At 39.8% G+C, this 243,061-nt stretch overlaps 2 protein-coding genes across 3 annotated transcripts; one reads left to right on the top strand and one right to left on the bottom strand.

Moving 5' to 3' along the window:
* The first annotated feature begins 33,351 nt into the window (after positions 1–33,351).
* LOC132379227 (steroidogenic acute regulatory protein-like) lies at positions 33,352–37,089 on the top strand. The gene is made up of 7 exons (XM_059946935.1): positions 33,352–33,415; positions 33,604–33,720; positions 34,336–34,481; positions 35,067–35,225; positions 35,336–35,520; positions 35,638–35,731; positions 36,850–37,089. Exons 1-7 carry the CDS (start codon positions 33,352–33,354, stop codon positions 36,952–36,954), a joined length of 870 nt encoding a protein of 289 aa, XP_059802918.1. The 3' UTR covers positions 36,955–37,089.
* Positions 37,090–39,667: 2,578 nt separating this feature from the next.
* On the bottom strand, positions 39,668–241,102 carry LOC132378970 (A disintegrin and metalloproteinase with thrombospondin motifs 14). Of its 2 annotated transcripts, none has more exons than XM_059946364.1 (22): positions 240,368–241,100; positions 239,825–240,192; positions 199,246–199,393; positions 155,530–155,726; positions 112,809–112,892; positions 90,754–90,910; positions 86,371–86,476; positions 82,326–82,469; positions 79,305–79,437; positions 78,225–78,338; positions 75,111–75,259; positions 73,058–73,233; positions 72,080–72,213; positions 71,042–71,165; positions 66,098–66,178; positions 65,694–65,857; positions 63,921–64,086; positions 59,482–59,614; positions 59,123–59,330; positions 49,138–49,267; positions 45,998–46,108; positions 39,668–42,330 (listed from the first exon to the last, which is right to left on the bottom strand). In XM_059946364.1, exons 1-22 carry the CDS (start codon positions 240,441–240,443, stop codon positions 41,729–41,731), a joined length of 3,705 nt encoding a protein of 1,234 aa, XP_059802347.1. In that variant the 5' UTR covers positions 240,444–241,100; the 3' UTR covers positions 39,668–41,728. The 2 variants fall into 2 exon arrangements, 1 of the variants encoding a protein (XP_059802347.1); XR_009507247.1 differs by having other exon boundaries at positions 42,314–42,330; positions 49,120–49,267; positions 240,368–241,102.
* Between the last annotated feature and the right edge of the window lie 1,959 nt (positions 241,103–243,061).

Raw genomic sequence — 243,061 nt, 5'->3', positions numbered from 1 at the left:
TAAGAAATAGCTCTATCGTTGTCTAGGGGATAATGTATTGTCCGATGGAAATATAAAAGTCACTGTTAGTTCGTTCAAGCTGCAGCGTTTTGGGTTTGAGAGAGAGATGGGTTAAACTTGCCCAGTTCTTTTATGATGCCAATCCTTCAAGTCTTTTGGGAGTTGGTTTCCCCGTTGTTAGTTAAAAGCCAGTCTCCCGTGGTAAAAGCCACCGGTTCCAGGGCAAATGGAACTGAACGCACGTGGACTCCTCCCTACCGGCTTCCGCTATTACGGGATTGCTAGCGTTCCTCCTGGTGCATCTGAGGGGCTGTGCCCACAGACCCTCTTTTATCCTGACTCACAGGGTCTCAGATGTCAATCAGGTTGGGATGATGCAATCCTTCCACCAACCCCCCTCCCCCGGTTCATTGCCTGAGGGGGCTTCGACGAATCGTACCGCATTCAATACACAATTCCGTCTCCAAAAGACAATGACCTGTTCCGTGGCTTTTTATCTCGGAGGCCCAGGAAACATTCCAACATTGAGGAATCTGTGTGTCTCTCTCTCATTTCCTGGGTCTCCTGACTCGAATCAATAGCGATCCTGCGATTCTCAAAAAGGAGGGGGCCACGGGCGTAACACTCTTAAACTCTATCCCTCGATTTATGAAAGCTGACACCCCATAAGCTTTCTTACCTACCCTATCTACCTGTGAGGCAACTTTCAGGGATCTGTGGACATGTACCCCCAGATCCCTCTGCTCCTCCACACTACTAAGTATCCTGCCATTTACTTTGTCCTCTGCCTTGGAGTTTGTCCTTCTAAAGTGTACCACCTCAACTTCTCCGGGTTGAACTCCATCTGCCACTTCTCAGCCCACTTCTGCATCCTATCAATGTCTCTCTGCAATCTTCAACAATCCTCTACACTATCTACACCACCACCAACCTTTGTGTTGTCTGCAAACTTGCCAACCCACCCTTCTACACCCACATCCAGGTCGTTAATAAAAATCACAAAATGTAGAGGTCCCAGATCAGATCCTTGTGGGACACCACTAGTCACAACCCTCCAATCTGAATGTACTCCCTCCACCATGACCCTCTGCCTTCTGCAGGCAAGCCAATTCTGAATCCACTTGGCCAAACTTCCCTTGATCCCATGCCTTCCGACTTTCTAAATAAGCTTACCATGTGGAACCTTGTCAAATGCCTTACTAAAATTCATATAGATCACATCCACTGCACTACCCTCATCTATATGCCTGGTCACCTCCTCAAAGAACTCTATCAGGCTTGTTAGACACGATCTGCCCTTCACAAAGCCATGCTGACCCTGATCAGACCATGATGCTCTAAATGACCATTGATCCTATCTCTAAGAATCTTTTCCAACAGCTTTCCCACCATAGACGTAAGGCTTATTGGTCTATAATTACCTGGACTATCCCTACTACCTTTTTTGAACAAGGGGACAACTTTCGGCTTCCTCCAATCCTCTGGTACCATTCCCGTGAACAACGAGGACATAAAGATCCTAGCCAGAGGCTCAGCAATCTCTTCCCTTGCCTCGTGGAGCAGCCTGGGGAATATTCCGTCAGGCCCCGGGGACTTAAACTTCCTAATGTATTTTAACAACTCCATCATCTCCTCTCCCTTAATATCAACATGCTCCAGAACATCAACCTCACTCATATTGTCCTCACCGTCATCAAGTTCCCTCTCATTGGTGAATACTGAAGAGAAGTATTCATTGAGGACCTCGTTCACTTCCACAGCCTCCAGGCACATCTTTCCACTTTTATCTCTAATCGGTCCTACCTTTACTCCTGTCATCCTTTTGTTCTTCACATAATTGAAGAATGCCTTGGTGTTTTCCTTTACCCTACTCGCCAAGGCCTTCTCATGCCCCCTTCTTAAACTCCTTTCTTGCTACCCTATATTCCTCAATAGACCCATCTGATCCTTGCTTCCTAAACCTCATGTATGCTGCCTTCTTCCACCTGACTAGATTCTCCACCTCACTTGTCACCCATGGTTCCTTCACCCTACCATTCTTTATCTTCCTCACCAGGACAAATTTATCCCTAACATCCTGCAAGGGACCCTTAAACATCGACCACATGTCCATAGTACATTTCCCAGCAAAAACACCATCTCAATTCACACCCGCAAGTTCTAGCCTTATAGCCTCATAATTTGCCCTTCCCCAATTAAAAAAATTCCTGTCCTCTCTGATTCTATCCTTTTCTATGATAATGCTAAAGGTCAGGGAGCTGTGATCAATGTCCCCCAGATGCTCACCCACTGACAGATCTGTGACCTGACCCGGTTCATTACCTAATACTAGATCTAGTATGGCATTCCCCCTAGTCGGCCTGTCAACATACTGTGACAGGAATCCATCCTGGACACACTTAACAAACTCTGCCCCATCTAAACCCTTGGAACTAATCAAGTGCCAATCAATATTAGGGAAGTTAAAGTCACCGATGATAACAACCTTATTATTTTTGCACCTTTCCAAAATCTGCCTCCCAATTTGCTCCTCGGTGTCTCTGCTGCTACCAGGGGGCCTATAGAATACCCCCAGTAGAGTAACTGCTCCCTTCCTGTTCCTGACTTCCACCCATACTGACTCAAAAGAGGATCCTGCTACATTACCCACCATTTCTGTAGCTGTAATAGTATCCCTGACCAGTAATGCTACCCCTCCTCCCCTTTTTACCCCCTCTCCATCTCTTTTAAAGCAATGAAATATTGAGAATCCATTCCTGCCCTGGTGCCAGCCAAGTCTCTGTACATCATAATTCCATGTATGTATCCAAGCTCTCAGTTCATCACCTTTGTTCCTGATGCTTCTTGCATTGAAGTACACACACTTTAGCCCTTCTACCTTATTACCTTTACACCCTTTATTCTGTTCTAAAGAATACAGTCCTAACGTGTTCAACCTTTCCTTATAACTCAAGTCCTGCAGACTCAGCAAAATCCTTGTAAATTTTCTCTGTATTCTTTCAACCTTGTTTACATATTTCATGTAGGTGGGTGACCAAAATTTCACACTGTGGTAAACTATGTATACCTGTCTGGACACGCCCCTCTGCTGACTGCTCCTATGGCTCCTCCCACAGACCCCTGTATAAAGGCAATTGGGGCACTGTTCCTCCCTCAGTCTTTGAGATGTCGTGCTCCCTTTTGCTGTTAATAAAAGCCTATCGTTCACTTCCAGTCTCCGAGAGTTATTGATGATGCATTACACACAATACTCTGCCTTCCTCACAGTCCACTACACCTCCAATCTTGGTGTTATCCGCAAATTTGCTGATCCAGTTAACCAGATTATCATTCAGATCATTGATATAGATGACAAACAACAAAGAACCCAGCACCGATCCCTGGGGCACACCACAAGTCACAGACCTCTAGTCAGAAAGGCAATCCTCTACTACCTTTCTCTGGCTTTTCCAATTGGCTAATCCGATTTATTACCTCATCCTGAATCTTCTTGAACAGCCTCCCATGCAAGACCTTGTCAGATACCTTACTAAAGTCCATGTAGACAATATCCACTGCCTTGCCTTCATCCACTTTCCTGGTAACTTCCTTGAAAAACTCTGTAATTGGTTAGACATGACCCACCACACACAAAGCCATGCTGACTATCCTTAATCAGTTCATGTCTAGTCAAATACCTCTATATCCAGTCCCTTAGAATACCTTACAATAAATTTTCCACAACTGATGTCAGGCTCACCAGTCTATAGTTTCCTAGTTTATGTTTAGAGCCTTTCTTAAAAAACTCTGTTTTAACAAGAGCTGTATAACTCATCTCCTTCTACCTTAGGCCACGAACTTATCAATCACCCCTGCTGTGGACCACCTGGAGGTCCAAGATGCTCTCATTACACACACATGCAGTTCAACTCTTTGAGTGAATATGCAGAAAGTTTGAAGTTAATAACTCATCTCCTTCTACCTTAGGCCACAAACGTATCAATCACCCCTGCAGTGGACCACTTCTACAAAGAAGGGATCTGTATGCTCCATGACTGCTAGACTAAGTGTGTACATGTAGGAGGGGACTATGTCGAAAAATAAATGTGCTAGGCTTTCTAAAATTGACTCCTTCTACCCTAGGCCATGAACTTATCAATCACCCCTCGTATCTTCAAGGAACAGTGGCTCAGAAAGGTGGTGTCCATTATTAACGACACCTATCATCCGAGAAATACCCCCTTCTCATTGTTACCATCAGGAAAGAGGAATAGAAGCCCAAAGGCACACATTCAGTAATTCAGGAACAGCTTCTTTCCCCTCTGCCATCCAATTTCTAAATGGACATTGACATTATTTTAAATCTAACTATTTAATATACATATACAGTATATACTTACTGCAATTAATTTGCTTATTTAACTTTCTATATTATCATGTTTTGCATTGTACTGATGTCACTAAGTTAACAAATTTCATGACATATGCAGGCGATATTAAACCTGATTCTGATTTCCCCTCATTCTCCTACACTCCAGCGAATAAAGTCCTAACCTATTTGAACTTTCAATATAACTCAGATCCTCAAGACCTAGCAACATTCTTGTAAATTTTCTCTGTAAGATTACAGAGACTTCAAACAAACCTTCTTAATAACGTAATATTGGCCTTTGGTTGTAGAAAACAGGATCACTGTATAAAATTGTGGAGGTGGTGGTAAGCATTTAAACAATCACATCAAAATAAAACAGAAATGGGTTTTTACTGCTACTTCAAGGGTGGATGGTGCAACAAACCGGATTGGGGAGGAGATGTTGTTGCCAATCCAAACTGACTGGGTCTGCAAGTGTGGAAATCAAGAATCCAATTGCACAAGGATATATTGGGGCCAAGCTCTTGATTAGTTTTGAGGGGATGATGGTGGTGAATGCTGAGCTGTAGTCAATAAAGAGCGTCCTGATGTATGCACCTTTGCTTTCAAGATTTTCCAGATTGAGTGAAAAGCCAATGAGATGACACCTGCTGTGGACCTGTTGCTTCAGAAGGCAAATTGGAGTGGATTGAAGTTGCTTCTCAGGCAGGAGTTGATATGTTTCATCGTCAACCTCTCAAAACTCATCATCACTATGGATGTAAGCGTCACTGGATGATATTGAGACAGGTTACCATATTCTTCTTAGGAACCAGTATAAGTGAAGTCTCCCTGAAACAGGTGAGTACCTTAGACTGCCAAAGCAAGAGGCTAAAGATCTCAATGAACACTCCAGACAGTTGATCAGCACAAGTCTTTGGCTAGATACCCCTGCCTAGGCCAGATGTTTTTTTGTGAACGCTAGGCCCATGAAATGCATCTGGCCCTCCTGAAGGTTTTAAGGTGCATCTTGGAGCAGACTGGTAGGGAAGTAGAGGAATTTGTAGAGAGGGCTTGGGTCTGAGTTAAATGAAAACATTGCCATCAGTGGTGGATCAATGAAAATGATTAGTGCACAAGAATCCAGGGGTAGAAAAGTATAAGATTATGAGCCTGGTAGATGTTGTGGAGAGGATTATAAAACAAGAATGAGAATTTTTAAATCAAGGCCTGTCTTAAGTGTACGTGATTTTCTGTGGACAACGATAATTTATGAAGCTCAGTTTCAGTCAGAGCACAAACTCAGAATGATTGACAATACATCCAGGAGAATAAAGGCAATTTTTTTAATGATATTGTGAGTTGCTTTGTTCTGAATTTTTCTCTCAAGGAATCACAGAAGCAGATTTAATAATTAACTTTGAAAAACAAATTAAATATTCCTTTAAAATGGGAGACTGATCAAGGTTATCAGGCATCAAAGCAGAACTCATTGGATTATTTTTCTCAGACAATAAGCCAAGCAGATTTTTTTTTGTCTATATGTACACTCTCCACAAAACTGTCTGAGTTAAAGCTGAAGACAGATTCAGATCTCAGGAAGTTGTGATCAAAGATAATCTCACATGGCCAATGGTCCAGCATTTAATTATCTATAAAAATTTAGGAAGCTGATTTAAAATCATTCTGCTTGACAAGTTTGGGGCAATAACAGTCCAGAATTGGTGGTACTTTGGATTTCATTCTCACTTTCCACACTTTTCCCATTTTCTCCACTCGGAAACTTGCGTGTTTCGGAAGAGGCCCTCTTTCCAATAAGATTTGTTTTATAATTGCTTTGATAATATAAAGGGACAGAGCTTTTGTTTGTCACCTTGTCAGCAGTGGAAAAACTACTGGAAAAAGTAATATGATTTGATTTCCCCTTATTTTCTACATCTTCCACCTGATTCATCCATCGGTATCTACCTAAACAGATGGTTTTAAAGATAGGATCAATCCTGCCAAAGTCAGTCCCATTGCTAGATGTAATTCAAGTGCTACACTCAGTAACAGAGGGAGATTGCATTGCCCTTTACCCACTCAATATCCATCCAAACCATTAAGATACCTGCCTGAGAGAAGTCATGTGAATGACCTTACAGTGATGTGGTTTTGAAATGTGCTCAGCCTTGTCCTTGAGTTAATCATTATTTGTTTAATCTGTCTAGTCATTACGCTGGTTTTGAATTAATGTCTCTAGCAGGCTGCTCAATGTACCAGTCTCAATCTGCAACCCCTTGATAAACAATTAGGCTCTCCATTTAAAACTTGAGGATCCACTGATTTGCATTGTTTCCTTCTTTCCTTATGTTCTAAAGCTTTATCAGGTGAGTTAATGATTCCATAAGAAGCCACGTCTATGGCAGAGTCATAATTCTGATGTATGAGAGGAAGAGAAGAACAGACTTTGAAGAAAGTGCAGAGAAAATTGCAAATCCTTCAGTCAGGAAGAAAAAGGGACACAGCAAAATCAGATGAATGAAGTGACCAGGATTGAAGAAATCCATTCCTCTGTGGGTGTTAATTCCATTCTTGTGGCTCAGGAAATGATCCATTCCTGGTTAATGAGATGAAGGCGAGGGAAGCAGCTCATTTATTAAGGATGTATAAAACTACGCTTTGGGGGTGGAAATGGCAGCTTCATCTGTACTCCCAACCCTCCACCCCATTCACACAAGCATATGTGCTTCTTCATTCATATCTCACACTTTGGTTGTGAGTTCAAATCCCATGATGCCATGATGGAAAATTGAATGAATTGCATCTGTGATCTATGGGCAAGCACAAGCTAGCACAATCATGAAAGGTGCTGGGTTGTTAAATAAAACCCCAAGAAATCCATTCATGCCCCTTTCTCATGAAAGGAAACCAGTTGCACAGCTTGACTGGCCTACACTTTACTCCAACCTCTCATTATGTGATTGACTGATGATACCCTCTGGAAATTGGAATTCATCCAATTTTACTGCAGTTTGTCAGAACAAACCATCATTGTTGGGGAACACCCCAAGCTTGTATATATTATTGTCCAATCCAAATTAGTCAGTTGATGTAAAACTGGAAATGGCAAATTAGCAAGATCAGTACAGGGCATCTTATTCCCCTTTTCATTTTCCAAACCTGGGTAATGGACCTTCAGCAACTGTCCATGAAAGCTCCATGGTTGGGACTCAGCTGACTCCAAAGTAAGTAGATAATTACCTGAATCCAAACAAATCAGATGGGACTTCTGGGAAACACTGGGAGGAATCCTTCATAGTGGGGCAGGTATGGCAACTTTTCCACAGAGTTTTATAATTAAACATCCTTCATTGATAGGTAGCTAGATCAAGGGCATGTCTAAAGCCATCTCTCAAAAACTGGGATTTTAATGCAGGACGCTGATGGAGGGAGGAGGAAAGGAAAGAGAGGTTGGGACAAGTCTTTGCACTTTTAATTGGATATCAGCTGCTATGTATAATAGCTATATAAGACTCCCTTTCACCTGTATAAAATTTTTCTGACCTACAAAGATCTAATGTTTGAGTCAAGGATTTCTTTGTCTCAAAACCACTAAATAGAAGCAATGGCCTAAATGTATAAAAGTGGCTTGTCACAGCATCTGGATAAAGAGAAACAGTTGATGTTTCAGGTCCAGGACTCATCATTAGACAGGCAAATGCATGCAAGACTAGTGTGTGTGATGGGAGGGTTGAGGAGAAGTTTGCCATAGATGAATTCCTGGAGGCAACAGGATCTCAGTGAAAGAAATTACTTGGCAGCAACATTATCCACTTCTCTCCCACTGTTGGCATGTTCTTCCATCAGCTTTTTATTATAGTCAAGGGGAGATTTGGCATAGTGGTATTTACCACTGGATCAGTAATCCAGAGACCCAGCTGGGGACATGAGCTTGAATCTCACCATGAATTCAATAAAAATATCTGATGACCATGAAACCACGTCAATTGTTCTAAAAACCCATCTGGTTCACTAATGTCTTTTAGGGAATCCTGCCATCCTTGCCTGGTATGACCTAGATTTGACTCCAGACTCACTGCAATGCCCTCTGAAATGGCCTAGAAAGCCATTCAGTTGTATCCAACCGCTAAAAAGAAAATAATAAGGAATGAACCCAGACGGATAACCCAGCATCGACCTAGGCACTGGAAACGACAACAGCAAAATCAGTCCTGTCAGGGCTGCAAAGGCCTCCTTACTAACATCTGGGGACTTGTGCCAAAATTGGGAGAGCTGTCTCACAGACTAGCCTAACGTTGTTGTACTGACAGAATCATACCTTACCACTAACATTCCAGACTCCACTGTCACCATTCCTGGGTATGAACTGTCTCACCAATAGTACAGACCTAGCAGAGATGGGGGCACAGTGGTATACAGTATAGAGGGTGCTGCCTGGCAACTCTCAACATTGACTCTGGACCCCATGAAGTCTCATGGCACCAAGTCAAATGTGGGCAAGAAAACCTCCTGCTGATTACCACATACTGTCCTCTCTCAGCTGATGAATCAGTACTTCATGTTGAGCAGCACTTGGAGGAGGCATTGAGGGTGGCAAGGGCACAGAATGTACTCTGGGTGGGGACTTCAATGTCCAACACCGAGTGTGGTTTGTTAGTACCACCACAGACAGAGCTGGTCAGGTCCTATTGGATATAGCTACTAGACTGGGATTACAGCAGGTGGGGAGGGAACCAGCAAGAGGGAAAAACACACTTGACCTCATTCTCGCCAACCTGCCTGCCGCGGAAGCATCTATCCATGACAGTACTGATAGAAGTGTTTGTGGAGACTAAATCCCGCCTCCACATTGAAGAAACCCTCCACCGCGTTGTGTGGCATTACCACCGTACTAAATGGGATAGACTTCGATCAGATTTCGCAGCCCAAGACTGGGCATCTATGAGGTGCTGTGGGTCATCATCAGCAGCAGAATTGTACTCAACTACAATATGTAACCTCATAGTCCAGCATATCCCCCACTCTAACATTACCACCAGGCCAGGGGATCAGCCGTGGTTTAATGAAGAGTGCAGGAAGGCATGCTGAGGGCAACACCAGGAATTCATCAATATGAGGTGTCACCCTGGCGAAGCTACAGTACAGGGCAATTTGCATACCAAACACCATAAGCAGCAAGTAATAGACAGAGCTAAGTGGTCCCACAACCATCAGATCAGATCTTAGCTCTGTACTCCTGCCTCATCCAGCTGTGAATGGTGGTGGACAATCAAACAATTTACTCCACAAGTATCCCCACCCTCAATGATAGGGGAGCCCAGCACACCTGTGCAAAAGATAAGGCTGAGGCATTTCAGCAATTCAACAATCTTCAGTCAGGAGTGCTGAATAGATGATCCAGCTTGGCCTCCTCCAGAAGTCCCCAGCATCCCAGATGTCAGCATGCAGCCAATCCGATTCACTCCAAGTGATAACAAGAAATGGCTGAAAGCACTGAATACTGCGGAGGCTGTGGGCCCAGACAAAATCCTGGCAATAGTCCTGAAGACTTGTGCTCCAGAATTTGCTGTGCCACTAGCCAAACTGTTCCTGAACAGTTATAACACTGGCATCTACCTGGAAATGTGGAAAACTGCCCAGGTATGTCCTGTACACAAGAAACAGGACAAGTCCAATCCAGCCAATTACACCCTATCAGCCTGCTCTCAATCATCAGGAAATTAATGGAAGGGTCATCAACAGTGCAATCATGCAGCACCTACTCTGCAATAACCTGTTTACTGATGTCCATTTTGGGTTCCGTCAGGCCATTAGCTCCTGACCTCATCACCTCCTTGGTCCAAACATGAAACAAAGAGCAAAATACCAGAGGTGAGGTGAGGTGAGGTGAGAGTGATAGCCCTCAAAATCAAGGCAGCATTTGACCTAGTAGGGCATCAAAGTGCCCTAGCTAAAATTGAGTCAATGGGAATTAGGGGGGAAGCCTTCCGATGGTTGGAATCATACCTGATACAAAGGAAGATGGTTGTGGTGGTTGAAGGTCAAACACCTCATTCTCAGGACATCACTGCTGGAGTTCCTCAAGGAAGTGTCCTGGGACCAACCATCTTCAGCTGCTTCATCAATGACCTTGTCATAAGGTCAGAAGTGTGGATGTTCGCAGGTGACTGCACAATGTTCTGCACCATTCGTGACTCCTCAGATAGTGAAGCAGATCATACCCAAATGCAATAGGACCTGGGCAATATTGAGTCTTGGGCTGACAAGTGGCAAGTAACATTCGAGCCATGCAAGTGCCAGGCAATGACCATCTCAAACAAGAGAGGCTCTAACCATCATCCCTTGACATTCAGTGGCATCACCATTACTGAATCACCTACAATCAGCATCCTGGGGGTTACCATTGACAGGAAACTGAACTGGTCTAGCCATATAAACGCTGTGGCCACCAGAGCAGGTCAAAGGCTAGGAATTCTGTGGCATGTAACTCACCTCCTGACTCCCCAAAGCCTGTCCACCATCTACAAGGCTCAGGTTAGGTGTGTAATGGAATACTCACCACTCACCTGGATGAGTGCAGCTCCATCAACACTCAAGAAACTTGACACCATCCAGCAAAAGGCAGCTCACTTGACGTGTACCCCTTCTATAAGCATCCAATCCCTCCACTATCGACAAACATTTACAGCAGTGTGTACTATGTACAAGGTGCACTGCAACAACACACCAAGGTTCCTAAGGCAGCACCTTTCAGACCCACGACCGCTACCATCCAGAAAGACAAGAACAGCTGATATCTGAGAACACCATCACTTGGAAATCCCCTTCCAATTCACTCACCATCCTGACATGGAAACATATCGCTATTCCTTCATTGTCGCTGGGTCAAAATCATGGAATTCCCTCCCTAACAGCACTGGGGGTGTACCTACACCTCAGGGACTGCAGTGGTTCAAGAAGACTGCTCATCGCCACCTTCTCAAGGGCAACTAGGGATGGGCAATAAATGCTGGCATAGCTGGCAATGCCCACGTCCCGTAAATGAATATATTTTAAAAAATTGGTACATGTATTCAACTTGCACTGCTGCCAGTGTTGTGGAGTGCACAGTAGACCCTCACCGTTCTGGACACCGAGGACTTGGAAAATAGGGGCAGTAGAAGGCCATGTGGCTCCTTCAGCCTACCCACCACTTAATAAGTTCAGCTCCATGTTTCTGACTGTTCCCCATAGTGGTCCTTATCACAAATATTGATCCATCTTGGCTTTAAATTATTAGTAGTAATTAGTAGTAATTAGCCTTCAAGTTTGCTCTCCAATCAATAAGGGCATGACTGATCTGACTAATTTCAGCTTCTCAGTCCCATTTCCCTGTGATAACATTTCAACCCTTTTCAGTTATCTATATACCCCATCTTAAAAATATCCACTGTGCTCCCATTATTTGGGAAGAAGCATTCCAAAGGCTCACAACCCTCAGGGGAAAAAAGCTCTTTTTATTTATTTTCGATAGTGACCCCTAGTTTTAGATTCTACCAAAAGAGGACATACTGTTCACATCCACTAATGTTAATTCTATTAGGACTTTACATGAACATTCTGTACATTTGTGGATTCAAGCCTGGCTGGCCCCACCTTTTCGTAGAGGATAACCTGTACAGTTCGGGAAATAGCCAAGTAAGACTCTGACATGATTTGCTTGATTTCAAAGTAAATGGGAACTTACTTCCCATCTGAACAATATATACAGGACGAATACTTCACAGTGGGGCAAGCAAGGGAACCTTTTCATAGCAGCCAGTAATAGCCACCCATAATGAGTGAGTATTAACTATGGGGTGCTAGTGGATGAAGGGAAGGAGAGAAGAGGAAATTAAGAGGTCAATAATTCATTAGGTTTATAGATGAGACCTCATCATGAGCCTGCTTAACTGAAGCATTAACTTCCTGTTCTCATGCCTAGAAATAAAGGGCAACATTATTAGATCTCTTAATTAGTCACTCTTTCTGTGTAACAGATTATTATGAATCATGCATTAGGATAGAGAGATCTCACTGCACCTCAGAGCTCTGTAATCTCTCAAATTTAAATAATAAACTAATCTTGTTATTTTGCATTCCAAAATAGACAGTTTCAATTTTTCCACATGATATTCTGCCATTATTTATCCACTTGTATAACCTATCTGCATTCATTTATAGGTTTCTCTTCACAACTTGGTTTCTTACATACACATCTTCATGTCTCCAGCAAATTTAACTATACTCAAGTCATTTATATAAATTGTAAAGCACTGAGGCTCCAGCACTGATCCTTATGGCACACCACCAAACTGCATTTTAGTAAACCAGAAAAAACAATATGTTACTCATTATTTCTTGCTAATTAATCTTCTTCCATGTGAAAATTTTAACAGCTACTCCATGAACTTTTATTTTCCACAATAGCCTTTGATGTGACACTTTGTCAGTTGCCTTCTGGAAATCTAACATCCATTAATCCACAGTCCATGTCCCTTCTTCTAAAAAATACACTTCCCTTTCTCAAAGCCATATTGGCTTTGTCTGGTTTTGTCGGATTCTTTTGAGTGTTCTGCTATAATCACTTTGATAAAAGTTTCTAATAATTCTTCTACGACAGACATTGCCATGTTGTTTTCTACTTTATGTCTTTGTTTCTCAATAAAGGGAAAACTAATGAAATCTTCCACAAGTGCGAAACCTGAAAGAGAATTAAAAGCAGTGCATCAGTTAAATCTTTAGGATGAAATCCATCAGCGTTAGGATAATTGTTGGCCAGCAGCTTCAACTATTTAAGACGATAAGATACAGGAGCAGAATTAAGCCATTTGTCCCATAAGGTCTCTCCACCATTTCATCATGGCACATTCATTTTCCCTCTCAGCCACAGTCTCTTGCCTTCACCTTGCATCCTTTCATGCCCTGACTAATCAATCTCTGCCTTAAATATACACAATAACTTGGCCTCCACAGTTGCCTGTGGCAACAAATTCCAGATTCACAACTCTGGCTGAAGAAGTCCCTCCTCATATCTGTTTTAAAAGGACACCCTTCTATTTTGAGGCTGTATCCTCTGGTTTTAGATTCCCCCACTATAGGAAATATCCTCTCCACATCCACTCCGTCTAGGCCATTCAACATTCAGTGAGGTCACCCCTCATTCTTCTGAATTCCAATGAGTACAATTCATATGACAAGCCTTCCAATCATGGAATTATTTTCATGACCTCCTTTGAACCGTCTTGTCATAAGGGGACAGGAGGCCGGACCCAAGTGCAAGACTCAGGCACTGAAGTACTGGGGGCAGGACGGGAACAACTAAACGATAGATAAGATGTGGTGACCATGGTGTGAGTAAGGGACATGACGTACAAGGTGATTCTGGGGTTCCGGGAGAGTCTTAGAGTTCAGGCAAGGCAGGATCCCAGAGTTCACTGGGCAGGCCACATAACTCCTGGGCAGGGTCCAGACCTCCCAGGCAGGAACACAGAGGCCTGGGCAGGTCACAGGACACCTGGGCAAGTTGCTGGGCACAACCCATTGAAGGAGAGGGATATGAAGGGGCAGAGTCCTCTGGGCCAGTTGCATAACTCCTGGGCAGGGCCCAGACCTCCCAGGCAGGAACATGGGGGCCTGGTCAGGTCACGAAGCACCTGGGTAGGTTGTAGGGCACAACCCGTCAGTCACAAGGGGTAGGAAAGGGGCAGAGTCCCCCACCAGGCAACAGCAGTCCAGCCAGGCTTGCCCAACAGAGGTAAGGGACAGGGAGAGAACTAGGTCCAGGGTGACTGCCAGACTTACTCAAAGAACTTGTCTTTAACAAGAGGGAACTCCAAGCCAGGGCAACCGGAGGAGCAGGACAAGCCCCAACACTCAGCCTCCTATATACACCGCCAGCCGATGGGCATCAGGTGCACCTCCTTGAGCCCCAACAAGCCACGATGATCTACAGGTGTAACTAATTGGGCTCAAGGGTGACAATAGACAATAGGTGCAGAAGTAGACCATTCGGCCCCTCGAGTCTGCACCGCCATTCTGAGATCATCTCCTCCTTTGAACCGTGAAAGGAGGGATGGCTACAAGACCTGGAGTCCGGAGTCTGCGGACCGGATCAAGACCTGGAATGCGGGCTTAGGACTGGACCATAACACCTCTCTAATGTAAGCACATCGTTTCTTAGATGAGGGGCATACAACTGCTCACAAGACTCCAATTACGGCTTCACCAGTGATTTATAAAGCTTCAACATTACATTCTCGTTTTTATATTCTAGTGCTCTTGAAAAGAATGCTAACATTGAATTTGCCTTCCTCACCACAGACTCAACCTACATTTAACAAGGGAATCTTGCACAAGGACTCTCAAGTCCCTTTGCACCTCAGATTTTAAAATTTTCTCTCTATTTAGGAAATAGCCTACTCTTTTATTTCTTCTACCAAAGTGCATGACTATATTCCATCTGCCATTTCTTTGCCCATTCTCCTAATCTGTCTAAGTCTTTCTGTAGCCCCTCTACTTCCACAAAACTACCTGCCCCTCTACCTATCTTTATATTGCCCACAAGCTGCCACAAAGCCATCAATTCTGTCATCCAAGTCATTGACTTATAACGTAAAAAGAAGCCCAACATAGACCCATGTGGAGCACCACCAGACACCGACAGCCAACCAGAAAAGGCTCCCTTTACTCCCTGCTTTGCCTCCTGTCAATCAGTCACTCCTTTATCCATGCTAGTATTTTTCCTGTAATACCATGGCCTCATAACTTATTAAGCAGCCTTATGCGTGGCACCTTGCCAAAGGCCTTTTGAAAATCAAGTACAGAGCATCAGCTGATTTCTCCTTTGTCTATCCTGCTTGCTTTTTCTTCAAAGAATTCCAACAGATTTTTTTCAGGCAAGATTGTCTCTTAAGAAAACCGTTGACTACTGCCTATTTTATCATGAGCTTCCAAATACCTTGAAACCACATTAACAATCGACTCCAACATAACTTCCCAATGATGGAGGTCAGATGAACTGTCATATAATTTTCTTTCTTCTGCCTCTCTCCCTTCTTGAAGAGTGGAATGACATTTGCAATTTTCCATTCCTCCAGAAGCATGCCAGAGTTCACTGGTTCTTGAAAGATTATTACTAATGCCTCCACAATTTCTTCAGCCACTTCCATCAGAACCCTAGGGTGTATATCATCTGGTCAAGGTGACTTATCAACTTTCAGACCTTTCAGTTTCCCAAGAAACTTCTTCCTAGTAATAGCAACTTCAAGCACTTCTATCCCAACACACTCAAACTTCTGGCGCACTGCTAGTGTCTTCCATAGTGAAGAATGATGGAAAATACTTATTCAGTTCATTACCATTTCCTTGTCCCCACTACTATCTCTCCAGCATCATTTTCCAGTGGTCACATATCCACCTCCACCTCTCTTTTACATTTTATGTATCTGAAGAAACTTTTGGTATCCTCTTCAATATTATTGGCAAGCTTCCCCTGCATTCCATCTTTTCCTTCTTAATGACTATTTAGTTGCCTTCTGGTGGCTTTTAAAAGTTTCCCAATCCTCTAACTTCCCACTAAGTTTTGCTCTATTATATGCCCTCTCTTTGGCTTTTATGTTGGCAGTGCACATCCCTAGATTGCAACTTTCCTGAGGTCTTCCATCCCACTTACTAAATAACGGTTTATGGATCGTATATATTTTCAATACTGAAGACTGATGTAGAGTACCTGTAAAGATCACCTGAAGTCCCATCGATTTCCATTATTATTTTACCATTCTCATTTTGTGTAGACCCAGCATTTTTTTAATTAAAATCTATAGTAGTTTTTACTGCACACACAAATGAATCTATTCAGTGAATTATAAAAGATCCCTTAAATAACCACCTTAGCTTGTAGCATCTTTCTAAATGTTATGTAACCTTAAATATTCAGGGCACGATTTATTTAACCTTGTAGCCATTTATGTGAAGTGCCTATCGGGTAATTAAGTCTTCATTGCTCTCTGCAGATGAAGATTCTGAAAATTTACTGAAAGTTAAAATTTCTCATAGACTATCCCCCATGCTGAAACAATGTCTTTTAGTTATAGATCCCATCAGAGTCTTGTGTCTTAAAATAAGATTTCCTCCTATTCTTTCAAACTGAATTAACTTTTCTTCATCTGTCAGCCACCTCGTTCCAGGAATAAACACATTGAAACTTTTCTGAACTGCTTCCAATTCAAATTTATCCTTGCTTAATTAAGGTGACTAAAATTCTCCAGAATATTTCAGCAATGTCTTCTATATTTTTCACAGGAGTCTCACAGTTTTCTATGCCATTTGCTTTGCAATGAAGACTAGCACTTTCCCATAGCTGCTTGAGACCACCCAGATGCCTCACCTCTGTAATCCCTCTCTCTTAATACAATATTCTTATTTTCTATTCTTCCAACCAAAATATATACTTATTTTTCCTCACATGATACTTCATCTCCATTTTTCCTTTCTCTGTCTCCCTCCAATAACACTTGACAGATGAATCTCAATCTTTGACAGATGATCATTGCCTACTTTCCCTTTAAAGTCCATCAACCTCCTGCTGAATATTTGTCCCTCTCTGCCAACTCCAGAGACACTTTGAGACCTAAATTGTATACAAAGGTTAATGGCAACTTGCTTTGCCATCGGCTTTTGCATTATCAGCAAATTTGATGGCAATAAAGCATAGAACAAAACAGCACCAAATAGGCCGATGTTGAGCTAAATTGTTTAAACTAGCTAATTAAATGTCTAACTAAACTCATCCCTTTGGCCTACACAATGACCAATTCTTCCATTCTCTGCAAATTCCTGTGCCTAAGGGCCTTTCAAATTCCTCTATCATATCTGCCTTCACCACTGTTGTGTATTTAATATTTCAGTGATACTTGGAGTAACATTGTAAATAATTTGTCTGATAAAGCATTCTTTGTTGCTTACATAATTCATTACGGGTTACATGTAAAAGTGTTTTAATGACATATGTCATTATGCCTCACTGAAGTAAAAACGAAATGTACATGAGTTATTGCTGGCTCTGTCTTTTACTTTTGGTTAGTTTCTGAAGTTATAAACCATAACAACCACCATGCCTTATTCCAGGCACCCGCCACTCTGTGAAGAGAAATAAACCATAACAACCACCATGCCTGTATTCCAGGCACCCGCCACTCTGTGAAGAGAAATAAACCATAACAACCACCATGCCTGTATTCCAGGCACCCGCCACTCTGTGAAGAGAACCTGCCCTACACATCTCCTTTGAATTTATCCCCTCTCACCTTAAATAGATGACCTCTGGTATTAGATATTTCAACTCTGGGGAAAAAGGTGCCATCTATCGCTCTATCAATGCCTTTTATAATATTATACATTTCAATTAGGTCTCCCCATCAGCATCCACTGCTGAGAACACAGGTTTTATTAGAGTTTTATAGACCTGTAACACAATTCCCTGACTCTTAAACTTAAAGGTAAGCATGTGAAAGTTCAAAGAAAATTTATTATCAAACTTCGTATATGTCACCATATACTAGCCTGAGATTCATTTTCTTGTAGGTATTCTCAGTAGAGCATAGACATGCAATAGACTCAATGAAAGTAACTACACACAAAGATTGAAAAACTGCCAATGTGCAGAAGAAGACAAACTACAATTACAAAAAACTAATAGAAAGTAATACTGAGAATGTGAGTTGTGGAGTCCTTGAAAGTGAGTCTATAGGTTAAGAAATCAGTTCTGTGTTGAAGTGAGTGAAGTTATGCATGATGGTTCAGGATCCTGATGGTTGAATGTTAATAACTGTTCCTGAACCTGGTGGTATGGAACATAAGGCTCTTGTATCTCCTTCCCAATGACAGCAGCGAGAAGAGAGCAAGACCTGGGTGGTGGAGGTGCCTGATGATAGATGCTGCTTTCCTGTGGCAGAGCTCCTTGTAGATGTGCTCAGTGGTGGGGAAGGCTTTCTCTGTGATGGATTGTGCCATATCCCCTACTCTCTGTAGGCTTTTCCGTCCTTGGGCATTGGTATTTCCATTCCATTCTTGATACTCTGTTTCTACAGAAGTTTATCAAAGTTTTAGATGGCATGCCAAATCCATGTAAACTTCTAAGAAATAAGAGGCACTGCCAAGCCTTCTTTGTAATCACAGTTACGTGCTGATCACAGGACAGATCCTCTGAAATGATAATGCCAAGGAATTTAAAGTTACTCACCCTATCCAGCTCCTATCCCCTAATGAGGACTGGCTCATGGACCCTCTGGTTTCTTCCTCCTTAGTTTTGCTGATGAGGATGTTGTTGTGGCATCTTTCAATTAGATTTTCAATCTCACCCCCCCCCCCCCCGCCATATGCAGATTTGTCACCTCCTTTGATCTGGCCAACAACAGTCGTGTCATTGGCAAACTTAAATATGAAATTGGAGCTGTGCTTAGCCTCAATAAAAATAAAGACGAATAGACCAGGGGGCTAAGCATATAGCCTTATTGTGCACCTGTGCTGAGAGAGATTGTGGTGAAGATGTTGCCAATCTGAACTGACTGGGGTCTGCAAGCAAGGAAATTGAAGATTGAACTACACAAAGAAGTATCAAGGCCTAAGTCTTGGAGCTTATTGATTAGTTTTAAGGGGATGGTAGTGTTAAATACTGAGCTGTAGGCAATGAAGAGCATCCTGATGTATGAATCTTCGTTGTGCAGAGCAGAGTGAAGAGCCAATTAAATGGCCTCTGCTGCTGACCTGTTGTGGTGGTAGGCAAATTGGAGCAGGTCCATGTCACTCCTAAGGCAAGAGTTAATATGTTTCATGACAAACCTTTCAAAGCACTTCATCACAGCCGATGTACAGTAAATGTTAATGGCTGCCTTCTCACCCTGTCAACTTGTGCAGCTACTTTCAGGGGTAACAGCTCACGAGGACATAAATTTAAAGTGAAAGTGAGAGGGTATTTTTATTTACAGAGTGGTGGGCATCTGGCAGTGGAAGCAGATACAATAGTGTTGCTTTAGAGGCTGTTAGACACTTGAATATGCAGTCAGAATAGCATTAATTTAATTTGGCTTCATGTTTAGTGAAGACATAATGGGCCAAAGGGTCTGTTCAGATGCTGTACGGTTATATGTTAACTTCCTTATACACTCATTTAGTCACTTCCTCATATTCCTAGAGCTTTATTTTGCTCCCCTATTACTGAAAACATCTGTATGCCCATAGTGTCAAACTATTCAATACCTCAAACGTTGTATATAGATTTCGGACTGAGACCTTTCACCTATATATAGTTGAAGGTTTGAAATTGAAGGACCATTTAACTATATATAGTTAAATTAAATATAGTGTAAAAAGAGAAAAAAAAATGTGTTCGTGTGTTTAATGTCCATTCAAAAATCTGATGGCAGAGGGGAAGCAGCTGTTCCTGAATCATTAGGTGTGTTCCTTCAGGCTCCTGTAGATCCTCCCTGATGGTAGCAATGAGAAGAGGGCATGTCCTGGGTAATGGGGATCCTCGGTGATCGATGCCGTCTTTTTGAGGCAACATTCCTTGAAGATGTCCTAGGTGCTGAGGAGACTAGTTCTGTTATGGAGCTGACTGAGCTTACAACTTCTTACGGATTGTTCGATCTTGTACCCTGCTTGGAGTACTGTACTCAGTTCTGGTCACCTCACTACAGGAAGGATGTGGAAGCCATAGAAAGGGTGCAGAAGAGATTTACAAGGATGTTGCCTGGATTGGGGAGCATGCCTTAAGAGAATAGGTTGAATGAACTCAGCTTTTTTTCCTTGGAGCAATGGAAGATGAGAGGTGACCTGATAGAGGTGTATAAGATGATGACAGGCATTGATCGTGTGGATATTCAGAGGCTTTTTCCCAGGGCTGAAGTGGTTGCCACAAGAAGACACAGGTTTAAGGTGCTGGGGAGTAGGTATAGAGGAGATGTCATGGGTAAGTTTTATAATCAGAGTGTAGTGAGTGCGTGGAATGGGCTGCTGGCAACGGTGGTGGAGGTGGATACAATAGGGTCTTTTAAGAGGCTTTTCGATAGGTACATGGAGCTTAGTAAAATAGAGGGCTATAGGTAAGCCTAGTAATTTCTAAGTTAGGAACATGTTCGGCACAACTTTGTGGGCTGAAGGGCCTGCATTGTACTGTAGGTTTTCAATATTTCTTGTGCAGTAATCCCCTGCTGCCAGTACTAGAAGGTGATACAGCCAGTTGGAATGCTCTCCACAGTACCTCTGTAGAAATACGCAAGTACATTGGGGACATACCAAATATCCTCAAACCCCTCATGAAATATAGGCACTGCCGTGCCTTCTTTGTAGATGTATCGATACATTGGGGACCAGGATTATTCCTCAGAGATATTAACTCCCAGCTACTTAAAGTTGCTCACCCTTTCCAATTCTGATCTCTTGGTGAGGGCTGGTGTATGTTCCCTTGTCTTACCCTTCTGAAGCCCTTTGGTCTTATTGACATTGAGTTCAGGGTTGTTGTTGCAACACCACTCAACCAGCTGATCTAGCTTGCTCCTGTACACCTTCTCGTCACCAGCAGTCCCTTGAGGCATGATATCAAGACTCAGAAGCTGAGAAACCTTCAACAGAATACTGAACTTGAACCACAATCACCATGAAAATCACCCCAAGGCAGTCATATTAAACATGCCAGAGCAGTTGCATGCTCCGACTAAATTGCTGGTTAAGTTTCCTGAAAATATGACAACACAAGTATTTGATAGTAATGTCATTAAATAACAATGCAACTTTAACTTTCTAGTATTGGACATAGTCAACATTTTGTGTTGTTCAAATATTGCTTGAGGCATATCAGCACAGAACTGAACACTGTCCAAGTTTGATGCACATATACTAAACCTGCCTCATATGGTATCAGATACACAGGACAGACCTCAGCATTTTGGAAATTTCAGGAGCACATGACAAGATCTTGGGTAGGATTTAACAGAGAATGAGACTACTGGGATTTCTCTCACTGAAAGTTGACTTGGACTCTTAGATGAATGATATTCTTCCATGTTGCAATCATTATTGAGACTACGGCTGCTACTGTTCTAGAGGAATGGCCAAAGCTTCTCTGTTAATCAGTTACTCACTTTATCAATGGAGGAATGGAGTATGCATTGATCCACAGAGTTACAGGTTGTGAAGGGTCACGATTCTGTTACTTATTTGGCCAAATTGTTCATGGATGACCAATACATTGAACAGAAACTGTCACCAGCTTATTTCTTATTTGGTTTGGTGACTGTTTCAATTCAATGTATCCATTGTGAAAAGCCGGTTTTCACATTGACCACAAAGTTTCTAACTGTGGTATGGGTCAATGTCATAAATAGATGTTTTTCCACTCCTCTGGCAGGAATCTGATTGCATCAGTTATTTTATCTGATATCACGCTAATGATATAATCTGAGGCTTTCTAAGGCATTGGTCAAATTGCATGTGTATTGTGAGCAGTTTTGGGCCCCATATCTAAGAAAGGATGTGCTGTCATTGGAGAGGGTCCAGAGGAGCACTGAGCGAAGCAAATGTGCAGCCAAGCAATAACTGCAATGTTTGCACACACATACCCTTTGTTGCTGTGCAGCTGGAATTTTCTTTTATATAACGTTAATTTAAAATGCCATGCAGTCTTCAGGCTATGTAAAGTTAACTGCTCAGAGCAATAATTGGTTGGCACGGCTATAAAAATTAAATTTGAGGGAGTGTTGCAGAGGAGTTCAGAAGAATGATCTCTGAAATGGAAAGGTTTATGTATGAGGAGTGTTTGATAGCTCTGGACCTGTACTGACTGAAAGATTGAAACCTATCGAATGTTGAAAGGCCAAGATAGAGTGAACATGGAGGTAATGTTTGCTATAGCAGGTGAGTCTAGGGCCAGAAGGCACACCCTTAGAATAGAGGGGCGTTCCTTTAGAACAGAGATGAGGAGGAATTTCTTTCACCAGAGGGTGGTGAATCTGTGGTATTCATTGCTAAGGACAGCTGTGGAGGCCAAGTAACTGGGTATATTTAAAGAAGAGGTTCATAGGCTCTTGATTAGTAAGGGCATCAAAGGTTACTGGGAGAAAGTAGGAGAATAGGTTTGAGAGGGATAGTAAATTAGCCATGATTGAATGGTGGAGCAGACTCAGTGGACCAAATGACCTGATTCTGCTCCAGTATCTTAAGGTCTGATTAACACTTATTTCTAGATTTCCATATTTTACATAGAATTTAAGTTATCAAGTTTTTATTATTGGATTTAAACTCATTTTTCTAATGGATTGTTGGCTAAATTAGAAACATAACAACCAAAGATAATGTACAAATATCAAAAGTATTAGTATTAATAAAGCCTCTAATTATCTAATTATTATCATAAATAGTTCCCTGTTGTTCCAAGCAGAAACTTTCATTTCTGGCTATTTATGCGGTGTCCTCTGAACTAACTGTATGCCTAATAGCTTTATACCTGTGAGGCGTTTGACCTCAACAGTTCCTTCAGTTTGAAAGCTTTTTGCACCATTCACTACCTCTTCTGTTTCATAACCCTACATAGTTACTGATTTTCAAATATCAAGGTGCCTAAAACATGGAAACCATCATGAGTTTTGTAAAGTAGGGCAAAGCACCTGAGGTGTAAGTGTATTTGGCGTTCCCTTGCATTGATGTCGTTAGAGTCAGTTTCTCAAATGGTAAAAAGAATCATAAAAATCTTGTAAGTATTGTTCTTGAATGAGTTGGAACCTCAACACAATCAAATTTTCACTGATTGCGGAAGCATATTTTCTAAACAGCCTGTTGTTGAGACTACACAACATTTTAACTATTAATTTTGACTGCAAACTTTTACTTTATGATGCAATTATATTTTAAAACAAACTATTAAAATATAAAACATCTAAACTTAGCAAAAACAAGTCTGGGTTATTGTATAGCTAACCAGTGTATAAATATTAAGGCTAAACAAAGTTCAGTGATGATTGGCCGGGAAAATCCTGGAAGGCATTACTTGATAAAGGTGTTGCTTGTTATGGGAGCAAACTTACAGATGGTCCTAGATTTGATTCTGGAATTAATGCCAACTCATTAATGTAATTCGGAGTGGCAGTCCCAATATTCTAAGATGACCTTGACACCCCCAGAAACATCCATTAGACCAGAGAACACAATAAGCCAAGACCGAGAATTGCAACCTAGTGGGCTTTGCCAGCGTGTACAGTGTTCACCTCCTGTGGACAGATGCCCTTGGCTGGATTAGACTGTTGGTTTTCAGATCCAGGGTTTCTGACTCCCCAGAGCCACTGGAAAGGTATGAGAGTGTGCTGTGTTTTGCTGGTTCAGTCTGTAGTTCCTCATCACTTTTTTAATAAATTCTCTTCACACACTTCCTGCATTTCACTTCCATTACCCCAGTGCTTTGTTTTCTATTTTAAATGGAATTGTTAGTTGCCATCTCATCTCTTTTATAAAACACTATCCAAAACTCCACAACACAGCCTCTACCTTGTGTTAATTCTTCCTTGCATGAACCCCACATACTTGTACTATAGAAACACTCTTCAAGGTTCATCTCTTCAACTGAGTTTTTAGTTGTCCCTCCTGAATTGGAGTTTTAACACAACACAGTACAGATATAGGCCCATCAGCCCAATCAGTTCCTTCCAACCACAACGCCTACCCAGCTAGTCCCATTTTACTGTGTGCAGCCCATATCTCTCCAAGTCCTGACCCTCCATGTACCTATTCAACTATTTCTTAGATTAACACACTGAAAATGCTGGAGGGATTCCGCAGGCCAGGCAGGACCTGAAGAAGGGTGTCGACCTGAAACGTTGACTGGTTACTCTTCTGCATAACTGCCGCCTGACTTGCTGAGCTCCTTCAGCATTTTGTGTGTGCCGCTTTGCATTTCCAGCATCTGTAAGCTTTCTCATTACGTTATTTACCTGCCTCTACCACTTCCTCCGGCAGCACTTTCCACGTACTCACTACCTTCTGGGTGAAAAAAGTTGCCCCTCATGTCCTGTTTAAATCTTTCCCATCTCACTCTAAAGGTATGCTCCCTATTTTTGGATTCCCCTGCTCTGGGTAAAGACTACTACCTTATCTATACCCCTCACAATTTTAAACGCTTCTATAAGGTTGCCCCTCATTTTCCTATATTTCAAGGTATTAAACATAGAGACATAGAAAATAGGTGCAGAATTAGGCCATTCAGCCCTTCGAGCCTGCACTGCCATTCAGTATGATCATGGCTGATCATCCAACTCAGAACTATTAAGAACTATTAATAACTAAGAACTATTAAGACCTAGCATGGCCACTCTTTCCCTGTAACTCAGGTCCTCTTACCCTGGCAACATCCTTGTAAATCTTTTATGCACTCTGTCCAGTTTAAGCACATCTTTTCTATAACAGGGTGACCACAGTACTCTAAGTACTGCTTTACCAATCAGATGCAACTGCATCGAGATCCTACTCGCTTTCTTGATATGTTGTACATGCTTTAGGATGTTGTACACATGAAAACGTACTATCACGCTAAAAGATGCTGAAGATTCTCTGGCCGATGTTTACCTGAATTAGTGCAGCTAAAATTGATATTTCATCATCATCGTTCTTTAGGAAGCTTTCTGTACGCAATTATATTTTATGAAAAAATTGCACCCAGTCACTTCACTGCAGAAGTGACTACATAAGTATTTCAATGTCAAGCGGGGTTCCCATCTTGGGGTCTATGGACCCCTTGGTTACTGGTAAGGCTCTATGGCCTAAAAGAGGTTGGGACCCTTGCAATTGCTCTTTCCTCAGCAACCTAAGTGCATTTAGTCAGATTATACTTTGCATGTTAAAACCATTGATCATACACATCTACAACAGAGAGATTAAACTTTGAAATCTTTCCTTTAACATTACTAAACTAATCCTGGTACTCCACACTCTATTTATGGCTCCATATATAAATCTGCTTAAAGTATGAATGAAGACATTAGCCCATTTCCTGAAATAAGTCAGTGTCCAGAGTCCTTCACTGGCTGGGGAGAAAGAAACACACTGGATTCTGAGAGAGGAAATTTCCAAGCATTTCAAATAAAAGAAAAATTACCTCCAAATATGTACTGTTAACACAAGCTACAATTAGTGTTGCATTTTAATTATTTAAACATGGCAGATCCTGGAGAACCCATCATTCATTAATTTCTTATGAAAATCATCTTACCTCTTTCTAAAAGAGATAATCAGCCATTACACATGATGAAGATCAATAGAGTTAGGTTCTATGTTCTAATGGATTTAATACCTGCATTGCAAATGTATTTGTCTGATCAATAATGGAGGTCTTACAGCTACCCCGTAGCAACTCTTTCGAACACTTGTAAAACATTGTACATTTAATACAAACGTGCAACAGGTTATTGTGAAAAACAATAGTTAAATGCTATGTTAGTTAATATTTATTTGTGGATGTGTTGTGTAATAAAGCCAGCATTTTTTTGCACTCTGAACAGTGTGTGGTTTCAAAGGGCAGTTGAGAATCAATAATGTTGAGAATTTGAGGTTGGAACAGGGAAGGACAGTTGACTTCCCTCCCAGAGGAAAATTGATGAAATAGATCTTTTGTCTTAAAAAAAGCTGACAACTATATTTTAACACCAGACATTTAATTACTTGAATTTACACCTCCCAGCTTCAGTGAAAGGATTTTTAAATTCAGGTCAATAGTTCAAGTCTTTTAATACTGTTCCCATAACTTCACCACTAAAATTATGACGATGACTCCAAATATCAGAGAGAAAAATACCAGTGGATCATTTTGTCTCACAAACTTTAAATGTCATGTTTTGCTTTGCTCCTGCTGTCTATTTCTAGCACTTTTTAATATTTATGTAACCTTTATTACATTTCTATGTTTAGCGAATCTGAAATAAGTTTTTGAATTGTTGCCAGCAGCTTTTACTGAGTGACGAAGTTCTTAGCTCTTTGAAAGTAGCTACAGAGGTCGATGAAGTAAGATTTATGGAATGCTTGCTTCCATTAGTCGAGGCATTGAGTTCAAAAGTCAAGAGGTTATGTTGCAACTTTATAAGACCCTGGTTAGGCCCATCTGGAGAATTGCATCCAGTTCTGATCGCTCCACTATAGGAAGGGTGTTGAGGCTTTGGAGAGGGTGCCGAAGAGGCTTACCAGCATGCTGCCTGCTATCGTGAGATGCTGGATAAACTTGGGTTGTTCTCTAAGAAGCACCAGAGGCTAAGGGGAGATCTGTTGGAGGTTTATAAGATTATGAGACACATAGATACACAGGGAGTTTCTCAGCTGAAATGTATAATACCAAAGAGCATGCATTGAAGGTGAGAGCGAGTAGATTCAAGGGGGACATGTGGGGTAAGTTTCCTTACTCAGAGTGACATGGATTCCTGGAATGCGCTGTCTGGTACGGTGCTAGAGGCAAGTATATTCGAGGCTTTTGAGAGATGTTTGGATAGGCACATGGATGTAAGGAAGATGGAGGGATATGGACTTTGTGTAGTAGAAGGGATTAGTGTTTGGGTGTTTTTGATTTGCTTCTTAGCTGGTTTGGCACACCATTGGGGGCGAAGGGCCTATTCTTTTGCAGTGCTGTTCTATGTTCTAAGCATCCCTGTGTAACAGAACAGACTATATGTGTATGAGCAGCTACTTGTTCAATGTATGGATCAGGAATTAATCTATTGTTTGCTGTAATTTATTGCTTTAGGCACAAAAGACCTCTGAGTTTGTCCAGCAACACACACGAAATGCTGGTGGAACGCAGCAGGTTAGGCAGCATCTATAGGAAGAAGTACAGTCGACGTTTTGGGCCGAGACCCTTCGTCAGGACTCAAAGTACTGAGTTTGTCCCTCTTCTTAGCAGCTGTTTGACTGGAGCCCAATTTGGGGCTGAGATGAATTTCCATCCATGTGTACATGTCAATATCAAGAGCACCTTCATGATATCCTGTGCCACTCCTGCAGCATGCCTGTTGAAATATACATCATTCCTTTGCTGCCTTTGGACTTGACCAATGTAACGCATTTTTGAAATAAAAACTGCTGGATATCACAGAACCCTGAAGTTCTGACGAAGGGTTCCAGGCTTGAAATGTCGATTGAGCCTGACTTACCTGCTCAGGGTTTCCAGCAATTTGTGCTTTATATTTCTAAACTACTGGCCTGTTTTCTGTTCTCCATGAACTTGTGTATCAAAAGTACTGTTTCCTGGGACTAGAGGGACTGAGATATAGGGTGAGGTTAACCAGATTAAGTCTTTATCCTTTGTAGCATAGGAGAATGGGGGACAACCTTAAAGATAACTTCATAATTATAAGGGGTATAGATAAGGTGAATGGTAAGAGTCATTTCTCCAGGGTATGGGAATCCAAAACTAGTGGGTAAAAGATTTAGAGTGAGAAGCAATAGATTTAAAAAGGACATGAAAGGCCACTTATTCACACAGGGGATGCTGAGTATATAGAATGAGTTGCCAGAGGAAGTAAATAGTTGAGGCAGGTACAATAGTGAGATTTAAACAGCTCTTAGACACAGGTACATGAAGGAGAGAGGCTTAAAGGGATATGGGTGGAACACAGTAAAGTAGGACTAGCTGGGAGGGATGGTCTGGCTGGGCCAAAAAGCCTGTATCCATGTTGTATTGCTCTATACATTTATGTTGTACTGATTCACCTACCACTTTTGTACCTGCAGTTCCTCTGAAATAATGAAAACCTGAAAAAGTTTAAAATACTCATGGTCATCAAATGCTTTTAAGGAACCCCCCCCCCCCCCATCTCTATCTATGTTGAGCTGCCCCAAGCCCACAATCCACGTTATTTGCACCCTCAATTTTAATTAATCCGACATTAAGAAAACATAATATAGCTGCTGAGGTGAGAATCATTTGAATTTTCAGTATAAAAATCTGCATCTTGACAACTCTTGCCCCTCTCAAGGTGTTCTCTTATTACTTCATTATGTCACGTTATTCACATGTTCTACTGATCTGTTGTCACCAGTACAACCTTCTATGTGGTGGTGAGCTGGGGCAATGGCATCAACATTGGTGATGCCAACAGGCTCAATAAACTGATTAGAAAGGCTGGCTCTGTTATAGGAGTCAAACTGGACACACTGGAGGCTGGTAGAACAAAGGACCCTACAGAAAATCCCGGCAATTCTGGACAATGGTTCTCACCCTCTGCATGCCAGCTTGGATGAACAGAGGAGCAATTTTAGTAATATACTAAGACAACTGCACTGCTCCAAAGTGTACCACTTGAGGTCATTCTTACCCTCGGCCATTAGGCTCGATATGAGTCAACCTAAAGCTGGGGAAATAATGATACCCTCCTGTTAGACTGTTTGAAGTAACAGTTTTTATTCTTTCTTACTTCTCTTTTAATATTTGTATATCTGTGCACTTGTAATGCTACTGTGATACTGCAATTTCCTTTAGTATCAATAAAATATGTATGATTCTATCTATGTCATTGACTGTAAAGCTCTTTGGGATACCTTGAGATCCTGAATTGTGATTAGATTCTGGTTAACTGAATAAGTATTTTCTCGTATGATTTAAAAAATATATATTTATGTAAACCCCTTGTCTAATTCCTTGAAGATTACAAGTATTTTATGAAGTTATTACTAATTTAGGCATGAGCAGATCAGAATAAAACACTGACATAAAAACATCGGCATCTGTGTCACCCCCTAGTGGTTAGCTTCAGATATTACAGCGATTGACATCAAAAGTAGAGACATGTTGATACTGTTAACAATAACAACAGCCAGATTAACAATGACAAAGTATTGTAAATGAATAAATAAATCCCAGAGAGACATAATCTTATTGCTTTATTAAAATGTCTTTAGATTTAACCCTCCAGAATTGATATTTAACTTGTGAATTAAAGAGGAATCTTCAGGTTACCACTGTGAAAATCAGAATCAGATTTAATATGTCGTGAAACTTGTTAATGTTATGGCAGCAGTATAATGAAGTACTTTGTTAAATAAAGATAGATAAAAATAACTGAGTTACATTAAGTATATATATGTCTATTAAATAGTTAAGTTAAAATAAGTAGAGAAAAAAACAGAAATAAATAAAGTAATGAGGTCGTGTTTGTGGGTTCGATGTCCATTTAGAAATCAGATGTCAGTAGAGAAGAAGCTGTTCCTGAATCGCTGAGTGTGTGCCTTCAGACTTCTGTACTTTCTTCCTGATGGTAACAGTGTGACGAGGGCATGTTCTGGGTGCTAGGGATCCTTAATGATGGATGCTACCCGCCTATGCACTCCTCCTTGAAGATGTCTTGGATACTACAGAGGCTGGTGCCATGATAGAGCTGAGTAATTTTACAAGTTTCTTCAATTTATTTCAACCTTGTGCTGTAGCACCCCCCCACCCCCATACCTGGGATGATGCAGGCTGTCTGAAAGCTCTCCACCACAGTATATTTGCAGAAGTTTTTGACTGTTTTAGTTGACAAACCAAATCTCCTCAAACTCCTAATGAGAGATAGACACTGTCTTGCCTTCTTTAAAGCTGCATTGATGTGTTGCATCCAGGTCAGGTCCACAGAGATATTGATACCCAGGAACTTGAAACTGCTCACTCTCTCCACTTCCGATCCCTCTATGAGGATTGGTATGTGCTCCCTTGTCTTACCCTTCCCGAAGTCCACAATCAGCTTTTTGGTCTTGCTGACGTTGTGTGCAAGTTTGTTGCTGCGACACCAATCCACTAGTTGGCATATCTCACTCCTATACACCCTCTCATCTCCATCTGAAATTCTGCCAACAATGATTGTATCATCAGCAAATTCATAGATGCTATTTGAGCTGTGCCTAGCCACACAGTCATGGGTGTAGAGAGAGTAGAGCAGTGGGTTAACCACATATCCCTGTGAAGTGCCAGTGTAAATTGTCAGCGAGGTGGGGATGTTATTTCATCAGATTGTACACAGATTGTGGTCTTCTAGTTAGGAAGTCGAAGATCCAGTTGCAGAGGGAGGTACAGAGACCTAGGTTCTCTAGCTTTTCGATCAGAACTGTAGGAGTGTTAAATCTTGAGTTAGTCAATAAACAGCATTCTGACATAGGTATTGTCCAGGTGATCCAAGGCTGCATTGAGATCATATCTGCTGTCGACCTGTTGTGGTGATATGCAAATGGCAGTGGGTCCAGGCCCTTCCTCAGACAGGAGTTGACTCTAGCCATGACCAACCTTTCGAAGCATTTCATCACTGTAGGTCTGATTGCTACTGGACAATATCAGGGAGGCAGCTCATGCGGCTCTTCTTGGGCACTGGTATACATAATTGTTGCCCTTTTGAAACAGGTGGGAACTTGCTACAGCAGTAGTGAGAGACTGAAAATATAGAATCTCAGATGGTGAGAAGGTGTACAGGAGCGAGATATACCATCTAGATGAGTGGTGTTGCAGAAACAACTTGGCACTCAATGTCAGTAAAATGAAACATCTGATTGTGGACTTCAGGAAGGATAAGGGAACACAAACCAATCCACACAGAGCAATCAGAAGTGGAGAGGGAGAGCAATTTCGAGTTCCTGGGTGTCAAGGTCTCTGAGGACCTAATCTGATCCCAACACATCGATGCAGCAATAAAGACAAGACAGCAGCTATATTTCATTAGGAGTTTGAAGAGATTTTGTTTGTCACTAAAACATTCAAACTTATATAGATGTACCATGGAGAGCAATTCTGTCACTGTCTACTATGGGGTGGTGGGGCGGGGGGGCTACTGCACGAGACCGAAAGAAGCTGCAGAAAGTTGTAAAATTAGTCAGCTCCATCTTGGGTTCTAGCCTCCACAGCATCCAAGACATCTTCAAGGTGTAGTGCCTAAAAAAGACAATGTCCCTTATCAGGGATCCCCATCACCGAGGGCATGCCCTTTTCTCCATGTTACAATCAGGAAGGAGGTACAGAAGCCTGAAGGCACATACTCTGTGATTCAGGAACAGCTTTTTCCTCTCTGCTATCCAATTCCTAAATGGGCGTTGATTCCATGAACACTACCTCACTTTTTAAAATATATATTATTTCTGTTTTTGCACTATTTTTAATCTATTCAACACACACACTACATATATTTAATATAATTGATTTACTTATTTTTTCTTTCTATATTATCATGTATTATCATGTTAATAAACCTGATTCTGAAAATGTCTTTGAATACTCCCACTAGTTGGTTGGCACAGATTTTCAGAGCCTTACCAAGTACTCTATTGGGCACTGCTGCCTTGCAAGGATTCACCCTCTTGAATCACCTTGACGTCGGCCTCCAAGACAGATATAGATAAGCAATTAAAAATTCAGTCTCTTTGAAATTTTGTTTTAAATATAGTGCATATTGGAAGAGAAAGGCACCAAAAAGGCAACTCAAATTTCAAGCATTATGAAACAATGCTTTAAAATGAATCACACAAGAAAATGTTAATTTAATTAACTGCCCAATTAGGCATCATACTCTGAAATGGGACTTGGGGCAATGCTGAAGGAAACACAAATGTGTGATGGTTGAAAACACAATAACATCTATTGATACTCTAGGAAATGATCCATCTGGAGTTGGTCATCCTAGGGTTGACCAACAGCAACATACATAAAATGCTGGAGGAACTCAGCAGGCCAGGCCAGAAAAAAAGTACAGTCGACGTTTCGGGCTGAAGCCTTCAGCAGGATGGGAGAAAAATAGGCTGAGGAGTAGATTTGAAAGGTGGGGGGAGGGGAGAGAGAAACACCGGGAGAAAGCTGTAACTTGGAGGGGGGAGGGATGAAGCAAAGAGCTGGGAAGTTGATTGGTGAAAGAGACAGAAGGCCATGGAAGAAAGAAGAAATGGGAGGGGGGAGGAGCTCCAGAGTGAGGTGATGGGTGGGCAAGGAAATACCATGAGAGAGGGGCATGGTGAAAGTGGAGGGGGGGGGGGGTCATTGTGAAGGCATTATTGGAATTTGGAGAAATCGATGTTCATGTCATCAGGTTGGAGGCTACCCAAACAGTATATAAGGTGTCGTTCCTCCAACCTTAGTGTGGTTTTATCCTGACAGTGGAGGAGGTCATGGATAGACATATCGGGTAGCCTCCAACTTGATAGCCTGAACATTGACTTCTCAAACTTTGGGTAATGCCTCCACCACCACCCCCACCCCTTTCACCATTTCCCATCCCCTTGTTCCTCTCTTATGTTATCTCTTTGCCCACCCATCACCTCCCTCTGGTGCTCCTCCCACATCCCCATTTTTTTCTTTCTTCCAAGGCTTTCTGTCTCTTTCACCAATCGACTTCCTAGCTCTTTGCTTCATTCCATCCCTCCAAGTTTCACCTATTGCCTGGCATTTCTCTCTCCCTCCCCCACCTTTCAAATTTACTCATCTTTTTTTTTCCCAGTCCTGCCAAATGGTCTTGGCCTGAAATGCCGTCTGTACTTTTTTTTTCCATAGATGCTGCCTGACCTGTTGAGTTCCTCTAGCATTTTGTGTGTGATGCTCGGATTTCCAGTGACTGCAGATTTTCTCTTGTTTATGATTTGACCAACAGGAAGTTTCCAGCATGTTTTATTTCTATTGCCAGGCAGGATGACATGTAATTTAAACATCTATGAACAAGAACATTTGAGTAGGTTGCTGAAAAGTTTGGCATCAATCTCTTCCAATGTCAATGAAACAAAATGAAAAGTCATACATCCAACAGAGAGTAATTTTTTGTTACGCAGATCTCTGCATTGTACGAAACCTATCACAAAATCACCTGCGTAAAACTTCACTCAGTACTCCATCTGTCGTCCTTGAAGGCTGTATTCAGCTGGTCCACACATTCTTATCAGAAATTCTGGCCTTCATACAGTAAGTATAAAAGTGGAACAACACTACAAGTGAACCACAAGCTCAGAACAGAGCAGAAAGTTGCACAAAAACCATGTTACCAGCAGTATTCAAATTATGCTGTGGCATCTCGTATCAGCATTTCAGGACCATGGCAGGTAGAGACTTGCAATTTGTTTCCAATCTGCTTTCTTACACTAGAAACATAAAACAGCAAATAATTTTAATTCAGCAATGTAGTAAAGCTGTTATTCTGTAGTTAAGAGGGCTATATGGAACACACTTCATAAAATGGAGGACTCTTTAGGAACTAACCTGCCCATTTTCAATTTCCTTTCTCTTGCAGGATTGAAGAAAACTGCAGTGGTTACAATAGCCCGGGAACTGAGAAGAATGAAAACAGAAGAAAAAGTTCTGCCAAGCATGATTAATACACTACCTCAGAAAGAAAACTTCCACGAAGGTTTGCATCTATTTTGGTACACAGTTTATATATTGCTGAGGTATTAACACAAGACTATATTTACTATTAGGTGTAACACGCACTTTGCTATTCCTGCCTTTCAGTGGTATATAGCTTAATGACAACTGAAATAGCTCATCTTTATTTGAACAATATAGAAGGCTATCTTTTTTAGCATTTCTTAACCAGTGAAGGGATACATTTGACCAGATCACATGATTGCATAGCTAATAAAAAACTCCTATTTAATGAGATGATATATTTTTGTTGAGCAAGTGTATTAAAGGAAAAGGAACCAAAGCAAGTAGATAGTGCAATATTAGAGAATACAATGAGTAGCTGAAGAAAGCTTAGGGAATTTAATGACCTAACCCAGTTCCTTTGAAAACGCAGTCTCAAATGAAGGCAAGATCAGATTCTTATCTCTCTATAGCTCACTTGTCAGAGACAACCATATACCATAGAATATGCACTGTATAGCTATAGCTGCTGAAGAAATATTTCCCAAATAAGACAGTACTTAATAAAGCATAAAGGCATTGAGAAGGGAAAGGGCAATGAGTTAATATAATCATGCCAATTTACTTCTCTATACGATATTTCATTTTATCACAGCTATGAGGGTAGAAGATGAAAAGTGGAAAATAAATAGCATTTCGAACACAGAAGAATTGTCGTATGTTAAGCAAGGGGAAGAAGCTTTACTAAAAGCACGAGAGATCTTAAAACAGGAGGCTGGATGGACAACAGAAATCAAAATGGTAATCTTTTTATTGATGGATATTGGAAATGAGCATTAGAAGGAATCTGACATTACTGGAATGACTGAATCTGTTGTACATCAAAATAAGTTACTGAGTTTGCCAAGCCTCCAAAGAGGAGTGTGTAAGACATTTTTCTTGGTCTGAAGTGCTCACTTTTTTCTGGTAGCAGTGCACTAGTTTTAATTTAACTGCTTGGTTAAGCCTAAGTTCATTTTTGATAGTAAGTGTCATGGATTTAAAAGAAGAAAGCCATAGGGAAGGGAAAGGACTCTGAATTAGCAGAAACTATTCTTATTATAATTATAACTATTTATGAAATTGGTCAAGTGATGGATAAAAGCCATCTGGGAACACTTTGACTATTTCATATATGCATTTATGTGTGAAAATCTCAGAGGTCAAGATCAAGGCCACTGCTAATGCTTCCTCGGTTGACTTATTTGCTCACGTTTGACATAGGCTCAATAACGAAGAATGGCAAATTGGGTAGAATGTTGGATAAAAATGATATCGAGAGGTTAAAAGGGATGAAATTGTGAATGGCAACCATTTAGAAACAGTTACCTGTGTTTTGTTTTGCAGAAGAATGGTGATAATGTTGCAAGCAAGTTTCTACCTGCAACTGGAAAGGTTTTCAAGTTGGAGGTGGTATTGAATGCAACTGTGGAACATGTGTATTCAGAGCTTCATGAAAAAGTGGATCAAATGAGCGCATGGAATCCAAGTGTTAAGCATATACAAGTAAATTGTCTCTGCTATGTTACCTCACTTTATTGTATTGAAGTCATATAGGATTGCTTGCCTTGAAAAAAAATGTTGCCTAATGTTTCTTAACATTAATGTTTTTTTAGATCCTTCAAAAAATTGGTGATAAAACCATAGTAACTCATGAAATCATGGGAGAGACGGCTGGAAACATCATCGGACAGAGAGACTTTGTGAGTGTAAGATACTGCAGGAAAGAAGGATTATGTTGTTATTTGGCTGGAATAGCTACAAAATCCAAGTTGATGCCACCACAGAAAGGCTTCACTAGGTATGGATTAATAGCAGTTATTGACAAGCTGTTATTAATAGCAGCTATTGACAAGATCTATTGCAAATTACTGAATACATGAAACATCAATTTCTAAGATATGTTTTCTAACAACAGAGCTGAAATTGGACCATCCTGTATAATATTATGTCCTGTGAACAACAACAAGAAAAAGACCCGATTTACTTGGCTTCTCAGCATGGACCTTAAGGTTAGTTTGTGGCTTTACCTGTGCTTCTTCCTCCAGGTTTGACTCTCAAGTTTTTCTTGTCAGATGTAATAGCATTGTCATGATACCTCCCCCAAGTGTCTAATCTTGCTACATAGCTCAAATGTTAAAAAAAACGTATCCCACATTCTGGCTGGGCTGTACTTTTCAGAAGATTGTAGGAACTGTATTCATAATTTTCCAATCACCAACACAAGTTAGTATAGAATAAGTGTTTTAATAGATTTCACCCAGTGTTAGTACACCATGGTGGTCTCAGATCCCAGGGAACAGCAAATACAGTTGCCATCTCACATCTCCAGTACAAGGTTTGATCCTGATCTTCAATGTAGCCTACGTTTGCATGTCCTTCCTCTGACCATGTGGATTTCCCCAGATGCTTCAGATTCCTCCCACATCCCTTAGATGTCCAGATTGCAGGGTTAATTGTCTCTACTCTGTTACCCCTAGTATGTAGGTGAGTGATAGAACCCATGAGTAGCAGATGAGAACGTAGGGAGAATATGATTAATGTTAAATTGGATGCTTAATGGTCAGCATAGACTTGTTGGGCCAAAGGGTTTGTTTCCACTTTTTAGATCTGACTCCGTCTACGGTACATGTGATTCTTCAGTGGTTGTGGTCACTAAACCAGTGCAGAACTTTACACATAATTTACACTGGCCCAGGGCAAAGAACAGATACCGGTTACAAATCTGGGATGAATTAGCAACCAAGTCAAACAAAATTCTCTGGGATCATCCTGATTTATTTGGCTTGTTATCACATTAACAATCAATTTAACTACACTGCATATGTTTGATATGGAACTCATCACAAGGAGTAGTTACGTCACATAGTAAGGATTAATTTAATTGGCTAGCTAAGCACGTGGAAGAAAGGAAATGATAGATGGAATCAAAGTTAGTAAAATCAAGAGGTCCCTATAGAGCATAAATTCTTGAGTTGACTGGGCTTCTGTGGCAATAGATCCTCTGCGAGTTTATGTAATTTACTTCACAACTGTTATTTCTCTTATTTCTACTATTAAGTCAACTAGTTTCACATAGTTAATGTAACTCCAGAGCTCATTCCTTAAACTTTTTGATATATTTTTACAGGGCTGGCTTCCAAAAGCCCTTATCAACCAAGTTCTGTCACGGGCACAAATGGATTTTGCAAAACACTTACGCTTGCAGCTCTCTGCCAATTCGACATCCAGCTGAACTTGTTAGGAGGAACAAGAGAAGTAAAGTTAGAAATGGAATCACAAAGGACCACCATACAGCTGTTTGTTGCAACTTAACAGTCGACCAAAGAAATCATATGGCAATGAATTGCAGCTTTGATACCAGATATTATATTTGCAAATTATTTCAAGTTCAGGCTTGTAAAGTGAGAGACAATACTTTGTGAAACTTATTTGTGATGCGTACAACATATCCATTCCATAGCACATTGAAAATATTCATTTCAATAACTGCGCTAGGATGTCACTGCAATTATCACTTAGAATTTAAGTGAAACAGCTTCTGACAACTGACAGTAAATGAAAGAGAATTAATACAGATCTTGGAATGGTAATGAGATTTGCTGCTGATTTTATGATCATGTTAACTTATTTCTGATTACTTGAAAGATTTATCAGAAAACTGTATGAATATATAAAATTTTTATTTGTTCAACTATATTAAAAGTTTTCTGGCAATGTTTATTTTACAATATTAACTGAGCTTTAAAATAGTGAAAAACTGGGAAAAAATGGTGTATCATTCCTTGGGATGCAGAATTTACTGATGGTTTGTAACCCAATGAAAATCAACTCAGTGAGCATGAATACAGCTCGATTGTCCACATCCAAATAAGTGCTTTTTGAGTCTCAGTCAACTCTTCTTATTGTCTCTTCAAGCATTTCTTCATTCATTCAGGAGAAAGCTGCCCCAGCTAGTGTTCTTTTTTTTTGTAAATCTTTGGTTGCTGTTGAAATTTTGTTGACTAGTGAGCTACCTAGGACCGCTGGCTTGCGTTGTGGTGGTGGTCCTACAGGCATTTTTGTAGGGAGTAACTTGGAGAACTTCCAGTGCACATGTTGCCCTTATCCTTCAAAGTGGTAGAGGCTACATTTGGAAGATGCTGACTTAATAGCCTTGGTGTCTTTCTAAATGCATTTAAAAAATAAAACAGCTAGGTAGGCCAGTAATAGAAGAGTAAGTGAGATACTAATCATACATTTTACCCCCAAATGATGAATTGTTGGGATATGTTTCTAACTAATACCTTGATGTCAACTAAGATCTCCTTCATCTACCTCCACATTACACAATTCAGCCCATGCTTTAGTTCATCTATTGAAATTTTCATTGATTCCTATTGTCCCTCTACACTATTATTCTGATGTATTCCTAACTGAACTTCACATTCTATCAGTTCTAATCTTAAAATTTCAGCCTCAGTTTTAAATCCTTCTGTGGCTTTCCCCTTCTTATCTCTCCAATTTATTATAACTCTAATCCCATAGTACCTGCCTTCCTGCTGTTTTGGATTTTTGATTAATCTTAAAATTAAGGTCTTCACCATTATATACAAGTCAGAATCTTCCCAAATTAGAACATTCCCAGAGCTTAGGTTTAAGGCCCAAATAGAAACCAGGCTGGTATCTGGGAATGTCCAAAACCACATAAATGACTTTGCAGGGAATCCATGGTGGAAAATTTGATTATAATCTTCCTTCCAGATCAATGTGAGAAAAGCAATAAATAAATCCTCATGGTGTTCAGAGGAGGTAACCAAGCCACTCTCTGCACCAATTTTAACTGACAATACCTGCACCCAAAGTACATCTGATGCACATCAGAATCAATAGTGTGGGGCCATTTTTAGGTATTGTTGGCAGAAATTCTTAGAGCCAGATGATTTCCTCCATTCAGGAGGGTGTTTCGCAGCAAACAAGTCTTGGGCACTGAGATGTGGCTCTTGTTGAAGCTATGTATCACTTAACTGTGGTGCCAAGAGGCAGCCAACCAAACTTTATGCTTTTAAAATAGGCAAACTCCCTGAAATGGGAAGAAATGCATGAGTACCTTGGACAACTGATGTAGTTGATGGTAAAAAAAAAACAAGCAGCATTCATGCAAAGGCAAACTTATGCTTCAGGTCAGGGACCCTTCAGCATAACTGGGGAAGAGAAATGGGATTACAACATGCTCGAGGGAGAAGTGAGATATACCCAATCCTATGAAGGCCATAACAGCTGTTTTACATCTGGAAACTGACATCAATATATGCGAGATAACCAGAAGTAAGGTTGTCATGTTCTGTTAAACTCAAAAATTGGGCTAGGGTGATTGGATCAGATCAGGTGGTTCATCACAGCTTAAATTCTGATGTTTGGTATGCCAGTGAAAATCCAAGTAATCTTAATTATCAACTAACCAGGTGTTAGGACACTGATGGAAATACATAACAATATGATGCTGGTTTAAAAATCAGACTTGTAAGGTGTAACTGGATGAATTCTCAGTAGGCCTGAACCTTATTCATTCATGTGGAACATGTCAGAAATTCCAAGGGTAGGTTCAACTTACTGGGAGCAAAAATTGATGCATTTTGATGCACAAATGTTCAGCCTACTCCTTATAAGTTCCAGGCAGCACTTCACTCAAAAAGTAGATACCTGTAAATTCTATAAAAACTAAAGATACAAACTGTTATGTATCTTTAAATTTGATACGATCAAAATCCTTTGGGGAAGACTAAATATATCAGTCAAGTAGGTTCAATTTAAAAAAATTCTGTTAATCTGGCACAATCAAGACTTCAGTCATGCCAGTCTGGCAGATCTTCTAGACTATAGATAGTATTTCAACTAATACTCCGATATATTTTAAAATCCACTTTTACACAATATGCCAACACATTTTCCATCAAACAAGTTTAAAGGGAATGCAAGAAAAGCGCAGCCTGGTAAGTTTCAAGGGTGTATGCAAAACAGAACAAGGTAAGTTTCAAGAAATAGTGGAGAAACAGATCCTCAGCATGTTGAAAATAGCTTGGAATTGTGTTAAAAGTGAGTGTAGGAAACCGGGGCTCTGTTGTGTTACAACAGGAAGGTGAGCTTCAGAGTATTAAAGGGAGCATGTGAATCTGGACTCAGAGAACTGGTTGCTGAACAATTACATTTCTGAACAGGTAGCATATTATTGGAATTTTACTGTACTTAGACATAAGGCAAGAGATTGGGGGCTGAGAGGGAAATCTATCAGTCATGATGAAATGACAGAGCAGACTCAATGGGCCAGGTGACCTAATTCTGCTCCTATATCTTACACATATATTACAATGATTAGAAATATTAATTTAAATACAGGCAGCACTATTTCTCAGCAATGAATGCAATCTTTTGAAAGGATGAGCAGTACATTAAACTATTTAAAATTATAATTCAGTCTGTAAATTATAAATAGGTGGAACTTCCAAAACAACTTTTGACCAAGATATTGAAATAGCATTTATTACCAATTTTATGATCAGTAAACTAAACAGTGATTTAAGAATGCAAGTTATCTATTATTTTTGCATATTTTGTGTTAGTTGCTAATCAAATACAATGTTCAAAAACACAATCATGATTTAAGTGTTGGGAGTGAGTAGAAGAATTAAACAACTCACTAAGTGCTAAGTGTACGGGGTTTTCCAACAGTTCTCAGCTACTTTGAAGAATACACTGTTGAAAGTACATTATTACTAATGCAATTAACTGCATTTACACTTAAATAATTAATAGTGTGAGGTCAGTCACGCACAGCGCCAGTTCTAGGTCTTACATACGTTCAGTTTGTAGTCTATTTTGGTTTTCATTAATCCAGTTCCAAAAAAAACTGTTTTTCATGAGGTCGGATAATATTTGTAGACTTTACATGTTCACATGCTCGTGATAGACTAATATTTTCACAGTTTGGTTCAGCCATTGCACGGATAATAGACTGCATGTTTAGATTTTATACAAGAATGTACAAGACCTGAAAGCCTGTTTAAAATTTTACATACAACAACTTTAAAGCCTCTAAAATTTAAAGAGTGTAGACTAAAAAAAAATCACTTCTACATCATCGAATGAGAATGCATCGACTGTTTTGTGGAAAATACACTTTGTACTGCTGATATCCAGTTGCTCCATAAATTAAACTTAAACTGTTTGGACCTCCTTTCAATACAAAGAAATGATGATACAAATGAGGGGATGTGGAGGCCAGCATTAATAAATTCTTTCCAAAATGAAAAACTGAGATTTCTTTTCCATTCAATAAATATTAAAATTAAAAGCTCTTAATTCATTTATGTACAGGAACTATACAAATGCAAAAAGAATGTTAATGTATGTACTCTGTAATGAATGATGTGCCAAGCAGCAGATAAAGCAGATCTGTACAAGCAACAACTAAATTAACAAAACAGCCATCATTTACTTGCATATTATAAGCCTACTAACTTTTAAGATGCTAACATTTACATTATATACAATATGGATGAAAGTTTATCATTTAATTATCACAATATCATCACAAAAGTCTCAAAGGAATTTTAAATTGCATCATTCTTTATGAGAAGCAGTCATTCCATAAATCTGAGATCTTCTGTTTGTTTCAATGATGCCATCAGAATGAATCTGTTGACTAAAGTGTTCATTGCATATTGAAAATGCTCAATGTAGTAGCTTTATATTAAATCAACCTAATTTTGTATCCAAAGACAGTGACCTTTGCCATAAGGTGGTTGTTACCTTTTACAATATCTGTACAATCATCAGCAACTTGAATGAAGATGGTATAAAACTACTGACCTCAGCACAGCTTTAACAGCAGCTTAAACTGAAACTGGCTGAAGTAACCTTCAGTTGAGCATGAGTGTTAAGCAACTCACGAGTGCTATGTATTAGCACTGAGAAGATACTGGAAAACCAGGGTTTATTTTAATGGACAGCAGTGTTGTTGAATTGGAAGTTCATGTTGTGATGGGTGGGATTCTGTTGGCCAAATCTGCTTCTGATTCACCAGCATCCCTTCTCTGTCTTGTTGTACTTGCTGAGCTCCAACGATTGCTCCAGGTAGTTGTAAGAGGCAAAGTCTTGCCGTTATTTATAAACAACTGACGAGTAGTTGAGGAGTCAAAATGGCCCTCCTCTGTGCGTTGTGTTACCTGTTTAGTAGGAAACCTGAATGTACTTGCAAAAGTGCGACTATTTAGCCTATCAAAGCCTTTAGTAGTTCCTTGAGACTCTGCAATAAATATCTTAGGTGAAAATGCATTACTGCCGTCACTGTTCTCTGCTAAAGGAAGAATTGTTGGCAAAGCCTCATCCTTTACGGTGGTCCCTCTGAATGTTGTGACGGTTGGCTTTGTTGTTGTTTCTGGGCTGGGACTAGAATGGGTAGTGCCCTTAGAACTTTCAGTTCCTGTGGCAGCCTGAGAAACAGGAGGTGGTGAATTTGGGTTTCTCTCTTTGCAGGATACACAACACAACTTCCGATACCCAGGAATGGAACAGTATCGAGCCAAAACCTCCATCTGACAGAAAATTGATTTATCACCAAGACATGGCTCCTCTGTGAATCGAATCAAAACAAAGTTAATTAGATTTGTTAAAAGATAACTAAATTATGAATTACTGATTAATGATTGTGATTCTAATTTTAAAAACTTAAAATTGTTTACTTATTTAATAGAAAATCAAAATACTGGCTTCTGTTGGAGCTGTATTCACATCAGAAGTCAAAGCAAAAAAAAACCCTAAAATTGCAATGTTTAATTTTAGTTACAAACAATGAAATTTGAGAATGAAGAATCAATGTGGCTATGTACCTACATGAAACTATATAGTAGCTGAAAATTAGATTGTTTGATTGCACTATGCAAATGGAAAAATTATTGCCTCTGAATGAATTGAGTCAATAACCATTTGTTGGTTGTTTTCCATTGTTGTAGAAGTTTGAATCATTTTGCACATCTAATGTAATTTCTGTCTCACATCTTTCCTTGTACACGTTCCTTTTGAACCACTATCTAGGAAATCATGCCACATAATTCTGGGCAACACCATTGTTTGGCATTTGCAGGACATCTAGTGCTGTCACAAACTGGGACACCACTTTGATGAATCTAAAAGCTGGCTTTAATCCTTTAAACTACTATTTCACTCATCTCAAACAAGGAACCATCACAATGTCCACACCTACCAAGTTCTGGCAGTGAGGGTCATGCCCAATTCCACTGACGATTTCCATCCTAACCGACTGAGGTCCCAACAATACCCAATTGCAGCCTAGAGGCTTCTGTAGGAGAACCATGGGGGTAACCTCTGACCTGTCTCAAACTTCTATTCTGATTATCAATAATACCTACAGTATTTCCTCTCTCTACCAACATTACAATCCCCTTTACCACACCTCAACCTCTGTCACTACTACAGCCCTCTAACCTATATCAGTCAAAACCAAACTCAAATTGGGTGCACTTTGCACAACAAGGCTGACGCTAAGTTTCCAGTCACTTGTCACTTTAACTTGCATCCTTCTCATCTCCATCAAATGTGTCTTTGGCATCCTATACCTTTCCCACAAAGCTCAATGCACATTGCAGAGTCAGCCTCAACAATTTCTGATAACCAGATTTTCCAATCTGTTTCTCAAATAACCAGTTCTGATAAAGCATTATAAAATTGTAATTATTTCTCTCTCAAGACTTCCAGCATTTGTTTCTCAAGCAGTTACTTCATGGTTCTCCTTTCCTCCTGCAGCGTAGGATGAAATGGAACTGTCAACCAGTACAGCTTTGAGGCACAGGAACAGAGATCGAGAGGATGCATGTCTCAACACGAAGCATGGATCTTACAATGTAACAAGAGCAGCTATTTGAAAAATGCTTAAAATCTAGAATATACAATATATTGTGGCTCCTAAAGATGAAGAGTTGATTTTCTGTTGGAATCCATGTGGAATAAGTCAGAACATAAGAAATTCACTAAATAATTAGACATGATATATCATAAGTTTTGAAGGGGAATGAAAACCAATGAGAGTAAATAAGGTAAAAACAAATAAAAATCCCAAATAAGGAGGGAAATTTCTTCAGGGAGGGCATTTTGAGAAGTGGTTTTGGAATTGCAAAGTAGTCAAAAAGAAGATAACTACCATCCAAGTCTCAATCCTAATAACATGGAAATAATTAATTGTTCTCAACGATACCCACAATAAGCAGCTACAGACATAGATTGAGTGGTAAAGAAGGTAGGTGGCATGCTTGACTTCAAAGGTGGTGTACTGAGTTTAACAGTAAGGAAGTCATGTTTGACCCCATTACAGCAAGGATGTGAAAGCTTTATAAAAGTTACAGAAGAGATTTACCAGATGCTGTCTGTTTTAGAGGATATGAACTCTAAGGAGAGGTTGGACTCATCTGAGTTGTTTTCTTTGGAGCATGGGAGGCTGAGGGGAGACGTTTATAAAATTATGAAAGACATAATTTCTCCCAGGGTAGAAAAGTCCAATACTAGAGGACATGCAATTAAGTTGAGAAAGGGAAAATTTAAGGGAGACACGCAAGACAAATTTTCTTTTACACTGAGAGTGTTATGTGCCTTGGAACAGGCTGCCAAGGGGAGTAGCAGATAGTGGCAATTGAAAGGCTTTTAGATAGACACACAAATATTCAGGGAATGGAGGAATTTGAATAATGTGCAGGCAAAAGAGATTTAGTTTAATTTGGCATTGTGTTCAGCACAGACACTGGGGCTGAAAAGTCTGTTCTTGTGTTGTGCTGCTCTATGTTCTAATATGTATTCTACTGAAAAATAAAGATTCCATGAGATTAATTTATCCACAGTCAACTAAACCAGTTAAAGGATAATATCAAATTGAAAGAAAAGGCATACAGAGGCTCTTCACTCTGCAGTGGAACACCTGGAAAATGAAAATGCATACTTTAGGATGCTGTTCATTGACTGCAGCTAAGCTTTCAACAGAATCATCCCCTTGAAATTCATTATAACCTTCAAGACCAGGGTGCTGGTATTTCCAGGTGCAATGGATCCTTGATTTCCTCACTGGAAAACTCTAGCTGGTATGGATTGGCAGTAACATTTCCTCCACACTTACCATCAGCACAGGTGAACTACAGGGCCATGTGGCCAGACCCTTGATCTACCAACTTAATATCTATGATTGTGTGGCAAAGTACAGCTCCAAATCCATAATTCAGTTTGCTGACAACACCACTGTTGTTGGCTGAAACAAATGGGGTGACAAATTGGCATATAGAAGGAAGAATGAAATATGGTTGAGTGGTGTCACAACAGCCTTTCACTCAACATGAGCAAAACCAAACAGCTGATTATTGACTATAGGAGGAAGAAGCTGGAGATCCATAAGCCAGTCCTCAATTGGGGAAATGGAGGTGGAGAAGGCCAGTATCTTTAAAACCCTTGGTATTAACATATCAAAGTATCTGTCCTGGAACTAGTGTACATTTACATGGAGCACTGCCAGAATAAAGCAGCATTCATCATCAAAGAGCCTTACCGTTTAAACCATTCCATCTTCTCGCCATCAACCATCTACCACCTACTACCATCAGGCAAGGAGGTACAGACACCTCAGCTCCCAAACACCAGATTCAGCAACAGTTATTACCCTACCACCATCAGACTCCTGAATTGGCATTGATAACTTTATTCACCACCACACTAAACTGATTCGAAAACCTGCAGACTCATCTTAGGGAACTCTATACATCTCATGTTCTCAGTATTATTTTTATTTGTAGTTTGCTTTCTTTTGCACATTGGTTGTTTGTCATTCTTTGCATATGTACAGTTTTTCACAAAACTCTACTGCACTTCTTTTTTCCCTGCAAGAAACTGAATCTCCAGGTAGTATATGATAACATTTATGTACTTAGATAATACATTTACTTTGAACTTTGAATATTGTGGAGGAAGCACTGGAGCTGCTAAATAGCTTGATTAGCTACAAATGCAATCTCCAGCTGCTTTCATTAATACATCCACAGGTTCAGTTGATTTCTTTTCAACTTGTGCTAACCAGGTAATAGTAGAAATTCTGTTCATATTAATAGCTCAAAGGTTTGGTTAGTCACAAAAACAAGCACTTGATTTTCTGATTAGTTACCCAAAGTGCAAATCTATTGTGGTATTTCTTAAAATCTAATCCAATATTTAAACTTTGTTAGTACAAGCTCTGGTAAAGTGTGATTTACTTGTTAGGATCTTATGAAGAGGCTTCTCTGGTACGAGCTGTGACACCCAGTTGTCCCGTGGAGTTACTTGGACAATGGTTTCCATACTTGGAGTGAAAACAATAGATTTTCCTAAATGAACCAAAGGGATTATTTAATAAAATTAATATTTTATTTAACTTTATAGCATAATAGTCAAAATTCATTAACTGACAAAATCAGATGAATGAAAACCAGGTTAATTTTTTCAAATCGTTCTCAGAGCAATGTCCCCTGAGAATGCATATTGGGAGCTTGATTGCAACAAACACCAAATTCATTATAATTTTTTGTCAGCTGATGTTAATAGACAATTTGTACATTACCACTGACCTAGGCATTGGAGTACCCAACTTATGCCTAGAAAGTTACAGAATCAGACATTTTTAGCACAGGAGCAGTCATTTCATCCTGGTCTATAAGCAAACCAGGCCAATTTTATGTCCTAGTTCATAATCTACAGACCTGCAGATCATGGCTCTTTAAAATGTGGTGATGGTTTCTGGCAGCCATTTCTGGAGGACTGACATTTGTTCGTACCCCCCAAATTCCCTCCAGTACTTCAACTGATGAATGTAAACTTATGCTCAGTATTTATTGATGTATCTGCCAAGGGAAACAGGTCCATCTTGTGCATCTTGTCCAGCACAATAATGTTTATCTCAATTAAATCTCCTCTCAGATTCTTTTGTTCCAAAGTAAACAACCCCAACTAGCAGTCTGTCTTTAACTATTATTCTGAGGCATGGTAATATCTATGCAAATCCTCTGTATAGCTTCTTCAGTGCTATCACATCCTTTCTGCAGCACACTAGGACAGTGGAGGGATGATGGGGTGGGGGTAAGGGGTGGGGGCTTTTTATTTCATAATGTATAAGCTATTTAGGCCTGAGATAAGCAGAGATTTCTTATCACTGAGGCTGGTAAATCTTTGCCAGTCTCTGCTAAAAATGGCTTGATGGTTGGGTAGCCTATTCTTATTTCTTACGTTTGCAAGCTGTCTACTACAAAAAGCAAGGAGCCATATATGTAGCCGTGCAGAATCCCATTGCAGAAGATCTCTTATCAACCTCTTACCTTCTGTGCCTATTTTTAATCCAGTTTCAGTTTCCCGGGATTTCATGAGCTTTAGTTTTATTTTTATCTGGGATTGTCAAATACCTTCCTCAAAACCATGTATAGAAATCAAGTGCTTTACTCACATTGGCCTTCATTAGGACCTCCTCAAAAAAAATCAGTGATGATGTTCTGGAAACATAGAAAACCTACAGCACAATACAGGCCCTTCGACCCACAATGCTGCGCCGAACATGTCCTTACAAATCTCTTAACAAATCTACGCTATCCTCGATTTACCCGTTTCACTAAATGCTTATCTATCTTCCCCCATAATTTACTCCAACAATTACCAAAATGAGTGATCTATAATTACTCAACCTGTCACTTCCTCCTCTTCTAATAGTTTTACATCTGTTCTCTGGTAGCAAAGAGTGTTAGAAATCTATAGTGGGAGCATGCACTAACTCCTCCCTTGTTTCTTCAAGAGCCTGAGGTTTATTTTCTTCAGGCCTGCTGACTTATTCATTTTTAAAGATGCTAGATCCTTTAACACATCATTTCTCTGTTTCTCTCATATTCTTCTAAACCTGACTGCATGAACATCAATTTCTCTAACTCCTAGTAATTTCACCCCCTCCTCTTCTCCCTTTTTTATTTATCATTCTGACTCCCAAATATCCCTTCTCTTCTCCTTATCTGCCTATCACTTCCCTCTAGTGCCCCCCCTTTACCTTTCTCCCACAGTCTCATTCTCAACTCCTATCAGATTCCTTCTTCTTCAGCCCTTTTCCTCTTACACCTCTCACTTGATTTCATCTGTCACTTGCCAGCTTGTTCCCCGCATCACCTTATTATTATTTTCCCCTTCATTTCCAGTCCTAATGCAGGGTCTTGACCGAAGAAGTCGATTGGAAATTCCACTCAATAGATGGCGCTTAACCTGCTGAGTTCTTCCAGCATTTTGTGTGTATGTTGTTCTGGATTTCCAGTATCTGAAGAATCTCTTGTGTTCATGGTCTATCTCTGCTTAATATTTCTGTTACCTCACATTCTTCTTCCGTAATGGAAATATACTCCTCTGTTAAAAATATTCATTCAAAACTTCACACACCATTTACGGATTTAACCAAATACTCTTTCTTGTCTTTCAGACTATTCCATTAGTCCCACCCTTGGAGGCTTCTTGATTTTATCATGTCCCTTCTCTGCCCTCAATTTTTAAAAAATTTCACTTCTTAATAATCCAGACTTTCCACAGTGTGTGATTTCAATATCTTTCATAAGTTTCTCCTTATAGATTTGTCCTGCCTGTATATTCTTCAAGATGCATGGGTGTCTAGAACTGGAAGATCTCCTTTTTATTTTAATGAGTACATATTTGTTCTAAGCCTTCATTATCTTTTTGTTCATTCCTCCCACTTCTTTACACAGATTTATCTCCAAGTGACTGTTTCCAGTCTACGTAGGCCAGTCTAATAAATCTGGCTGTGCCCCTTATATATCTTGTACTCCTTTCTGTCCTCTTCTATTACTATGCTAAACAAGCTGAATTATGATTCACTATGGTCTCTCACTGACTCTTTACAGCCATTCAGATTCACTAGCGGAATGAAGTCTAAAATCACTCCTTTGTGTGGTTCCAAAATACTAACAAAAATGGGCAGTAATGGTACTCTGACACCTGCATGTGTGGCCTTCTTGTAAAGCCGTTATTCCTGAAAACCTTGAATTAAAGAATAAATGATTTTGCTCTTCACAAAAACCTCATTTATTTCAGACTTTTTTTCTGCCTTTCAAACTCACCCATTCTTTCCAATCATGTTTATCAAACCCCAACTACCATATTGAATTTTGCCTCTTCATCAGTAATGCCAAAATCATATAGCAAAAATATCCATTACCAAGCAGGTTCTATTTACTTTGGGTATACTGACCTCTACATCTAATTCAAATTAACTCTGCATTTCAATGGAAACCAACATTAACAGTGCAATTAAAATATTGCTGTTTTATACAACATGGAGAACCAAGGTCAGCTTACTCACATGTGGCTACATCCTTACCAATGCACTGTGCCAGCTTGCACTCTTGTACGCTCTCAGGCTTTTCACCCACACATTGACTGATGGTGTTATCACTGCCTCGGCAGACCACCTGGCGTTGCTGGAAACCTTCTCCACAAGTCACAGAACACTGGGCCATGAAAATTAAGGACAGTGGAATAAGAATGAGGTTCTTGCAATGGGAATATATAAAACATACATGGAAACATAGAAATGTACAGAACATTACAGGACCTTTGGCCCACAATGTTGTGCCAATCATTTAACCTTCTCTAGAAAATGTGTAGAATTTCCCTACTGCATAGCCCTTTAGTTTTCTAAGCTTCATGTACCTATCTAAGAGTCGCTTAAAAGTCCCTATTGTATCTGTCTCTACCAACATTGCTGGCAGTGCATTCCACGCACCCACCACTCTCTAACATCCCCTTGTACCTATTTTCAAGCACCTTAAAACTATGCTCCCTCGTGTTAGCCATTTACTTTACTGTCACCGAACAATTGATACTAGAGTGTATAATCATCACAGCGATATTTGATTCTGTGCTTCGTGCTCCCTGTCCTATATATACTATATATCTATATACTGTACCTTGTCCTATAGGCTGAAAGAAAAGTAAATGGTGCTTTCTTTGCTTGGGTAACCACCCTAATTTAAAAGGAGAAACTGATGAAAATGTAGCAATACATTGGAATGAAATTGAGAGGAGCTATGACTTTGATCGAAAGGCAAAGCAGGCTGGGCACATTTGTAAAACTCGTATTTGAGTTGCAATAAAGTTACAGATCTCAATGGGAACGGAAAATGTAATCTGAGTGTTGCCATCTACAGAGCATGATTTCAGGAAAACTGGATTAGCAGCAGTTGGTCTGTGAGGAAAGAACCAGCAATTTCAACCTGTGAGGTTGAAATATCATGGGAGGAACAATATTGGCCATTGCACAAGAGTTGATAATATTGGGGTAATTTTACAACATAATCAAACAAAATGAGTTAAAAATTTGAATTTCCCAGTGGGTGTTAAGATGTGCTGATTTCTGCATAATATTGCTCTGCTCCACAGTCTTTCAAGTCTTCAACACATCTTGTGATTTGCAATGGGTAATTAGATCACCTGGCCCATTGAGTCTGCTCTGCCATTCAATCATGGCTGATCCTTTCTTCCTCCTCCTCAACCCCAATCCTGGCCTTCTCCCTGTAACCTTTGATGCTATGTCCAATCAAGAACCTATCAATCTCTGCCTTAAATACACCCAACCACCTGGCCCCCACAGCTGCAAGTGGCAACAAATTCCACAAATTCACTACCATTTGGCTAAAGAAATTTCTCCACATCCCTGTTTAGAAAGGGCACCCCTCTTTCCTGAGGCTGTGCCCTCCTGTCCTAGACTCTCCTACCATGGGAAACACCCTTTCTACATCTACTCTGTCTAGGACTTTCAACATTCGAAAGGTTTCAATGAGATCCCCCCCCCCCATCCTTCTGAGTTCCAACGAGTTCAGACCCAGAGCCATCAAATGTTCCTCGTATGATAACTCTTTCATTCTTGGAATTGTCCTTGTGAACTTGCTCTGGACCCTCTCCAATGCCAACAAATTTCTTCTAAAATAAGGGGCCCAAAATTGTTCACAATACTCAAGGTGAACCCTCACCAGTGTCTTATAAGGCCTCAGCATCACATCCTTGCTCTTGTATTCTAGACCTCTTGAAATGAAAGCTATCATGGCATTTGCTTTCCTCACCACCAACTCAACCTGCAAGTTAACCTTTAGGGTGTTCTGTACAAGGTCTCCCTTTGCATCGCAGATTTTTGGACTTTCTCCCCATTTAAAAAATAGTCCACACACTTACTTCTACTACCAAAGAGCATGATCATGAATTTTCCAACATTGTATTTGATTTACCACGTTCTTGCCCATTCTCCTAATCTGACTAATTCCTTCTGCATCCTACCTGTTTCCTCAACACAACCTGCCCCTTCACCAATCTTTGTGTCATATACAAACTTGGCAACATTGCCATCTATTCCATCATCTAAATCATTTATATAGAGCATAAAAAGAAGAGGTCCCAACACCGACCCCTGCGGAACACCACTAGTCACTGGCAGCCAACCAGAAAAGGATCCTTTTATTCCCACTCACTGCCTTCTACCAATCAGCCAATGCTCTAACTATGTTACTAACTTTCCTGTAATACCAAGGGCTCTTAACTTGGTGAACAGCCATGTGTGGCACCTTGTCAGAGGCCTTCTGAAGATCCAAATATACAACATCCACTGCATCCCCTTCATCTATCCTACTTGTAATCTCCTCAAAGAATTCCAGCAGGTTCATCAGGCAGGATTTTCCCTGAAGGAAACCATATTGACTTTGTACTATCTTGTCCTGTGTCACCAAGTACTCCATCACTTCATCCTTAACAATTGACTCTAACATCTTCCCAACCACTGAGGTCAGGCTAACTGATCTATATTTCCTTTTTGCTGCCTTCCTCCTTTCTTAAAGAGTGGAGTGACATTTGCAATTTTCCAGTCCTCTGGCACCATGCCAGAGCTAATGATTTTTTGAAAGATCATTTCTAATGCCACCACAATCTCTAACCCTACCTCTTTCAGAACCCTAGGGTAGAGTTCATCTGGTCCGGGTGACTTATGTATCTTTAGGCCTTTCAGCTTTCTGAGCACCTTCTCTCTTGTAACAGTAATTACATCCACTTCTCTTCCTTCACACACTATATCAGGCATACTGTTAGTGTCTTCAAAAGTGAAGACTGATGCAAAATACTCATTTAGTTCATCAGCCATCTCCTTGTCCCCCGTTATTATTTCTCCTGCCTCATTTTCGAGCAGTCCTATATCCATTCTCATTTCTCTTTTATTGTTGACATATTTGAAAAAACTTTTACTATCCACTTTGATATTATTTTGCTTGCTTGCTTTCATATTTCATCTTTTCCCTTCTAATGAGTTTTTAGTACTCTCTGTAGGTTTTTAAAAACTTCCAAATCCTCTATCCTCCCACTAATTTTTGCTTTGTTGTATGCCCTTTCCTTTGCTTTTACAATAGCTTTAACTTCCCTTGTCAGCCATGGCTGTACTATTTTACCATTTGAGTATTTCTTTATTTTTGGAATACATATGTCCTGCACCTTCCTCATTTTCCCCAGAAGCACACACCATTGCTGCTCTGCTGACATCCCTGCCAGCAGCTCCTTCCAATTTACTTTGGCCACCTTCTCTCTCATACCGCTGTTATTTCCCTTACTCTACTAAAATACTGGCACATTAGACTTTACTTTCTCCCTATCAAATTTCTTTCTTTTTCAATCTTTTTATTATTATTATTATTATTAATATCAACAAAATAAAATTGATACATAGATAATGGGATTACAAACATACACATTTCAACTGAACATGAAAGAATACATAAGCAATGGTTACAGTATAAATGAGTATTCCCAAATCAAAACCCAGACCAGATGATACAATTTACAAATAAACAAGGCAAACCTAGGTATATCATAATATATATATTAAAAAAACAGAAAAAAAAGAAAAAAATGCAAAAAAACGAATCTAATAACTAATAAGGAAAAAAAAACAAAAAAAGGAAAAAGAAAAAGAAAAAAATGGAAAAAAAGGCTGTTTATAATATCTCACAAAAATACAAAATCATCAGTGCTGTCAACTCTGATCCTCTCAACTTATATAAAATCGAAACTGGAATAACAAATAGGCTCGGAACAGGGTCATATTACGTCATATGAAAATATTGAATAAATGGTCTCCATATCTTTTCAAATTTAATATAAGTATCAAATACAACACTTCTAAATTTTTCTAAATTTAGACATAACATAGTTTGAGAAAACCAATGAAATATGGTAGGAGGATTAATTTCTTTCCAATTCAACAAAATAGATCTTCTAGCCATTAATGTAAATGTAATCATTTGACAAGCAGAAGAGGATAAATGGAGTGAGTCTATCATTGGTAAACCAAAAATTGCAGTAATAGGATGAGGTTGTAAATCAATGTTCAATACCGTAGAAATAATATCAAAAATGTCTTTCCAATATTTTTTCAAAAGCGGACACGACCAGAACATATGAGTTAAAGATGCCATCTGAGAATGACATCTGTCACAAATAGGATGTATATAGGAATAAAAATGAGCCAATTTATCCTTGGACATATGAGCCCTATGCACAACCTTAAACTGTATTAATGAATGTTTAGCACATATAGATGATTTATTAACTAATAGAAGAATTTTATCCCAATTCTCAATAGGGATAGTAAGGTCAAGTTCTCTTTCCCAATCATTTTTAATCTTATAGAAGGGCTCTGAACGTATCTTCATAATTATATTGTAAAGTTTTGATATTAGCCCTTTCTGAGAAGGATTTAGTTCAAACAAATTCCTAATCTGTAAATATCTAAAAAAATGAAATCCAGGCAAATTATATTTATTCGATTGTTCAAGACATAAAACAATTAACCAAAAATAAATTGGAAAATCGTAGTAATCCTTTAGTCTTCCAAGCTGAATAAGCTTAGTCTATAATAGGATAAAAAAAGCAATTGGATACAATAGGAATATTTAAAACAAACTGAGTCAACCCAAAAAATTTCCGAAATTGAAACCATATACGTAAAGTATGTTTAACTATCGGGTTGTCAATTCATTTCAGCAATTTAGAAAGAGCAAAGGGAAAAGAAGTCCCTAAAATAGAACCCAATGCAAATCCTTGTACAGATTTAATTTCCAGGTTCACCCAATGAGGGCTAAAAGATAAATCCCAATCCTTTAACCAACATATCAAATATCGGATATTAACTTCCCAATAATAAAATCTAAAATTAGGCAATGCCAATCCACCTTCTTTCCTTGCCTTCTGTAAATATTTTTTACCTAATCTAGGATTTTTATTTTGCCATATACAGGTACTTGGCGATTAAAGTCTGATTCTGATTCTAATATATGAGGAAATTTTTGAATCAACATTAACAAAAAAGGATTTCGGAATAAAAATTAGTACCGCTTGAAATATATATAAAAACTTGGGTAAAATAACCATCTTAATAGCATTAATCCAACCTATCAGAGATAAAGATATTGGTGACCACTTAGTAAACAAACATTTAATCTGATCAATTAAGGGTAAAAAATTAACCTTAAATAAGTCCTTGTAGTTTTTTGTGATTTTAATCCCTAAGTAAATAAAAGAGTCATTAACTAATTTAAAAGGTAAATTTCCATAAATTGGAACTTGTCTATTTAAAGGAAACATTTCACTCTTTTTAAGATTTAATTTATACCCGGAAAAATCACTAAATTGAACCAACAATGATATAACTGCAGGAATGGATTTCTCAGGATCAGAAATAAATAATAATAAATCATCTGCATATAATGATAGCTTATGTATATCTGTCCCACGATTAATGCCAAAAATGTTCTGTGATTCTCTGATAGCAATTGCCAAAAGTTCTAAACCAATATCAAATAATAATGGACTAAGAGGACAGCCTTGTCTAGTACCCTGAAATAAACGAAAAAAGGGAGATCTTTGATTGTTAGTAAGCACCGAGGCAACTGGAGTATGATATATCAGTTTAATCCAGGAAATGAATGTCAGACTAAAATTAAACTTCTCAAGCACATTAAATAAGTATGGCCATTCAACTCCATCAAATGCTTTCTCCGCATCTAATGAAATGATACATTCTGAAGTGCTATGTGAAGGAGTATAAACAATATTCAATAATCTCCTAACATTGAAAAAAGAATTGCGATTTTTAATAAAACCGGTTTGATCTTCCGAAATAATTTGGGGTAATACCTTCTCCAGCCTGGATGCCAGTAACTTGGAAAAGATCTTGGAATCTACATTCAATAAAGATATTGGTCTATAGGATGCACAGTCAGTAGGGTCTTTATCCTTCTTCAATATTAAAGAAATGGAAGCTCTATAAAAAAGATTATGGCAGATTCCTAATCTAATTGCTTCTTCAAAAACCCTGCAAAAACCCTGCAAGGAGAAAGAGTAGCAGAAAAACATTTAAAAAATTCTACTGTATACCCATCTGGACCTGGTGCTTTCCCAGAATTCATAGAAGAAATAACCCCTTTAATTTCTGCATCCGTAATAGGAGTTTCTAATATTGAAAGATCATCTGATGATAATTTTGGAAAATTCAATTTCCCAAGAAAATCACACATGGTAGTATGATCATGAGGGAATTCGGAATGATACGGGGAGGTATAAAAATCTTGAAATGATTTGTTTATCTCATCATGGTTAACTGTCAGATCCCCATTCTGCTGCCGGATCTTAGTAATTTGACGTTTAACCAAAGCATTCTTCAATTGACTAGCTAACAGTTTACCCGATTTATCACTATATATATAAAAATCAGATCTGGTTTTCATTAATTGATTTTCAATCGAAGATGTAAGTAATGAACTATGTTCTGTTTGAAGTTCAACCCTTTGTTTGTAAAGCTCCTTACTAGGAGTAATCGAATATTTCTTGTCAATCTCTTTAATTTTATCAACCAATAAAAGAGTTTCCTTCTTAATGCATTTTCTCAGACCAACAGAGTAGGAGATAATCTGTCCACGTATATATGCTTTAAAAAGTGTCCCAAAGAGTTCCGCAAGAAATATCATCCATGGAATTAGTTGAAAAGACGAAATTGATCTGTTCCTTCATAATTTTAATAAAATCCGGATCTTGCAGTAAGGTAGAATCAAATCACCGCTGTCTAGCACTAGAAGCTGTATCCGTAAATTTAATAGAAAGTTTTAATGGAGCATGGTCAGAGATGACTATAATATCATAATTACAACCAATTACCGATGGAATAAAACAAGAGTCAATAAAAAAATAATCAATTCTCGAGTAGGAATGATAAACATGTGAGAAAAATGAAAACTCTTTGTCCTTAGAATGCCGAAATCTCCAAATATCAAAAATTCCATTATCAGTCAAAAAAGAGTTAATACAAGTGGCCGACTTATTAGGTAAAGTCTGAGTAGATATAGATTTGTCCAACAAAGGATTTAAACAACAATTAAAGTTACCACCCATTATTAACTTATATTCATTTAGATTAGGTAGAGAAGTAAATAAGGACTTAAGAAAATCGGGACAATCCACATTTGGAGCATAAACATTAATCATAGCAACCTTTTTGTTAAAAAGTAAGCTAGTAATTAACAAAAATCTACCATTCAGATCCGAAAAGATATCGTGTTGGACAAATGCAATAGAGGAGTCAATAAAAATTGAAACTCCCTTTACTTTAGCATTCGAATTCGAATGGTACTGTTGAACCCTCCAAAACCTAAAAAAGCAATAATTATCCTCTTTCCTCACGAGTTTCTTGTACAATAATATGAGCATTAAGTCTTTGGAATACTTTGAAAATCTTTTTCCGTTTGGATGGTTTAAGCCATTAGTATTCCAAGAGACAAAATTAATGGTCTGAGCCATATTACTGAAATCAACCCTTTGATATATAAACCAAATTATGAACTCATGCACCCGGAAGAGGAACAAAAATAAGGGGCGGACCCAGAAGTGATGACATCGCAGACATTTTAGTAGTTTAAAATCAGCCCAAATGAAGAAACTAAAACAAACTGATATAAGGAACATAAGATTTAGAGGAAAAAAACCCAACCCCCACCCAAGAGGGAAAAAAGACCAGGAAACGGCTGGGAAAAAGGACAGATGAAACTAAATCTACCCCCATATCAGCAGAAGACAAATATAAGACAAGGATAAAAAAAAAATCCACCCAAACTCTAAAGAAATAATAATCACTGTACTAAAACCAAACATCTTAATATAATTAATAGTAAGAAAAACAAAAAGAATATAATCACTAGTAACTTATAAATCGGGTTAAAACCCAAACAAACCAAAAAAAATTTAAACTGTGATAAGAAATGCATTATAGGAAGAAGACGAGCGAAAAATAAATGTCGAGGTCGAAAACAAAAGCCAAAAATATTTTAAAGAAACTGCCATCTTAGTAAAAAAATTCACCTTCGAAGGATTAATAATAATGACCAAAGATAAAGAACAGTAGTTGAAGTAAGTAAAATAAAAAGATTAGTATGTCGAAAAAAAACTTTAATTAGAGTATAAAATATAGAGTAAACCTACACCAATAGCCAGAAACAAAATCTGGTTTTGGAAACAAAAACCATCTTGCACGATCAAAATCACTCATTTATTAGAGATGAGAATCCGTAGCAGTAGGGAAGTTCTCATTCAGAAAGCTTCTTGCTTCAGATGTAGAAAGGAAAACACGCCGAGGTGCATTCAAAGGCGAGATTCTGAGCTTCGCAGGGTATAAGAGCGCAGGTTTTAGATTTTTCTCGTAACATTTCGACATCAGAGGTTTAAAAAGAAGCCTTGCCTTCATTACTTCTGGACTAAAATCTTCCACTAATCAAAAATTGTGATCTTGAAATTTGACCATTCCTACACGCCGAGCCACATGAATAAGTTGTTCTTTAACATGCACATAGTGAAATCGGACAATTACAACCGGTGGTTTAGCTGAAGCACTTGGTGATCGACGCATAATTCTGCGAGCGTGATCGAGTAACGGAGGACTGTCTGGGAATACAGAAGGGAACGCATCCTTTAAAAGTTGAGCAAAGTACTTTGAGGGGTCCCCTTGTTCAATACTTTCCGGGAGACCAAGTATGCGTAAGTTCTGTCTTCTGGACCGATTCTCAAAGTCCACACTCTTGGCTTTAAGTGTTTCCACCTGTTTAATCGTCGAAAGTAATTTCTGCTCCAGTTTTTCAATTATCAAGTCTTGCTTCCGAGCGTCCTCTTGCAAAGTTGCGATTAAAACTTGCTGCTGGTTAACTACTGAATCCGTCTTATCCATAGAATCTTGAAAAGCCTTCATATCTTGTTTGAAAATTTGTTGTTCTTCAAATTTTTCATTTAAAACCAATAATATTTCATAAGTCAATTCAGTGCGCTTAGGATCAGTCTTTTTCTTCTTCCCGTTCCCGTTAGGATCTTTCCCAGGTTCTCGCCCTTTAGATCTAAGAGCCATTTCTGTATTCATTTCTTCAAAAATTCACAATAAACTCTTAAAGGTAAGTCCAGAAAAGTAGCAAGAATCTTTTGGTGTAGGTAAAAGTAAGTTAAATCAGGGTGAACATAGGTTAAGAAAAGTAAAGGTTATGGAGTGAATCTGAAACAGTGCTCACTCCATGAGCGTCTCCTGCTGACCTTCATCAAATTTCAAGTTGAACTCAATCAAATTGTGATCACTGGTTCCTAAGGGTTCTTTTACCTTAATCTCCCTAATCGCCTCTGGCTCATTACATAACACCCAATCCAATGTAACTGATCCCCTCGTAGGCTCAATGACAAACTGCTCTAAAAAGCCAACTCTTAGGCATTCAACAAATTCACTCCTTTAAGATCTATTACCAACCTGATTTTCCCAATCAACCTGCATGTTAAAATCTCCCATGACTACCATAACATTGCCCTTTTGACACACCTTTTCTATTTCCTGTTGTAATCTGTGGTCCACCTCTCAGCCACTGTTGGGAGGCTTGTCTATAACTGCCATCAATGTCCTTTTACCCTTGCAGTTTCTTAACTCAACCCACAAGGATTCAACATCTTCTGATCCTATGTCATCATCTTTCTACTGATTTAATGCCATTCTTTACCAGTAGAGCCACACCACCCCCACTGCCTGCCTTCCTAACCCTTCCATTTAATGTGTAACCTTGGACATTCAGCTCCCGACTACATTCATCTTTCAGCCACAATTCAGTGATGGCTGCAAAGTCATTGCTGGCAATCTGTAATAGATCATCCACCTTATTTCTTGTTAGTGACTATCTTACAGCTAATGACTTGATTGAACCACAAATTTAAACATTTTGACAAGTTTAGAATGGTCAGAAGAATTAAGTTATTTGTACCTGAGACCAAGCTCCAGTCCGCCACAGCCCTGGACATGGCGTGCGGTTACATGGCCTCCGATTGTCAGGGCGTTCTCCTGCGCAGTACTTGGCATGCACTGTTTTGTTGGCACCTTCATTAAGATATTGGATACACTGTACAACTCTTACTTGGTATCCTACTTTCCCACAAGTTTTGCTACAGGGTCCCCATTCCTTTGTTAACCATCTGCAAAAAAACAAAAATAAACATGTAAACAATGTTCAACATTAATAATTAACACTGACAGATACTTTCAACTGGTTGGCCTTTAATGGCAAGATCTGTTTGAAACCTTGTTCACTGTTTCCAAATAAGAAAGGAGTAACATTGTACTTACGATGGCTGGGTGCACTCATGGAGATTGCAACGTCTCCTTATAGGCTTTGGTTTTTTGTCGTTATCACAGAAATTCCTTTGAACCATTTTACTATCACTTTTTCGTCTACATCCATATTTTGTATATTGTATGCCTGAAAATATTATTACAATATTACTATAATATTGCAGTAAAATAATATGTAGAGTATACACAAAATCTCAATTTGGAGTTTTGTTTTTTTAACTGTACTACAAATTAAAGACTTCCTTTTGAACTGGATAACTGCAGTAACTTTACTGCTACCTTCTTAGAAGTGAAATATATAACTGGAGATACAAGACTGCAGATGCTGGAAACTTGGGGCAACTAACAAGCTGCGGGAGAACAGAGTAGGTCAGGCAACATTCATGGAGAAATAGGCAGTCAACATTTTGGATCAAGACCTGATGAAGGGCTGAAGGGAAACAAGAGCTGCCTGACCCACTGAGTGTCTCTAACATCTTGTTTGTTGCTTCAAAAATGTATAACTGTATGGCACAATTATATTTAATTCTTTAAAGATTTTACAGACAGTAAATCGTGCAGCAACACTGCTCTTGAAATTGACATCCTTGATATATTCCCAAAACACAAAAACTTTTGTTTGTATTCTCATCTGTTAACTGTCCTTATTTTATAGCTTTTGTTCGTGGTCTTTCTAACTGCCCCCATTAACACACCAATTAGATATCTTCTACAACAACTTCACAGTAATACTAGCCTTACCCTATCAGAGATATTCCTATTATCCCTTTCCTCATAATGACAAATGTAATCAACCAGAAACATTATTTCTGTTTTCCTTTGCACGGATGCTGCTGAATGTTTCTTGAATCTTTTATATTTGTTTTTGATTTCCAATATCTGCAGATTTTCATTTATTGTAGAGCTGGATTCTACTGATCTTGTAGAAAGGCTAGCTTTAAGAAGTCTCAGTAATTAGAAGTAAAATGGAAAAGTTCTTAGTTTTTATTAGATTGTGAAGAGGTCTTCACAAAATACAATAGCATTCAGCATCAGCACTCTAAGTAGCTAAAAAGAAACTCATTGTTTCCTTGTATGTAGAGGTTGAAACTCTGGTCTAGCATTCTGTCAACTGGCACTTTCAGTAGTCCAATATGTTCTGAATCAGTAGTACAGATCTGTACTAATTAACTAATTCTAATTAAGATATGTACTAATCTGTAGCTAATTAACTTGGAGGTGCAACTTTTGTGATCTCAACCAACAACAATTTTAGCCAAAAGCGATTTCAATTTACAGAATATTTGGGTTATGTATAGTTCTCTGAATCCTTATGTAACATGTGGGGTGTACGTACATAAAAAGAACGGTTCTGCTCATGGAGTAATTTCTGTGATCTGGTAGCAGAGAGGTCCCAAGGGTGCCAGACCAGAGAGTTTCAACCTATACATACAAACTCAAAGTCTTTTAGATGCTTTTAATGATTTACAACTGAGCAGCAAGCTGCATTCTTATGCTAAACTAATGGAGTTCAGTGTGGGAGAGAGAACTTGGGCTACATGAATTGCACTTACATCTTGCATATGCAGGAGAACTTTATGCCAGATTTCAGTAGTCTCAATTTAACATGAAGAGGTAGGAATAGCTACAAAAGCCTCAATGTTCATAACGTTTATGATTTGGAATGTTCCTCAATGTCTCAGAACGGCACTGGTTTTGAAGCAGATATAAAAGTGTAGGTGTATAACAGCCCGCTGTGAATCTTCCTCTCCATTTTATGGACAGAGACCATTTTGAGTACCACATGTGAAATGGAAACTGCTATCTGTGTCATTGTCCTGACCATTAATTCCCCATTTTCTCCTAATTACCTTTGATTGTGTCATGGTTTCAACCATTAATTAACCATTTTCTCCCAGTTCCCTTTGATTGTGTCATGGTTCCAACCATTAATTCCCCATTTTCTCCTAATTTCCTTTGATAGCAGCACACCTGGTTTTCATCAAGACTTGCAGCATAAGAACCCTGGCTTTGCAACCACTAGTTACCAGATCGTTGGCTTTGCCTTTGTGGTAATTAACATTTCCTGGCCGCTTAGGATTGTGTGTTCTAAGTTTTACTCCAGCACTGAGGTTTACCTGTGAAACTCTGTCTCTCCGTGTCAAGGCAGTATTCTAAGTTTTACTCCAGCACTGAGGTTTACTTGTGAAACTCTGTCTCTCCATGCTAAGAAAAGCTTTGTCTGCTGCTTCCCTTTCTATGCTCCGTGTCAAGATAAGTTCGGCCTGTCTTCTGCTGTCCTGTTCTCCCTCCTGTTTGCCGTTAAACACTCACGCCCGCGTCTACATCCTAACTCAATCTCCATGCCTGTGTTCTGCGTTTGGGTTCGCCTCGTTCGTTGCAACAATCTGAGGCTTAGTCACTGCTCATGGAATACTTCAAAGGGTGGCAGTGGCCAGGAGCTTTATTCATCCCATGGGACTGCAAACAGTTGGTGCCTGCAGAAAAGATGCAGGGATTCTAAGAAAATAGCGATCTGAGTTTGACATGATCTGGCCTGTTATAATGTTTTATATTATGCTAAATACTACTATAAAAATCAAATAATTGCATTTTTATAGGAGGACCATTGGTTTTGCTCAGGAACTACCTACCAAACATAATGCACTGCAGTTATTTGATCTATAAGTTATTCTTCTGAAAACTTCAATGTATTCCATTTTACTAATTTTAGGATCAGCAGACCTATCAGAATTCATTCTAAAATAAAGATAATAGCATGTAATCCAAATTATCTTGTCCTCTGTTGATGGATCAAGCCTATTTGCATAACAGGTTGAGGTAGTTTCATTTTATTCCAGGGATTCTCAGATGCAGCTGAAAATTCAGAACAGTTCCCTAGCGTGGATTTGCAAAACATTAAACTGAATATAAGCACACCATAGTTATATGGCTGGCATTAAAAGCCTTGTCCGGAACCTACTTTCACAACTCTGCTGTTGTTAGAACCAAAGAACACTACAGCACAGTACAGACCCTTCAGCCCTCCATGTTGTGCTGACCCATATAATCCTTTAAAAAAAAGTACTAAACCCACACTACCCGATAACCCTCCATTTTTCTTTCATCCATGTGCCTGTCCAAGAGGCTCTTAAATATCCCTAATGTTTTAACCTCCACCACCATCAACTACCTTATCAACCTGTGCAGTGACCTTGAGGGATGTATGGATTTGAACCCCAAGGTCCCTTTGTTCATCCACACCCTTAAGTAACTGACCATTAATCCTGTACTCAGTCTTCTGGTTTGTCCTTCCAAAATGCATCATCTCACACTTGTCCAGATTGAACTCCATCTGCCATTTTTTTGCCCAACTCTGCAGCCTGTTGATATCCTCTTGTAACCTTTGACCACCTATAGCTCCATCTACAACTCCTCCAATCTTCGTGTCATCCGTAAACTTACCCATCCTTCCACCTCTACATCCAGGTCATTTATAAAAATCACAAATAGCAGAGGTCCCAGGACAGATCCCTGCTGCAGTCCACTAGTCACCGACCTCCAGGTAGAATACTCTCCTTCCACAACTACCCTCTGCTTTCTTCCTTTAAGCCAATTTTTTATCCAAACAGCCAAGGTTCCACTTATCCCATGCCTCATGACTTTCTGGGTGAGTCTCTCATGAGGGACCTTGTCAAATGCTTTACTAAAGTCCATGTAGACCACATCCACTGCCTACCCTTATCAATTTCTTTTGTTACCTCTTCAAAAAACCCAATCAGGCTCGTGAGGCATGATCTTCTCTTCACAAAGCCATGTTGACTATCCATGAGTAGACTGTACTTCTCAAAATGCTCAGAGATCCCAGGTTTCTCCCTATTACCTTTTTTAAACAAGGGAACTACATTTGCCATTCTCCAGTCCTCTGGCACTTCCCCTGCAGCCAAAGAGGATTCAAAGATCATGGCTAATGCTCCTGCGATCTCTTCTCTCAATTCTCACAACGTGGGGTGTATCATACCTGGCCCTGGGGATTTATCAATCTTAATGTTTTTAAGAAGATCCAGCACTTCTTCTTCCCTAATCTCCACATTGTCCAGCACACAAGCCCGCTCTACTTCAACCTCATCCTGATCAAGATCCTTTTCGCTTGTGAATATCGAAGCAAAGTATTCATTTAGGACCTCCCCAACCTCCTCTGCCTCCAGGCACATGTTGCCCTCTTTATCCTTTAGCGGTCCTACCTTCATTCTCGTCATCCTCCTATTCTTCATATTCTTAGGGTGGAAATGATTCTGCTTATTTTCTTGCAACTACTGTATAAAGTTTTAAAGTGGAATTTCTTATGCCTTGAGTTTTTAAAGGGGAAAATCCAGTTCAGTTATGTGGAATGAAACCAAGTGTATTAATAAACATGAAACATAGTGCTGTAATCAAAGCCATTAATAACATACCTCCTCCACAGGCTTTTGAACATTGGGACCAACTTTTTAAAGCCCACTCATAATTTTCAGTCTCTTCCAGGAGAACATTGTTGTTGCCAATCACAGGAAGTAGATCTTCATGAATAACATACTTGTACATCATACTTGATTTAGCATCTTTACCTTGTGGAGTAATCTGAAATAAGAGAACACCTCTTCTATTTAAGTAAGCTTCAATAAATCCACAACACCATGGCCTAGAATTTCCTTGGTGTTCTCATGGTTGTATTAATCATTTATAGTATTTGGGTGTGGGCCGGTGTCCAAAGTTCAGTTGTTCAGTTCAGTTGTGTCCGAGCTCTCATACACCAACTTTATCTTCACTCATTATTCCACTGGAGAGTACATGAAGAAAAATGCTCAGCAGCAAGGTCCAGGTTCAGAGAGTCAAGAGCAATCGAGGCCTGGCATTGGAGATGAGGGTCATGAGTGGGAGAATGGTTTTGTGTAAGAGTCAAATGCTGGCAGCAATGAGTCAGAGACCTACTATTAGTCTTAAGGATATGGGAGAATGGGGAAGATAAAGAAGGAAATCTGTCAATGATTTGATCGTGCCAGAGGTTGGGGTTATGGAAAACAAAATCAGTAGGTGGTGGACTTTGACTAAGGTTGGTTGGGATAGGGGAATCGAGGCATTTGATATGTCTGACTATAGGTCGGGCTAAGGAGGATTCAGTTTTAAAATATATATGCAAATGGCAGTATCAAGTAAGGATCATGTATTGTACATGGAGAAGAGGGCAGGGTTTCTGAGATCCTGAGTAAGAACAACAAAGTATAAAAAATTTATATGAACTTTCAGTAGATAATAACCCCATCTTTGATCAACCTTCCTATATTCAGTCCTGGCTAGCATTAAACTGGCTTTGGAATGAAATACTGTGGATTCAGGTTAATTGGGACATCGGTTAATTGAAACAGCCATTGACTTGGGACAACTCTTAAACGAGCAAAATCTAATGAAGAAAATAGCCTCATTTATTTGGGACACTATGCCGCTTAACTGGGACAGGAGACTGTTGCTGAGAAGTTTCTAACTAGCATTAGTCGGGTGTATGTCGTGTGCCCGTTAGACGCTATACCATGCTCAGAGTGAACAGTTTTTAAATAGCGACACTTGTGTTCAAAAAGCAATGATTTTTGCTACTGATAATTAGTTAACAATAAGCAGTAAGATAATTCAGAAACTTTCACTCACTGTGGTTTCAAGCATTTAGGTTTAGTGATGACAGATATGAGTGAAAATTAAATGATTTCACTACACTAGTTAGGAACTACAAAGAATTTGAAGGTATTGACAATCATTGAAAGCATTATTTGAAGGCAGCCATTATCTACACCATGTGTCTGTGCTAACCGTTCATTTAGTCAATCAAAAGAACACGGCAGTGTACACCGAATTAATTCCTCCAGTGATAACTATTAGGAACTAATATACAATGTTAGAGTACTGTAGTAGTTTTGGTAGTGTTCTATTTAATTCTGTATTTTATTTAAATACTTAATTTGTTACTCAGTTCAATTGTTGTATATCTTTTTTATACCTTTTTAACTACTTCCATGAAACTTCAGCTAGCTGGGCCAGTTGCTTAATTGTGTTAAAATATACTGGTTCCGAAGGGCTCCAATTAATTAGAATTGACTATATTAGAAAAATGGAATCTTGGAATGAGTTAGAACATCGAGAGGAGAAGGAAAAGTTATTTTTTCTGAGAAAGGAAAACTGAATCTTGCATTGCTTACATAAATAATTACGCTGTCATGTAGTGGACCACTGGTTTTAAGGACTTCCTTGTCAGTTTCTACAGAGTACTCCCATTCCAGACCCATTTCGATAAATATCTTTGGCTTTGCATTTTCACCTTTGGCATTGAGAATGAAATTACCAGATGCTTGAATCTTCACAGCTGTTCAAAAGATATAACCATTAAATGCTTAATATACTGTAACTTGCCCCAGAGATGACATTAAATATTTTAGAACAGTAGTTTAACTGTCAGGTAATAAAAGAGGAACAATGAATTCTGACGAATTACTGCATTAATTTCCATGGTAACAAATCTTGCTGATGTTTGAAATTTTATCCAACATGGAAAAGACTGAAACAATTTACAGACTCAAATACTGAGATGCAAGGAAAAACTTACAAATTAGATTTGTTGATGGTTCAGTTTCTTCTATCTGAATATGTCTTGCTCCAGCTGGTATTTCAAACATTTTGAACATCCCTGAAGGATATAAAATATCACATCTCATTTGCTCTATCTGTTTTACCTGAACTTTGTGAAAGCTGAGAATATTTTCAAGCCACTCAAGCACTGCACGGATTTAGTTTTAGTTCAATATAGAAAGATGGATAAACCTGTAAGTAATCAATTTCTATTATCTGTTTCCTTGTGTAGCAAACAGCATCATTCACTATAATATTACTTACCATTATCTCTGCTAATTGCCGAACAAACTAACAGGTATTTATTTCCATAAGACCACAAGACACAGGAGCAGAATTAGGCCATTCAGCCCATTGAGCATGCTGCACCATTCCATCATCGTTGATTTATTATCCCTCTCAACCCCATTCTCCTGCCTTCTCCCTATAACCTTTATCGACCTTACGAATCAACCTCTGCTTTAAATATAGTTGGCCTTCCTTATCCACGAGTTCCGCATCCACGAATTCAACCAACAGCGAATCGAGAAAACCCGGAAATGCTCTTCCAGCACTTGTTGTTCAAGCATCGTTCGCCTCGCATCTCGCTACTTTGTTCCTGTGAAAAAAATGGCTCCTAAAAAGCAATTAGGTGGTCAAAGAAATTCCTCAAAGGCTAACAGTGCTATCTCTTGCCAAGAAAGTAGAAATACTTGATCTTTTGAAAAGTGGCATGTTGGTTTCCAAAGTGGGCTGTAAGGTCAGTAAGAACGAATCGAGCATTCGTACAATAAAGCCGAAAGAAGCTGAAATTCGTGCAAGTGTTAGTGCTGCCCCTACAACTGCAAGAATGGTCTCTCTGGTTCGTGATAAAGTGCTTGCAAAGACTGAGAAAGCATTAAGTGTGTGGCTAGAGGACATGTCACAGAAGCATATCCCTGCCAATGGCCAAATTATACATGAAAAAGCTCTTAGTCTCTATGAGCACTACTGTGACGGGGTTGATGAGAGCGAGAGAAAAGAGTTTAAGGCTAGTAAGGGATGGCTGGCTGGCTGGCTGGCTATGTAAAGCGCTACAGCCTCAAGAACGTAAAGATCACAGGAGAAAGCTTCCTGTAACAATGTTTCTAACTAAAGCATCTGCAATTCTGAAGTCTCGACGTCCAACGCTTGAAGATCCTCAGCACTCAACTTCCACAGTTCCTGACTTTAGTATTATTGAGCCTCCTCCAAAGTGTCATTATTCCCTGAACAAGACAGTGTAACAACTACTGTACAGGTATTACAAGTTTTACTCGTTGTTTGATCATTGTTTGCCTTGCATCTCATTCATTCACTGCTTGTGTTGTGAATGAGAGGAACATGTACAGTTGAGAAGAGAAGTCAAAAACAGCACAAGAGGAAACGAGAGGGCATGTAATATAGCAAAACTCAATGGGAAGTTAGAGGATTGGGAATCTTTCAAAGAGAAGACAACTAAAAAAAACATTAAGGAGAGAAATGATGAAATATGAAGGTAAGCTAGCCAATAATATTAAAGAGGATACCAGATGGTTCTTCAGATACATGAAGTATAAAAGAGAGGTGCGAGTGGATATTGGATCGCTGGAAAATCACACTGGAGAGGTAGTAATGTGGGACAAACCAATGGCGAATGAACTGAAGAAGAATTTTGCATCAGTCTTCACTGTGGAAGACACAAGCAGTATGCCAGAAAATCAAGAGAGTTAGGGGTAAAGTGAGTGTAGTTGTAATTACTAAGGAGAATGTGCTTGGGAAGCTGAAACGACTGAAGGTAGTTAAGTCACCTGAACCTGATGGACTACACCTCAGGGTTCTGAAAGAGGTTGCTGAAGAGACTGTGGAGGCATTAGTAGTGATCTTTCAAGAATCACTAGATTATGGAATGGTTCTGGAGGACTGGAAAATTTAAAATATCATTCCACTCTTTAAGAAGGGAGGGAGACAAAAAACAGGAAATTATAGGCCAGATATTGGGGGTCCATTATTAAGGATGAGGTTTTAGGGTACTTGGAGACACATGGTAAAATAGGCCACTATCAGCATGGTTTCCTTAAGTAGAAATCTTGTCTGACAAATCTTTTGGAATTCTTCGAGGAAATAGCTGGTAAGATAGACAAATGAGAGTCAGTGGATATTGTTTACTTGCATTTTCAGAAGGCCTTTGACAAGGTGCCATACATGAAGGCTGCTAAACAAGTTAAGAGCCCATGGTATACCAGGAAAGTACTAGCATGGAAAGAAGATTGGCTGACTGGCAGAAAGCAAAGAGTAGGCCTAAAGAGAGCCTTTTCTGGTTGGCTGCCAGTGACCAGTGGTGTACTGCAGGGGTTGATGTTGGGATTACTGCTTTCATGGTATACATCAATGATTTAGATGATGGAATCGATGGTTTTATTTGCTTAGTTTGCAGATGATACAAAGATAGGTGGAGGGGCAGCTAGGGTTGAGGAAGCAGGGAGTCTGCAGAAGGTCTTAGATGGATTAGGAGAATGGGCAAAGAAGTGGCAGAAGGAATATAGTGTAGGGAAGTGTATGGTCATGCACTTTGGCAGAAGGAATAAAGGGAATGATTGTTTTCTAAATGGGGAGCATATTCAGAAATCAGAAGTGCCAAGGACTTGAAAGTCCTTGTAAACAATTTGTTAAAGGTTAACATGCAGATTGAGTCAGCAATAAGGAAGGCAAATGCAATATGAGATTCATTTCAATAGGACTAGAATATAAAAGCAAGGATATAATGCTAAACACAAGGTGCACTGCAGATGCTGTGGTCAAATCAACATGTACAACATGCTGGAGAAACTCAGCAGGTCGGACAGCATATGTGGGAACGCTGACTGCTCATTTCCACAGACGCTGTCCGACCTGCTGAATTCCTCCAGCGTGTTGTACGTGTTGAAGGATGTAATGCTGAAGCTTTATAAGGTATTGATCAGACTGCACTTGGAGTATTGTGAGCAGTTTTTGTCCTCTTATCTAAGGGTGTGCTGGCATTGGAGAGGGTCCAGAAGAGGTTCATGGGAATGATCCCAGGAAAGAACAGGTATGAGGAGCATTTGATGCATCTGGGCCTGTATTTGCTGGACTGTAGAAGAATGAGGTGGAGTCTCATTGATACATATTGAAACGCCTGGATAGAGAGGGTGTGTGGAGTATGTTTCCTATAGTGGTGGAGTCTAGGACCAGAGTGCACAGTCTCAGAATACAAGGACGTTCCTTTAGAATAGAGATGAGGAGGAAATTCCTTAGTCAGGGGGTAGTGAATGTATGAAATTCACTGCCACCACAGATAGCTGTGGAGGCCAAGTCACGGAGTATGTTTACAGCAGAGGTTGACAGGTTCCTGATTAGTAAAGGTGTCAAAGATTGAGAGAAGGGAAGAGAATGGGGTTGACAGAGATAGTAAAACAGCCATGATCGAATGGTGGAGTAGACCTGATGGGCGAATGGCCTAATTCTGCTCCTATGTCTTAAGGTCTTAGGGTCCACCAGTTTACATTTATTTCCAGCTATTCCAACCTCCATTCAATACTGTTCACATCTTCAAGTTAGAGTCATCAGAAAATGCTGTATTTTTACCTCTCATAGCTATATTTAAAATACTATCATGCCAGAAAAAAAAAACAATTGATCTTAGCACTGACTTTCTGGGGAAGATTATTCTCTCATCTTAAAAAGCTATTGTTCACCACAGATCTCTGCTTTCTGTCCTGTTTCTTATTCATATTGCCACATAATCTGTTTATTCCATTAATCTCTATTTTTCTAGCTAGTTTATTATGTACAACAATATCAAATGTTTTCTGAAAATGGCATTTACTGCATTCTCTTTATCATTTTATCAGTTACGTCATCAAAATTTCAGATAGTCTGTCCTTTATTAATTCAAACCTCTCCAAGCACCTATTAATATTTTATACTGGTTACTGATCTCAAAGGTTCCCCATCATTAAGGTTAAAATACCTTCATCTTGGGCATCCAATAGTAAAAAAAAATTATAGTGAATCAGTTTAAGAGTAAATTTGTAAAGCATTTTCTTCAACAAGTGGAGATAAAATTTGAAGACTTTTCATCAAAGGTCTGTGAATACTCAGTCAACTGAAATTTCTAAGATTAAGGCAGTTAAGAATGTCAAATAAATAGAATTAAGGTACATGTCCAAAATGGTATAACTTGATGAATAAACAAAGAGTCTTGACGAGTAGAATGATCTACATCCCTAGTAGTTACATTCCAGTACTTCTGAAACTGAGTGTCTCTACAACTGCTACAACACTGTACTCTGGAAATCATTACTTTAAGTACTTCCAATTTACTAATTGCTGTTTCAACATCAGAAGTTTCCTCAACATCTATTTCTTTGGCTCTGGTCATTTCCAATTCATTCATATATTATCATCCACTTTTCCTCTGTGGATCAGTGTAGAATGGATACAGAGTTAAAAGTAATGTAAAAGTGTGCAAGTTGCATGATATGACTCAGCGATGCAGTATAGAATCAAAATGAAATACTTGCAATTGCTCTGAAAACAAACAACACTGAAGGAAAAAAAAGCAAAATATCTTTTAGGTCTTATAATATTTCAGTAACTTATCACAGTCCTGTTGCAATGTGTAGAGTTATTTAAAGATGTCAGTATTATCTGAAGATATTAAACTGATTATCCAAGTTAATGGAATTGCTAAGTTGATAGTTATGCAACAGAAATATTGTATTCGATTTCCTCCATATTTCCAAATTCAATTATTTTTGGTTTATGATTTTTGAAGTGCTGTAAACGTGGAAGCAACAAGAGATCATGGTATGTATTAATTGAAGTAGTAAATTAATTTAAATAACTTGAAATAGGTCTATTACAATAGGCAACTTTGTACCAGAAAACTGAGCTACATGTGATCACTGTGGATAGAACTCACCCATTTGTTTGGTTGTCTTGGCAATGGTCCCTTTAACAGTTCGACAATGTGCATTATCACCACCACAAACACCACATTTATCTTCTCGTTTAAAAGAACCCACTTCTTTGTCACAGCCTACAAGCTTCAAAACAAAAATTATTCAACGTTGTTAAGTATCATCACCTGCCAAAAAGATCAGAATTAACTCTACAACCAAGGTCATAAATATTAAGACCAAAATCGTAAGCAGCAATCCTTTTCTACATACATTCAGCGGTCACCTTAAAAAATAAAATGGCCTCTAAGTGTATGTTCATAGTCTTCTACAGCTCTAGTCCATTGATTTCAAGGTTCGACATGTTGTGCACTCAGAGATGCTTTTCTGCACATCATTGCTGTAACAGGTGGTTATTTGAGTTACTGTTGCCTTCCTGTCAGCTTGAATCAGTCTGTCTATTGTCCTCTGACCACTCTCATTAACAATGTGTTGTCGCCCACAGAACGGCTGCTCACTGTCTGGGTTTTGTTTTCTGCACTATTCTCTATAGACTCTTGCGACCGTTTTGCATGAAAATTCCAGATCAACAGTTTCTGAGACACTCAAACCACCCCATCTGGTACCAACAATCATTCCACGGTCAGAGTCACTAAAATCACATTTCCTCCACCATTCTGATGTTTGGTCTGAACAAATGAACCCCTTGACCATTTCTGCGTTTCTGACCATTTATGAATTGAGCTGCTGCCACATGATTGGCTGATTAGATATTTGCACTAATGAGCAGGTATACAAGTGTATCTAATAAAGTGGCTGCTGAGTATTAATACGTTATCAACAATTTATGTACTTACACAAAGCATTTAACACATCAATGTCTTGAGCCATTGTAAGCCACGTGGATGTATTAGCATAGTATTCATAAACTTGGCCTAAGACCCAGCTACATTTTAGGGAACACTTTAGGTTGGGGTGGTTTAGAAAGAGAATTTGAGAAGGGAATTCATGAATCCAGAATTAGTGGAATTAAGGAAAAGTTAATAGTGAAGAGCACCTACCACACATTCTCCTCGAGCACACACACTGAAGGGATCCTTGTAACTGCAGCGAGTACCATCATGCACAACCTGATTCATAAACACCACATCACCTGTTTCCTTGGACTTGCAAATCAGTTCACATTTTTGAGCCTCTAGCATTTGTTGATAGGAAAATAAAAATAGTGGAAGTTTATATAGGCTTATGAGTGAAATTAAAGCTCTGAAAACAAAACACAAAAGGGTTAGAAGTACCCAAACCACCCAGGTTTGGTTTACCTGTAATTCACTCCCAGGCATTCTTCATTTCATTTCAGTATATTTCCTTTCCTTATTATCTTGGAAGAAAATTATTTGAAACAATATTGGCAACAGTACTGCTCAGAGAATGAAGGGAATGGTGATCAATGGGTGCAGTGGAGTTGAAGAGGAGCTTAAAGCACATTAATGAAACAACAAAAGCAGCATCATAGGATGGATGTCAAGATTTAAGTCCAACATGTTATTTTTATGTGACAGGATCCTCAGATTTATTAGGATCTCTGCGGGTACACTGGAAAGGATAAGGCCTGGAGTGTTAAATTGCTGGGCAGCAAGAAATACAGCATAATTAGACAAGGTGGTGAAGGTGCCATTTGGCATGACAGCCTTTATCTGTCAGGATACTGGGTACAAGATTTGGAATGCCATGTTACAACTGTACAAGGTGTTGATATTCAGAGTACCAGATACAGTTCTAGTTGTCCTGCTACAGGAAGGATATCATTAAATTTGGAAGTGTACAAAAAGGAATTATGAAGGTATTACCTGGACTGGAGGGCTTGAGGTATAGGGAGACCCTGGATAGGCTAGGTCACTTTTACCCCTATAATGTAGGAATTAGCTCCCCACTAGCATGATAAAATCATAATTTATCTCCAACAATCCTTTATTGATTCATTACCCAGTATTCAATAGTTGTAGCCTCTGCTTTAAATAGAGTATCAAGGACAATCTCACCATCTTGAGGCTCATAAGGGAGCCAGGTATGCTTAACATTTTGGTGAAGATAGTACGAGTTTCGCTGTTGACACTGCTGAGCCCGAAAATCTTTAAATTGCCCCGAGCAATCTTCAGAGTTGCAGACTCTATATTGAAAAGCAGGGCCACGGCAGTCTCGGCCACCATAGGCAGGGCTGCAGAGCAGTAAAAACACAATTAGTGACAAGATATGCATTCTTATTTTACTGCATGATTTCATTAATAAGTCATAACCTTATTGTCTTGATAGTTTGTGGAGCTTTCCGGGTAGCTATACTGAAAGTTCAGTAGCTTCCAATATAGTGATGTTCAAATAGCTGACAATTGTTGATGTTCGATTAGCTATCCAGCTATTTAGTGTAGCAAGGAAGATGGTGATGGAATCCATGGAGGAGAGATGCCAACTTGCATGCATCTAGACTACATTCGTATTCAAGCATGTATTCCAATGCATTAAATATGCCTATCCTTCAGTGACAGTGTACAGGAAAGAAATGCTGATTTTAAAGTTGAAAGCGCGTGGGGAAGACGAAAAGGAAAAATATCCACTTCTGTCGACTGTGGTTACGATACGTTCTGAAAAATCATACTACCAGGTTTCCCCTGCAATCCGAAGATTGAGCGTTCCTATGAAACCATTTGTAATTGGTAATTGCAATTACCATTAATTTATATGGGAAAAATTTTTGAGCATTCCCAGACCCAAAAAATAACCTACCAAATCAAAGCAAATAACACATAAAACCTAAAATAACACTAACATATAGTAAAAGCAGGAATGATATGATAAATGTACACCCTATATAAAGTAGAAATATCATAGGTACTGTGTAGTTTCACTTATCCAACTCGGGAAGACAGCTAGCCAAAATCGATTTGGAGAAAAAAAATCGGCACGTACACGCATGCGCAAACAACTGCCTGCACAAGGCTTCACGGTCATTGTAGTCTTTCTTGGGGTAAACACACGTATAAAGCGGGCGTCTTTTTTTCATAAAAGCGAAAATCCTCTTTGGTCAGTGAAAACAGGTACTAATGTAGGTCTTTCATAACAGCGAGTAGTTGCAAAGCGAACGTTCGAAAAATGGGGGCCACCTGTACTAGGCTCAAGGACAGCTTCTACCCCACACATTAGACTATCAAATGGTTCCCTAATACAGTAAGATGGACTCTTGACCTCCCAATGATCTTACACCTTTTATCTGCCTGCACTGCGCTTTCTCTGTAGATGGTACACTGTATTCTGCATTCTGTCACTGTTTTACCTTTACAGTGTAATGGATTGATCAGCATGCAAGGCAAGCTTTCAATGTTCCTTGATATATGTGACAATAATAAACCAATTCCAATTCCATCCATTTAAATTCCACCTATCACCTCCAAGCTTCCCAGACCATTCCCGTTCATTCTTATTATTTTCCAAAATAACTAATTTGTTCTTGGAGCAGTAACATATTATTTAACAGCATTAACACTTAATCAAATTATCTCAGTGGGAAGTATTCTTATTCAGAAAACAATGAATTCAAACAGTTTTTCAGGGTAATTGGCATGTCAAAAATCTGCAAATACAATTCTGAAATATATTGTTCTTAGGTCTAAGTAGTAGACAGAAGTTGCCTTAGTGCCTTGTAGATGTTTAGATTTATTATTCTAAGTGGGGAGGCAACATTTCTCTCTGAATCAGATTAATTTCAGTTATTGGTTGTTAAATCGGTGCGAGTTATCACTAAATTTCAAAGAGCAACATAGCATATGAAGAACCTGAGATACTGCTGAGAAATGCGGTAAAACAGCATCTTTATTGCTTATGCTGTGTCTCCTGTTATAAAGGAAAATGATTCTTAGTAGCTGACTGCAAAATGGATTTTCAGCGGAATGGATTTATCACTCATCAGATTATAAGAAATATATGTTTAATTGTTGACATGCTGCATAAATTGGCTGTGGTTCTTCTCATATTGCAAAATATGCCTATGAAAGAGCAATGTTATGAACACACAATTAAGTGTATCATTTGGTCCAAACTTACAAAGGATTGTTGCACTGCCTACTACGGAAGCGTACTCCGCCACCGCAAGTCCTTGAGCACGTTCCAAACTTTGTCCATGAACCCCAGCTTCCATCCTGACTGTACAGCTGATCTGGACTCTTCCAAATGCAGTGACCCTTGAAGCACCACTGGAAAGCAGAAATGGTCAACTATCTTCAGAATTTGTTAATAGCTACAGTATTATGGATTAAACTCAGAGCTTTGCATTCCTATTGCTGAGCCACCAATGACAAAGTTCAAAGCAAATTTATTATTGAAGCACATATGTGTGGCCATATACTACCTTGAGATTCATTTTCTTGTGGGCATACACTGTAAATCCAAGAAACACAATAGGATCAATGAAAAATGGCGCCAAACGGGATGGACAAACAACTGATGTGCAAAAGACAACTGTGGGCAAATACAAAAGTTAAAATAAATAAATAAATGAGTAATAAATATAGAGAACATGAGATGAAGGGTCCTTGAAATGCTTCCATAGTTCTGTGATGGAGGGAGTAAATTTGAGTGAAAGTACCTCCTCTGGTTCAGGAGCCTGAATGGTTAAGGGGTAATAACTGTTCCTGAACCTGGTAGTGGGAGTCCTCAGACTCCTGTATCCCCTCCCTGATGGCAGCAGAGAGAAGGATAATGGATAATGCTTTCCTGTGAGAGTACCCCATGCAGATGTGTTCAGTGGTGATGAGGGCTTTACCCTCGAGGTATCCACTACTTTCTGTAGGCTTTTCCATTCTAGGGCATTGGTGTTTCTATACTAGGCCATGATGCAACCAGTCAATATTCAGACAATATTAAAGGACGCAAATTTAGAAATAGAACGTTTATTGCCAATTAGTTGAAGATGGGGAAGGAGATGCAACTCACAGGAAACAATTCATTGCACAGCAAAAGGGAGTCAGAAAACAATTTAAAGCTACACCAGAAGAATTACCTCATCATTCTATACTATCTAGTTATCTACAACTGTCACTAAAAAGTTAATTGAAAATTGCACCCAATCTTCAACATAAGTAACTTTTCACTCATTCATTTAAGTTAAAAATTAGTTCTTCATGACTTGGACGAGCATCAGTTCCATTAAATCCATCGTACAGAGCCCAATGGCAGAAAAGAATATAAGTAAAACTATTCTCTCCATCTACTGTAGATAAAATGACCATCAACACACAGAATACTTGGGAGAGTAAGAAAATTGAATCTTTTACACATACCTCTTTATAAATGTTGGAATAACCTGATGTAAAAGATCAGTCATCATATTTTTGAATGGTTGAATAAGTACAGGTGAGGGGGACAAAAGACCTACCCTGCTTGTTTTCCTTCTGTTTATATGAACAGGGAATAAATTAAAATGCTTGAAATGTGGCAACAAGATGAAATACAAGAATAATATGAAAACTGTTGTGTTTCAGACAGGCATATTTGACCCAGAATCACTTCTAGTTGTGTAATTTTGGCAGGGTGGGAATCACACAATCGATGAGCCTGCTGGAATTCTTCAGACAAATGGCACTTCATTAGTTTACGGAGTAGAGAGATGGGGTGTTGTTGATCATTTATTGGCAAATGCTAAGAACAAGATTTACTGGAGGTTATCCAGGCAGAAATCTGATATAACATTTACTTAAAACAAAACAAAATGGCAACTTTTGTAACGGGGTGACTTTGTTTCCTCAGTGGTGATTTAGTCCTGAGCATTCCCGTGGGCCTCATCTGTGATGTAACTCTCTACTGGATGTTTGCATTTGGCGGCAACCAGCATATTTCAGATAAGGCAGGGAGAATTTCAGTGGAGAAAAGTTTCCAGAGGTTTACTCCAATCCTCAAAAAGTTTATTTTCAATCACCTTTGACACAAAGACCAAGGGCTCCTTGAATCCCACCCATTTTATTTCATGTTATGACACACAGGAATATCTTCAAAGCATGCCCATAGCAAAAAAAAACAAAAACTTTCTTATTTTAATTGTTGGCAAAAGGAATATCTACTTCACCGTTTCCAGTTTGTTTTAATTATTGCAACCTTCCCTTTATCATTATAAGTGGCTCCTTGCACATACAAACACTGGCTAATTATTGCTAATAATTAGTATAACCCCCTCAAACATTGGAAGATTGCCAAACAAGACCCACAGCTCAATTTGCTAATTAAATCTGCAGTTGATACTACATTGATTGGCTTCGTCTCAAATAATAAAAAGTCAGCTGACTGAGAAGAAGTCATCACACTGATACAGCGGTGTCAAGAAAACAACCTGTCCCTCAATGTCACTAAAACAAAGGAGTTGGTTGTGGACTACAGGAGGAACAAAGCCAGGCTCACCCCCAATTGACGTAAATGGATCTGAGGTTGAGAGGGTGAACAGCTTCAAATTCCTTGGTATACACATCACTGACGATCTCACGTGGTCTATACATACGGGCTGAGTGGTGAAAAAAGCATAACAGCGCCTCTTTCACCTCAGACAGTTGAAAAAGTTCAGCATGAGTCCCCAGATTCAAAGTACTTGCTACAGGGACACAATTGAGAGCATCCTGACTGGCTGTATCACTATCTGGTATGGGAACTGTACTTCCCTCAATTGCAGGGCTCTTCAGAGAGTGATGCAGGCAGCCCAGTGCATCTATGGATGTGAACTTCCCACTATTCTGGACATTTACAGCAACAGGTGTGTAAAATGGGCCTGAAGGATCATTGTAGACCCAAGTCACCCCAGCCACAAACTGTTCTGGCTGCTACCATCTGGGAAATGGTACCGCAGCACGGAAGCCAGGACCAACTGGCTCTGGGACAGCTTCTACCACCAGGCCATCAGACTGATTAATTCACGCTGATACAATTGTATTTCTCAGTTATATTGACTGTCCTGTTGTATATCTTACTGTACATACTATTTATTACAAATTACTATAATTTGTACATTGTACATTCAGACAGAGACGTAACTTAAAGATTTTTACTCCTCACGTATGTGAAGGTTGTAAGAAATAAAGTGAATTCATTTCAAATAACTTGATTAGTTAATACAACAATATGATCATTTATTAAATGGAGTTTACAATAATTTTAATCCTCAGGTTGTTGTTTTACCTTTCCTGATGCACACTCTGTCCCATCTAGCGGTGGACCTTTTTTAGTTTTGCAGAAGTAAGGATTATCAGGATGGCTGCACCATAATTGCTTGCAGGGATCAAAAGTTCGGAACTGTAATCAGGACAAAGAAATTTTTGGTCTGACTATGAAAGCCTGTGATATCTAGGATAATAAAAAAAAGCATAGTGCATACAACAGATGAAAATTCTAGAAAGGAAAAGCTGGTCCACCAAGCCAGGCTTAAATAAACAGCCATGTTGTAAGCAAACATCAGAACCAAAAGTGGTTCTATCCAGCAATGGCAATATAATCACTTGGGAAAGATAACAAAAGAAAATTCATTTCCGATCCACTGTTCAGGTGGAGGGACAGGGAGAAAATCTGAGCAATATTTATCTAATTTTGCAAAGCCATTCTAAACAAGTGCAAAAAGGTACAGATACTTTAAACCACATCAGCAACATCCGAAACAATGATTAGTCTAGCTGATCGGCAGCGTAGTGGTCTGCATGATGTCATTACAGTTCAGAGTTCAATTCCGGTTCGCATGACACTATTACAGCTCCGGGTGTTGGAGCTTGGAGTCAATTCCAGAGCTGCCTGTAAGGTATTTGTACATTCTCCCTGTGACTGTGTGGGCTTCCTCTGGGTTCTCCAGTTTCCTCCAACAGTCCAAAGATGTATTGGTTAGTAGGTTAATTAGTCATCGTAAATTGGCCTGTGATCAGGCTACTGTTAAATAAGTGGGTTGCTGGATGGTGCAGTTTGTTGGGCTGCAAGGGCCTGTTTCATGCTGTATCTCTAAATAAATAGAAAAATAAATCTTGTCCAAATATTTTCTATGCCTGAATATTACCTATCTCGTGAGAAGATCAGAAATCAATATAGTACGTTAGCTGAGGTCCAAACAAGACTTAAAAAACACACAAAAATGCATAATATAGAACAAAATCAGAAATTGTGAAAAAGATTCTTCACAGAAAAAGACTATTAGAATCTTCTATTATTTGCTTTATATCATTTTAAAAGAAATGCAATATGATATCTAATTAAGCTAAGAGTTAAAAGAACACTTACAGCTGTACATGTTTGGTAACCTGCTCCAAAATCAAAACGGCATTGCTCGTCCATTGAGTAGCTGATTCCCGGAAGCTCTGGCAGCATTGGCCATTTGCGTTCAAATGGGTCATCCAACAGGCAGTCATAAGAACTGACAAAAGTAATAAGAAAATAACAAATGTACTTGGATTTAACCCTCATCAGATTTTATGCTGTTTTACAATAATTCACCTTGTTACATGTCAAGTATCCACTTGTTTTGACCTACAAATGTAGAATGTTGTTAATTTATCCGCTAACCATTATTCATTGAGCTCAATGTTTCATAAGATTCATTACAAGCTATGCAAAAGTAGACAGGCCTCAGGAAAATACTCAATTATTCCAGTTATGCCCATGTTAAAGTTTACAAGATACTTCTTCTATCTAGGAAAATCAATCCTCTCATGCTTTGTAAAACTCCTCTTTTTAAATGCTTATTTAGTTTCTTGATTCCCTAAGGCTGTTATAGTGGGGTGGTAGTGGGAGTAAGTTCTATTCCCAGTGGTGTGCATCTCAAATAGCTGCTGACATCTAAGACCAGCTCATGGCCTTCACACGTGGCTTAGGTACCAAGCCTGACGGAACCATTTCTACTGACAAAAAGGGCAAAGGTGGGTTACTGGAGCCTTAAAATCAGTTGTTTTGGGCAGATAAGGCTTGTCAGCCATGGTTGGAAGCTCTTCTAGGGAAAGGAAAACTCTGATCTCAGACCACCATGCTTGCGGCTCTACCTATTCATGGGGAAAGCCTTGAGAGTAAACGCCGAGGGAAATATCTGTAGCTGGAGTCCCTAAAGCAGACCGACACTGAGTACAACACTAACTGGCAACTCCTGTGAAGTCGCTCAAGCCAAGCTCTATCAGCCTGTACTTTTCCTTTGAGTACATCAGCTGCATGGAAATAGGGAGCCTGCTACACGGGCAAGCCTGCAGCTTGCTCTCCATATTGTACTGCCCTGGCTTGTGTATCACGTTGATTGTTGGGATGCAACATCCATGGTCAACCCCAAACAATGGAGAAGCCTTAATTTAGTCTCTTCCTTCAAGAAGGTTTTGCCTCTCTTACAGCAACATTTTATGGCAGAGGATGCTATACTCAAATAATTGTTTGTATAAAAATTCACCAACCTAGATTTTCACTCTCCAATGAAATTCCTGAATGGAGAGCTTCACCACCAACTGTCAGAAATTATTCATCCTGTCAACACCTTTCACAGTTGAACATTGTTGTCTAGAAATTCAAAAATGTAAAAGAAATTTTTCTGTGTACAGGTGGTTGAAAATGGCCGGCAGTGACACTGAAACTTTGCAGTTTGAATGGTGGTGGTGAAGTGCTCTGTGGATTGGAAAATGGGAGAAGACTTGAACTGCGAATCAATTCTTTGTCCAACTGAGATTGGAAAGTGTGCTGATGGATTGGAAAAGGTAGTTGGGAATATGATCAAGAATTAGTAGTTGCACAGGTTGTTTGGGAAGATATTATTGGACTGAGACCTGTGGCATAGCAATTTCGTAGGGGAACTGGGTAGAGATGGGTGAGTGGGTGAGAGGGGAGGGGTGGCAAGTGTGTTGGTGGAGTGCAGTTGAGATACTGTCACCTAATTTTTCACTGGTAGGTATCTTCCATTTCCTGCACTGGATTCTCATTAAACTGAGCTCATACAAGGTTTATTACTCCCCAGATTAACAAATCTTACCAATGCCTTGCCATTTCACTGGAAATTCATATCGATTGTTTCCAACCTTTGCTGTATAGCGTGTTAAACAGTCATATAATTGTTCCAGTGATAAAGAACCATGGTAAGTCATTCACTTATTTGGTAATATTCCAACCTGTACTGTGCCATGTTTGGAAGTATAAACAGTGCTGTGCAAAAGTCTTAGGTACCTCTATATAGCTAGGGTGCTGAAGACTATTGCACTGTACTGCTGCCGTAAAAAACAAATTTCATGACACGTGAGTGATGCTAAACTCTATTCTGATATGGGTCCATATTGCGGACTTAGGAGTGGGAAGTGGGCAGAAAGAGGGGAATAATGGTTGAGAAAAAAAGGGGAAGGGAGAGGGGAGGGAGCGAAAAGCACCAAGGAGTCATTCTTGAATGATCAATAAACTAACTGTTTGGAATCAAATGATCTTGCCTAGTTTCTCAGGGCTGGGTGTGCCTGGCACTCTTCCCATGGCACCCCACCCTTGTCATTCCCAACATCCTTTGCTCCAGCCAGATTTGCAAACTTGCTCTCCACTCCACAGTGACAAATGTAGTACTGTACAAAAGTCTTGGGCCTCCTAGCTATATAATGTGGCTTAGAGTTTTGCACAGTGCTTTATTGTCCTAGGAATACCCAGTAACAAGGATGCAAAGGGCGACATGCTCCAAATTCCCCTACAACATTTCAAAAGTAGTGCTGCACAGGAATTAACAATGTCTTGTGTGCCCCAGTACAGAAGTCATGTCAGCAAGGCTAACTTGCAGCCTGTGTTGCAAAAAAAAAATCTTGAAAAGATTACTGTTTTATTTTGTTAAAAAATGATTTTTAGCTGTATAATGCTGAAAAAAACACTATGCAACATTGCTCTAGGGATAAGTTTACTATCAGAATTGCATTGAAACATGAAATGACATCTATACAATGTCAAATACTGCTGTCAACTCTACGACATTTTGAAGTTTAAATGGAGTTTGGAAGCCACTGAATGGAAATTATGGATATTCATATCAGCTCTACTATCTTTGAGCAAGGGTGACCCAGGAATCAATGATGCAATTCTGGTCCTGATCTAACCCCCTCAGGGGGCTGTATAGAAAAGAAAGCAATTATACTCAGCTATATAAGTTATCTTATATTTTGTAATTACTTGCTTATGCTATGTGTTACTTTGATATAGAAATTTAGTATTTTAACTAATATGCTTGACAGATACTTTTCTACAAAAAGACTGGAATTAGAGCATGGATGATTACTAAAAAGATGATTATTAAATTTGATAACCTACTTCAGGTAGCGGCTGAGCTCCTGCTTGCTGCAACGAGACCAGTGGTAACGATGGAACGCCGCCTGTACCAAAGGTGCCATGATACTGCCCATACTTGTCTCATCAGCACAGCGATTACCTTGCCCATCATGTTCCATTCCTAAACTGTTAGCAAGCGTGTGCTGGTCATTTCAGAAATTCACTTATTCAAGAAAGCATAATAAAGCTATATACTATACATGAATTCAAATATTGTTGCAACATTTTGTTTAGATTTTAAAACACTCCACTACTTTTGGAGGCACAAACACAATATTCAGACACCTGACTCACATGCCCCTTACAGAAAACAAAATATAAATTCCGATATTGTAGACATTTCTTAACTATTAATGTCACGTCCTTCAAGCCTCCCTATTGAATCAAAACAATTTACCTGAACTTTTGCTGGTAAATGTCTTTCGAAATCTCTTCCATTTCCTGAATCAAATCCTCATTAAACTGAGGTACAAAAAGACTTATCAACCCCCAGTTAAACATACATTTCCTGGACCTCACTATTTTCCATCCTTTGCTGTATTGCTTATCTTAAACAATCATATAATCACCTCAATGATAAAGAACCATGGTAAGACACCATCTGGAATATTAAGTACAGTCTAACCTCTTGACTCAAAGCAGGAAATACTTGCTCTGCAGGAATCTGTTCTTCATATCAGAGTTAGTTAAAACTAGAGGATATAGATTTTCCATAACATGTAAAAGATTTAGAGGGGATCCGAGGGAGACTTCTGCATCCAGGACATGAAATACACTACCAGAGAATAGTGGAAAAAGAAATGCTGACGATATTCAAGTGTCTAGGTGAACATCTGAGTTTGCTAGGCATAGAGGTAAATGGGCCAAATGCTGGAAGGTGGGATTAAAGGACGGGTACCACTGGTTAGTATAGACACGTTTGGCTTAATGGCCTTTTTCCACGTTGTATGATTTGTCACTAGGGAGAAGAGCAAATCAATGGACTGATTTTCTCATTGGTTGAGGAGACAGTAAGCAGATTAGGCCAGCATATTCCTGACTTTAGCAGAATGAGAGGTGTATACAAAATTCTTAAGGATTTGACAGAGTAAATGTAAAGTTGGGTGTTTGATAGTACAAATATGGCAGACCAATGAATCTGTTTCTGTGTTGTAAGGCTCTATTAATGATTGGTGAACCAGTGGTTTTTAACAACAATCCATTAACTTCTAGCCTTCTAATCAGAAACTGCAGAGTTAAGGTCGCAGCTCAGCACATCACATAATGGAAACATGATAGTGTAGGGAAGTGTATGGTCATTTACTTTGGTAGAAAGAATAAAAGTGTAGACTATTTTCTAAGTAGCGCATGAATTCAGAAATCAGAGGTAAAATGGGATTTGGGAGCCCTAGTGTAACACACTCCTAGAAAGCACATACCACCAGGCTTAAGGACAGCTTCCAATCCATTCTTATAAGAATACTGAATGTTCCCTATTATGATAAGCTGGACTCTTGCCTTCACAGTCTATCTGGTTAAGACCTTGCACCTTTCTCGCTACCTGCACTGGACTCTATCTGTAATTGTGATACTTTATTCTACATTCTGTTACTGTTCCACTGTAGCTTGGGACATGTGACAGTAGTAAACCAGTTTAGTTAGACTGCCTGAATTTAAATTATATCATTCTGCCACTTTGGTGGGATTTGAATGCATTGATCCAGGTCAATGATTCAGTTGTCTGGTTACCAGGCTATTTCAGTGAGCAGTTAGGAGTCCTGAAGGAAAAAAAACTTGATGGGATTTAAATCTGCAATCCAGTAGTATCATTGTTACCAATACTGAGACTACTTTTTTATTTCTCTTTTAAATTTCATATTCATTAATTAACTATATTTAATATGCTGATAGAAATTGTGTAGATGTTATTGCTAATCCGAACTGACTGGGGTCTGCAAGTAAAGAAACAGAGGATCTAGTTGCACAAGGAGGTATTGAGGCCAAGGTCTTGATTAGTTTTGAGGGGATGATAGTACTGACGATCAGATCAAAAAAGTAATGAGTCCAAGGATCTGGATCAATGGAGATAAGTTAAGATAATAGGTCCAAAGTTATGAAACAGTAGCTATGACGAAACTGAAACAGTGAACAACTTGAGGATTTGAATGGTTTCCTATTATGGTCTGTGACTGTTCTAATAGCAAAGAGTCAGAAGCTTTTCTAACTAGGCCCAATAGATGGTGCTCTAACACTCCAATGATTGTGGTTACTACACATTGAACTGAGACACAAGCAACTGTGCTGAAATCTGGAGCAAAATAAAACTCACAACATCCATACAGGCAAACATTGGCATTTCAGGTCAAAACCCTGCAAGAGGACCTGAAAGAGCAGAAGGAAGGTGGGCAGTATGCAGAAGTGAGAGGGAGGGTGATTCAGAAGTTGGTAGGTGATAAGCGGTAACAGATGGGTGGGGCGGGGATGATGGGCAAATGAAGTCAGGCGGGGACAGGACAGGAGGTGAGGAACTACTGAGACAAAAGTCTGGTAGACAATAGATGGAAACAGATAAGAAAACAAATTAGGCAGGTGGAGCCCGGAGGATGAGAGAAGGGAAAGGATTGAGATCAATGATGGTAAAAGATATTGTAGGTGGAACCAGGTCTGGAAAATTTAATGTTCTTACCATTGGGTTATAGACCACCCAAGTGGAATTTTAGGATGCTGTTCTTGTAGATTGCATTTGGCCTCAACTTGGTGTGGAAAAGATTCATGATAAATACATGAATGTGAGAATGGGAAGAGAATTTGAAATGGCATGTCACTAGAGAGAATGAAATTACGTATTCTGAATGAATTCTAGAGATTGACCAAAGTTATGGATAAAATTAACGAAAAAGGAGAATGCTTCTCACTCCCAACTTAAGCTGTTCCTCAGGATTTAGAAATTAGCTCTTTCCTTTCCTATATTTTCCATAATTCAGGCAGCCAGTTCCATAGAAAAGTCCTCTCAGGCATCAAACTACAACTTGACATATGTTTACAAAATCAATCTCTAACAAATTCTCATCTGTTATACAATCTCAGGCTCAGTCAATGCCTCCCCTCATTCTTGTCAATGTCACTTGACTTTAGTCTCTTTTATATTATACTTAAATGTACTTTATTTGGGCTGTAGTTCTCCCTCTCTAACACTCTTGCTTCAAAACTGGCATTTTGTCATCTTTGCATTCCTTTTCTCTCACACATGCACAGTGAGAACTGTCTCTAAGAACTTCTTTCCACACGGTCCTCTTACCATCTTTCAGTCCAAAATATATTGCTGACCAACTGAACTGAATACTCAGAGACCAGTCTCATGGGAAAGAAACATATATGATGGGAAAAATATTCCAGGAAACGTGGTCAATAGGGTGAACAGCAGGTTAAAGACATTAAAAACACAATCACATCTGTGCAAGAACCAGGGCAGCAGGGTAGGAGATGGAAGAGAAAGGGTTGGGGAGCGAGGGAGAAAAAGACAACATGCAAGGGTTGGAAAGTCATGTTCTCAGGCCTTGCCACAACAAATTAAAGCTAGGCACCTGCTAAAATTATGCACAATGATGAAGGTTGTATAACTATTGCCAAAACTATCCTGACTTTCTGCTTGCCAGCTATGGAAAAAAGTGATTTTGTAGTAGGCTACTACCTCCTTTTTGTACTGTTTGCAACTATTGCTAGTCAGGCAATGACTATGAGAAAGCCCATTTAGGTTTGGCTAAAACCAATATAAAAAAATATACTTTTTATTTTAATTAGCCCTGGCTAGTATTAATATGTACCAGTACTAATCTTCTCACCTATTGCCTGAAAACTAACATTGGTATATGTTATAAGATAGTTGTGATAATAAGGTTTAACAGATTGAATTACTTCTCCCTCTTTTGTGCCAGTCCCCAGTCTAGTTATATATGTGCCAAGAGTAACTGTTCTGCAACCCAGAACTTGCTCTGAAGTTTTGCGCTTAAGGTATCTGCAGTGGTGTTTTCTTGCAATGCATACTTACACATGACCTGTTTCATGGGCTACAACAAATGCAGAAGAGAACCCATCTTCATGGTTGAGGGTACAGCTTCTTAGTGGATGGCACATGCCTGTCACTGGAGCATAACCTGTGCATAACACAGAGCACAAGACTTATGAGAAAACTGAAATTAACCGAGTTCTTCACACACATTTACAACTGAAGCTCATCAACATATAAGGACCACAGCAGTGTAAATCCTCTGAAAGACACAAGGTATAGACTAACATAAACCTAAAATAATATCCATGGTAGTTAATGCACACAAGAAAGAACATGTGCTTCTACCTTGAGGAAGGATTTTTTAAAATGGGCTGAAACATCGACTATTTATGCATTTCCATAGATGCTGTCTGACCTGCAGAGTTCTTCCAACATTTTGTTATTTTGCCTTGGATTTCCAGCATCTGCAGATTTCCTTGTGTTAGTTGGGCTGAATACAAATGTTTCTCCGAATAAAATCATTGCTGAGCAACGGTTTGGATAATACTGTAAGCCCTAGTCTCAAGGGTTCTGGAGCATGCAAGTGTAACATTAATTATTGTATTACATTAATAAACTGATAACAATTAAAAATACAGGAAAAATGTAAATTGTAGCCTGAGAGTGACTTCATTCATTGTAGAGAGGCTCTACAACATGTAGTCAAAACTGCCCAATGCATTACCGGGACTACCCACCATCAAGGACATCTCTCCAGAAAGCTATTGGAAAACGGCCAACAGCATCAGGAAGGATCACATCCATCCTGCTTATAGACTGTTCATCACGTGCCCATCAGGGAGGAGGTTCCGTAGCATCTAGGCCAGGACCATCAGCTCCAAAATCAGTTACTTTCCCCAAGTAGTAAGGTTGATCAACAACTCCACCCACAAACTTCTCCACTACTTTATTATTTCCAGTTGCTCACCTTGTGTACAACCTAGCATCACTATCAATCTACTGTATGTATATAAGGTATCTTATGTGCTTATATTTATAGTGTCTTTTATATATTATTGTGTTCTTTTGTGTGTGCATTGGATCCAGAGTAACAATTATTTCGTTCTCCTTTATATTTCTATACAGAAATGACATTAAATAATCTTGAATCTTGAAACGCTCAGAAGGTAGTAACAAATTCCTTTATCTGGTTCTAGTAAGGTACTATCCAACAGTTTCCTTCATAATTCAGATGTAGAATTTATTATCTTTCTACATGTTGTATTCACAGTATAGTACTACAAATTTAGTTTGAAAAGATGAAGGGACACTTGTTTTTGTCAATTTGATCAATTAAAACGATTTTTTTAACAAAAGATCTGCATTCTATAGTTCATTAGCTGCATATTTGAGATCTTTACAAATGATCCAGCTGGAAAAGTATTCAGTAAATGAAAACAAAAAAAAAGACTGCAGGTGCTGGAAATCTGAAATAAAAACAGGAAATGCTTGAAATGCACAGTAGGTCAGATAATCTTCTGAGAAATAGTCATTGACCTAAAACATTAATTTCTCTTTCCACAAAATACGAGTTACCCTTTGTTTTACTGGAGAAATGTTCATATTATTAATTATTTGCTTCTCAAGTTTTTCTTCATTTCTAACCAGTTAGAATTTAGAAAAAAATTTACAAGTGCTTTTAAATCCTACTTTAATTCAATTCCTGTTCCTTAACAGCTAAACTCCTTTGGTGTTCATCAAGATGACTGGTACCATTGACAGTGAATATGGTGCTTACTTGCAACTTCACAAGGAAAATTTCAATAAAAGTACAGAAACAGGCATTTTAAGTTAAAAATTATCAACAGTTTGATAATTAAAGATTTAGAAATATTGAAGTTTACATTTAATTTTCCAGAGAGTGTAGAATGCCAATCAGTGCTATCAATTCAACTGTTTGAATTCTATACATCAGTTCCCTCATTAAAGGCAAAACACTATGTGGTTGAATAGAACAACTTCACCCCAGCGATTTCTATGGGATCCTAGCTGGCATTTCAATACAGTCACTAGTAATCTTTGCCACCATGCATTATGAGAGGGATCGGGTAGAAAATCAAAAACTTTATATATAGATATACAAATGATTCAAAAGTTTTACTTCAATAAAATATCAGCATCAATTTTTAAAAAATGCTAAAATAATAATTAAGCAACCTTTTAATATTATTTAAACTCTTCCTTCTGATAGGGAAATGCAACTAAAACATGCACACTGCCTGTGAAGTTCAGAGCTAAGGACCACCACATTGAGACAGCCAAATGGGACAAGTGGGGGCTGTGCTGGGTTTAGGTATTTGATCCTCCACAATATTCCGCATGGGTATTTAAACCGGAGGTGGCAGTGTTTTTTTTAACGAGGTTGAGTTGTGGGCTCGACATCAACCCGGCATGGATGGTATGGGAGTCACTGGATCGACATCAACCCGGCACGGGAGCGTTCTGTCATTGAATCGAACTCACTGATCTCACTGCGCCACCAGCCGACCGGAACTGGGGATGGGGGACTGGGGTCAGGGTAAATTTTACTAAGAAAAATTTAAGCCAAATACAAAGTTAAACACTCAACACAGTGTCAATGGCAACGACTTAAAATGGCAGACGGTGTCGCGATCCACCTTAAAATGGCGGACGGTGTTGCAATCTGACTTAAAATGGTGGACAGCATTCTCCGTCCTTGGTTTGTAAGTACGAGTTGTCTGTAAGTTGGATGTTCGTAACTCAGGGACTACTTGTATCTGCAAATCCCATCTGCTGTTGGTGTTAAAACTGAAATATATTTAAGTACATTTCTGAAAGACTTGGTTAACTTGTAAAATATTCCAATGCTATCACAAAAACCATTTGGTAAGCCTAGACACTGAAAAAAATGCGCCATGTGAAGATATATTGTGTATCTTGGCAAAAATCATGTTGCATGAATAGCTACCCCCAAATCATTACTTCTAATTTTCAATGCGGTAGTACACGGTTGCATTTTCAATCTTTTAAAAACCACTGCGCAGGCAAACCAATTAGACTAATTTAATATGAACACTATATTGTGAAGCCTATTGCCGATACACACCTTCCCACAGTTGCAATAAATATCAAACAGCAAATGCATATCTATGCTAATGGCATTAACAAGACAAACAGCATTTTAGCACAGATGCTCACATGAAAAAGTAAAAGCCACATTTTACATACATTCCTCGATCAAGTAGTGTGCAGTTAACCAGCTATGCACAGTGAAGGTGTGATATTATTTTATTAAAGGATCTGTATTAATTTAACTTTTTACAGCTCATGCAAATCTGTCCTTTCCAAAAAATGGCACGTAGAAAGCACTGCTTGCAAGTATGTTTAAAGTTATAGCTCAAAGTAAAGCTTAATCCCATCAATTTGTAATTAATATATTACATTTATTTAGACTAATTCTCAAATACTTTCCTGTCATAGAAAATATATCATGATATTGACAATATTCTGGTGATGTCTAGTAATCAACAATTACAGCAAAGTGATACAATATATGTGTCACTTAAATAGTGAAAACTACAGCATACTTGAGAGCATTAGATTAGATTTTAACAGCTGTCTTAAGCCTTTTAACAAATGCCTGAAATTTCCACAGAGGCTTAGCCATGGCAGGAACATATTTAGTAAGTGGATGGCAGACAAATAGTTTTGAGGAAAGTTCAAGCCAATAATAAATGGGAAAAACAAGCCAAGAAAAAGCATCTGCTGTAGCTGTAATCAATAAGAAAAAGAAATAATAGGTAATTCAAATTTCTTTGAGAAAACTGTCAAATTATCACTATATGAATGTCAAGATTTTGAAAATAAAAACACCGAGCTAGGAACATCATGCACTTCTTTTCTAATTCAATTAAATATAATGTGTTGTACTCATCAGCAGTTGATTAAACAAACGTGAAAAAGTTTAAACTAAAACCGAAATGTGGTAAGTTTTTCCACCTGCCATAGAAAGAAACAAAAACGTAGGCAATCACCCACCCAGAAAGAAGCAAAGTTTGGGCATTCTGACGGTACAAAAGGAATCTCAGGGACAAGTTATTCAGAAATTTTAAATAATATGTGTATCAAAAGTGAAGCACCAGAATGGGAATGCAAATGTTTTTCTAAAGAATATGTTGCATGAAAGAAATGAGCCTTTCAGAAAGAAAAGTAGTTACATAATTCAAAACTGGATCATTCAAAAAAAGGCATATAAAATTAAGGACACATCAGCACTACCGATGTCTACAGAATGTTAATTGCTTGTAATAAATACATTTTAATTTTCATTAAATTTGTGTCAGAGTAATTATATTCTAAGAAGTTACCTCTTACAGCTGCAGAATTCAGACTGCACACACCTGATCGAGAACAATACTGTACCTTGCATACCTGCAGGACCAAAATCTTGCCTGGTAAGGAATATGGCATGATCATGATGCTCTGCATGCTCTGGATCAGAGCGCTGTTGAACATGGGCCCACCGGCAGACTTGTTCTAAACTTCGAGAAGGATTCCCATGCTCTATTAAGCTGATTGACTGCAAAATAAAAACAATGTATAGTTAACAAAACAAAATAAGTTTATGAAAACAGAAACTCAAACAAAATTGAATTTTAATTCTTCATGACTTAAAATGAATTTAAGTTTCTTGAGTTTTTTTTAAAAGGTGCATGGTTATCTGTGGGATCATTGAATATACGTTTGAAAATAAAATTAGATTTAACTTTTGATGGGCTTCAATTCCATTGTTTTTTTGTCCATGACGAGCTTTTTCTATTCAAAAAATTATGTTCTCAGAGGTGTGATGCACCATCAATAACTCTCTGAGACGTGAGGTGAGATATCGGCTTTTACTGACTGGAAGAAAGAACAAGCAGCAATTGACCACCGTACAACATCCTGGAGACTGCGGGCTGGGCTCAGGCCTCAATCGCCTTTATACCGGGGTCTGTGGGAGGAGCCACAGGAGCAGTCAGTGGGGGGGGGGGGGGGGGGGGGTGTCTAGACAGGTATATGTAGTTCACCACAAGGTGGCAGAAAGAAAATTAGGATTGCAACCATATCCCAAATTGGGAAATGCAATGGCAAGCACATCCAATATGCTGAATTGGCTGAGATCAGAGAATTCAGCACGTACCTGGAACATTGACTCGGAATTACAATCACAAATGTTTGTTTATTATTTATTGTAATGCCTGCACTGTTTTGTGCACTTTATGCAGTCCTGGGTAGTCTAGTGTAGCTTTTTCTGTGTTGTTTTTACATAGTTCAGTTTAGTTTTTGTACTGTTTCATGTAGCACCATGGTCCTGAAAAACGTTATCTCGTTTTTACTATGTACTGTACCAGCAGTTATGGTCGAAATGACAATAAAAAAGTGACTTGACTTGATTTATAAATTTAGCTGTCAATTGATCATGTAACACTAACTGAGCACATCACATACAATCTTATTTTTAATGTACCTTATCAAATTTAGTTCCACTGAGTTACAGGATTGTATTAGAATATGCAACACAGAAGCTCATTGTCAGCTATGGAATTTTTCCAAAGTTAGAAGCTACCTGCATGGAAAAAGTATGCTATTTGTTTTCTATGCTTTGTTTAATCAATAAACAAAGTCCCGTGTCAGTCCTTTTCCATTCCATCAATACAAAATGGTAAACCTTCAAAGTGACAGAGGTAAGCTCTGATAAACGACACAAATAAGAGTGTTACAGCCATTAAGCACAATGATCTGCTGGTGCATGATCTATCCTGCACTGAACTATTAAGCATAATGATTTTCCTTTTGGTTCTTTACAGTTCAAATCATTTATTACATCCCCCAAATACAAATATTTGGTAAGACATTAATAAGTCAGAATAAACAACTAACTCAATTGAATTGGTACCAAGGCTACACCAAATGTCATAAACAAAGTTAAAAATTTCACTACCGTGCATTTTACTTACTGTTAAAAAGGCTCAGTAATCATAATTTCTGACAGGCTTAAGACTTCTGTCTTAAGCACAGTATCAAAGAGACACAGAAATGCTTGCATTTTTGTTGAAGAGATCGCACCAGTTTGTTGGCTTTTTCTGTTTTGGCAGTTGAATGATGTGCTGGCATAAAAGTGCTGAAAGAACGATATATTAGGCATAGGCAACAGATCATCAGAAAAGCAAAAAAATTAAGTGATGACAATGCAAATGGCAACACCTTGTGTGCCAATTGGCAAGTGTTTCTTAATCCAAATATTTGAGAATTTTGGTTGATTACAAAAAGACTTTTAGAATTAATATCGACCTACTAGCCTGCATACTCATTAGACTAGTGTTCATGAATAGAGACCCCAATTTTGCCCAATTGTAGCACATAGAGGAGCTCACTCTGTTACCTCTGGCAGCCCAGATTACTTCCATGAAATGCCATCAACTCTGCGCTCCTCTCCGTGTAAGGAAGACTAAGACCGAGATTCTTACATGTGCTTGGGCAATTGCAGTTGGTGGCTCTTCACCAAACTTTCCATAGAATCACAGCAACTTATTTATCAAGGAGGACATCAGTCTAAAATCCGCACCAGTGAAAGACAGTTGTACTTAGGTTACTTCCAAGTCCCCGTTCTTAAGACTGTAGTCTTATCGTTATGGCTTTTCAAATGCTCATTCATGTACCTGTTGAAATGTGAAGAGGATTTCTGCCTCCACTACCCTTACAAGATGTGAATCATAAATACTCAATTCTCCCTTGGACTTTACACCAATTAATATATTTAGTTCATGTGGCCTAATTATCCATCTGTCTATATTCTTCCTATTTGCCAACTTTCCACTCGCCTTCTAGATTGAAAAGAAAACAATCCCAGCATAGTAATCTCTTCCCCGAATAATTATTTTTGAAAATATCCTTTCTATATTGGTACCGATGACATGGGCAGGTGAGGGGTAGCAGTCCTGCGTACTAAGTTCAGGGAGTTAAGAAGGAGGCTGAAGAGCAGGACCTCCAAGGTGGTAATCTCTGGATCACTCCTGGTGCCACAAGCTAGGAAAGGTCAGACAAGAGGATAGTGCAGGTGAATTAATGGCTGAGGAAATGGTGCAGGCAGCAGGGTTTCAAGTTCTTGGATCATTGGAACCTTTTCTGGGGAAGGGGTGACCTGTACAAGTGGGACAGGTTGCATCTGAACTGGAGGGGAACCAATATTCTGGGAGGGAGGTTTGCTAATGCTATTGGGCAGGGTTTTAACTAGATTTTCAGGGGGGTTGGGTACTGAAGTGAAATGGCAAAGGATGGGCTGGTTGGCACACAAGTAGGGACAGCGTGTAAGAAACGGGATAGCAGATGATAGAGCAAAGACTGAGCCAAATTGTTTGCGATGTCTCAATTTTAATGCAAGGAGTTTCATAAACAAGGCTGATGAACTTCCGAGTGTGGATCAATACATAACTATGATGTTGTGGCCATTACGGAGGCTTGGATGTCTCAGGGGCAGGAATGGCTGCTGAGTATGCTGGGCTTTAGATATTTCAAAAAGGACAGGGAGGGATGCAGAAAAGGTTGGGGTGTGGCATTGCTAATCAAGGATAGTGTCACGGCTGCAGAAAAGGAGGAAGTCATGGAGTCAGTGTAGGTGGAAGTCAGAAACAGGAAGGAGCAATAACCCAATTGGGTTTTCTAAACCCACTATATATTAACTGAGACATCGAGAAGCAGATAGAGAGGCAGATTCTGGTACAGTGCAATAATAATATGGTTGTTGTGATGGATGATTTTAACTTCCCTAATATTGACTGGCATCTCCTTAGATCAAGGGGTTTCGATGTGGTGAAGTTTGTTAGGTGTGTTCAGGAAGGTTTCCTGATGCAATATGCAAATAAACCAACTAGAGGAGAGGCTGTACTAGATCTGGTATTGGGAAATGAACCCAGTCAGGTGTCAGATCTCTTGGTGGGAGAGCATTTTGGAGGGAGTGATCACAACTCTTTGATCAACATCTTCTTTGCCATTGCTCTAGAGAGGGATAGCAGCACACAATTTAGGAAAACATTTACAAACCCCATTTTCAGGTAAGTTGGTATATTTTCCAAAATGCAATGAAAACAAAAATCTGTGATACGTTAATTCACGTGGACCTTTATTTAACTGACACAAGTACAAAGAAAAGATTTTCAATAGTTTTACAGACCAACTTAATTGTATTTTGTAAATATACACAAATTTAGAATTTGATGGCTGCAACACACTCAACAAAAGTTGGGACAGAGGCATGTTTACCATTGTGTTACATTACCTTCCCTTTTAATAATACTTTTTAATTGTTTTGGAACTGAGGATACTAATTGTAGTAGATTTGCAATTAGAAATTTTGTCCAAAATGCATGATATAAAACTTCAGCTGCTCAACAGTCCGTGGTCTCCGTTGTCTGATTCTCCTCTTCATGATGCGCCATACATTTCCAATAGGAGATAGATCTGGACTGGCAGCAGGCCTGTCAAGCATGTGCACTCTATGTCTACAAAGCCACGCTGTTGTAGCCCGTACAGAATGTGGTCTGGCATTGTCCTGCTGAAATAAGCATGGACTCCCCGGGAAGAGACGTCGCCTGGATGTCTCTCTAAAGTCCTAATATACGCCTCAGAGTCAATGGTTCTTCACATACATGCAACTCACCCATGCCGTGGGCACTGATGCACCCCCAAACCATCACAGATGCTGGCTTTTGCACCTTTCACTGATAACAATTAGGATGGTCATTTCCATCCTTGGCATGGAGAACTCAACGCCCATTTTTTCCAAAAACTAGCTGAAATGTGGACTCATCTGACCACAGCACACGGTTCCACAGTCTTTCGGTCCATCTGAGATGAGCTCGGGCCCAGAGAACTCGCCGGCGTTTCTGCATTGAGTTGATATATGGCTTCCTCCTTTCATAATACAGTTTCAAGTTGCATTTCTGGATGTAGCGACGGACTGTGTTAAGTGACAATGGTTTTCCGAAGTACTCCTGAGCCCAGGTGGCTATAATTGTCACAGTAGCATGACGGTTTCTTAGGCAGTGCCGCCTGAGGGCTCGAAGATCTCACGCATTCAACAGTGGTTTCCAACCTTGCCTTTTACGCACTGAGATGTTTCTGAATTCTCTGAATCTTTTCACAATATTATGTACTGTAGATGTTGAAAGACCTAAATTCTCTGCAATCTGGCATTGAGAAATGTTCCTTTTGAACTGACTACCAATTCTCTCATGAATTTTGGCACAAAGGGGTGAGCCATGATCCATCCTTGCTTGCAAAGACTGAGCCTTTGATGGACGCTACTTTCACACCCAGTCATGATACCTCACCTACTACCAATTAGCCTGCTTAATATGGAGTCTTCCATACTTAAATATTCTGTGCACTTTTCAATCTTATTTTAACTCTGTCCCAACTTTTGTTGAGTATGTTGCAGCCATCAAATTCTAAATTTGTGTATATTTACAAAATACAATTAAGTTGGTCAGTAAAACTATTGAAAATCTTTTCTTTGTACTTTTGTCAGTTAAATAAAGGTTCACGTGAATTAACATATCACAGATTTTTGTTTTTATTGCATTTTGGAAAATATCCCAACTTTTCTGGAAATGGGTTTGTAATTGTGGTAGAGGGAAATATGATGCTATTAGGCAGAAACTTGGGAACAGATGTTCTCAGGGAAATGCATGGCAAAAATGTTGCAGATGTTCAGGGATAGATATGTTCCATTGAGGAAGGGAAAGGATGGTAGGGTAAAGGAACTATGGTGTGCAAAGGATGTAGAAAAGCTAGTTAAGAAGAAAAGCTTACGAAAGGTTCAAGAAACTAGGTACTGTTAGGGCTCTAGAAAATTACAAGGTTGCCAGGAAGGAGCTTAAGAATGAAATTAGGAGAGCTAGAAGGGGTAGTGAGAAGGCCTTGGCAAGCAGGATTAAGGAAAACCCAAGGCATTCTACAAGTATATGAAGTATGTGAAGAGCAAGAGGATGAGCCTTGTGGGAATAGGACCAATCAGATGCAACAGTGGGAACGTGTGCATGGAGTCAGAGGAAGTAGAGGAGGTACTTAATGAATACTTTGCTTCAGTATTCAGTGGAGAAAACAAACTTAGCAACTGTGGGAATGACTTACAGCAGACAGCTCCTATATCTTATGGCCTTATCTCATCAGAGCCTTGATCCAAACACGATTAAGAAGCAGAATTTCAGAGGGAAGGTGAGAGAGACTGTTCTTCACATCCACACAGCAATTGGGCAAGTATGTCATTAAGAAACCCAAGAGAAAAATAACAACTGAGTCAATGGTCATTGGGAGAAAATAGTCATTTCTGGAATTATTGCAGAAATTCTTCTGAGCAGTATTTTACACCCAAATGTATTCAATAGCCTTCTTTCCTTCAAGAGATCACAAGGGGGTATGTCTACTGATGATTGCACAATATTCATTTTCATCCATAACTCCTCAGAACAGACACAGTTAGTCCGTGAGCCAGTAGGGTTGGTCGGTACCATCTGAGAGGAATAATGCTCATAGTGATTTCGGGCAAGGTATACGTCTCTAGAGTTATATGTGATAGCATTGCACCAGTGGTAGCTTTATGTGTGCTTTCATATATTTTATAACATTACCCAAAAATAAGCATTTCTGAAAACTGGCCAATATAAAGTACACATATACAGTTGGTCCTCCTTATCCGTGAGGGTTTGGTTCCAAAATTCGTGGATGCTCAAGTCCCTTATTTAACATGTATCAGTGCGGTGGTCTTTAGGACCCAGCGGAACCCTGGACTTTATTTAACATGTCTCCGTGTGGTGGACGTTAGGACCTGGCAGCGCAGCTCTAAATCTGCAGTGTTTCTGTTCATGAAAATAATCATGATCATGGTTGAAAATGAAGTGGAAGTAATAAAGCGATTGAAAAGAGTTGAAACGCCATTGGTCATTGGAAAAGCGTTGGGCTACAGTCGGTCAAAGATTAGAACAATTTTAATGGAAAATGTGAAAGGCCCTGCCCCGATGAAAGCTACAATTATTACTAAGCAATGCAGTGGTTAAATTATTCTTAAGTGTTTTATATGCATAGAAAGGTAAAATATGTATTATATACTAAGAAAAACGTTTGACTAACTGACGCTAAATTGTTATGGTCCGGTCCGGAGCCCGCATTCCATGTCTTGATCCGTTTCGCGGACTACGGGTCTTGTAGCCATCCCTCCTTTCACCCTTGAGCCCAAACAGGATCATCTTGGCTGAAGGAGGTGCACCTGATGCCTATCAGCTGGCAGGTATATATAAGGGGCTCTGGGACTGAGTCTAGTTGGGTGGTTGTCTTGTTTGCCCTGGCTTGGAGTAACCACTGTTAATCAACTAGTTCAGTGAGTCAGTCTTGGAGTCACCCTGGACCAAGCTCCCTTCCTATCCCTTGCCTCTGTTGGGTAAGCTGGCTGGACTGCTGTTGCCTGGTGGGGGCTCTGCTGTTTCCTACCCCTTGCTTCCAATGGGTTGTGCCCTGCAACCTGCCCAGGTGCCCTGTAACCTGCCCAGGCCCCTGTGTTCCTGCCTGGGAGGCTGGGCCCTGCCCAGGAGTTAAGTGGCCTGCCCAGGGGGCTATCCTCCCAGCATTCCTTATCCCATAGACCCATCCTCGAGCCTAGGCAAGATCCTGCCTTGCCTGAACTATCTCTGAACCCCAGGATCACCTTGAATGCCATGTCCCTCATGCATGCCACGGTCTCCCCATCTTGTTCTATTCTTTAGTTGTTCCTGTCCTGCCTCTAGTGCTTCAGTGCCTGTGTCCTGCACTTGGGTCCAGTCTCATGTCCCCTTGTGACATAAATAATACCGGATGTACCTGTTCCAACTTCAAATCTGACTTAAAGATGGACTCAGGAATGGAACTCATTCAGAACCTGGGGACTGCCTGTACTTTTAAGTCATTTCTAGATTACTTATAATACCTAATACAATGTAAATACTATGTAAATAGTTGTTATACTGTATTGTTTAGGGAATAATGACAAGAAAAAATGGTCTGTACATGCTCAAGCAACGAGTGCTGGAGAGAGAACTTCTGGGTTTTCCTGATCCGCGGTTGGTTGAATCCGCACAGATGGAATCTGTGGATAAGGAGGGCTGACTGTATATTCAACCTAGTGGTATTTTGTCATCAGTGATCCCTCAACACTGAAATTTGTCACAATGATAGCTGAGTTCAAGCACTTTTCATCAAATGTTATTCTAAAATTCTACATTGAAAACTATGTCATTGGTGGCACTCGCAGTACAGTGCTCAATTTCAGTGGAGTGAATCATTTCATTTTTCTGTTAATATTTGTCTGTTAATATTTTGGAAAAGTCAATAAAAACCCTAGGACACATAATCACATAGAGTTGTAGAGAATTTATTCAGGAATTCAGATAAGTAATCACTTTTTGTATATATTCCATATGAACATCAGTACAGCAGAAAATGTTACTCCACCCCCCAAAAGGTAAAAAAACTCATTTGGAGAGATTGCTGGAGTTTTAGCAATGTCATGATAGTTTCCATATGGTTGTATCAAATCAAAACAATCTTAAGCTTTTGTCAAAGCATATAGAATTACAGTACAATAATTCAAATGTGGGGTTCCACATGGCTATAACCTAGGCCCCATTTGGTTGTAAAATGAATATACTTAATCAAAGACTGGTTTCTATACTTTGTTTTCCATACTTTCATAACCTATTAATAATCATAATAATTTTTCAAGTCTTCCACATCTTCATCTGAACTTTCCACACTCTCTGAGGTGAATGCCTGGTTCTCACAGACTACCAGTCTACACATGTCAGTACACCTGAGACCATTTGCAACACACATACATCCTGGGAGTGAACATTTGTTTGGACAGTTACAGGCCAGTAGATCCAGGACGGCATCGGGTGCTGGCTGGTGTTCCATCCAGTGCACCACCAACTGTTCAGCTTCCTCTTCTCTCTCCATCTTCCATCCTCTGCCAACAGGGCTTGACACTTGTGGGTCCTTTTCCAAACATCTTCTCCATATATCAGCCTGGTAGTTGGCATGCTGTGCTTATTTTGTTAAGCAGTCCTTGCATGGTGGGAGTGGATGACTTTTGATTTCACCTTTTTTGGCACAGAAAAGGTGATACCTGTGCTCATTGACCTTGGTGGTCGATGCTCTTGGGGCATACAGGAGTCATTTAAATGCCTACAGTTTGTCCATCAGTTCTGGGGAGAGGTCCCATTCCTGACCCAACTCTAAGAATGTGTCCTGAGTTTTCCTGTTGTTCGTTAGAAGTCTTAGGCCCTTGTCTTCCCTTTGCCTGCAAAAGTGCTTACAGTGTCACATCCTGTATATGTGTGCAACCCAATGAGAGCCCTACAAACCTGTATGCCAACAGTGGCAGCAACCTTCCTGATGTCTACAAGCCTTGTACGAGTTCTAGTGCCACACTTCTGGAACAATGGGGCCTCAATCTTGTCACAAAATGCTAAAGGCATGATAAAGACATCTGTGTCTTCTGAGCAGATCATTACAGATTGGTATCCCTCTCTTGTGGCATGGGCAGCATGGAGAAGTAGGCGGCCATCTGCTTCTTGTTGACACTGAAGAGCTGACACCTCCTCACTGTCCTGAGATGCAATCCTGTAACATTTGTCAATCACAGCTGCATACAGAATCTTCTCCTGTAGCTTTGCTCTGACCTCTGCCTTCCTCCATTCATACACTATGAAGCTAATGAGACTATTTTTGTTACTGACTTTGGTCAGGAAGCTCCTCCACTGCCTCACCATCTCTGTGCCTGTGCTACCTTGCAAATTGTGACCAGTCTCTTCACCCCGTAGAGACCTTTCACTATTCCTGACAGAGTTCTCCTTGTATGTGTTGAACACAACATCTATTCTGCTACTCTGACTGCCTTCCCTCAGAGCCATTCTCATGTCACGCCATATTATCATCTCCTGTCTAAATGACTAAACCGAAGCACTGACCCTCTGTGTTTGCGTTTGGTTTCAGGATTTCCAGTGAGCAGTCCAACAAGAAGCCGCTCTAGTTGATCTGGTATGGAGATATGAGTGCTATCTTTCTCATCAGATGGATGGAATGGCCAGGGAGTCACAATCATCTCCTGTCTGATGATATATCTGATATGTGATGAAGTCTGATCTCTGATCTTGTCCAAATTGACTGCCTTGGCCCTCCAAACTTTGCGTTCCCTCTGAAGAGTTTGATTTTCCAAGACAACCTCCCTTAATGATACACTTTCAGGAACCATTAACAATTTTCCTTTGTCATCTGGAAATATATCTACTGAATTGTCCAGCTCAGATACCAGTTTGCTACGAATGTGCTTCTTTGTAGGATCTTGCAGGAGTGTAACTCCACCAGATAGCATGAAAGATTCAAGTTTCGTGACCAAAGAAGTGACTTGTACAATCATCTTGTTGGGTATGATATCAATTCTGATATACACAGAAAGCTACCGCCGCTGCAATGCTATTACATATTGTCTAACACTAGGGGTGTATTCCTTGCCAAAAATCACTATAAGAATTATTCCCCCCCCCCCCCCAGATGGTGGCCCAAATTTGGGGTCCTGGCTCATGGACTAAGTCAAGGTGGCATGAAAAGTGGTGCAACAATACATAATGCCACATCATGACTAATTCTAATAAGCATAAAAACAAACACCAATGTTGCTCAAGGCACCAGCAATTGTCAAATTAGCCCCCATCAACATATTTGGGGTCACCCAGACCAGACACATAAATGCAGTGCCTTCAAGAAAAAGTCAGAAGCAGGCTATCCTGTGGTGACTGACTCAAAGTTTATTCACCATCTAAAAAAGGAACAAATTAAAGGCATGATGGAATGAATACTCTCTCCTAGACTGGATAAGTGCAGCTCCAACAGAACTCAAAAGAAGCCCAACACCATCTGGAAAACACAGCCCTAATGATCAGCACCTCATCCATCACCTGAAACTTTCATTCCTTGCACTACTCTTGAACAGTGGCTATATTGTATACCATCTGGAAAATGCACTACAGTTACTCCCTTAGACAACAACACCTCCAAAACTGGGACTCTACCATCACAATGAACAAGTGCTGCAGCCACTTGGGAACACCATTACCTGCAGATTTCCATCCAATTCAAACACTTGAAACTGGAAGCTTTTTTTCTGATTATTGCAAGAAAAAAAATATGAGAACTCTCTACCCAACAGCGGTATGGAAATACCTTCACTAGAAAAACTCCAATGACTAAAAAGATAGATATACCACCATAAGGGAAAATAAGAATGGACAGAACATGTTGCCCTTATCATGAACACCCACATCCCAAGTTTGAAATAAACTGAAATCATCCAAAGTTCAAAGTAAATTTATTATCAAAGAACATATTTGTTACTATATACTGTCCATTATCATTTCCTGGAAGAACCGAACTAAGGAAATGAAATTACTGTTTTACTGATTCAAGATGTCATCATCAAACCTTGAACCTGATATCTACATGAACGTAAAAGCCAAAGCTGAACTGTAAGACAAAATGCTATAGGAATTCAACAGGTCAAGCAGAATCTATAGAAAGGAATAAACAGCTAATGTTTCAAGCTGAGAGCCTTCATCTGGACTGGAAAGGAAGGGAAAGACACCAGAATAACAAAGTGGAAGAGGGATGAGGAAGGAATATGAGATGGCAGGTGATAGGTGAAACCAGTTGAGAGGGAGGGTGGGTGGTGGAGGAGGAGGACCGATATAAAAGGTTAGGATGTAATAGGTGGAAGAGGTAAAGGGCTGACAAAGAAGGAATTTGATAGAAGACAATGTGCCATGTGTGAAAGGGAAAGAGGAGAGGCATCAGAGAATGGTGATAGGAAATTGTAGAGAACAGAAGAGGTAAGAGGTGAGCCAAATCAAAGAAAAAAAATCAAGTTTAATTTTCATTCAAACCATACATAAGTATAGTTGAATGAGCAGCGTTCCTCTGGGGCCAAGGTGCATAACACACACCCAAAATAGCAAGAAAAGAAACAAACGTCATTACATAAGGAAATACATGTATAGTCAGAGCCAGAGCTACATGCAAATTGCTGGTACAGTTCCTGACAATCCAGCCTGTCATCCCACCAGTCGAACACTGGAGGACAGCACTGATGGGAAAGGCCAGACCCCAACCAAGCACCGATGCCACACGACATCGCCACCAGCGTCTCTTCACCTGGACTGCAGCAGCAGGCAAGCCTACAGTTTGAAGCCTAGTCTTCACTACAACTGAGGCCAAGCTTCTGCCTCATCATCTGTTGCGCCACTAAACAAGGGAAACAGGCCTCAAAGTCCAACAGGGTCTTGGGATTACAAGAGAAACGCTCAAGACATTCTGTCATGGTTACACTGCATGCTGCTTTTGCGCACCAACTCCAATGCCTTCAGGTAGCAGGCAGCAACACAGTCTGCACCCAGGTCAGCTTCTCCAAAACCTCTCCAGTCTGTCCACTGGCTTCACCTTCTCTGACCCAACCGTCAGCTTCTCCTTCTCCACCCTGTCTGCTGGCTCCTTCAACACCCTGGCTGGCTGCTCCAATCAATGAAAAGGTCATTGATTTGATAGACCTGCTGTATCTGTGGTTCTTGGGAGTCTAGTATAGTGTTACAATCATAAAAAAACATTTTAAAAAGAAAAGTGCACCTTTGGTTGGCCCACAAGAGGCCACTACATTTAAACGTGCTGCCATCTTACTAGATTAGAGAATGAAGAAAAAGAAAAGTGGGGGGAAATTACTGGAAGTTGGAGAAATCAATGCTTATGCCATCAGGTGAGAGGATACATAGACAAAATATGAGATATTGCTCCTCCAGCCTCTGAATGGCATCATCGTGGCAGTAGAGGAAGCCACACACCAAGATGTTGGAATGGGAGGTTATGCTGAAATGCTGGCCAATGTGAAAGCCAACATTTTGTGGCGTTCAGACCTAAGGGCTCAATTAAGCAGTCCACCAATCAACTGTAAGCCCTGATTTTCAGTCAGACATTTTTTAACCTAAGTGATTTGAAGACAATGCAGTTTCTTCTCCAACTTACAAAAAAAAACTGACAATTTGTTCCCTTCAGGACTTTGGTGGTGAGAATTGCTGTTTTGTAACTCCAAAATGTATAACAGATTGAAAGAAAAACACTAAGCGGGAGATACACCACTTAGTTTTGTTCTTTACTTCAATGAAGCATGCACTTTTGATGCGGTGTCATAATAATATATGCCATTTATGTACTTATATATATAAAACCCTAATTATATAACCAACAAAGAATGTTTAATCAAACAATATATTTACAATATTATGGCTATTATATATTTACAATATTATAGCAGGGGAGTGGGGATGACTGGAAGAACTGGATCAGCCCATGATTGAATGGCAGAGCAGACTTGATGGGCTGAATGGTCTACTGCTCCTATATCTTATAGTCTTGTGAAATACACAACACCTCTCCCTGCTTAGTTACAAACTCTAACTCAATATAGATTTCAAGTTACCTGTATATATAACATACTATGTAATACAACTACTATATAAACATAGTAAATTTTAAATTGACCCAGTTGGGCCTGAAGATTTAATCACTGTAGAGGATTTCTTACTCTTGTGGGATAATATCTTTTCTGTCAAGGAGAGTCACTCTATTGGCTGATGAGACATAGAACTGTGAAACAATCTCAAGTTCTGAGGCCTCTTTCTTGGTATTTGTAGGAAAAGACTGAGACTTATGGTAAGAAACACTTTGGACTCTTCTTCCATCACTATCTGTAGGTAGGCCTCAGCTAAGTCCACCTTGTGTTTCCCTCCTGAAAGACTTGCCAACATATTCTCTATCCTGGGCAGAGGGTATTGACCTACTTTCAGTACTGGGCTGATGGTGACTTTAAAGTTACCATAAACCCTGCCAGACCCATTCTTCTTGGTTACTGGAGCCACTGGTGTTCTTTATGAGTTCCACTCAACCTTGGGAAGAATTCCTTCAGCCTCCATGCAATCTAGCTCATTGGCTACTTTGTCACAGATGGTATAAGGAACTGGATGGGATTTGTAAATCTTGGGTGTGGCAGTTTCATTTAACAGTATTTAACTTTGATATGTTTGACTTTCCCAATTCCGTCTTTGAACACTGCTGTGGCATCATCCATTACCTTCCTTAATTCACTTTCAGTTGACTCTATTACAGGGTTTATGGACCTCCAATTGTTGTAGCTGTCTTACCCTAACACACCCCCACGATTCTGGTCCTCATGTTTTTTTTAAACTGCATACAAGTCCAATGTGGCTTGTTGGTTGTTGTATTTCACTGTTATGAATGCCATTCCCACAGGAATGATCTTATCTGCAGTATAAGTTCTTAGTTGGATATCTATAGGCTTCAATTCAGTATCTTTGAAATGCCATTCACACTCATTTTGTGGGGTGACTGAAACAGCTGAGCCAGTGTCCAATTCTATTTTAATTAATTTACCATTACGTCTGATGCAAGCCATATTGCTTCTCTATTGTTACTTTTCACACTGTAAATCTCAAGACTAGCCAGTCCTGTGTAACTCTCACCATTATCAGATGTTTCAACAGCATGCAGAATAGTGCTCTTTTTGGAACTGCAACTTCATATTTTATCTTTTTCTCTTCCTAGTGTAATCCATTTATTTTTTGCCGGCTCAATATGCTCTTAGTATGTGTCCTACTTTGTTGTATTTCCTGCAAGTTTTGCCTTTAAACCTGCATGGTTTATGTGAGCTCCTGCCACAAAGGTAACATATTTTGTTCAGACAGGTAGGTTTCTGGTTAGACGTTGCAATTTGTTCACACTCACTTTCTTTCCTGACTGTAACTCAGTTGCATCCGTCTGCAGTTTCCATTGATAGAGCGATTTCAACTGATCTTTTGTGCCTTAGTTATTACTGTTTGAATGCTTTCTTGTAAGATTCCACACACTAAATGACCTCTCAGTGCATCATTAAGCTCATCACTGAACTAACAATGATCAGACAATTTCTTCAATTCAATTACATAAGCTGAAATTGACTCCCCTTCCTTTTGATTCCGGTTATGAAACCTAAAGCACTCTGCAATCAACAGTGGTTTCAATTCTAATTGTTCCTGCATTACCAAAGCTAATTTTGGCTGGTTTGGTTGGAGCAGTCAAACTTCTAAGCAAAGTGTATGCTTTTCCACCTAATGCACTCAGCAAAACTGGCTCTCAATTTTCATTGGCTATTTCAATAGCTTCAAAATACATCTTAATTTGCTCAATATCCAAAATCCAGTTACCTCCTATGCAATTGAACGTGTCAATCTTTCCAATGTAACCAAGCATTTCTACTTTTATTATATATTTATGATTACCATTACCCAGTACTCACTGTTTAAAAACCTGTGAATTTTGTCCGCTTTCTGCCATTTTTTTTTATAAACATGACTGTCTTTCCTTTTCTGAAGAAACCACATGTTGCACTTTAAAAAATGTGAATGGCTCGCTGCCTTTTTTTATAACTCGATCATCTCTTTTCAGATCAACAGATAGCTAATTATCTCGAGTTCATTTGAAATCCCATCTTCATTACCACTGTTATGCATTGTAATTCCAAAAGATTAAACTAATTGAAAGAAAAACATGGAACTGACGGATGCATGTCTTAATTTAATTTTTTACTTTAATGAGGTGTGCACTTATGACATGGTGGCGTAATGACTTTGCCATTCACGTACTTTAATATATAACCTGTACTGAATTATGTAAACAAAGAATACTTACTCAAACAATATATTTACAATATTACTCAAATATTAATGAAATACTAAATACACAATTTTTCTATTACTCCTACTTCATTTTTTCTCTCCTGTTCTTTCTAAGCTCTCATATTTGTTCTTTTTTATTTCATGCTTTGTTGATTTAACATTCATGGATTTCATTTTTAATGCTTGTTCATTTTTGTTGCCATCTTGTAACTCATTCCCTAACTATTTCCACACTTTTAACTTCTGCTGGATCTCTTGTAAAGGTGAGCTAGTCCAGAAGCAAATGAACAAAGTTAAGAACTTATTATTGATTAGTAGGCCAGAGCACGCACTCGGTATTTGGGCAGACTGAAGTTGTCTAAGCTGTGGGACAAACAAGCAATCCAGCTTGGAAACGCTCAAAGACAGCAGAAAGCCTATATGATTTCATCCCTTTATTGTTAAAGCCATCTTCAACATTGTTTTTATCCTTGTTATTTGTATCTAGGATCACTTGGTTATAAAAGATGATCTGATGATGGAACCAAAATGACAATCATTAACTAAATAAAGGAACCTAAGGAAGCCCTGATGGATTAAACGGGTACTAAATTCTGGGACTAGAACTTGTATTTTAGGAATAAGCACGTAAAAGCCTTGTCAAGAACAGATAGAGAAGGCAATTGGGAAGGTATCAGTCTAAACCAAATGTTATTTTTCCCCTATGTTTAAATTTGATGTATGATATCTTAAGGAGTAGTATTTCGAGCTGAGACCAATTTAAAAAACATGAATACTTGATGGTGCAAGATAATAGACTCTGATAAATTTAGATATTCATGATCTTGCATTATGTTGGCAAGTAGTATAATGGCTGAACATGAAGTATTAATACAACTGAACTAAACTCCAAGATATCATTTAATTTTAATATTAAATAGAGAAATTTCAAATGCAAGAGAAAAGCAATTTTTATTTTTCATAATTTAGAAATATTAACCTGTGATTTTCATGACAAATAAGTGCAAAAATGTACAGAACAGTTCAGAATGTTGTGAAGCATGGTAATCGGAAACATTATCCATCTTTCTCTTAAGATTCTTTATGCATTTTCTTCATTACTTCCTTTTATTTACTTTTTTCTGTCCCATAATATTCAATTTAATATAACTCCATGGAAACTTTGAACATTTTACCAAACAGATCAAATTTAGGATTTCTGCAAGATTTGCTTTGATTTTCATCCATTATTTATTAGCTGTAGCACATCCATGGGTTGGTCATTCGTTCAGTGATCCAAAAGTGAGCAGGTGCAAAAACACCTCAGACTGCTCAAAGAAAATTTTGACCTCAGCATAAAATATAATCCTGAATTCTTTAAAGGCATACTGATTTGTTAATTATAAATCTCTTTGATCAGAGACTGTGACAGTAAAGCAAGGGTAAATTTTAGAGTAAAATACATGCGTCCCTACAGATGGACAAGGCAGCCTGTTGTATCACACTTGGATAGCAAGTTTAATGACAATGAACACAAGTACCTGTGACTTCAAAAAATACTACCCTTCAGTGATCTCTTGATATGTATCTTCTGCAGGCTAAAGCTCATCCCTCTACACCATTTCTATTCATGTACCTGTCCAAACACTTTTTTAAACGCTGTACTCACATCTACCACTTCCTCTGACAGTTTGTACCACATATCACTATCTTTACCCTTTCACCTTAAATCTACTGTATGCTCCCTTGTTTTTGACTCCCCTACCCTGGGAAAAAGATTGTGACAATTTACTTTATCCATGTCCCTCATATTTTTTTATATCTCTAAGTTCACCCATCAGCCTCCTGCACTCAAAGGAAAAAAGCTCCAGCCTATCCAGTTTTTCTTTATAACTTAAGCCCTTTAGTCCCATTAACAACTTTCTAAATCTTCTCTGCACCGCTTCCAGCTTAATGACATACTTTCTATAGTCATGTGACCAGAACTACATATAATATTCCAAGTGTGGTCACCAACACCTTGTACAGTTGTAATACGACATCCTAACACTTGTAATCAAAGCCCTGATCAATGAAGACAAATGTACCAAACTCCTTTTTCTCATTACTCGGCTTATCTGCCCCATCACTTTTAGGAAAGCATGTACTTTTACTCCTAGGACCCTCAGTTCTAAAACACTCCCAGAACTCTGCCATTTATTGTCTAAATCTTTACCGAAATTCATTGTAGACACCCAAATATTAAACACAGCAGCAATGAAAATTTACACTACAGGAGGTGGTTATTCAGCCCATTAAAGGAACTGTCCAGCCCAAGGTTCATAATATTGCAGGCCAAGTACACATTCCACATTTTAAAGTAATTAAGTCTTCTGTTCTTGTTACATCTTCATATACAAAGTTACAAATTGCTATCATTCTCTAAATAAAATTGTTTTCTCTCATCTCTCCTCGACTCCTTCTACCAATGACCTTAAGTCTGTGTCATTTGATTTTTGGCCCTCTGATAAGGTCCATCCTTCTACAGAGGCATTTCATAATTTCAAACACTGCCTGCCCTCAATCTCCTCCGTTTCAACAAAAACAACTTTAGTTTATTCAACCTGTTCCTAGTTAAAATGGCAGCATTCTCATAAATCTCTGCACCAACTCAGATGCAAACACGTCTTCTCAGTATTCAGAACTGTACACAATACAAACTGTGATCTAAACAGCAGTATATAGCAGTTTTGTTTAATCTGTGCTTATATTCTATGCTGTACTGAATTTCAAAATACAGTATCCTGTCTATCATTTTACTTTATCAATCTGTTCTAGTACCTTTCAAGGATTAGTAGATGTAATCACTGATATCCTTTTGATCTTCCACATTATTCCACACAAATCCATTTATTTTATTTTCCCTTCCCTTGTTGCACTTCCCCAAATACATTAAGTTGAACTTCTCCGGATTAAATTCTATTTGCCACTTTCTACCCAACAGGGTAGTCCACCTATCTTGCTGTAGTCTAAAGCTTTCTTCATTGTGCACCACATGGCCCATTTTTATGTCTTCTGTAAAATTTGTCATCATACTCCTTACATTTCGGCACAGCTACCAGAGCTGCTCCCTCACAGCTTCAGACATCTAGGGTCAATCCTGACCTCCAATGGTTTCAATGTGGTGTTTGCAAATTCTCCCTGTAACTGAGTCCATTTCCTGTTGGTGCTCCAGGATTTTTTTTTCCACGTTCCAAAAATGTGCAGGTTGCCTGTTAAATCTGTCAGTTGTACACAGTACGTAAACATCTGGTGGAGAGTTGGTGGAATGATGAGAATAAAATGAAAAGGACTGAAGGGCCCATCTCTATGCTGTGTGTGACTCCAAGTCCACAGTGAGCCCCCATGAAACTCTGCTAAGATCTGTCCTTGAAATATAGAACACCAGTCAATTTTGATCTTTTGGTTCCTACCAAATTTGGATCTGATTTGCCACTCCACGTGAATGCAAAAGGCTTTTACTTTTATTGATAAACTATCTAAGGAGGACCTTCCATAAGCCTTGGTAAAATTAATGAAAACTATATTAATAATTTTGCTCTCATCATCCCTCATTACCTTTTTGAAAGTGAATCAACTGAATCACACAGGATCTTCCCATAATAAATCCAGAACCACATTGATTATAAAAAAATAGGAAGGTGGAGTGTGTGATACAATGCATTCTTGCTCCGCTATTACATTTCATTTTGCATCCAACACTTTTGACGTCAAGTGAAAAAGCTAATTCCTATGTGCTAATTTCTTTTTGTGGAAGAAACAATGTACATTAGTTCTCAATGATTAAATTGAACAATCAAATTGCTTCAATACAAGCTGTACAGTCGACAATTATAATATTGAACTGGAAGAAGCTGAACAAATATTGCAGAGGAGAAAGCTTATGGTTTTCCATCTGCATGAGGACCAAGCACATCACAATTGCTTCTAATATTCCTTGTACTTTATAATAAAATGACTAATTCAAGATCTTATTTAAACAAACTAAAATATTTTAATTCACCATTTACTATAAATGATAAAAAGTTTTTAATTAAAAAGCTTTATTTTCTACAATTTATGTTAAATAATTCCAGACATCTACTTCAACTGTTTGCAAACAAAAAGTCAAAGGAACAATTAATCCATAACATACTTAAACATTCTAAGGAAAATTATCAAAATAAATGGACTGTCAAAATGAAATAGGCTTCAAATAAAATTCTTCGGTGGAAAGGTAAGACCCAAAACAGCACAGCCCAAGTTGACATCTTGTGGTCTTTAGACCAGTACAGTGAAATCTGGTTAATTGGGACACATCAGGACCAGTACATTTTGGCCCAATTAAACAGCTGTCCCAATTAGCTTAAATTTCATACAAATAGATAGAAAGATATAAAAAAGACAAACTACTTTTAATTGAATAACACACACAAAACGCTGGTGGAACTCAGCTGGCCAGACAACATCTATGGAAAAAAGTACAGTCGACATTTCGGGCTGAGACCCTTCAGCTGTACTCATTTCCATAGGTGCTGCCTGGCCTACTGAGTTCCTCCAGCATTTTGTGTGTGTTGCTTGGATTTCCAGCATCTGCAGATTTTCTCGTTTGTGATTTAACTAAGTAACAAATTACATATTTAAATAAAATACAGAACAATGGAGAAAACTGCTAATGCTACTGCAGCACTATAAAACAGTGTATTAGTTCCTAGTAGTTATTGTTGGAGGAATTCATCTGGTGTACATTGCCATGTATGGGAATATCCAAAGAGGATAGCACCTCTGGGAATGGCATTCTGGGCAGTTCACTCACCTTCAGTCCCAATTGGAGTATCAGCTCTCACCTGTGGCTTCAAGTAGCTGTTACATGCGACAGCGGCCACACCCTGGTGTACCACTTCAAAAGGTGAGCTAAACCAGGTGAGGGTAGCCACCAAGCCCATAAGCTGGTGAAACAGGGACATGTCTGCACTAGCATGTGAAGTCAGCTCCAGCAGACTGGGCAGGAGAGATCAAAAGAATATCCAATGGCCAAGAAGGCTTTATGCAACACTTCATGGGGAGTGAAGGACAGAAAAGGCACTGAAGAAGTCATGGTTATCCACTGCAACAAAGCAAGACCCCAGTTTGTGATAACTACGGTACCACTGAACACAGACTTGTGAGGTTGAGAGAGTGGAACTGTCCCAGTTCAATGGATTCACCACTTTAAAAACTCTCCAGCACAGATTTTACTGTCATCGTCAGATACAATGGATAACCAACATGCTGCAGTGTTTTTTCTGATTGATTGTAAATGAACATTATCAGTGCAGACAGCTAGTGAAGATAATGGACAGCCTTCATACAACGCTTTCGATGACTGCATCTTCCAAATCTTCTTTTTCACTGTAACATTCAAGATGATTGTTGATGGCTTCAAGTTCTTCAAAGTTCCTAACTTGTCAAAGTAGTGAAATTGTTTCATTTTCAATCCAGGCCATTTGTCATCTTCAAGCCTGAATGCTTGAAATCCCATGAGCAAAACAATTGTAAATTGTTTTACTACTTATTTCTTGACAGCTATCAGTGACAAAATCACTGCTTTTAGAACACAAAATATGTAAATAACACCACTTAAAACTGTTCGCTCTAAGTACACTGTAGTATCTAACGGCCACACAAGCTCACCTGACTGATACTTGTTAGAAGCTCTTTGGTAACAGTTTTGTGTCTCAATTAAGTGACATAGTGTCCCAAATAAATGAAGGGAAACCTGGCTATTTTCTCAATTAGTTTCTGTTGTTTAAGAGCTGGCCTAAATAAGTGGCTGCTCTAATTAACCAAAGGACCAATTAACCAGAATCTACTGTATTAATAAATCAAAGAGCGCTTGATTACCAAATCCAACATATTACTATTTTAATCTTCTACATTCATCAAACAGCTACTTAATATTTTAGTACAAATAAATTTATAAAATAGGTATTTTACTTTGTGCATTGCACAATACTTAGCTTGCAAATATCATGGAAGGTATTAGCTAAGCATGTAGCCATTGATCTTGTAGATAATAATGAAATAACAAAATACAGCCATGTTTACCAAATGAGTAAATTAGTTTTTGAGTATGTGATAGAAAGATGTGTGAACTAAGAAAGCAAGTTTTGCATTTCAGCAGATTTTATTTAGGCATTATTTTCCAATGTTATACATAAAGGGCCTAATCAGCCCTTTCCATCTTTCAAGTTTAATGTAAGGGAGAAAGCACAATTAATGGAATAAGGACACTGCAGTCAACAAAGAAGAGAACCAGAGCACCATGCAAATACTTAATTCATAACTGAAGAACAGGTAGAAAATCATTATAGGAGTGTTATATGACCATTACCACATTGTTAACAGGGTCATCTCTGCAAATGTCAGCCATACTTGAAGCCTCTGAACTCTTTGTATTCCACATCATTATAATTCCTTTGAAGAAAATTCAAACGATTTGCCTACAGAAATTATTGTAGGTTACATTATACTTATGGATCCTACATAGTACACTAAAATCACCTACACTTCATAATTAATTAAAATTTGTGTAATCACTTGTGAAAACTTAGTAATTATCATATAAAGGCTAGTAAAATAATCATATTGTCATTGACTCACCTGCCTGTAGCCGATCATAATCATCCTGACCAAAACTATGTTGATGTGGGTACCTAATGATTCATCATGGTAGATTTCATCAACCTGAAACAACAAAACCATACACTTTTAAATTCGGTATAAACAAGCTTCTGCTGGGAATGTCAATACAGACAAATGATTCAAATTCAGGAATGTGTACCATCCTCTGATCAATAACTCCCATTTGAAGTAAAAGCAATTTTTTTTCTCTTTAACCAATAATAGTTTTAAAATCAATGTGTGATGGTGCGATTTACACCTGGAATAATAAAGTAAACAGGAATGTTTGTTGTTTCTGATGAGAACCACATTAAAAGCTTCCAATTACTGCATGTTTGCCCAATGGAGATGACTGGATGTGCATAAAGAGCAAACTTCTGGGCTTTTATGTTTAGAGTATGTAAAACCAAGTTTCTGTAATTTTTAAAACTTTTAGAACTGAAATTGGGGAGAACTGGAAATACATCCACAAGTAAAACAACTTCCATCTCAATTGCTACATTGCTTTCTTAATTAACGTCCTTGCAAATTGTCATTAAAACATTCTTTACTGGTGTTCAAATCAGATTGGCTTTAATAGTCAGAATTTAAAGAGGTTGTTGTCCATCATTCATGAGAATGACCCAGGCGTGTAGCCAAAACAACTGCTGCTTTAGATTCAGCAATCCTAAACTGCATGGAGTTTGTGCATTCTCTATTTGACTGCACAAGTTTCTTCTGGTTCTCTGGATTTTTTCTCAGATTTCAAAGACGTGCTTGTTGTTAATTTGACATTGTAAATATCCTAAGTGTTTATTTACAATGTAGTGTAAATGTAATCTTTTGGATATGTAAAAGCTCATTTTTGCATTTTCTAATACAGTATCTGAAAATGTTGGTTAAATCTTGGGGGAAATTCATTGAAATCTGGAGGAAATAAAATAAAATTAATGTAGATGGTTGCTTGACTAGAAAGAATTTGCTGGATCTGTTTGTGTGCTATCTGACTGGGATTCTGTGATTCATTTCTGAAATTAAACAGAACCCACAAGGATGAAAACTAAAAACATCAACTTCATCCTTAAAAATCTTGATTATTAATTTTATTTTGTTTTGGGACAGTCCAAAGAGTTTGGAACATTTTGTAATATATATTTCAATGACTGTGTTAAATTAGAATCTCATCAGATCAACAACCTATCAAAAGAGAGACTAACCCATGGCTATGAAAACATGAAAATTGTCTGTATTGAACAAGTTTACCATACGAAAACAATTTAAACTGTAGAACATATCAGCTACAATGCTACACAGATGTTCAAACCTAATCAAATCTAATCTATCCGTGAGATCAAGGAATGTGAGAAACTATTTATTATGTACATTGGTCTTCTCCTTGGACTAAAGTAAGTGCATTCCACGTATGAAGCTAAGCTGGTACAGAGTTCTGCCAAAGAAAGAATTGGTCGCATTGGAAGCGATGAGAAAAGGCTATTACATGGCAATCTGAAGTAACTGCCTAGGTCAACAGCGTATTTCCCAGTAAGGTGATTAAACTTTCTGAAAGAGACTCTTTAAATCAGTGTAATTTTAATGTGTTAGAAATTTCTATCAGAGTATTACTTTTTGTATTGTTGGCAACAATAGTAAGAGGACAAGGAGGAGGCGGAATGGTTGCATACATGATCTGAAATGTAACAAAACGTAAGAATGTGTGTTACTTTTGCCTTTTTTACATGTGCATATACATTCTAATAAACATGAACAGATCTGGAAATTGCTTTGGAAGTGCTGATGTACTACCAGTCACTCAAAGCTTTTAATTTCACATTCTACACGAGGAAGGAACTATAACATTATAAAAATGAGGAAGGAATTATAAAATATTTGAAAGCAACATATCTTTCATGAAAACTACTGTCTTCGATTTCATGAAATGTGAACACATTAACAGAAGATCATAAATAAAAAAATACAAAGAATGCTATCTACGAAGAGAGGAACACATTTAGCATTTCAATCTATGACATTTCATCAGAATTTATCTGTACGTGGATGGACTTCCTGGGTTTTGACATGTAGCAAATCTCTATCTCTCCAGAACGGGGGTTCCATGAGAAATTCAGAAATTCCATATATATTCAGGCTATGTGGTACATGCAGTAAATGGATAAAAAAAATTATCATGTTAATGTTTCTTGTCAATCAGCTTGTCATTGACAACAAAATCTAAGGTTTTGATTTACCACCCTGAGCTCTGACTACAGAAGATGGATGGATTAAAAATAAGAGGGAGCACACTTCAACCAGCCACAAGAGCACATGCTGCCGTTTTGATGTAGTGAGTTCCTTGTAACATCATGGCCCATTCAGTGAGATTAAGATGCTTGAATTTCTGTGATGAGGAACGTATGGGTCAACTAGTAGATGAATAAACCAGATAAGAATGTAAATCCAATCAGGCAATGAGCGGATTTAACTTAGATACCTAAATAAATCTGAATAGTAAAAAGACTAGCATCACTAATGACAAAACAGCTTATTTTTATATGATGAAGTTAACTGTCCTTATCTGATCTGGACTAGACATGGCCTTAGGCCTTTAAAAATGTGGCTGGTTTTGAAATGCCTCAAGGAGCGCAAGCTTGCAAGCCCCTCACATAAAAAGACAGATTACACTGAAGCATGGTCACTATTTGTTGGCCTTCACATTCCATGAATGAATGAATGAAAACGAAATGGTATTTCAATCAGTCCTCTACAACACAGAGGGGTATGGGGTAGCGTTGGAAAAAGCTCACCAGACGAATTCCTGGGACGTCCCTGGATTTAGTGTCTGCAGATTTTTTTTTATTGAATTCTTGGAACATTGGGATTGCCATGAGGAAAATACAGATGCACTAGGCCTATATTTGCTAGGTTTATAACAATAAGAGACCTGACTGAAGACGTCAAAATTTCTGACAGCAGTCGTTATACTGGATGCAGGAAGAAGGTTTCTCCCAGATAGGGAAAGAGTGTGTCTCAATCTCAGGAAGTAGCTGGAGCATCTAGCACAACATGAGATTGAAAGAGTGCGGAGAAGATTTACTAGGATGTTGCTGTGTCTTCAGGAGTTGAGTTACAGGGAAAGATTGAATGGGTTAGGACTTTATTCCTTGGAGCGTAGAAGAATTGAGGGGATTTGATAGAGGTTTACAAAATTATGAGGGGTATAGACAGAGTAAATGCAAGTAGGTTCTTTCCACTTAAATTAGGAGAGATAAATATGAGAGGACATGGCTTTAGAGTGAAAGTGGAAAGATTTAGGGGGAACTTCTTCACTCAGAGAGTGGTGAGAGTGTGGAACGAGCTGCCATCTGACACAGAAAATGCGGGCTCTCTCTTAAATTTGGAGGGTTATGGACTGGGTGTAGGTCAATGGGACTAGCGGAATAAAATTTCAGCACAGACTAGAAGGGCTGAATGGCCTGTTTTCTGTGCTGTATGGAGAGGAAGCTCTTCACTCTGAGTTAACTATCATGGAGAGCTGTGGATCTCAAACTACTTATTTAGCAAGAAGGAAATCAGGGATAATCCTGGAAACTACAAACTGGTGAGTCTCACATCAGTGGTAGTGAAGTTACTGGAGAGAACTGTAAGGGTTAGAATTTATCAGCATTTGGAAAACCATGGTCTAATTAGCATGGTTTTGTGTGCAACAAGTTGTGTCTTACTAACTTGATTGAGTTTTTTGATGAACGTAAATTTTATGTATTACAGCAATAAAGTTGTCACATTATAGTACATTAAGAACCAAATACTTAAGTCATTTTGACATTTCGGGCCGACCCTTCAAGGTCTTTACTCTTTTCCACAGATTTCCAACATCTGCAGATTTTCAATCACAAACGAGAGAAAATCTGCAGATGCTGGAAAGCCAAACAACACACACAAAGTGCTGGAGGAACTCAACAGGCCAGGCAGCATCTATGGAAAAGGATACAGTTGACGTTTCAGACCAAGACCCTTCAGCAGAGAAAAAATGATGAAGAGTCTGAGGTAGAAGGTAGGGGAGGGGAGAAAAAGATACAACCAGGGGAGGGGGAGAGGAGGTGAAGTAAAGAGTTGGGAAGTTGATTGATGAATAAGGATTAATGGACAAGGGAGACAAGAGTGGATGTAGTGTACCTGGACTTCCAGAAAGCTTTTGATAAAGTCCCACATAGGAGATTAGTGGGCAAAATTAGGGCACATGGTATTCGGGGCAGAGTACTGACATGGGATTGAAAATTGGCTGGCTGACAGGAAATTAAGAGTAGGGATTAACAGGTCCCTTTCGGAATGGCAGGCTGTGACCAGTGGGATACCGCAAGGTTCGGTGCTGGGACCGCAGCTGTTTACAATATACATTAATGGTTTAGATGAAGGGATTAGAAGTAACATTAGCAAATTTGCTGATGACACAAAGCTGGGCGGCAGTGTGAAATGTCAAGAGGATGTTATGAGAATGCAGGGTGACTTGGACAGGTTGGGTGAGTGGGCAAATGTATGGCAGATGCAGTTTAATGTGGATAAATGTGAGGTTATCCACTTTGGTGGCAAGAACAGGAAGGCAGATTACTATCTAAATGAAGTCAAGTTAGGAAAAGGTGAAGTACAACGAGATCTAGGTGTTCTTGTACATCAGTCAATGAAAGCAAGCATGCAGTGAAGAAAGCTAATGGCATGCTGGCTTTTATAACAAGAGGAATTGAGTATAGGAGTAGAGGTCCTTCTGCAGCAGTACAGGGCCCTGGTGAGACCCCACCTGGAGTATTTTGTGCAGTTTTGGTCTCCAAATTTGAGGAAGGACATTCTTGCTATTGTGGGAATGCAGCGTAGGTTCATAGGGTTAATTCCTGGAATGGCGGGACTGTCATATGTTGAAAGATTGGAGTGACTGGGCTTGTATACACTGGAATTTAGAAGGATGAGAGGGGATCTGATTGAAACATATAAGATTATTAAGGGATTGGACACACTGGAAGCAGGAAGCATGTTCCCGCTGATGGGTGAGTCCAGAACTAGAGGCCACAGTTTAAGAATAAGGGGTAGGCCATTTAGAACAGAGATGCGGAAAAAGTTTTTCACCCAGAGAGTGGTGGATATGTGGAATGCTCTGCCCCAGAAGGCAGTGGAGGCCAAGTCTCTGGATGCATTCAAGAGAGAGTTAAATAGAGCTCTTATAGATAGCGGGGTCAAGGGATATGGGGAGAGGGCAGGAATGGGTACTGATTGTGTATGATCAGCCATGATCACAATGAATGGCAGTGCTGGCTAGAAGGTCCAAATGGCCTACTCCTGCACCTACTGTCTATTGTCTATAATAAGATACAAGGCTGGAGAAGGGAATCTGATAGCAGAGGACAGAAAGCCATGGAAGAAAGAAAAACGAGGAGCAGCACCAGAGGCAATGGACAGGCAAGGAGATAAGGGGATGGGGAATAGAGGAGGTTTTCTGCAGATTTTCTCTTGTTTGGAGTTAAGTCGTTTTAAGTGATAGCATATAACAGCAACAGTATGAAATTAAAGACATCAAGTCACATAGCACGGACTCAGGCACTGTACCCAACTCCATGATAACTATCAAGTATCCACTGACATTAAACCTATTCTAGTCCTACAATATTCTCCCCCATATGCTTATTAACAACTTCCATTTCTCAATTGCACACCATGGGAAGCTTACAGTGGTAAATTAACCTACCAATACACCAGCCTTTGGGATGTGGGAGGAAAGCAGAATACCCAAAGAACCATATGGTCATGTAGAAAATGTATAAACCCACAGACAACCCAGAGGACAGGACTGAACCTGGATCACTTGTGCCCTGAGACAACAGATCTACTTGTAGCACCACTATGCCATGGGGTAAGATATGTCTCTTCACTGACATGAAAACTACACAATGCTCTGAAATATTAACTTGCCTTTAATTTTGTGAAATGGAGATATAAATTTGCTACTTGTCACCACATGAAAAGAAATAGATCAATTTTATTGCAGTTGAAGTTGACAGACCTCAGAACTTAAATTTAAAGTCTATTTTGTTTCAGCCATTGCTGAGCAAACACCTTGAACAGTCAGATTAAAAAAGCAAATCTTTCCTCAACTCTGAATGGTGAAATCTGTCTCCCTTAGCTCTGCATATAGTAACCTTGTTTAATCAAAAGAAATATTGCCTTAATCTGTGAAAACACTTCTTGTGCTTTAACAGCTTCATACAGAATGAATGTATTGACACTGGATGGGGTTCAATAGCTGAAGAAAGACGCGAGAGGCTGCTGATGTAGAACAACAAACTGACTTGTTGTGAAAAGATAAATATGCTCGTTCTGACATCAGCAAGGACAAAGCCAACATTCAGAAGTCTCATTCACAGACCAGTACTGAAGTATAGATCAATTGCTTGGCAATGAGGAATCTTCAGAAACGTATCCTATTTAGTTGTTCTGCATTTATCAAAAGAGAATGTATTTTAAATGATTTATCATTACTTGATAATCTTCATTTAAATATTACATTATCTGCCAGGACAGCTTTCAGCAAGTAGCCAGCATAAATAGCAACATTTCTGGGATTACATTCTAACAATGTTAAGATGTAGCTCAGAATGTTGCGTTAATTTCCTAAATGAAGGAATATGCTCCGATTACATTGAGAAGTTTTCAACAGACTGCATGTGAGCTCACTGGTGCAATTTAAGGCCCTTCAGAACTGGATTTATTTCTGGCAAGAGAGAAGACTCTTCTCTATACTAGGGGGTCCATTTGAAAAATGAAAAATAGACTCATCATGCTTGGTTTTCTTCTTCAATCCTTCTACTTAGGAAACCGTTACTTTAAAATATTTAAATTGTGAACAAGTTAATTTAACAAGTAAAATCTTCAGATTTAGATGCCTACAGGTAAAAATTAAAATGTAATTTTCTTGTATGTATGCACGCTTAGCATCATGAACAAAAATGGCATGGAGTGACTACTCAACTCTGAATATGTTGATGTAGCTTTTGATATAAAACAAAATTCCAATAATTTTCTAAAAAAATTCATATTTCTGTATTTCTATTTACATAATTGTGTCTGGCAGGTGGCGCAGTGACATCGGTGCCGGACTCCGGAGTGAAGGTTCCCAGGTTCGAACCCAGTCGGGCTGCTCCCGGACACGCTTTCCATCCGTGCCGGGTTGAGTGCCGAGCTTGCAACTCGGCCTCATAAAAAAAACAACTGTGCTGTGAGAAGGACGTGGGGGACCACTCACAGAATCCTTCCTGCAAGACAACCACTTGAAAAAAGAGTGGTCGCCAAGGCTCAGGTAGAGCATGGCACACAAAAAAAATTACATAATTAATCAAAGCATTATTAGAATGTGACATTTGCATGGGTATCCTGAATTAAGGTACGGTTTCAAAAGAAAAAGGGTGGGGTTAGGGATATTCTCTGCCAAAAATCCCAGGAAGTGGAGCTTCTAAAATTATTCCTAAAACACCCGAACATTTCAGTCACTGAACAGGTTTTACAGAGCAGCATTCTCCCAGCTTCAATCTGTGACTTTTGCATTCTACACTAGACCAGCAGTGAATCCCTAGATTTTCCAAACCTGGTATTATTCAGCACTTACACATAAACATTGAGCATTAATTAAGTCAGACTTGTATGACAACTTCCATTGCCAAAAGGTCTGGTATTATTCATCACATATTGACAAAGAATGGTTTTAAATTATCAATGGTATCTATAGATTGAATTTGACTAAGACTAGAGAGAGAATGAGACTTATGCTTTTAGTACATCCAAAATACCTTTTAACAGATTACACAATGTCTATTATAGACGGCATATTCAAAATAGTAAGGCAAACACATATAATGATACAACATCCTAAAATAACCAAATGTTGAAAAAGTAGAAGTGATGGTTTTAGCAAATTAATTCTGTAAACTAATAGCTACTAAAACAACAAAAAAAATCCACTTCCAAAATCCTGAGTTTTCTGTTTTTAGCTCAACAAGTCGCAAGAAAGCAAGAATGTATACTGATCCATGACAACCAAAACTATATGAAGCGTCTGGAGATCAAGGAACTCTGGCTCAGAGCAGATGAGGTGGAGTCCAATACACATAAACAGTGGTCACTTTATTAGATACCTCCTGTATCTAATAACTTGGTCCCTGGGTGTATGTTTGTGGTCTTCTGCTGCTGTAGCCCACCCACTTCAAGGTTCAACATGTGCATTCAGAGATGCTCTTCTGCACAATGCTTGCTGTATCTCTCGGTTATTTGAGTTACTATTGACTACCTGTAAGCTTGAATCAGTCTGACCATTCTCCTTTAATCTCTTTCATGAACAAGTGTTTTCTCCCACAGGACTGCAGCTTACTGTATAGTTTTTGTTCTGGCACCTGAACCACAAATGAACCCCTTAACCATGTCTATGTGCTTTAATTGTTGAGTTGCTGCTGCAAGATTAGGTATTTGCATTGAGGAGCAGGTTTGCAGGTGTACCTAATAAAGTAGCCTTTAATGTAAATTTACTCTTTTATAGCATTTTACATACCAATGACCACAGTCCAAGAAGGTTATAAATATTTCTCTCTTCAAGCTGTGATTCTTAATGCCAAATATTTCTTGCCAAAACAGCAGGAAGACTATGCAGTTCAAGAATAAAGAAATATCCTGATTCTGATTTGAGATTATCTGTTAATTGTATAAGGACAAAAGCAGGTAATTTGTTGTATTTCCTTTTTATCTCTAATTGTCTCTTCAGACCAAGTTACACGGAATCACCTACTCAGTGCTTTTCTAGACTTTGTTTATATTCTGGGGAAAAAAAATTTCCTCTCAGTCATCTTCATAAAAAGCTCATGGGATCATCTAGCTATTCTTACATTGAAAACAATTGCAAAAAAAATTAGTTATTGATACAGGAACAGTTGTGTGTTTAGTATACAGGCTCTTGTGTAAAAATATAAGGAACCTTCCAAAAAGCATATGTTGTACTAGGAAGTTAGCCTGTTTTATAATTTTGCATGTGTAACTGGCATTAGGAGTAAACAGGCATTATTTAGCTACTTCATATCTGAGAAATTACAAACTTAAAATTCCTTTTATCATTGATGGTGTTTAGCTGACTGTGATAGTCAACCTGTTTGGGGAAATGTACTACAGATTTTACTGAGACATATACACATAATTCTATATTTGATGACATTGAAAATACCATAGGTCATGCAAGATCTATGGAGAGAGACAGAGGATAAAAATTTTAAATTGCAGAAAAGGTGGGAGAAGGATAGAAAGAAAATAAGGAATATCTTTGATAGGGAAGAAACACAATAATATAGTATTATTAACTGAAGGAGGGTGATGAATGCTTCTTAATAGAAGCAAAACCAAGAAATATGTTAATAAAATGATTGAGCACAGAAGAGAAAGTGATACAGAACTGTGAGGCACAGAACACAGCAGTTACTGTAAACCTGAAACAAAAAAGAACAATAGAAAAGCCCAGGAGATCAGGCATTTATGGAGGGAGAGACAAACTCAGTTAATTGTACAAGTTGATGCCATAAAATGCAGTTACCTGAAAACGTTAAATTCAATGTTGAAATTGAAAGCTGCAGTATGACTGAACAGAAAATGAGATGTAATTCCTTGATTTAAAGTACGGTAACACATTAACTTGGATGACAACAATTTATAAAATATGACACATGTAGAATTCCTAACAATGTTTTCAATAGAACTTATTTTTAAAGAAAGGATCAGTACATAACAAGCTTAGCAAAATGAAACCTCAGTAGTGCAGAACATTTTTTAGGTAGAAATCATAATTCAGATTTAGCATAGATTAGATTTAGAAAACGACAGAGGTAGGGTAAATTTTACTGGACTGACATATGATGTAGCGAGTGACATCGAGAGGAACAAAACAGTGGAAAGACTCAAGGAGATAGCAAAGAATAAGATTGATTATGTTTAAATTTAGCGAATATTTGACGTTGAATCTCTGAATCTAGCCAAGACTTTCAAACATTGTGGGGACCTTTTTTGAATTATTTTCAAAACCTTTGATTTGTTGTTAAAGCACAGATAATGACTAGTTTTTTTTTCCTTTTTTTCTTTACTAATCAGCTTCGGTCTTGGTGGTGGGTAAGATTTTTTTAATATAATAAAATTGCTATATTTCAATGTTCTGAATTAATTAATCTGTATGAATATAGGGTAAGGAGTCTTTATATGCAATTTAGTATAATGTATTGATATATATTTTTTCATACTCTGTATTCTTATATGTAAAATTCATAAAAATATTAGAAAGATTATGTTCCCATGTTAGCAAAAAGGGTAGATGCCAAGCCTGTCCTTTATGAATATTCCAGAACATGCAAATTAGGAAAAAGCAGAAAAAAATCTGAATGGGAAGTAGAGATATGTATAATTCAAAGTAAGTACTTTGCCTGACTTTATGGAAGGGGTAGTGATGCAAACATTGATATTAAAAAGGAAATGTGAAATACTGTATATAGCAGTCATATTAAAAGGACCATTATTTTTCAGTGATCAAATGATAGGGCCCAGCCCAAATAAATGATAGGCTCTTATAAGAACTAAGGAAGAAAGCCGCAGAGACTCCTGCTAATTTCAGATGTTCTTTGGCTTTAGGCACGTGATAAAAGGACAAAAAAATTGCCAATGCAATACTCGCTATTTTTTTTAAAAAAAAAGGAGAAAGAGATAAATTAACTGTAAGTCAGTCAACCTGATGCAATTTTGGCAAGGTGTTTGATATAGTCAATAGGCAGTGAGGAATAAATTTACAGGCTACAGAAAGATAAATGAAATAAAAAGAATATTAAAAATACTATGATGGATTAGGAAAGCACAAAAATGATAACCGGAATTCAGTGCAGAGATACATGCATTCAAAAACATAAGAGCAGTATGGCACAGTGACAAGCCCTTTGGCCCACAAAGTTGTGCCAACTAATCAGTAGTGAAATGCCCAACTAAACTAATTCCCTCTGTCTCCACAAAGTCCATATCCTTCTATTTCCTGCACATTCATGTGCCTATCTTTTTTATTTTTATTTTTAAGAGTAGTCCTAAGAGTCTCTTGATCACCTCTACTGTATTTGCCTCCACCACTACCCCAGGCAACGCATTCAAGGCTACGTGTGCTGCACTTTCTCTGTACCTATTACACTTGATACTCCATACTGTTACTGCTTTATCTTGTATTACCTCAAAGCATCATGTAATGAATTGATCTACATAAACAGTATGCAAAACAAGTATTTTTCACTGTGCCTTCGTACATGTGGTAATAATTAGCCAATTCCAATTCGAAACATTCCACTTATCTCCTTTGAATATGCCCCTCATAACTTAAATGCATGCTCTAGGTATTGGTCATTTCAACCCTGGGAAAAAGATACTAGCTGTCTGGTCTATCTGTGCCTCTTGTAACCTTATAAACCTCTCTTAGATCTCATCTCAGCCTCTGCTGCTCCAGAGAAACAACCCAAGTTTGTTCGATTTCACCTTATAGTACATCCCCTCTAATCCAGGCAGCATCCTGATTAACCTTTTCAGCACCCACTCCAAAGCCCTGGCATCCTTCCTATAATGGAGTGCCAAGAATGCAATGCAATACTTCAGATCGACCTAATTGGAGTTTAATAAATCTGTAACATAAACTTCCCAACTCTTGAACCCAATTCTTTGACTAACAAAGACAAGGAGAGTGGGAGAATACACAATAAATTATGGGATATTAAATACTGAAAGAGGCAAAAATTCTTCGAGTGCCTTTTCACAGATCCATAAAGGTAGTTGTACTTTTATACAAAATGGATAAGAAGGCAATTAATAACTTGCCTCAAAGCAGTGAGTGCAGAATCAGAGACTAGATATTAGAACGATATAAAACATCAATTTGACCAGAAAACTAATCTGCAGCTGCATACTATGAGTTTTACTGGGATGTTGCCATTGATGGAATAAATTAGTTATGAGGCTAGATTGGCTAGTTTGGATTACAATCAGCAGAATCAGCAAATATGAGCCGGGGGAAATTTAGGTGAGGTGTATAAAAGTGTATGGCCTAGAGATGGTGAACAGAATTTCTCTTAGCTGTGGGGTCAAAGAACCAGTGAACATAGATTAAACATGTGGCAAAGTGATTAAAATATGTTAAAGATTACTGTTTTCATCCACATATGGTGAGGATGATAAACCTGCTAAGTGAAAGAGTGAAGGCAGCAGACACTTGTGATACCTTTAAAAAGTACATGTCCACCACCTCGAATCTGGCAATCACCAATCTGGTTCTACTGCTGGTCTGGACATAATTTTTGCCAGCCTAATTTAAAATCTCCCGCATTACTACACCAACCAGTCGCCATTGTTTTGGGGCGAATTTAGCAAAATTTTTTCATAAACAGTCAGCTGCTGACATGGTCTTGAAGCAAGTTGTTCCTCTGTGTTATTCTGCATTTAGTTTTATAATCTGTGCTTATCTAGCCCCAGTCATGTCTGCATTGAATGAAGGAAGTGCTTCTCATGGTGTAAAGTGGAAACACATTATCTCTACAAGATATTCCAAAAAAACTCAACATGTGCCTGTGAAAAGCACATGCAACTTGTATAATATTGCCTCTTCCACAGTTTATGATATAGAGAAACAAAAAGAAAGGTTGCTCCAGTTCTTTGCTGACAGCAAATCAAAAAAAAACAGATATGCATAAGGAAAACAATGGAAGATGGAAGATATTCACCATTAGATAAAGTTGGATTTAAACTCTGTGTCAGTGAATGTGTAGAAGTGTCAGGACAGATGGTGAAGGAACAAGCAAAATTATTTCATGAAGAATTAGGACTGGATTGTGAGTGTGATTAGAGTGAAGGGTGGCTGCAGCGTTTCAAGCAATAACATAGCCTAAAATTTTGTGCAGTGTGTGCTGGAAAACAGTCAGCAGACAAGGAAGCGGCAGCCGAGTTTGTTAATGACTCCGCTAAGTTAGTTTCTGACGGAAATTTAAGTCCCCAGCAAGTCTACAATTGGACGACATAGCCTTATATTGGCCTTGTACTCCGAGACGAACACTGAACAGAGGACACAGAATCTCCAACACGTTTTAAAGCATCAAAAGATTGTGACACTGTGCTGGGCTGCTCTAACACAGGTGTAAGTTGTAATTCATCGGCAAAAGTTTGTGGCTAGAGCTTTCAAAGTTATGAAGCAGTTTCCAGTTATTTACCATGTCAACAAAAAAGGATGGATTACAACTGATATTTCATTGGAATGGTTTGAACAATACTTTGTTCTAGAAGCGAGAGCTCACTGTGACTCTGTTGGTCTAGACAAAAATTGTAAGACAATGCTGATTTTAGGTAACTGCTCTGCGCATCCAAAAGCTGAACTTCTGGTAAAGAATAATATTTATGGTATCTACCTGCCACCTAACTGTATGTCATTAATTCAATCCCTGGGCAACGGCATATCATGCTCGTTGAAGGCTAAATATTGTACTGAGTGAAGGTGACTCTGGCAGACCAATACAGGAATTTGTGAAAGAATTGCATTTCATTTGTTGTTTCTTTTTTCTTTATTATTTAAGGGCGAGGAGATCATCAAGTGGGTTAGAGGTGTTTGTTTATTTAATCGTAACCTAACCACTTGTAATTTGGCAAAATCACTAATCTGGCATTGCACAGGTCCCAAACATTCCAGATTTGTGGTGGTCAATCTGTACTTAGATCGACCTGAAGTGTTGGAACCCAAGAAAGCTGGAGAGTGAGATTAAACCAAATAATTCCTCATTAGCCAGTCACAGCCTTTTTTAAAAATATGTCACAATATTATAGCTTCAATATAATACATTTTTCTTCTTTCTAAACCATTTTCATAATATTAGGAAGTGCAAATCATATTTAATGCTATTTTAAGTAAAATTTATCATATAATATTTGCTGTTTGTTTATATTTGTATTTAAGAAAACTATCTTAAAATAATATTTCAGACCCACAGTATAATAGATTCTGCAAAAATTATGAGTTAATTTTGATAAAGGTAAAGAAATATATCTTCAGCAGTGGATCAAAAGTAGGCTGATCATTTCAAATTTGTGATGCAAAATGTTTTCAGTAGTAAAGAAATAATAACTTGTAAAATCATTTGCAAGCTGTACAAAAATTATTAAATCCTAAACATTTCTATTACATTTACCAGAGTTCAAAATATCTTTATTCTTCAGTAAAATTTAAAGGATAAAAACAATTAAAAATTACAAACTATCAAATAAAGTTAAGTCAAATGATCTTAAAATATTTCACTGCCAATACCAAACTCAAGCTAACATAAGCAATGACCACCAACTATGACAGTCAGGTATCTCATCAGTTGCAAAAGCACAAATGGCAAATAATAAGCATCAGTTAAAAAAAATTAGTTGGCAGGAAGAGAAAAGAATTACAAATCTCACAGTAGAACTTATTTTTCATTTATTGGTTCAAAACAAAATAGTCTGTGCCACTCTGAAGAGATATTTACATAAAGTGTAGATGCAGTTAAAATACTAGCAATCCAATGAATGTCATTTGATTTACGCAGTGAAGTGTCTTACATTAAGTGACTTATACTAGTTCATTTTTAAGGCCAGAAGAATTGAATATTCAGGCAGCTCTAGTTTTTATACAGAATAAAATGTGTCAGACTAAGTTAAAAACACTATTTAAACTTAATTATCAAAGAAACAGTAATATTCATGTAAGAGAACAAGGTTAAAGTACTTCCTATTTTTGCAGGAGGTGGGGAGAATGCAGTAGATCATTTGCTTTAGAGATACACAACTGAATTATGGATTGATATTGAGAATATTTTAATCCCCCAGCTTGCTGTTGAATGGCCAGTGTCAAGTTGAAAAATCACAAAAACAAAGCCATGGTCAGGGATCTTTGACAACTGAGCAACTTGGGCATGACTCAGCTGGTGATTGGTTTGACAGCTGATGAGATTGCCAGTTGTATCTGGGCCTACAGAAAGAACATGATAAATAGGAAGGAAAACAAATGTGTGCAAAAGGAACCAATGAGAGCACATTGCTCCACCAGGAACCATCAAAAGCATACATTTGGAGAGAACTTGCCGGGACTTGAGAAACTGAGTTACAGAGAAAGGCTGAATAGGTTAGAACTTTATTCCCTGGAGCATAGAAGAATGAGGGGAGATTTGATAGAGATATATAATGGGTATAGATAGAGTGAATGCAAGCAGGCTTTTTCCACTGAGGCTAGTGGAGAAAAAAACCAGAGGACATGGTTTAAGGGTGAAGGGGGAAAGGTTTAAAGGGAACATTAGGGAAGGCTTCTTCACACAGAGAGTGGTGGGAGTGCGGAATGAGCTGTCAGATGAAGTGGTAAATGCAGGCTCACTTCTAACATTTAAGAAAAACTTGGACAGGTATATGGATGAGAAGTGTATGGAGGGATATGGTCCGGGTGCAGGTCAATGGGACTAGGCAGAAAAATGATTCGGCACAGCCAAGAAGGGCCAAAAAGCCTATTTCTGTGCTGTAATGTTCTATGGTTCTATGGTTCTAACTTACAGATCCACATTCAGCTGTGAGGTTTCCTAAGTCCTAAATAATTAAATTTTCAGGCTCATCTTGAAGTCAATTTATATATAATAATGAATATCTAGCACTTAAAAGGCACACTATGCACATCCTGTGCCTATCACTTTAACAAACTAAAGGGACATTCACAGATAGATATAACTAAATCATTTGCTAATCCGGAATCCTTAACTCCTCATGCTCCAAAAGGAGTACCAACACCCCCATTTGGTCGTGGGGCATAATGAAGATCCATATCTGAATTTAAAACTGAATAGGAAAATATAATTTAGAACAGGATGTCTCTTGGGATTAGAACCACTGCTCTTGTGTATACTTAATACCAATGCTAGCTGAGTAAATTGGCCTGATGCAATTCAATTTAATATGAATTTTAGCAAGAGGAGTACTGCATCACAACATAACTCAATCATTTTAATTCTGAAACACCGATGCTGGATTTTTGTATGCAAAAGTCATTAGTTTTAAAAATGTTGCAAGGAAATACTTTGTGGCATGAATACTTGGCCAGTGAGCTAGCTCAGAAAACAGTAAGGGAGCTATACCTTGGCAGCAGTTTTCAGATTGGTCAACTTCATTCACAGTTGGAGCCAGGATCTTGGGATTCTGCTAAAGTACACATTCTATCAGTCATCTGCTGCCAGATTTGGCATGCCAATTTTAATAAAGTAGCAGGGGGTTGAATATACCATCATTAAAAGCAGTGGTACAGGGTCAACACACCTCCATTATACCGGGATTCTTTTAACTCAACTCTTTTCACTCATAACAAATGGAAATGTACATGGTGATCTTTAAACTCATGTGCTCTGTGTGAACAGTCCCCCAGGCAGTCTGTCGTGGTGGCAACAGATCACAATAAATAATAAAGATGTGCAAACCTTAAACATTTAAAAGAAACTAGACTAGTCAAAGCAGACAGCAGAAACACACATTTACCTCGCTTTGCATTTGAACTGGAGAACTAGTTACTTGTATTGTGCTTGTATAATTTACCACTTTATCAAATGCACAAAATAAAAATCTATCAATTCCCACTTTTCATTAGACCAGACTTTCTCTGCATTTTAGCAGATGTTCAATGCATTTGCAGCCTGTGGGTGGACCCACACAAATGCATTAGTGAATACTAAATCTACTTACTGATCTGAAAAATCTTGCAAATGCACCATGACTCACTTTAATAAATTACAGCTTTACTGCTAAATATTGTTACAAACATCTATCATTTTAATCGATCTTTACTAACTTTAAGTCTTATTTAATTAGCACTTTACCATGTGAAAACCACATTAACCACTTGTGCACTGTGAGATCCCACAAACAATAAATAAATATAATAACTGTTATTGGGGGATAACACTGGACACGACAGTTCTTGGTACTGGCATATTATTGTCACATGTACCAAGATGCAGTGAAAAGCTTGTCTGTATATTGTTCATGTAGATTAAATAATTACACAGTACGTTGTTGAAGAGCAAAACAATGACAATGCAGAATTAAAATGTAACAGCTACAGAGACACTTAAGTGCAGGTAAACGACAAAGAGCAAGATCATAATGAGGTTGATTGTGAGGTCCGAAAGTCCAACTTATTGTATAAGTTTATTCATGAGTTTGATAAATGTGGAATAGAAGCTAACCTTAAGCTTTATTATAGTACTAAGGAATAATACTATTGTGTCTATCCAAAATAAGGCAGGGGTTTAGTGTAAGGTCTCATTTTTAGATTGTGTTGCATTAGGGTACAGGTTATTTTTCTTGTAATTAACTTTCCTATGCCTGCTTGTATTTTTATATAATCACATGTATATAATATACATGTTCACTGAATTTTCCAGTGGTTGTGGTGCAGTTGCCTCTGTACTTTTCTTGGTTTCAATAATGGGTGTCACATGACTTGAATTTGGCTATTTTATTGATTGACTGTTATCTCTAGTCTGGTATCAGACCACGACTACTTGTTTTTAGTCTGCTCTTTTCTTGCCACACTTTTTCTTCTTCTCTGCACTTGTAACACTTAATAAAATGGCTGTAAGGAACAAGTTATATGCCTCATTCTTGCCTTCTGAGGAATCTGTGGATTACAAAAGTATCAGGATCCAACATTTGACTCCTTTGATAATACAACACCATTTCAACCAGTGGATGTGTGTATAAAATTAAAGTGCATGACAAAAGAGGAAATGCCGTACAAAAAAATATGGGTGTTCTGTACACAAGTAACCAAATACATATACACCTGGAGGAAGCAAATATTACGTTAACTTCATTTCAGGTGGATTTCAGTACATGAGTAAGGATGCTCTGATGTAATTATGCAAGTCCTTGGTGAGACCCAAAACCTTGGGGACAGTTTTGGTTTTGTTATTTAAGGAAGGATACACATACCATGGAAGGAGACTAATTAAACTGATTCTTGGGATGCAGGGCTGACATAGGTGGAGAGGTTATGTCAACTATGTTTGCATTCATTACAACAACATTCAAAAAGCTAGAGGGACTCAGTGGATGGCAGGATCTACAGAGATATGGGCCATTGACATTTCAAGTTGGGACTCTTCATCTGCACTTCATTTGCCCTGGTAGGTTCATTAATTCTGCCTACTCCCCACAAAGCTTCTCATTCTTGATTTCATCTTTTCCCACTGGTCCAGCCCCTTCCCACCTAAGTCCGTGACACCTCATATGCTCTCCACTTAATAACTTTCAAATCCCTGGCCCTACTGCCTTAATTTCCCCATAGACACCCAGTCCCAATACTCTATCATGAAGTTCTTAGGGGTCTCTTTTTCTTTCTGGAATGCGGAACAGACTAGATCCCTTCCACCAATACTCCCTCTGGAAGAACTTGTACTTTGCCTCAGCTCCAAGCCTTGCATTCACTGGAGTTCAGTAGAATGAAAGATCTGATTATAACTTACCAAATTTTGTCAGGAGTGGATAATCTAGATGCAAGGAGAATATTTCTCCTGGCTGATGTGTCTAAAATGAAGGGTCGCAGATACAGAATTAATACTGACTGAAGAAATTTCTTCTTATTTGAATACAGTAAATCTGTGAAATTTGCTGCCACAGGAGGTTATAGAGCCAAATCACTGAGGAATAGATATAATAGATATAAAAGTCATCAAGGGGTATTGTAGAGTATGATATTAAGGCAGGTGATACCTATTGATTCTTTTGCATAATGAAGGCTCAATGAAGAGCCAAATAATAACTAATTTCATCAACCATTTGAGTTATTTCAATCACTGCACTGCAAACACTTTAAACCACTTTTTATAATGCTGTTTACATTGTAAATACACACTGTATTTGTGCACATTTTATTCCATATCTGCACTTTAACCTCAATGTTTATATTTTATGGTTCTTTATTCTTATAAATATTTGTTGTTGTTTCTGTTGCATGTTGTGCCACTACATCATGGCAAATTCCTAAAAGAATTTAAATGTATATGTTGAATAAAGTTGATCCTTCATATCCTCCTGCTACTATTTCTATCTTCCAAAGCAGTATATATGAATATTTTATGACAAATTCAGTAAGCTTGAGCAATAGTCCCTGTGCAATTATGGTTTACCAGAAACAACTGCACCAGACACTTAAATAATATGGCAAGACCAGTTAGAGCCCAATATTCTGGAACAAATGACAGGCCATACAACTGACAAAACCTCTTTTGCCACCTACAAAGCACAAGCCAGGTGTGCAGTAGAAGTATTTCCATCAGCTGGTTGGGAGTACTCCAACAACGTTCAAGTAACTGAATATCATCCAGACCAAAATAGACTTTGATTGGCATTTCATACAACTGTTAAACACTGATTCTCTCTTGCACTAATGCACTTGGGGCTAATTACCAAGTCTTACTTGACAGGACCTCCCCACTCTGCAAGCTTTACCATCTAGAAAGACAACAAAAAAAGGCACATGGGACCAGTAACAACTGCTATTATCCTGTGAGTCATGCAGTGTGGAATTGGAAATATTGAAAGGCCCAAATAGAGTGGAGAGGATGCTTCCTAAAGTGGGGGAGTCTAGGACCAGATGGCACAACCTCAAGAATATAAAGGCGTCCCTTTAGAACACAGATAAGGAGGAATTTCTGTAGCCAGAGGGTGAATCTATGGATTTCAATGCCACAGATGACTGGAGGAGAAGTCTTTAAGTATATTTAAATTGGAAGTTAATAAGTTTTTGACTAATAAGGGTGTCAAAGGTTACAGGGAGAAATGAGGAAAATGGGGTTGAGAGGGATATAATTCAGCCTTGATAGAATGGCAGAGCAGAATCAATGGGCTGAATGGCCTAATTCTGCTCCTATGTCTTATGGTCTTATATATTGCTTTAATAATTGCTGGATCAAAATCCTCTAAAACCCTAGTTAACATTACATTTCCAAGAAATGTTTTAAGAAAATACTCATCACATCAAAAATACTCATCTCATTACATCAGGGTTGTGCTGACTTTGCCAATGAAAGCAGAAGCTGTGATTGAATGTTGTCAGGCACGCCATTATTGACTTTTGTTTTTATCACATTGTGGTTTTATATACCTATCATTTATAGAGATACAGTGCAGAATAGGCCCTTCTGTCCCTTTGAACTGTGCCGGTCAGCAACCTCCAACTTAACAATCTAAGCCTGGGACAATTTATAGTGACCAATTAACCTCCCAACTGGTACTGTGGAAGGAAACCATGCATTCCATGGGAAGGATGTTCAGACTCCTTACAGATGACATTGGAAATGAACTTCGAACTCTGATGCCCCAAGCTGTATAAGTGTTGTGCAAACTGCTACACTACCATGGCACCCGTGCTGTGGTTCTAATGTAAGCCAATTTATGGAGATTTATTGTTAGCTTCAATATCAAAGTTATTGTATCAAGATGGTGGTAGGATGGTACTTTCTTGTCATCCAAGATATTCATATTTCTATGACACAAGGTATTACGTAGTCTACTACTCTAATAACTAGGCACGTGGCTATTTAGTTTTTGACCAATTAAACATAAACATATATCTCATACAAATATTCTGCCATTAATTTCTCTCAAGTCAATGCACCATAAATCGAACAACTAAATTAACCATATTTTGACTTTTCATTTTTGAATATTTCTTACATTCTCTTTTCCATAATTTTTTCTCTGTAAATCCACTCATTTGTTCTTCTTCACTCTCTCTGAGTTTTATTCCATGCAAAAACTGCCAAGTGCAAGATTCCATAGAAATCAAAATTTTCTAAACATTCACAGATGAAGTGAGTAAGAAGTCCATGAATACATATGATATTTCTGTATTAAAAGCTGGTGTTCTGGCAGTTTTGAATCATTGAACTGCCAGCTTTTATGTTTTCCAACTCAAAAATATCAAAACTAATAGAAAGCAAAACAAGAAGGTTGGAGATAACTCATGTAGGTATCTTTATTTTAAGCTATGTGTGTGCGCATCAAGTGCTAACGTCATGAAGCATGCAATTCATGTATTTTACATATAATCCATAATGAATTATGTGAACAAAGAATGCTTAATCAAACAATATATTTACATTACTAAAATATTACTGTAATATTAAAAACATGGCACTTCTCCCTGCATAGCTAGAAATTCCAACTCAATATAAGATGCATCACAACTTATATATATATATATATATATATATGTGGAATACTATATAATACAACTACTATAAACGATTTGGAAAATGTGCAGATCAGGCAGTTGATGCTTGATATTTGACCTTGGCAAATTACTTGCAAGTGTTTCATCACCATATGAGGAGACATCATCAGTGCACTATTAATCGTGTTGTGTCCTCCAAATGCTTAGCCTTTATGTACTTATCAATCAGCTGATTGGTTGTCATTTTGGAAACTCAATTGTGATGAGCGGAGGAAATTGCTGATTGGTTGCATGGCAAGCTTTGTGCGTTGTGATCTGGAATGTTACCCGTATTCACTCACAAATAGGACCGAGGTATACATGTTTGTTTACAGAATTGTTCATAGAAAATCACACTTCTAGGAACTCTTTTGCATGCTGCATGTTTGCTTGTGCCAGGATTTTCACTGATGCACAGTTGAGTTCGTGCCCCACTCTATCTTCACAGGTAGAGACTAGGGAGAGTTGGTCATGCTGTTTTACACCCAGTTGATTTTCATAGATCCTTGTGAATAGTTTTCTCCCAGTCTGGCCAATGTAATATTTGCTGCAGTCCCCACAACAATCTTAGCTGATTGGTAAGTCTATACAGGCCAAGCATTCAGAGGACCTACCACAATTGACAGTGCACTGATGATGTCTCTTCATGTGGTGATGAAATGTTTGCAAGTAAATTGTCAAGATTGGAAAACAACTCAACTCAATACAACTACTATACGGACACTCATAACATCGTAAATTTAAATTGTCCCATTCAGGCCTAAAGATTTAATTGCTGTGGAGGATTTCTTACTCTTGTGCAGTAACATCTTTCCTGACAGGGGAGGTCACACTGCTTGGCAAGTGAGATGCATGACTGAAAACAATTGCAGGTTCTGGGGACTCCTCCGTGGTAGTTGTAGGAGTTGACTCTAAGACTGCAGGAAGTGGTTCTGACAGCTCTAGATACCTTTCTTCTCCTTTTCTCAGCTTTTCTCCCTGGATCTACTTCAATCATTGCTTCTCTCCTGGTCCTGGCTTCTTTCGCTCTCTTTAACTTGTCTTTTTCTTTCTCATGTTCCTTCTCCCTTTCATGTCCTTCTCTTTCTTGTTCATGTTCTTTCTATCTCTTCCCCCATTCTTTCTCTCGATTTCTTCTCTCCTTTTCAACTTCCTGCCTTTCTTTTCCTTCCATTCATCCAGCCAGGCTTTGGTCTTTGCATTTACTTTTATAAGCAATTTCTTGTCTCCCACTTGAAGTTCATGCAATAAATTTAATGCATACATCTGGTTCTTTATACTCACAAAAGCCGAATATTTGCAACTTTCCTGAAGCTCCTTGAACTCTCTTCCAGCTTAAAACCAAGCAACACTTTAACTGTCTAACGTATCAGAAGCTTTCTCAGGTATGTTGCCAACAAAATCTGTAGTAATCAGACCACTGCTTTCACTACTTTCACAATTCCTCTGAGCAGCATGGTCCTTCTCTAATCAATATGCTTTCCAACCAGAGGCACAGAGGTTGGCGTCAACACCTGTTTGCACTATGTTGGGCAATGGTTCATGGTGTATAGCATGGAGATAGTTGTGGCAACATCCAGTACCTTCCTTAATTCACTTTCAGTTGACCCAATTACACAGATGAAGCATGCAAATTGTGGATGGATCTCCATCAAATGGTAGCTGCCTCAGCCAACCATGCCCCCACGAAGCTGGCATTAGCAAAAACAAGCACAATGTGGCTTGTTGGATGTTGTATTTCACTGTTATAAATGTCATTCACACAGGGGTTATCTTTTCTCCAGTATAAGTTCTTAGCTGGATATCTGCAGGCTTCCATTCAGTCTCTGAAATGCTGTTCAAACTCATTTTGTGGAATGACTGAAACAGCTGAGCCAGTATTCAATTCCATTTTAATTAAGACCATAAGACATAGGAGTAGAATTAGGCCATTTGGCCCATCAAGTGTCCTCTGCCATTCAATAATGGCTGATCCTTGTTATCTCCTTCCTTAGCTCCACTCCTCGGCATCACCCTATAACCTTTGATGACATGGCCAATCAAGTACCTATCAATCTCCGCCTTAATACTACCAACAACCTGACCTCCACAGCTGCCCGTGGTAACAAATTCACTACCCTCTGGCTAAAAAAAAATTTCTCCGCATTTGTTTTAAATGGACTCCTCTCTATCCAGAGGCTGTGCCCTCTTGTCCTAAACTCCCCCATGATGGGAAACATCCTTTCCACATATACTCTGCCTAGGCCTTTCAACATTTGAAAGTTTTCAATGAGATTCCCCCTCATCCTCCTAAACTCCAGTGAATACAGGCCCAGATCCATCAAGCGATCCTCTTATGATACCCTTTCACTTCCAGAATCATCACTCTCCAATGCCAGCATATTTTTCCTTAGAAAATGAGCCCAAAACTATTCACAATAGTTAAGAGACCAATGCCTTATAAAGCATCAGCATCACATCCCTGCTCTCATATTATCAACCTCTTGAAATGAAAGCTAATATTGCATTTGCCTTCCTCATCTCTGCCTTAACTTGCAAGTTAATCTTTAGGGTCTTCTGCACAAGAACTCCTAAGTCTCTTTGCATCTCAGATTATTGGATTTTCTCCCCGTTTAGAAATAGTCTGTACATTTATTTCTACTACCAAAGTGCATGACTGTGCATTTTCCAACAACATATTTCATTTGTCACTTTCTTGCCCATTCTCCTAATCTAAGTCTTCTGTAGCCTACCTGTTTCCTCAACACCACCTGCCCCCCCACAGATCTTCATACTATCTGCAAACTTGGCAAAAGAATCATCTATTCCATCATCTAAATCATTGGTTTACAGCGTAAAAAGAAGTGATCTTTCCACCTCTGTGGAACACCGCTGGTCACTGGCAGCCAACCAGAAAAGGATCCTTTTATTCCCACTTACTGCCTCCTATCAATCAGCCAATGCTCTAACCATGTCAGTAAATTTCCTGTAATACCATGGGCTCAAAGGCCTTTTGAAAGTCCAAATACAAAACATCCACTGCATCTCCTTTATCTATCCTACTTGTAATCTCCTCAAGGAATTCCAACAGGTTTATCAGGCAAGATTTTCTCTGAAGGAAACCATGTAGATTTTGTCCTATCTTGTCCTGTCTCACCAAATGGCCTAATTCTGCACCTACATCTTATGGTCTAAGATATCTGGCTCCTCTCCATTCCTCAGCAAAATGTTGTGGATGTGATCCGAAAAGTCCCTAACTCAGGCACCTGGGAGGCAACATATCCACGTCCACAGAATCTCCTGTCTGTTCCTCTGAATATTAAGTCCCCTATCACTACTGCTCCCCTCTTCTCCCTCTTTCCCTTCTGCAGCATGAGCCCATGCTCAGTGCTGGTAACCTGGTCTCCGTGACATTCCCCCGGGAGCTCATCCCCCAAAACAGAATCCAAAATAGTATATTCATTATTGAGGGGAATGGCCACAGGGGTGCTCTGTGCTAACTGCTTATTCACCTTTTCATTTCTTCTCCTGACAGTCACCTGGCTTGCAACTTAGGAGTGACTACTTCCCTGTGACTCTGATCGATGATCTTCTCACTCTCCCACACAATGCGAAGGCCATCCAGCTGCTGCTCCAGATCCCTAACACAGTTTTCAAGGAGCTGTAGCTCTTTACACAGATGTAGATCCCTGGGGAACTTCAGGTTTCCCAGGACTCCAACATCTGGCAGAAAGAACACACAACAGCCATCTAAACTACACTAACTACCCCTGACACAGTAAGAAAAAAGGGAATCTTAATAGAAATTTACCCAGAGCCAACTCCTCTTCCAAGCTGAAGACTCCTTTGAGCCAAAGCCTGACAATCTCACTCTCGCCACTGGCTCATTCCCAACAATGGATGTTCCGCTTGTCCTTCTGTATTTTTATTTACTCCTCTCGCCACTGAAATAACACTAAATGCCCACAAAGCTTTTCTTTTAAACCAGCACCGATGACCTGTGAGAAACCTGTGTGCTGCTCCTGCATGAGATCGGCTGCCAGAATGACGATGAATCCCTGCGAAGCTCTCCTTTTAAATAAGTGTAGCCTAAGTTCAAGAAACTTCCTCACTGTACACTGCTCCTGCTGCTGATTGGGCTGCCGGAATAACCACTTTGACATTCAGTTCTGGTGTAAGCCATATTGCTTGTCTATTGTTAGTTTTCACATTGTAAATCTTAAAGCTACACAGTCCTGCACCACTCTCTTCATTATTAGATTTTTTATCAATAGCATGCAGATTAGTGCTCTTTTTGAAACTGTAACTTCAATTTTGATCTTTTTCTCTTTCCTGTACAATTCATTTATTTTTGTCTGTCCAACATGTTCTTTTTGAATGAATCCTACTCTGTCACATTTTTTTTTAATGCGCATTGGTCTGCTGTACGTGAGCCCCTGCCACAACAGTAACATAATTTTTTTGACAGGCACTCTTCCATTTAGACATTGCAATTTTGTTCATGCTCACTCTCATTCCTGACTGAAACTCAATCGTGCCTCTGTCTGCTGTTTCCATTTGGCAACTACTTCAACTTTTTTTTAAAGTAGATTGTGCATCAGTTAGGTAGAATTCCACAAATTAAAGAACCTCTCAGGACATCATTAAGCCTATTACCAAATTGATAATGCTCAATTTGTTCAATTCAGCCACATGCGCTGAAATACACTCCCCTTCCTTTTGATAACGTTTATGAAACCTAAAATGTTCTGCAATCAGCAATGGTTTCAGTTGTAAATGTTCCTGCACTAGTTTCATGATGGAGCAGTTAACTTCTAAACTGTATGCCTTTAAACCCAAGGCACTCAGCAAAAGTGATATTCATTTCTCATTAACTATTTCATTTGCTTTAAAAAGACTGCTCAACTTGCTCAGTATATAAAAACCAGTTATCTCTTGTACAATCAAATGCATCAATATTTCTGGTGTAACCAGAGATTTCTATTTTTCTTTTATTTCTGATTATTATCAGACCATACTTTACTGTTTAAGAACCTGTGAATTTTGTCCATTTCCTGCCTTTTTTAAAAACTTGACGCCTCTGCCCCCATGCAAAGAAGCTCATACTGTGCTGCTTTTTTAAACTTCAAGTGTCTTGCTGCGCTTTTTTTCAGCTGGAACATCTGAATGTGCTTCAACAGGTACGTAGTCATCTCAGCTATGTTTAAAACTTGCTCATTGCCACTGTTAAGTTTTGTAACTCCAAAACATTAAAACTAATTGAAAGCAAAGCAAGGAGCCTGGAAAAAAACTTGTGTACATCTGTCTTTACAGGCACATATCACATGGTACCGTCATGATGTATGCAATGCAAGTATTTTAACATTTAACATTTTTAACATAAAATCCATAATGAATAATTTAATCAAACAATATATTTACAATAATACTCAAGTTACTAAAATATTAAATACACAACACCAGCAGAGGTCAGAACAGGATATCATACATCATTTTACTCAAGTGATCTAAGAATTGTGCATTCTGCAAAATGATCTTTTGCTCGGCCACAATTGAATTGATGTTTATATGTCAGCCTGGTCTTTTTACACCCATTTTATGTAAGGGCCAGCATTCCATTGTTCCTCTTTTTGATTTAGAAATGGTAGAAAAGGCTAATGAAGAAATTACAGTGAAAGCATAATTAGACATTTCAAATGGGCCTGTTGAAAATAATTAACATTTATAGATGAGGAAAACAAAATCATTAATGTCCAAAGCTGGAAAGTATGTGGCATGCTGTGATAGAATGCTACAACCCTCAACGACGGTCAATATTGGCACACCTCAGGGATGTGTGCTTAGCCCACTGCACTACTCTCTCTATACCCATGACTGTGTGGTGAGGTATGGCTCAAATGGCACCTATGAATTTGGTGATGAGACAACTATTGTTGGCAGGATCTCAGATGGAGATGAGAGGGTGTACAGGAGTGAAATATACCAGCTAGTTGAGTGGTATCACAGCAACAATGTCAGTAAGACCAAAGAGCTGATTGTAGACATCAGAAAGGGTAGGATGAGGGTACACGAACCAATCCTCATAGAGAATCAGAAATAGAGAGATTGAGCAATTTTAAGTTCCTGGGTGTCAAAATTTCTGAGGATCTAACCTGGTCCCAACATACCGATGCAGCTATAAAGAAAGCAAGACAGGTACTATATTTCATTAGGAGCTCGAGGAGATTTAATTTGTCAGCTAAAACATTTGAAAACCTCTACAGATGTAGCACGGAGTGCATTCTGACAGGTTGCATAATTGTCTGGTATGGTGGGGTGGGGGGCGTGGAGAGCTGCTGCACAGGATCGAAAGAAGCTACAGAAAGTTGTAAAATTAGTCAGCTCCATCTTGGGTACTAGACACCATAGTAGCCAAGACATCTTCAAGGAGCAGTGCATCAGAAAGGCAGTGTCCATTATTAAGGACCCCCATCACCCAGAACAAGCCCTCTTCTCATTTTACTGTCAGGAAAGAGGAACAGAAGCCTGAAGGCACACACTCGGTAGTTCAGAAACAGCTTCTTCCTCTCTGCCATACAATTCCTAAATGGACGTTGAACCCATGAACACTACCTCACTTTTATTTCTGTCTTTGTACTATCTTTAACTATCTTTCTATATCATGTATTGCATTGCAGCCGCTAAGATAGCAAATTTCATGACGTATGCTGGTGATATTCAAACTGATTCAGATACAGATTCTGATTCTGAAATCATCCTCCTGTTCTAACCTGTAGGCAAAGTTTAAAATTAAATTTCAATGTGTTATGCAATATTACTTTATTTAGACCCTCATTTTGTATATTTCCTTTATTTTCAACACACCTTGATGTCACATTAATCTAAAGATTACTCTTCATCTGAATTGTTTAGATTTTATTTTGCAGTTGTGATCTTATAACCATCCTCAATGCTCAGGAATCCAACATCCCTCACAATAAAACCCTGAACTTAAAAGTCAGTTTTCTATAACATCTCACATGCATCTGTGAGCAATTTCAGAACTCAACTGGGAAAATGCCATTCCTAAACCACAAAAGAACCACAGTTAACATGCCCATGCATATTTTACTGGTATTGAATTAATACATTTTCAAGTTTTCTCTTCACCAGTATTTACATTAATTGCATCAGCTAATGACAGAATTGAAAATGTTGGCCATGCCCAGTAATGAAAAAAAAATCTTGGAATGGTATAATTCCTTTCACAACCTCGAATATGCGCTAAAATGTGCTACAGCAATGATATACCCTTGAAACTTTGGCAGTTTATAAGAAGGAAATTCCAATCAGTTTGCACTTTGCTAAGTCACAGTTTGATGATGAGTATACTGTATATAGCAAAACTTTGATTATCCTACACTTTTCAGGATTCGGGTAGTGCCAGATGAGCAGATTTTCCAAAATACTGGATATTACTCATATTACCCAGTATGGGGAGGGAGGGAGAGGAGAGAGGGGGAGGGAGAGAGGGGGGAGGGAGAGGAGAGAGAGGGAGAGGAGAGAGAGGGAGAGGGAGAGGAGAGAGAGAGGGGGAGAGGAGGGAGAGGAAGAGGAGAGAGGGGGAGAGGGAGAGGAGGAGGAGGGAGAGGGAGAGAGTTTAAAAGGAATGGAAATTTGAGCTCTGCTGCGATAAAAAGGAGCATGTGACACAGAACCTAGTGGATTTCACCTTCTAAGTTTCAGTTTGTAAAACAAATAAAGCATATGCACTTGGGTGCACAATGGATTCCCAACTCCAACCATACATCGACCCGTGTTTCTGACCCTACATTTTCACAACTGCAGTAAATAATAGATGAGAGTATGTAGATGTATGGATAGTCAGTCTGGGGATAACAAGGACATGCTATTCTAATAAATGTGCTACATGTTGAACCATTGGGATTTTCAAACAAATGGATACCAGATTGTCTAAATTTTACTGTAACCTTTTCTAATTCGTCAGGACACAGGCAGGAATGAACTTTACATTATAAAGAAGTAGGGAAGTTGTTTCAAATGAAATATTTATGTGCATTTCTGAACTTTCGTTTACAGTTTTCCAGTGTTCACTTTTCCTTACTAATATAAAATTCCACTTTTATTGTTCACTAACGCAAGACAATTTCTTTTAAGTATAACGATACACTTTTATTTTAAATTGAAACAAATAGACGAAATGGCTACTCTGGGTATACGTTGATCTGTAGATGTGTGCCAGAATTCTGTGTTTCCGTCTGCAAGCGTGAGTAAAATTCATGGCATTCAGCACTAGGTAGGTGTTTATATTTGTGACGATGTCTATTCCAGACTGAGCTTCCTGTCTGGTACAGCACTGCTCAAATAGGCCATTTACCATTTGACTGAGCCTACAACTGAAGTAGATAGCACAGTTTTTCCTCAATGGAAAGTTTTCTGACTAAGTATACAAAGTGGATTAAGCCAATTTTTTATGCTTCTGAAAAGTATTCTAGTGTCTACTCCTCATGTATAAGGAATGGCTCACCAGTCTTCCAATGGATGCTTTTGAAGAGTCACGCTCTGCATCAGAAATTTGGACTTATCTGTATGTTTTTTTTTTCATTTTAAGAGGTGGCTGGGCACAATTCTTGACTGCTTTATTGTATTTTGTTGAATTATTGACATATGTTCAATATATCATCACATGATGAGTCAAAATGTGTTTCTGACAACTCATACTTTATGACGTTGATGCTATTCAAGAATGGTGTAGAGCTGGTAGATCATGCATTTCTCAAACCCAAAATGATTTTTTGTGCAAATGCATACTATATATGGTGGTTGTGTACATGAGATTCTAGCAAATACAATTTCTTCTACTATAGCTTTAAATGTTTAGATATTCCTTATATATGCACACCTTCATCTATGATGGCCTGTCAAGTAGCTGTCAGTTCAATTTGTCTTGGGTAATACGAATGTATTGTTCAAATACGAATGTATTTGTCTTAGGTAATACGAATTTGTCTTGGGTAAGTGTTTGTTCACACGAAGGGTGGATACCAATGGCAGCAAGTTTTGAGACTGACACAAGGAAAAATGTGTCAACCACCGTGCTTCTTTCAGTAATTCTCAGCAATAATCTTGACAGGGATGTGCACAACTAAATCTTAAAGTATACCTCCAAACCAAGTATTCCCACTCTGATCAGTTATAGGCACCCTAACTCAATAGGTGGCCATGTCCACGACTATTTGTTGAATTAATCCAAAAGTGGATTACAGCACATACCACAGAAAAAGCTAAACAAAACTTGGTGTTTAATGGAGGACTCTAATGTTGCAATGAGTTCACTTCAGGAAACGCTTACTCACTATTTTAAATCAACCAAGATTTTGGTTTACTTATGAATTTTTCTTCAACCACTTAAGTAGACCTCTGCAGCAGTTTCTATCTTCCCAGGCAATAGTTAACTACGCATAACAATCAGACCATCTTTGGAGCCAAATCGTAACTGTTACGGACTGAAACCATCTGCTACAAAAGCTGACTTGAAGGATTTATGTAATAATCTGATTAAGGTGTCAGGAACTGGTGGAGCCTTTAATGAAAGAAGGATAGAGGCAGACTGCAATCAGTTACTTAATTAGCTTTTTTCATAATACATATCTGAACAATTTCATTATTCTAAAGTATCTTATCACTGGCAACAACATGGATTGCCCTTATTGGAATAAATTTATAACTTCTATCATTGAGAAGATTACTAACGAAAAAAAGCATTCAAGATAATTAATTCACCAAAAAAATGCTCTTTTTCATAGATGCTACCTGACCTGCTGAGTTCCGCCAGCATTTTGTGTGTGTTGCTTGGATTTCCAGCATCTGTGGATTGTTCAAAATAATTCAAATCTTTTCTTAATTCATTATATCTTCGTTATGAGTTTATAGGCAAAAGTTTCAACCCTCAAAAGATAAATCTGAGTTGTGATCATTTATAATTTTTTTGTTTTATACACCTACATTTTGTTACAAAATGCTCCATGTCAAAATTGAATGTGTTAAATAAATGAAAGATTAAAAAAATAGCGTTATTTGCCACACGTACATCAAAACATACAGTGAATGCATCATTAGCATCAAACCAAATCAGCAAGAATTGTGCTGAACAACTCACAGATATCACCACACTTCCAGTGCTTATAGTGCCCACAACTCAATAATCCTAATTATATATCTTTAGATTGAGGGAGAATGTATAATCTCCTTATAGACAGCACTGGGCATCAAATTCTGATCTTATAGCTGTCACTGTAAAATGACTGCACTACAAGCTACACTAATGTTATTCAAGAATAAATTCAACAACAATAAAGTTTCTTGTCCCTTAGACAATATCATTTTTTGAAATATTCTAGAGTCACAGAGTTCCCCATATTTCAATGTTTTATTTGTTCAATTTATATTAAGTGGCCACTTTATTAGGTACACTTGTGCATATGCTCGTTAATGTAAATATCTAATCAGCCAATAATGTAGCAGGAATTCAAGGCATTAAAGCATGCAGAAATAGTCAAGAGCTTCAGTTTTTGTTCAGAACAAACATCAAAATCGGAAAGAAATGTGATTCAAGTGACTTTGACTGGGGAATGATTGTTGGTGCCCAATGGGGTGGTTTGAATATCTTAGAAACTGCTGATCCCCTGCAATTTTCAGGCATAACAGTATCTAGAGCTGCAGAGAATGGCGCAAAAAACAAAATAAATATTCAGTGAGTGGCAGTTTTGTGAACGAAAAATGCCTTGTTAATGAGAGCAGTCAGAGGAGAGTGGTCAGAATAGTTCAAGCTGACAGGAAGGTGACAGTAATTCAAATAACCACACATTACAACAGTGGTGTGCAGAAAAGCACCTCTGAACACACAGCACACTGAAGTGGATGTGCTATAGCAGAAGACTACAAGCATATAGTACACTAAGTAGGCACTTCATTAGGTGCAGGACGTACCTATAGATGTGTAGTGGAGAGCATATTGACTGGCTGCATCACAGTCTGGTATGGAAACACCAATGCCTTTGAATGGAAAATCCAACAAAAAGTGGTGGTTATGGGCCAGCCCATCACAAGTAAAGCCCTCCCAACCACTGAGCACATCTACATGAAACACTGTCACAGGAAAGTCACATCCATCGTCAGGGACTTCTACCACCCAGAACAAGCTCCCTTCTCACTGCTGCCATCAGGAAGAAGGTGCAGGAGCCTCACATCACCAGGTTCAGGAACAGTTACTACCCCTCAACCATCAGGCTCTTGAATCAAAGGAGGTAACTTCACTTATCTACATTTGCCCCATCATTGAAATGTTCCCACAACCAATGGACTCATTTTCAAACACTTTTCATCTCATGTTCCCCATGTTTATTGCTCATTTATTAATATTATTTCTTTCTTTTTGTATTTGCTCAGTTTGTTGTCTTCTGCACATTGGTTGAACACCCAAGGTGGGCAGTCTTTCAGTGATTACGATGGTTATTATTCTATAGATTTACTGAGCAAGCCCACAAGAAAATGAATCTCAGGGTTATATATTGTGACATGTATGTACTTTTATAATAAATTTACTTTGAACCTTGAACTCTTGTGTTTATGAAGTACTGCAACAAGTGTGTATTCTTTGTACAGTGGAAGATCTGCAAATTTGAGGAAAGAAATCCTTTGGTTCAGTAGTAAAACCACAAAAATCAAGAGATTGAAAATCAAACGATAAATTCTTAATTCTTCAACACGTCACAGTTTAGCATAGGTACAGCCCATCTTACTTCTCTATCCAGGATTACTCTTAAATGACCCAACAACCTCAACATATATAAGGAAGTTTCAGTGAAAAGTTCTAAGGTGTTACATGGATGAGTAACCACAGAAAATTTAACACATGTGGAATCTTTAACACTTCAACATTTCCAAAGACAGGATATAACCAGAACAGAAACAGCAGAAAAATATTTCTGAGGTGGAAAATGGTGATCTTAGAAACGGCCAGATTGTAAAATCTTAAACTATGCTGGGAATTTAACAAGGCACCAAAGTAAATATATATTACAAAGACATTGTACCATTCACAGAGCGAAAAAAAGCATAAAGAACTAAACTGTAGTGTTTGTTAGAGGTGACTAGATAATATGTCTTTAATCTTGAATATTAAATGGCAAAAAGAATCTAAAGCTTCTTCCACAATAGTAGATGAGCAATCATCCTGTTAAGCAATGTTACCTTTTAATGATAGTGGAAAAATATAACTAAATATTTTTGGAATATATACAGGTTTAATTAATCAAAAGTGGTAAAATGAACAAATCAAATGTGAAAAAGCAAGGTTCAAGGAATATATTTTTGCAGGATACTAATAAATACCTATAAATCGTATGAAGTTAGAAAAAGAATCGTGAACCAGAACTACTTGCTTTTCAAACTTGAGCATTTTGTACAATTCTCAACATGTTTACTGGCTTTTGCCACCAGACAGGCCATTTTTTCCCCACAAAATGATTGCCATAGTAACAAAGATGTCGAAACAAACATAACTCTATGAACAATAGCTCAGGATGAGGTAATGCAAATCATCTTTTGCTGAATAATAACTGAAGATCATCTAGTTTTAAAGTGCTTTTGGCTAGACCACGGAAAAGTCTCAATTTTTTTGTAAAAGTCCCTGAATTATCAACTGATCATTAGCCATAACAAATCCAAAATTCCAAATCAGCCAAATATGAAGTACAATACTGTGCTGCTAAATATTTCTTGACTGAAACTATACTATGAAGCCATCCTTACAATATGTCAGTGATTTGAATAGAAGTATCAGATACAATATATTCAGGGTTGCTGTAGATACAAAGCTTGATGTCAGGGGCTTAGATGGGGCAGGATTTTTTTTAGGTGCATTCAGGAGGAATTTTTGAAACAATATGTCAGGAGTCCAACTTGGGATAGGGCCATACTTGACATTATTATTGAAGAATGGGCAAAGGTAGATGATCAAAGTTTCAGGGGAGGAGCATTTTGGGTTCAAAACCCACCGTTTGCCTACAAGGAGTTTGTACGTTTTCCCTGTGGCTGCATAGGTCTCCTCCAGGAGCTCCAGTTTCCTTCCACGGTTCAAAAGGCCAGAAGTGGGGTGGGGGGAAGGGATGGATAGATGGACAGATAGAACAATGACCATAATTCTGTACATGTTAAAACAGTTTTGGATAAAGATAGGCTAGTTCTCAGGTGAAAGTGCTAAATCAGGGGAAAGCTAATTAAATTGGTATTAGTCATAAACTGAAAAAAGTGGACATTGAGTGATGGTTGGGAGTAAATACACAGCACAAAGGTGGGAACTTTTAAAGGCCAGTTGATTAGAGTTCAAGTCCATCACAAAGGTACAGCTATGATTATTATCTACATAGGCACTTGTAAGACTTATAAGGTAGAAGACTAGAACGCATGGGATCCACTGTGACCTGGCTGTTCAAAGATGATACAAAGATTAGTGGCATTATAGATAGTAAGAAGATTGCCAAAGGATACAGTATGATAGATCAGTAGTGATATGGACGGAAAAATGGCAGATGGAGCTTAATCTGGCCAAGTAAGAACTTGTGTACTTTGGAAAATCAAATGTAAGATGACAGGACATCGTTAGTGGCAAGACCCTTAACAGTGTTGATGTACAAAGTAATTTATGGAGTCTAAATTCATAGCTCCTTGAAAGTACCGCACTGGTTGATGGGGCGGTAAAGGAGGTGTGTAGCATGCTTGCCTTTATTAGTTAAGGTACTGAGTTCAAGAGTCAACAAGCTAAACTGTAGCTCTATAAAACTCAGGTTAAGCTGCATCTGGTATACTGCATTCAGTTCTGGTTACTCCATTTTAGAAAGGGCATGCAGCCCTTGGAGAGGATGCTGCCTTGATTACAGCATATATGCTAGGGGAGAGGTTGGACGGGCTTGGGCTGTTTTCTCTGGAGTAGCAGAGGCTGATGGGAGACATGACGGCAGTGTATAAGAGGCACAGATAGAATTATAAGATTATGAGGCATAGATAGGCAGTTGACATCTTTCCAAAATACCTAAGACTAGAGGGTATAAATTTAAGGTGAGAGAGTGCAATTTTAAAGAAGATGCGAGGGGCAAGGTTTTTATAAACACAGAGTGGAGATTGCCAGGGAATGTACAGCCAGGGAGGCAGTGGCGGCAAATATGATGGAGATGTTTGATAAACTTATAGATAAGCAAATAAATGTGCAGAGAATGGATGGATGTGAACATTGTGTACGTAGAACTGATTAGCTTAGCTTGGCATTTAATTGCTAGTTTTATTAGTTCCACACAACATCATTGTTCTATGTCCCTACAAGGATGAAAAACAGGATGGCAAGGTTCAGAAACAATGGATAACAAAAGATATTGTAAGTTTGGTCAAAAGCATAAAGGGTGTGCAAGATATAGAAAGTTGAAATCAGGGAAGGCCCTTGAGGGATATAAAGAAAGATGGAAAATAGTTAAACAAGAAATTAGAAAGGCTAAATGAGGGCATGTCAAGTAGGATTAATGAGAATTTCAGTGCATGCATACACACCCACACACGTGTGCGTGTGTGTGCGTGCGTGCATGTGTGTGTGTGTGCGTGCGTGTGTGTGTGTGTGTGTGTGTGTGTATAATTTTATATTTAAAATTTATGGCAGGGGTTCGATGATGAAGGTGATGCGGACAGGAGTTCAGGGAAGATGCTCACAGAATTCTGCCTGAGGACAGACCCTGTTCTAAGTAGTGCTTTGTGCAGATGAATGGTTCCAAGGAGGAAGTGCCAATACTCCTGAGTAAGCTCGTTTGTTCGAAATGGTCTTCGACGGAAGCTCAAACTGTGGTTGGTGGTGCTTTTTTTACACATAACATGGGTTCAGTGCATAAGTGATCAAAGCGAAACACCCGACTAGTCCAACGTTTATGTGCATATTTTGACTAGTTTAACGGTACTAGGCCCTTTTCTTTCTTTCCCTCCATTAATGGTTTGTTAAAGTTGAAATATACTTCCACTTTAACTTTATGCTAGTGTAAGGTCTGATGTTTCCAGGCGAACAATAATTTTGCATGGGGCAACACTTACACAGCATTCACCACAATTTTAATTCCCTCAGTCGAACATTCCAACTTTCCCATTTGGTTGATCATACTGACCCTAGACATATGTTGTTTATTGAAGGTAGCCTTCTCATCATTACTCATGCAATATATATAATAGGGTAGCTTCACTTAAGGACAAGGGAGTGGACTTATAGAATCAGAAAAAGTGGATGAGGTCCATAATTAGTAATTCACATTTCCATTCACCAAGAAGGACATGACTGATGGTGAGGTTTGAGACACGTTAGTATTCTAAGGCTTGTTGATTTTAAAACATGGAGGTGGTATTGGTTATCTTGAAGGACATCTCCAGGAACTCATGGTATCTATCCCAGGATACTGAGGGATGCAAAATAACAGATTGTTGGGGCACTTACAGAGACCTCTGCACCCTTTGTAGACATGGGCTGAATCATAGAAAAGTGAAAACTAGCCAATGTTGTTCTTTTGTTTAAAATGTTGACAAGAACAATCCAGAAAATTAAAGACTGGTGAGCTTTACATCAACAGTAAGGAAATAATTAGGGTAGATTTTTAGGAGCAAATTAACACATATTAACAAAAGCATGGACATGACAGATGGTCAGCAAAGCTTTGTGTGGGACAGGTACTGGGTTTTACTCAGTGCAGAGTCATAGAACACTACAGCACAAAAACAGGCCTTTCAGACTGTGCCAAACCATTAATTTGCCTTGTCCCATCGGCCTGCACCCAGACCATAGGCCTCCATACTCCTGCCATCCCTATACCTAACCAAATTTCTCAAATGTTGAAATAGACCCCACATCCATCACTTGTGCTGGCAGTTCATTCCAAACTCACACCAGCCTAAGTAAAGATGTTCCCCTTATGTTCCCTTTAATCCTTTCACACTTAACACATGACCTTCAGTTGTAGTCTCATCCAAACTCAGTGGAAAAAGCCTATTTGCAACTACCCAATCCATACCCCTCATAATTCTGTGTATCTGTATCAAATCTCCCCTCAATCGTTTATGTTCTAGGGAATAAAGTCCTAAACTATTTAACCTTTCCCTATAACTCAGGTCCTCAAATCCCAGCAACATATTTGAAAATTTTCGTTGTACTCTTTCAATTTTATGTGCGTCCTTCCTGTAGGTAGGTGTTGAAATAAAACTGCACGCAAGGCTCCAAATTAGATCTCACCAATATCAACAGAACATCCCAACTCTCATACTCAGTACATTGATTAATGAAGGCCAATGTGCCAAAAGCTTTCCTTACAACCCTATCTACCTGGGATGACACTTTGGAGGAATTATGGGTCTCCTCACTCCCACCATGTAAAACCAAAATTAGTTGGTGCTCCCAAAGTGCAACACCTCACACTTGTCTGCATTAAATTCCAACTGTCATTTCTCAGCCCATTTTTTCCAGCTGGTCCAGATCCCCTTGCAAGCTTTGATAGTCTTCCTCACTATCCACTACACCCCAAATCTTGGTGTCATCCACAAATTTGCTGATCCAGTTTACCACATTATTATCCAGATCATTGATATAGATGACAATAAACAATGGACTCAGTGCCAATCCCGTCAGCACACCGTTAGGTTCAGGCCTCCAGTCAGAGAAGCAACCACCTGCAATCACTCTTTGACTTCTTCCACAAAGCCTACGTCAAATCCAATTCACTGCCTCGTCTTGAATGCCAAGCAACAGAACCTTCTTGACCAATCTCCCATGCGGGACCTTGTCAAAGGCCTCGCTAAAGTCCATGCAGATAATGGCCACTGTCTTGCCTTCATCAACCTTCCTGGCAACTTCCTCAAAAAAAACTGTGTAAGATTGGTTAGACATGACTTATCATGCACAGAGCCAGGTTGACTATACCTAATCAATCCCTGCTTATCCAAATACTTATATGTCCAGTCCCTTAGAATACCTCCAATAAATTTCCCAATACTGATGTTAGGCTCGCCATTCTACAATTTCCTGGCTTATTCTCAGAATCTTTCTTACAACTGAATAACAGAAGCTATCCTCCAATCAATATTCCCTCTAATTTGTAATGACCAGTGCGTGCAAAAATCTTGAGCTGTGTAATTTTTTTGCTCAGAGACAAAAATATGTGTGCACTGTATTTTATATGAAGGGATATTCATTTTAACAGTTAGAAAAACATTGTCAATAAGAACTTCTATCTCCTCTGGGTTTGATCGTTACTGTTCTCATTTGCACTCTCGCAAAATATACATAACAGGCCTGTAGCCGGTAATGAAGGATTTTCTTGCCAGAGTTTTTGCACACCGTCCATACGTGATTTGCTTGCTAAATGACACTTTAAAAAGTCAAGTTTCCAAATATCACTCTAATTCTTCCCACTTACAAATTCTCCAGCAAATTTTGCAAGGCGCAATAAAACACAGGTAACACCAGTATTGTACATAGATATTTCTCGTAGCTGCACATTCCTGACCTCATGAGCTTTCAGTATAGTGGTTTCTACTATTTCATTATACCATTCCACTTTAAATGAACTACCAGTTCTTTTGCACTTCAAGGCCTTTGACTCTTTGGAATTTGATAAAGTGAATCAATATTTTTTTTCAATAAAAACAGTATAAATAAGCCAGTTCTAAAATCTGCAGACAAATCATCGCAAACTCCACATTGTCAACACTGTTTGCATCAGAAACCAGAAAAGGAAATGTGATTGTGTACGATTGTGAAATATTTTTAACATGTCAACAAGGTAGAGGGTGACAACCTTTTGTGCGCAGTTTAAATTCCTTTGTGCACTAGTAGCAAAAAGTGTGTGCTCGCACACACATATACACCTTAGAGGGAATATTGCCTCCAATCCTCCGGCATCTCATCTGTGGCTAAGGATGTTTTAAATATCTCTGTAATTTCTGCACTAGCTTCCCACAGGGTCCAAGGGAACATATTGCAAGGGGATTTATCCACTCTAATTTGCCTCAAGACAGCAAACACCTCCTCCTCTGTAATCAGTATAGGATCCGTGACCTCAATGCTCCACTGCCTCACATCTATAGAGTTCGTGTCTGGCTCCCAAGTAAGAACAGAAACAAAAAATCCACTTAAGATCTTCCCACATCTCTTTCAGCTCCAAGCACAGATTACTACTCTGATCTTCCAGAGGAGCAATTTTGTCCCTTGCAATCCTTCTGCTCGTAATGTATCTGTAGAAACTCTTAAAATTCTCCGACACCTTGTCTGCTAGAACAACCTCATGTCTTCATTTAGCCCTACTGATTTCCTTAAGTGTTCTCTTGCATTTCTTACACTCCTCAAGTACCTCATCTGTTCCAACTTGCCTGTAGCTGCTGTGCATCTCTTTCTTTTTGTTAATCAGGGCCTCAAAATCTCCTGAAAACCAGAGGTCCCTAAAACTGTTATCCCTGCCTTTTTATTTGACAGGAACATACAAATACTGTACTTCAAAATTTCTCTTTCGAAGGTCTCCCACTTACCAAGTACACTTTTGCCAGATAACTATCTGCCCAAATCTTCACTTAGCAGATCATTTCTGATACCATCAAAATAGACTTTTCTCCAACTTAGAATCTCAACCTGAGGACCAGATCTATCTTTTCCCAAATTTACTTTGAAACTAATGGCATTATGTTTACTAGATGCAAATGTTCCCCTACACGCACTTCAGTCACCTACCCTGTCTCATTCCAATAGTATGCACTTTAATTGGAACTTCTAGGCACTGACTAAGGAAACTTTCCTGTCGACATCTGACAAACATTTTCCCGTCCAACACTTTTTTCCATATGGGAGTCGCAGTGAATATGTGGAAAGTTAAAATCACCTACTATCACAGACTTTTGTTATATGCAACAGACTGCAGTCTCTCTACAAATTGCTCTAAATCCTGTGAATTGTCTATAATATGATCCCATTAACGTGGTAATAAATGGTCTTATTTCTGAATTCTATCCATAAAACCACACTAGACAAGTTCTCCAGTCTGCCCTGACTAAGCACTGCCATGACATTTTTCCTGGGTAGTAATGCCATCCCTCCCCCTTTAATCCCTCCTGTTCTATCATGTCTAAAACAACACAACTCCAGAACATTAAGCTGCTAGTCCTGCTCCTCATGCAACCAAGTCTCACTAATGACTACAACTTCATAATTCCATGTGCTAAACTATGCCCTAAGCTCATCTGCCTTTCCTACTACTTGCTTTGAAATATATGAGGCTCAGAACATTAGTCCCACCATACTCAACCTTTTGATCCCTGACTTTGTATATAAGTTTAACAATATCCTTCTCCATAACCACACCAACATCTGTTCTGGAGCTCTGGTTCCCACCTTCTGCAACTGTAGTTTAAACCATGCAGCACTGGCAAACCTTCCCATTAGGATATTAGTTCTCCAGTTCAGGTGCAAGCCATTCCTGCTGTACAGGACCCAGCTTCCCTTGAAGAGAGCCTAATGATACAAAAATCCAAAGCTCTTCCTCTTGCACCAACTTCTTAGCCATGTGTTAAACTGTATGATCTTTCTATTTCTGGCCTCACTAGCACATGGCATGGGAAGCAATGCTGAGATCACAACCCTGGAGACCTTGTCCTTTAATTTACCACCTAACTCCTTGAGTCACCTTGCATGACCTTGTCACCCATTCTACTCATGTCAATGGTATCGATGTGGACCACAACATCTAGTTGCTTACCATCCTATCTAGGAATGCTGTGCAGTTGGTCTGATATGTTCCTGACCCTACCACCTCAGAGGCAACAAACCATCCAGTAATCTCGTTCTAATCCACAGAGCTCCTTCCTGTTCCCCTAATGAACGATTCCCCTATCACTGCAGCTCGCCTCTTCCCTTCTGAGCCACAGATCAGAATCAGATCAATGGCCAGAGACTTGACCATTGTGGCTTTCCTTGTTAGGTCATCCCCACCCCAACAGTATCCAAAGCGGTATACCTGTTGCCGAGAGAAATGGCCACAGGGGTACTCTGCATTGGCTCTCCTATCCCCTTCCTGACGGTCACCCAGTTACCTGTGTCCTGCACCTTGGGTGTAACTATCTGCCTGTATGCCGTGCCTATCAATCCTTCATCCTCCCAAATGATCTGGAGTTTATCCAATTCCAGCTCCAACTCCTCAACAAGGTCTGTTAGAAGTTACAGCTGGATGCACTTCCTGCAGGTGTGGTCATCAGGGACATTGGAGGTCTCCCTGCCTCCCCACATCCTGCAAGAGGAGCATTCTAGTATCCTGTGTGGTATCCCCACTGCTCTAAATGTGCAAATAAGAAAGAAAGAAAGGAAGAATAGATAACCAAAAAAAATCTACCTATGGCCTACACTTCTCCTTACCAAAGCCTTGATGAGCCAAAGCCTCAACTCCACACTCCAACTGTGACCCACTCACACAAAGGCCTCTCCTTAAACCAAACTTCTTTTTATTGGTCATTGCCAAATGCCTAATTATGCGCAATCCATTGTCTTCTCAGGAACCGTAGCATGCAAAATATGCTGACAGCCCTCGCTCACTTCTTTTAAACTCTCATGCTCCCTCCACACAATCCAGTGTCTTCTCGAGACTGTGGCACTCAAAAGAAAAACAGACAGGCATATCAAAAATAGTACTTTCACAATTCCACAGCTTTCAGCACATTATAGTATTATTCTTTGTAAAACTATTTTAGAGCCATACTTGGAGAAGCTCCTTCACGTAATCCAAAGACCATCACTAACTAGGAAGTCTCAGCTCAGCCTGGTACTAATTCCTAGTTAGTGATGGTCTTTGGATTTAAATGATCTCTGCACAGGGCAATTAAAAGGGGCTTTTATGAGCAGATCCCAGCCTGGCATTGAAAAAAACAGATATGCCCCCTTTAATATATTTACTTGTATCCTTATATCTCCCCTTTGCCTGTCATACCACCAAACATAATGCCTTCATCTAATAATCCTTGTAACCCAGCAAATGCAGATCCAGATTCACCCAATTTATTGGCACCTGATCCCTATACCAAATCTCCTTCCATTCTATTTTGCTTCTTGAACACCCCTGGTCATTTTCTACTGGAACACCCACAGAATAATCAGTTTTAATCTGTATAAACTTCACTGGCAGAAGTGTGAAGGAATTTCCTTTTCCAAGTAGAAAATTTGATTCAGTGAGAATACAGAAAATGATAAACATATTATATATACTAACTATACCAAATTACAGGTGATGTGAACTTTAACTTTTTCTAATGAACAAGAATTAAATATAATAAATGGTATATAAGATGACTTACAATATTCATTAGTGTCAGAACATAATTCTGAACATGCTGTTTTCCATGGAAGCGGACAACAGAATCATCTACTGCCAACAGAACTTCAATGTTGTAGTCATCTTTCTTTGCATGTCTTCTTTTTCGAGCTGGATGACTTAGGTTCTCCTCAATGATGTCTAAAGAGTTTGCAAGCTCACCAATACCAAATTTCAAGGCTTTGGAAAAATAAATTTAGCAAGACAGAAGAAAAACAAATCAACATTGTTTTTGTAATATACTGACTTATATTTTAATATTAAAATACATCTTTTTAGCAGTTTCAAAAAATTCAAATACAAAATATTACCCAGTTTAATCATTCTCAGTAACATAAAGCATAGCTAACAACAATTAATATAAAATTAACTGAATGATTTGCATTTTGAATTTCAAGTGCAGTTATTTTACTTTTAAATTGAAACTTACACATTCATTATCTATACTTTACATATCCTTTCCTCTAAAGTTATAAAAATCAAATTTCAATCATGAATAGAATTTATGTTGCTTAGGATACTAATATCAAATAATGGCTGTTGTAAACAGCAATGCATACTCCTATCAATTAATTACTCTTGCTCAAGCAATTAAGTGTCATAATGAACTATGCAAATAAAATACCAGAAGCAGTTTCGATCATAAACATAACCAAGATATAGGTACATAAAACAAGTTCATAAGTTTTAAGAATGCATGTATGATTATTTAGATAAATAGGATATCTACATTCAGATTTTTTTTGTGCCATGGATCAATTCACATGAAAAAAATAGGTGCAACAAATGTAAAGTGTTTGAAATATTATGCAAGTCAAGTAGAACCTGTGAAGAGATCATTTTTAGGTTGTTCAATATGTGTTTGGTTTCCAAAGTAGAGGAGATTCATGACTACACATTAAGCTGAAAACATTTCAGTTAATAAGCATTCCAGAAATTTTATACCAAATTCCTAGTATTCTTTCCAATTTCATAAATCAATCTTTATTTGCGCGTTTTCAAGACTACTGTTACCTTCAACTATATAACACCTTGCTTCATTTAGAATCTCTTGACTCTCACTCCATCACTAACCTACCCACCACTCACTCAGGCATTATTCTGCATATTTTAACCTACTTATCTCTTGACAGATGATACCTGATCAACATTTTCCGCTTTAATAATAAATTGTTTCACATTCGTTGTTCACTGCCTCACTACTTCAGAACAATATTGCAAGGACTTTGAACTTCTGAAGTTAAGACTAGTTTAAACTTGCTTTTACTAACATTACAAATAGATTTTGTTTTCCTACTTACTCTGGACTCTAAGTTGCTTGCTAAATGACATTATCTCAAAGTTCAAATTTCAAAGTAAGTTTATTATCAAGGTATGTATATGTTACTATATACTACCCTGAGATTTTGTTTTTGAAGCATTCACAGCAGAACATATAAGTACAATAGAATCAATTGAAAATTACCAAAGACTGACAATCAACGTACAAAAGAAGTCAAACTGTGCATATACAAATAAATAATTAATACCAAGAACAAATTAGTTGAAAGAGAGTCCATAGGTTGTGGAATAGGTTTCAGAAGAGGACATCTTTACCTCAAGAATGGTACAGGTGGAAAGTATGACATCTGAAAGACCACCATCATAACATGAAGAGTCATGTGTTCAAAATATACCAAGTAAATATACCAATATGCTGCACATGCAGGTGCAATCATATGGAAAGCACACCATTTTTTCTCCAACAAACATACTGTGGAAAGTATTCTGACCAGTTGCATCATGGCTGGTGTGGCAATTTGAAAGCCCATGAAAGTATGAAGTTATAGGGAATAATGGACTCAGCCCAATAAAACATGGGCACATCCTATACTTCTGGTATTTACAGGATATCCTCAAAAAGTCAACCCTGGCCAGAATCAACCCACACAAAGTTGTGGGTTCCTATAATATAACAAATCGGTTTCTAAAAGAATGTACAGCCCAGCTAACCAAGCTGCTGATGGATATATTCAACTTCCCCTTGGAACAGTCCACTGTCCCCTTGGTTTTCAATATAGTAACCATCATTCCAGCGCCAAAGAAGGTGACAGTAATCTGCCTAAATGACTATCATCTGATGGCATTATCATCAGCCAGTATGAAATACTTTGAGTGGCTGGTCATGGAGCACATTAAAGCATTACTCCTGGTTATATTGGACACTCTCCAGTTCACTTATCGCTCAAATTGATCCATGGACAATGCAATGGTCTCTGCACTTCACTCTGTCCTGTCCCACCTGGAAAATAGGGTCTCATATACCAAACTGCCCCTTTTAATTGCCCTGTGCAGAGATCATTTAAATCCAAAGACCATCACTAACTAGGAATTAGTACCAGGCTGAGCTGAGACTTTTGGCACTTAACACCATCACATCACAGAAACTGGTGGGGAAATAGTCCTTGCTGGGTCTCAACACCTCACTTTGCAGCTGGATATTGGACTTCTTAGCAGAAAGGCCACAGTCAGTTTGTGAGGACAGCAAAGTCTCTAGTCCCATTACGCTGTGCGCTGGCACTCCCCAGGGCAGTGTGGTCAGCCTGCTGCTGTTTACACTGCTGACTCATGACTGTGCCACAGGATTCAGCTCAGACCAGGTCATCAAGTTTGCAAATGACACAACAGTGGTTGGCCTCATCAACAATGATAATGACGTAGAATATAGAGAAGAGGTGGAGTGACTGGTGGATTGTTGTGTGAAGGACAGTCTAAGTCCAAACATTGAAAAGAGAAAGAAACTCATTGTGGACTTCAGGAAGGTTTAGATAAACCAACCCGCCTCTATGAATACCTGCCTCTTCTGTCGAGAGAGTTAAGTGCACCAAGTTCTTGGTAGCTCACATCATGGATTACCTCACATGGTCCCTTAATAGCACTTCCCTGAACAAGAAGCACAGCGGCACCCTCACATTCTAAGGAGATTGAGGCAAGCAAGGCTACCCCCTCCCATCTTAAATGCATTTTACAGGAACACCATTGAGAATGTCTTGACAAGTTGCATCTCTACCTGGTATGGGAGCAGCTGCACATCAGACCAGAAGTCCCCACAAAGGACTGTGAGAATGGCTGAGAGGATCATACAGGTCTCCCTACCATCCATCAGGGACATTTATTGGGAGTGCTGCATAGGCAGGACCCTTAGTATTATTAAGGATCCCACCTGTTTGTCTTCTACCATCAGACAGGAGAGTCCAATACATAAAAACAAGAATGGTCAGGGTTGTAAACAGTTTCTTCCCTCAGGCCATTAGGCTTCTGAACTCCCTGCCTCATCTCATTCAAAGTGTAACTGGTTGATCGGTTCCGTATCTTTCAATATTTAATTTATGCACTTTTGTTTGTTAATTATGTGTGATTCATTTGTATATTTCATTCTTACTTGCATACGTTAATGTGTGTTATGTGTACTGCTGTGCTTTACACCCTGTTTGGAGAAACGCTGCATCGTTTGACAGTATAGATATATCTAATTAAATGACAATAAGCTTGACTTGACATCCGTCATCAAAGTTCCTCACTGTCTGGACCAGGTCATCTTTTCACAGGAGATACAAAACCCTTAACTCCCACAGCACCACCTCCCTTTAACCATTTGGTTCTTCAATCAAGCGGCAAAGCTCTTATCAGCACAGTTTAGCAATACTGTGACCACTTTGCACTAAAATGGACTTTTTTTCTTTTTGTTCTAGTGTTTTCTTGTAAAAGTTGGTATAATAGGTTTAATTCATGTGTCCTTGTGTATGCTGCTTACACTGTGCATTGTGATGCTGCAGCAAGTATATTTTCTGCGCACCTGTGTAGGACAGTAAATTTGACTTTGATATTAAATAATGCATCAAATACGCACTCAGCTAAATATGAACAAACCAAAAGTCATCAAAATGGAAAATAAGAATTTGTAATGACCAAGAAAATTAATCAAAAGTTCCAATTTATCTTCAAAACTGCGATTCAGGGCTATAGTATATCCTGTAACTGTAATTTATTTATTTAACTGAGTATTTAGAACAAAAGGCAAACATTCACAAATTATAACTACTCAATGGAAATTGTTGCTCATCTCCAGATCTAAAGCGGAGTAGTAAGAACACATACAGAATATAACAAAGGTATATAAAAAAACAAAAATGAATATTTTGCAAGTGAAAGGGAGGCAGAAAGAGACTGCATTTCAATCTGCACTGAGCGATGTACAATGTTCCAGCTGAAGAGTGAATAGTGTCAAACAAGGTAAAGACATTTTGGCTATGTTGAGAAAAGCATATGTGTAAGATTTCAAATAGGTATTAAAAACAACACAGCAGATTTGGGCAATGTTTTAAAATCTACATTTCTGAAATAAATGTATTAAGATTGAGTATTGTAAAAATTGTTCTGCAATATTTTGCTTGAATTTAATTAGCCAACTCATAATCATTGCTAATGTTTGTCCCTTGAGACTAGGTAATCTGAAAGAATTTGGCACAAACAGCAGTTTCACAAATACACTGCAATAAGGTGAACTGTCTCTTTCATACATTACAGAACATCCTTACACATTCTCATAATTTAGAAAAGAAGAAAAGGTTTGGGAAAAAGAGACTGAATGTTACCTGTTTTATTAAAGTAATTGGTTAATGGAATTTGCAGGTATGATATCTGAGGTTTGCATCCATCACTATCAGTAAGGTACCTCATATCTTTATCTCAAGTTCCTTTAGTCAATTTCTTGCCTTAATGTTGATTTTAGGACCTATGTAGATAAATAACCACATCGATCTACATGGTCCAAGTGTGTATATGCACCATTATTTGGATCAATCAAAAAACTTCAATGCTTTAAAACATTTTGATTAGACAAAAACTTTGCTACCACCATGGGAAGAATCATCCGAGATGATAAAATAGCATCAACAGCACCAAAGCCATTTAAGAACAAAGGGGGCACTGCAAGTTGGAGAGAAATAAGGAAGCACCAGAGACTGTATCATCAGCAGAAATCATCAGGATAACATAACCATGAGTGAGAAAGTTCAAGGGCTGAAAGGGTAAATGGAGCAAGAGAGATTCAGAGTGGTGATGAGATAGCTAAAAATAAATGGGAGGTAATGAAGTATTAAAATGCTAATTCAGTAATTTAATGGAAAAGTTGTAATGCCAAAAATATTTAACTTTGACAACTGCAACACCAAACATTTCCAGTTTCTATGAAGCTGCACAGCAAATGCAGAAACAAGTCTTTCAGATCTTTAACAACAGTTCACTGCTACCAAAATGTCTTCCAAATGGTACTGAAAGAATTAGAAAGGATCCGGTATAGACTATAATTCTGCTTTGCCAACCAATTATAGGAAAACAAGTTATCAGCAGTATGCACAACATGTTGCTCAATTGATCCAACACTAAAATAAATGTTGCAGCTCAAGAGACAGTATTTTTGCACAATGTGATGGTTGAGTTTGTGATTTATAAAGAATCATCAAGAATGGCTTCACCTCTTAGGGGAATTACACAAAGATTTGTTTGATTAATAAAATTTTTGAGTTTGAAATGGAAAAACTGAATGGTGTTTACACAGATGCACACTGTCAATGACAATACAACATAATGAAAACACTTCAAATAAATTGATGCTGAATTAGGAAATATGATTTATCATGCAACAGAGACAAAGTCTGTGACTCGCTGTCAAGAAATCAAACAAATTTCCATGGAAAAAATCTCCCTGGAAAAAGACTAACTGACTTGTGTTCTGTCTTTATTAACTGAATTAACAGCCCATCTTCAAGGAAAGAAACAATTTCCTTTACTTTTCCAATTGAAATATATTTTCTCAAGCTAATCTAACTGTAATTCAGAACTATCACAACATAGCTTTTCACTTTTCTTTCTGCCAGTAGATCTTTACTAATCACGATCCTGGATTCTGTTGTGATGTTGTGGGTAAGAAGTGATTCTAAGTAATTTCCAGAATTTCAGAGCCCAGAAAGACGAAATCCTCCATTGACTTATTTTCAGTTAACCTAGAATAAATAGAATTGAGTACTGAACTTGAACTTTTCACCCTTCACAGCACTGACCTGCTTTGCAGAAAAATCTCTCGTGCTCTATATCTATAACTCTAAATAGCAAGCTATGAAGTAGTCTTTTTTCTTAATGCTTTTATCTAAGCTTGCCTTTTCTCTATTGAGTCTGAAAATAAAGCACAACATATTGAGCCTGTAGACCTCTTAAAAACATGCTACAACATCTAAGCGGTCTACAAGAGCAAAGAAGTACTGCAATAGTGAATAGTGATAGTGAATGATCAGCCATGATCTCAGAATGGCGGTGCAGACTCGAGGGGCCGAATGGTCTACTTCTGCTCCTATTGTCTATTGTCTAAAACAATCCTGAAAAAGCTACATTTCACTTTCTGAGAAAGATGCATCTTTTCTACTTGATGAAGTATAAAACCATTATCATCTATTGTCCAACCTTTTGAAAATTCTTACAGTTCAGGGGATCAGCATATGATGGCTTGCAGCTTCCACTCTCTGGGGCCCAGCTCACTGGGTCCCTATATTCCCCGCTCACCCACCAGGGCCTAGGTTCCTTTGCTCCTGTCCAACATACTGAGTTCTTGTTCTTTGTCTTCTGGAGCACCAGTCAAGGTTCGGGTTGAGGAGCTTCCCAACCGCTTACTTGCTGAGGCCCCATTTCTGTATTTTCGAGGTCCAGGTTCTCATTCTCCTTTGACATGAGTCATCAAAGATTCTCTGGTTCTGTTTCTTGACTTCCATTCAAACTTAACAAACTTACTGGCCACCTGGACAATGCACACACCTACGTCAGGATGCTGTTCACTGACTATTGCTCAGCATTTAACAGCATCATTACCACAATCCTGACTGAGAAGTTACAGAACCTAAGCCTCTGTACCTCCCTCTGCAAATGGATCCTCAACTTCCTAACTGGAAGACCACAATCCGTGCGAATTGAAGATAATATCCTCCTCACTGACAATCAACGCTGGTGCGCCTCAAGGGTGTGTGCTTAGCCCACTGCTCTACTCTCTATATACCCATAACTGTGTGGCTAAGCCTAGCTCAAATACCATCTATAAATTTGCTGATGATACAACCATTGTTGGTAGAATCTCAGGTGGTGACGAGAGGGTGTACAGGAGTGAAATATGCCAACTAGTGGAGTGGCGTAGCAGCAACAACCTTGCACTCAACGTCAGTAAGACGAAAGAGCTGGTTGTGGACTTCAGGAAGGATAAGATGAAGGAATACTTTTCAATCCTCAGAGACGGGTCAGAAGTGGAGAGAGTGAGCAGTTTCAAGTTCCTGCGTGTCAAGATCTCTGAGATCCTAACCTGGTCCCAACATATTGATACAGTTATAAAGAAGGCATGACAGCGTCTATACTTCATTAGGAGTTTGAAGAGGATTGGAATGACAACAAATACACTCAAAATCTTCTATAGGTGTACCATGGGGAGCATTCTGACATTGTCTGGTATGGGGGTGGGCTACTGCACAGGACCAAAAGAAGCTGCAGAGGGTTGTAAATTTAGTCAGCTGCATCTTGGGTACTAGCTAAGTACCCAGGACATCTTCAAGGAGTGGTGCCTCAGAAAGGCAGCATCCATTATTAAGCACCCCCAGCACCCAGGGCATGCCCTTTTCTCACTGTAACCATCAGCTAGGAGGCACAGAAGCCTGAAGGCACACACTCAGCAATTCAGGAACAGCTTCTTCCCCTCTGTCATCTGATTCCTAAATGGACATTGAACCCGTGAACACTACCTCACTTCTTAAAGTTATATTATTTCTGCTTTTTGCATGGTTTTTAATCATTTCAATATATGGAAACTGTAATTGATTTACTTACTTATTTAGCATTATTTTTTCTTCTTCTATATTATGTATTGCACTGAACAGCTGCTGCTACGCTAACAGTTTTCATGACACATAATAAACCTGATTTTGATTGTGAAATGTTATGTGTAACATTTTTTTTTAAAATGCAATGGAAGTGTGTTGACACATTGATAAAAAATATCAACCAATAATTTTGTATATCAGCTGCTCAAGCACTATCAAAGTTCTGAGCAGACCAGATTAATAAAGTTTTATTGTAGACAGATATACTTACACTCAGTGACCACTTTATTAGGTACAACTACGTTGGTGCAAATAATCTAATCAGCTAATCATGTGGCAGCACCACAATGTGTAACAGCCTGCAGACATGGTCAAGAGGTTCAGTTCTTGTTCAGACCAAATACCAGCGGTCTCTGGAGTTTACAGAGTATATATATATACATATAGTGAGTGAGTGTGTGTGTGTGTGTGTGTGTGTGTGAACATGCATGTTGTTTATTTACTTATTGAGACTGTTACGTACCAGCAGCAATAGATCACATATTGAGTCTGGTTTTAATATCAAACCACTATATTTATTAGTATCTACTCAAAATATAGAAAATTATATGTGTGTGGCTCCCAAACTGTCAATCTTAGAAACAGTTCTTAAAGTCTTAAAATGGCAAACTAGAAAGGTCCAGTAATCCATGGAATAAGTGAGGGAAGGGACTGGTAAATCCACGTTAAAATGTAGAGAGGAGGCGATCGTGTACAATTCCACAGGTTCCTCGCTGGGAAAATGAAGTAACAGTCGCCGAAGATCTTAACCGATGAGTCGTCCCAAAATCCACGTAGAAATATCACAAGGTGACAGTCACAGAATAATCCTTAGCATAAGTGGTTATCACATAACATACCCGAAACCATGTAAGGGTTAACAAAATTGGTCGCTACAGTATACTCCAACAAAATCCACGTATGGATCGTACGGAGTGACAGTCACACATCCAATGTGCACAGTGTGCCACTGGTCAACCCAATCCTTTGGGCTTGGGAAAGCATCAGACTTTACCCATTATCATAGCGAGCTGTTCCTGCCCGGAGTCCAAAGCTTCCACTCTCTCTCTCTCGTTCTCTTTTCCTTCTTCTTTCTCTGAAAGTCGCAGCTGTCTGTTGCAGCTTGTTATACTGATGTCATAGTCCCGCCTCAACATGGCATTTTAAAGTGACACCCAAAGTAAGCGAAACCGTGGTCACGTAACAAGATACAGCGTGGAGCAGGCCCTTCCAGCCCCGCTGCTCTGCAATCCCTCAATTTAATCCTAGTCTAATCATGGGACTATTTACAATGACCAATTAATCTACCAACCAGTACATCTTTGGACTGTACGAGGACACCCAAGCCATCACGGGGAGAACATACAAACCCCTTACAGACAGCATCAAGAATTGACCCTCAATCACCTGTACTGTAAAGCATTGTGCTAATCATAATGATACCATGCCGGCCCTATTTTTTTTAAAATCAGAATTCTAATATTCTTGCATCAATTTTCATGCATCACCTGGTATTTTATTATTAATATGTTGCTGCAACCTAAACTAGTATATATACATCACAGCAAGCTCAAATACATGTCAAAACCAACAAATAAATAACTGTCAAAGCATGGAAAATCTGAGACATCAACGACTCACATAAGTAGCTTAAGCACATTTGGCAGGCAGTTCAATCATTTTGCTAAGTATAAACTGGGAATAAATCAGTATCCTTATACAAGAGGTTCCAAACATTGTTCATATTTAACTCAGTACCGTTTGGGAGATGGGCTGACAGCTGAAATGCACTTCAAATGTATCAGCTATTTAATACATTTATAAAGCTGGTAGAAATTGATTTGTACTTCTGAAAAGTATGATTTTGGCCCTCCTTATCCGCGGGGGATTGGTTCCAGAACCCCCCGCGGATATCAAAAATGCACTTGCTCAAGTCCCTTATTTAGCTGACCAGTGAGGTGGTCTTTAGGACCCAGCACAGCTCTGAATCTCTTCCCTCTCCATTGATACTACCAGCCTTCCTCCCCGCTCTGATCCCATCTCTCATCCGTGCCAGGTCTTTACCATTCCCTCCGACCTTCAACTCTCTGAGGCAGAGTGCTCTGTCCTCAGTGAGGGCCTCACATTTGTCCCCCTTCGCCCACACCTCAGCGAGTTCCGCGTACGCCATGACGCTGAACTCTTCTTCTGCTGGCTCCGTCTCTGAGCTTATTTCTTTGGCAAGGACTCTCCTACCCCCATCAATGACCCCCTTCTCTTGTCTTCAACCCTCCTCCTCTTCATGGACACCCCGCTCTGATCTTCTGCCTGCTCGGGATCTCTTTATTGCTAATTGCTGACGGGACATCAACCATCTCGACTTCACCACACCCTGTTCCAATTCCAACCTCACTCCTTCCGAATGCTCTACTCCCTCCGCACCAATTCCAACCTCACTATAAAAGTCGCTAATAAGGGGGGATCTGTTTTTGTCTAGCGTACTGACCTCTACCTTCATTAACTTTGCCTCCAACTTTCACTCTGCCCTAAAATTTACCTGGTCCATTACCGACACCTCCCTCCCCTTTCTTGATCTTTCTGTCTCCATCTCTGGAGACGGCTTATCTACTGATATCTACTATATGCCTACAGACTCTCACAGCTACCTGGACTATTCCTCTTCCCACCCTGTCTTTTGCAAAAATGCTATCCCCTTCTCACAATTTCTCCGTCTCCGCCGCATCTGCTCTCAGGATGAGGCTTTTCATTCCAGGACGAAGGGGATGTCTTCCTTTTTTAAATAAAGGGGCTTCCCTTCTTCCACCATCAACTCTGCTCTCATACGCATCTCTCCCATTTCCCGCACATCTGCCTGCCACCCCATCTACCCACCACCCCACTCGGGATAGGGTTCCCCTTGTCCTCACTACCACCCCACCAGCCTCCAGGTCCAACATATAATTCTTCGTAACTTACGCCACCTCCAACGGGATCCCACTACCAAACACATCTTTCCCTCCCCCCCTTTCTGCTTTCCGCAGGGATCACTCCCTACGTGACTCTCTTGTCCACTCATCCCCCCCCCCCCCCGCCATCCCTTCCCACCAATCTTCCTCCTGGCAGTTATCCTTGCAAGCGGAGCAAGTGCTACACCTACCCTTACACTTCCTCCCTCACCAACATTCAGGGCCCCAGACAGTCCTTCCAGGTGAGGCGACACTTCACCTGTGAGCCGGCTGGTGTGATATACTGCGTCTGGTGCTCCTGGTGTGACCTTTTACATATTGGTGAGACCCAACACAGACTGGGAGACCGTTTCACTGAACATCTGTCAGAGAAAGCAGGATCTTCTCAGTGGCCACACATTTTAATTCCATGTCCCATTCCCATCATGGATATGTCTATCCATGGCTTCCTCTACTGTCAAGATGAAGCCACACTCAGTTTGGAGGAACAACACCTTATATACTGGCTGGGTAGCCTTCACACCTGATGGATGAACATTAACTTCTCTAACTTCCGTTAATGCCCCTCCTCCCCTTCTTACCCCATCCCTGACAATATTTAATTGTTTTTTTTTTCTCTCTCTCTGCCCATCACTCTGCCTGTACATCTTCCTCTGGTGCTCCCCCCTCCCCCTTTCTTTCTCCCAAGGCCTCCTGTCCCATGATCCTTTCTCTTCTTCAGCTCTGTATCACTTTCGCCAATCACCTTTCCGGTTCTTAGCTTCATTCCACCCCCTCCGGGCTTCTACTATCATTTCGCATTTCCCCCTCCTCCCACTACTTCCAAATCTCTTAGTATCTTTCCTTTCAGTTAGTCCTGACGAAGGGTCTCCGCCCGAAACGTTGACAGTGCTTCTCCTTATAGATGCTGCCTGGCCTGCTGTGTTCCACTAGCATTTTGTGTGTGTTGTATGAATTTCCAGCATCTGCAGGTTTCCTCATGTCAGCTCTGAATCCACAGTGTTTCTGTTCACGAAAATAATCACAATCACGATTGAAAATAAAGTGGAAGTAATAAAGCGATCAGCAAGAGGTGAAACACCATCGGTCATCGGAAAAGCGTTAGGCTACAGTCGGTCAACGATCGGAACAATTTTAATGGAGAATGTGAAAGGCCCTGCCCCGATGAAAGCTACAATTATTACTAAGCAACGCAGTGGTTTAATTATTGTAATACATGCCTTTCTTAAGTGTTTTATATGCATAGAGAAGTAAAATGTATACTATATACAAAGACAAACGTTTGACTAACTGATGCTAAATAACACCAGATGTACCTGTTCCGACTTCAAATCTGACTTAAAGATGGACTAAGGAATGGAACTCGTTCGTAACCCAGGAACTGCCTGTACTTTTAAATCATCTCTAGATTACTTACAGTACCTAATACAATGTAAGTGCTATGTAAATAGTTGTTATACTGTATTGTTTAGGGAATAATGACAAGAAAAAATAGTCTGTATATGCTCAAATAACGAGTGCTGGAGAGAGAACTTCCGGGTTTTCCCAATCCACGGTTGGTTGAATTCGCGCATACGGGATCCGCGGATAAGGAGGACCGACTGTATTACAATATTGCCTGTTTCTACAAAAAAAAGTCAACTTGATTGAGCTTCACCGCATTCCTTTTAAGCCCATGAATATTTCAATGTTATTACACAGAATATCACCTAGGAAATAGAATCCATGGAGAACAGCCTAACAACAAAAAAAAACTCTCAGCAATTTCACCATTAGACATCTTATAAGCAAAACACATATCTTAGGATCCAAAATGGTAGAGAACATGATACCATGAAAAATTAATGCTGTTTTCTCAATATCCCATCACTGCCCTTGATCCTCTAGAGATGGGTTTAAGTTCTTTTCTCTGGTATCAGGATTTATACTCATAATAAGCAACTCGAATAATGCTGCATAAAAATAAGGTTAAGAAATGTTGCTGGGCAACTGGTAGAGCAGACTGAACTTGACAATTAACATGAAACCACATATATTCCACGAATATGTTCTTCAGAGCTCCCAAGAGCAATTCAATACCCTTTAAAATGCACTCTCCCCTATAACTAAATTTACAGTGCAGGAGGCCACCATTCCATTACACCAAAAAAAACAGACTGCATTTTCCAGCTCTTGGATTAAAATTTTCAAGTGCTTTTCATGTACTTCTTAAATTCGATTACAATTTCAGGGTCATCTCTCCTGGCGAAGAGGAATTGTTCTTCACCAGGAGAGATGTCCTAGCTGGTCAAACAACAAAGTCTATAGACTGAGATCCTGGATCTGTTAAAACACTGATAAAGAGGAGGTACTGCAAGGTAAATATCGTATGTTCAATTAACACACCATGAAATATGACATAATCTAAAGCAAACAGGTTGCAGTTTGTGGAGCCATGGACAAAGTAATGTGGAACATTGAATACATTCATTAGTTAAAGCAATTTAGTCTACAGGAGTTACTACTTAGCCGCTGGACCACTGAAAGGCCTCTTGAAATAGCTAAGAATCTTCTACAATAGCAATTGAAATGAAGGAACACAAACGTATAGAGGGGCAGCAAAAATTCAATCCTTAACAAGAGTAACTGTAACATTTCCAACTGACGTTCCTTGGGTGATGTTTAGTGTATTCCTATCCCACCCTTAAAAGTTGACTCTGCTAATGAGAGTGTAGGGTATGTAATTGGTGGGAACATACATAATTCACAGCCACCAACATTAAGTTGGAGTTCACTTTAAGAGGCTGGTCTGATGTGATGATGTAATTACGTTAAGTACTTTTATTGTGCTTTGTGTTTAGTGTTTGGAGTACAATAAATGAGTTTTTGCGGTTTGACTTAAAACATATATTGCCTCCACTGTTTTTTAGTTGTGAAAACCTACATTGGTGACCCCAATCTAGGACAATTCCAGAGTTATAGAACATGTCGGCCAATGCAGTTGCTTTAAAATTACTGGAGTTTTAAAAGTAATGTCGCCACTTGGCTTGTATAGTCAGGGGCCCAATTCGCAAAGAGTGAAATCTCTGCCGGCAACACCAAATATTTCTATGTGGTAGTTTCTATGGCTGTGATAGTGGCGAGTCTATTGGAACACTCGCCTGAACATGAAAAATACTGATCACTGAAAACTCACCTTTTACATACTTTTGGACGATTGGAGTCTAAGCATGGCAAACAATTGCTCTCCTGACCTGGCCTCGGCAATGCTAACCCCTTGGAGCTAATGGACCACATGCTGTCTCTCCTGGGGAATCACCATACTTGTTTTATTTGTAAAGAATTCTTCATGCAGCATGTGCCCGAACAAGTCCACTTAACTCTCGCTAATGCACCCATGAAGGACTATAGGGTCGCTTGCTAAAATGGCTGATAGTCTACACTCAGCTAGGCAGTGGTTCATCATTTCTCCTGTCCCTACCTCAATAAGCCTGGTCAGCAACGTCCTCAACACAAGGAAAGCCACGGTTGCAGAGCAGACGACACCAGGCCTGAGTTTTTACTATGCTCATTTTGGTACAAACTTTTGGAAACGCTGACTGTCTTGCAGCTTCGACTGTGCCAGCTGATTGGGACATCACAAGTCTGCAAACACCTCGCTTGGAGTTTGTCAATGGCAGCAGGATGTATGGGACACGATAGGTGACATTCTGCTTCGGTGGGCATCCTTACACATGGGACTTCATCCTGGCTAAAGTGGCTAGACCTCTGTTCAGTGCAGATTTCCTGTGTGCTCAAGGACTATCAGTTTATCTTAAGAACAGCTGGCTTGTGGAAATCAAGGACTTAGTCATTACCCTGCTCCCCAGTAAGTTCCCCACAATGTCACTGTCAAGCACATGCATCACCGTATGCGAATTTCCTCGACTGCCAGGTGAATTCCCAAACTTCAACAAGCTCACATTCTCCACTACAATCACAAAACATGGGGTCAAGCACCACATTCCAACAAATGGCCCACCAGTCCATACCCACATATGCAGACTGAACCCAGAAATGTTGGCAACATGAATACCCCCTATGCTTTTCTCTTCCATATGGCTCCCAAGTCCGATGGTGGTTGCTGCCCATGTGGCAATTACCAGGGCCTTAATGAGGCCACCCTGATGGTTACCCGGTCCCACACATTTCCAAGACTCTTTGGCAAGTTTAGCTGGAAAGTTAATTTTTTTGTAAGCTGCTGAACCTTGAACAATGTGCTTGAAGACAATACCCACTTTACTGGCATGTGGACATGACCAGAGCATCCGATGATACCAAACAAGCTCTTTCCAACGCAACCCTACTGGAGCACCATCTCCCCAACACACCTATTGCTATTGTTCCTGATGCTTCAGACTACATGGTGGGTGCTGTGAATGAGCAGTTCATTGTAGGCATGTGGCAGCCACTCATGTTCTTCAGTTGGCGACTCCGACCTCCTGAAAGGACTTACAGCACGTTTAACTGTGAGCTTCTCGGTCTCTATCTGGCTGTCCACCATTTTTGTTTTCTTCTAGAGGGACAGCATTTCACAGAGTCCAACTGGCTTACGCATCAGAGTTCACAACTGATGTATAACATAGCAAGGGGAAAAATAATGCCATAGCTGATTGCCTCGCACTTCACACATATCTGGTTTGAAGAAATCTGCCATTCTCAGCCTAGTTCTGCATCCTGTCGATATCCCACTGTAATCTCTGACAACCCTCAAGACTACTTTCAACACTCCAAACCTTTATGTCATCACCAAACTTATGAACCCACCCTTCTACTTCCTCATCCAGGTCATTTATAAAAATCACTTACTGAAATACATATACTCTATATTCACTGCCCTACATTCACCAATGTGTTTTGTTACATCCTCAAAGAATTCAATCAGGCTCATAAGGCGCAACCTGCCCTTGACAAAGCCATGCTGACTATCCCTAATCAGATTATGTCTGCTCCTATCCCTTTTCAGTACTATGGTAAAGGAGAGAGAGTTGTGATGACTACCTCCAAAATGCTTTCCCATCAAGACATCTGACTCCTGACCAGGTTCATTTCCTAATACCAGATCAAGTACAGCCTCTCTTCTAGTTGACTTATCTACATATTGTGTCAGGAAACCTTCCTGAACACAACTAATAAACTCCACCCCATCCAAACCCCTTACTCTGAGGAGATGCCAGTTAAAATCACCCATCAAGATAACTATTATTATTGTACCGTACCAATATCTGCCTACCTATCTGCTCTTCAATGTCTCTATTACTACTGGGGGGGGGGGTATAAAAACATGCAGTACAGTTATTGCCCCTTTCCTGTTCTGACTTCCACCCACAATGTCTCAGTAGACAAACCCTCCATGACTTCCTCAACAGTGTTGATGTGCAGAGGCATTTTGGGGTCCAACTCCAGAGCTCCCTGAAAGCAGCTACACAGATCAACACGGTGGCAAAGAAGACATGCTTGTCTTTCATTAGTCGAGGAACTGAGTTCAAGAGTCAGAAAGTTGTGTTGTAGTTTTATAAATCTCTAGTCAGGCTGTATCTGAAGTATTACATTCCCTCTGGGCACCCCGTAATTTTGATTTGAAGAATACACCTCATGATGCTCTGAACATATCTCAATGATGTAACCTGGGGTCAAAGGGTGTTTCAGGTCTTCCGACATCAGACGTCCTCACCCAGGTGACCCAACCATTAAGCTACAACTTATGTTCTGGTAGCATGTGCTGCAGATCCCCACGGACATGAACTCTTCATGCAGATCCACCTCGAGGCCTTCACTGCTGCCTCAGAGATGTTGCTGATAGCTCTCTGCCTCCTTGTACCAGCGATGCCCAATGCGCTGAGGGCTATGTGAAGAGGCTGTCCAGTGAAGTCCCGGCAGCCCACTTCAACAGGCATGTTCTTTGCCTTCCGTCCCTGCCTCCAACAGTTGCTGACCAGTTCCTCATATCTGGCAAGCTTCCTCTCATGGGCCTCCTCCAGACACTCCTCCCACAACATTGTCAGCTCCAGCAGGAAGAGATATTTTACAGCCTCTGAGATGAGGAGGATATCTGGTCTCAAGGTTGTCTTGATGATGTGCTGTGGGAACTTTAGTTGTGTCTCGAGATCTGTCATGAGCTGCCAGTCGTCAGCGGGCACCAAAATCTCTATGGGTAGTTTTACTCTTGCTTCTGGTTTCTCTCCAGCTCTCACAAAGTTTAAGGTTCGATTGCAGAGTTGAATTCATTTGCTGTTACTGATTCTTAAGAGGATTGCACCTGTGAGGGTCTTCAATACCTGGTCATTTCTCCAGCAGTTTTGCCCCTTTCCAAGAGATTTTGGGCAGCAGCTCAGGATGTGATTCAAGGTTTCTCTCTTGGAACATAACAGACAGTCTGGGCATCAACATTCACCCAGCTTTGGAGGTTGGATGGGCTGGGCAAGATGTCATACACCCCCTGGACAAGGAACTTGTTCTGGTATGGCTCTGCATTCCGTCTGGGCACCTCATTTTAGGGAGGATGTCAAAACTCTGGAGAGGATGCTGAGAGGTTTAGTAAGATGCTCTCTGGAATTGAGAGCACATGCTAAAGGAAAGGTTGGAAGGTTGGAGGCTGAAGGAAAATCTGATTGAGGCTTAGAAGACTATGAGGGGTATAGAGAGACAGCTAGGATATCCCCCCCCCCCCCAGGGTTGAAATGTCTAAAATCAGAGGGCATGCTTTTAAGGTGAGGGGATACACAGAAAATGATGAGTGCCTGGAATGTGGTGTCTGAGGTGGTGGTGGAGGCAAAAGAAGTGTCTCAGGGGCTCTTAGACAGACACACAAATGTGTGGGGAAAAACAGGATATGAATATTGTGTAGGCAGAAGGGATTAATACTGTTGGACATCTGATTACTAATTTAAATTAGTTTGGAACAACATTGTGGGTGAAAGGCCTGTTCCTGTGCTGTACTGTTCTGTGTTCTATGTTCTGGAACTAACTTAATCCTAGCAGTGAACATAAAACCACATAAATATTTAGCTGCCAAAGTGTTAGGATTAAACAACTGCATGCAGAAAGTTGTATAGTGAATTATTTCTGGTACAATCAAGGAGCCTATCTTTTCAGTGTCAAGACAGTGCTGCAAGAGGTCCTTTGATAAAGCAGTTGAAGACAGCTATGTTTAGGTTGCTTTGCAATGACCTTCCCTTGTGGTGGAGGTCAAAATAAGAGTTGTTCAATGAAGATCAAAATTCTATTTGAAATACATCCGATATTAAAATACTATTTCCATTTATAGCAAGATCTGGCTGATATGCAGACTTGAATGGAAACATAGCAAATGAACAGTGCCAAAGAAACAGAAAGACAATGATTCCAACAAATGAGGATAACAACTGATCTGTCATTCAGTATCAAGTACTCCAACACCATCAATATCCTATGGTCAAAAAGCAGTAGAAACTGGAATCAATTAACTTGCATAAATACCAACATGTCTGAAGAGATCAGATAAAAATGCTGCAGCAATTGCATGTTAAGCAGTTGCTAGAAAGTATAATTATTACAGTTTCTGCAAATTGTACTAACCACTGTTTCAGTAAACACACCATGGTGCCCATGTTGCAAAGTGTTTGGCACACGCTGAACAGTTTTAAAGGAGGTAAGGCTTTTCCACAACATGAAAGAAATTAATCAATCTGGGACCACAACCGCTTGGTGGTGTGAAGACTGTCTGCAAATCAGGGGACTGTGATTACAGGTTAAGAATAGCAAAAGAGAGGATAAATGTTTTAAGATGTTGCAACAGTACAGAACTATTTAATGAGGTTGGCTGTGTGTAGGAGAGTTACCATTGCAAGATTAATGATGAGGTGGTGGTAAGGAATTTGAAGGAATGGTTGATACTTTGAATTGGGAGGAATTATCATGTGGAATGGATGACGGATATATAAAAAAATAATCAGATGAGTGGAGTATATGTAGTGTGAAGGTATCATTCTACTACGAAGGAAAATGGAATCAGCATTATATGCTCTGCACTCTATATGAAAACCTGTTTGAGTTATGAGTAATCAGATTTGAATTGATGTGATCCAGTGTCTCCTTACTATTACTTAATTTTGATTAGACAGATATACTGTATTTACATCACAGGTATTAACAGCTTAGTATTTTATGTCCTATTATATTATTCACTGGGCAACAGTGATTTCAAAAAGGAGCAGCACAATGTGAACAAATATGCCGACATACGTATTCAGTAATCAGCAGCCCACAAAAACTCTATTACCACCTATAAGGCAGAAGTCAGAAGTGTGAAAGGATATTCTTACCTTTTAAGATTCAGTTATTTTCCAGAGGCACTCAAGAAGCTTCATGTTCTCAACAGCACATTTAAATTACACCTTAACCACAGTATCAAATATCCACGCAAGTCCACTGGTGTGATAATACCTTTACAATGAATGCTAGAACTGAAAAACTTCTTTGACAACATTACCCAAACTTACAGAGCAACACATACAAAATGCTGGAGGAACTCAGCGGGTCAGGCAGCATCTATGGAAATGTATAATGGCATCTTCTCCCCACCCCTTCCTTTCCTGTCCTGATGAAGGGTCTTGGCCCAAAATATTGACTGTTTATTCATCTCCATAGATGCTGCCTGACCTGCGGAGTTCCTCCAGCATTTTGCGAGTGTGTTGCTCTGGATTTACAGCATCTGCAGAATCTCTTGTGTTTGAAACCTAAACTTATGACCTCTACTGCATAGACATATATAGACAACAGATGAGTCACCTTCAAGTCATTCAGAATCCTGATAGGAACATACATTGCAGTACTTTTGGTACTGGTAGTTTAAAATCATGTAATTCCTTCCTGTATATGGACGTAGTAATAGAAAAAAGTCCCCAAGCTCCCAAGGACAATAAATGCACTATTCCCATTCCAAGAATCTTATTCTAAAAATGTCTTGTTTGGGAAGCAGAGCATTTTACAGAAGTAAAATAGTAATGGGTAGGAAAACCAACAATAGGGCAAAACGCACACATGCTACAACAAAGTTCTGTGCAGAATGGCTCTATTACTGTCAAGGTTACTTCTATTAAGAATTATTTTTTGAAAATTTCTAACAGAACAAAAGATTACAGTTTTTAAAAAAATCATTAAGTGTAGACATAATATAGATATATATGCAGGATAATTAAATTCTTTTATATTTATCTTTGGCATCTACTTTGCTGCCATGGCGACACACTTGGGCTTCGCCACCAAACCTTAGCCAGACATGTGTCGGGTCTGGTTACACTGTGCCGTAAACTGTATTTGTCTGGCTCACTAATTAGCGCAGGATGCCTTGCTTCCAATTACTACAATTGTCCATTGTTCCTTGCAAATACTTAGTGCCTCATTCCCAAAGAGATCAAGAGCATGTTTAAGGTAACTGGATTACAGCCATAACGACTGGGCTGAGTATGGAAAAAAATAAGTGTTCCTGTCAGTTTGGAATAGGGTTTCTTCAGTTCAGATTTTAACAATCTCAACAATACTACTTCATAGGCAGAATATAACTGGTAGAAAGAGAAAAAAAACACTGCTATAGAGCATTTAATTTATTCCACTTCTCCACAGATGTTGTCTGACCTATTGGATATATCAACCACTCCTTTTAGTTATACTTTAATTACCCTTTGTTATCCACTCTCAGCAGAAGTCACCACTATTTGTACAAGTCTCTCATGATCTGCATCCTATCACAAAGATTCCCTTTCTTTCTTCTACCCTCAACTTTCTGCATAGTTTATAATTTGCTTGTTTTCTAACTTGCCTAGTTCTGATGAAAGTTCATGGGGTAAAATGTTAATTATTTTCATATATGCTGTTCAATCAGTTGAGGTCTTCCAGCATTCTCTTTTTTTTATTATTATCTAATAGGAGGCCATGTTCACTTCTTCAAAGTCTAGACACTCAGAAACCAGCCAAAACCTTTCTTCAGAAACCAATTAAATGGATTCAGTTACTCACTTAAAACATTATCATGGTCAGATTGACATTTGAGATACATGATTTTTAATTTCTCTAAATGCAGAATCAAATTCAATCATCTAGATTGTGTAATTAGTTCATTAGGTGACCAAAATATTTTATTTTACAGAAGCATTAAAAAGTTAACCTTGTCATATCCTAACCAAGGAGAAATTATCTGAACGAGTCCTGGTCTCACATAAAACAATACCTTCCACATGGGCAAATGTAGTTAGCAATATGATACTTTGCTCAATTCCATTGTTTTGCACTTGTCACTGTTAATTTATTGTATTATTATTTCCATATGTACTGTCTAACTGAAGATCCTGTGGACAAAGACATTTCATTGCACCTTGGTGTATATAGCAATAAAATAACCTGAACAGGTAATTTGTCTTATCACTGTCATTTGTACTAAGGTACAGTGAAAAACTTTGTTTTGCATGCCATTCATCCAGATCATTTCATCATTGGGATAGTACAAGCAAAAAGTAATAACACGATGCAGAAAAAAATGTTATGGTCACAGAAACAGTGCATAGCAGGCAGACAATAAGGTGGAAGGCCATGAAAAGAGAGATTATGAGGGCTAGAGTAAACCTTGTACTCAGGGACCATTCAATAGTCTTATAGCAGCAGGTTAGAAGCTGTCAGTGAGCCTGCTGGTACATGAGTTCAGATATTTGTATCTTCTGCTAATGGGAGGGGTGTGGAGAGCAGAGAATATCTAGGTTGGGTGGAGTCTTTGATTATGTTGTTTGCTTTACTGACATAGAACAGTAGAGAGAGTCCATGGAAAGGAGGCTAGTTTTTGTGATAAGCTAAGCAGCGACCATAAGTCTGGTTCCTTGCATAATCAGCCAGGGCAGTTGCCATACCAAGATGTGATGGAGATGATGCTTTCTATGATTTTTAAATTTCTATTTTAAAAAAACTAAAAGGCCATGGACCAGCATGTCAAAACAGTACTGAGAGAAGAATTAAAATGATTGACCAATGGCAAATTTCTTTAGCCTGCTAAAGAAGCAGAGCTGCTGCTGCACTTTCTTAGTCATGACATCTCTGTGGTTGAAACAGGACAGGCTATTGGTGATGGGCACTCTTACGGACTTGAAGCACTCAACCATCTTGACCTCAGCACCATTTATGTAAATATGTTGGATCAGGAGCATGTATACTGCCCTACTTCCTGTAGCCAATGACTAGATCATTTGCTTTGTTAACACTAGGGAAAAGCTGTTGGCATGACACCATGTCATTAGGCTCTTTATCTTCTTCATATACTGCAAATCAGCATTATTTGAGATTGGCCACTATGGCGGTATTACCTACAAACTTGCACATGGAGTTATAACAAAAGCTGGCCACATAGTTGTGAGTACATAGGAATAAAATAGGGGTCTAAGGACGCAATCTTTCGGAGCACCAGCAGAGGATAATTGTGGTGGACATGTTGCTGCCTGTCCTTATTGAGGGTAGTCTGTTAGTAAGGAAGTCAAGGATAACATTCCTGCCCCATGTCCAGGTGTCTGGAGATAATATTGCTTGAAGTTATAGGATTGAAGGTGGAGCTTCAACACTATAATTATAGCATAAATATATTCCATAAGGAATTGTATAATGTAAGAGAGGTGTTTACTGTGCAGGTGTACCAGAGATGACTGTAAGGACAGGGGCATAGTGTCTGCCATGGACCTGTTTTAACACTAGGTTAATTGATAGGCTGAGGTTATCTGGGAAGCTAGATTTGACATGCGCCTTGATTAGCTTCTCCAAGCATTTCATAGTGGTGGATGCCAGAGCCGCTGGGTGGTAGCCATTAAGGCATATTACATTTTTCCTCAGGTACCATGATGATAATAACTTTCTTAAAGTAGGTGAGCACCTCAATTTTAAGTATGGAAAGGTTAAAAGTGGCTGCAAATGTTCCCCAGCCAGCTGATCTGCACAGCATCTAAGGCCACTGCCAAGGATGCTCACATTTCAGTTGGTAAAGGATTGACAGCTTGTGTAAAGGTCTTGTTACATTACAGAAAGAATACGACTGCACTGAAAAGGATGTGGAATAGAGTTATGAGATGTTGTCAGGGCAGGGAAAGACTTGATAAACAAGGGCTATTTTCTTTGGGGGACTTAAATGGAGGTACATAACTTAAAGAAGGGCCTATTTCACCTGGAGGAGTCAAAAGCCAGGGAGCATTGAGTTAAAGTAGTCGGTAGGATTAGAATGAATTTGCAAGTATTTTTTCCACCTATAGGGTGGCAGGGGTTTCAAAAGCCACTTCATAAAAGAACAATAAAAGCAGAAATCTTCAATGCAGTTAGGGAAGCAATTAAAAAAACCATGATCTACAGAGCTATGGATCCATTTATACAAGATGGAATTAGGCTGGGTAGTAATTTCTTGACAGAAACAAACCACACTAATTCAATCATATCCTGTTTAAGAAAGTAAATTTCCCATGTCTGGCATGAAATAAGCCAGCCTGTTTGATTCTTGATTGCTGCCTGAAATGCTTAGTAGCCAGTCAGGTTTATGATGGAACTACTAAGTTAGCTATGTATTAGAATGAAACTGGATGGAACTGCCACAATTCTGATAAAAAGCAAACTTAACTAAGGTGCTTTTCTTCACTAACTTGTATACTAGCTTGTACAGTGATGTTCATTTTTGCTACCCAAGTTAGCTGGTTCTCATTGCTACCTTGGTCCAAACATAAACAAATCATCTTATTCTAGAGACAACTGGGGCATTGCGGCCTTTGATATCATTCTATTGTTTCAGTGACAACATATAGCCTTAATTTAAAAAAAATTCAGAAAGAGTTGCAATATCCTTGATGCTTTAATTGAATCACGAGCAGATGAGCCTTGCCTGTGGCATCAGTAGGGAAGTGATCCCCTTTCAACTTGCTGCATCACTCTGCCTTCCAATGCTATGGGTTCAGAACGAAACTATGGGAAAATGTTCAATTTGTCATATTACATGAGTTGTTTGTTGGTGATGGCATATATTGATGATGAAATTCTTTATCAACTTCAAGTTCCCAGAAGCTTCACAGTCTATAGGGCAGCAGCGAACCTTGCCTTCCTATATTTCTTGTGGCTAGATTGTCTATGGCAGTCATCTGGAAAATTATCTGCAGAGTTCTCTAAATTTACTGGAAGAATGAATGGACCAGCATTGGTGTCCTCTTCCACCTGTAATCAGCTGCCCTGCATTGTGCTTGAGACAGGCACTGTTCTGAGCTCTCTCCTGGGAAGAGGTTGTTAGGAAGAAGTTGAAAAAGCTCCAAGTTTATTTTCCTAAAGGTTCCTTTAAGAAATGCATTATTCCCAACAGACCTCTAGGAGTCTCTGGGCTTTGATAGCTTAAAGTAGTGAAGAGGCATTGGGGAGGGCATTAAGATATATGCATGAAGAGTATACATTAGCCAAAATGAGTAATGGAGGCACTGCACTGTCTTGAAAACTACCAACTTGTTGTTCAGCTCTGGAAGAATCTATGGTTCCCACCAATGTTCATCAGCCAGGTCGGGAACCACAAAAAACCAGAGTGGAAGCAGGTCAATCTGACTGGCCAAGGATCATGAAGGTATCCCAATGATGCTTTTTGGAAAGTCCAAGATTATTACTCAACAGTAACATAAACATGTTGATATATTTCCAAGTCAGAATGATATGTAGCATGATAGCATAGAGGTTAGCATAATGCTATTGCAGCACCAGTGACTAAGATTCAATTCTGCCACCGTCTGTAAGGAGTTTATATGTTCTCCCTGAGACCATATGGGTTTCCTCTGGATGCTCTGGTTTCCACCCACATTCCAAAATGACATACAGGTTATGGTTAATATGTTGTGGGCATGTTATGTTGGCACCAGAAGCATGGCAACACTCAAGGGCTGCCCCAAGTGCATCCACTAACTGTGTTGTTGATAAAAGATTAGCTTTATTTACCACAGTTTGATATTCAGGTGGTAAATAAAGCAAATCTTTTCTTCTGGGTAGGAGGAGCTGCAGGTTGGGAACTGATGTCAAAGAAGCCTTGCAGAGTTGCTCTTAACCACTTGCCAGATGGCACAGGTAATAAAGAGAATGATTGTTTAAAGTGATGAATGGGCTGCTGATCAAGAATACTGGTATACCACTTGGCCTCAGAATGCATCCTAAGTACAAAATAAACCAATGGACAGCACTGAAAGAGATCATTATAATGCTGCATAATTGCAGATGCAATACTGTCAGGACTACAGTGACAGGAATCGGCTGGTAAACCCTGTTTCCCCCTGTGCTGTACACCACAGTGCAAGAAATCTAGTTGAGGGCTCAGCCCATCCACTAGCTCTCTTCCAACAACGAACCAGTTAAAGTGATCTCATGGTTACTTAGTTTTCTGTGCAGTATACAAGTGCTGCTTGTTACGACTGGAACAGCATGGGCTGGGTTGAATCAAATGGAATTAACATAATTCACTAGTTTTTGGGTATTGTCTTGCTGTTCTGCAAAGACTTCTAAACATCTCAGCATAACCATAAGAATACTTCATTCTCATTTAGAACAGATGCTCTGTGAAGATTAGAACAGCTGTACGATTTCTGAAACCAGAAAAGGATTGAACGTGTTAGATCCAAACCATTCACACATCTACATAATGAATTTTAACTGCTCAATTTAACTATTCATTTTCTGCTGACATAGCCATGTTGAGCACTCTGACACATAAATATTTCAGTTAGGATGTATTTATTGCAGTTCCAATGCTACTAATCCTAATGCAAAGTCCAATAAAATCTGCAGTTCAAAAATACCATAACTCTTCATTGTTGGCTGTTTTTTTTGAAGCTTAAGTACAATAAAGGCCAATATAGATCTAACATAATTTGATGTATATTTATATGCACTCCACATAACATCTGTATTACTTATGAAATAATGACAAAATGGTCAGAAGTGAATGTAACATAGTTAATGCTTCAAAGTTCCTAATTCCAAATCTCTCAAAATACTAAATGTTGCACCACCATTTAATTCTACTTACTCCATGAGTAAAAGACGTGCAAAAATAAATAATGTGCAAAAGGATTTCATACTGTTAAAAGGCATTAAGGTTTTGACAGCACTGTTTCCTTTCATAAATGTGCTTAAATGATCTAGAAGTGCTTCACTTGCAGCACTTACAAATTCTCTGAAAAATTACCCTCCTTATCCATGTTTAAATGCCTTAAATTTCCTGACAAACTGTCTATCATTTCTCATGTTTCCTTTAAGACCAAAATTATTAGAAAGCTAATGGCATGTTGGCCTTCATAACAAGGGGAGTTGAGTATAGGAGCAAAGGGGTCCTTCTACAGTTGTACAGGGCCCTGGTGAGTTCACACCTGGAGTACTGTGTTCAGTTTTGGTCTCCAAATTTGAGGAAGGACATTCTTGCTATTGAGGGAGTGCAGCATAAGTTCACGAGGTTAATTCCTGGGATGGTGGGACTGTCATATGTTGAAAGATTGGAGTGACTGGGCTTGTATACACTGGAATTTAGAAGGATGAGAGGGGATCTGATTGAAACATATAAGATTATTAAGGGATTGGACATGCTAGAGGCAGGAAAAATGTTCCCGATGTTGGGGGAGTCCAGAACCAGAGGACACAGTTTAAGAATAAGGGGTAGGCCATTTAGAACAGAGTTGAGGAAAAACCTTTTCACCCAGAGTTGTGGATCTATGGAATGCTCTGCCTCAGAAGACAGTGGAGGCCAATTCTACGGATGCTTTCAAGAAAAAGTTAGATAGAGCTTTTAAAGATAGTGGAGTCAAGGGATATGGAGAGAAGGCAGGAACGGGGTACTGATTGTGGATGATCAGCCATGATCACATTGAATCGTGGTGCTGGCTCAAAGGGCAGAATAGCCTACTCCTGCACCTATTGTCACTTCTAAAAGGAAAGCAGCACAGCAAAGAAGCATCAGGAGTCCCCCTCTTTACAAAGGTAGAGCGTTCCTATGAAACCTTTCTTAAGCCAAAATGGCGTACAGCAAAGAACCTTTACAGACAGTCAAACATACTTTATTGATCCCGAGGGAAATTGGGTTTCATTACAGTAGCACCAACCAAGAATAGTGTAGAAATATAGCAATATAAAACCATAAATAATTAAATAATAATAAGTTAATCATGCCAAATGGAAGTAAGTCCAGGACCAGCCTATTGGCTGAGGGTGTCTGACACTCCGAGGGAGGAGTTGTAAAGTTTGATGGCCACAGGCAGGAATGACTTCCTATGATGCTCAGTGTTGCATCTCGGTGGAATGAGTCTCTGGATGAATGTACTCCTGTGCCTAACCAGTACATTATGGAGTGGATGGGAGACATTGTCCAATATGGCATGCAATTTGGACAGCATCCTCTTTTCAGACACCACCGTCAGAGAGTCCAGTTCCATCCCCAAAACACCGCCATATATAATTTATATGGGAAAAAATTTTGTAAAAGCGAAAATCCTCTTTGTGATGCAAAAACAGGTTATTAATGTAGGTCTTTTGTAAAAGCAAAGTGGCGTAAAGCGAACATTTGTAAAGCAGGGACACCTGTAATTATCCAATAAGTTCACATGGGCACAGGAAGAGGTCATTTTGACCCAGAAGTCTGCTCCCTCAATATAGTAAGATTATGAACTATGATACAAATCCAGACACTCAAGTTTTTCCCAGATTTCTTAATATACTGTGTTAACAAAAAAACATCAATTCAGTCAATACCTCTGACTCAAGCATGACCTATGCCAAGCAATACCATCTTCCATTTACCAGACAAGTGGACTTAACCAATTTAATGTCATTCTGGTTACATCACAGAATATCACACGGAAAAAGGGAAAAATACAATGATATTTTAAGTGATATGCTAAAAAAGCCAGACATATTAAATACCAAACTATTAAAATTGGGAGAAGGTGTACAGCAATGTATTTTGATTTCCTATATAAAAGCAATCTGTTTAAGTAGCTTTTCATTAAGCAGCTTTTCATTAAGCAAAGGAAATGCAAAAGCATTCTCAATTTGGATGATAGAAACATTTTTTAAATATTGTATATATTTTAATAAACTCTAATCCTTTCATGCAATGCCCAATTAATTGAAACAAACTTCCAGATGGTTGTAAAGTTTGAAATATCCTGAGTTCTCAGTTTAGGGAACTTGGGTTCCCTTATAAGGAGTTGCCTTATTTTGGAAACAGCATTTAACAAATCAAACAGAAAGGATTCTGCAGATGCCGGAAATCTTGAAGAATGCATTAACAAAATGCTTCAGGAACTCAGTAAGTCAAGCAGCATTACAGAGGGAAATATATAGTCAATGCTTCAAACCAAGACTTTCAAACAAGATTGGAAAGGAGATGTCAGATTAAGAAGGTGGTGGTAAGGGAATAAGTATAAACTGGAAGGTGATAGGTGAAACTAAGTGAGGGAAAAGGTGGGTGGCTGGCAGTGTGGGTGAAGCTGGTAGGGGAAAGACGGAAGAGACAAAGCGCGGAAGAAAAAGGACTCCTATAGGAGAGAACAATGGACCATGGAAGAAAGGGAAGGAGGGGAACCAGAGGGAGGTGATAAACAGGTGAGAAGAAGAAAGGGTGTGAGAAGATAATCAGAATGAGGAATGGGAAAAGAGAAAAAGAGGGGATAGAAACTACTAGAAGTTAGAGAAATCTTATTGTTTTATGAGGATAGGTTGAGCAAACTAGGACTTCTCTTTAAAGTGAAGGAGGACAAAATGTGACTTGATTGTGCTGTGCAAGATGACAAGAGGAAAAGATTGAGTGAACAGCCAAAAACTTTTTTCATAGGACACAAATGGCTAATACAGGGGAGCATAATTTGAAGATGATTGGAGAAAAGTATAGGGAGAATGTCAAAGGTAAGTCTTTTTTTTTTGTTACCAAGAGTAGTGGCTGAGTGGATTGCCTCTCAGGTGCAGTGATAGGGGCAGGCACATTAGGAACATTTAAGAAACGTGAATGATTGAAAAAAGGTGGAAGGCAATGTAGGAGAGAAGGGTAAGATTCATCTTGGATGGATTAAAATGTTGTCACAACATCGCAGGCCAAAGGGCCTGAACTGTGCTCTAGTATTCTATGTTATAAGTCGATATTCAAGCTATCACGTTGGGAGCTACCCAACAGAATGTGAGGAGTTGCTCCTCCAACCTGAGTTTGGCTTCATCATGGTAGTGGAGAAGGCCATGGAGAGATTTTTAACAAATGTTGGTTTCATTAAAAGACAGAAGAATGGAGAAAATAGTTTGGTTCCTAATGCTGTTTTTGGCAGGATAAATAGCAAAACTTCCCACCTGCCTGTGTTTGATAGAATGATTATGAATTTCTTTGCCAGACATTATAAAGTAAACAGATGTATTCCCAGCCCCAAAACAAACAGTAATTGCTTGCAGGTTGTTTTTAAAATGCTCAAAATTAAATGTAATAAAACCCAGCAAGAAAAAAAACCTTATGTAAGTAATACTTTGTTTTCTTTTTCAACTACGATACAACTGTATAGGTAACCAAGGTCCGCAGTGCACTAATAGTACATTCATAGTCAATTTCAATTCAGCACTGCAGACCACTGCAGCATTTGTTTGTTTGGGGTTGGGGGATTTAACTTGCTGTGTTTAAGTTGATTGGTCTTAGAAATGCCTCCCTGGATAGCCAACATCCAGTTAAATTTAGGAAATAGTTTGAGGGGTGTGGAGGTGGGCGCTGCAGGAAAGGTGAAGGGAAGAAATGAGAAACATGGATTACAGAGGAGTATATTTTTCTGGACTATTATTAATTGGTTATTTTATTAAATTTAGATGATGCCAACAACATGGAAAGATGCAAAAGCATTCATTAAGTTTTCAAATGTACATGGGCTATTATTCTTCATATTCCTTGGGATCAAGGATAATTTGATCTACAGTGGTGCTAGAAAATTTATGAACCCTCTAGAATTTTCTCTATTGCTGCATAAATATGACCTAAAATATGATCAGATCTTCACACAAATCCTAAAGCTAGATAAAGAGAACCCAATTTTAAAAATAACACAAAAATATTATACAGAACTTGTTCATTTATTTATTGAGAAAAATGACCCAATATCACATGTATATGTTGGAAAAAGTATGTACACCTCTGGGGTAATGCCTTCTACAAAAACTTCTTGGAGTCAGATGTTCCAATCAATGAGATGAGATTGGAGGTGTGGGTTGTAGAGGTGCCCTGCCCTATGAAAAAGACACACAAAGTCAGGTTGCTGACAGAGACTACTCTTCTCTAGAGTGTTTATGTGCACCATGCCTCGATCAGAACAACTTTCAGAGGACCATAGAAGAAGAACTGTAGAGATACATGAAGCTGGAAAAGGCTGCTAAAGCATTTCTAAAGACGTGAGCCTTCATCAGCCTACACTAAGAGAAAATGTCTACAAATGGAGGAAACTCATTACTATTGCTACTCTTCCTAGGTGTGGGCATCCTGTAAAGATCACACCAACAGCACAATGTACAATACTGATGGAAGTGAAAACTGAACCAAGGGTAACTGCAAAGGACCTGCAGAAATCTCTGGATCTTGCTAAAGTCTCTGTTCACCTGTCCACTAGAAGAAAAACACTGAACAAGAATGATGTTCGTGGAAGGATGCAAAGGAGGAAACAACTGCTCACCAAACAAAACATTGCTGCATGTCTCAAATTTGCAAAAGACCAGCTGGATGCTCTACAATGCGTCTAGTATAATATTCTGTGGACAGATGAGACAAAAGTTGAACCTTTTGGCAGAAATGCAGACTGCTATGTTTGGAGGGAAAAGGGCACTGCACACCAGCACCAAAACCTCATCCCAACTGTGAAGCATGGTGGAAGGAGCATCATGGTTTTGGGCTGCTTTGCTGCCTCAGGTTTGGACAGCTTGCAATCATTGAGGGAACAATTAACTCAAAATTGTATCAAGGCATTTTACAGGAGAATGTCAGGGAAGCAGTCTGTCACCTGAAGCTTAATAAAAGTTGGATAATGCAACAAGACAATGATCCAAAAGACAAGAGTAAATCAACAGCAGAATGGTTTAAAAAGAAGAAAATTCATGTTTTGGAATGGCTGAGTCAAAGCCTGACCATAATCCTATATGAATGTCGTGGAAGAACCTGAAGCAAGCAGTTCATGCAAAGAAGCCCACCAACATCCCAGAGCTAAAGTAGTTTTGTAAGGAGGAATGGCATAAAATTCCTCCAAGCTGATGTGCAGGACTGATCAACAGTTGCCAGAAATGTTTGGTTGAAGTTATTGCTGTACAAAGTAGTCACACCAGTTACTGAAAGCAAAGGTTCACATACTTTTTCCAAGAGATACATGTAAGATTGGATCATTTTTCTCAATAAATAAATTAACAAGTATAATGTTTTTATGTTATTTATTTAATTGGGTTCTCTTTATCTAGTTTTAGGACTTGCATGAAGATCTGATCACATTTTAGGTCATATCACTGCAGAAATAGAAAAAAGTCTACAGGGTTCCCAAACTTTCTAGCACCACTGTATTCAATTTCCATGATTCTGAGATGGCTGATGAAGCCAACATCCCAGACTCTACCACATGCTGGTCAAGCAGGAAATGTTTGATTAGGGCCGGCAAATGGCTAGGTTGGGAGATGGCTTGCTTCTTGGTAGGATCTTGGATCTGGATGTACAAGTGCATCTAAGTACCTGTGTGTAATCAATAGTCCACTATCACTATTTAAGTAACCCCACCTTTGTTTTCCCCATGCTGAAATGGATATCTTCATAGTTACTCACATTATACAAGATCTGTCATGTATTCACTCACTCAACTTGCCTTGAAACCTGAATGCATCCTCCTTGTAACTTGTCATCCAACATTCTTGTGTGATATATATATACATAAATGCTTATATCACAATGTTTTTCTCTCCTCAGTGGTATGTTAAAGCATAATAACATACAATTGAGGTGAGAAGTTTACATACACCTTAGCCAAATACATTTAAACTCAGTTTTTCACAATTCCTGACATTTAATGCTAGAAAACATTCCGTGTCTTAGGTCAGTTAGGATCACTAATTTACTGTTTGTATTTTAAGAATGTGAAATGTCAGAATAATAGTAGAGAGAATGATTTATTTCAGCTTTCATTCCTTTCATCACATTCCCAGTGGGTTAGAAGTTTACATATATTTTGTTAGTATTTGGCAGCATTGCCTTTAAACAGTTTAACTTGGGTCAAACGTTTGGTGTAGCCTTCCACAAGCTTCTCACAGTAAGTTGCTGGAATTTTGTTCCATTCCTCCAGACAGCACTGGTGTAACTAAGTCAGGTTTGTAGGCCTCCTTGTTAGCACACGCTTTTTCAGTTCTGCCCACAAATTTTCTATCGGATTGGGGTCAGGGCTTTGTGATGGCCACTCCAATACCTTGACTTTGTTGTCCTTAAGCAATTTTGCCACAACTTTGGAGGTATGCTTGGGGTCATTGTCCATCTGGAAGACCCATTTGCGACTGAGCTTAAACTTCCTGGCTGATGTCTTGAGACGTTGCTTCAATATATCCACATAATTTTCCTTCCTCATGATGCCATCTATTTTGTGAAATGCACCAGTCCCTCCTGCAGCAAAGCACCCCCACAACATGAAGCTGCCACCCCCATGCTTCACAGTTGGGATGGTGTTCTTCGGCTTGCAAGCCTCACCCTTTTTCCTCCAAACATAACAATGGTCATTATGGCCAAACAGTTCAATTTTTTGTTTCATCAGACCAGAGGACATTTCTCCAAAAAGTAAGATCTTTGTCCCCAAGTGCACTTGCAAACTCTAGTCTGGCTTTTTTATGGTGGTTTTGGAGCAGTAGCTTCTTCCTTGCTGAGCAGCCTTTCAGTTTATGTTGATATAGGACTCGTTTTACTGCGAACATAGATACTTGTCCACCGGTTTCCTCCAGCATCTTCACAAGGTCCTTTGCTGTTTTTCTGGGTTTGATTTGCACTTTCCACACCAAAGTACATCCATCTCTAGGAGACAGAATGTGTCTCCTTCCTGAGCAATATGACAGCTGCATGGTCCCATGGTGTTTATACTTGCGTACTATTGTTTGTACAGACAAACGTGATACCTTCAGGCATTTGGAAATTGCTCCCAAGGATGAACCAGACTTGTGGAGATCCACGATTTTTTTCCTGAGGTCTTGGCTGATTTCTTTTAATTTTGTTTGTAAACTTCTGACCCACTGGAATTGTGACTATAGTCAATTAAAAGTGAAATAATCTGTCTGTAAACAATTGTTGGAAAAATTACTCATGTCATGCACAAAGTAGATGTCCTCAACATCTTGCCAAAACTATAGTTTGCTAATATGAAATCTGTGGAGGGGTTAAGCAATGAGTTTTAATAACTTCGACCTAAGTATATGTAAACTTCTGACTTCAACTGTAGCTAAATTCATGTCAGCTATGTCTATTTCCATTGATACTTTCCAAGTCTCATTTTTATGACATCCTAACAAACTGCTTTTTCCTACATTTTATAGTGCTGCATCTGCCTCCCAGATAGATAGATTACATATATACAATACATACATGTATGCATATGTATACATGGATTACATTTGATTTCCTCCAATCTGTAGGACTGGACCACCTCATTTTGTAGCCTGATACAGATGATTAATTCTAGAGATTCAATCCTATTACTTTCTCCAACACTTTTTGTTATTAATATCACATTAATTCTTCATTTTCCTTAACATTTCTGGGAAGTTATTTGTTTCCTCTTACATAAAGTCATAACTAAAGTATTTGGTTAACTGTTCTTTCCCTTTGCTCCCATTCTCTAATTTCTGATTATAAAGGATATACATTTGCCCCCTTTTTTGTTTACAAAATTATAGAGCCTTTTGCAATAATTTCCAAGAGCTGTAAAAGCAAATTGTGATGTTTCTTTCTTAAACTATTTATCCATTTTAGTTGAATTCTAAACTTTTTTTCTGACAACTTTCTAGGCTTTCTGCTCCACATTACCACTATTGTTTGCAACCCTACAATTCCCATCAATGTTTCATAGAACATAGAACAATACAGTACAGGCCCTTCAGCCCACAATGTTGTGCCATCCCTTAAACCCTGCCTCCCATATAAACCCCAGCCTAAATTCCTCCATACACCTGTCTAGTAGTCTCTTAAATTTCACTAGTGTATCTAACAAATGTTTCCACCTACTGGTGTATCATAACTATACTTAGACTGCCTCGTGATGGTGATCTTTAATTTCTGATCCAATACCCTTTTTCACTGTTCCATATTGCTCATTTTTCATGAAGAGAGAACCAAATTATTTGTTTAATTGCTCTGCTGATTTATTGTTCCCAATTACAATATTGTCCACCCATCTGACTGCAAGGTACCTACATTTGTCTTTTTTAAAATCAAACCAGCATGCTATTTTACATCTCACATTTACAGTCCTTGCAAGTTATTTTTTTTAGCACACTAGCTCCCTTTTCAGATCAGTTCTTGAGCACGGGTACTTGTAGAACACATAGAGCAGTATGATACAGGAAAAGGCCCTTTCAACTATAATGTCTGTGCCAATCATGATTCCAAATTAAACTCATCACATCTGCTTGCACATGATTCATAACTTTCTGTTCCCTGCCAGTTTACGTGCTCATCTGAATGTCTCTTAAATGCCACTTTGATGTCTGGTTCCACTACCACTCTTAGCAGCTTGTTCCAGCATTTAAAAAAAAACTTGTCTTGTACATCTCCTTTAAACCTCCACCTCCCCAACCTAAAGCTATGCCCTCTCATATCTGACATTTCTACAATGGGCAAAACAATCAACCCTATGTCTCCTAATTTCAGGCCACTCTACCCTCCAAAACTCCAGAGAAAACAATCCAATTTTGTCCAGATTTTTCTTACAGCTAATATTCTCTAATCCAGGTACTTCTGAACCCTCTCCAAAGCCTCCACAATCTTTCTGTAATGTGGTGACGAGATGTACACACAATACGCTAAATGTGGCCGAACCAAAGTTTTAGCCAGATTTAATATCATTTCCTGACTTTTATACACAATGCCTAACCAATGTGGATAGTCAGAGGCTTTTTCCCAGAGCTACTTCAAAGAATGCAAGATTGTTCTATTGCCCTATGCACTCAATCAACAGTAATGATACCCATATCTTATCACTGAGATACTACTGTCTATATATCAAAGTTCAAAGCAAATTTATTATCAAAGTTATGTATATGCTACCATATATTGTGTTCACCTTCATAAAAGTTCAACATAAAGCCAGATTCAATAAAACATCAGGATGAAATGTGATATTTGAATAAATGTTCCTTGCTCACATATACTGAAATGAAAGAACAATGGAAACAAACTAAAACGAAAGAGATCCAGGCAAAATCTCTTGGATAGATAACGGCAAAGGCCATGTCTGATTTGGAAACTAATAGTAAAGAACTTGAAATCAACTCACTTTAGCAGCATAAGGCAATGGCCCTAAATGTGGGCCAGAACTCACATCACAGAGGCCTGGATTACCCGATGTTTGTGAAAGGATGAACGTATCATGCAATGCTGACAATGATTCACCACATTTTATTCAGAGATTCAACTCAAATCTAAAAAAGATAATTGTAGGAAAAAAACATTCTGAAAATTAAAAGAAACTTAGCTACAAACTGTTAATGAAGATACAGGACTATGTATTGGATTTTTAAATAATCACCTATACTGCAGAGGAAACTGACAGTATAATCAGTAGTAATACAGCAGAGGTGGAGTCAAGTGAATGCGGAAACTGTTCTCTTGCAGCTTTAAATTCCACAGTGTTATCATTTCAGAGGATCTATAATGGGTCTAGCATGCAAATGCCATTACAGAGAAAACACACAGAACCCCTCATTTCTTAAAAATTTGCGAAGACTTGGCATGTTATCTAAAATGTTGACAAATGTGTAGATATGTGGTGGCAAGTTTACTGACTGCTTGCAACATGACCTAGTATTGAAACACCAGTGCCCTTGAACAGAAAAGCCTACAAAAAGCAGTGGATATGGCCCAGTCCATCACAGGTATAACACTCCCTGCCAGAGGGTGACTTCTCCCAGCCCATCAATGGAACAGTTTAAATTCTTCTTCTTATATTACTGTTTTCCTTTTCAAGGTGGCTGGGATCCTGTCAAGAGTCCATGATCTACAGTTGCACTCAAACTGCGGTTCTCCACGGCAGCACATTCCCGTTCTCGGAACTCACCAATTGGCCGCACTTTCAAATCTCCAGGAGTGGCTTGGAAGATGGGTACCTTCGGAGTGCGGACCCGTGGACCTGATTTCTCACCAGTGTCGTTAACAGCAGCACTGTGGGGAGCCACAGCCATCGAGACAGTGAGTACAGCTGTCAGAGGCTTTTACATTCAGGTGATTACTCTCTCCCTTTCGAAGGCGAGTGAGAGCTTACTCTTCAGTTGGGAGAACTCGAAATAAAAGCAGTGCTACAGATCGTAACATTGAAACACTGACTGCTTGTCTCTCCTCTCGCTGTGGAAGGAGTGATATCTCTCTCTCGCTAACAAAGGAGAGAGAGCCTGAGGGAAGTCAAACTTGGGAAGAACAGTAGTTATCGATGGACAGTAGAGGGTCTCTCTTTGGGGCTTTGCTGTAGCTTGCATGATGGGTGGTGGGAGGGCTGGTGGTTTCTGCTAGAATAAGTGGGTGGGGGGAGGGTTGATGCTGCTTACTGCATGTTATTATTGTGTTTTTTTTTATTTTTGTATTCACAGAGTTCGTTGCTTTTTGCACATTGGTCGTTTGCCTGTCTTGTGTGGGGTTTTTCATTGATTCTATTGTGTTTCTTTCCATATACTGTGAATGCCCACAAATAAATGAATCTCAGAATTGAATAGAGTGAAATACATTTACTCTGAACTTTGCTTGCAGACCAAGATTCCAATGGTGGGGGGGAGTGGCAGGCAAAGAATACGAAGATCAGTTAGTATGCAAGGCTTAAATTTTATTGATATAGAAAGATATTGTGGAATTATGATGACTGCTTTGGAAATCTGACACAAAAGAAGTAGTCACAAGAGCCCTGTAGATTGAAAGATGACTTCACCGAGCACCTTCTCTCCATCTGCCACGAAAGGCATGATTTCCCAACGGCCAACTATCTAAATTCTACTTCCCACCCTCATTCCATCATGTTAGTCCATGGTCTCCTCTACTAAGTTCGATTTCTTGAACTTCTGGTAATTGTTCCCTCCCCACTTCACCATTACCCGTTCCTGTTTCCCTCTTACAGCTTCTTTTCTAACTGCCCATCTGATGCTCCTCCCCTTTCCTATCTTCCATGGTCTTCTGTCCTCTTTTCCAGCCCTTTATCTCTTCCACTAATCAACCCTACCCTCTTCCAGTTTCACCTATCAACTGTCACCTTGTACTCCTTCCTCCCCTCTTTCTTAACTGACTTCTTTCCCCTTCCTTTCCAGTCCTGATAAAGGGTCTCAGCCTGAAATGTCAACTGTTTATTCCCAACCATAGACGCTGCCTGACCTGCTGAGCTCCTCCAGCACATTGTGTGTATTGGTCTAGATTTCCAGCGTCTGCAGTACCTCTGTGCTATTGGTCATCAAAAAACCAAATGATGGCAGGTGGAGAGAAGGTGCTCGGTGAAGTCGTCTTTCAATCTACAAGGCTCTTGTGACTTCTTTTTTATATTATATACAATACAGAGCCTGGCAGCAGAGCAAGTGAATAGTGAACTAGACTCCAACTCATGGCAAGTCATTGATACGCTATGCTATTGTGGCTGGGCAGAAAACAAGCATGTTTTCGCAATTATATTACAGTTTTTGGATGCATTACAGGTGCTGAAGAATCCGTGTGTAAGAGTGAGATAGGATACCTGGTTAATTGGTATAGCAACATCAGCAAACTAAAGAACTGGTCATTGACTTCAGGTAGGAGGAGAACAAAAACACATCAGACAACATCGGTGGATTGGCAATAGAGAGGGCCACCAATTTAAAATTCCTGGATGTTCTGGTGTTATGAATGGTACGGGGTAGCCCCCTCCTTTGTGAGAATCGCAAGATCACTATTAAGTCAGTTCAGGAGACCCAGGAAATGAGAGAAAGACATGCAGAATCCACAAAGAATTGGAACGTGTCCTGGCCTCCGAAAGGCAGACCCATTGATACCGGCTATTGTCTCTTGGAGACGGACTTGTGTATTGCATTCTGTACAATGCATCGAAGCCCCAGGCAATGAACCAAGGGGGGAGGTTGGTGGAGGGATTGCATCATCCCAACCTGATTGACATCTGAGACCTTGTGAGTCAGTATAAAAAGAGGGTCTGTGGGAACAGCCCCTCAGACGCACCAGAAGAAACGCTAGCGATCCCATAATAGCAAAAGCCGGTGGGAAGGCCACGTGCGTCCGTTTCCATTTGCCCCGGAATCGGTGTGCCTTTACCACGGAAGTACGGTTTTTAGGTAACAACGGGGAAATCAACCCCCAACGACTCTCGAAGGATTGACATCATAAAAGGACTGGGCAAGTTTTAACCCCTCTTTCTCTCAAACCAGAAAGCTGCAGCTTGAATTAACTAAAGTGACTTTTATATTTCCATCGGACAATACATTATCCCCTAGACAACGATAGAGCTATTTCTTACTGATTATTATTATACCCGCGCTTTTAAATTTAGTATTGATGACATATATTATCTGTATGTTTGCATTGATATTATTCTTGTGTATTTTTATCAATAAATACTGTTAAAAATAGTACCATCAGACTTCAACGGACCTCTCTATCTTTGCTGGTAAGTGACCCAGTTACGGGGTACGTAACACTGGTCAAAATGGCACCGACCTCCAGTCTCCATTAGACTTAGTTGTTATTTTTAAGTTTTGTAGGGATGGCTTTGGGAACAGAGTTGCAAGTTAGAGGTCAGGTTAACTTTTCGAGATGGGGATGTGGAGATTTAGAGGTCAGGCCAGAGTCCACCCTCCCCTAGGTCAGTAAGTTCCCTGTGGGATCAGCAGGATCAGAGGTCAGTTCAAGCAGTAGGTATAAGTACATGAGTTGGTGAGTCCAGAGTCTGGGTCTGTCATCAGAGCATCCAGGGTTCAAGGCCTGGAGTTCAGGGTCCCGTCATCATCAAGACCTGGGGTCGGTACCAAAGATCGAAATCCAAAGGTCAATTGTAAGTCCAGAATTCAAGGCCCAAAGGCAGAGGCTCTGGGTCTACGAGTTCACTGGGGAAGTTGGAGCCTGATATCTGTGAGCTTGGAGGAGGCTGGAGGCCCTGTCTCTCTTGGCGTTGGAGGATTGTTTGTGCGTCTGAGTGAATGGGAGGGATGGGAAGGGGTTGCTGTTGTTCTGTTGAACATTGTAGGCATCCCATGTTGACACCGGAATGTGTAGCGACACTTGTGGGCTACACCCAGCATATCCATAGGTTGTGTTGTTAAAATAAATAATGCATTTCACTGTATGTCTTAATGTACATGTGATAAATTAATGGATCTGAATCTGTTAACATAATTGGATGACCTGTCCTGGGCCCAGTGTATGGATGTCATCACCATCTTCACTTTATTTTTTATTTAGAGATCCAGCACAGTAACAGACTATTATGGCCCAACAAGCCCAGGGTACCCAATTACACCCATGTGACCGATTAAACCTACTCACCTATGCGTCTTTGGAATGCGGGAGGTATTTGGAGCAACTGGATCTAATCCATGCAGTCACAGAGAGAACTTACAAACTGCTTATAGACAGCGGCAGGAAATGTACCTGGGTCAATGGTGTTGTAAAGTGATTTGCTAACCTCTATGCTACTGTACCACTCTACACAATAACTTACGAAGGTATGGCACTCCAGTCACTGTACACTCTAATTAACTTCTGCACTTATTGTTGCTTTCATGTGAATACATATACAGCATATCAAGTCAAGTCACTTTTTATTGTCATTTCGACTGTAACTGCTGGTACAATGCACAGTAAAAATGAGACGTTTTTCAGGACCATGGTGTTACATAAAACAATACAAAAACTACACTGAACTATGTAAAACAACACAAAAAAACTACACTAGACTACAGACCTACCCAGGATTGCATAAAGTGCACAAAACAATGCAGGCACTACAATAAGTAATAAACAAGATAACGTTGAAAGTATTCTGACTGGTTGCATGTGTGTACACATGCTGTGGTACAAAAATTTGAATGCGCTGGATTGTGAGATGCTGCACAATAGAGAACCTAGCCCAATATATCACTAGCACATCCCTCCCACCATCAGTAGTATCTACACATGATGTCTCAAGGTGACAAGCCTGACATCTTCTTGTAGCTACCCTTAGGCAGGAGGTACAGAAACCTGAAGTCCCACATCACCAGAATCAACACAACTTCAACTATAGTTTAACTACAGGTCGACCTTCTATAATCCGGCACCATCGGGACCTGAGGGGTGCCAGATTAGTGAAAATGCCGAATTACAGAAGGATCACATTAAGCAATAACTAACTGCCTCATCATACCTTTAAAATATCATGTAAATCAGTACAAGTTAAATAATAATGAAACAGAAATATTAAATGAGGAGCAAGTGAAATTTTAATAAAGTAATATACTGTACAGGCGCAGATAAACTAAAGGGTACAGGTAAATGTACAGGAATTAACTTATACAGAACAGTTGAGCACTTCCGCTTCTAAAGTGAGACATTTAATATACTTTCAGGCAAAGTTACATGTCTGCAAGTGTGGGGTTGTCCGGATCATCAACATCTTCATCTTGAAAAATGAGTGAAGCATCAGGAACTGGTGCTGAAACTGGCACAACAGCTTCTTTAAAAACTGTTGATCTTGGTGGCAGCACATCTGGGTGAGCAGAAGCAGAAGTCAGAGAAATAAAGTTTTCTATACACACTTCACGTGACCGCCAGGTGGCCGGGGATTCGGCGCTGGGCTCTTCCCTCTTCACTCACAGTTACTGAGGGAATCCTTGTTAGTTTCTTTTCCTCTGCTTAGTAATATGCTCAAATTCAGTGGGTCGCTATGTCTGATCTGAGGTCGTAGGCAAAAGAAAACGGAGCACCTGCCGAGCGACGCCGGAGGTTAGTGCACGACTGCCGGCAGGCGGGCTAGAAGGTGGACCGACCCACTGCGCGCCAGCTCCCCTGCGTTGGTGGGTGAGATGGGCAGGTGCCAGGCAGCTGCGCCTCATGCAAATAATATTAATAAATGCAAGAAAACAAGCATACAAGAGCACGCCAACATGTGAACAGATCTAGCGCAACCAAAACAATGTGCCGCTGATTGGTAGAGTGGCCCCGGGAATTTGAAATTGCAGTTGCACAGAAAATTTGAAATCAACGCCGTATTATCGAAGGAACCAGATTACAGGTAGTTGGATTAGTGAAGGTCGACTGTATTCGGTTCTTGAACCAACTCTAATCACAACATCAGTATAACAACAACATAACCACATTGCAATACGATGGACTTCATTTTTTGTTCGACTTGTGCTTGTCCTTTTTTGTTCGACTTGTGCTTGTCCTTGTATAATTCAGGTATGTCTTTCTTGTGAACGTTGTGTATCTGATGTTGTGTGCCTCTGATTCTGCTCCAAGTAGGTTTTTCCTTGTACTTGTGTACACATGTAATTGTACATACGACAAAAAACTCAACTTGAATATGACTTTATTTACCAAGACATTTGGAGAAAAGCAACGGTAAATCAAAAAAATGTCCTTTTGAAAAGGCTCCAAGTTTTTTTTGGAAATAATTGGAACAGATCAAATAAGCATGACTGCCAAAAGGTGCAAAATGTAAATAGCTTGACTCTGATTGAAGTGTAAATTGAGAGCAGCAGGAAATTCAGAATAACATCAACACTGTAAATAATCAATGAGGTTACAGAGTCATTTCAATGCACATCATCCATTAAAACATCCAGGAACTGTATAGTGTGTTCCTACAAAGTCTAACCTGTATAATAATATGCAAGCTGTCTTAAATTGGATGTGGCCAGCAATGGCAAAGCATAAAGACAAATAAGACAAAATAAACTGAATATTACTGCAATTACAATTCAAGTTAACTATACGTCTTAAACCAAATGCTATACAAGTCCAGATATTTGCAGTACTTACCTTTTGATTTAGAGAATTCTAACATACATTTGTCTTAATGAACAGTCAACATCATTCTCTCTGTTCAGCTGAACCCTGCCTCCTTTTTAGGAATCATAAGATAATGGTGATGTAGAGCTCAACAACCTAATTAGTATTGTGCTTAGACTCAAACAATTAATCCAAAGATTGATCAAATAACAGAGGCAAATGCCAGTTTAGTTTAAAATTGTATGTGGTGTTTCACAGCACCATCATAACCACATAGAGCATTTCTCCTCTCCAAGTGCTAATTTACAATAGTTTATTGCTTTGTCTTTCTATAGCTGCTGTATATTCAACACATAGAATAAATGTCTGTCGTTATTTTGTACTCTGAAAATGACCTCATATGCTCTTATATCAAACTTAGTAACTATGCTATTCAAAGTTTCAAATTTTGGATTTCAACCAAGGTAATTATGTACATATTTCTCATGAAAACATTTAGGCAGACAGAATTTGGGTTTAAAAATTAGCTTTAAGTTGTGGTACTAAGAAAATGCAATATGTCTTTGAATATGTAATTTTTACTGACACCTGGCTTACCAATATACATGAATCAAAGAGTTATGATTTCACTAAATGATATTCTCAACTATTTCTCAGAAGTTACATACAACAGCTTTATGATACAAAAATATCCATATGTCCCTCTTTGAAGTACAATCAGATGAAAGTGGATTCTGAACTAAAGATGATTTTAGGAGAATCTAAACAGCTCTTAATCCTTTTATACATGGGCAAGTTATTTTAGTTTAATATGTTCAGTAATCCTTAAATAGTCTATTTCTTGGACTTTAATAAAAACATTTGGTAAAAACCATGCACAGCATCAATTTGAGGGGTGGGGGCTGCCAAACTTTTCAAACAAAAATATTAAAAAGCCCTCCCCACCGTCGAGCACATCCACATGAGCGCTGTCACAGGAAAGCATCGTATATCATCAAAGACCCCAGCCATCCAAGTCATGCTCTCTTTTCACTGCTCCCATCAGTAAGGTGGTACAGGATATTACCACCAGGTTATTACCCAACAACTATCAGTCTCCTGAACCTGAGGGGCTAACTTCACTAGCTTAATCACTGAACTGTTCCCATAACCTATGTACTCACTGTCAAGGATTCTACAACTCATTTCCTTAATATTCATTGCTTAGTTATTTATTATTATTTTGTTTTTTCCCCATTTTATATTTGCACAGTTTGTTGTCTTTTGAACACTGGTTGTAGTCCGTCCTATCGGGGGTGGTCTCTCATTGCCTCTATTGTGTTTTTTGTATTTACTGTGAATTCCTGTAAGAAAATGAATCTCAGGGTTGTATAAGGTCACATATATGTACTTTGATAATAAACTTACTTTGAACTTTGAAGAATGCAGAATTAAGTATTTAATCAAATTGGTCTTATAAAACAAACATTTAACATTGTATAGTATTAGAAAATAAACTGCATTTTGGTGATTCCAGAGACTTAAGAAACAATATTTTTACTTTCAATCAAGTCAATTATTTAAATAAAAAAAACATTTAAGATGGAATTTTTTGTAGTCATTAATCCTTTTAATACCTTCAATTTGGAGATCTTTTGGGGCTGTTTGTTTGATAGATGATCTACGATACACCACATGAACACGACCCTTTTCCTCCTGTGCCTTCTGGCCCTTTTCCAATGGCTCAATAAAAAACTCACCAATATCTGCATGAATCAATCCAGCCTAGTGAACATAAAATTTAAATATTAATTACTTTGCTTTTTAAAATAAAACAGGGTAGTAACAATATTGGTTAACAAGCAGTTGGCAAAAAAATTTGTGAGCTATTTTCCCATCAATCAAAAATTCCAGTGGATTATGCTCCAAACAGACTTTCTGTTACATAATAATTTGTACAACCTTCTACTGCTGCAGTGTTTACAGTCGTCATAGATGTTAAGTCAGAAGCTAATCAATCTAATCCTATAAGTAAAAAGCAAATGATTATTTTTATGACAAGCTGAAGCATACAGGTTTAAATAAGTTGATTCTGATTCACTGGGACACATCAGGACCAGTATGTTTTAGCCTAATTATGTGGCTGCCCCAATTAACTGAAGTTTCATGGAAATTATTAAAAAGGTTTAAAAAAGACAAACTACTGTTCAACTGAGTAACAAATTAAGTATTTAAATGAAATACAAACCAAATTAGAACAGTACCAATATCAGTACAGTGTTATAAAACTGTGTATTAGTTCATAATGGTTACCGACAGAGGAATAAATCAAGTGTACTCGATTGGTAAATTTCCCCTTCTAAGCCCCTTAAAGCATCAAGGCTAACATACTTCCCAATAACCAACTAATTCTTTTTGTTAGTCCCTGACATATAATAATTGATCCATTGCTTTCTTTGAACCTGATAGTGTTGTGTGTTTATTGTAAAGAGAACCATCCAGCATGTTATGGCATGGAGATATCATCGGCACAACATGTTAGAAACAAGTCTGGGAGTTTTGTAGAATGACATGTTTCTGCACTTACAGCACCATCACTACTGTTCTTGCAGTGTACTTTCTTGAATTTATTGTGGTGCCTACATTTCCAAGAAGACAACAAATCAGCTATCTGCTATTTTAAAATCTTTATGACCCAGCTTCTTAGCTGGCTCCTTTGACTTGTTTTTTAACATTGGTTCACTTACTTACATACGTCATCCAGTTACAATGGAAAACCATTGATTAAGGTTTTCTTTAACAGCTGGATCCCCACCTTCATACTTCCGTTTCTGGGATGTTCCTGTTGTCCTTTGCCTAATGATCATTCTTCTCACACTTTATCTTGCTGATGTATCATAAGATCATAAGACATAGGAGCAGAATAAGTCCAATGAGCCCATCGAGTTTGCTCTGTCATTCCATCATGGCTGATTTATTATCCCTCTCAACCTTCTCCCCATAACCGTTGACACCCTGACTAATCAGGAACCTGTCAACCTCCGCCTTATATATACAGTCAATGACCTGGCCTCCATAACTGTCTGTGGCAATGAATTCCACAGATGCACTTTCCTCCACATCTCTGTTCTAAATGGCCATTCCTCTAGTCTGAGGCTGTGATCTCTGGTCCAAGACTCACTCGCTATAGGAAACATCCTCTCCACATCCACTCTATCTGGGCCTTTCAATATTCGATGGGTTTCAATGAGACACCCTGCCCACCCCCCCAACCAAGCGAGTACAGGCGCAGAGCCAGCAAACATACCTGATATGATATGTTAATCCTTTCACTCTAAGAATCATTCTCATGAACTTTCTCTGGACCATCTCCAAATGACAGCGCATTTTTTTCTTCGATAATGGGCCCAAAACTGCTCAAGATACTCCAAGTGCAGTCTGACCAATGCCTTCTAAAGCTTCAGCATTACATCCCTGCTTTTATATTCTAGTCCTCTCAAAATGGTTACTAGTGCTGCATTTGCATTCCTTACTCAGTGTGCAAGTTAACTTTTAGGGAATCCTGTACACCGCAGGTTTTTGAACTTTCTCCTGTTTAGAAAATAATCTACGCCTTTATTCCTTCTACCAAATTGCATGACCATACACTTCCCTACACGATGTTCCTTCTGTCACGTCTTTGCCCATTTTCCCCAATCTGTCTAAGTCCTGCTGCAAAGTCTCCGCTTCCTCAGCACCATTTGCCCCTCAATCTATCTTTGCATCATCTGAAAACTTGGCCACAATGCCATCAATTCCGTCTCCAAATCACTGACAGAATGTGGAAAGAAGCTGACCCAAAACTGACCTCTGCGGAACACAACTACTCACTGGCAGCCTATTATTAAAGTCCTCTTTATTTCCACCCTTTGCCTCCTTCAATCTTTTATCCATGCTGGTATCTTTCCTATAATACCATGGACTCTTATCTTGTTAAGCAGCCTTATGTGTGGCACCTTGTCAAAGCCCTTCTGAAAAGTTAAATAAACAACATTCACTATCTTCCTTGCCTGTTATTGCCTCAAAGAATTCCAACAGATTTGTCAAGCAAGATTTCCCCTTAAGGAAACCATGCTGAATTTGACCTATTTTATCATGTGCCTCCAAGTATCCTGAAACCACATCCTTAATAATTAACTCCCAACATTTTCCCAACCGCTGAAGCCAGACGAACTGGTCTATAATTTTCTTTCTTCTGCCTCCCTCCCTCCCAGAGTGACATCTGCAATTTTTCAATCCTTTGGAACCATTCCAGAATCTAGTGATTCTTGAAAAATTATCACTAATACCTCCACGATCTATTTAGCTATCTCTTTCAGACCCTACAGATTCTCAAGCACCTTCCCCTTGGTAATAGCAATTATGTTCACTTCTGCTCTCTGCCACACTCAAATTTCTGGCATACTGCTAATGTCTTCCATTGCAAAGACCAACACGAAGTATTGTTCCCTATCACTGCATGTCCAATATCATTTTCCAGAGGTCCATTCTCACCTCTCTTTTACTCTATATATTTGAAAAAAATTGCTATCCTCACCTATATTATTGTCTAGCATCCATTCATATTTTATCTTTTCTCAAAAGTGTGCAACAATGAGTGGTGTTAGATGGATGGCTTTTAATTTGGTACAGAAGATTAATTTTTTCGGCTGATGTCGTGCAATTTAAATCGCTATCATTCGTCCTATATGGATAACAATACACAAGCACGTGGAATTTACACGACTGTTTGCTCTAAGCACTGTCTGCTGTAGACCACACCTGACTAATCATCTCCTACCCCAACTAATGTCCTTTGTTCTTTAGGCATTGTTCCAAATAAGCGGCTGCCCTGATTAACCAATGTTCAATAAACTGGAATCCACTGTATAAATATACAAACCATTCATCCAGTGTTCACTGCAATAGATGCAAGAGTACAGGTATTTCCCTCCTCTCTTATTTTAAATGATCATTTATTTTATAAACTACTCCCAAGACTTTTTAAAAATTCCCAGTTTTCATGTTCTTGTGTTTGTAAGAAGCCTCCAAATATTCCAGTGAATGAAAATTTCCTTAAGCAAGAAATTAAATTAATCTCTTTCTTGTCGCAAAGACTCATTAAATAGTCGATAACTGGAAGGCAACACACACAAAATGCTGAGGAACTCAGCAGGTCAGGCAGCATCTATGGAAATGAATAAACAGTTGATTTTTCAGTCTGAGACTTCTTCATGACCACATTTCCAGCGTCTGAAGAATTTTTTGTGTTAGGGAAGTGTCTACTAACTTCCTTTTACCAAGTCTGGCAAGGATTTTACCAAATTTATAGCTTAAGGTTAATTTTTTTTGGTAGAATATGTCATCATTTGACCCATTATCAAACGTTTGCCTCAGGTTGATATGGGGAAAAGTAACTGATAATGTTTGATTATTCTTTGTAATCTTATCTCCACATTATTTCTACAAGAACCTTACAAAATAAAAATATTTAAATAATGAAAATTAGCTATCAGGCAGCTCGCTTACCTTCCACTCCATCCCCAGCCCCACTTCTACTTTACAGTAAGCCAACAGCAAGAACAGGAAAACATCATTTGAGGAGAAAGTCCATCACAGGTAAAATCCTCCCCACCAGTGAGCACATCTACATCGAACGCTGTCCCGAGAAGTCAGCATCCACCTTCAAGGACCCCCACCAATCTTGTCATGCTCTCTTCTTGCTGCTGCCATCAGGTAGATGGTACAGGAGCCTCAGGACTCACACCACAAGGTTCAAGAACAGTTATTACCCATCAACCATTAGGTTCTTGAACCAAAGGGGATAATTTCACTCAACTCTGCTCACCCCATCACTGAAATATTCCCACATTCGAGGTTCACTTTCAAGGACTCTTCAACTCATGATCTCAATATTTATTATTATTACTTAATTTTGTATTTGTACAGTTTTTGCACACTGGTTGTATGCTCAGTTGATACAGTCTTTCATTGATTCTATTGTGGTTATTGCATGTATTGAATATGTCCACAAGAAAATAAAATTACTTCAGACTTCTGGAATTGGACATTAATCTATGAACGTATAAATGGAAACCAGGACATAAAATATAAATAATTAAATTTAATGAGACATTGGATCATTTAAACTATTTTATTATCATGCTTCAAAACAGAAGACCCAACAAATAATTTACATTAAATTAAATCAAGAATTGTAACAGAATCAGATAGATAGATCAAATCCACTTCTGGTGAGGGGCCTGAGACCCAAAATGTTAACTTTTTCCCACAGATGCTGCCCAATCTGCTGATATTTTATGACTAAAAATACATAAATTTGAATGACAACAAAATATGGACTGAATTAAGTTAACTGACAGCTAGCAAATTCACAGACAGCAGCTATGTATGTTCAGTCAAATATCAAGTGCAAAAAAATGTTCTGGATGGTAGATGACTGACAAGTTAACAACAAGCACATTACTGATCATGTGGGTAAAATGGAAGCACAATATCAATTTTAAGTATCAAAAATCAAACTCCAGAAAAGGATCCATCAGTCCACCATGTACATGCTACTCAACAAATGGCCATCAGAATCAGATTTATTCTCACTGACATACGGTGTAAAATCACTGTACTGCAAGACATTAAAAAGCACTATTAAGTTACAATAAAAAGAGGAATAGTGAGGTAGTGTTCATAAGTTTATGGACTGTTCAGATATCTGATGATGGACAGGAAGAAGCTATTCCCAAAACATTGAGTGCGCATCTTCGGGCACCTGTACCTCCACCTTGATAGTAGTATTGAGAAGAGGGCATACCCTGGATGGTGAGGGTCCATTTTAAGATGTCCTCTAAGCTGGGGAGGCTTGTGCCCATGATGGAGCTGGTTGAGTCTACAGCCCTCTGCAGTGACACTACTCAACCTGCCGATCCGTCTCGCTCCTGTACTCTTCCTCATCACTATCTGATATTTTACTAGCAACAGTGGTGCCAGAGGCAAACTTATAGATGATGTTAGTGCTGTGCCTAGCAACATAAGTCATGAGTGTAGAGAGAAAGCAAGGCAGTGGGCTTAGCACACATCCTTGAGGTGCACCTGTGTTCAATGTCAGTGAGGGGGAGATGTTATTACTGGTCTGCACTGACTGTGGTCTTCCGATGAGCAAGTCAAAGATCCAGAAGTCAAGGATGCAATTGCAGAGGGAGGTATGGAGACCCAGGTTTGAAGCTCGTTGTTCAGTACCAAGGGTATCAAGTACCCATCTATACTAACCAGATTTATCAACACTTTGCCTGTAGCCTCCTATATCTTCGATTCAAGTATCCATCAAAATATTTAAAATGTGAGAGTTTCTCTTTCTACCTTCTTCTCAGGCAGTATGTTCCAGATTACAACCACCTTGTTGGTGAAGAAATTTTCCCTCAGATCCCCTGTCATTCCAGGAATTAGCCTAGTAAATATCTTCTAGACTGCCTCTTATGCTATCATATCTTGTAAGCTCCATTTTCTGTGCAATAAAGGCCAACATATTGTTTGCCTTCTTGAGTACAGGCAGTTCCCGGGTTATGAATGAATTCCGTTCCTGAGTCCGTCTTTAAGTCGGATTTGTATGTAAGTTGGAACAAGTACATCCGGTATTATTTAGTGTCAGTTAGTCAACTGTTTGTCTTAGTATATAGTATATATTTTACCTTTCTATGCATATAAAACACTTAAGAAACCTACGTATTCCAATAATCAAACCACTGCATTGCTTAGTAATAATTGTAGCTTTCATCAGGGCAGGCCTTTCACATGCTCCATTATTCTCACTTTATCCTTTAAAATTGTTCCGATCGTTGACCGACTGTAGCCTAATGCTTTTCCAATGAGCAATGGCGTTTCACCTCTTTCCAAATGCTTTATTAATTTCACTTTATTTTCAATCGCAATCACTTCCCGTCAATGGAACAGAAACCCTATGGGTGACCCCGAGTTCCACTGGATCCTAAGAACCACCGTACTGAATTCCCTGAGTCCTAAAGTCCACCGCACTGAGACAAGTTAAATGGGACATGTGGGGGCTACGTTGGGTTTGGGTATTTGATCCTCCTCAATATTCCGCATGGGAATTTAAACTGGAGGTTGCAGTGTTTTTTTTTTACGAGGTCAAGTTGCGAGCTCAACATCAACCCGGCACGGATGGTATGGGAGTCACTGGATCGACATCAACCCGGCACGGGAGCGGTCTGTCATTGGATCGAACTCGGGAACCTTTGTTCACAAGCCTGGCACTGATCTCACTGCACCACCAGCTGACCGGAACTGGGGGGGGGGGGGGGCAGGGTCAGGGTGAATCTTGCTAAGAAAAATTTAAGCCAAATACAAAGTTACACACTCAACACAGTGTCAACAGCAACAACTTAATATGGCGTTCTCCTTCCTCGGTTCGTAAGTATGAGTTGTTCGTAAGTCGGACTTTTATAACTCGGGGACTACCTGGACTTTCCACACCTGGCCAATAACATTTTGCAAGTAGTCACAAAAACCACATAGATCTCTTCGCACATTCCGAATTGCTATCTATTAAGATCTTATTTTGTCTTTTGAGTTCTTTTAATTTTACACTATCCCCAGATTAAACTCCATTTGCCAAATTTTTGCTCACTTACTTAATCAATCTATATTGTGTCGTACAGTCACAATATCTTGATTGCAGGATAGACTTATATCCATTTTTATGCTAGAAGTAATATTATTAAAGCATACAAAATTCTCAAAATCATAGACTATACAACTGTTATGTACCCCGTAACTGGGTCACTTACCAGCAAAGATAGAGAGGTCCGTTGAAGTCTGATGGTACTATTTTTAACAGTATTTATTGATAAAATACACAAAAATAATATCAATGCAAACATACAGATAATATACATCATCAATACTAAATCTAAAAGCACGGGTATAATAATAATCAATAAGAAATAGCTCTAAATAGCTCTATCGTTGTCTAGGGGATAATGTATTGTCTGATGGAAATATAAAAGTCACTTTAGTTCATTCAAGCTGTAGGCTGCAGCCTTTGGTTGGAGTCAAGAGAAAGACGGAGGTTTAACTTGCCCATTCCTTTTATGATGTCAATCCTTTGAGAGTCGTTGGGGAACTGGTTTCCCCTTTGTGGTTAGCTAAAGCCGTGCATCCGTGGCAAGACCCACCAATTCCGAGGCAAATGGAAAGGGACGCACGTGGGCTGTTTCCACCGGCTTTCGCTATTACGCTGTTACAGGAGTTCTAGCGTCTCTTCTGGTGCGTCTGAGGGGCTCTTTTATCCTGACTCACAGGGTCTCAGATGTCAATCAGGTTGGGATGATGCAATCCCTCCACCAACCCCCCCCCCCCCGGTTTATTGCCTGGGGGCTTCGATGCATCGTACAGGATTCAATACACAATGCCATCTCCAAGAGACAATAGCTGGTATCAATGGTTCCGCCTTTCCGAGGCCAGGACACATTCCAAACTCTTTGTGGATTCTGCTTGTCTTTCTCTCATTTCCTGAACTGACTTAATAGTGATCTTGCGATTCTCAAAAAGGAGGGGGCTACGTTGTACCCTTTGGCCCCTCAGAGTTGTGGCACATTCGTAACACAACACAAACCGCCTTTTGGCCAAACTGGTCCATATCAACCACACTATCCCTCCTGCTTGGCTCAGTTGTCAGCAATTAGCCCATAATCCTCCAAGCCCTTCCACCTTATATGTCTATCCAAATTCCCCTTCAATACGGCAATTGTGCCTGCCTAGTCCACTCCCTTTGGCAGCTCATACAAGATACTCATGACCATCTATGCTACATCTCAGATATCGTTTAAATCTCTCCACTCCTGTACCTCTAGTTTTGGACCCTTTCCAGCCTGATGGCTTTGCGATTACAGGATGACCAAAACTATACACAATGCTTCAAGTATGGTCTCACAAATGACTTGTGTAACTGCAGTATTCTTATGGAACTTGAAACAGTAAAAGCAGAGTTAATCTTCCTATGTCTGTAGCTTCAAGAAACAGGGGCACTCAATCTTAAATTAAGACTTTAATTATTAGGGGCAGATGAGCAGAAATTTCTTAATCTAGTCTGGGGTGAACTGTTGCAGTTCTCTACCTACCAGGGCTCTCAGTCACACTGAGATACTAAGAGAATCAAGCAATAGTGTAGGAAATTAGCCCTGAGATAAAAGATCAGTAATATTTTTAGGGAGCCATGGTAACATAGCAATTAGCACAATGCTATTACAGTAGAGGCATCAATGTATGTTTCAGAAAAAGGCACCTCAGATGAAACAAAAAGGTCATGATTAAATGGCTGCGACGCATACAGGTATTTATGTAACCTTCGCAAGTGCTGCAAGGCATTCTACATCATTGCTACCAAAGGTAAAGTGCAGAATATTCAGCCAGAAATCATGTCGATAATAGGGAAGTGTGGGGGCTTGAGCTGAACTCGCTAATTCGACAGATAAAAGTTTTTAAAGAAATGCCAGATCAGACTCAATGGGCAAAATGGCCTAATTCTACTTCTACATCTTATGGTCTCATAGTAATCCTTGGGTGTACGGTGGGGGCAGCAGGGGAAAGGAAGAAGGCTTCCAATTTGAAAGACATAATCTGCCAATTTTCATGCGGGATTCCCTGAAGTTTAAATTGCAGGTTAACTTGGTAATAAGAAAGGCAAATGCAATGTCAGCATTCATTTCAAGAGGACTGGAATATAAAAGCAAGGATGTAATACTGAGGTTTTAAGAGGCATTGTTTGGACCACATTTTTTCGAGACACACACACCACAGTATATTATATAATGCAGCTACTACTACACTGTTCCATTCAAGCCTAAAGATTTACTCTTGAGGGATAATGTTGTTCCTGCAAGATGGAAATAGATGCTTGGCAGGTGAGACTTATGGCTGTGAAACAATCTCAGGTTCTGGGGCCTCTTCGTGGTGGTTGTACGAGCTGACTGCTCTGGACACCTTTGTTCTGGACAAGTTGGCATCTCAGTTCATGGTAAGTTGCTTGACCTACTGATCTAACCAAGGCCACCAGACTAGCTTCGAGCAAACACTTTCATTTTGACCACGCCAAGATAACCAGCACGTAGCTCCTCCAACACTTAAGCTCTCAGCTTGGATGCTACAACAAATCTCCATCCCCACATAAGGCAGCTTGCATCAAGGGCAAGTTCATCCCAATACCAGTAAAAATGGGGAAACCGCTGGAATTTCTGCTGCATATTTCAGCCATTTTGAGTTGCCATGTAGACCGAGACAATGTATGATTTTTCTGGTTTCCCTTTGCATCATTCCTGCTGTAACAGGGAGAATTTCAATTTTCATTAGAGAGAATTTGCAATGTGAAGAGGAGTATCCTCTTTTGTAAATTTTTTCTTGTATTTCCTTTTCCAGGGTAAGCAGAACAATCCATCAGCATTTCCATAATTAGTTGTTCTCTTGAATTCAACCCTACAGTTGTGCCTTCCAAGAAACAGAGTCTGTCCTGTATTCATGTGGCTACTCTTAGTGGAACACCCCTCTGTGGATTGAAAGGTACGAGGTGTTCACTTCCGTCAGTCATAACGTGTGACATGATTGAACCTATAACATAAAGTGAACCATCACAGGCAAGCTTCACCAGATGAGGTGGATCATAATGTATGAGTACAGTGGTCTGACGTCACCATTTCCTTTCGTTTTTTGGAAAGCCACCTCACACTGCTTTGTCCATTGCCAATTCTTTCTGATCTGTAATAATGAATTCAAGGGGCACAGTACAGAGAAAAAGGAAGGGAGGTGGGCTTGCTGCGCTCATGAACCAACAGATGGTGTAATCCTGGTCACATTTCTGTAAAAGAATGAATTTGGTCCGGGCATCAAACTGCTTGCTGTGAGTTTGTGTCCACTTTATCTACCACGCAACTTCAGTCACGGCATATAGCTCATTGTCTACATTCAGCCTTCCCGATGCTGCATGTGACATCATACACACCACCATCATGAGACTCCAGGCTCAACAGCCCAATGCATTCATTGCAATATAGGGAGATTTCAAACATGATCCTCTCTTGACAACCCAATCCATCTTCAATCAGTTGGTCAAGTGTAAGACAAGAGAAAAGATACTGGATCTCTTGTATACAAATATTAAAGATGCCTCCAGCTCCATAGCTCTCCCCCCACTTTGAAGATCAGATCACAACCTGGTTCACCTCATGCCCTTGTATAAGCCTAAAGTACAGCAACAGCTAGCTACATAAGAACATAAGAAATAGGAGCAGGAGTAGGCCATCGAGCCTGCTCCACTATTCAAGAAGATTTCCTGAATTCCAGCATGTCCCAGGTGATTCAGTCTCTTCTCATAGTCCAACCCCCTTACCTCAGGAATCAACCAGGTGAACATCCTCTGCTCTGACTCCAAAGCCAATACATCCTTCAAGTAAGGAGACAAGAACTGCACACAGTACTGCAAGTGCAGATTCACCAGTACCCTGTATAGTTGCAGAATAACCTCCCTGCTCTTCAATTCAATCCCTCTAGCAATGAAGGCCAACATTCCATTTGCCTTTTTGATAGCCTGCTGCACCTGCAAACCAACCTTTTGTGATTCATGTACAAGCACTCCCAAGTCCCTCTGCACAGCAGCATGCTGTAATTTTTTTTACCATTTAACTAATAATCTGATCTTCTATTTTTCCTTCCAAAGTGGATGACATTGCATTTACCAATCTTGTATTCCATCCGCCAGACCCTTGTCCACTCTTCACCTATTTATATCACTCTGCAGACTCTCTGTATCTTCTGCACAATTTGTTTTTCCACTCAATTTAGTATCATCAGCAAACTTAGATACACTACTTCCAGATCGTTAATGTACATCATGAACCGTTGTGGGCCCCGCACTGAACCCTGTGGAACACCACTAACCACTGATTGCCAACCAGAGTAACACCATGTTTCCCAACCCTCAGCTTTCTATTAGTTAACCAATACTCTTATACATGCTAATACATCATCCCCAACTCTATGCATCCTTATCTTGCAAATAAGTCTTTTATTCTGGAAATCCAAGTAAATAATGTCTATCAGTTACCCTCTATCCACTGCGTTCATTATATCCTCAAAGAACTCCAGTAATTTGTCAAACAGAACCTGCTTTTGCTGGATCCATTTCTTTCCAGATGCCTCGCTATTTCTTCTTTAGTGATAGCTTCAAGCAGTTTCCCAACTACAGATGTTACAACTACCTGGCCTATCGTTACCTGCCTTTTGCCTACATCCTATTTTAAACAGTGGCATGACATTCGCCGTTTTCCAATCCACTGGGACTTGCCCAGAGTCCAGAGAATTTTGGTAAATTATCACCAAAGCCTCTACTACAACTTCTGCCATTTCTTTCAGTGCATTCCATCAGGACTAAGGGACTTATCTATCTTCAGGCTCACGTTTACTCAGCACTACCTTTTTAATGATAGCTATTGTATCGAGGTCCTCACCTTCCATCGCATCCATAACATCCCTCTTTGGCATATTAGATGTGTCCTCCACCATGAAGACCAACACAAAATAAACATTCAAAGCCTCTGCCATTTCCTCATTATCCAATATCAATTCCCCCTTCTCGTCCTCCAAGGGGGCTATGCTCACTTTAGCCATGCTTTTCCACTTTATATAATTATATAAACTTTTACTATCCATTTTTATATTTTGTTCTAGTTTATTTTCATAATCTATCTTCCCTTTTTTATTGCTTGCTTTGTGGTTCTTTGTTGCCTTTTAAAGTCTTCCCAATCTTCCTGTTTTCCACTACTCTTGGCGACTGTGTACACTAAGATCGTAAAGAAATGGTCTCCAGAGACCATCAAAACCTTGAAGGGCTACTTTGAGGTTACTGACTGGAATGTAATTTGTGAACCATATGGGGAGGACATTAACGGATTTACTGATTGCATCACTGGCTATGTCAACTTTTGTATGGACAGTGTAATATCATCAATGACTGTTCGCTGCTTCCCTAACAAACCATGGGTCAACCAGTGAACTAAAGGTTCTTCTCAACCACAAAAACAGAGCCTTTAGATCAGGAGTCAGGGAGGAATTGAAACATGTACAGAGGGAGCTAAAGGAGAAGATTGAGGAGGCTAAAGAGGAATATAGGAGAGCTGGGGAACAAGCTTGGGCAGAGTAGCACACAGGAGGTGTGAAGAGACATGAAGAACATCATTGTCTTCAATCACACTAGCTGTAGAGGCTTGGAAAGGAGCTGTGAATGGACTAATGAATTAAACCAATTTTTCAATAGGTTTGACAATTGCCTTCCAGTTCACACACCCCCCAGTACACTAATCCAGGTGCAGAGGCACCCAATGCTCCCTCAGCACCAATGCCTCCCCCTACCCAATTCAACACGTAGATGAACAACACAAGCTACCACAGTCTACATTCCTTTACCCTGCACCTACTATCCACACCTCCGCATACCTACTGCTATTGTCATGATCTTCACCTACCCCAGCCCCCACCTTCCATCAACTCCCCAGTCATCATGGACTCACCTTCACGACTGAGCAGGTATGATGGGCTCAGGGGTAACTCGGACACAGCAGTGGGGCCAGATAGTGTGAATCCCAAGGTCCTGAAGGAGTGTGCTGAGCCGTTATGTGGAGTTCTCAAGCATATTTTCAATCTGAGTCTCAGCCTGGAAAGGGTCCTGACTGTGTGGAAAACATCACATGTGGTCCCAGTACCCAAGGAAGGCCAACTGAAGGTTTTGAATGACTGTTGTCCAGTGGCCCTGACCTCACACATCATGAAGACCCTGGAGATGCTGCTCCTGGCTCACCTCCGACCCCCGTCAGATCAACCCACGATCCCCTACAGTTGCCTAACAGGAGCAAATTAGATTCAATGATGCTGTCACCTACTTGCTGAACAGAGCTCCTGCCATCTGGTTAAGCAGCGTAGACTGTCGGAATTATGTTTTTGATTTCTCAAATGCCTTCAATACCATACAACCCTCATTGTTCAGGGAAAAGCTCTATTCAATGCAGACTGGCACTTCCATTGTATCCTGGATAATGAACTACCTGACTGGCAGATGGCAGTATGTTTGGATTCAGAGCTTTGTGTCAGACATGGCTATAAGCAGCATTTTGGGCAATTCAGGGGACTGTATTGGCTCCCTTCCTGTTTCCCCTGTATATCTCTGACTTTAGGATGACACTGAGTCACGTCATCTGCAGAAATTTTCTGATGACTCAGCAATAGTTGAGTAGATAAATGGAGGACAGGAGGATGAATACGGTGCCCTGGTGGAGGACTTTGTCAAATGGTGCAAGCTGAATCATGGGTAGCTCAGCATTAACAAGAGAAAGGAGATGATGATGGACTTTAGGAAGCCTAAGCCTGCTAGTTACTATTACAAAACATCCCTGGTACTATGTATGGTGTGGATGTGGATGTGATGAGGACCTACAAGTACCTGGGGGTGCACATGGAAGACAGACTTGAGTGCAGCACCAACACAGAGGCTATGCACAAGGGCCAGAGTCAACTCTACTTCCTAAAGAGACTGAGGTCCTTTGGACTAAGCAGACCTCTTCTTCACATGTTCTTACAGTCTGCTGGCACCAGTACAACCTTCTACACAGTGCTGTGCTGGGGCAATGGCCTCAACACAGGTGATGCTAATAGGCTCAAAAAAACTGATTAGGAAGGCTGGCTCTGTTATAGAAGTTAAACTGGACACACTGGAGGCTGTGGTAGATCAAAGGACCCTATGGAAAATCCTGGCAATTCTGGACAATGGTTCTCACCCTCTGCTTGCCATCTAAGATGATTGCTCTGGTCCAGAGCACTATATGAGGTCATTCTTAATCTTGTTAAGGTTAAAATAGCCATTAGCCTCTATAATGAGTCAACCTATAGCCGGTGAAGTGATGACCCCCTCCTATTAAACAGTTTGTCGCAATTTATTTTTTATTCTTTCTACTTCTCTTCTAATATTTATCTGTGTACTTTTAATGCTACTGTAACACTGTAATTTCCTTAGGGATCAATGATCTATCTATTCCTGCCAGATTTGGCAGGAACCTGCTGTAGTAATCGACCAATCCCAAAAAGGACCACAACTATGATACGTTCTTTGGTCTTGTAGTATCCACTACCGCCTAAGTTTTCTCAGTACTTTTGTAATTCTTGTGTGTCAATGATGTGACCACAGTAAATGATGTTTGGTCTAAAGAATTCACACTTGTTGCATTGTGCACTGAGCCCGTAATCTTCTAATCTCCTTAACATTGTCTTGAGGTTTTGGGAGATGTTCCTTGACAACAACGATGTCATCCAGGTAACACTGAATGCCTGGACAGCCTTGCAGCACCCGGTCCATAGCTTTCAGCTACGGATGCTACTCCAAAAATAAGCCTATTATAGTGATAAAGGCTTTTGTGAGTATTTATGGTAAGAAATACTGACGGGCTACTGGGAGCACTGGCATTGCCCATGAGCTCCATTCAACCTTGAAAAGAATTCCTTCAGCTTCCATGCAATCTAGCTCACTGGCTACTTTATCACAGATGATAAAAGAAAATGGACAGGCTTCGTAAAATTTGGGTGTGGCATTTTCATTTAACTCTATGATATGATTCACTTTTCCAATGCCATTGTTGAACACTGTTGTGGCATCATCCAGTGCCTTTGTTAATTCGCTTTTAGTTGACTCTATTGCAGGAGGTATGGAATTGATGGATGGATCTCCAATGAACTTGCAATTGTCTCAGCTAATCGCATCCCTACAATGCTGGCCCTCATATTTTTACTACGTACAAGTCTAATGTGACCTTTTGGTTGCATTTCACTGTTATAAATGTCATTCCCACAGGAGTTATCTTTTCTTCAGTGTAAGTTCTTACTGTGATATGTGGAGGATTGTTTAGCTTGTTGAAATGCCGTTTAAACTTATTTTGTGGAATGACTGAAATAGCTAAGGCAGCATCCAATTCCACTTGAATTAATTTGTTGTTCTCTTCTGGTGTAAGCCATATTGCTCATCTTGTCAGTTTTCACACTGTAAATCTTAAGGCTAACTAGTCCTGTGTCACTCTCAACATTATGAGATGTTTCATCAACAGCATGCAGATAAGTGCTGTTTTTGAAACTGCAATTTTACCTTTCATCTTTTCCTCTTCCCAGTGCAGTCCATTTATTCTTGTCTACCCGACACAGTGTTTGTATGTGTGCTACTTTTTGCACTTTCTGCAGGTTTTGCCTTTAAACCTGCATTAGTCTAGTGTGTGCAAACCCCTGCCACAATCATGGCACAATTTGCTTGATCAAGCCGATTTCTTTTTTGACAATGAGTTTTCACACTCACTTTCATTCTTGACTGCAACTCAGTTGTGTCTCTGTCTGCTGTTTCCATTGATACAGCTATTTCAGCTGCTCTTTTAAATGTCAGATGTTCTTCAGTTAGGAGCTTCTTTTGAATGCTTTCTTGTAAAATTCCAGAAACTGAATGATCTCTCAGTGCATCATTAAGCCCATTACTAAACTGACAATGCTCAGACAATTTCTTCAATTCAGCCAGCTACACTGAAATGGACTCCCATTCCTTTTTATTCTGATTGTGAATAAAGCGTTCCGCAATCAACAATGGTTTTGGTTCTAAACGTTCCTGCTTTAGTTTCACAATATCATCAAGGCTCATTTTGGCTGGTTGGGGGGTGGAGTTTAACATCTAAGCAAACAGTATGTCTTTTAAACCCAATGCACTCCATATTTCAAAATTTGCTTCGTATACAATATCCAGTTATCTCCTGTGCAATTGACCCAGTGTATCTTTCTGATATAGCTAGCTATTTTTGCTTTTTTTATGATCATTTTCACCCTGTACTCCCTGTTTATGAACCTATGAAATCATCTGTTTTGTGTCTTTTTTAACATCACAGTGTCTATCCCTTCCCAAAGAAGCACGTGCTGAGCTCTTTTTTCACTCGGCCTTTTCTTGCTGCGCTTTATTTCTTTAACTCTAAAATCTGGGTGTGCTTCTACAGGTTCTTTCTACAACTTCCATGTTACCACTGTTACGTTTTGTTACTCCAAAACATAAAACTAATTTAAAGAAAAACAAGAGAGTCTGGAATGTGTGTGCTTAATTTCGATTCTTCTTTAAACGTCATAAAATTATGAGGTGGTGGCATGATGATGTATGCTGTTCAGGTACTTTTACATATAACCCATAATGAATTATTTAAACCAACATGAATGCTTAATTATATATCACTCAAATAATAGTGGAATATGAAATATACAGAGGGAATTTCATTAACACCTACTGAATATTGAAAGGCCTAGATCAGGGATTCCCAGCCTGGGGTCCACCAACCCCTCGGTTAATGGCAGGGGTTCATGTCATTAAAAAGCATGGGTGGGAACCCTGGCCTAGATAGAGTCAACATACATACAGTTGTCCCTCCTTATCCGTGAATTCCGCATCTGCAAATTCAACCAACTGCGAATAGCGAAAACCCGGAAGTGCTCTTCCAGCACTTGTTGTTCGAGCATGTACAGACTTTTTTTATCTTGTCATTATTCCCTAAACAATGCAGTATAACAACTATTTTACATAGCATTTACATTGTATTAGTTACTATAAGTAATCTACAGATGATTTAAAGTATACGGGAGGATGTGCGTGGGTTATCGTGGATCGGGATCGCAAAACATTCCAAGTTCTCTTACTAAGTAAGTCGGAACAGGTACATCCGGTATTATTAAGCGTCAGTTAGTCAAATGTTTGTCTTGGTAAATAGTATATATTTTACCTTCCTATGCATATAAAACACTTAGGAACGTATGTTTCAGTGCCGGGCTCGGGAACCGTTCCCAAGTGAGAGCCAGTGACAGACCACTTTCCAGTGCGCTCTCCATCCGTGGTGGGTTGATGTGGAGGATCAAAAACTCAAAACCCAATGATTAAACCACTGCGTTGCTCAGATATAATTGCAGCTTTCATCAGGGCAGGACCTTTCTCACATTATCCTTTAAAATTGTTCCGATTGTTGACCGACGTAGCCTAAGCCTTTTCCAATGACCGATGGCATTTCACCTCTTTCCGATTGCTTTATTGTTTCCACTTTATTTTCAATCGTGATCATGATTATTTTTGTGAACAGAAACACTGTGCATTCAGAGCTCTGGTGCAGCATCCTAATGTCCACTGCACTGAGACTGGTCTGGGGTTCCGCTGGGTCCTAAGATCCACTGCATTGAGACAGGTTGAATAAGGGACTTGAGCATCCGTGAATTTTGGTATCTGCAAGGGGTCCCGGAACCAATCCCTCGCAGATAAGGAGGGCCGAATGTATAATCCTTCCATTAGTGAAAGAGTCTAAGACCAGAAGGCACAGCCTCAGAATATAAGGAACTCCCTTCAGAGCAGAGATGGGGAGGAATTTCTTCAGCCAAAGATGCTGAATCTGTGTAATTCATTTCCACTGATGGCTGTGGAGGCTTTGTCATTGGGTATACTTAAAGTGGAGGTTAGGGCGTCAAAAGTTACAGGGAGAAAGCAAGAGACTGGGATTGGGAAAAATCATAAATCAGCCAAGATGGAATAGCAGAGCAGACTGAATGGGCCGAATGGTCTGGCTCTGCTTCTGTGTCTTATGCTCATTTCCATAGATTTTCAGAAGGTATCTGGAAAAACCCCAACTAAAAAAAACCTGGCTAACAAAATTGAGCCTCACAGAATCAAGGAATCAGTGCAGTAGAAATAAGAAACTTGCTAAAGGAAACAGAGCTGTGATAACTGGTTGTTTTCCCACTCGGGTATAGCAGGCAGTAGTATTCTCCAAGGGTTAATATTATTCTGCAAAATATTAATGAACTCGATAGTGATGTATATTATAAAATAGCAAAACTTGCAAATGACATTGACTTTGAGATATAGCAAAAAGCAAGCAGGATAAAGGCTGTGAAAAGACCAGATAAGCTTACAGCACTGGCAGGCGAATTTTTATCCCAAGTTTGAAGTGATAAAGTTCAGCAGAAAGAATGAGATAAGGAGACAAAATATCTTGTGGATCAAACACTCCAATACTATAAAGAGTGTGCAGGGACAAAACAACTTCAATGGATATGCATTCAACTTTGCAAACAGCAGCATATATTGATTAAATGTTTAGTAGAGCACATGGAATTCTGTGCAGGATGTACAAAGCAGGAAAATTATTTTTAATATTTACAAAATACCACTGAGCTCACACTTGGGTATGATATTCTATTACCAATGTACCACTTTGTGAAAATGCAAATGCTGACAGACACACCAATCTGAAACTCATGTTACATTTCTGAAGCAAAAGTAGGCATCATCTACTGTCTTCAAATGGATGGGTGATGTCCAATTGTGCTTTAGAAATCTAACACGAAACACATTTCTTGTATGATAGCAGATGGTTTTCAGCATTTGCAATACCCTTGCCCAATAAATTAGCAGATAATGTCAGGGAAAAGGGATGAGGGGTATTTTAGTGCATTATTTGGATGGGAATGCACGATAGTTAGTGTCAGGATATTTAGAAAATAAAGGCATTGATGATTTTAACAGATATATACATTTAAGGACTGTCAAAATTCAACACCAGAGATACAGATTGTTATTTTATGTACAATAGCTGAGTGCAGGAACATACAATAAAGCAAAATACTTATACCACCTCAGAACAGGTTTCACTGATTCAAAAAAAATCAGTTCTAACACCAGTGTAAACAAGTTCCAGGCTCATATAACAGGATAACAAGGTGCTAAGGAAGTGTAATGTACTGAAAAATCAGCAAGGCCCTTTTTAACAGTAACACCACTTAAAATTGCTTCCACCTTCACCTGCCTTGTCATTGGTTCATAGAGGGCATCCATTCACTACTCTCCACAGGTTACTGCCTCATTGGACATCTCCCCTATTAAATCTGACTTGTCTTCTCCCACCATCACACAATGCAACCATCTATTTGACATAGAAAACTTCTTACCCCAAATCAGCTGATAGAAAGCAAAAGTAAAATCTAAAGCAGCAGCTTTACATACGATTGATTCACGACTAAAAATAAAATTTCTGTTCCTTGTTCCACATCCAACCTTTTGCCTGCTTCTACATTCTTCATTTTCCTCCTTTTCTATCTTCCCTTCAAAACATAGTTGCACATAGAACTAACTTCCTTCCTCAGCTCTTGATCCAGCTCCCAATTGTCTAGAAATAGCTGAACAGTCCCTTGCAAATTTTATTTGATCTCCGGTCCTGCCTTTTCCCAACCAATCTATCTAAACTAAATCAATCTTGACTCTTGTTGAATTTTATCAAATCTCTCTTTCTCTCAAAAGCATCACATATATTATCACCCAATTATTATCCTTGCTTCACATGAACCCTGTAATTCTGCTAAATTCAGATTTACGTAACCTTCAAAACTCTTGCTTGGCACAATGCTGTCATATTAAGGCCCAAATCCATAAAGGATACAACAGAAGAACTTGCATTTGCTTGTAATGAATCAGGCACTTAACAGCCAAAACACATAGCCAGAAATGGAATAATAATTAAATCCAGGGATGATCAAAATGCATAGGAGTGCAGATATCACAGAAGGTCATGGGATTGAGGCAACTTAAGTGCTAGAGAACAGAGAAGCCACAGAGAGATTTGCAGATTTTTGATAGATTACTTAACTAGGAGCCAATGCAACTTCATTACTATTAGTAGTCAGTGAAAAGAAACAGAACAATGCAAATTAGGGCATTAGAGCTTTGAATGACCTTATTTAGAGGGTAGTAAGAGAACCAGGACTGCAAAGAGGTCAAATCTAATAAGCAACGAATGAACAGCAAGAAGTTTAGCAGCAAATGAGCCAGAGAGACAGATACTGTTTCAAAGTTAGAACACACACACACACACACACACACACACACACACACACACACACACACATCTACCCCTGATTGTTTCAGCTGTGGATCGTGAGGGGATAGTAGAGATAAGCTCCCACTAGATGTTAAATGCTCCCAGTGGCATGCAATTCAAATAGCCTCTGACAATCAAGATCAGCTCCTTGCCTTCACGTATGGCTTAGTCACTAAGCCAAGCAGAACTATTTGTACTGATGAAGAAGGGGCAAAGGCAGGTTACTGGCACCTTAAAACCAGATGTGTAAGGCATATGGGGCTTGTCAACTGTGATTGGCAACTCATCTCAGAGAATGAAAACTCTGATCTCAAAACTCTGCTGCCTTGTGGCTTCACCGGGATGGCTTCTGAAGTAAACCCCAAGGAATTCTGAGCTGGAGTCTCCAAGGCAGTCCTACATTGAGTTCAATGCTGACTGGCAACTCCTGCAAAACCACTGCTGCCAAACTGCATCAGTCTCTGCCCTTCCTTTGGATTCATCAGCTGCGTAGAGAGGGGGAGCCTGCTCCATGAGTAACAGCTTGTTCTCCATATTGTACAGCCCTGGCTTGCATACTGCCTTCCATTTCATGTAAACAGCTGGGGTGCATCATTCATGCTCAACCCTGATTAACTGCAGTTCTCAAAAGTACTTGCACTTTACCTAATTCCGAAAATAGCTTTAAACTGGCTACAGTACTTTTTTGAAGGAGCATATAACCTAATTTTAATACATCTAAATTGTATAATATAGGAAATGCTGTGGCAACCCACTTTCTATGCAGACGAACCAGTTCACAAAATGGCGCTGGGCCTTCTTCTTCACCAACATGGGGAGAAAGCCCGCGCGCAGGAAGAGACTTTTGTAATGCACCTCTGACATCATTTCCGCCCAGAGAGGGTGGGAACAGAACTGTGTAAAAGCCAGTGCCGCGAAGTTTGAGTAAACTAGTCTCGAGTGCAACTTACAGACTGTGTGTCATTATTTCTAGTTCTGTGTGTAGCACATTGTTACATCAGTGGCCCCAATGGTCCAAATGGGATTTGGACCAAAGATGATCCACTCTTCATCTGTTCACACAGTTTCGCTAAAACTGCCAACTTTCTGGACGCTGCGACTATGCTTGTGGTTTGATTAAGCAGAAGCCCAGTTCCAGATGTGGCAGATATCTTCTGATTCCATGCATTACTATTACGTGGTGAGCTCCCTTAACCAGGAGACAATCGCCCAGGTTGAGGATTTCATACAGTCACCCCCAGAAGAAGGCAAATATGCAGCATTCAAAGCGCTGCTCATAGGGACCTTTGGCCTCTCACGGCATGAGCAAGGTGCCCGCTTGCTGCACCTGGAAGGCTTGGGAGACAGGCCGCCGTCAGCATTAATGAATGAGATGTTGGCCCTAGCTCAGGGGTCAGCAACCTTTACCACTGAAAGAGCCACTTGGACCCGTTTCCCACAGAAAAGAAAACACTGGGAGCCGCAAAACCCGTTTGCATATAAAATGAAATAACACTGCATACAACGTTTTGTTTTGCCTTTATGCTATGTATAAACAAACTATAATGTGTTGCATTTATGAAATTGATGAACTCCTGCAGAGAAAACGAAATTACATTTCTGCATGCAACAAAAACATTTTGACCTCCGAAAAAAAGACGTTGGGTTGAAGGTTACTTTTAAGTAAAATACTCGACGTCTATTTGAGTCCTTCTTGTATTTATGAAAAACGCCAAATTTAAATTTGCCGCCAGCAGCAAACCAAAAATAACGTCAGCCAGCTGTCAACCTGAAAAATAAAAGGACTATTTCACTGAACAATGAAAACATATGAATATACGTAAAATAATAGGCAATTAAAATATTTATCATCCTTGTTCAGGTTGACTCACACCTGACAATGCAGTCGTATTCAGTAGGGATGGATCGATGCTTAGGGGAGTGACCGGGAAGGATAATGTGTTTTTTTCCTCTCTGAACTCACAGAAGCGTTTCCCAAACGATGTTTGCATTGCGATGATTGCAGAATGTAAATACTCCGAATTTATCATGTCGTGACCTTTTTTGAACTCTCTCAAATTGGGGAAGTGAGACAATGTGCCTTTCTGTAAATCTCTGGCAAGCAACTTCAACTTGCGCTCGAATGCCAAAACATCCTCCAACATGTGCAGGGCTGTACGTCCTTACCCCGTTGAAGAGCTGTGTTCAGCGTGTTCAGGTGCGCTGTCATGTCTACCATGAAGTGTAGCTTTTCCAGCCACTCTGGCTGTTCCAGCTCAGGAAAGGTGAGCCCTTTGCTGCCCAGGAAAGTTTTCATTTCTTCCAGACACGCGACAAAGCGTTTCAGCACCTCCCCTCTGGACAGCCAGCGATAAAAACACGTTGTAGCGGTGTGCTACACGCAGTCAGTAAACTGCAGTCAAAGATAGCTTTATTCGAACTAAACAGCCTTGCTTTTAAGCCTCCCTCAACCCGCCCCCCATGGGCGCGGATGCTGCAAAAGACACGTACTCACAAACCCCCGTAGGCTATCTCCCTTAGCCTGAACGCTGGCTAATTGTGAGCCGGTTCGGATGTGTCAGGAAATGGGTCGCCACAACGTCTTATTTAGATTGTACAAGATCACCATAATCTTCAAATTTAGATTTACATTTCAAAAACTAACAAACTAACATAAAATACATTTTAATTAAATACTGACCATGTAGCGGTGTGCTACACGCAGCGCTAAAATTACGACACGGAGTCGGTAACTGCAGTCGAAGGAAAAAACTTTATTCGAAATCTTCAGCCTCACTTTTAAGCCTCCCTCAACCTGCCCCCCATGGCGCAGAGGCTCCAAAGCTCTGTGCTCGCAAACCCCCGTAGGCTATCTAATTGTGAGTCGGTTCGGATGTGCCAGGAAAAGGGTCGCCACAACCAATTATTTCCCAAAGCAACAGGGAGCCGCAGCACAGATGTAAAAGAGCCACATGTGGCTCCGGAGCCGCGGGTTGCCGACCCCCGCCCTAGCTGAAGGACACAAGCCCTGCCTCATGTTTGAGCAGGCGTTCCTAGGGCAACTGCCCGAGGACATACTTCTACTGCTGGCCGACGCAGATTTCAGTGACCACCGGAAGATGGCGGCCCAGGCAGACGTGCTGTGGAAAGCCAAGAGGGAGAGCTGGGTGTCCATCGGACAGATTACAAAGCCACGCACCCAACAGCGGGTCAGACCAGGCCCGGCAATGCAGTGCATACAACCCAGAGGCAGGAGTGAGGAGGCCAATGAACAGTGCTGCTTCTACCACCAGCGGTGGGGCACAGAAGCCTGCCGTTGTCGCCCGCGATGCAAGTTCCTGGGAAACGCCAGGGCCAGCCACTGCTAATGGCTACGGCAGCTGGCCACCAGGAGTGCCTCTTGTACGTCTGGGGCAAACAGTCGGGACGTCGCTTCTTGGTTGACACTGGAGCGGAAATCAGCATCTTACCCTCGATGGGGTACGACACCCGCAACAGGAAGCCAGAGCCCACCCTGAGGGCTGCAAATGGCAACACAATACAGACCTATGGCACCTGCATAGTGTAGCTATACTGTGGCGCCAGCCGGTTCACATGGGACTTCACACTGACCGCCGTGGCCCAACTGCTCCTGGGGGCGGACTTCTTGTGAGCTCACAGCCTGCTGGTTGACTTGCAAGGGAAAAGATTGGTCCATTCCAAGACCTTCCAGACATTCTCCCTGGGTGAAGCCAAGTTGCCAGCCCCACACCTGAACTCCATCACGTTGTCTGACAGCGAATTCACCAGAATCCTGGCAGGCTTTCCATCGATTCTGGCACTTCAGTTCATGGCAGCCATTCCCAGACACGGAGTACAGCACCATATTCCGACCCAGGAACCACCCCTCCATGCCCGCGCACAAAGGCTCCCCCCGGAAAACCTCCACCTGGTGAAGGAGGAGTTCAAGAGGATGGAGGAATTGGGGATTGTACAACGGTCCGACAGCCCATGGGCCTCCCCCCGCACATAGTGCCCAAAGCAGCCAGGGGCTGGAGACCATGTGGCGACTAGCACAGACTGAACGAGGCTACAACTTCAGACTGCTACCCCATGCCACACATACAGGACTTAGCAGCAAACCTGCACGGGGCAAGCATCTTGTCCAAAGTAGACCTCGTCCGGGAATACCATCAAATCCCGGTACACCTTGAAGATATTCAAAACAGTACTCATCACCCTGTTCAGCCTGCTGAAATTCCTCCGAATGCCGCTCGGCCTGAAGAATGCCACACAGACATTCCAGCAGCTAATAGATGCGGTGGGACATGACCTGGACTTTGCGTTCATCTATCTGGACGACATCCTCATAGCCAGCAGTAGTCATCAGGAGCATCTGTCCCACCTCCGCCAGCTCTACTCCTACCTGAGTGATTTCGGCCTCACAATCAACCCGGCCAAATGCCAGTTCGGACTCAACACCATCGACTTCCTGGGCCAAAGGATTACCAAAGACGGGGCAACATCTCTGCCCGCCAAGGTAGATGTAATCTGCCACTTCGCCTGGCCTAACACCGTCAAAGGCCTGCAGGAGTTCATTGGTATGGTGAACTTCTACCACTCTTCCTCCCCCCAGCAGTCCGTATCATGCACCCTTTGTTCACCCTGATGTCGGGTAAAGGCAAGGACATTACTTGTGAGGAAAAGGCCGCAGCCACTTTCGTTAAAGCCAAGGAAGCCTTGGCAGACACCGCGATGCTGGTGCACCCCAGAACGGACATTCTGACCGCCCTCACGGTGGGCACATCCAACACAGCAGTCGGTGGGGTGCTGGAGCAACTCGTCAAGGTGCACTGGCAAACCCTGGCATTCTTCAGCAAGCACCTACGGCCACCCAAACTCAAGTACAGTGCTTTCGACTGGGAGCCGTTGGCACTATATCTGGCAATCCGGCATTTCAGGTACTTCTTAGAAGGCAGGCCGTTCACCACATTCACGGAACACAAACCGCTGACCTTCACGTTCACGAAGGTGTCTGATCCCTGGCCGGCTCGCAAGCAGCAACATCTGTCCTACATCTCTGACTACACGACGAACATCCAGCATGACTTGGGCAAGGACAATGTCGTGGCGGATGCACTCTCCAGACCAGCTATCCAGGCCCTGTCCCTGGCGGTGCAGCAGGCAGACGATGAGATGACCAGCTACAGGACTGCAGTCTCAGGTTTGCAGCTGCAAGACTGCCTCGTAGGCCCAGGTGAGAGGACCCTCCTGTGTGACATGGCTACCAGCCAACCTCGCCCCATTGTCCTGGCAGCCTAATGGCTGCAAGTTCTCAATTCCATACACGGCTTGGCACACCCATCTATCAGGACAACCGTCCCGATGGTCTCCAGCAAGTTCATGTGGCACGGACTTTGCAAACAGGTCAGCAAATGGGCCAAAACTTATACGAAGTGCCAAACAGCCAAGGTGCAGTGGCACACCAAAGCCCCGCTGCAGTAGCTCAAACCCACCCGCCAGAGATTTGACCACATTCATGTGGATATCGATGGGCCCCTGTCAGTGTCACGAGGAGCGCAGTACCTCCTAACTATGGTAGACCAGTTCACAAGATGGCCAGAGGCAGTCCCGCTCACCGACACCACCGCCGATTCCTGCACCCAAGCACTCATTGCAGCCTGGGTAGCACGCTTCAGGGTACCGGCCCACATTACCTCCAACAGAGGTGTCCAGTTCACCTCCAGCCTGTTGGAAACACAGCTACACCACACAACTGCCTACCACCCAGTCGAACGGACTGGTGGAACGCTTCCACCGTCACTTGAAGTCGGCTCTCATGACCCGCCTGAGAGGACCTAACTGGGTGGACGAGCTTCCCCGGGTCCTGCTTGGAAATCGCACAGCGCCCAAAGAGGATCTGCACACCTCGTCCGCCGAGCTGGTGTATGGTGCGCCCCTGGTCGTTCCAGGAGAGTTCGCACCAGCCCCAAGGGGGCAAGAGGAAGAACCCACAGCAGTCCTGGACAGACTACACAAAAGGCTTAGCAACCTGGCCCCCGTACCGACTTCACAGCACGGACAGATCCCAACCTGCGTACCCAAAGACCTGCAGAACTGTAAGTTTGTATTTGTATGAAGGGGCGCATACCCAGCACTGCTACAGCGGCCGTATGAGGGGCCATTCAAGGTGATCAAGAACAACGGGTCCATGTACGTTCTGGACATTAGGGGGAAAGAGGAGGTTTTCACGGTGGTCCGATTCAAACTGGCCCATGTGGACTTGGTGCAGCCAGTCGAGGTTCAGGCACCGCAGCGCAGAGGCAGACCGCCCAAACAGAGACTGATCCAGGCTGTGGACATTGGGGGGTGTATCGCCAGTTCTGGAGGGGAGAGGAGGAGTTATTTGGCGACCCACTTTCTACGCTCACAAACTGGCTCATAACATGGCGCGCGCAGGAAGAGACTTTTGTAATGCACTTCTGATGTAATTTCCGCCTGGAGAGGGTGGGAACAGAACTGCGTAAAAGCCAGTGCCGCAAAGTTTGAATAAACTAGTCTTGAATTCAGGAACAGCTCCTGCTGATTGGAGGGTGGCTAATGTTGTCCAACTTTTCAAGAAAGGAGGGAGAGAGAAAACAGGCAATTATAGACCGGTTAGCCTGATGTCAGTGGTGGGAAAGATGCTGGAGTCAATTATAAAAGAGGAAATTATGACACATTTGGATAGCAGTAGAAGGATCAGTCTGAGTCAGCATGGATTTATGAAGGGGAAATCATGCTTGACTAATCTTCTGGAGTTTTTTGAGGATGTAACTATGAAAATGGACAAGGGAGAGCCAGTGGATGTAGTGTACCTGGACTTCCAGAAAGCTTTTGATAAAGTCCCACATAGGAGATTAGTGGGCAAAATTAGGACACATGGTATTGGGGGCAGAGTACTGACATGGATTGAAAATTGGCTGGCTGACAGGAAACAAAGAGTACTGATTAACAGGTCTCTTTCGGAATGGCAGGCTGTGACCTGTGGGGTACAGCAAGGTTTGGTGCTGGGACCACAGCTGTTTACAATATACATTAATGATTTAGCTGAAGGGATTAAAAGTAACATTAGCAAATTTGCTGATGACACAAAGCTGGGTGGCTGTGTGAAATGTCAGGAGGATGTTATGAGAATGCAGGGTGACTTGGACAGGTTGGGTGAGTGGGCAAATGTGCCGCAGATGCAGTTTAATGTGGATAAATGTGAGGTTATCCACTTTGGTGGCAAGAACAGGAAGGCAGATTACTATCTAATTCTTGTACATTCTTGTACATCATTCTTGTACATTCAAGAAGTATTCTTGTACATCAGTCAATGAAAGCAAGCATGCAGGTACAGCAGGCAGTGAAGAAAGCTAATGGCATGCTGGCTTTTATAACAAGAGGAATTGAGTATAGGAGTAAAGAGGTCCTTCTGCAGCTGTACAGGGCCCTGGTGAGACACCACCTGGTGTATTGTGTGCAGTTTTGGTCTCCAAATTTGAGGAAGGACATTCTTGCTATTGAGGGAGTGCAGCATAGGTTCACAAGGTTAATTCCTGGGATGGTGGGACTGTCATATGTTGAAACATTGGAGTGACTGGGCTTGTATACACTGGAATTTAGAAGGATGAGAGGGGATCTGATTGAAACATATAAGATTATTAAGGGATTGGACACACTGGAGGCAGGAAGCATGTTCTCACTGATGGGCAAGTCCAGAACTAGAGGCCACAGTTTAAGAATAAGGGGTAGGCCATTTAGAACAGAGATGCGGAAAAACTTTTCATCCAGAGAGTGGTGTATATGTGGAATGCTCTGCCCCAGAAGGCAGTGGAGGCCAAGTCCCTGGATGCATTCAAGAGAGAGTTAGATAGAGCTCTTATAGATAGCGGGGTCAAGGGATATGGGGAGAGGGCAGGAACAGGGTATTGATTGTGTATGATCAGCCATGACCACAGTGAATGGCTGTGCTGGCTAGAAGGGCCAAATGGCCTACTCCTGCACCTAGCATCTATTGTCTATTATTGAATGCAACTTACAGACTGTGTGTCATTATTTCTAGCTCTGTGTGTAGCACATCACTACAATGCTATCAAAACTCCCAACTAAAAGTTTCATATTTTAATATCTTCAAATTTTACATGCTTAAAACTACAGAAAATCAAAATGTTTTTCCTCTTAGAAAGATAGAAACATAGAAAACATACAGCACAATACAGGCCCTTCAGCCCAAAAAGCTGTGCCAAACATGTCCCTACCTTAGAACTATCTATGCTTTACCCATAGCCTTCTATTCTTCTAAGCTCCATATAGCCATCTCTTAAAAGACCCTATTGTTTCTGCCTCCACCACTGCTGCTGGCAGCCCATTCCGTGCATCACCACTCTCTGTGTAAAAAATTTACCCGACATTTCCTCTGTACCTACTTCCAATCACCTTAAAACTGTGCCCTCTCGTGCTAACCATATCAACCATATCAGCCCAGGGAAAAGCCTCTAACTATCCACATGATCAATGACTCTCATTATCTTGTACACTTCTATCAAGTCACCTCTCATTCTCCGTCACTCCAAAGAGAAAAGGCCAAGTTTTCTCTATTCTCATAAGGCATGCTCCTCAATCCAAGCAACATCCTTGTAAATCTCAAGTGAGATCTGACCATAGTCCTATAGAGCTGCAACATTACCTCTCAGCTCTTAAAACTCAATTCCATGATTGATGGCAAGGCCAATGCACTGTATGCCTTCTTAACCACAGAATCAACCTGCGTAGAAGCTTTGAATGTCCTATGGACTCGGACCCAAAGACTCCTTTGATCTTCCACACTGCCAAGAGTCTTACCACTGATACTATATTCTGCCATTATATTTGACCTACCAAAAAGAACCTCACACTTATCTGGGTTGAACCCCGTCTGCCACTTCTCAGTCCAGTTTGCATCTTATTAATGTCCCATTATAACCTTCGACAGCCCTCCACACTATCCATAACACACACAACCTTTGTGTCATCAGCAAATTTACTAACCCATCCCTCCACATCCTCATCCAGGTCATTTATAAAAATCACAAAGAGCAGGGGTCCCAGAACAGATCCGAGGCAGACCACTGGTCATTGGCCTTCATGCAGAATATGACCCATCTACAACCACTTTACCTTCTGTGGGCAAGCCAGTTCTGGATCCACAAAGCAATGCCCACTTGGATCCTATGCCTCCTTACTTTCTCAATAAGCCTTGCATGAAGTACCTTATCAAACGCCTTGCTAAAATCCATATACACTACATCTATGGCTCTATCTTCATCAATGTGCTTAGTCACATCCTCAAAAAATTCCATCAGGCTTGTAAGGCCATGCTGACTATTCCTAATCATATTATACCTCTCCAAATGTTCATAAATCCTTCCTCTCAGGATCTCCTCCATCAACTTTCCAACCACTGAAGTAAGAATCACTGGCCTATAATTTCCTGAGATATCCCTACTCCCTTTCCTGAATAAGGGAACAACATCTGCAGCCCTCCAATCCGGAACCTCTAGTCCTCAGCGATGATGCAAAGATCATTGCCAGAGGCTCAGCAATCTCCTCCCTCGCTTCCCACAGTAGCCTGGGGTACATCCCATCCGGTCCTGGTGACTTATCCAATTTGGTGCTTTCCAAAACCTCCAACACATCCTCTTTCTCAGTACAAGAGTTGTGCTAGATTTAATCAAGGTCTTTAAAGGAAAAAGGCAACAATTAGATGGGGTGATTCAGGAGTTTTTCTGCCCTCATTAATGTAACTCTCAATTTGTTCAATATTGCTGTGTCAACAATCGTACCAACAGTATATTTACTCGCATATGGATATAGGTAATTCAAGCTCAAAATTATTGTCATGGGCATACATACTTAGGGTACAAATGCAGCAAAAATTAGCATTTTGCAGCAGTAACAAGGCATATCCCAAACAAATTTCATGAACTTAACAAATTATACATATATGACAAAATAAACAAAACTAAACAAAAACATCAATACAAACTGAGGGAAATACAGCCCAAGGTAAAATTAGGGCTTTCAGACCACTTCAAGAATCTGATGCCAGTGGGAAAAAGCTGTTGTTAAACCTGGAGGCCCAGGTCTTCAGGCTTCAGTACCTCCTGCCCAATGGCAGCAATGAGAATATGGCCCAGATCGTGGATGACAGCTTTCTGAGACATTGCCTTCAATGATAGAGAACGAGGTACCTGACTGAGCCCACTACTCTCTGTAACCTCTTACATCCCCATCTATTGGAATTTAGGCCTTGATGTAACCAGTCAGAATGCTTACTATCTGTAGAAAATGTTCTTTGTCTTTGTCAAACATCTAAGCAAAGATGGTGGAATGCCTTTCTCGTGGCTACATCTGTGTGCTGGACACACAACAGATCCTCCAAGGAACTTGAAGCAGCTCTCCTTTTCCACTGTAGATTCTTCAATGAAGACTGATGCTAATGTGCCTGACTTCCCCTTTCTGTTTCTGAATCTTTCAATATGGTCTTCAGCCTGCTGTACCACTTCCTTGATTGGAGTAATGAGGAAAATGGAGGATACTGAGTGTCCTTAGTGACAGATGCTGCCTTCTTGAAGCACTGCTTCCTGAAGATGCCTTCATCTGTGTCTTCAGCTGTCCAGAATTGGCTTTTCACTCTCACGATAGCTTTCTACAGGTTGTATCTGGACTTCTTGTAGGTCTGCAAGTTCTGAATGCCACAAACTGGCTGACCCTCAGAAGATTACGAATCTCCCGGTTCACCCAGGGCTTCTGGTTTGGGAAATCCCAACGTATTTTTGTAAGCACATTTGTTTATGCAGGACTTGAATTTGCTGATAAATGTGGCATATTTGTTCATATCCATTTATGAAGCCCCACCATTGAGCACATTTAGATGGAGTATTGTTGCAGGATCCATCATCAAGGACCTCCCACCATCCAAAACATGCTCTCTTCTAGCTGCTGCTATCAGGAAAGATGTACAACAGCCCCAGGTCTCACACCACCAGGTTCAGGAACAGTCATTACCCCTCTACCAGCAGGCTCTTGAACCAGAAGGAATAACTTCACTAGCCCCATCACTGGACTGTTCCCAAAACCTACAGACTCACTTTTAAGGACTCTTAATCTCATGTTCTCGATATATACTGCTCATTTTTATTTCCCCCTTTTTGTTTTTGTAGTTTGTTGTCTTTTGCACATCGGTTGCCTGTCCGTCTTTTTGGGTGATTCTATTTTGTCTCCTGTACACTCGCAAGAAAATGAATCTCAGGGTTGTATATGATGACACATGCACTTTGATAATTAACTTAGTTTGAACTTTTAACCACTGACTCAAAGCAATATTGTATACTCTTCTCTGTATGCAGGAAGCTAAAGCACAGATTTCACAAAGTGCAGGCATGGAATAGCTTGAAAGTGCTGTGACAGTGGTCAAGTGTGCGGGAACCTCTGGTTTTAGTTAAGTAGTTTAGCAGAGGCTTCTTCAAGCTACCTTTCAATGATGGAGAAGGCATCTGGATGCAGTGTTTTGTGCCTGTTAATAATGGTGCTAGCTTGATGTCTAACTGGGGTGGGATGTGTACTCCAACCAGGATAATGGCAGAGAATTTCTTCAGCAGATATTCCAAATGACAATTGACTGCCAGAAGTTCCAGATCGGGAGAGCAGAACCACTACATCTGAGCACCACAATGAGTTTTCCACTGCCTCTGCCCTTACCCACTCTGTATGGTGGATGGTGAAACACCTCAGGCTGGAGTACAGTGCCCAGAGAATTGTCAATGAGCCTTGAATCTGAAATAGAGTAGAGAATATGCTTTCACATCTCTCTGATATGGTAACTTGCTCAAAGGACATCTAAATGTTTAATGACTACACAGTAGCCAAGAAGATGTTAGTGCCAGGGTGGGCGGTGTGGGCAGAGAGTGCAGGTCTCTAGCACTATTACTTTAGTCTTAACTGATGGCTTCCCTGGCATTCATGTTTTCTGGCACAATAGGGACCTCCTTTATGTTTCCAGGAGCTGAACTCATTCTCTGGGTGGTCTGTTCTGCTAAGTATTCCTAAGATTGCTAATGCATTTAAATGGGATTATAATATCATCAGCTACTGCTGTCATTGCAGCTGCAGATTTCAGTTTGAAAAAAGGTTGGAACAGGAATATTTTATTGTTCCCTTGAGAGCTGACTACAGAATATTGCCACTCTGGCACCATCACAAGATCTGCCGAGTCTTCGAATTCCAGCAAAGCCAATATTCACTGCACATCCCTAACCTTCCTTGAGATGGTAAGAAGCCACTTACTTCAATCATTAGTCTCTCTAGTGATGGTACTCCAACGTGATTTCTCAAGATTTAGATCCAATGACAAAGAAAAAACAGCAATGTTTCCAAGTCAAGACAGTGTTAGACTTGGCATGGAATATGGTTTCCACATTTGTACAAAAGGAATTAGTTCAGGTGCTTTGCTGTTCGGCGTGGGCGATCATATCTCTCCATCCTCCAGGAGGGTCAGGGACAAAAGGAACTAATCAGTCAAAAAATACTGAAACAAAACCAGATTGTGTAGAATCAAGTAATGTCTCTTCAGGAAATAAATATTAAAATACCTTGGATTATCTATTGAAAATATTATTAATTCAATCTGAAGATATAGTTACTATAACTAGAGTGGAACTAAAGAATATGATATACAAAAACCTGGACCTTCAAGTCGTTAAAAGAAACTAAAGAACCTCAAACAAGAGAAAATCTGCAGATGCTGGAAATTTTGTTAACTAAAGTGTGTGTGTTTTAACTAAAGAACCTCAAGCTTGAATATTAGTAAAATCACCATCTTTGCAAATATTTACATATAGTTTAGATTGTCATTTCCACCATTTTCTTGGTTAATATTGCTCTCTACCATACACCCCACAGCACATTATAGCGGATAAATACCCAGGGCCTGGCCAAACGCATGCTCATATCTCATGGGAAGCTAAGGAAGAAATGGAGGCCACTGCAAAGTTATATTGCTTTACCTTTAGCCACAGGTGAATTTTCAAGAGTGGAGGATGACTAATTACCACTATTTAAGGGCAGTAAAGTCAGGCAAAGGAACTTCAGGCTGGTGAGTCGGACATTAATGATGGGCAAGTTACCGAGAAATGATTGACCATCATTAGGATAAAAAAAACTAATTAGTAGAGCGTTGTGTGTGGGAAATAGTTCCATGAAGTTTTTCTGTAGAAATAAAATTGGTGTAAGGGCAGGGCGGTCTTTGTGGTCTGCTGCAAGGCGTCTGATCAGTTCACACTTGGAAAGCTAAAGCTGAAGGCAGGGTGAGTTAGCTAAGCGAATACATAATTGGTTTTATGTACTGGAGGCCTATGACTAGTGGTGTGCCACAGGGATTGGTGGCGGGCTCACTGTTTAAGAATGTACAAGGCCTGGTTAGTATGTTTGCAGATGACACTAAATTAGGTAGTATCATGATAGTAGGGGTGGTTATCAAAAATTACAAGAGGATCTTGATGAGCCAGGTATGAGGGCCGAGGAATAGCAAATAGAATTCAATCCAGTTAAATATGAGGTTTTGTTTTTTTTTGGTAAGACAATCCTCAGTAGTATTTTTTTTTTTTTTTTTTTAACACAGTGGTTGGCAAGGCCCTGAGAAGTGTTTTAGAACAGAAGAACCTATGAATACAAATACATACTTCCCCCGAAGATGGCATCACAAGTATACAAGATATTGAAGGTGTTCAGCTTATCAGTCAGGGAAAAATGCATAGAAGTTGGGATATTGTATTGCAATTGTACAAAATGTTGGTGAGGACACAATTGGAGAATTATTGTGTACAGATGATTTTTTTTTCTTTTTTTTTTGCCCTATTCTAGGAAAGACAATTAAGCTGGAAATAGTACAAAAAGTATAAATATTTATGATAATGTTGCCAGGACTCAAGAACATGAGTTGGGTAGGCTGGAATTTTATTCATAGAAGCAAAGGAGACAGAAGCAGGATGTTATGGAGAGGCACAGAGAGGGTGAATGCATGGTCTCTTTTTCTCCCCAGGGTGGTGCATAAATCAAACAAGCTACCAAAAGAAATGGTTAAGGTAGGTAAATAATAACATTTAAAAGTTACTTGGAGAGGTAAAGGACAGGAAATGCTTAGAAGGATATGGGGACTTTGATCATCATGATTAAGCTGGACTGAAGGCACTGTTTCTTCAGGTTCAGTTTATTGTCATTTAGAAACCACAAATGCAATGCAGTTAAAAAAATGAGACAACGTTCCTCTACAATGATATCACAAAAGCATATGACAAAACAGACTAAACCAGAAAATCCACATAACGTTCCGCAATCCCCAATCCAGAGTCCGGAGAGGCTGCTGCGTATTAATATCACGCTACATTCTTAGCACGTTCCCCAGAAAGGAGCTCCAAACCCACCAGACAAAACAAGATCAAAAACTAAAGCTAAAAGACCTGCACAAAACTACATAGTTACAACAGTGCAAACAATAGCATAATTGATAAAGAACAGACCATGGGCACAGTAAAAATTAGTCCAAAGATATTAAAAGACTATAAGTTCAAAAGAAACCACCACACAGTTTCCACAAGTCCTCAGGGTCCCAACAGACTCGTCATCCCACGCAGGCGGCAGAAGGGAATACCTCCGCTATGGACTTCCACGGCGCCGCCAGATTCAGCCTCGCAGACGCAGTGCACAATGAAAGCTCTGTCGAACCCAGCCTCGCAGACACAGCACACAGTGAAAAGCATCCCGACCGCAGCGGACTCCGTCGAACCTCCGACCATCCACTCCGGCACAGCTTCTCCGAGCACCATCCTCTGCCGAGCGTTTTAAGACACCCTTGCCAACGGCCATTGGCAACGTGACCCTGAGGACTGGGGGCCTGTTCTTCTTGGCAGAAAACCAGACCTCACAGCAGCAGCAGCAACGAAGAGGGCCTTCCTGGAGATTTCCAGGTGTTCCTCCATGCTCCCACGTCCATTTATCATCAGATTAGGATTGCGCACAGCACCCCGCTTAACAAGTGACAGATATCAGCTCCAGAGTGGCTGCTGCAAGCTGCGTTGCGCTGCCATCTTGGCTACAACGAAAGGAAAAATGCATAGAAGTTGGGGTATAGTATTGAATTGTACAAAACGTTGGTGAGGACACAACTGGAGAATTATTGTGTACAGATGTTTTTTTTCTTTTTTTGCCCTATTCTAGGAAAGACAATTAAGCTGGAAAGAGAACAGAAAGTATAAACATTTATGATAATGTTGCCAGGACTCAAGAGCTTGAGTTGGGTAGGCTGGAATTTTATTCATAGAAGCATAGGAGACTTCTTCAAAGTGCATTTATTAACAAAGTATGCAAACCTTGAGATTCATCTCCTTGCAAGCAGTCACAAAACAAAGAAACACAATAGAACACATTTAAAAAAAAACAAAGGCCTATCACCCAATGAGTAAAAAAAGAACAAATCATGCAACAATAAAAACATAAAAAACTAACAGTTCATTAACACAGAGACTTTTTCTCATTCTGTGTTGTATTACCCTACGACTATAGAAATTAAAGGTGGCATTGAATTTTAGATATTTTCAAGATCTAAAATTATCAATGACAGATACAAAACTCTATGTCTTATTATTCTAAGCATAACTATTGCAGGCTTATTAAAATATAATGAATAAAAGAAAGCAACATGACATCAAATGTTCCTTCCTTGAAGACAATGAGGAAGTAAAATTTGTTTCCGATCATTATTAATTCACTACTTAAAATTTGATTGCAGACTTGGCATATGGCCACATCAAAAATGGGCACCTTGTTCACTCTCCAGAAGTACTGCCAACAGGCTCCCAGAATCACTCCCTCTTCCCACCGCTGATCCATTTTAAATGGTAATATGCTATTACAGTGAGGTTGTAAATGCTTAAAGCAGTTCTTCCGCTTCCTCATCCAAGTCATTTTTATAAAAAGCAACAAAGAGCGGGGGGGGGGTCCCAGTGCAGATCCCTGCAGCTCACCACTGCCACTGACCTCCAGGTAGGAGAATGGGGTTGAGAGGGATAATAATTCAGCCATGATGACAAAGCAGACTCAATGGGCCAAATGGCCTAACTCTGTTCCTATGTTATATAGTCTCTTCTATTACCAACTGTCCTACCTTTACTCTAGTCATCCCCTGATCTTCACATGTGTAGAGTGCCTTGGGGTTTTCTTTATCCTACTCACAAGGCCTTCTCCTTCCTCCTTCTTGCTCTCCTAAGTCTACTCTTTAGCTTCTTCCTGAATACCTTGTAACTCTCTGCAGTCTGATCCTTGCTTCCTAAACCTTAACTAAGCTTCCTTCTTCCTCTTACATATGCATTTAGATAAGTGAAAGATAAAGTTTAAAGATTAGCTTTATATTGAAACACATGTATATTGAAACACAATGGTGAAATGCATCATCTCCACCAGATCAGCAAGGATTTGCTAGGCAGTCCACAAGGGTTGCCATGCTTCCGGCACCAACATAGCGTACCCATGACTTCCTAGCCCTAACCATAAGTCTTCAGAGTGTGGGAGGAAACCAGTGTACCTGGTGGAAACCCATGCAGTCATAGGTAGAATGATTACAGGGAGTGATGGGAATTAAACCCCGATCTTACAGCTTGAGCTGTAAAGTGATGCACTAACTGCTAAGTGTTGTCCCACAAGTGGTGGAATGCATTTTTGAACTAATTTTTCTCATCTACATTGACTGAATCTATCTGCACATCCATGTTTAACTTGGGACACCGATTCAAAATTATTCCATTCTCTCCATACCACAGAGGCCAGAATTTAGGGCCATAATCCCATGATGAAGGAGAATTTCTTGAGATTTTAGTCCTCAATGATCATAAGAAATTAATAAAATTTGAATTTAATGGGAATTAATGAACCTGTCCATTTGTTGATGAGACGCTAATGAGATGTGATAAATCTTGTTGGGAGAACAAGCTTGAAAGCCAGAAGAAATGTAAAATAACACTGGAAACAGAAAGAATGCAGGAAAACAGTGACTCAATGAAATTAAAAACAGTGAGGGAAACAGACTTGGAGAATTTTAAGAGACAAAGGAAATTAAGGTTCAGCGACTTTAAACAACCATTTGGTTTAAATGAAGAACTGGAAAAATAAATTTAATCAGGATAAGTAAAACATTATTAAATCCTCCATTTATTTGTGCTCGACCTATCTGTTAAAGGAGTTAATCTAATAATACAGCCATGCAATAGACTTCAGAATGAACATTCTCCATCACATGGGAACTCCAGAACATTACTCATGAGCAGGAAAACCTCAAATCCAGGAGGTCTGGAATGTGAACCAGACCTCATGTCAAGACTACCCATCAGTACAGCTGTATGTCTCCACAGACAGTATGTTTCAGCATGTTTTGCACCCAAAGCTCAAACACTGCAAGCAGAGAGAGGATGAGTAACTGCTAGGCAGACAAATAGAAGCAGACAGGTTATTCAGACACACACTTCCAACAAAGGAACTTTTGACCCGAAATGTTAACTCTTTCTATTGATATTGTCACACTAGCAGAGCATTCCCAGCATCTTCTGTTTATGTTCCAGACGTCCAGCATCTGTAATGAACTTTTGTTTGTTTCGGGCATTTAGGATATCCACCAATGATCACCTTCTCTTCCTCCTCACCAATTAGTATTCAATTCAATATACTCCGGGAGAAGAAGAATTCATTCAGTGTGCAGGCGAAGCCACAAGAATATAGTAGTACATTATTGTGGTAAGGGAGGGGTGGGGAGAGGAGGGATTCTGGTGAAGACGAAGGGGGGGTTCGGTGGAGGAGGAGGGGGGAGGGGTCGGCACAGGAGGAAGGGGGAGGGGTCGGTGGGGGGGTGGGTGGGGAGACAGACTTACTGATGGATGCCAAGTTCCTGAGGCATCATCTATTGATGTTGGGGAAGCTAATGCCTATGTAGGAGTCAGCTGAGATTACAACACTCTACAGCTTTTTCTGATCCTCTGCATTGATGCCTCCATCCCAGAGGGTGATGCAACCAGTCAAAATGCTCTTCATGGTATATCTGTAGACATTTGCTAGACTTTGATTACAAACAAAATATCCTTAAGCTCATAATGAATATATCTGTTGGCATGCCTTCTTCATAATTTTATTGATACAGTATATTTAGCCTAGGATAAATCTTCAGTTAACTAAAATCTAGTAACTTGTAGCTGCTCAGTCTTTCCACAGCTGGCCCCTCTGTCAGGATTGATACATGTTCTGACATTCCCCTTGTGAAATTGATAAACCGTTCCTTTGTCTTGCTGATGCTGCTTACTGTTGCGGCTCACTCCTGTATGCTTCCTCATTACCATCTGAGATTCTGCCAACAACAGTTGTATCAATGGTGAATTTGTGGATGATATTTGAGTTGTCTAGGCACACAGTCTTAAGTGTAGAGAGAGAAGAGCACTGGGCTAAACAGCATTTTTGAGGTGTGCCTGTGTTCATTGTTAGCAAGAGAAGACATTATTTCTGATTGAGCATGACTGGATATCCTGATGAGTAAGTCAAGGATCCAGATGCAGAGTAAGGTAAGATACCACGTTTTGAAGCTTGTTCATTAGTACTGTGGGGATTGTGGGGATGATGGTGTTGAATGCTGAGATGAAATCAACAAAAAGGAGTGTGAGGTCATTACTGCTGTTCTTCAGGTGATCCAAGTCTGAGTGAAGAGCCAATAAGATAGCATTCACTGTAGACCTACTGCAGAGATAGGTAAATTGTGGTGGGTCCAGGTCTTTGCTTTGGCAGGAGTTAATTCTCACCACGACCAACCTCTCAAAGCACTGCATCACCCTAGGTGTGAGTGTTACTGGACAATAGTCATTGAGGCAGCTTGCCCTGTTCCTTCTCCTGTAATTGACGCTCTTTTGAAGCAAGTGGGAAACTCTGAATGCAGCATTGAGATATTGAGGATCTCCTTGAACACTCGTCAATTGGTTGACGCAGGTTTTGAGTGCCCTGCAGACACACCATCAGAGCCTGACCTCTTGTGAAGGTTCACATGGTCATCCTGAAGATGATCACATGGTCATAGTGGGCCGAAAGGGCCTATTTCTGTGCTACCTGCCTCGAAATTTATCATCGTTTAATACATTAAAACCAAAAGACAAATTTATATTAATAGCAATCTGATTTCATGAACTTTCTCAGTAAACACAACGCTGGTTTATTTAACGCCAAACGGTTATTATAGTGAACCAAATCCACCTCTATTTCTGTGCTTCATCTTGTCCTTGGTGGGTGAATTTGCTTTCTAAAATCCGACTTTAAAAGCTGTCATCCCTGGTGAAATGTTACAATAGCTCTTGCGACTCGCCCAAACTTTACTACCGCTCAATCACTACATATCCCTGTCGAGCAGGATGAGGAATAACAAGGCACTACCTAATCACTAACTCACTATTACCCGCAGCGCCACAATACTGGGCCCAAAAACACTGAACATAAATGGCCATTCGACAAATAAACTTTTTTTCAAAACAAAAGAGTCAATTTCCTAATGGGATTTTTCCAAAACTAAAAGCCCGCTCGCTTTCCCAGACTGTGTCTGTGTACACACAGTAAAAGCCAATCCGGAAAGGAGATGAAGGTCAATGTCTCAATCACCCTGACATCTCACCAATCAGAACAACACAAGGAAGGGCGGAAAAACTGAAAGCTTCAACATGAAAGAACGCCGGTATTAGTACAACAGGAAACCGATATTCAGCGAATTCTGCTATTTCTGTTGTTACTGCAGTAATACAATACGGAATGACAAACTTAAACCGATATGTTAAAAATGTCATTTGAGAATATCCTTTGAAACAGAGGACCATTATCACTCTTGCCAAATTATCCGAATATACTCAGTGAACTTAACCCAATATTACAACCCGCTTGTGTCTAACCTACAAATGATGATTATGGTCGCAGCTCTCAATTTTAAAAAAACGCATAATTTTTAAAAGAGAATTGCCGAAATGTTCCTGAATGGTAAGGTTACTGAAGGATTTTTACAAGATTATTTTTTGCTGCGACTTTGACTGGAATGTCCCAAAAAGCTTCAATTATTAATCGCATTAATTAATAATCAGTACATTCCCTAGCATCGTGCATGTAACTACTTTATCACACTCACCAAACCATCGCAATTGCTTAGTGCCACAGTTGCTCCTGGCATGTCAGTAATATCCCCAGAAAACACGCAATCTCCCTGGATAGGCTCGGTGACCAGGTGCCGAAAATCCTCCTGCCATTCCGCCGTGGCACCGGGAGCAACCAGCTTGCTGTTGTGTTTCAATCGCAAGTGTAATTCTCTGCCAAAAATGGTGACGTTGAAGTAGAGACCCCGTTCAGTGTTCTGGTGTGGGCTACTCCGTGCAACGCGCCGCCCAGACCGAAGCTCACCGTGGCCAGTCGAAACAATGTGTGAAATATACCGACCCCGGTCATCGGTACTAAACGGTACCACCAGCCCGTAATCAGTAAGCTTCCCGAAAAGCACGCCTGTGGAAAAATAAACAGTTACTACTTCCATACATCTGCAAAATAGCATTTCTATATGTTGGCTCCGAATTTAAACTACAAGTTTACAGTAAGAGAACTACCGTTCGCACCAAACAGTATTTGCTGAAAATGCTTACACGTTATTCATAAAGAACGTTATCTTTGAAATGCTTACCTTCTGTTCCTGCTGCGTGAAGTTTGTGTTTTAATAACAACGGAATAAAAGAAAGCAATATGTAAACATATTCCATATTGCCTATCTTGTTTGGAAGCAAACAAATCTGGCGGGGGGGGGGGGAAACTCCGTGCAAACTCCCGATTCCACTTCTTGTGCGGTGGAACTGCAATGCAAAAGGTATCGCTCGCACACTCTGTTCCGACTGACAGGCTGCATACAAACGATGTACTATTTTTGGCCTTCGATGAACTGTTCTTTAGTTTGGGGGCAACCGATGCCTTTTATCACAGCCCTTGGAGGCAGGAGCAGTTGAAACATCGGCTCCTGGAAATGCAGTGACGCCATATGATTGGCAGATCACGCGTCAACCGCACAGATTATCCCGGAGCCACTGCTGCTGAATTTGAATGAGCATCGTAGTATTACAGCCAGCAACTCACCTGAGTTTAACTAGCCCGGCTTTCTTTTTCATTCCTATATAGAGCTCAACTAATTCTATATTTTTAAATGTCCTGTCCATCCCCCCACCCCAAACATCTTCCCTTATTTATCCACCCTCAACTGACGGGAACGTAGACATTCATTCACTGCACCAGTTGACACGTCCTAAATAAGTGGCATTGAAGTGTATGATTTCAGATGAAAATCTGTCAAATACGGGAATCGGTATTGCAAATTTAGAAAAACGTGTCAGGCAAATGTTGACCGAGCCAAAACTACAGAGAGAGAGAGAGAGAGAGAGAGAGAGAGAGAGAGAGAGAGAGAGAGAGAGAGAGAGAGAGAGAGAGAGAGAGGAAAAAACACTGAATCAAATGCTATTATCTCTTCAATAACTTTGTTGTCCTAACTGCATTCACAGCTGATATAATAGCACACTTCCCTGTGGTTATAAGCAGCTTCAGGTTTGTCAGAACAGAGATCCATATAAATACTTGCTTCATTTCCTTCAGGCATCTCTTTGGCATTTTTCAGAACTTAGTGAATGGGAATGTTCTGCTGAAACTCTCAGTAAACCGACAAACGTGGCGCCAGCTCATCTGGTCCGGGCTCCTGGCACATGCGCACTCCCGACGCCGAGCTCGGGGTCGCGCGTCACAGCGCAGCCGCAGAACTTCAGCTCCCTCGGGCGCACCTTCAGGACAGGTTTGGTTAGGGTTTGAATGTGTCCCGCGCAACGCAGATGTTTTAACTGAAGGTAAGCTAAAACGGGTTCTGTTCGTATCTCTAATAGGATATCTTTAAACCCCAAAATAAATAGTACACCATTGGCTATTCGGACAAGTTAATTTGATCTGTGTTATACGGTGAAAAGCTGTTGCTTGGCTTTGCATTTGTCCATTTTCCGGCTTGAAAACATCGAGGCTCACTTCCAATGATAATGAGTTCCACTCAGTGTCTAAAGAGTTGTTCTGTTTTCACTGGATTCATTAGTAACTACTTGATAAAGTAATTGGAATTGGTTTATTACATGCACAGAGATGCAACGCAAAGTTCATACAGATAAATTCATCACACTGTGCGTCGAGGTACTACAGGATAAAACAATAACATGCTGGAGAATAAAGTGCAACAGAGAAAATGCAATGTAGGGAGACAATGAGATGCAAGATCATACATAACGAGATAGATTATAAGGTCAAAAGTCAATTTTGTCGTCTAAGAGAGCCATTCAATACAGTAGTCTTATAACTGAGTAGGCAGCCTGGTAGTACATACGCTCAGTGGCCACTTTATTAGGTACACTGTTCACCTACTTGTTAATGCAGATATCTAATCAGCAACTAAATGCATAAAAACAGCAGACATGGTCAAGAGGTTCACTTGTTCAGTCCAGACATCAGAATAAGGGGGACATATGATCAAAGTGATTTTGGTCCCAGATGGAGGGGTTTGAGTTTCTCAGAAACTGCTGATCTCCTGGGATTTTCACACACAGCAATCTCTAGAGTTTAGGGAATGATGCGAAAAGCAAACAATCCAGTGAGTGGCATTTCTGAGGGTGAAAATGCCTTGTTAATGAGAGAGGTCAGAGGAAAATGGCCAGACTGGTTCAAGCTGACGGGAAAGCAACGTAACTCAAATAACCACACGTTACAACAGGAAAGGGCATCTCGGACCACACAACACGTTGAACCTTGGAGTGCATGGACTACAGCAGCTGAAGAAGACCATGTACATAGTCTCAGTAGCTACTTTATTAGGAAGAGGAGGTCCCTAATAAAGTGACTACTGAGTGTACTTTCAGGATTTTGAATCTTCTGTCAGGAGCAGAGAGGATACCTGGGGTGAGTGGAGTCTCTGGTTATGCTGTTGCCTCATTGAGGCAATCAGAAATACTGTATAGACAAACTTGTAGATGGAGCTAGAGCAGAACACAGTCTCATAGTCATGAGTGGACAGGAAATAGAGTAGTAGGTGGCTGAGGGTATAGCCTTGTGTTCAGAATCAGGTTTAATATCACTGGCATATGTCATGAAATTTGTTGTTGTATAGCAGCAGTACATTGTGCAATACTGTAGTGTTCATGGGTTCATTGTCCATTCAGAAATCTGATGGTGAAGGGGAAGAAGCTGTTCCTAAAACGTTGAGTGTATGTCTTCAGACTCTTGTACCTCTTCCTCGATAACAGCAATGAGAAGAAGGGCATGGCCTGGGTGATGGGGGTCCTCGAAGATGGATGCCACCTTTCTG

Source organism: Hypanus sabinus, chromosome 21 (assembly GCF_030144855.1).
Source record: "Hypanus sabinus isolate sHypSab1 chromosome 21, sHypSab1.hap1, whole genome shotgun sequence".
In the NCBI taxonomy this organism is placed as follows: domain Eukaryota; kingdom Metazoa; phylum Chordata; class Chondrichthyes; order Myliobatiformes; family Dasyatidae; genus Hypanus; species Hypanus sabinus.
This window is presented reverse-complemented; position numbering and strand designations above follow the sequence as displayed.

Excerpts from the sequence above, each read along its gene's own strand:
- LOC132379227 (XM_059946935.1), top strand. The coding sequence starts at position 33,352 with ATGTTACCAGCAGTATTCAAATTATGCTGTGGCATCTCGTATCAGCAT. Across the intron at positions 33,416-33,603 it reads GCATTTCAGGACCATGGCAG|GATTGAAGAAAACTGCAGTG; the intron begins GTAGAGACTTGC and ends TTTCTCTTGCAG. Across the intron at positions 33,721-34,335 it reads GAAAGAAAACTTCCACGAAG|CTATGAGGGTAGAAGATGAA; the intron begins GTTTGCATCTAT and ends ATTTTATCACAG.
- LOC132378970 (XM_059946364.1), bottom strand. The coding sequence starts at position 240,443 with ATGGAATATGTTTACATATTGCTTTCTTTTATTCCGTTGTTATTAAAA. Across the intron at positions 73,234-75,110 it reads AGGCAGTGCAACAATCCTTT|CCCTGCCTATGGTGGCCGAG; the intron begins GTAAGTTTGGAC and ends ACTGCTCTGCAG. Across the intron at positions 42,331-45,997 it reads TCTTCATAAGATCCTAACAA|AGGAGCCATGTCTTGGTGAT; the intron begins GTAAATCACACT and ends TTCGATTCACAG.